At 38.4% G+C, this 221988-nt stretch overlaps 1 protein-coding gene and 1 long non-coding RNA gene across 6 annotated transcripts; one reads left to right on the top strand and one right to left on the bottom strand.

The window, feature by feature from the left end:
* The first annotated feature begins 37922 nt into the window (after window positions 1–37922).
* Window positions 37923–220866, top strand: CDC42BPA (CDC42 binding protein kinase alpha). 5 transcript variants are annotated; one of them, XM_056488452.1, is made up of 39 exons: window positions 37923–38408; window positions 39154–39378; window positions 95616–95707; window positions 101802–101885; window positions 106203–106298; window positions 110713–110861; window positions 139482–139575; window positions 140352–140552; window positions 141130–141378; window positions 145096–145175; window positions 146184–146350; window positions 146807–146929; window positions 151160–151293; window positions 152921–153163; window positions 153413–153523; window positions 159331–159578; window positions 164366–164471; window positions 166237–166361; window positions 173203–173308; window positions 173893–174041; window positions 175164–175255; window positions 177786–177862; window positions 186061–186180; window positions 186866–186946; window positions 188948–189053; window positions 190333–190469; window positions 191103–191242; window positions 192110–192191; window positions 193350–193566; window positions 194363–194425; window positions 195279–195872; window positions 197733–197830; window positions 199219–199303; window positions 201499–201622; window positions 202927–203044; window positions 209063–209248; window positions 213951–214068; window positions 214747–214904; window positions 216009–220866. In XM_056488452.1, exons 2-39 carry the CDS (start codon window positions 39183–39185, stop codon window positions 216138–216140), a joined length of 5481 nt encoding a protein of 1826 aa, XP_056344427.1. In that variant the 5' UTR covers window positions 37923–38408; window positions 39154–39182; the 3' UTR covers window positions 216141–220866. The 5 variants fall into 5 exon arrangements, with proteins under 5 accessions (XP_056344427.1, XP_056344423.1, XP_056344425.1 ...); XM_056488448.1 differs by lacking the exon at window positions 209063–209248; XM_056488449.1 differs by lacking the exons at window positions 152921–153163; window positions 209063–209248 and having other exon boundaries at window positions 37932–38408.
* Window positions 209231–216046, bottom strand: LOC130251642 (uncharacterized). The gene is made up of 3 exons (XR_008840194.1): window positions 215980–216046; window positions 215086–215171; window positions 209231–210450 (listed from the first exon to the last, which is right to left on the bottom strand). It is a non-coding gene; the product is annotated as an uncharacterized LOC130251642 (long non-coding RNA).
* Window positions 220867–221988: the final 1122 nt, after the last annotated feature.

The raw sequence follows: 221988 nt of genomic DNA, 5'->3' as shown, positions 1-221988 counted from the left end.
GAGGGGACCAGCAGTTCTGACCAAAGCCAGGGCTGCCAAACTTCTGGCAGTGCTCAGGCAGGTACTCCAAGCATCCAGGACCAGGGATGACGAGCCACAGAAGAAGGGGCTTTGCTCCTGCTTACAGAGGGTTAAGGCACAGGTTCAGCTGCCCAGGACAGTTTGCTGAGGCCAAGCCAGGGGAGTTACAGAGCACATCAGACTCCCCTCATTTGTCTTAAGACCCGTTTGTGTAGACTCAAGCACCTGAACCTCATTTATGTCACACCAAGCAGGCTGCCAGCAAGACAGAGTCCCCAGGGCCTGTACCCTGAACTCAGGGAGGGGATGTACCACCTCAAACTGCTCTGCCCCATCCCTCTGAAAGCCAGGACATGAGGCACCTGCCTTTCTGCACACACTGCTGTTCCATGCAGGGGAGCACACACAGACATCAAAAGCCTCCCCAGAGGAGGCAGAGGACTCCAGCAGAAGTTTTCTGCCTACCACCAGCAGGAGGCTGTCGGCAAGCGCTCAGGACCTGCAGTGGCCACAGCGCTCCACTAGCCAAGGAGCTCCAGGGGCTGCCAGGCTGCTCAGATCACCAGCAGAGCTATTCCAGATGAGGTAATATACAACTCTCCTCCACCCAGAGATGCCACAGCTCTTCCCACCAAAACTTGGAGGTACCAAAACAGCTACAGGCAAAGCCACCAGCCAGCCCTCCTCCTCTCTTTCCTCTGCATTTATCAACTACTCAGTTTATTACTAATGCAGCTCATCTGTGGCAAGGCCCAATGAAGATAAAAAGCCTTATTTATCCTCCTCTCTCCCTATCATTCTGTACTATTTTTTTATTTTTAATATGAATGCTTTGCCTCAGCTGTGATTTCAGCACCTTGTCAGTCAGGAGCACACTAAAGTGCTCACTTTGTCTGCTGTTCCTGTCATTGCTCCACATCAAAGGATCAGCAAAAACGCCTCTGATCCTTTTTCCCCTTCTCCTGGGGTCAGAGAAAATAAATGTTTATGCTAAGATTTGTGAAGACAGTCATGGCATATGTTGGGAGGCAAGGAAGGGGCAGACATTAAACCTGAACTCATAAGCCCCCCAAGAGGCATTGAATCCTGATGGGAGTCTTAGCCAAAGAAAAAGCTTTTCCTATGGCAGAAATTTATCATTCCTGTTTTCCCATATGAAGGATCACACAGCTATGCCTTGCATTTAAACACACATGCTTCCAGTGAATTATTTACTCTGTTAAACCTGATAGCTCAGTTAATTTGGGATGCACTGTCTGACCCTACAAGCTGGGTAGACACTGCACTTCTGTCATAAACTGGGTGAGCAGCTTCAGGCAAAGCATAGCAATTCAGAGAGCCATCACTGCCACAGAGGTTATTTAACCTTCCCTGCAGAAAGAAGGGAACCTGTATAAACTGTCATTAGGATGGTGCATCATTCCAATGCATTATTCATATCACATTAATATGTTCCAATAAATTCATCATAAGCCCCTCCTTTCTCTAAGTACATAGACCTAGCCCTAAGTGCCAGAAATTTAAATAGGCAAGGCAGAAAAAGTGTGAAAGAGGTATAAGAAATTAAATTATTTTTCCAAGGCCACTCAAGAGGCCTGTGGCAAGCTAAGAATAAAACCTGAGTCTGCATCTAGTTGTTAAACACAGTGGCCTCATTGCCTCATCTCCAGACAGTACATCTGAGATGCTTTTTGCCTCCTGCCCTCTTCCTCCTTAGGTTCCTTCTTTTCTGAGTTATAATTCCTGGCCCATGCCACATATGGCAGACACTGCCCACATGTCACAACCCTAAGAGCTGGTATGTTACTATTCAATACATTTCAATAAAGATTTGTGTCTCTGTCTTCCCTGTTTTGCCTTGTCATGTTCTCTACCTGGTGTCTTTGAACTGTTTTTACAGGCTGAAGCCCAGGGAAGCAGCCTTGGATTTCTCACACTGCTTATGAAAAACTTAAGAGAAAAGAATCATAACAATGATTTTGCACCTGCAGGGTGTGTGAGCTCCGTGACCAGGGGTGTCACCTTCTCTTGCACCAATTTGATCATTTCTATGCTTGCTACCACAAACTACCCTATATAAGTGTAGTGTTCCTTTAAATAAAGGCTCTCTCTCTTTTGCTTCTCCATTACACATAGAACTTTGTTGCTATATACTTTTGCTGCTCTCCTATAGCCCAAATGCAACACTGCATCACAGATGTGATCTCACCTGCCACCACACAAAAGAGTCTCCTCAAAAAGCCTGTAAAGTAACTGATGTCAGATTTCCCAGACCTGCTGCTTGTGAAACTGTAAGAGTTCCTTTGCTAGGCAGTAATAGCAGAATGAGCTGTATAATGGGGAAGAAAAATTACTGTGTCCTGTCCAGCCTTGGGGTAACCCTCAAACACCCTTTATGACAGTGCAGTTTTTATTAGTTGCTGTACTCCTAAAATGCTACTAAGAAGTCAAGCAATCTATGTATTTGATTGTGTCCAATAAAATATCTTTTATTTTCTTCAGTGTAGCTTTTACAAAGCTCCTGTATTAAAAACATTCCTATTTACAAAGCCATGATAGTTTTGTTTCCTAGCTGGGATGGGCCCTTCTGATTAAGAGGGCAGTTTCTACACATCCAACTCATGAAAATTCCAGAGGAACTCTCAGATTCAGGGAATCTCTCTAATCCCCAAGTGAGATGAGGACACCAGGCCACAAGGCACCCACAAAGACTCTTTGAGGACAGAAGGTGATTGTTAACACTGAGACCTCAGTAACCTATTTTATAGTTTCACCACACTCTGGGACAAGGAAATGTTCTGCCAGTAGGCAGTCACATTGAGGTTTAAATCAGGTTAATGTAAACATCAAACAAATGTTTTTGTAAAGTACAAACCCCACCCCCCCCCAAAAAAAAAAAAAAAAACCAAACAAGCAAAAAAAGACAAAAAAACATCCAGAGACAAATACTTACAAAGGTGAGGAAATTAAAGTTAAAAAAATGGTAATGTATTTACACCAAGGTTGAATTCTCAAAACACATTTTCCTCAACATATCTGAACTATTTTAAATCTTTTCCTAATATGCATACAGAATATTAGTTAATATGTGAGGAACCTTGAGAGATTAAATTTCCTTCTGTCTCTTATCTCTCTTTCTCAACAAGACTTCTATATTTCTTACTTCTTACTGATACCAGAGAGAACCTTGGTAATTTCTAAGTAACAGAGACAACATATATTTTTAATAAATAATAGTTGAAATCAGGACTCTCTAAGAGTGTGCATTTTGGTTCAAAGCCTCTTTCTCTAGACTATGCATTTCATATCAAATTGTCCATAAAGCACCTATATTACTGGCATATAAAGCAAAATTAAGTCATTAAGTTTATAACACATTTTTTCTCAAGACTTGCCAGAAAAATAACTGACCCTTTTAGCATCTATAAGTGAAAGATTCAATACTACTAACAGAGCAATAAATCTTCATTATTTTAGGCAAATATTTTAGGCTCAAATTTCCTCTGCTCATGATTCTGCAAATCTACAATAGTTTAGTATGTCACATTGGCAGCTTCTCCTAAAAGAGGAAAAAAGATAAGACTCTGCTTATTAAGAGCTGACAGGAAAGAATTCTGCATATCTCTAGACCCATTAATTATCTTGATCTGTTAAAATACTGTGATTCTTTTTTCCTGGGATGTCTTTTAATTTTTCAACATATAACAAGCTATGTCATGAAAGTCTAATTGAAATCAGAGAATTCATGCAGCCTTGAGATTAGATTCTCTTTTACTTCAATTATCTTCTATGCTGCATTCAAAAACATTGTAACTTTGAGGATTATTTTCAGCATTACTTGTGTCCCTTATGTCTTCCCCAATATTTGTGTAAGTAATATTAGGTAAGTAGTTGGAATGACAGATGCCACCAAGCGGATTCCAGAGACCTGTGCAGTCCCAAGATACAAAGTGATGGCATAATCAGGCAACACACAACATGACAAAAGGGAGGATTAAAATTACATCAAGCTCAGAGAAAGAAATTGAATATGCACCACTCAGCCTCAAATATTTCCAGTTCCCATCAGGTTCCATGAGTGAAAACATGGCAGCATATGCCACAGGTTCTCTGTAGTGAGAGATACACATCTCTGGCTACTGAACAAACTGTGACACTAGTTCCTCAGTATATTTTTCTTGAACTTCATAATAATATCACCATATAATACAGACTATTTGAAAATAAGACATTCTAAAGATAGGTCTTCCTATTTGGCAATTCCAGATGACAGGAAAAGATTTCCTTAGGTTAGGTAGCAAGGATTTACACAGTTACTTCACTAGGGTAATGAATGTATGCTCTGAGAGAGCAAGAATTTTTTTAAATAAAAAAATAGTGTTTAATAGTGTTAATAGAACTCCTTATTTTTAAATCTGTGCTATCACCTATCTCAGCTGCTTGTGCATTTGTCAACCAAATCTGCCAGGCTGCATATATCCATATGGTTAAAAATAATTAGCCTTAGTACCCCAGTATTTTGAAATATTTGATCAAAACTATCCATCCATTTCTAAAATAAGTCTAAGGGTTGACTTTGAGGTTATAAAAGATAGTGTTGATAGCTGTTTTCTTCAGGGGGGTAGGGGACAGTTGCTTTTGACTTTTACTAGAAGAAAGCTAAAAAAGCATTTTCTATGAAGGGGAGAGGCTAAATTTGACCTGGACCTGGTATTCCCCAGAAAATCTGCCCATGTTTGTACAAAATACAAAGTCAGCAATCTGTTCATCTTCAGCACAGCTGTTTAATGGCTTAATCTAATGGCTGGAATTTCCTCCTGATTGTGTTGTGTCACCCTACAAAGCAACTGCTCATGCCTAAATCTCACAGATCCTTTGTGTTACTGTCCTCTGTGTTTATACACCATCCTCACAAACTCAGAGCCCAGGTCTCCATGTGGCAGAAGTAGGTTTTCTGTGCTTTCCATGTGCTACCTCCTTGTTTGCAGCATCCCTGGGCCTGAGTGGTGCAAGGGCAAGGGAAAGCAAGGCGGCAGTTTGTCTGTCCCTCCAGCTGACTGTCAGTATGGAGAAGGCATGTATGTATCTTACTCTGCAGCAAGAGCTGAATTGAGAGCATAAGAAATAAAGTCTGGGATGAAAACTGGGAAAAAGAGCCTGGGCAACATAATCTGGGATGGAGACTCTTTCAGGTCCATGGAGAATAATGGGAACTGGAGAGGTAGCAAAGGACAAAGGGTAGGAAGTAAGGCAGGTTAAAGAGAGAGGAACTAACTGATATTACAGATATTATGTCTGGGAACCACAGAGATGGAAGGTAATAGGAAAATTAATGGACAAATCTGCTTCCACAAGAATATTGCCCTCCAAAGCCTGGGATGGCAAGCAACACCTCATGGCTTCCCCACTGTCAGAGACTACCAATGAAATCTACTGAAAGTGAGTCCTGCCCCCTGATCTGCCAAAGTCATTATAGCCTCTTCCTGGTGAGGACTCACTCTATTCAGCCTGGCTGTGGCTTCAAACAGCAAATTTAAAAACAAGCTGAGAGTATGAAAGGAAAATATTCACATGGCAGAATCAACCACTCCCAGGCAATTCCTAAACCTGCAGAAGAGCTCAACCAAAGCAGCCTGAAGCAAACAAAGGCACACTCCATTTTGGCTGTCTTTACTAGTGAGACCTGAAGGCTGATGGTGTGCATGGGTGTGAAAACAAACTGCTCACACTGAAGAGATTGTTGCCACTCACTCAGGAGTCACAGTGGTGCTTTTGCAGCCTCCCACTGTTAAAACGTAGGAGCATTTACCTGGGTCAGCCTCTGGTATCCAAACCTTGCTGTGCTTTAGCTGCTGCACAACCAGCCAGCTCTGTAGGATTGTGTTCACATACTGCCAGTTGCTTTATCTACACAGAGCAACTCTGCTGCTCTTTGCAGTGGGAAGTTTTAAGAAAGGACAAACACGAGATTACCACTCACAAATTATTGGCTCCTTTCTCTGCACTCAGAGCCATGCCCAAGGCCACCCACGCAGCCAGAGCTGGGGTGAGCTAGGGTTGCAGGCAGGAGAGTGGTTTCCAGCCCCACACTCAGTTTCTCAAACTCTGGCAACTCTGCTGCATATAGAGGTGAAACCAGTGCAGATCTTCCCCAGATGCACCGTGGGTGTCCCCCAAAATGATCTGACAGCAAGAAAAGCCCCCACATACTTCAATTCTTTCCTTTAACCACGACTAGATCACAAATCTATAATTGGATATCCTGGGAAAGGCTTAGGGCAGTCCCAGTAAGGTCAGCAGGTTCCCCCAAACCTGTTCCTGCAGAAGAGGGTGCACTGCCATGGACTGTGCCTCATGTGCTTGCTAGTCAGTGGGGGACACAAGGAAAGCTTTGACATCTCAGATTAATAATAAGCAAAGTGAATGTTCTCCTTAACCCCACAAGATGGCAGAAGATGCTCAAAAATCCCCCCTGGTCAGCTTGAAGTGCTTTTCTGACTTTGTAGCTGTCTAACAACTTAAGTTTTCATTTAACTTCTCACAGATTTTTTTTAAAAAGACTGGAGAAGCTTGACAGACTCATATCAGTGATTGTTCATTGATCTCTTAGAAACAGTGGGATGTTGTATCAGTGACTTGGCAGTACTGACAGACCCATGTGGGGAAGTGTTGAATATGGGAATAGTCTCCAGAATTTGCTTTCTTGTAATGAGTAAATAGAGAAAGAGAATGAGCAAACTAAAAGTGGACAGAGGAAAATGCAACTAGCCTACATAAAGTTTTTATTTTTATTATCAGAACTTGCAAACACTGCCTGCAGCATTCCTTACATTACTCACAGCATAAAGACATGAGAAAGCCATGGAAATTCAGACAGTTTGTTATGCAAGGTCAAATTTTACTCCTTTCAATTTACTGCTCACTTCTCCTAGTTAAGAACTTCCCCCCTGAGGACTAAATATAAGCAAGGTCCTCCACCAGATCATATTCCACTCTTAAGATGTTAATCATCAAAAATGATGTAAAATTACTAAATTCAGTGCTAATTAATAGCCCTGTGAATGAATCTGGTACTTTATGAAACAAATATAAACAAAAGGTCACCGAAAATGGAATAAAGGGTCTATAGCAGTATTTCTGATGCAGGAAGCACTGAAGATAATCTTTGTTTGATCAGCTTCAGAGAGAAGAATGAGGAAATACCCAAATTAATTAAATCACTCTGAAACCAGGTATCTCAATAAATGAGAGTTTGCTTGTGACTGCACAGAATAAGCCTTCAGAGGTCAAAACAGCCCACTTTGAGTGATGGAGATGGAGCCCTAGACTGATGTGTTTGAGGGTGGATGAAGCTCTTTGCCACAGAGTACCCAGACAGGCAGCATGATGGGGACAGGTCCTGCAGCATTGAGGGAGAAGTCCATCATCTCTCATGACTCAGCTGCAAGCAATGGTGCTACAAGATATTAAAAAATAAAATTTTTTTGCTCAGAGGATAGTACCTGGCTGCCATTAAGTGCACTATGGACCTAAATCTATGAACATAAGACAAAAGGTCCTAAAAATCACATTTTTTTTTCTCACTGATCTATCAAGTCTTCATGCCTTCTCCTCCAAGCAGTTTTACAGTGCTAAAGCCTCAGGAAGGAACTGTATGCCACTTCACATGTTGCTTCAATCTCCTACCATCAAGTATATTTTTAAACTATAAATACTTACATTTACAACAGTTTTCCTATGCTGCATCTGAAATATATATTTTTTATTTCTAAGATTTCTACTGTGCTAATTCAACAGATATTTTTGTATCTGATTTGTACTGCCTAGGATACTTTTTTTCTGACATTCAGAAACAGTTAACACTGAGGCACTGGCTGTCTGTGATGTACTTAAGGCACCAAGTATTGTCTTTATGTGACAGTTACTGTCTGTCCCTGGTGGCCAGAAACCAGACAGAAAACCCAGCCTACAGATTTAACAGATCACTTGCCTTGAGTAAGAAGGAACGGCTTAATTTGCTGAAGAAGGAAGCTCTTGCACAGATAATAGCTCCCAGATACCCTAAGACTTGACTATCATAGAAGTAATTTTAGTCTGCAGAACTCAGATTCCCATTCTGAATATTCTGAAAACTGGTCACATTCATATCTGAATTCTGGGTTCTACTACTGTCCATTTGCAAGCAAAATGGGGATCCAGGCCTGAGCTTCCAACTACTTTGATCACTGACTCACTAGAGATATATGAGCAAATTCAGAAATAATGATACTGTTGAGCTGTGGAGACAGACATGACTAGCATCATCACAAGTCCCTTATTAAAAACTTTCAGTGCCTTCTCTCAGGCAATGCCACATAGCACTGACTCTTTATCTCTGCATGACCAGCTAACCCCAGCCAGCCTCTCACACAGTATTTTACCTTGTCTATCCCTTACACAACCACATGTCCCTTCCCTCTCACAGCACAGCCAGCAGCCTCCATCTCAAACACCAGCAGACTCTGACTCTTAAACTGCTAACTAGCTAACCCACTCTTATAACACCCATCCTCATTGGGCAGGCAAGGCTGTCTCCACTCCTCAGTTATCAGTACAGCTGTAATTTATAGAGGAAAATTGCCTTAAGCACTATCCTTGCAAACTATCCCCCTACAATTCTCTTCCACAGATTCTCATTCATGGTGAGACCCACACAATGAGGGCTACATGTGTGCAAGGCTTTGCACAAATGACAGCCACTACCTTTTCATGCAGAGGACAGAAAACAACTTTTGATTCCTTCCCAAAGCCTTTCAAGCCTCATGCAGAAATGCTGATCAATTTTTCTCAGACAAGTGCAATTAAGTATTTTCTTCGGGTCGTTAACACTGTTAATTCAATTAACATTTTCTAAATTTTAAGTTGAACTGCTACTATAGTAACAGATAGAGTAAGTGTGAAGGTTTGGGAAGGGTGAGTCCCTCCTCAGCAAAGTGAGAAGCACAGAAAGATGCACAGGTGGGAGGGACACTGGACTGTAAAACAGGACCTGTGAGAGAAGACTCATGCTGCTCTAGAAGGAACTGCCCAGAGCTGTGGAGCCAGAGTAAAATGAGTTGCACAGTAGAGCACCAAGAACACAAATGAAGGGTGCTGGATGTGAGACTATGGAGAGGGAACAGATTTGAGAAGCTTTGATTTATAACCTGGAAAGAACTTAGCAAACCTTTTTCTCTTCTGTGTTTTCCTGCTTCTGTGCTTATATTTGCCTCTGAGAAAAAAGACAGTTTCCAGAAGCAAGCCCATCTCAGAGGTGGATGCACAACATGTACAAGGCTTCCCTCTCTCCTGATGCCTTCCTGAAGCTGCTCCTGGCAGTCCTGCTGCTAATCTGTCTCGGTGATAGGGTTTCACAAAGCACCAAGCATGCTCTTGGCAAGCAAGCTGTTTGTGCATCTGGATGTAATAAGGAGCTAGACTCCAGCTGATGCAGTGGCTCAGCACAGTGAGCCACCAGGCGGGGAATGGTCAGTTTTTTCCTGCTGCCTGAGTTCAAATGGCAGCAGCACATTGGAAGCTCCTCGTGGTGTGAGCCTGGTGGTGAAAACAGCCAGGCCACGGGGAGGGAAGGGAAAGGAAAGGAAGGGCACTGGGAGTCAAAAGAACAGCTGCTCTCTGCCTGTGAGACTCTGAAGGGTGTGACTATCTCCCACCAGTGGGAGTAGTCAAGGCTGCCCTCAACAAGAATGGAGTTAGCCAGGAAGCATTCCAGTCCCAGAGGCTGAGAAACAAAGAATGAAGATGAGGAAGGAATTCCCCAGGAGTGGGGGAGAAGAGATGTGGGCCCTGCTGGGATTGCTAACCAGGAGAAGGTCAGCACAGAGTCCTGATGGTACTCCATTGGTGCATGGATATACTTCCTTGGAGGCCTTTAATTTAACCTTTATCACTGCAGGAGGACCCCAGCATTTGCACAGGCTGAGCTGCTGCTTTCCTGAGGGAACTGTTAACATAAGGGTGGCACTGGAGTAACACCAGCTCTCCCAGAGGGACAATTCTAGGTAGGGTATGGCTGGCCTCTGGTCTCCAGCACTGCTGAGCAGCAGAAGACAGCAGGATTTTAGTAGGAAAGGAAGTTCCTTTGGGAATACTCTGAAATAAAATGTGCCCAAACTAATTCACATCAGCTTGCAGGAACCTAGATACAACTTTTGTCCTTCTCTCCAGTCCTGCACAAGTGCAAGGATTTCCTCCTGACCTCACATCTTCACTGCACACATACACAGAAATAAAGGAGAGCAGCAATGATCTCACAGCTAAAAGTCATGCTGAAGAAGAGCAAGGTTTCTTTCCAAGTAGACTTGGCTCTACACAGCTCTGCAGATGTTTTTTTTCTTAAAAAAAAACCCACAGTAAACCCCTCATTTAAATGTTATTTAAGCATCTCTGACTCTTAAAATACATGCAAGAAACAGATGTGCAGAACAGAGAAGTGCCATTTTTATGGAGTGGTTCTCAGTGTTAGAGCCATACTAGATTACATTTGGAGTGTAGGCTCCTCAACTACACCATGTAATATTTATAATAGTTTACAGCACACTGCCAAATCTTTCTGCCAGTGAAGCCATGTGCCCCTTTATTAACCTCAGCCCGAGGTGTCAGTAAACCAAAATAAATGGGACATTAATGCCTTGTTACCCTATGCTTTCCAGATACTACATCCACACTTCACCCCACATTAGATCTCTCTCTCTGCTGTTGCTCAAGGAAGGGGTTACTTCCCCCTTACATTTACGTCCTGAGATACAAGTTCAGGAAGAACAGCTCAGTCTAAGTTGTTTATCAGGCAGAAGCAGAATCTGTAACCTTGTCAAGTCCCTGAATCCCTCCTGTTACTGTTTTTCTCTGACACTCTGTCCCATATTTGGGCTTTGGGTAAGCTGACAGGAATGTAATTTCTATTTAAAGATACACTGTCTGTTACTTTTATACTAAGTAATAAATGCAGGATTTGATGAACAAGCACTAGGAAAAAATGGTTGGAAAATTTGTAGGTTGAGTCACCTCTAATGAAAAACTTACCATTAGCATTAAAAGAAAACAACAACAACAACAAAAATAAGAAAAAGGAAAAAACCTATTCTTATGCACTTCCTCATAATCTTCCCCCAAAAATTCCCTTGGCCTGAAATTTCCCATGTTTGGTGTCTGCCCAAATGTGAATATTAGGATTCCTGCCAATTGTTTTCAGTCCGTTTTCAATTACGTGAGGATGAAAAAAAGACATTCCTTCCTATTCCTAGGACCTGGGTTATATTTTCCCATAGCTGTGCTGAAACAATCTGAACACTGGAACTGAAATTCAGTTGTAAAAAGCTATCAAAAGGGTACAATGCCTTCTGTGAGTCTGGGGAATCCTTTTTAAGTTTTACAGATGCATTTTTTACTAAGTAAAAGACAGTTACACTTGCTCCTCCTCCCACATGTGTGCTACATGTGTATTTCAGTCAGAGATAATAACTTATTTTTGAAAGCAAATGTATCCTTCCTTAGCCCTTACCCTTCCTGGACATGCTCTTTGATAAAAGAGAAAACTGGATCCTGTTATCTCAATTTCTGCAGATGGCTTCCAAAAGTACTTAGGAATGAGTAATAGTTTAACTCTTGGTGATTTTCAACCATCACTCACGTCTCTCTTTAATGTCCTCACCCTTGTTCAAAATTCCCATTGAAGCTGATACTAATCTTGAGGAATAAACCAGGAAGGATCCAGTAGAGCACTCAGGTTGCAGACAGCGGTAGGGATAGGCAGTGAACTAAATGGAGCATAAAATATATGGAAAATTCAACATTATGTTGGATATCCAGCATATCATTTTTGTGATTTCCTCACAGGGACAAAACCCCACCCGTGGCTGAGCCACCGCTTGTCTGAATTAACATTTGCTTTCTTTAAGCCTTGATTTAAAACCCTGACAGTGACCTCCCTTTATACTGACTAATATAATTGCCTCTCCTCTTCCCAATTTCCCAGCCAGTGAAGCACAACACTGCTCCTCAGAATTTATTAAATACTTAGCTCACCCAGCAAGAGCATTTGAGCAGTCAAGGGCTGGTCACTGCAACTAAGCATGACAGATTCAGCATCCTCCCCATAAACACATTTTTCAAAATTTAAAGCCAAAGGTAAGCACATCAATCCAATGAATACATTTTTCTTCTAATTCATAAGCCTTCCATCATTGATTTGGGAGATGACACAAAGTAGATATCAATTATTGACAAATAATACAGATTCACTCATTCTTATAATTGCAAAAAGTAAATAAATATAAGGGCAGCCTTCAACACTTCCAGGTCCCCAGTCATGGCTTAAAAAGCTATTACTAAGGACCTACTCCTGCTATCCCCTGGTCCTGAATAACACTATTTTCTCCAATTAGTCCCATTAATGTCAATAATATTGCTCCTACAGGAAGAGCCACAATCAGGTTAAAATTTTATTTATTTTCAGCTAGATTTCTCCTAAGCATGTGCAGAGAAAAAAGCAAAGTAAAGGCATCAGGATTCAACCTCAGAAATAAGAAAAGTGAGTTCTAGCAGGAATAAATTCCCAAAGGAAAAAAAAAAAAAAAGAAAAAAAAAGAGAGAGTGCAAAAGGAATGAATAAGAGATAAAGCCAGGAGAAGAGAATTTATCTTACACAAACAGAATTTGTGTTGGCCCATCCACCCATGACACAAGCACTAATGAGGCTGCCCATTCACAGAGGCCTCAGATAAACATACAGATGGCCATTTAAATCACCTCAATGCACTGTGTGTATTATGTGAGCCAGTGTTTTCACTTGGAGAGGGTAAAGAGAAAAAGACAGAGGGCTGGAGATGATGAAGATAGCAGGCCAGGATTATTGGACTTTTCCTATGCCTCAGTCTTCATAAGTTTTTCTATGAATATGCTCATAAAGAGCTGGACTATAAAAATTCCAGACTTTACTGTTGGCATAATTGATCTCAGATATGTCACCACAGAAGGAGACAGAGGAGTATTCATGTAAGACATACAAATCTTGGAGAGGAACCAAGTGTAATATATAATCTTTCTTTCCCAGAAACCATTCACAGTGGTTTTGGAATAGATTTAGGCTTTTAAAACCTGTTCTCCAACCTGTAACACATTTTGAACAAAAGCTTTTAAGGCTCACAATAAAGAACACTTGAATTTGATAGTGTATTATTCATCCAGTTTTGAAATAAATATTTCCTTGATTATACCTTCTTACTTTGCAGAAAGGGGAGTGAGTAACTTCCTCTTTAAAACCACTTTCAAAGGACCTGAAATAATGCAAATATCAGAGTCCAAATTCATAGCTGGCACAAGTGGGCACCTCCCAGTTTGAGCAGCTGATCTGAAGCTCATAAAAACATTTTTTTTTTCTCTGGTTACAATAGTCTACCAATACTATATCATTACTACAGTACCACTGCAAGAATTTTTAGAAGTCTTTTTTTTTTTTTTTTTAACTTATGGGTCATGTTGTATGCTCTTTTTTTAGTATTTTGTTGTTGTTAGTTGCTGTTATTGGCATTTTACTCATGGGAGTGGGTGTGAAAACCTGCTTTCTGTTTCAAGTAATTTTTTTTCCTTGGCAGTTTCCTCACATCCCTTTTCACTTCCCTTCACAACTGCTCATCTTTGGTCTTCCTGACACTTCTTTTTCAACACCCTGTTGTCTCTCTGGTCTTCTTTCTCTAGGGAGTTTAAGTTTTAACCTTCTCTTCAAAGCCATTGCCACATTAGCAGTAACTATATGATAAACCAAGAGGCCACAATCAACATTAGCAGCCATCATACAGCATCAGACAGACAGAAAGTCTCCTTTCATGGCTCCTCTGCTATTGTTCTACACTGTCAGCGTCTACCTTAGTCATCAGGACATGTGGCCCAAACTGATTGCTAAGGGCTTGATCTGTGGTCTCTCCACTGAACATCAAGGAGAGACTCACACTGGGTTCAGCAGCCTGCAAGTCAGACCCTGAGACACCATCAGAAACCTCCATCGGAGTGATGGAGGTTAGAAAATCAGCAAAGGAAAGCAAAATAAATACTTCCTGTAGAAACTAAACCCTATACCCAAGTTGCTGGAAAGTTCATCTCAAGAGCATGAGGAGCAGGGAATTGCTTGTCTAAACTCTGTGTGTTTGCATGTGTGAGTGAATGAGCAAGAGACATCCTGTGAGCCTTTTAGAGCTGGTTACATTTAGCTGCTTTGTGGCTGCTGCCAAATTTTTAGGAGCTGTGACTCATTGACCAACCATCTGCCTTAACATCTTGCTTCATTGTCCTTTTCCCCTTATGGAGGTTTTCCCTCACCCCCATCTGAGACGTCAAGAACAATGAATCCAGATGTAAGCAAAATGTTTTCCATCGCAGCACATCACAGGACCTGCAGGCGTGCCTCAAAATGAAGACTGCAAATGACGAGCCTGATGAACACCTTGAGAGCTGACAGATGACAGTGAGTACTCAGGGCAGTCTGCCTTGTTATATGGCTTCCAGGTGAATGAAAGATGAGTTGGCAAGATATTTTAAGATGTGTCTGTGCATAGTTCAGGAAGCAAACCTGAGTTCTTTGTTAAACAGACATAAGTGTGTGGGATTTTGGGGGGAGCTTGTGAATACAGAGGAAAAGGAAATAGGGATATTCTGAAGAAATTTTATCAAAATACACACTAGTTTTAAAGGAAAAAAATTCATTAGCTATTGGGGTGGAACAATACATGGAGGACTGTGTTTCGCCAAAGAGCTTGATGAGACACAACAGCCAAGCCCCTTGCTTAAACAGGTCTGCGCTCCCAAGGTGAGACACGAGCACAGCTGTCAGGACACATGAGTCCAGTGTTTGCAGAGCACTGGCACTCTCAGCTCTGTCAACTCACAGCCCTCAGCTCTTGTGCAGAGATGTTCAACACTTGGCAGCACCGAGGTCCCCACCTGAGGATATGAGGAGCCTGCCTGGAGGACTTGTCCCTAGACACACTCCGTGCCAGAGGGGTGGCAGTAAGCAGACCCCTAGAACCATTAATCCAGTGGCACTAAGAGTTGTGGATGTTCAAGGAATAGAACAGCAGCATTTGGTGCTGAGCATATTTAAGGCTCTTGAGCTCATCTGTCTCCATTCAACTGTCCCTAGGCAGGAAATAGCTAATTACCTTTCCATGGCAGGAGCAGTTCAGCTCCTCCAGGGCAGAGGAGAGAGAATTGGCCCTAATTACAGGAGGAGTGCACAGAACTCTCCCTGGTAGTGGAGGAATTGAGTTCAGCCAGCATTTAAAGGCTGATTAGTATAACTGCTTGCAGTCACTATTTACAGCCACTTCTCAATTGCCCTTACCCTGGGAAAAACAAGATGCTGTCAGCATAAAATTTACGAAAAAGAACAATAGAAATAAAATTTGTTTTCTTTTGATATTAAATCAATCATAATTTAAACAATTACATTAACAATAAGATTTTTTTTCCCTAGCCCTCCAGTGGTCCTTTTGAATTTCCCCCACAGCCCATGGTTTGGAAAATCTGGTTTCAGAATAAGAGAACTATACATGCATTCAATAATGGCTTGAATGAGTGCTAAAGGCATTGTTCCTAAAAGGAGTTGTGTGAATATTTTATGTTATTGAATATGTTATGTTATTGAGCAGGAGGGGTGGTAACAAGAACAATAGAAAAACTACATTATTATTATTTTGTCTCTTTAGTCCTCAGTGCTGTCATACATTTGTCCTTTCCCCTGAAGAGGGGTTTAGCTCCCTGATGGGATCTTCTGGGGAGCTGTCTGAGCTAGCACAATTATTTTGTCAAACTCTTATCTCAGGGACCAAATAATGGAACCAGGCTTTGACTGTTTCCTCTGATTTTTAACAAAGTGTGTTGCAATTAGAACCTGCATTATTTTAACTGGGTCTAGAGGAGGAGTGTGCTTAGAAAGTGCTCGGGGGAAGAAGAGATTGTTAAGGAGCAGGTGTATTAAAAAAAAAAAAAAAAAAAAAAAAAAACCAACAACTGTAAACTGAGAATATAAAGGGAAATGGGAAAAAAGAGAGAGAAGGAATATTAGGAAGGGAAAATTTTCAAGGAATAGAATTTGCAAGGAATAGAATTTGCAAGGAATAGAATTTCCAAGAACATTTCAATAGTGTGTTATCCATGCAGATCTTAAAAGACTGATAAAAGTACAGTTAAACTATGGTCCTTTTCCCCTGGCTACGCTTCAGCTCGAAGTGGTCACAAAGACATCTGCAGCCCTTGCCTGGAAGCAGATCGTTCGAATCAAGAGTGAACAGGAGAGGGCAGCATCGCTTTATACTTACAGAAAGGGCCGCTCTGGAAGTGTCTGGGAAGCTGCAGTGGACAAACGGATCATTGTAGATCACCCGGCAACAGACTGAAGAGGGGAGTTTGCCGGCAGGTACCTCACTGGAAGAAATGCCTGCATGAGAAGAGGATGGAAGAAAAAGATGTTTTAAGTGCAGAGTAGAAAGCGATGTGGATGTGGTATTTCAGCAGTGCATTCGGCTGGACTCAGTTCAACTGCTGAGTTCAGAATGTGATGTACAGCGTTAGAGCACAGACTTCTGGCAGTTCCTTTAGTTACAATCTCTCTCATCCACACATCGTTACACCCTTATAAAAGATCAGAAAACCTATTTCAAAGATGCACAAATGGTACACCAGAGGTGGTAAGTTCCTTGCCAAACGTGCCACATGGCATCAGGACAGCACCTGGATGGCCACACTCCCCTGCCAACCATTGACCCACATCAAGCACGTCCATTACATGAGTGCAGGGCACTGTTAGGATGGCACAAAGGATTTCTGAGATGCAATCAGCACACCAGAGTTGCTGATTCAGCTTCAGATGAAGGATAAATGCTCTACTGTAATGTATTCTTTCAAATCAATTTCATAAATGAAAATAAATCCAAATTGATACCATAAATATATGAGAGCATTTTAAACCCTGGCAAAGGTACAGTAGCCTTGGTTTTACCCATGGAAACTCCAGTGTAGTGACTTTCAACAGAGGACAAAGTGTGGTCCATTAACTTTCACTTTTCTTCTATGACAGTACTTACTGGAGGCAGTTGTGAATTCATGAGCTGGGGTTCTCTCTGACATATGACTTTTTTAAGTTATGCAGTATGCACAATCACATGGCAGACAAATTCCCTCACACATGAAAAACAGCTGTGTCTATCAGTTGCTCTCTTGGCTCTCCTTCCTTTCTGCCACTATGTTATGCCTCCTTCAGTGAAGACAGAGTAATTCTCTTTACAACTGGTGGTTCTGCCAGTACATTACTGAATCGGCAGAGCTGCACAGATTTTGCAGCTCTGTCCCCTCTTCAAATCAGGCTCACTACCCAGAGAGGAAAATGACTGACATTCCAAAAGAGGGTAATGGTACATTGGTTCCCAGGGAGTTATTTTGTTCAATCATTTAGCAATGTAGGTGAATCACAGGTACATTTTTTATTTCACAGTCAATGTTTCAATATCTCTGTTCTATACATGAGGAATGGAATGAGACAACTGGGGTTTCATTCACTGAAGTCCATCATCCATGTAAATTAATTCTTTCATCTCATTGTGGAAATTATCAATAAAATACCAGTACTGAGAGAAGCAATCTTGCAGATAAGTGTGTGGGAATGATATGAATGGAAACACCAAATACACATAAGCCTTCATAACCACCAACCATATATTTAGACATTAGGATTCCAGAAATACAGGGATAACAACTACCTGACCTTTTTATTAAAACAGACATTTCAAGTAACTTTCCCTAATTGTAAAAGTATTTTCTGAGCCACTATTTAGTTACATGGGAAATTCAATTGACTACACTTAGGATTTTTAGGGACATGCTGAAAAGGAAGTGGGTTTGTTTTGACATTTTTTAATTTTTATATTAAGGGGTTTTAAAATTACTTAATTTCAATAGCTGTGCTCACATAAATGACCCATTATCATTGGCACTTTAGAATATAACTGAAGGATTACATATGATTGTGAATAAATAAAATATGCTATTTTAACATGTTTTCAATAACCCCATATTTTCAATACTAAAAAGCCAGATACTCTTCAATACTGACAACCATCTTAACTTTCCTAGCCCAGTGTACAAAAGGGGCACTTAATCTAAAAGCAAGTTTCCATCAGTGGTCACATCATGTAACAAAAACTAAAAATATTGTGGAAGAAACACTACACTTTAAAATTTTCAAATAAAGGGTTGTCTACATGCCATTTTCTATGTTCTGCTTAGTGGTAATACTTATGCTTTAATATTCTGAATCAGAATGAAAAGTAATATTTCAGTGTCAAATTTCCCAGAAAAAAAAATTTCATGCCTTGATCAAGTAAAATTACCAAATGAGTGAGTAATCCATTTTCTCCCAGGCCCTCAGTTTTGTCAGCACTAAATTTACACATAATCATTTTTTAAAGAGATATGGAAGGAAATGCATAAATGCCAAGAATGTTTGTTCAGGGAAATGATACACCATCATTTTCCCAACATCTGGTAATTCATGAAGGGCTGACAAATTTTCTTTGCAACTTATTAAGAGTGAAGTTATCTGTTCTGAGGGGATTTGTGATAAAAGCAATTCTTTTACTGTAAGAAAGTTTGAGCTGAAGCTTCATACAGAGAAAGAAAAGAGACTGGAAGGAGAGCTGCTTTTGTTGGTCTGTGGCTCATTAGCATTATCTGTCCTCCCCTCCAGAACTTTATTTTTAGATGGCCCCCAATGCATTAGATCAAATGTATGAATTGGATGAGGTCAAACTGTCTCTGTCTGTGCCAGAGGTGTGCCAATGGCCATGGAATCCAACTGGCTGGTATTAACTTGAACCTTGTCAAGATCAGACTTTAACATCAGTCTTCTATTAAACATGGGCCTAAAAACCTCTTAACAGTTTGAAGCTAAACTCTCATTTGATTTATATTGATGTGGATGTAGAGATGTCAGCAGAAGGGTTTTTTTCTGTCATGTTTTCCTCCTCACTGTTAGCAGCGAACTGCCATCTCAGAAGGTCTTTGCAGGAAAAGGATTATCATCCCTGGAAACAGTAGAAATCCCATGATTTCTATTTCCCTAGCAGTTCAGTTTTATTCTGACCATTATCATCAGACTGACTTTTTCATTGGAGCACCCTTCTGTAGCAATAGGTGTGTACCTATAAACATAACTAAACACACACACATTTGATATTACAATACTTATTAATTCATTATCCAGGCAATACAGTAAGTTAATACACTTCAGCAGATCAAGAAACCACCCACAGTAAGTTCCCTTTTGTAAAATATGAACCCTTTTTGCTCTGCAGAGCTCTGACTTCAATATCACATGTCATTTGTTTGGCCCTTGTGCTAAGATGGAAATTTCACCTCAAAACTGTGCAGTGTGACTGGCAGCCCCAGGCTCTCCAAGATTTATGTGAGGCTGCTAGTGGTGTTGTGTCACTTGGTAATGTAGGACTGTGTCTGTGGATGGAATACTATGCAATGTGGAGGTGAGCTCAGGAATTAAATGGGATGGGATTTGCATTAGAGCTTCACCACTTAATCAGCTTAGACCCTGAAATCTGGCTGCAACTTGCTGTATGGCTTCCTGCTCTGGTCAACAGAAACATTAAGATACAACATATAAGAATGCCTTGAAGCAATACAAGAGGAAAGGAAGCAATTATTCCAGTTCAGCTAGATAAGTGCCTAGGGGATCAACTCCCCATCTAAAAAGTGTATTGGCATTCTCAGCCTCATGACATGGATTCTGCAATGGAGAAAACCCACATATAGAATGAGGTCAAAAAGCTAGCTGCAAGTGTATTGTCTGGGCTTTAAATTTAACCCTGCCTTGTGTCTCAACCCAGATGACTGAAGCATTCTGCTAAGTCTTTGCTGCTCATGATTACATATATTTCAAAATATGTGGAAAGCTCTGTGGCTCGTTCTTTTTCAGTGGAACTGGGGATTCAGTTCAGCAAGTATACAGGGCAATGGATACAGAGATCACCAGATCCTTCTTGCAACCTATTAATTTTACTGAGTATACCTCATTATTTATTCTGTATGCATCACAAAGTACACCCATCCTAGACTGAAATTGTCTGGATTCACATTCACAGAGATGAGAATTGCCAGACTGGACTAGCCCAGCGTCAGTCCACATAATCCAACAATCTGTCTTTGATAATAACTAGCACCAGACACCATAAAGGAAAAAAGCCTCTATCCAGCAATAACCCCAGTCATTAAAGTGTTTTACCCCAATCAGACAGAAGTTGGTGCCCAAAGCATGAGGTCTTTTCCAAACATTTGCTAATCCGGCTGGAACATTATCAGTGCAAATGTCTGATTCTTTCCAGATCTTGCTTGCCTTATCCAGAGGAATGGTGTGGAATAAAAGAGCAGTTAGATGAAGGAGAAGAAAGAAATTTCCAAAATGTGGGATATAAACAAAGAAGGTTTGGGACAGAATGAAAAATAAACAGAGAGAGCGTCTGGAGGGGAAGAGAGAAGGAAAGAAAAATTCTGTCCTTTTAAAATGACAAGGGGTCTTTTACAGCTCCCGAACCAGTGAGTCTTACCTTAGAGGAAATAGTTTATGACTCATACACTGTTTCAAAAGTCCAGAAGAGACCAGTAAGATGTCAAACCAAAATTCAGCTATCTCTGCAAATGTGCTGATCAAAGTCCTGCCCGAGACAGAGCAGCAGGCACTGTGGATTATGCTGACTCAGTGAAGTCAGTGGTGACCGTGGAGGATCCACAATCCTAGATCCTCTGCCTCCAGTCCTGCAATATACAACAGTACAAGGGCTTAACATAAAAAAGGACTGGGATTTTATCTTCTGTGAAGCTCAAGAGGGTGCAAGGAAAATCTCACTTCACTGATAGCGTAAGAGTTGAAGGCTACAATTGCACCAAAGATAATAAGAATTCAGGACTAGCAAGATGTGTGCTTTCAAAGAACTAGTACAGAAAAACATCTCAAGCTCTTGCCCATGAAAGCTGATAAAGAATTAGGATAATATGCTCTAAATATGGTTTCCAAATCAGTCCCATGTGAACATCTTGCTTTGGGAAACTTGAATAACGACTTGCTCAGGGATGCAGTGCACAAGGAGAGGTAGGAAGGAAGATGTAAAGTCCAAAGAACTTGCAAAATAAAGGAAGATTGAACTCTCAGAGCCATAACCTCAAATACAGCAGAGAAACTACTTTTTAGGGTTCTAATATTGAGAGAGCTTGCAAAGGTGGACTCCACATGTGATAAATGGCCCTGCTTCCAGATCTCCTGAAAAAATTTGAAGGCATAACTAACGACATTGTAAAGATGATTTCTGTGCTGATAGATGTTAGTGCTAACATTTTCCATTTATTTTTTAAGATTGTTTTGGACTTGCAGAAACAGAAAATGAGTGCATTTTGAAACTCTGATGGGAATTGGACATTCACAAATTTCTTGTCACCTGGCAAAGTCAGTTAAAATGTTACAAGCAATTATTTAAATCATGTTGAAGATTAACCATACTTTAAAACATGGATTCTGGAAATAAATTCTAAACGTTAATACTGATAAATTACTGTTGCAAATGAATCATTATGTAGAGGAAACATTTAGTTTAACTGGAGTTGCTCCCAAGCTGCTCTACATACATTATATGGGGCATGAAGATGAAACCAAGTTCTGGCCTTTTGAAGAAAAATACTACAGTCCCATCCTGGGTTTAGTGGTTACTGCAAGGGGAACAAGGGAAATCAGACCAGGTGCCTTACTTGGATGCCCATTTTTAATCCAGCAGACAATTTCAACCAAACTGGACAGCGTATTCACAGAGAGACTGCAAAGCTGGTCAAAATAAAGACTTTACTAGACCTCTCCCATCATGAAATGGGAATACCACAGAATCTACAGGAGAACAAGAACTGATCTGTAAGGGATAAGGCCTCCCAATGCAGCAGGCAGGATATTCAGGAACATCTTTATGTAAATGCTCCTTGAAAGAGAAAGACATTATCCAAGGCTGCTAAAATGCAGGTCATATTAACCCTTCCTTCCCTTGCACTGCTTTGGCTCTGGCTCTAGACAACGGTAAAGTAGCTAGCTGCAAATGGGGCAAAAATGCTGGTATGAACTCGTTCTCCAATAGAGGTCTTTTGGGAAGGCCTGTGCTAGGTTGGCAGGGAAGATGGGTATGAAAAAGAAAAGCTGTGTAAAGCTGACATACAGCTGGAATATTCTTGGACTAGTAAGATCTGTTATCTAGTTCTTGCTGGAAATACAGAATGAAGTGAATCTAACAGTCTGAATGTCAAGCTTGAGATGTGCTTCACTTTGGTTTGAAGCCCTTTTTGTGACATCTTGACATCCTCAGCACTGGTGATGTTTGGGTCAGGGGGCTCCCAGACTACTTTGATGAGCCCAGTACAGAGCACTGCAGAGGACTGGGCTTGCCTCTCTGCTCTGCCCAGGGACTTCTCTGTGTTTAGACACACATATGAATCTCTACATTTTCGCAGGATTCCCAGCAATCCAGATGCAAAGACATTCCAGAGCAGTCTTGTCCAAAGGGAACACTTGTGCTGCACAGCAGCCTTAGTCATAGATAGAGGCAGCAGCTTGTTGGGTTACAACTCTAATACAGACTCTGGAAGTCAGCTTCTTTAGAGAAGACAAAGGTCTTAAAAAAATTCCTCCTATTATATTCCACAGAAAAAGCATTAAAGGACATAGTTTTCTAGGATCTCCTGGATGTGCTGTTCATTTGTCCCAATCTTCTTACTAACTCCAGGGGTGGTACTGTGTGTCCTGGTGCTGCATGCAGCATAATTCCTGTTCCTCTAAAAGATGGAACTATCTCCACCATTCCCTGCCACCTGGATGGCCAATGTGATGGGGCAGCTACTTTTCCAGATTGTTCCTTTGATGGGGAAGCTTTTTTGCTGGAAAATGGGCTAAAAGCACGGACTGTTTCTAGCCAGCCAGCTACATTACCCTGATAGTAAGGACAGAGCTGGATTATGTTCAAGACCATGCATGGAGTCCAGGGTTCTGTGTCCCAAACCTGATAACATGGACTAAGAACTTGAACTATTTCAGGCTACCACATGACCCTGACATGTTAACAACTTGGGCTGTTACTGAGTTGGGCTAGATTCAAACCCCTGGGTGAAGGTATAAGGTTTTGTGTTCCGTTACTGGCGCCAAATGTTCTGTTTTCAAAGCATTTAGAAGGCACCCGTTAGCACTTTACTCTGTATAAGTAATGTAATAAGGGGAGAGTGATGTGGGAGGAGGGACACGGTGGGCAGGAATCATTATCCAAATTAGGTGTTAAGCTTTGGCTTCTGCCCCTACCTTTGGTGAGGGTTACAAGGATTAGTGGAGAGAGGGAAAGGAACTTCTGTTTCTAGAGCATGACTATGAAAATAGACACACTGGTAACTATGAACAAAATGGAAAAAGTAAATACGGTCCATGAAGTAACACCATCGGGAAAACAAATGTTCTCAAAGAAAAAATTTCACAAAGTGCATAATTCTCTGAAGCATGAAGCATTGAGAGCCAAGGTCTGTTTTTTTGGAAAAGTTCCTTTGCATCTGGATCCCCATCAGACTTGGAAGAAGAAGAAGTCTAGGAGGGCTGTGGTTTGGAGTGCACCAGCACTCTCATTGCAGATTGTTCCATTTTCTTTGTAATAACAGCAGAAGTTTCATATCTGATATAGAGAAGCCCCCATTCTCCTTCGTCTCACCTGAGATGTATTTTACTACAGTCCAGACAATGAGGAATGGATAGAAAACAAAATCAGGAGCTGAATATTGATTCCCATACATTACTCAAATCACATATACTAATGTTAGCTGTAGCACTAGGCATTGCTCACCTCAAGGCCTGCTTTCTGCATACTTCATGTATGAGAAAGAGCTTGACACAGAAAGCAGCATGAACTAGATAAAAAGATCAATGTATACTAGGTAATTCAATCCCTGAGAAGTAAAAATTGTGGTGCATTGTGATGACTTCATGTTTCAAACAATGACACAACAGCTGTTAACTATGTCAGATAATTGCATTGTGTAGCACCCACCTAAGAATGGCAAAGGCAGTGTTATATGTGAAACATTAAAGAGCATCTCCCATTCTGTGATACACCTCAACTCATGTGCTGGTAATGCTGCCTTACAGCTTGGAACACCTGCAGAATTTCACGGTCAAAAAGTCATTGGCAAACTGCATCTATCTTATGTGAGTAAAGAATTTAAGTAAGTTATTCTTATCACTTTTCCTCCTCTGAGTAGAAGTCTGCATGAAGTCGTGAGGCTTCTTTTGGCACTGTCAGGAATAATCCCTGAATATAGTGAAATGTATTACAAAACAAAATAAAGTTTTTTTTCAGTTATAAATTCCTAAGAACACCATTGCCAACAGACTGCGGAACAATTTTTGTGTTTAGGAAGTGATACATAATTTAAAAGTCATACTCTTTGGCATGACAGGGGAAAAATATCTGCAGTTTATTGTCTTTCAGATTCTAAATATTTTTTCAGTCTGGTGGTAAACCAAACATTTTATGCATTTGGCAATGTGCAAAATGCTTGTTATTTGGGTCAGACAAGTGTCCTCAAAAACAAGGCAACCCAGCAGGTCTTCCAAGCCAGGCTGTGCCAGACTCTATTTGCCCTGGTTCAGTGGAAGTGACTGCTAACCTACAGCAAGCCCTGCTCTGCACCAGGGCTGTGGCCTCTGCAGGGAGCTGGACTGCCTGGCTCAGCCTCCTCATTCTCTTCCTGAATGCTCAAGGTCAGACACAGGAATCCACTGCCCTCCACGTGGGATATGCCAAGAGGCAGCACTCTTCATGAGCTCCCTATCACTGCCTCTTGGCCCTGGCCCCAGAACTGGCTGATACTTATTTGGCAATACCCCCTTATTTCAAGCCTCCCTGCTAGAAGTCACAGCAGAGAGACAGAAAAACAAATGGGCCATAAGAGCAAAACCTCTCTCTTCCCAAAATATAAGTTTGTGCATAAGAAGAGCCTCTGGAGCATGTGTATGAGCCTGCATGAATTGATGGAATGAGTTGCTCTTATTTATTGTACATGAGAGATTTATCTCCGCCTTTCCTCTCCAGTTACAGACTACCATAAAGAAAAGGCAGAATTTAGATCCTCTCCTTCCCTGCTCCATTCTCACTGGTTGCTTCTTTGTGTCACTGGTAGTCAGTCTGACATTAGAAGCTGCTGTCTCATTTGGCTGGTAATTGCACCTCCTTTAGAGAGGAATCTAAAGGATGAAGAACTGAAGAGTTTATCCTGGTTAGCAAGTTTGTTATCTTTAACACTCTGACTAAAGGCAGCTGAAAAGGAGGGTAGCACATATCTATGACGGAAGCTTTCATATATATGATGGAAACTCTCTGCAGGCTTGAAAGAGGCTTGAAAGCTGGATTTACAAAGTATTTCCTGGGCACCACATGAATACACCCTTTCTTTAAAACGTAACAGGTGGGATCCAAAGACCAGATATGTTTATAGATACAGACAGAATGACGACAGCTTTTAAGATCTCAGACATGGAGATACAATTCTCCAAAACTGGTGATTGAATCAACTGTTTCGTGTTTCCAATGTAACCTCATGTTGCACATTGTCCTCATTCATTTGGGTAGAAGTATTTCTTTGAGTGACAAACCCGTAAATCCATTTAATAGCTGTGAGACTCATATTGCCTTGTCTTTTTCTTGCTTTATCATGTATATCACTGTACCAGCTCACTTGGATGAGCAACTGGCTCATTTTAGGTGTGTGCATGGTAAGATCCTAAATGTACATTTGAAGCTGCACTTAAGTAACAACACTATTGAGATATGAAGTGCAACCTGGGGAACAGCTGCTGTCAAAAACACTCAAACAAAACAAGCTCAGTCCATTTTTCTTCATGACAAAACACAGATGTTGAAATACATTAATATTTACATCAAATACTTATCACACACTTGAATGCCTCAGTTTGCAGCATACATAAGCAGCGTTCAGCACACACCATTTCTCACTGCCACTTTGGTACTGGCAGCCAGGCAAACCCTGACATACAAACACCTCTCCTTTTCCTCTCCAACACACGCAGCTGCTGCACTTGTTGAATCTGCTCTGAGATGTGTCTCATCCCAATGGAAAGTGCCTCTGATCTTTCTCTCCAGAGGCAAGGCACAGCCTTAACATCGCACAGATGTGTGTACTACGGGGGAAGCAAAGCAGTGTGAGTTGACAGGAATTGACAGGTGAGGATGGTGGGAGAACAGGAGCTTGGAGCACCCTCAGCATTCTGCCCGCTGTGACACTTGGCACACTCCCACCAAACCCACCTGGGGCCAAGCCTGTGCCACCCACCAAGCACAGGAGGGACAAAGTCCTGCGCCACAGCGCCAACATGCCCAAGAGGAAGCACTGTGGGGTGAGCATCTCAATCCCTGCTGTATTCCTGAAAGGGATGCACTGAAGCTAAGGAAGTAGATGGGGTTAAATCTTGTCTTAATTATGTTAATAGGAGTATTGCAATTGTCTTCACTGGACCTAGGCTTTCTCTGCATGGAACCTCCCAGAAAATCCCAACACCCACTTGTATTTTCCTATTTCAGGATGAAAATTAGGTACAGCACATATTGGTCTCGCTGGTGTACAGCTGTCACCGTGGAAACTCTGTTCAATAGAGTGTGAAAACTTTTACAGGACTGGCTGGGTTCATAAAGTGTTGAGCACCATTTTTCCCCTATTAATTTTATTACAGGTACTATCATTCAAAAATTAGGCAATCTAAGTGTTTACAAATAGTTGTAATTATACAGTCAGCTGCCATGTACGTCTCTAAAACAAATCCTGTACTGTGTTTTTCAATTAAATTCAACTCTTCAAACATACTATGATGACATAACAAGAACTTCTGTATTTTTCCAAGCGTATACTAATTATGTTTTCCACTGCAACATTCCAGGAGTAGAACTGCTCCATTTTGCAAATGGGGAAACCAGGGTACACAGGAGTCACAGCTTGTCAAAACCACACAGCCAAGTCCTGGCAGATTCAGGAATGGAATCCGTGAGTCCTGACTCTTTAGTTTCCCCGCTCTGATCACCAGACAACACTCCCTTCCTCTGAAATAGGCTATTTTGATTGAAAACAGATGCTGTACATTTTTGGCATAGTGTTTTTTAAGTATATTAAAATGCTCTGAATGTATATGTGCTTATATCATACCTATGTATGTATACATGCATATACATGCATACTGCATCTCTGCATACAGAAATAGGCATGAGTTAAGGACATATTAATTCACATATATCGTATGCAAATGTAATGGATATGCTGAAAGATACTTAAGTGTAGCTGGACAGCTGACATACCTAAACACATAAGCTGTAGTCTTCAGTGATGTTGTAATTACACACTATGCATTCTCTAAGCAACAGGCTTTATGCTCTTGATGGAGTGTCCCCTTTGATGTAATTCACACATTGAAGTTTTTTACCATTTGATGAAAAGTTTTAGTGTTATTTCTGTAAGGGATGAATCATATCCTTTTTCATTAGCTACAGGACCAGCCTCCATCCTAGCTGAACAATGCCTTTAGTGGGCACTGCCTGCATTTGTAGTGCTGTGGGTTTTTCCTGCAACTGCTTATGTCTTAAATATCATACTTACCTTTTGGATTTGCTCTTTCTGTCATAGTATTTGCCCTTGAATTAAGTCTTCTCTAAACAGTCTGTTTTCAGCTAAGGACTGGCAAACCCTGGATTTGCTGTCTGTCAGGATTAAGTTTTTCTCACATATCCTACCCTGGAGGAGATGCCAAAGAACAGTTTTTACTTAACCAATTCCTCACCTGCAGCCTTGGGTCAGGTAAAGATGTGCTGCTGTATCAACTGGCAAACAGCTCAGGAGACCTTTGCCATGGTTGGAAATCACCAGAACAGGCTTGTATTGCTTGTTCTCCTGTGCATTCCCAGTGAAGATGAAAAGGAGGGCCTTGAAAGCCACTCACATAGGATATGTCCTAGTTACAAACCTCCTTCCATAGTCCCTCCCCACTGACTGTATTTCCATTTCTTGCATTGGTTGACTGGATTTTCCCCTTCACTTACCACAAAAGAGGTAAAAAATTTAGCCTTTGAATCCACAGTCAGGGGGAGTTGAAAACAGCTAATTCCCCAAGGGTATCTTTGCACATTGGCCCCAGCCACCCCACACCTTATATGCACAGAAAGTGAGTCAAAATTCGGAGTAAGATCAGGATTTTGGAATTCTGTCCTCGCAGAAAGGGGACCCGAGCAAAACCAGTTATTTTTGTCTGTGCTTATTCCTTTTGGACTGACCTGTGATTGTATAATAGAAAAAGGAAATATTGCTGATACTCACTACTCTTCTGTCTTTTTTGGTTCTGAATCTGCAGAACTCAGGAATCAGGAAATGCCTGCAAAAAGGTTTTGAAGAGGTCACAGAAGCAGAAGTATGCTACAGTGCTGCTTTATCTATGGATAAACAAAATATGATCAGTTATTATAAGGAAAAAAGAATTTAATGGCTTTCAGAACTGTAGGTTAAAATCCACAAAAAGTAGCATTGGTGTTTTCTGGTTTCACACTCGATGCTGTAACGTGTACTAAAATATCCACAATTGTGTTTATAACATCAGATAGCAATTGTAAATGGAGAGTATCCTATCTCAGCTCTTAATTTGCACAGGATGAATTAGCATGATTATATTTTCCTGTCTGTTACACTACAAAACTAATATTCTGGCACAATCCATTCTTAGTAAAGATTTTTTAATGCTAATTTTCTCTGAATCAAAAGATACAGTAAACATATGTACTCAGGATAGCTCTTTTGCAATTCAATACACTAAGCCATTTGCTCTAACTTTGTAAAACTAAATATAAATTTCCAAGTAGAAAAAAAGTGTTAAAAGGAAAGTCTGTTCTTTCAAACTATTATGTGGTAACCAGGCCTCTCCCATATCAATAAAGCTCTCCACAGTGACACTCTTGCCCTTTCTCTAGCCATTTTCTGCCAGTTAGGAATAAGAGAAATGCAAAACAGCCTTAAAAGCTCCATTATCTGATCAGAAGAAACTCTCCCAGTGCAGGTCAGGCATTGACTGTAAAAGATGCTGTTCCATTTCCCTTTTAATAACCCATTCCAAAGAGGGCTGCATTATTTTTTCAGGCTGCTGAAGGCAACAACCTGAACAAAACCTGCTGGATTCATATCCTACAGCAGGACAGTGCTGCCATGATGATGAGGCTGCTTGAAGGCAACACAGCTTGAGCCGTTCTGGAATGCTGGTTGCATGCAGTGCTGGATCTTCTTCCACTGGTTCTGATGGGATTCAGACTACTCTCTTGCCATTTAAAGTGGAAGTGGGCTTTCTGTTAATAAGCTGCCTGATGTTTCTTCACAAATACTGAACAGAGTCCAGAAACTAAAGAAAACTCATAAGGAGAATGTGACAATTAATGTACATCCAATATGCAGAAGCCTGTTTTCTCTACAGCACTTTCCCTCTTCCATGTTCTGAAGTATTTTCATGTTCCCTCATTATCTCCTTATCTTCACCAGTCAGAATAGATACCCTATGATAAACATGTGCAGGAAACTAAGCCCCAGAAAACTCCATGATTAGCCTGAGACTACTTGGTGAACTGGCTGGAGATGGGAAGTCTGCCCAGCTTTCTCAGTAATCCACCCTTGGCCCCAGTTCAGCAGAGCACTTAGGTACTTGTTTAACTTATGCAAGATACACTGCTTCAACTGTGAATCATAGACCTTTTTATTATTATCACTTTTACTGCAGGGCGAGGGAATTAAGTCTAAGGAAAGGCCTTGAAGCAAACTGGAGCAATAAACTGAATAACCTGTGGCTCTGCACCCTGGGTCTGTCAGTGTCCCTGACCAGAGGGAGGATGAGGTTCAGAGACCTCGGCCCCTCCCGTTTTTTCCTCCTGTAGGAGACAGCAGTGAGATTAGTGGCTGTAGGATTGCTGCTGTGTAGAGCTGTGCTAGCCATAGCTGAAAGCTAATTATACATCCACTCACCACTTCCCTCATTATTCAGTCAAGGAAAAAAAAAACTTCATTCAGCCAAATGAACAGCTGATAACTGTCTTTTTTTTTTTTAAACACATAACTATGGCTATCACTCTTCATTGTAAAAATACAAATATTTTCAACATCTTCAAAAATCTCTTTTCATTACCAATTTCTATTGGAAAATTGGAACCCCAATTTTCATGGCCTCCAAAATGAAATCCTGTGCTTCAGGAGGAAGCCAAAAAAGTGATGGCAGCAAATGCTGGACTCCAGGTGATGAATGTAGCTGGACCTTGCTTCCTCCTGGTGCACCCCACGTGGAAATTGTTGGTGTTCCAAGCTAACTGGGGAAGAAAAGGTTTTGAGATATAGCTGCATTATGAATTATGTTTCTATGACATTACTTGACTTTAGTTTCAGAAACATTCCATTTCATTTAATGATTTTAATGTGCCTACAGTGTGTTTTGGCATAGTTTTGGATGTTAAGGGGAGGCAGCAACATCTCTGTGGTTAAGGCTGAAGCTAGCTTCTGTTACAGCACCCTGTTTCCATCCCTTCATCATAACTTTGGCTTGGAAAGCTGCTTGAGTCTGAAGCTTGCCAGGTCTATTTTAGTCACTTTTGCAAAAACTGAGGAAAACCAGCCAAATTACTTTCAAGTTATGAGTTGCTAAAACTTACTCTGATTGGAAATATTTGCTTTTCATTAGTACTTTTAGTCCTTGTCTTCACTTTGATTGATTGATTGATTGATTGACTGATTGATTGAATTAATCCATAGAAACATTCCTGCCTTAAGAAAAATTCACTGTCACATAAACTTGTCCCCTGAATGACTATGGCTGTAGAGCAATGTCTTTTTCCTGATCTGTGCATGTCCCACAGGGAGAGATTTTTGTCCATGATACAACCTCTGGTGCTTGTCTTTGCCCATATTCTGGAGGCTGCCCTTCCTTTTCATGCCTAGAGAGGTGTAAGAAAGGCTCAGCTTATTTCAGGTGGGGTAAGCTGGGTTACTTGAAACGGTGACAAAGTGATGCATGGCTAACCTTGCTCTCCTGCAAGGCAGGGAGCACTCCTGCAGCAGATCTGCTCTCACCCCTCTCAGGGAGGGTTCCATTCACTGAGGGAGCACTATTAACAAAACAAAGCTGTACCACTGGCCAGCACCTCCTCCCACAAGGACAATTATTCCCAGTGCTATCCACAAACGAGGATCCAAGCCAGCATTATGTTCACACTTTTTGATTAAACTAGTACAAATATTTGCCTTTCTCTACCTCAAAGACCACTTATAATCACACTTCTAACCTTTTCATGTAATTAAATATCTTAATTTGTGTAAAAGAAATTTTCTTTGTACAAAGAAAAATGGTTGACATCATGCAAAGATATAAATGATTCTTATTTTTCATAAAACTAAGTCCAAATCGTTTTGTTTGTTTCAGAAGGAATTGTGAGTTCACTTATGCTCTTGCTGAGATCAAGGAGGCTTATTTGGCATTGGTTTGAGTGGGATCATTACTGAACACTACATAACATTTTAAACTGGTTAGATTAGATGTTAGGAAGAAACTCTTCACCATGAAAGTGGTAAGGCAGTGGCACAGGTTTCACAGAGCTGTGGATGCCTCATCCCTGGAAGTGTTCAAGATCAGATTGGATGGAGCTTTGAGAAAGGTGTCCCTACTCAGAGAGGAGTTGGAATTGGATGATCTTTCAGGTCCCTTCCACCCAAACCATTCCATGGTTCCATGATTACAAGATTTTCTTCTCTTTGGGAGGTGACCTGAAGTTACCTTCTAGTGGCAAGAGGTCTTCACTTGTAACAAATGTTTTCCTTAAGTGTCTCAAATTTTACAGAGCACTTAATTTTTTCTGTAAGTTTTCACTGCAGAAGGAATCAATCTGCAAAATGTAGTACTAGCAAACAATAAAAGTGCTGGTTTCTAGGCATTGTTACCTGTGCTACTGCCATCACTTACTTAAAATGTGATGACTGACTGCAAATTTAATCCATGAAGGGAGAGGTGGGGCTTGCTGCCTCTCTTTCCAAATATGCCAGCTGTTGATAAACCACAATATTGTGATTTCAATCTGCAGACCATGATGAAAGTGTCTCTTTACATTGTGTCCTGCCTCTGTTTAAAACAGACCTCTGCCTGAATTGCATCTTTTGTCATTGTCTGTATCTATTTTCCCAATGAAATATGGATTTTATTTTTGTATATTCTTTTGATGCTATTTCTGCAATTCTTAAGTTAAAAATAAGCAACAGAAAATAGAGGCACCACTGCTTTCAATATACAATATTCTTTCATTAAAATTCAAACAAACCAAAACAGTACTTTAAAACAACTGAATTGGTCAGACCCCTAATCTGAAAATTCCACAACCTTGGGGAAATTGAGATCAGTGTGTGATCTCTTGTACTCTCTTTGTAATGAGCTAGGCACTCTGAACCTTTCTCTGACAGAAAGTTAATCCACCCTGGGTTCACATTCCAAATTTGGCTCTTTCTGGCCTTGTTTTCATCTAAGTACAGAATTTGCTGGTTTTCACAAGTAAGTATATTCCCCCCTCTCCCTTCACAAGCTTCCCTCCCTCTTTCTTGCCAAACTCCCTGCCCTTGACTTCCCCTCTCTAAATCACTCTTCCTTCCCATATGATTTCCAAATTAGTCATTGGGTTCCCTCCCTCTTTCATCTATCCCATTCTTCCTCACTTCATCCTGTTTCCCCACCCAATCAAAGATCTCTTTGTCACGAGTTTCCTCATTCCTCATCCCTTCCATCAATGTTACTTACATGACTGTAGTAGCTCTTTTTAAAAAAATCACTTTCACAGTGAGATCCTCACTGAATCAATCTACAAATACACCCTTTTAATGAAAAAAAGTCCATAATACTGAGCACTGAGTGCTCACCAGCAGAAGAGGTACTCGTTCTAGAGCAATGGACATTGAATTATGTCCTTGATTATGATCAATAGAATCTATGAACCACTGCAAAGAGAGCAGGTTTAGAAGCAGCTCTTGTGCTGAGCTATTGTTGTTGAAAGTTGAGCAACATTAGCTTTGTATAGGCATCAGTGAGATAATGTAAATACATCCACTTTCCTTTTGAATCATGGATTATCTGTACTTTGTGTGGCAGTGGCAGAAATTTGCATCCATCCAGTTTCATAAGTAAATATGTGATCTTCCTCAGAACTCTTCAGTTTAAGAAGCCACTTGACCTGACAAAGACTTCTATGTCATTAAATATCTTCATTTAAGGGAGTGAATTATCCTGAGGATGGCATAACTCAGGTAACAGATTCTGCACAGAGTGGAATAAAACATCAGCAAAGACAGAAATACACAGGAAAGAACCGGATTATGGAGGGACTGAAGGCTTGAAAAGTTGCAGACAATTGCAGACTACAAAAACAAGAGAGAAAATAAAATAAGAGTCTTAGATTTATGTTACTGAAGAAAGGAAAATACAAAAATAATCTCAGACTGCTATACTGACATTAATTAAGGTTTACAGCAACCCTAAGAGCTTTGGCTTGACCCCACTTTCACAGGAAGAAAACAACATATTGAGAGATGAAACAGCATTGTCAGAGTGCAAACACAGGGTCCTATTTGGAGGTCAGAATGAGATGTGACTTTAGTCAGTTCCTAGTCTTCATCACAAAAGCAGGATTAAAATTATAGCAATTTCACAGTTATAAATGTAATTTCATTACATCCTCTCCTCTTCTTTAATCACAGAGGCTATCTTGTTTCTGTTCAGAGCACAGCACCCCTGGACACTTCAGCAGGGTCAAACCTGCTTCATTCTTCACAGAAAATTGTAGGCTGGTGGTGGCCACATTCTCATCAGTTTCAAATGAAGACTAAAACCAGGGGGATGAGGCCAGTACAGATCCAGAGTAGTGAGATCAGCATGATGCAATTTCTCTCTGAGGTAAAATTATTCCGTTCAGCCATTCACAGAAAGTCATTAAGACTATAAATAAGACTCCAAAGACCAATAAAAGAAGCATGAGGGAAGAGAAAGATAATTCCATATTTACAATGCCTATATATATACACATTTATGATCATTGTTTTGGGATTAGGTAAATATAAAGCATCAATTTTGCCAGGTATCATTTAGTGCTTGTAGTTGGACTTTTCTGTAGACCTCACAAGAGAAATAGGTCTTGGCAAGGCAGTTAGAGAGGGAAAGAACAGTAGATTTACAAGTCTTTAAAAATACTAAAGCATGTTACTAAATGCATTATTATAGGTACTAAGACTAATTAAAGCTCGGCAACAGCCATCAGTTTCAGTGAAGAGATCTCTCTGTTTAGGAGATTAAGGATTAAGTTTGCCCCAGCAGCAAGATTTATGTGAAACTACAGTGAAACAGATTACAGAACAAGTGTTGCTCGATTCACACATGCTGGTCTTCAGTGTCCTCCTAGAGTGTAACCACTGTGTGCTCCATCTGCAGCTACCTGCAATCTCTTCCAATAACCTAAGTTTTACTACAGTGCAGGCTACAGCTGTAGGACCTCTTTTCAAATAGTACCATCCCATGTCTATAAACACATCCTCTAAATTGGGTGCCAGCACTGTTTTTGCAGAATACTGAAAACATTTTGCTTGGGAGATGAAACACAGTATCAGTACAAACGACATATGTCTACAAAGTGAAGTTTTAGAGAACAGAAAAGCCTGGATGCAAAATTTTGTCAACACATAAATGCCATTCTTGAGTACTTATCCCTAAGCACGTAGTAGATCTACCTGTCACAAGCATTATTCACCTGCTGGGAAGCATGTGGGGTCTCTCTTGATTTTAGAAATGGTTTGCACACCAAAAACAGATATCCACAATACTTCACCAAAAACAACAAACCTTTGTCCCTGAAGAGAACAGGCTGTTTATTCTATTGTACCAGCAATAACCATTGAAACACTCAACATATACGTTCTTAATATATAAACGACATTGTTTCAACCATATCCTCTCATTCCACACTATTCCCTCTGCTGCTATCAGCTTGCTTCACTTATTGTAAGATATAAATTCCTTATTATCATTAGTTATGTTTTAGGTACTGTAAACATTTGTAAAGCTCAGCAGTAAGACGACAATATTATCGTGATATTATTAAAACAAGAACAGGGTGAGACAAACACATAATGATTAGGAAAGATACTGGGGTATATTTGCACAACATGGGTATATTTTTAGGACAGGGTGTCTTAGTGACAGAATGGACAAGACAGGAGAAATTTCTGCGTGTTAAACTAAATTATTTTGTTGGCTTTCTAAATACTCTGGGCTAAAATCTTTCTTATAAGGCAGAGAAAGTATTTTTTGGTCCCATGGGTGTACTGTGAGAATTACTCATCTGGTACATAGATAACTCCCAGCAAATAAAAGTGCCACCAGTCATTGTTGGTGTTACCTGTTCCTCACAGCTTCTGTGGCATGACAGCTGACTACAGCCCAGTGGGTGCATCACCAGTTGTTATGCGGATGCCTTTTTTTATTTCTGGACAGGCTATTAAACAAGGAGAGAACCAAAAATTCCTGGGTTTTGTGTTCAACTGCAGCTTAGATGGTTTTACTTGTAGCCTCACTCAGGCTTATAAGAACATGAAAAGGAATAGCTTGATGTGCAACTTCTGTCAAGCAATGAGAAACAAGGGTTCAGTTTTAAAACCAGAAGCATAGGGAAAGTGACTGCCTTTGCTGGATATCCATGCTTGTTTGCAAACACTTGGTCTGCAATTAAAACAAGGAAAGACTTCATAATTGGCCAGGGAAAACACAGTAAGCTAAGTAAATAATGAAATATCCACACCTATCTTATCTCTGGCACTGGTTCTTCAGTTCACTTCTCTACCAAGCGGTGCCAAAGTCCAAGGAGCTAACATCCCTTTAAACACCTAGTCTTCTCCATTTTCCCTGTGCAACCCCATTAATGGTTAATCTATGCTCAAGATGAAGTGTCTCCAACCTCTATAGGAAGTGCTACCTGATCTGGGCCACCTACCCCTGCAATAGCAACTTATTTTTATTGCTGTCATCAGGCATCCCCAACCCCCAGCTTCAATCCCAATTTCCACAAGTTCAGCAGAGAGCCAGCAGGAAATGCCTTACTCTCACTGTAAAGCTGCCTGTGTGCCACAGCTTTGGAGCAGGCTCCTACCACAGAGGCACTGCTGTGACTGTAGCAGTCAAGGACCAGCAGCATCCCAGACACTGGCACAGGGCTCTTGCCATACTAAGGGTGTACTCCAGCACAGGAAGGAAACCCCTTCCTTATTAGTTTAATCCTATCTCCTACCCATCACAAGCTCACTTACAGTAGTAGTGCTTTCTAACATTTCTTGGAGGGTTTTTCCACAACAAGCTTTTAAAATTCAATTCTCTGCATATTTCTTCATTTGCCAAGAGTCTGCTCTGCCATTCTGCACGCACAGGGTGAGAGTCACTGTCCTCTCTGGCTTCACACCAGTGACTTTACCAACAGCTGAGTGATTCTGAACAAACATATGGGACTTTAATCATACTGTGTATTACATCTTACTGGGTATGTAAGACTGTTGATGTTTTATATCAGCTGGTAAAAAGGCCAGTTTAAAAAAAAGTGTTATATCGATGCTTGGTATGGCAAAACCCAGTTGAGGGTCATCTGTTGGTTATTGAACTGAGGAAGCAGGAGCCTGAGCCTTTTCCTTCCCTTGAGCTCCAGAAGACGTAGGACTTCGTCAGTGACTTTTGGGGGCTGTATGGCCTTCATCCTTCTTCACCTGACTTCTGAGCAAGGACGAAATGAAGTTACACGTTGTCTTAGAGATGACATTCAATGCCCTGAGCAGCACAGCGCATCCCTGACACTCTGGCAGGAGAACTGCCACGCTGTGCTGGTGGGCAGCTGCCATTTTCCACCCCGCAGGCCGCCCTGCAGAGATCAGCGCAAAATCCTCCGATGTGCCTCTGCAGTTGAGTCTATACCGCCTTAAAATAAAACACCTTGATCAACAAGAACATCCTCCAGCTCTCTTAAAGGATATGGTTTGGAACGCCCGCGAAAGGAGCTTGTTTCTCCGGCGTGTGGTGTGGTGGCACGGCGGGCTCCTCGATGAGGGGAGACACTTCGCCAGCGGGCACAGAACCGCCAAGAGCCGACGCATTTTCTGTCACGTTTCTAAGGCCCCGAAGTGTGAGGGAGCCCGAGTCCCCGCTCGCACCTGGAGCTTGGCAGATCCCCTTGGAAGAGCAGGCAGGCGCCGCTCCCCCTGCCTGCCCTCCATAACCAGGCCGGGATTTTTAATCAAAGGCCTCATTGCCGGGGCGGCGGCTGAGCGGAACCGGGGCGGGCAAGGGCGGCGGCCGCTCCCCTCGGCTCGGGGCAAAGCCCGGAGGGATCAGCGGCCGGCGGGTCCGCCCGGGACAGCCCAGCCCGGGCGTCCGCAGCCTGCGGGGAGCGGCGCTGCGGCCTCCCCGCTCCCGCCCTCTCTCCCTCCCGTATCCCTGGGTCCGCCCGTATCCCTGCATTCCCTGCTGCAGCATCCCCTCCTCCCCTCAATCCCATCAGTAGCGGCGGCCCCGGGCTCGGCTCCCCGCGCTGCGGCGGCGCTCGGCGGCGGCTCCCCCCCGCCGCGGCCGCCATGTTGGGCTGCTGCGCGCTCGGCGGCGGCGGCGGCTGCCGCGTGTGACCGCGGGAGGGAGGGAAGGAGGGAGGGAAGGAAGGAGGGAGCGGCTGGGGAGAGGAGGGCGCGGAAGCGGAGGGAGGGAGCGAGCCGGGGAGGGAGGGCGCCGCCGCTACCCCTCCCCGCCGCCCCGCGCACGCACACACACACACCCCGCACACGCACCGCCCGAGGATGCCCTTTGCCCGGGGGGGCGAAGCCGGGACACCATCGCGCCGCCCGGAGTGAAGCCGCCGCCGCCGTCGTCGGGGCCTCCCGGCCCGCAGCGTGCGGCCGAAGCGGAGGCGCCGGCGCTTTCCCTCCGCCTCAGGACGCGCACCGGGTGGAGGAGGAGGAGAGCGCCGTCTCCGCAGCAGCAGCAGCAGCCGCCGCCGCAGCCATGGGAAGGATTTGACAGGGCTCGGAGCGCTTTCGCCGGTGTGTCGGGGCGCGCGTCCCGCCCGCCGCCCCTTGGCGCAGCGGAGGAGAAGGGGGCGACAATGAAGACTTTAGTTTTTTTGAATCACTGAAAAGCCTTAAAAGGAGACTCGGTAAGGAGGAGGAGGAGGAAGGGAAAGGCTGCCCGGGGCAGGACGTGGCTGCGCCCTGAGGAGGGGGGGCTGCGCCCCACCCCGCGGTGGCCGCGGAGGCGCGGCCGGGGGAGGCGGCGGGGGGCGGCGGGGCTGCGCGGCCCCTCATCCTCCCTCCCTGCTCTCCGCCGGTGTGCGCCCTCGTTTCTGCTGCCTTTCGCTTATATAAATACGTAAATACATCTGTTTTTCCCTTCCCATCCGTCCTGGGAAGCGGAACCGGAGGGGCTGTGAGCCCGTGGTGCTGCGGCGGGGCTCCTCGCAGGATCGCGCTGCATGATCTGCATTGGGAATGAAGGAGAAGACCTTAAATATATAAGTGCGTGTGCCTGTGTGCGCACGGTGAAATCGGTGTCAGGCAGTCTCGCTTGAATTTGAGTGCAGTTATTATTGTTAAAGCATCAGGGATGCCCATATATGTTTTTGCCCCACTTCTTACTAAGCCTATTAAATTTTTTTTAGAGATGACTATTTTCTACTCTTAAATGTCATGCATACACAGATATCCACACAGTATGTGTGTGTGTGAAACTCCAAGGGTTTAGTTTCAGGCTAGGAACACCAAGGTGGGCTGGCAATTAAGGACCGCCACAGTTTGACACTTGTTAAAAATACTGTTGACTTCTTTTTAAACAACAAAACCCTCAAAAGTTTTTTTTTTTTTTTTTTTTTTTTTTTTTTTTTTTTTGTTGTTTTTCTGACAAAGTAATAATAATCATTAAAAAAGAAACCCAAATGCAAACTGAAACAACCATGTCTGGAGAAGTGCGTTTGAAGCAGTTGGAGCAGTTTATTTTGGATGGGCCAACACAGACTAATGGGCAATGCTTCAGTGTGGAAACCTTGCTGGATATACTCATCTGCCTTTATGATGAATGTAATAATTCCCCTCTGAGAAGAGAGAAGAACATCCTTGAGTATCTGGAGTGGGGTAAGTTTGAATGTGTTTATTTTGTGTACATCCGTCCATGTTCCTGTCTGCTTTGTATAATGTCTCTGTTATTTATGTGTGAGAGGGGATTGTTTATAAAACTCAGTGCTTTACTGGGAAGCATTGTCAATTTCACTGTATTTAAACGTGGTGGTGGTGGTGGTGCTAAAAAGAAGTCTCTATTGGTTTTTTGTCTTTCAGTTATGCATGTAAAACATGCTTCATATTTTTACGTTTTCTTTTTTGACATGGTTCAGTCTCTTGTATTTGAAGCATATTTGTTTGCCTTCAGGCCCAGCTGTTGAGCTTTGTATCCTAAAGTTGCTGGGAATATGGAATGGTGAGGGATAGATTCTCTGATGCCTGGAAAAATATCAATGCACAATCCTCTTCTCCAGTTGAATCTATACTGCTTTAAAATAAAACATGTTGATCAACAAGAAAATCCTTCAGCTTTCTGGAATGAAAAGGGTTTGAAACATCTGTGAAGGTGGCGATGACATTCTCTTCTTTAATATTAAATTGTTGCTGACTTAAGTAGATTATTCTTTTCATCAGGAAAATCAAAGTTGAAAAGCAGAATGAAACCCTGGCAGACTTTTCATTTTGAGGGAGATAGGGTATTAGTAGATTTTTGAAGGAAAGCAAGTGAATGATATTGTGCCAGTTCTTCTTAAGTTGTCACAGAACTGGTTGACTCTATTTTTTTCCTTTTTAGTTCACTTTCTTCCTCCTCCTAAACTCAGATGTAAACCAGAAGATGCAGTCTGACATAAGAGCCTTGATGAGAATGGTTACTGTATCTGACCTTCAAACTTCAAAGTCATGCTGCACTTCTGTATTTGCATACAGAACCATTTACCACATTTGCTTTGTAATGAATACATCAGCAGGCTTCCTTTATTTAAAAAAAGCATATTTTTGAAACACGTAACAGGCATTTGATTAATTAGGTGGTTGAGCTCTTCAAAATGAAGTCGCTGCGGAAAGACATTGTTTTGATAACTGATCTAACAACTTGAGGCTGCTATGTGTGTGTTTTATTTTCCTGCTCCTCTCTGTAGTCATACTGACATCTAAAGGACATCTGACTCAGTAATTAAGTTTCTTGTAGTGTTCATATTGCACTGTTTTTTGTTTTCTTATTATCTGGAGGAACAGGCTATAATTAATGCATTCTAGCTAAGGAGGAAATAGTAATTAAAAGTACTTCTGAAGAATCTTCCCTCTAAAACTGTCACTGGCATACAGAAGCTGTGAAAGACTGGGAAAATATGGTGGCTCCAAGGGCATTTTCTATGCAGGAACTTCATGTAGTCTGCAGTGGATTTAGCCAGCCGATACCCTGTAAATAATAATAATAACCAAGTTAACCATGATGATGGTGATCTGATCAGAAGATCAGAGCAGCAGTGTGTTTAGGACCCATTGTATTGGGTGCTGGTGCGTTCAGTGGTGGTTGTTTGATGGATAAATGCATCATTGCAAGGCTCTGACAGTACCTGAAGATTTCTGTAATAAGCTTTCCCGTCTGCTGATGGAAATAATAAACTGTTTTGGAAAGGCTGAACTGGAATAAGGTTTCTTGCTGGCCTATTTTTCCTGCTATTTTTCCACTCTCATGCTCCAACTGTGCCTTAGCAGGACTCTTAGGCTTCAGAGAAGACCAGTTGCTCCCGTTTCCAGGGCTCAGTTGCTATGGTCCTCTGTCTGCTCCCAGCTCTGCTCTCCAGGCTTTGCCCTGGGAGCTTTTTCAGGAGGGTTTGTGAGGTGACATGGAAGAGCCAGCTGTTGCTGGTACCTGGCGGTGGAAGTGTCTGTGTGAATGATGTCTTTATCCTGCAAACACTCGCAGGAGTGTCTCCTCTGAGGGCCAGCCCTCCTAGTGAAACTGGCGGTCTGGCACTCCTCTTGGGATCAGGGAGATGGAAAATCAGGCTCTTACAGAGGTCGGGTACCTTCCAGTTCTCTGGTGCAGTGGAGTTGCTGAGGGTACCCTGTGCTTTGATAGAATCATGACCTCTCGTATCTCTCTCCCCAGAAGGAGAAACAATGCAAGTGGTTGATTAGAGAGATGTTATGTGTGGTTTTAAAGTCAGAGATGTGCTGAGTAGTGGCAGAAGTGGAAGGCTGGCAGCCAGAAATCATGGACTCTGCCCTCACATCTCTAAAGGACTCAGTGTTGAAGTGCTTTCAGCTCAGTTTTTTTCAGCTTCTCTATTTGAACAGCAGGAAAAATAGCACAGGTTTGACACCAGGGAATTCTGAAAGCTGCTGCATGTAAAGCACTCTTGATGTACCACATAAAATAATGTGTATTAATTTATTTTTCCCATCAGTGGAATAAAACTTGGGGCCTGGTATATCTGCTAGTGGATGTCAGTTGTATTCTGGCATTTTGTGGGTTTCTGCCAAATGTCCACAGATTTTCTCAATGACTATGGAGAGTGCAATCTGGATGTATTTGAACTGGTCAGGGTACTGGTATGAGCTGGTGTGTTTGCATGTTCATAAAGTGCAGAGTGCAAATTTACTCCTAAGAACTGTTTGTTGTCTTGAACAGCCTTTTTCTAAAATAAATTATTCTTTCTAGAAGTAAATAAGATTTATTTTATAGTCTGTTAATTTTAAGAAAAGGCTAATAAACAGCTGTTCAGTGATCAGAGACTCCTGTTTAGCAGCAAATAATTTTTTCTTGCTTTTCAGCAATGTAGTTTTGAGGTGTTACTGTTTGGTTTTGTGGAGGGTTTGAGCTGAGGTTGCATTTGTGGATATGTATTTTTATACAGACTGTTCTGGGTCTGAGATGTTATCAGCTGTATTTCATGTAAGACTGAACCATAATCTGATTTTTTGGGGGAAAGGTTTAGGAGGTATTCTACCATGGAAAAGCTAATGTCTTAATGACAGCCATGTGACTGCTGCTATATTTAGGAGAACTAAGAAGCTTCATGTTCTAGTACTTAGATCTTTTAGGACTACTTTATGAACTTGTAATCTAGAACTATAACTTATTTTAAAAATGAATCAGGGTAAAATAATTGAGATCTGAACTAACTGTTCATATTTTGGGTTGATACTGCAAGTTTACTTCAGGAAGTGAAGAAAATAAGACGCCTACAATGTGAAGTTGAGTTTTAAATTTTTGTAGGATTTCAGTCTATTTTGCTGCTTGAAATAACATTAGACTGGTTAGAAGCGTCAGGTTAATTGTTTTATGATTCAGAAGCTGCTTTGCTTCTAAAATCCTGTGTTTGGCTTTAAGTGAAAATGTAATTGCATTCCCTATTCTTATACAGTATTAGTTTTGTGACTTGTTAATAAGATGATTTTATTTTGTTGTTTGTATTACATAGGCATCTTATATGCTACCACAGCCATGGAAACAGCTGCTGTATTTGTATTCTGAGGGTTAAATCAGGGCACATTTTGAGATAACAGGAAGAAACTGGAACATTAGATTTGGCTTGTTCCATGTATTTGATGCTAGTTTTAATTTTTTATCTTTATTGATAGTTGTATTTGTGATTTAGAAAAGGACTTGTCTAATTATAGCAACTGGAGCTTACCAGAAAAAGCTGTTGGGAATTCCAAGCACTTTGCTTTTTCTTTTCTGCTTGTGTGTGAGTTGCCACGCTGACGCAAGAGTGTAAGGGAGGTAACGAAGGCTGATAAGGTGAACTTGAGAACTATAGTGATAAAAGAAGCTTTTGGAGATCTTTTGGAGGTGTTTTGGTTCTGGGAAGACTTTCTTCCCAATGGCTCCAGTTTGAATTGCTTTTAAAAAGAAATGAGAACAATGTTATTTAGGATGTATTGAAAGAATAGTAGAATAAACCTAAAAATGTGTGGTGATTAAAGGAAGGGAAGATGAAGGGCACTACCAATACTGTGGTGAGGTCAGTGACTTGATTAAATCTGTGCTCTTGATGGAAAAATGTAAACTGTCCTTTAGTAAAATTTTTGTTTGGTTTATTCAGTTAGTTGTTGGTTTGGTTTGGTTTTTTATTGTTTTTTTTTTTTTTTTTTTCCTGCCGTAGAAAGCTTTGGAAGATGGATTAAATTGTTCTCATTTCATCTCTAGTAGAACTGAAATGCATGGTGTTTATGCAGTTCTGATATGGTCTTACACTAGACTGTCATCATTGGTCTCATGTTTCTGTTATTCAGTTGTGCAGCATCTGTTCTGGATATTGAAAATGGTTCTATCACCATATAACCAATCCTTCAAGGCAGGGTTGTGGAGAGATTGTCCATGTTAATCCTTCTGATGATCTCTCTCATGGTTTTTCTTAAAAAAAAATGGGAAGCCCCTTTTTGAGCTAGGTTTGTTTTTGCATATTAGTTACAAAAGAAAATAAATCTTGTCTCCAGGCTTCTGCACCTCTTCTTTATCTCTATAAGGTCATGAACAAAATCACAGTCAGTTTCAGCTATGAGTTGTTTATATTTTCTTTTTAAAACAGACCATTAAAGAACAATCATTCATTTAGGTCCTATTCTTAGCAGACAGTAAAAGACTTGGCAATCAACTTTTTCGAGTTTTGTTGTTTTGGTTTCTTTTAAAGCACTTTTTAAAAGACTTTGGTGCTCAGTACTTTGTGACCTTAGTACTATCTAACTCATTAGAAATACTTTTTTCCCCTAATTGCATTCTAGAAGATATCAACTTCTTTTTATTCTAGTCATAAAAATGGGAGTACCTTCTGGTCTGATGTAAGCAAAACCAGTTATTCAGTTCTTTCTGGGAAAGAATGAGCATCTTGCTCATCAAGGCTGCTTAATGTGCTTAGGGATATTCCTGATTTTAAATGTGAGTTATTTCATTGCTTGCAGCTGAGCCATATGAGCTGATGGGGCTCCATCAATGTACAAGACGTTGTGGCATTCTTGACACATAAATTTCTGACATTGTTTACAATAACACTTTACTGCTTATTTTATGTAATCTGTTGTTTCTGTTACACAGCTGCAGCCAACAATTTAAATGCTTTTTATTGATTAGGGTGAAAGAAGAAGGTTCTTCAGTGCTCTCAGATAGAAACGACCTTCAAATTTCTGTTTAAGAATATTGTGTAAACATCTTTTATACAGATGCAGTTCTATACCAAATTACTTGAAAAAGAAGGAAACAGTATTTGCAGGAAAGTACGTAGAAGAATGGTTGCTCATGCAGGCTTTAGTGTTAGGTAGCTCTGTGTTTAAGGTCTATACCCTTTACATTGTGATTTTTTTTCCTACATTTATTTCAGTTTTGATTCTTTCCTTGAAGTTTATCAACACTTCCGATGAGATCAAATGAGCTGAGAGACCATCTAGCTAATTCTACTTGTTTTTTGTTAGTTTCCAGTGGAGTGAGGCATTAAACCATTGTAAGATGTTTGTTTCATTTTCATTACTCTAAGTGGTTCTTTTTTAACCCCCTTAATTTTAAGTAGAAATAAGTTTAAAGGGTGTTCGTTTTGGCTGTTTTTGCAAACAGGGGAAGTTTGGAAGTATTCCAAGGCTGCCTGTTTTGGGGCATATTTGGGGTATGTATCTTCAGGATGACTGACTTCTGTCAGTAATGTCCTGTTTGTTGCAAAGGAGCAAGGCTTGCTTAGAAAGCTAACTAATACTTAGTTTCCAGGAATTTTAGAAATGCCTTTATTCTGTACAGAAATTCCTCGCATGCTTTGGTCTAATGGGGACAAATGGAGAAATACAATTATATGAGTTAGTCTGCTCAGTGGGCATTATAAATCTCATGACAGCACAATAAATTCCCTGTTACTAGGACATTTCATGTTTAAGGGTTAATCCAGTACAGGTTTTTTAATGGTATGATCATAACTGTAAAATGTATTGCTGAAGGTGTGTTTGAATTTTTAACCTCTCTGTAGGATATGAGGCTGTGTGTGTATGTACCTGATTAAATGCCTTCCTTGTCTTTTGGCCCATCTGTCCTGGACTTTACTGATTTTTTTTTTTTTTTTTTTTAAATCTGCAGCATATTATATCACAGTTGACTAAAGTGTGGATATTGTGCTCCAAAAGCAATAAGCTTAATTGGTCCAATGTAGTTCAATTCTTAGAATATATATATTCTTTTTTTACAGAGACGGGTAAAAGCTGCCTTTCTTTAAAGCTCTACCTTACACCCATAGATCAGAATCCTGAATAGCATCAGCAAATAACAGTAATTTCACTACTGAGTCATACCTGTGGCTAGAGAGACCAGTGTTGTTTTGAAATTTTCTTATGAATAGATTGCAAATACAGGATTTCGAGATGAAAAGTGGGTGTAGGCTGCTATCCTGGAAATAATTTTCCCCATATTATTTTCTGAAAGTGAGCTGTAATAAATGATCCTGGATGTGCCTTTGAAAAATATTATCCTGTTCTTAGCATCCCTAATTGCTTTTATCCTGTAAAAAATTTACAGTCTCCATTTGTGCAGAAAACTTCCAGAAGCAATTAGATCCTGCTGCCAAGCTCTAAAACCTGACTAAAAAAGCTGGATAGCTGAGGCAGGAATGAAAGAAAAGGCCAGTTTCTAGACTCTTTAAGTTTTATCTTTTGTCAAAGCAGGCATTCCTTCCATAAGCATTTGTACTTGTTTAATTTGGTTTTCTTTTTCTGGCTGAAGAACTGGAATATTTTGTTCTCTGGTCTAACTTACCTCAACACGTTATTTTTCTAAAATCCTCATTAAGCTTGGGAATGCCACTAATGTGGACCAAAATCTTCTAAAAATGCAAGTGATTTAGGTCAGTCATGTGCAATCTTTTGTTAACGACAAGATTTTTATTTCAAATAGTTTAAACATGACATTAGGTTTAATAATAACTGCAAGAATCTTCTATTCAGACAGGTCAGTTTGCTTTATTTCTAGTAATACAGCCTAATTAGGTTTACTGGTGGTCACCATGGATAAAATCCATGTGAGGTATATCCAGACTCCTATGACTTTGTGTTTCATAATTCTTCCTTATCCATATCCAGACATCCAGTTTGAATAAATTAGTTTTATTAATATTGCAGATTTCTTTTATTCTTAGGGATCAACTTCTTAGTGCACCTTCTCTTGGCAACTTTTTGCAAAGCTTTTCATGGGGACCTTGTAGATGTTACAAATTGTGGTATTTTTGTAGACTATTTTGAGGGAAAAACTGTGTTTTGTTCAGCAGTTTAGTGGATATGCACAGTAATTTTTTTTGTAGAAACAAGAAGTGAGTTTAATGTGCCATTCCAAGTGGGAGAGCAAAAAGTGTTTGTAAATGCTAATAAAAGTAATTGCATTTCCTTCAAATATTGTGGGATTAGAACAGCAATTCTTTGTTGGTCTTTTGTTCAATTTCCTGTCAGTCTCAGAGTTTGAGGCTTGGAGGAGGATGTGGTGGAGGGCATGCAGGTCTCTATTTCTGAGACCTTCCTCTTCTCCTTTCTCTGTGTTTTTCCTTAGACAGTATTATTCCAAAGCAGCTTACCTGCCTTTTTAACTGAGGCCTTGTGCATTTCTTCCTTCCTTCTATTCTGTTGCTTTGCATCCCATCTAAATCTCAGTTTGTGTTTCTAATATGGTGTGGATATCCTTGTGTCAGTCTGATTTTCCCATTGCCAGAATCTTGGTTTCTGGATTTGGATTGGTGTTTTTTCTTTGTTTTTCCCTAGTCGTCCCCAAGCTTTCATGATTTTCTTGGCCATATTCACAATACAGAGATTGTGTGTGGAGAATGGTAGCAAAAATTGTCACCTGTGTGAAAAATACACACAGGCCTTACCCACAGGTGCACCCACAGAGTGTTTCCTGTAAACACCCTGTACATTTCTTATTACATCAATTGATTTACTATGATTTATCATTTTGCCTTGTTAGCTTTTGTAGAACTGGAGCCTTGAGCTGTTTGTTCTGGCTATGAGTAAGAAGTTATGATCTGTTTCACTCCTGTAGTCTCAAAAGGGTGAGACTTAAGTGAGAGTACAGCATTATCATTTTAATACCTGAAACTAAACTAAAAAAGTGATAGGAAGGGTGGCAATTACTTTTGTCTGCCCAGTGGTTTAAGAAAATGTCATTTGTGCTGTGGGGACACCACAGTCCCGAGGTATTTCCTGCTCGTGCTCATTAAAGTTCCTTCACCTTTACCACGCTGCCTTTTGTAAATAAAGCACTGTGTTGTCTGAATGTTTTGCAGGACACATAGTAACAAGAGGAGGAGGAGGAAATAGAAGTCACATTTTGATTGCAGCTCACTGGTTTTATCTTGGGTGGGGGCTGACTTGCTGGTGTCTTAAGGCTGGCTAAATCCACTGATCTTTGTTCTGCTAGTGTTTGCGTGGGCAGAGGGACACAATCCAGTTAACAACCAACCTGCAAAAGCACCTTGAAATCTGTCAATATGGTTCTGTGAAGATATTGTGGTGTTTGTATAAAAGAAAGGGGCTAGGATTGTGACAGCCCAGACTTCAGTGGCTTCACCAACTATATACAGCTCCTGTGCTCCAGGTAGCTTGCTTCTCAGATTCCCTCTAGCATACAAGGGAGCTACAATTCTGAAATAAATTTTGGGGCTACCAACTTCTTCTGACAAGTATTTGGTGTAGAAATTCAGTAAGCCTCATTTTTTTCCGTAACAGTTTCCAGGACTTTTATTTTTGCAATGAGAGAGTTTCTTATCATGAAGAGGGATCTTCAAATTAACTGTCTGATTTTGATGATGGTAATTCCTTGCAAAAAGAAGGTGTTGGTCTTGTGTGTCTTGTGGTATTTGGCATAGTATCACTCAGTGTCTTGACACTGTTTTTGTTGTATACTTTGTAACTGAAAGACAAGGATTCTTATGTTAACACACTTGGAATAGTTTCATTCTATTTCCCCCAACTTTTAGAAAACACATGATGTACTGTTTTGTGATTATTTAAAAAGATCCTTTTATAATTTTGATAGGGACTGACACAAAAGAGACTTGTTTTCTCTCTGAACTGATATGTTAGAGGAAATTATAGAAGCTGCTTCCTATGCAAACAGAAATTTGCAGAGAAAACCATAATCATTTTGCCATTGTGTCATTCCACCTTCAGTACTGACTATTTTCACCTTCACAGCTAGCAGCCATTTCTGGATAACAAAAGATGTACTCTTAAATTTCTGCATCTTTATAAAAGTCATAATTTAATTCTTGCAATTAAATAAGTCAAGTGGGTTTTTCTGGAACTAAGTAGACTGGCTAAAAAGTGTACTGTCTATTGCCTTATATGTTACTGGTTTTTCTGAAAATAAGGGATGACTTAATATCTCTGTTGATGATAATTCACGCTCTGAAAATGCAAACACCATTTAGAGTTAAGATTACCAAGAGAAAATGGTATGCAATGTGTATTGCCACAGCTGGTGTGTATTATTTCATTAACTTGTTCTTTTTTGGTTAACTTTATCCTTGAGTAACACTTTGACTTTAGAGAAGATGGTCTAGGAACCAGTTGCTTTGGTGCTCCATCTTCTTAGCTACTTCAGTGAGTTTCTGTGCAGTTATATTGCTGAGCAGGTGCTGCAGGAGCTCCTGCTAATGCCCCAAAGTCTCTTCCTCTGCTGTAGCAGAGATGTCATCTGATCTTACTAGTAGTAGCCTAGTGCTTAAAATTTCTGGGGGAGAAAAAGGTGTGCAGCAGTGGCAAGGACCTGATGATTTGCTCTTTGCTGATTGTCTAGATATAGTCTTCTTGAATTTTTTACATTCTTCTCCTCCAAAGCTAAGATAATTTTATTGTATTATTTACGGACAATATTACATTCACTTTGTGGTCCTTGGCACTACCAATAGGAGGGAATCTCATCTGATAAAAATTTTGATATTAGTACTTAAAAATTTGCTTTAATTTCACCATTAAGTTTTCTTGATAAGGAAACAAGAGTTTTTGCTTTGTCTTGGTCATGTAGTTCACCTTGTCAGTAGATGTATTTAACCATGTGTGTGATCATAGTTATAATTACAAAAGTTTTTACCTGATATGTTGCTGGCTATTGATTGGTTCTAAAACCTCAGTGCATTCAGCTCTTAACCAGACTGAATTTGTGGCACTGTAATCTTTAGTTCATATCAAAGTGTCATATGATTATTCAAAATTTGAATAATTTTATTCCCTGTGACCTTGTGATTTTTTTTTTCTCCATGTATCTTAATTAGGAAATAGAATGTTTATTGATAATTCTTACTGATGACAGGTCATGATCAGCAAAATGAAATTTTACTCTTTAAAACCTAGGCATTAAACATATGTAATTCTGTCTCTAAAAGAATGTTTCTTGTCTTGTTTCTTTCACTTCACAGAAGATTTCCATCTTCTGTGGATTTTGGTGGTTTTTTTTGTTTGTTTGGTTATTGTTTTCCTTTTTCAGTTTAAGGAAACATTTTTCTGTAATATGTCACTGCCAGTTGAGGTTGGATCAAATTAATTCACATGTTTGGAGCAAGTATTTTCCTTAGTAGTTCTGATGTTATCCCACTTACTCTTAAAGCAATAGAGAAAACTTTATGAATGCTAGATTTGCATGGTAGTTTTGTTAACATTAGGCTGTCATTTATTACTGCATTTACTTTATGTTCTCAGTTTTTCTCAGACACACCTTCTCCAGCTCTCTCTGTGTTCCCTGTCCCTGGCATGTGAAATCACATGATTTTACAGTGACAGGGTGAAAAGGTCATTCTTAGCATGGTTCCAGCATCAGGGGTACAAATCCATTTCCTATGGGAAGCGTCAGGGAAAATTTGCAGGAGATGGAAGATGGTAAATTAAGTAATTTTGGCAAAGCTACAGGGATTTCTTCTTGGTATGCTGATCATTGTTTTTAATAACACCCCCCACACCCTCCTAAAAGCTTGTGGAAGAATTTTCATTACCTTCCAGAGAAGCAGGGTCAGACTGCACACTTGAATTAAGCATAATAATTATCACAGGGGCTTGGGGTCTTTTGTGTGGGTGTTTTTGTAAAACACAGTGCAGAAGAGCTACATTGCTACTACCTGATGTCCCTTCTCAGAGTATTCCCATCAGACAGGAATATTTGAAGTCTGTAAGGGCTTCCTGGTGACATTTTCAGACTCCTGATTTCAACACTGGCAAATAAGCCAGATTTTCTTCTTTCCCTTTGCCTCAGTGTCTGTCTCATACCATATTTTCCTGTGCCAGGCACTTAAAGACCTAGGTGCTATTTTCCCTGCTGCTTTTTTATTTTTGAGAGAAAAACAACCTCCCTATTGAAAGGCCATTTCCCAGGTGGTGTGTCAAGATTTGAGAAAGTTTAGACATCTGAATGGGGATGGATTCATCACGTGGTAGGCATTGACTTTAATAGCTATCAGCCAAAATTGTCATGTCTGTCTGGTAGGAGGAAGAAGGCATTTCTAATTCTAATTTTGCTCTCAATTAATGGAGATAAGCATGCTGCTGATTCACTGATCCCCTTGTGATACTAAAGCAGTTCATATTTGCTGCTGAGCCCCTAAAGAAAGCCAAATTATTTGAGGGCATTAACTGGTTAAGTATTTAAAACTATACTTAATTTACTGTAGCTTTTTCTGCATATCAAGAGAGAACATTTTCTTTATTTTGCTTCACTTTTTTATTGCATGCTTTTAAAATGTGTGTTTATTTCCTTGTTGTGAGAGTTGTAAATATACTTTTTTCCCTTACAATTACTTTCCTGCTGAGAAAATAATTTACAGTGATATTGGGTACTTGCGTATATTACCTGGAAAACCTGTTTGAGAAAAGTATGTGGTCATTAGCATATGAAATATCTCTGCAAAGAAATGGAGGCACAGCTGTGATTTGTGAAGATGTTTTAAAAAATCAGTGGAAAAGCAGTTTCTAGGATCCAGGTTTATTTTTGTGTTCCTTCCAATCAGATTTTTTTTTTTCTTCAAAGTTTTTTGAAATGTTTATTGTGGAAATTCCTGAAGTTGTGGGTGGCTTGTAACTTCTGTGTGTTTAAGGGCTTTATTTATTTGCTTAAATTGCCAGTGTACTTTTGGGTACCTTTCTAATCTTATTTCTTGAACTTGTTCTTGTGATGTCCTCTTTCCTCCCTCTCCTGTACCTTTAGCATTGTACAACTTGAAGCAGTGGCAATTGTTTTATTTCTCAGAAGGGAAGTGCTTTTTGCTGCAGTGGTCAGGTGGATGCTTGCCAGAATTGTGTTTTGAGCAACTGTTTATGTGTGTTGAACTTGGACCTCCATAAAAATTAATCTTCTTGTTTGTGGTTTGTTTGTACCTCACCTTTTCAAAATCTTTCCTGCAGCCCTGTGATATACATGCCACTGACATTTCTGAGAAATTTTCCTGGAGTGTCTTAATGCCTTACATAAATTGAAATGCATACATTTGAATCTTGTCTCATATTTCCTGTTTATGGAATAGGTTTGCACTGTCTCCTGCTGCACATTAGGGTTTAGCTTGAGTGGACTTTGAGGAATACTGATGGTTGTGGTCTTGGAGCAAGTAACTGTCAGGCTGCAAAATTCATATCATTGCTACACTAGAAACCCATGAAACTTTGTGTGCTTTCAGGAAGTCAAATATGATGTCAACAGAGATAACCAGAAACTCTTTGATTATTATCTACAACAAATGCTGGGAATTGCCTCCTGGAAAGCTCTATCTGCATAGGTATTGCTCAAAAAAGTTTTAATTGAAGGTTGAGGCAGGTTCTCTTAAAACCTTGTACTTAATCATCAGTTAAGGTGAAAAAGACAGTACAGGTAGGAAGTTGCATAACACTGTCACTTCTGTGGATCAGGAAATTCCCCCTTCCTACCCCTCCTTTTTGTTTGTCTGGTACGTCTGAGTATCTGCTTCCTGCCTGTTCCCACTAGCACTCTGAGCTGCCCTTTGAGGAATTGATTTTAAAGCAAGTGTGTTAAGTAAAAGTCAGCTTTCCATCAAGAATGGGTACTCTGCATTTTTTGTTAACTTTGTTTTGGTGTTTACTGCATAAGAACTTCTTGAGCACATTCTGTAGGGTGCCCAGAGGTTGGTTAGTGGTCAGTCTGTTTTTCCAGCAACTTAGTCATGACATACCAGAGGAGAAATGTGGAATTTTTCTTTTTTACGTAGTACTGCAAAAGAAGATTTTAAGAACTATTCATGAGCTACTGCTTTGCAGATAGCAACTTTTTCCATTCAGTACATAATGCTTTGCATCAGAAGTTATTTAAGGGGCAGTTTGTTTGATAAGGATATTTCTGAATTTTTGCTGCCTCATTATAATTTGCATTTACTTTGTGTTTCATTTGAGCAGAAACATTTTGTACAAATTGCTGTAATTTGTCTTTTTTGCTCTGTCATGTTCAAATGGCAAAAGCTCTTCAAGTGTCCCAAGGTAGCTATTTATGATATACCAGGAATAGTGGAATTGGAGTTGGCATTGAGTCTCTCAGAGTTCTTCAGAGAAAGTATGGCAAGGGTTGGAGTTTGCCTTCCATGGCCTTCTGCCATAGCCAGCTCTTGTGCATACTTTCTGGACGAGGGAAACTATTAACTATTCCTCTGCTCTGCTGTTGCACATTTAATATTCCTAAAATGACAGTGATTTAGGGTTCTTATTCTTGGTGTGGTACAGCAGGGCTTTAGAAACTTGCCTCATTTCTTTTACAGGTGTGGAAGGTCACCAATTAATTGGTGCTCTGGCGTGGTAGGCTTACTAAAATGAGTTTGTTTTTTTACTAGCCTGTGGGCAGTGGAATTTGGGGTTTTAGTCCAGTCTTGGCTTCATTAGCACATGGATAGAAAAAGAGTAACTTTTACTGAAATCTTTGATTGTTTAAAGGTAGCTGTCTTAAAAAAAAAAATTAGGCTTCAGCCCGACCACATGACATCTGAAATAATGAGCAGTCATTCACACCTGTGTAAAATCAAAGACAGAACAGTAGTGGGTTTAAAATTTGTTTTGTTTTGTTTATTTGTATGGAACAGTGACATCTGAATGAAGTGCAAGCTAGTACAAAACCAGATCCTACATCAGTATTTGTTCTGGAAAGCTGCAATAGCTCATTTGTGGTTTTCCTGCTTGTAAATAATGTAGTTAGCCCACCTCCTGCTGAATGTTTTTATTCACTTTATGATTCTGCTGATGAATGTCTCTGCTTCTCTGAACTATATTAAGGAAGAATACAGAGCAAGTATTTGGTGATTTCTTGAGTAAAACCCCAAATTGCAAAGAAGAATTTAGTGTTCTCCTGGAGGCTCTTGAGTCTTTTTCCCCTTCTCTTCTCAATTCCATGTAACAGAGGAAGCTTTATTTTATGTAGGTTGGTATAGTAAGTCACTTCCATTTTGTGATCTCAGTACTGTAATAGGTGAGCTGCAGATTAAATGGAGAGTAATTCCTTTACTCATCCCTTTGAATGTTTTTCCCCTCTAGCTTATGCCTTTATCTGCTGACTGTGGCTAAAGAGCAACACACAAAAATCTCCAAGACTTTGTTAGCACAGTCAACATCTTTGTTTTAAGTTATTTTTATGCACTAAGCATGATAATAATTTTCCTGTGAGTTGGTTTAATTCCTCAAAAAGGTTACTGCTGATGGTTGCACTGGAAAAGAAGAGGCATGATGCTTTCTTGTGATTTCATTAACTGCATAGGGTGCATAATTTTGGAGCTTATTAGCTGAGAAGAGTAGTTAGGATTTAGAAACTTGAAGTAATGCATTATTATTTTTTAAATAATTTTTTTGCTTACAGTGTTGGGAGAAAGACAAACACAAGAAAAGTCAACGTGATTATTTTTCTTTCCTTTTTCTTTCAAGCCTGGTAGCTTCAGGAAGGAAGCTTTACCATGATGTTGATGTGTTGCCTTTGCAATGGTTCTGCAGAGCACTGACCTTGTCATGTTGAGGGCATTGGCCTCTGCTTAGCTCCTGCTCAAGCACAGAACAAATAAATGATGGTACAGAGCTGCCTTCCCATATTTGCTGAGAGCTCTGACTCATCCTTAAAACTTAGCATTTTGTCCTGAACTAACCATGAACTCTAAAGCCTCTGCTCCCCTGAGATATGTATCTTGCTTTAGACTGGTTTCAAGTTGATGATAGGACAGGTGGGACCAAATCTTGCTTATCTAATTCCCAGAAGTATTCCAAGTGTGTTGTACATTCAGTATGAGTTGAGCAGTGTGCAAGGATTGTCTTTGAGCTGTTTAGCCTAGGATACTGTTTCTCCTGAATTTGAGGAGTTTGTGTCATACATGAAAGTCCCCACTGCCCAGTGGATGTTTTGATCTCAGGCATCTCTTTTAAGATCAGAAGCCAGTCCTACTGGTCGTTTGCAAATGCAAGGCCTAAGTAATGACTGTGTTCTGCTTTTTTATTTTGTATATGCTGAGGTTTTGAATCCTTCCACACTCACTGGATGTTGAGCATTTTTTGTGCTACTTCAGTGATAAAGATTTACAGGGCTGCTCCACAATTTGACATCTGCACGCCTGCAGTGAATGAACTGATTGTTGGGTGAAGTATGTCTGCATTTGCAGCAAAACTGACATAAGAAGTAAAGAAGATGTATTGTGTAACTGTACCTTGTTGAGTGGACAGGAGATTTTTATTTATCTCTTTCCCAGAAATGCAACACCAGATTTTAGTGGTCTAAGAAGGGAGCAAGGAATTGCAGTGTTGGTGTTACGAAGAAATGTACGTTATATTCTTTGTGTATCTATGAAGGAATTTGGCTGCATAATGCTTGAGCTAATTCTGGGTTTGCTTGAAAGCTCAGAGAATTCCTCCTGGTCTGAAACAAAGGATATGTGAGTATCATTTATAGTTTTAGCCAAAATAGCTGTAGCTATGATAGTGATGTTTTCCCTGCCTGTTCGCCCCTGTGACTGGTTTCACATATCCCATAGGACAGTAGGGCTCTGGAAACTAATTCATATTTTGCTGGGGACTAAGCTGTCAAAGTAAGCAGTTACTTAGTAGATGAATTTGTGGTTTGTTGGAAAGGAAAATATTTGGGGTTTTTTTACAAGGGAATTGAATGATGCTATGGAGAATTTTATTCTCTTGCTGGCTGCTACAGAGGTTATTTTTTGGGGTTTTTTTGTGGTTTTTTTTTTTTTTTTTGTTTTTTTTTTAATGTAATGCTGGATATTGACCACATATTTTGTATGTAGCCAGTACTGTGCATTCATCACCATATGGATCAGTTAGTTGACTTCCTGTGGTTTGATATGAAGAGATACTGAGAACTCTCAGCTGTCACTGAAATCAGTTGGAGCTCTGTTTTAAACTCTAAAGCTTCATATAATGCTATGTGCTCTATAAAGTTCATATATAGATTTCTAAAATTACCAGCTAATATTGGATGACTTACTTTTCCCTTAATTTATCATGTGCCAATTCTTGTTCTCATAGAGGCCATAAGATCACTGCTCTTCAAGGGTTGTTTTGAAAGGCAGTGTATTTAGGATCTTGCCATAGAATACATTTAACAGTTTTTGTGAAAATTCACAAGTCTTGTTGCACAATAAATAAGATGAACTGTTTTCAGGAACTGCCTGAATATATCTTAACTGAATAGTGGAAGAGTTGCAGACTGTCATCATTTGTCTGTCTGTGCCCTCCAGTTTGTCACAAACTCTCTTTCAAGCATTGATGTCTTATCTCATTCTTGTTGTTTTGTTTTTGTGTTTTTTTTCTTTGACTCATATTTGTCCAGTGCTAGTTTCATTCCAATGAATTGTATTTTATTTCTGTTTTTAACAGAATATTCTGCTAATTGCACATTGTAAGGCATGTATATTTACTTCATTTGTTGTTGTAGCTGTAGTTGATCTGAACATAGCTGATGCTGTTTTGGAAGACAGCTTCTGTTTTGGAAGAGATGAGTAGAATTTTTCTGAATTAAAATGAGGTGTGATGGAGCTACTGGTAGATGTGGAAAGGGAGAAATTTATGTAAAAGAAGTGGTGACAAGTTGCATTTGGCTTTGTCTCAGTGTCACAGTTTGTAGAAAGCGAAGGAGGGGGCGTGCTGTGTTTAAAATAAGATGGTCTGTGTGTTAAAGAGGAGTGCTTTAGAGCACATGTTCAGGATTCCTGTAGATTCAGTGAGAGTGTGTAAATGTATTTAAAGGCATCCAGAGAGGGATCCTGTCTGCCTGAATTAGAGGCTTTCTGGCATGTGCTTTCTTTTAGGGGATCACAGTTCAGCTTTTGCCTGGTGCACCTGTCAATTTGCCTCATCTAAGGTTTGGGGTTGATGCTCTTGCAGCTTGAACACACAAAGGTGACTCTAAAACCGTAGTTCAGAGGAATTTTTTTTCTTGTTCATTTGAGGGAGGGTTTATTGCAGGGAAGCTACAGCTGTACCATGTTTCAGTGTTTAGATGTACCTCAGCCAGTAGGGAAGGAAGGCAGTGTTTCAGTTCCAGCTCCAGTCACTTGTGGCTAGACCACAGCATCCAGGCTCAGAGATAAAGGACATTCTGTATTGCTTCTGCTTCACCATTTTTGGGAAAAGAGCACTATGTTTTCTTTCTTCTGTGGTCAGCTTTGTAGTAGGAACATACTTTTCTGAATGTTAAATTAAGAAGCAGCATAGCACCAATTGTCTTTCCAAAATCCAAAGTTTTGCTTTTTATTCTTTCCTGTTTTAAAAGCTAACTGCTGCAGAACAAAAACAAAGCAAGCTGCTTTTCAGTTAATCATATATTTAAAGGTGCACCACTGTCATTGTGCTTCATATCTGGTATAGGAAGATCTTTCCTTTAGACAGAGATATGGGCATTTTGAGCCCTTTTTTTCTGTCTTGGTGGATGCACTTCAAGCCCTAGTACACTTGCTCAGCTTCACAGAGTGCAGAACAGGGAAAGAAAGCCTTCAGGAGAGGTAGTAGAGAGAATACCCTCAATAATGTCCAAATGTTTAACCCTTACCTCCGTGCTCTTTGGAGAAAGGAAAAAAAAAACAGAATACAGCTTATGCTTTAAACAGTGTTCCCATGTCACTCTTCATCAGCACTGTCTTACTTGAAGTTTTCTTTAACCCTGATGAGTCATTACTGTTATCTTTTTCAGATCTAAACTTGGAAGCTTGTACATCCTGCACCTTGCATTAGATTTGAGAGCTCTTTGGTAAAAACTTTCTTTTAATCACATTAAGAAAAGATAGACCCTTAATGCCAGTGTTGAGTACTCTATCCATGAAGTTCCTAGCAGTCTGTTTAGTATGGAGGTAGTGCTGTCCCTGGGGACTTAAAGGTGGTTATGGTGTAATTATAGAGGTGGCAAAAAGGTGGCTGGACTTGGCTAATTTGTGCAGAATGTTGCAAATCATGTAACAGATGTAGGTAGGGAAACTCAAGACCAGTTTTATAGGTAAATTAATAAGATTTTTCTGTTAATATTTTTTGACTACATTCTTAAAAGTAGTCTGGAGCCTGGAAAAGCAGTACTTCCATTCAGTCAGACAGTAGATATGCAGGGTAATAGGGAAGTTGTCTACAGGACCTTCTTAATGGTGGTCTTTGAATTTTGAGAGGCTATTTTTTTCCCATATCAACATTATCTAATATGGAAAAACTGGCACAGCCTTATATTTTATTTCTGCAGTGTTTTGTGGCAGTATCAGTCTCCATGTTTCATTCTAATTATGTTCCTGATAGTTGCTATCTCTGTTCTTTAGCTGCAGAATGTGGGTGGCAGTTGATATGAGCGTCTCAGGAGTCCTGAGAGTTCCTTAGTCTCAACTGTAGTATGTGATTGCCTTTGGAGAATTTATGAAAAATATAATGTGTAATATTGAAAGCCATAAACTTAAGAATTTAACCTGGATCTCTCTTACCTTTCTCTGTTGATAGCCTTGGAGGCACAAAGGGTCTTTAGAACCAGTGAATTTGTGGAGCTATCAGTGAGTGATGCTCAGAGAAAACAGTGAGAGGCTGGGTCATGGCCTCTGTATCCCATGTCCATGGGTAAATTAAAAAAGATGCATATAGAAAGACTAGTATTGTGCATCAGAGCTGTTTAATTTATTTTAACCTGCACAAAATTCACCTTTTAATCAGATGTTTATAAGAAATGTTGTGCATTGTTGCTTCCTCCTTAGTTCTGTGAGAAGGATCTAACCTACAAATATACCCATGCTTACCACCCTGTGAAGGTATTTAGACTATATTTTGGTTATGAGGTTTGGGTGTTTTTCTGTCTCTGAGCCCATTTCTGGTAAATATATGAGAAGTGGAATAGGGACAGAATCCAAAAGGAATCAGAAATGGTTCAAATACCTTGGCACATCTTTTAGGGGATAATCTGTGTCATGATCTGATGTGTGCAGATGAAGTCAATGTTTGTAACTGTTGTGAACTTTCTAACTGATTTTTATTTGTGGGGAAACAGTAAACCTTGTACTAAAAAGAATCCTCCAATTTGAAAATTTCTGTTCTTAAGAACAAAAGCAAAATCTTCCTGATCATACTTTGCTGTTATCAAAGAGCTATCTGAGGTATTCACCTCATTTTTGACTTCTCCTGAAGTAAGGACAAATTGGAGACTTTTCTTCTATGCTATCTTCACTGTTGTTCTCATGCAGTTGTAAAAATGTGATGCAGTAATCGTGTCCACATTGATATTTTATAAACAAAAAATAGATTTAAGGATCACCTATGAAATTTGATTATTTCAAATTCTAAAGATACAAAGTTTTTCAAAAATAATGGAAATGTCAATTGCCATGTGATAGGGAAGAGGACATGTGTGGTTTTTTGGATGGATTTTTTTCTAGCTCTTGTCTACATGCAAAAGGCAGTTACTTCACTAGACTTGTGTAGAACTTCTGGGTTTAACAAGTACTGAGTCATTGCCTAATTCATAATATTTACAAGTCAGTCTGCATCCTCAGGTATGACTGCAGTATCATGCAAAGTTTGTTAACTAAATGGAAGTTCTAAAATTGTTTCTAAAATAAATTGCTGTTTTCTAGCTGCTCTAACAAAAGACAAATGGCTTTTCTGTTATGTGTAGCCACTTTCTAATGAAACAGCTGAAGAAATTGATTTTCTAATAGTTTTTATTTAGAAACCTTTTGGACATGTAAAGATGGGTAGTTGTGTGAGAAGAAAGCATGGGCCAATATAAAAGTCAAGTGCTTAAATGTGAAAAATAGATGTTATTAAATAAGACTTTGTATAGTAATGGCTGCTGATCTGCTGTTCATTGAGGTAAAATGGGATTTTCACTCTTAAAATACAGATGTACAATTAAGACAGACTGTCAGCTGGGTTTTCTTATATGTTTTCTTTTTTCATTATTTCTGAAGGATTGCAATCAAAAATTCAGTAAAGATTTTTTTAAATTAAAATCTGGATCATTTATTAATGTATTTTGTTATTGGAAGTTGAGTTGTGGGTAAAAAACTGGAGGAAGACATTGGAATGATAAAAATATATGCTATTTTTGGTTCAGAAAAATATATATGTTATTTTTAGTTTGGAAAAGCTATTCCATAGTGGTGAAATTTAACTCCAAATGCTCCATGTTCCTGATTAGTTTCCTTTTCAGGAAGGCATGGCCACACTTAATTTGGTTTCTGGAGTTATTCTTGCATTGCAAATGGGATGCTGGAGGCCCAAGTTTCCATAAACAGATTGCAGCCAAGTGGAATTTGATGGTGGGGGTCCAGATAGGAAGTAATTAAATGTTTTAGGTTTCACTCACTTGGGTTCATTTTAATGGATGTCTTTGGTTTTGGAAGCCTTGCCCAAAGCATCAGTAGATAATATTGAATAAATGGCTATTTCCAAAGAGAGAAAAGAGTGGGATTTTTGGTGGTGGTGTGATGTTTGATGAGCCTAATGTAAAGGAAACTAAAGTGCCTGCCCACTGACCTTATTTTCTAAAACAAAGCTAATGTTAGTGTAAGGTCAATAAAGACACCAAATGGCTGGGCTTTATTTCACAAATCCTGTTTGCATATTGTGATGGATGCATGTTTTTACACTGCAGTATGGTAAAGCCTTTATTTCAATTCTCTTCTGTTTACTGTATGTATTAGAAAGGGCTCATGGTGGCCTGTTCCCCGTGGCTGCAGGGCAGTTCCAGCACCTCCTCCCTTCTTCCTTCCCTGACTCAGGTGCTGGAAGGGCTGTTCCTCTCTTTTTTCTTTTTTTCCCCCCTCACTTCTCTCTGAATTTGTGTTTTGCTGTTCCTTGCACAATCCCCTGAGGTGCCACCACCACTGTGGCTGAGGGGCCAGGCAGTGCCATCACTACTGACCCCCCCACAGGCACCCAATGCTCCTTAATAGCTGAAAATCGTAAGGAGTGGTCAAAAATCTGGGTTAAAGTTGGTTTTGTTACACTGGATTAACGATCCCTTCGTAAATTTATAATTAGGCAAGTAGAAGAGTGCAGGTCAAGACGACTAGCACTGAAATTACCTGGTGTTAAATTATCTGCATTCCCCACAGCCCTGTTTCTTGGCCCGCAGTGCAGCAAAACTAGAAATGTAATTTGATGTAGAATTGTAACAGAAATTTATCTTACTAATTCAAGCAACTGAAAGATTTTTTTCTCCCCTCTCTTCTGATGATACCTTGCAGTTCTAGTTGAAAATTGTTTATCTGTTGTGGAATCAACTTTGAACCTTTAGGTCTTAGAACCTTATGAACCTTATGTCATTACATATTAAGATTAAAGTTTATCATTGTTCCTTTCAGCCTGACAGGGTGAGAGTTTGAAAGTTAATTTTTACAGCTATGAATGGGATTTACTTTGCCACACTGAGCTGAAATCTGTCCAGTACAAAGGTTTGGTGTTGAGCCCTGGTCCTGGTGCCCTTCTGTTCATTTTGCTGTCCTTACAGCCTTTCTGCAGGGGGGGATTTACCAAGTGCTGGTAGTCAGCAAACACTGACATCTCTCCACCTGCACATTCAAACCATCTGCCACTGTCACCTCCATTCCTGCAGGCGCAGGCCAGTCCTGGAGACAAGGCTTGCCCAGCTCCTGATGCTTGGATTGATTTGTTATATCCAGTTACGCTCTCAAATGCACCTGTCTGGTCCCTGCTGCTGGCAGAGCCAGTGTCTGGAGGGCTGCTTTGCTATGCACTGCATTTGTGACAAGCAATACAACTGGTAGTCTTCAGAGGCTGTCTTCTGTCTGGCCCAGGCAGCACCTGATTATTGTGAATCTGAGCAGTCATTAAGTACAGAGCCATTTTCATCCTCCCTTTATGCGTCCCTTTATGGGTGTCCTGCTGATAAACAGAAACAGCAGAGGAAATACTAAGTCAACCACACTACCTCTAGGATCATTTGCATGTTTGTCAGACTTTTTTTCCTGACTATTACCCAGATATAAATAGTTTTTCTAGCCTGATACATATGGGACAGAAATAACTTAAAATTTAGGATGTTATGTGTTGACTTTTTATAAGCTTTCTATTTTTCAGACCTGTTAGGGAATTTTCCATGTGACCAATTTGAGACCAAAGAATAGTTCTGATAGGTGTTAAGTAACTACCAGACCATTTCCTGTTTTTCTGTGAAGTATGTCAGCTGTATTTAAATCCCTTTAGGGACAGTTTTTGGCATGTGAACTCTATTACTGGTTTGCCCACAAATTAGTCAAAATTAGCTTGCAGTGGCTGTGGTAGAAGTTAGTCTTTTTTCATTGGGAGCAAAGTACATAGACTATAAAACAACAACCACAAAATCCTCCTTCCCTCCTTCTGCTCAATAATTGACTTTTAAACTTTATCTATTTTAAATAAGAAATGCTAAAAATGGATGTGAAAAGCTTCTAGACTTGTACACTAGTTAGCGATCCTCAATTTATGATGTATGCAAAATCTGTATGCTCAGAAAGCCAAACTTACCTTTCCACCACTGGTCTTAAGAGATAAAGAAGTATTCAGGAATTGTTAATTATAAGAAAGAGTTTTCTGTATTTACTGGAATCATTGTTTTGAAATACAAATTAGCACTTGCTCTGACAACTACTGTGTTCACAAAAACCCTGCTGAGGAATAGCCTGCAGAATAATTTTTTCTGGTATGGTTGTTTTTAAGTAATCCCTGTCAATATTAGGCATCCAAAATGTGAAAGCTATGCCATGGTCTGAAACAGCAGTCAAATGTAGTTTCTGGCATAGAGCCATCTTCAGATATTCTTGTATCCTGTTAGCATAGAAAATGAAGAGATTGTTTTCTTCTGTGATGATTGGATTTATGGTCAGAGGGAAGAAGAAGAAAAGGTCCCAAGTTAAAAATGCAAAGAAATTGGTTCAAGAAAGGTGTAAATGAGCATCAATTGGTAGCTGCCTTTATTCACATTGTGAAGGGCTTTCCTGAGTGTAAGGATGTACTTAACCACATGCTTTCTTGAATCTGGGTCAAGGCTCCTACTGCTCTTTGAATTTGGGCTAAGATAAGCTCTTCAGATGGGATCATGGCAAAGTTTGTAGCTATTACCCAAAAAGAATATTAAAAATAAAGAATTTTATGTGCTTTCTGTTTTTAATGATCCACAAGGCTAAGATAAACAGCGGTAAATTTGAGGTTTGATTGAAATAGGAAAACGGCTGTAATAGAGGATTCAAGGAGAATTTCAAGGGGAGCAGAAGGGAGGTTGTTTCAGGGCACTGGCATACCTTTCTCTACATCCTTGCAGTCTTATCCAAACTGAAATCTGTATTCCATTTAGCAGATTTTAATGTACAAAACTGATTTTTCATGGTAGCTAGATGACATCCTGCTGAGATCTGAGCTGATAAGAGAACACAGTAGTTATGATATGTATATGGGCTGCTTACTTGAGTTTAGCAGGATAGTTATAGAATACTCCAGTAGAGAATGTGAAGTCTTGTATGGGTTCCTTACCTAACTCTCCACACTTAAGCAATACGAAAAAATCTTTACCAATAGGTAAATTATATTTAATTCTGCTTGTTATGGGGAGTTCGTTCATCCTTTGCATTTTTCTTGACTTGTAGAAATTAGAAGTGGCAAAAGTCTATTAGGATTAGCTCATCCAGCACATTTCCTTGCCAATGAGGGATTTTCAGTGTGTTTTTTTGTCTCTTGTTTTCTGAAGTTCCTTATTGTATCCTAACCTAATTAATGTTCTTGCCAAGGGAAGCTGGATAAGGACTTCTTTTGGAGCCTGTTGAGGAATTTTAGTGAATCAGAGCACTGTAACATCATACCAGATCAATGTCATCTAGTCCGGTTTAGATAAAATACATTGTGTATTTTACACAAATACACATTTTGTGACAGTAGTGTATCATACATAATATACCATTGTGACATTTCATATTCTTTGAAAAGAATGTTATTGAAGACAGTGCTATAGATTAGGTGCAAGTGTTGTTTTTATATCGTTAACATAAATAAATTTCTGACCAGAGATGATGTTGGCATGTTATCTTTGCTTAACCCTTTACCTGTAGTCGGTACCTGTCATCTGAAAGCCCCACCTGTCTGTACTAATGGGTTTTCTCTGGGTGATAACTAATACAACAAAATTTAAACAAATCTGAGGGTGGTTTCCATGCTAAGAAAAAAAAAAAAAAATAAAGTACATAGATGCCACATATGTCATGTTGAAATTGAATGGGGATTTTTAAGTACACTTGGAAGTGTTGTCTTTTATGGAATGCATCTGGTATGGGCTTTAACTGTCTATTCCAGGTAATGAGCTGTGAAATTGAATGGAACTGTTTAGGCTGATTTACTGTGTGAGTTGCAGAGGCAGAACTATTTTTAACTCTTTGTTTACTGTAAGCAAAATTGCCTATTTGCTGTTTATTTCAGGGATACTGTTTCTTAAGGCACTAAATAGCATGAGTTCAACAGTAGGAATATTGTTGCAAAAATTATGGTGCTGATGTTTATTTGAGAGACTAGTAGTGTGTGTTTTATGGAGAGGTGGAAGGAGTCAATCCAAGGGCATTTCTACTAAAGTCTTGTTTATTGATTTTTGTTAAAATTAGATTGTGGTAGCACAATAGTTTTTGCATGTTTTTATGTATAAAAATAGTTTTTAAATGCTACTCTTACCTGTGTTTTAGATACTTCTAGCTATTCAAAATGTCTTCAACTTGGTCCTTTCAGATACCTATTTGCAGCCCTGTGTAGGTTGCATACTAATACATGGGATGACTGGAAAATATTTCTATATTCTGTTTCTCCTCCCTCCCGCCTCTTGCATTTTTTGCATTATACCTTATGTGGTAATTGAGAACAGGGTAAAGATACCTGCAGTTTATCAGTCTTGATTTGTATTTTGTTTGAAATCTCAGTTTTCATAATTATTGAGCGAATCCATAAAGGGCATGTTTTTATGGCTGATTTATATATGCTGCTAATTTGATACCAGCTAATATTACTTCACTGTTTGTATAGACCAAATCAGATCTTCAGGTTGCAAGCGTACGGATTACGTAATTTCTGTTTAGTTTAAGTGCATTCATCAAATCACGTAACCTGAAAGGCACCTGATGTTACACCTCATGGCCTGCAAAAGTCACTTCTGGCAGAAATGAAGCACAGCTGCTGCATTAACACAGAGTCATTGCTCATCTGCAATTGTTCTTCTAATCTCTGCGGTTTTCCGCTTTCACTAAACCTAAGCGTTCTTTGTAGAAGCTTGTGGATTATTTGTGGCCAGTGATATCACCGAGACTTGCTAAATTTTTTTGGTACTGGCTGACAGATGAGTAAGTTCCTCTTGGTTTCCTCATTCTTTGTCATAGGAAGTCACATTAAATTGATTATGTGACTGAAGAGTAACAATACAACCACAGGAAATCCTGTGGCTGAAACCAGTTTTGTTCTCTGCTTTCTTTGGGTAATAACTTTGTATTTGCAGAATACTGTCTTTGATTTAGGTCTGCATTGGACTTTGACTTTAAAAAGGTGAATGTACGAAAAAACTGGCTTTTTTTTGAGCTGAGGCATCTCTTGAAAAAAAATCAAGAGTAAATAATACTGCTGATGAGAGTTAGTGGGTGAAAATTTGGCAGCATAAGTCGCTTCAAACAAAATGAAAGTGTCAAATGCAAACACACACGAAGGAAAAAGAAATACAGAATGTGTCTTCTACATCTGGAGGCTTTAAAAGGTAAGAGGTGCATGGAGGCATGTAGGATTTCTTGCTTGGTGTTCGTGAGCTGGAGCAGTGATCTGGTTCAGCTGCACAAGCCCTCGTATGAAGTAAGGCCGTGTCAGGAAAGTGTAGTCATCCTGAGAACACAGCACATTTAAACTGATTTTTACAAGTCTGCACTTTCATTCTTTGTGAAGAGTAGGTTATACCTTGTTTTCAAGCCCTTACTTCCAAGATGTAGCAATATATAAGTTCCTCATTAATTTTTGGTTGGGATCTGCTCTTCTGTGACATTTAGGCACAATAGTAACATTGTTGGATGTCAGTCTTTTGAAAAAAAGAAGAAAGAGAAATAATGGAAAGGTGGGTCTTCAGATATAATGCAGATTATTTTCCCTCCATCTCCCTTTTCATTTGAAAGTACTTTGATGAACTTTATTAGCATGCTAAATTCAACAGAATGCATTTGCTTTCTTGCTTGCACATGCATTTATTGTTAGGCCTTGGTTAATTTATAAATATGGGAAATAAATCTATCTCTGAGATAAAAGGTCAGAGGAAAGATAAAATGTTTCAAAAACATCTCTCCTCTCCTGGTGGAGAGTGTGCACGGTGTTATCCTGACCTGACAGGCTCTATGAAAGGAGATTACTGGGGCAAACAGGAGGTAAGCTATTGGTATTTCCAGACTGAGGCATGCTTGGCTGGCAGAAGGGAAGGATGGCTGGAAGACCAACTAGGATGAGGAAGAAGGGACAGGAAATGCTAAGCACCCCCAAAGTATTGGTATCCTTGAAGTCTTTAACTCCTGTGTTCTGGGCAGCAGCTATTCATCCAGTACTGCTTGTGTTTGTGTGCTCACTGGATATGTGCAGCCTTGGGGCTGGGCTTACTCACCCTGCCTGGGGACCTGTGCTTTTGTGTCACTGTCTGGGTCTACACCTGGAGCAGGTGTTTGTCCCTCACTGTGGCATGAGATGTGGATGGCTGCAGCAGTATTCCTCAGTATTGAGCTCCCTTGGGACCTGCATCTCCTGGAAGTTGTGTGGAGACTTGAACAGAGAGGGGAAGGAGGCAGCACCAGCAGGGACAATTTGGGATAGCAATACTAGGCATGGAAGTTTGTGGAGTTGATTTAATAGGAGTTTGTTTCCTTTTAATTTAAATTCTGTTCCTGTAATTCTTTCTCTCTGTTGTAGAGGCCAGTACATGCAGTGTCTCTTGGAATGAGTAGCAGTAGAATTGAAAATAAGTAGTAGTTGAAAGGTGATTGGAAATGACTTTGCAGGATCTGGACTTAATTCACTTCATTTCCTTCCCTGCTTGAAGCATCAAGAACATTCTGTGATGTAATAATTTTTGTTGTCATTAGTAATAAATTTGGGGAAGAAGCCTGCTGTTTGCAAAGGGTTTTAAGAAGACCAATTATCTGTTCAGAAGTCGGAGCCAGAGGTGGGAATGCTTATGGCTGTGCTAACCTGCCTGGGTCATCAGAGAGTGTCCATGAAATTTATCTAGAGGAGTAGTCTAGATTTGGGGTTTTGGGGAAAATTTCTTCTTTGAACTTGCGTAACAGCAACAAGTAGGGGGATTTTTTGACATTGCACTTCATCTATGTTTTTATGCAGTCTTCTGTGGAAAATCAAAAGATTGGAAGGGAGAGCAAAAATTTATATTTGATTCTATGCAGTTCTAGGTGACAAAACAGCTGAATGAATTCCTGTCATCCAGCATAGCTTAAAGCTCTGGAGAATTATCCGCTCTTTGTATAAAGTACTTCAGAGAAGTTTTAAGACTATCCTAATTTAATTATAAAATATATTGTGTGGTCATACAAGGAGTTAAAAGTAACCCAGTTAAAAAAAGCCCAAATCAAAACCACCTTGACCATAATGACCTTTAGAGGAGATCACGGAGCATGAACCTTATGAAATTTGGAAATGGATGAAACTGAGCTGGTTTATGTCAGCTGGAGAATCTGGCTCATTATTTACTGAAGCAATTTATTATTCTGTTTCTTCTAATGCACATAGAAGCAATAACGCTGTACAAGTGTGGGAGGGTGGAAAAACCCAAACTCCAGAACAGTACCTCTTCTCTCAAACTCCTCCTTTTCCCTATACTTCAAGATTATTTAAGGATTTACTAGTTAGTGAGAAAAAATGTTCAGTAAGAACACTTTATCCCAATCTATACCATCCTTTTGAAATGTGCTTATTAGCTGTTTTGTCACCTAGAACAGCAAGAATTAATATCTACACTATTTCTCACACCTTTTAATTGCTGTAACCTACCCCAAAATTTTACAGCATTAGAAACCCATAGCAGCATGAGAAAATATGAAGTTGTGCAATTCTTTTCCTCACATGTATATCAGAAACAAAGATATTTCTAGAACGGGATTAGGTCTAAACACTTAATTTGTATTCAAAGAGGAAACGCCTTTTTTCTCATAGCAGTTGTGGGTTGGGTGGAAGTGGATGAAAGGAGTAGAAGTAAAGCTCTGGTGGAAGGAAGAGAAATCATTCCTTGGCAGGACAGAGTGTCTGTCTGTAGCAATTCTGCAGAAGATGTTAATAAACCATAGATGTGGGCGTGGAGAGCAGGCAGAGCAAACAGGGAGCAGTTCTTGCCTGTACATGGGATGAGATTTGAGCTAAATTCCTAAACCAGATTTACTAATTCTTCCAATATGCTACATGAGTGAGTGTTTCGAAAATTGTATCCAAACAATCTGAAAATAAGTTTATTCACATATATGCTACAAATTGAGAGGAAAAGAGCATAAACAGGAGGTATCTAAAATAATGAGAAACTTTATTCAGCACTCTTTAGCATAAAATATTTTGAGAGTATTTAGTACAGCAGAATATTTTGGATCAAGAGACTGAGGTCATGTTGACTTCATATATTGATAAAGTCATTAAATGTGCCCTTTTGTTTTTCAGTTAATAGTGTGATCTTCATAAGTGGGCTTAAGACCTGCAATACTACTGTATCTGTGAAGCAAGCTTTCCATCTTTGTTTTTAAGCTAAATTTTAGCCTAAACTCAAATGAAGTGAGTTGCATTTGTGCAGTAGTGAAAGATGAAAGAAAATTTCTTTTTCAAATGCAGTTTGAGAAATTGCCTTTAGTTTTGATTGTTCATGCATGTACTACAGAACCTTAACTCACCTGATCAAGTTGAAGCATTTCAGTGTGAAAATAATGCTGGTTTAAAAGTACCTCTGCATATTGCTTACACATGGAAAAAGTGAAGCTGTAGAAAATACAAAACTATGGCAATGTGAACAGTTTTCCTCACAACAAATTTGCACAGTGGCAATTTCTAAAAGTATGAGATTTAAAATAAAAATTTATTACAAGCTTCTGTTAATACTATGTGTCTCTTAGCGTCTGTTCAAAGATGCTGACTTTTTGTGTGTGTGTGATTAGTCTAAAAATAAGGTAATCATAAATGTTCAGTGATTTTTAAGCAAGCAGCTAATTTTCTTTCTAAGCTTAGCATTGAGTGTAAGCCTGTTGTTGGTGTGGGATGCAAATAATTAGTAAATCACTAGTATATAGGATGCATAGTAAACTGTTATTAGTAAGGAATTTAATATATTTTTTATTAATGAAAAAGCAACTTGCTTTCTTTGGGGAAATGGAATCTGTTCTGTTGAAAGCATGGCTTCAGCTGATTTACCAGCAACACCTAAGGCTTCAGAATTTTAATTTCCAGGAGGAAACATTTTCTGTTTATATTACCTTAAGGAGTAGAGTATGTGAGATTACATGGAATCAAGCATGTTTCCAATATTAAGCACTATTTAGTGGTGTTAATGTTTTGGTGTTTTTTTTTTTTCCCCAAGTTAAATGTCTTGGAAAGTAAATAGTGAAAATCAGCTAGGTGAAGGACAGGTTCATGTTGGAAACATTCTTTCTAAGTGGTGTAAATCTGTAGGTAGTGCCAGGACTTGTGCAGGAAAGTAGTATCTAATTATGCAACACACAGCTCATAATGAAGTCACATGACTAAGCCCCTGCAGAATATGTAGGTTGTATTTATTTTAATTCATTGAATTCAATTACTCATCTAATTCTATGTAAATATAGGTGTACTCTATTCATACATATATGTATGTGCGTAGGTGTGTATATATAGACACATATATACACAGAAATAAGTATATATATACATATATATATATGTGTGTGTGTGTGTGTGTGTATGTGTATTTATACATTAAAAAAGCCATCTGCATGCTTTAGTGCTTGATCTTGGTTAACTTTTTGAGATACAGTTCCCCAAATTTCTGATACCATCCAAAAAGTTTTAAACTCTTAGTTCCCAGCAAGAATTAAGATTTTTCTCTGCTTGCTACATAGAAAAATCCAATAATTCTCTCAGTGATTTATTACTGGATATTTTTTGCATGTTACATTTTTAAAATTTTATTGTATGTTTTTGATGTCAGATATAAAGGCCACTGGAAAAGCTTCAGAAAGCTTTTAAGATTATGCCTTTACTAAAAATGTTCTTATCAGATCAAACTGTGATGTTCCAGGTGTTTATGGTATTTTGTTTTCTATGTTTTTGGATATGTATAAAAATAGTTGTTCAAGCATTTTAACTGTGAAGCCACTTCCTTTTTGATATACAACATCAATATTGTAATATTTATATATTTTAATGCCTGAATTCTAGAAATGGAAACATAAAATTGATATGTAATAAAAAACCAGATGAATACTGAAGAAGGTCTTACACAGATGTACGTGCTTGACAGAAATGATATCAAATTATTTTAATACCAGTATAAAATGGAATATGTATTTCAGTGTTCAACACTGTGCATCAAGATGAATAAGCTGTCAGAGGGAAGGCATTAGAGACAAAAAACACAGGTGTAGTGTACACATAATTTTTCTTGCTGAAAAAGTTTTCATTTAAAAGAAATGTCTCTGCGTGAAATAATGATATAAATATCTATACTACTGAGAATACGTTATTTTGGAATATTTTTAACTGAATTTTTTGCCATATAAAGTTTTTAAGGTATAGAATTCTGCATGGCATTTTTCTCTACCAAGTTATTATAAATATTAACCACTCTGGAGGTTAAAAGAGCAGTATTTATCAACAGTTGGCATATCTCCCTAATGATCCCTTCTTTTGTCTCAAGTATTCAAGTCTTCTTGAAATAACACTGTTTTGAGGTTTTGCAACTGTTATATTTTTGAACATTTTTCATTCCATAAACGAATGTTCCATAATTCAAGTCCTTGAATACTCACGGAGATACTCAGGAAACCAAACCTCTTTGCTCCAGAAATACTTGGTTTTGTTTGCTCATATCATGCTCATATTGTGCAACTGAACATGCTATCACACAGACTTTATACTTGGTTTTGCTCTAATGCACCTTGTGAGCTGTTCTTATAGATGTCCCAGTCTAAGGTGAGGTGAGTTTGATGTTTGCAAGGAGAGAGGATTGTCATTTGTTGTTTGCAGTGAGCAGTTGAATCAGAGTTTAAAATACAAGATGAAGATGATTGGAGGTTGTAGATTTTTGTTTCATGGATGAAGCTGTAGGCTGTAGCACTTAGTAGTGTAATGTGATGGATACCCAGCACTTCTGAAAATAAAATGTTGTGCTGTTTCAGTCCTTGATTCTGCCAGTGCAACTCTTTTATGTGTGGGTTTCTATTAAAGTACTGTGATAGCTGCCAGGTAAGTCATCCTGCTGGCTCAGCTGGGAGGTTGTTTGTCCCACCAGCATTGCTGAGGTATGAAATTTAGAGGTCAGGAGAACAGCCTGGGGAAGAGTGGCAAGAGGCAGGTAAAATGTTCTCTTTTGGGTCTTGCATAGCGCTGCCACTCTGGCAGTGATTGAGTCAGGGAATGGTTCCTTTGTGTTCTATAGCCTTGTGCCATTTTTATTAGTTTTTTTCCTCCTCTGTCTTGTTTCTCTGCTTTTTGAGAAAGGTACTGCATTTTGGGAAACTACTAACTTGTCATCCTTGCACTTTGGCCTTTTATTTGACATTAATAGTGTTTTGTACTATGTTAGTGTTACTTAATTTGTGTTTTATCTACAAGAAATTGAGTTATTTGCAGATACTGGGGCTATTTAGTTATGTAATACATAGTAGTTGCAAGAGAGCAGTGTTCAGGTAAAACATGACTTTCTGAGGCTTATCTCAAATTTTATTTAAAGTTGTGAGGCCTTCTTTGGTATATGGCTAAGAACATCCAGGATTTTTTAAAAAAGTATAATCTCCAGACTTCTGCTATAGCTATAAAATCTTCAGCACTATGTGAACTTTTGTAGCCCATTCAGTGATAACTGGATTTCACAATTAGATACATGCTTGGAACATGGATATGTACTTTACACTGGCTGAAGAATGAGTTCACTTAGTGCACTGAGCATACAATACTGACAAGATGATCTAGTTGCTGAACTTGATTTCCTTCTTGTTGAGACCATACAGTGCTGATGTTTATCAAGTTTCTAAAGTGAACAGTTTTTGTGACAATTAGGTGTCCCTGGTGAAAAACTGAGGATCTCTTTCACTGTTGATCCAATGGCTGCTGGAGCCTTTGAAGAGTAATGCCCATTATGGTCTGCAGGAGCAGCATTCATCTCTAATTTTAATACCAGCTGACCATTTCTTAAAAGACTGCAGCTGTTATTTACTTAGAGCTGTGTAGCTAATTTGATTTTTTTTTTGTCTGCTGCAGAGCTAATGAATAATTTTTGCTTCTTACTGGGTATACATGCATAAATTATAATTTCAAATGATACATTGCTTGAGGCCTTTTAAAGGAGTATGTTGCTGAGGTACTAAGTATAATTGAAATGAGATACCAAATGTAATGTGCTTAATGCTGATTTCCTTTAGTAATAATCGTATTTTGTCTTGGTTTGTTAAAATCTTATTTGTAAACCGAGCAAATGGTATGGCCACTGTGCACAGCTCATATGGCTTGAAGGTCATTTAGGCATCCTAACAGCAGCACTGAAAGTTGTGTTACAGAGCAAATTTATCTGTAGGACAGGTTTCAGCTTGAAAATCAATTATATCCTGAGTTACTGGATTCTGTATCAGTGATCTTCTGAGGTGGCTGGAGCAGCTCAGGTAGAGCTTTACTAGTCCTGTAAAAGTGATACTGACAGGTCAATGCAAAGCTGAATCTCCTGAGCTGGATTCCACTATTGTGCAGCTCATTTTTTTCACATATCCTCATTAGCATAGAAGCTAACAAAGCTGATCAGTATTCAAAGAGGAAATTGAAAAGTAAAGTGGATACTAGGCACAAAGAAAGCATGGGATATTTTGGTTAATACAGATGATGTTTAAACTGTAATTGAACATTAATGTCAGCCTGTATCTGGAAAGGAAGTATTTCTGAACATAACTATTTCAAATGTTCTTGGTTTGTTTTAATTTTTAGGGCAAAAATGTTGTATGTAGTAGTTTATTACAATACAATTATAGTATTTTTCTGGTGTCAGTTACTGTGTATAGGCTGTAGACAGTTTAGACAATGTTGTCACTTCATTATTTTGGTTTCCTGACTGGTTTGGTTTTTGTTGGGGTTTTTTTGTCTTGATTCTGAGCACTTTAGAAAGATAATTGGGGAATGTCTGTTATCAACTTCTATAGGAGATCACCTCTAGAGATATTGCACCAAATACTTATGCTGTTGTCAGGACTAGCATTGTTTTTCTGCTGTGCTACCATTATCAATATGCATTAACAAAGCATTGTGAGGTTAACATATTGAATGAGTGTGGGGGAAAGCTTTGGTGTTTTGCAAAGCCATGCATTTCAGCAGGGCATTGTGTTTAATGAATTTTAAAGTAATGACAGTAAATTGAATGTCTCATTAGAGTTTTTGAAAAGCCTTATTTATAGGGATAATATAAGCAGTATTTGGTATCCTTTAGTAGTGACTTTCTATTTTTTGGACTTACAAAGAATTTCTACTGGAGCTGTGGACTTTACTACAGAAAGTTTAAGTTTGTGATATCCATGAGTTTCTTTCAGTTACTTGTGAACTTTTGCAGTGCCCACAGTCGAGAGGCCAAAATGTAGTGTGCCTTAGAAAACTTCTCTCAGGAGCAGGTGGAAGCAAGAGGGGAAGTGAATTTATGAATATATCTTTCCTTCAAAAATTTTTGTCCATGACTAAAATAAAAATAAATAAAAAAATGTTTGTAAGGGCAATCCCCAGCTCCATTTCTGAGTGTTCAGAGCAGTCTAAATAGGAGTAAAGTGCTAAGGATTTAATTTTTGTCCTCTGTTTTGACTCAAGCAACTGGAATTACTCTGTATATGGAAATATTTTTCATATATTGCTATTGCTTTGCTTGAGGTCTTGGCTAGTATTCTCTTGTATTTTCACAGACAAGAATGGCACTCTTATGACTACTCCTGGAGCATGTGTGACTGGATATTTTTTATTTGTATATTTTTAAATCCTCTGACAGAAGACTACATAGAAGTTAGAACATTTTTGAAGTTCTAAGAAATATTCCCCACTGAATCCCCAAATTTAACCCAACTGCTTTGCATGCACATTCTCTTAGAGCAGCTCATCTTGTGCATGCTTAGCACCAGCTTGGCATAGTCAAAAGGAATATCTGTATCTTGATTATAGAATCTGATTGCAGGGCTTTGAGTGGCAGAAAGATCCTCTCATTGGTGGTCAGGACAACTACATCATTGTGGTTTCTTTGCTGTTCATGTTTTTTATGTTAATTCATTTGTTAGTGCTTAATTAAAGCAGTAACTACTTAAGCACTTCCTTTGGAGAGTAGAAGTACATTTAACAAGCCCAGTACCCAGCAGTGGGTGAATGTACCTGATCAGTCTGTAGGTTTTGTTCACATGGGTAAGTATCCCAGAGGAAAGTTGTGCCAGGAAATATTCCGCCTTCCAGCTGTAATTGAATGGGCTTGAACAACAAGCTGAGACAGCTGGGTCCTGTTTTGGTCTTGATTTGTAGGGACCCAAGGGATTGGGAGAGTGGGAAAGAAATCCTGTGCCAGTTGAGTGAGTTCAAATGAGGAAAAGAGAGCTTTGCTCCCTCGACTGCTCTGCATTTCAACTATTAATACAGCAATAAAGCCTATTCAAAAAGAGTTCTGTGTTCTTTGTGTTTTTTTGAAAGAAGGCTTGTGTGCTTAGCTATTGTGTCTTTTTTGAAATCTAATGTCTTATCACATGAGACAGAATTTTCCAGGTCAACCACCCAACTTTAATCATGAGATCTTGTGGAGTGCAGGAAGGAAGCTGAGAAGTCCTCACAATAACCAAGGAATAACATCCTATTGGAAGTGTTCTTTCATGGGGTCATTCATATTATAATTAAGAAACCCCAGGAAACAAGTAGTTAAAGCCACTTTTTGAGCAGTTGATGTATCTGAGTATTTGAGTCCTTGATGTATCTGTATTTAAAATGAGTTTTCTGTGGTCTTGAGGTTTAACAGAAGCTTTCCTATATTTCTTTTAAATGTTGCTCAGTTCTGAACATGTACTTCTGATCACTATAGGAAGGTCGAGTTGTTGTTTGCAGGGAGAACACTTAAGTCAATTTTCTGCAATTTACATTGCAAACATTAACTGTTTAGTTAAACTTTTTGTTTGCCCCAGGTTGACAACAGTAAATAGCTCCTGACTGAATCAGGCTGTTTTAAAAAACAGGTGCTTAAATTAGTTTGTTCAAATCTAGCTAATAATATAATTGTCAAATGAAAATATTGTGAGGGTAGAAGTGGGACAAAATGAAGCTATATTTGCATAGTGATCAATCCTGTATATTAAGAGTGAGAAGTTTGCAAAGATTTGTGGAGGATCTGCCTATTTTTGAAAAGAGCTACAAAGATGGAACAGACCATAGAATCTTAGAGGAGTTTGCCTTGTGAGGGACTTTAAAGATCACTTTATTTCAAAACCCAGCATGGAAGCTGCTGTTGACTAGACTAGGTTGCTTAGAGCCCCATCCAACATGGGTGTCAGGAGAAAACAGATTCATCCTAGCACAACATCCTCACTAGTGTTAGTGGGGAATGTGCTCTGTGCTGTGCTGTGGTGGCTTGATGACTTCTGCTGATGCATTTATGTATTTCTGCATCATTGTGTGCAGTGTACACAGACCCTGAGTTCAGATACGCTTGCAGGATGTGTATCCAAACTCAGGGTTTAGACACACAGACCTAGAAAGCTAAATTCTCTTTTATGTATATGCTGACTTGAATACCTGGTGTATACAGACAGCTGAATGTAGACTATCAGGTTGAGTTTCTAGCAGCTTCTGGCTTTTCTTACATGATTATGTGACTTCATGGCTAGGGCTAGTCTGATGCTGTAGGTCAGAAATCGAAATACAGATGGCTCTGGTTTGTATACTGCTGTAGTGATTTCCTGGCAGATACCTTCCAAATTTACATGGGGCAAAACCAGGTGTTCTGGCTCATCGATATTATCTTAATAGCCAGTTTATTTTGATGCTTTTCATTAAATGGTAACTTCATTTCTTTACCAAACCTGTTGGTGTCTCCATGTTTTTCAGTGATGTGTTTGTTCTCTTTTGGTTATCTGAACGTGTAGAGTTCTGAAAAACTCTCCCATAAGTAGTTGTGTTCCTGCAGGTATGAGTTCTAAGCTGTCTCAGATGCAAAATAACTTCTTAGCTAAAGAGTGTATTTCAATTGTTGACTTGTGTAATACTTGATATGCTCACAAATTATTATTTTGTGTGAGTATTGCAACTGTTAGGAAGTGTGGATTTGTTGTCATTGAGTTCCCTTAGGCCAAAAGAAGTTATTCTAGAGAAGTGTGGAGTATACAACATTCCTTCCAAATAAAATTTCACTTGATGGCAGCTAATTCTATAAAAGGAAGTAAAAAAAAATGGAGAATGAGCTGCTTCTGAAGAGATGTGAAATTCTGCCATCTTTATTTTAGAGTGACGCTGAGCATAAAATATGACGGTCTTTTTACTGCCTCCAGATCAAGAAAAGTATATTATTTGTATTATTTTTACATTTTTCCTAGAAGAGAATAGCAGAATTTAATAGACAGGAAAAGCTACAGTTTTACACATTTCCCATAGAGGAATGGTTAACTCCTTAGTGGAGGCTCCTTTTGTTGTATTTTTTTTTGTTGTTGGTTTTTTTCTGGACCCAAGTTCTGGAGTGTTGCTTGGGGCACTACTGGGAAAAGATGGTTTAGATTATATTTAAGTGTTCTTTTAGGGGCAATCTCACTGTTGCCAAGATTGGTTTGAACCTTTGAAAGAGAACGGGGAAGCTACTGCTGTGAAGGCAATTTTTTTCAGAGTATTTTACATTGGAGGTGACACTTGCTTTATTTCACCCTTTGTAGAAGAGGAGCTCCATAGTGTCAAGGTTGTAGCTGGGGAGAGCGTCCTGGGAGAACTCTTTTTGAAGTAAAAAGGTTTACAGCATGTGAATTTGGGTATTTTAACAATATATTTATTTGAGATTAGAGTAGGTTAATTTAAAAAAGGCAATTGAAAATACAGTGTTTCATCTTTTGTTTTTGGTAACTTTTGTTTATAAGCAGTTCTAAAAGCATTTATATTGTTATAGTGTTCTAACAGGAGTGCTAGCACTTTATTTACATTTGTACATAATTTTGCATATTATATCTCTTCATGACAACATATAATAAAAATAAATGGATATCTAATTATCTTTTGTATCTTTAATGATTAAATTGATACTTTTAAAATTTATTATTTTTTATTCTATCTTCTATGATCTCTGCAATGAGTTATGGATTAAAACATTAAAAAATTAATCAAGATTTAAGTAAATAAAATCCTAATTGGTGGATTGACTATCCTGAATATTTGGTAATATGCTAAAAGAGCCATAAAACATAGTGCATGTTTAATTTGAGACTGATTTTAGACTAGTGGCTTTTAAAATGCATATCAGCGGAGTAAATGGGGATGTGATAAGTAGTTATTTCTAATTATTTGTGTTGTGAAGAAGGTACTGCTATTTTAGAAGTTGTGCTGGAAGCAAGGAAATGGTTATGACCTTTTTAAACATAACAGAATTTGAAAGCTGTGTTTACTGTGTGTGCACACAGTGATATAAATAGCAGCAGCAGCCCATGTGGGGCTGGAGGGCAGGAGAGCAGGGCACTCACAGATTTGCCACCTTGGTTGCTATCCAGCCTTGTTCTGTTTTGCACTTCCAGAGAGAAAATAAGGTGACTTTGAAAAGGAGAGAGTAGCAGAAGAGCTGCCTAAGAGGGAAGAAGGTGGCAAGCAAATGAAGAAATTGAATCTTCTTTTAGATGGCTTTCCTATTTCCTCTGGAAGGAAATACGGCCATCATGTCATGAATAATCCCCTATTATTATTGATTAAATAATAGCTGGCTTGTTTCTATGGTGTCTTTAGCTATTTAGGTTTCAAAAATTGAGCGAAATGTTCTTGTTTCATGAATGGAAGGACATGATGATACTGGTGTATGTGTTACATGAGAAAATTTAAGAAGAAATCCCTTTTTTTTACGTAATGAACTCAACAAGACCACATGCATTTTGTCAGAGATGGATCATGTTTTGCAATGGGAAATTTTTTTCTTCCCATTTATTGTATCTTTGTGTTTTATCTTGTGAATTTGTGCCAGTGAATAATTGAGTTGGGTGAATATACTCTTGATTTCAGGAAAAGAATATAATTACATTGTTTCTCAACACATATATATGTTAAAGTCTCTGCTGTCAGTGAGGCAGAAATACATAAGATTTCCCTTACAACATAGGTTTGCTGTTTGGTGTCATGAGGTCATTTTAAAATGCAAAACATCTAGACTTTTTCTATTAAATTGCTCCATTATCTATTTACTTAAATGTTTTAAACCATCCACTTATTCCAATATGTTATTTTCATAAGTCAGAATGTGATCTTGAAGAGATAGTTCAAAATTTGCATACACGCTGTGCTTAACCTCATGCATGGGATTCTGTTGAGAATATCAGGTGAGAACTGAATGTTGGCTGCCACCCTGCTCTCAGCTTCTGAAAAATTCAGGTGTGTTATCTTGACAACAAATTTGTGTGCCAGTGCATGTGTATATATGGCATTTGAAGTATTTCTCAAATAAAACTGGCCAGGAAATAATTCTTTTCCCCATGGGCGAGTTGATAAATGGCTTGCAGTTTTGACTAAGCACCAAATATTTTTTTCTTGGATCAATTACAGAAATTACTATTCATGGGGCAAAAATTTGTTTTCTCTGTCACGTGTACTTCAGGACTTATGGGATGGGGAACAAAGCAAGACTTCCTTTTCCTGGAGGCACAGAAGCAGGATTCAGGGGAGATTTTTATCTACTGCCTATATTAGATAAGGAAAGAATTGGGGAAACAAATCACCACATAAACCTGCATAACTCCAGTGATTCATGGTAATGCTTCCTTCTCTCTCCCCAGCTTTAGGTAGTGGGAAAAATGGCAGATCATACAGATTCTATATGGAAATGCCCTCAAAGGCATCCTGGTGACATCAGGCATGAGTGCTTCCTTTAAATCTCTTTGCACTTTATCAAAGCTCCAATGACCACAGTCTTTCAAAGAGGAAAGTTAGAGTTTAGTTCTTTGAAATAATTTTTTTTTAAAAAACCCCAACAAAACAGCAAAAGACCCAAAACAAAACAAAGCCAGAAGACATTTCATGGTCTCTGAGGAGAAACTGCATAAGGGTATGTTCACAGTGTTCCTTCCATCTTCATAGACTGTAGCCATCACATAGAGGAGTATTTTCTTTTTGTACACTAAGTTCATTTAAGTTGATTTACTATTTAGTATTCTCTAATGTACTGGTCAGTTTTTGGAATGAAATAAAACTTACTGCTTGTAATTATGAAATTGTTGTATGTTTTGTCTGGGCAGTTCCATTTACATTTTCTTTAAATCTGTAATCTTTGGTATTTAAATCAGTCATATTTTCATAAATAGTTCAAAATCTTTCTAGAAAATATATAACTTACAGACTGGTTTTAAATCTAAGAAAAGTACACGAAGTAGATACTAAAATTATTTCTTTCAGATACAGTAAGCTTGTTTGCAGTTGTACAGACAATGGCAATGTCCATTGTTGCTTTATAGCCCAAAGGATGTAGTCTGAATTATCTGTCTTATATTCTTCTAAAAGTTGGACTCAACATAGCATGGGATTCTGGTTGTTAGTTGTGATCCTGTTGTCTTTGGTACCTTCTGCTTAAATTTCCATCTTCCACCTAAGCCTGTATTTAGAGAAACCCCACCAAATTCTAAAATCTGATATTTTTCTTTCAGTTCATCTCTTCTGTAGCTTTGCAGCAGGTAAGCCATATTTCCCACCTGGTGTGGAAACACAGGAATGGCATCTGCTGAAGAGAACAGCAGTTGTAACACTGGGCACAGAAGAATTTTTTCATGTTTTGTCAGCACATCAGGGCTGCTGTTGTCTGCTGGGTTTGAGGCCAGGTGTTGGAATACATTGGTTGGGTGTTGGTTTTCTTTGATTTCTTCTGATGATGCTCTCATATCTCCTGAGTGTGGGCCACAAGAATTTGGATGTGTCTATGCTTCCTGACCACAGTACAGGCTGAGGGATGAAGTCTGTTTGGAGTGCTTCAAAATTGCCTTCACTGTTCTTGGGTTCAACTGGGGCCTTAAAAAGCAGAGGACTTCCTTGACTGCTGCCTTCATCTGTTGAGACATCTGTTATTTTGTTGTGTTTTGTTTTGAGATTTTTTTTTAATTTCCTTATTACTTTTCTAGCATAGGGTTCTGTAACTCATGTATAAATATCTTATCTGGCAATGTAGATCCATAGGAATTTAGGTGCTTTTGTGAGAGAAAGGAGCATTTCGGAAGAAGGCATTGGAGTTTTTTATTATTTAAAAAGTATTCATACACTGTTTAAAGGATCTCAAATACCACTATTTCATGATCCCTGCAGCCAAGGATTCCATTGATTTTCACATTCCTGACCAGCCCCTCCTTCTTGGTCAGAAAAAGGTGTTGGCTGTAAGTAAGAAGTAAGTTATTATCAGCTCATTCCAGCATCCTCCTAGATTGCTTATGCTCTGCTGTGTTGTCCCTCCAATAGATACCTGGGTGGTTTCAAGCTATTCCCTTCATCTCCCATAGAAAACAGATGGTGCCACTCAAGAAAGCATCTAAATTTGAATATTTTTTACTCCCTTTGTGATCCTTTTTGTTGAGATTTGTTTGGAGGTAAGGAATTGGTCTAAGAGACTTGGTGTTACCTATAGGCATGCCTTTCTTATGGAAATTTCCATTTAGCAGAATATATGTATATTTGTATGGAATATATTTATGTATGTATGTGTGGGTACACACACACACACACACACATATATATATATATATATATATATATGTATGTATAAAAATAAATTTTTAATAGCTCAGTTAACATAGACTGTTCTCTATATTATCTAAGGGCAATCATGAAAAGTGGATAGATGGAGGAGCAGGCTTGGTTGTAACTACTTCCCTTACCTTATATCCTAATTTCCTTGTCGCTGTTCCTTCCTTTTTGTGTTCAGGAGCCTGTTTGATTACTGGAATTCAGCTCCCAGTAAGCAAATTTCAGCCCACTCAGTATTCTTCACTGTACACGGTTGGAAGTTAATAGGTTGACTTTCAGCTGGAGAGTGTACATTTTTTAGTCCCCTGGTGATTAGACTTCTAATTTCAGTAATCTGTTGACATCCTGCAGTGGCACTCATCTGTCAGGCTTGAATTCTGCCACTGTGCTTTCAGGCAGCAGGACAGATATATTCAGGAGGTGGATTTGAGTGTAGAATTTAGATTTTACAAAAATGAAAAGTCCTTTTTATGTGGTTCATTTTAGATCTTCTAGAGCCGTGTTCATTCTCTGTGTTCTTGACTAGAATATCTAATGAGTCAAAAATTATTTTCCTTACTTCCTCAAGCTCTTGGGAGTAAATTTCATTAGGCCTTGCTGACTGAAGTGTATCTAATGCATTTTCTTGTTTATTTAATCTTTTTATTAGCATCAGCTGAAGTATTTGTGATTTAGTTGAGCCCAGAAGGCTGAAATGCCTGTATCTGTAGGAGTGTCACTCAGATCAGGCACTGGTCAGTGCATTGTGGGAAACCTGCTCTGCCCTTATTTCAGACAGCAAGTACTTGTCAGTCCAGTAACTTTTTCAAATATTGAATTCACATTTGTTCTAAAATGTACTTAAATAGTTGTAACTGAGGAAAACACTGCAGCATGAGCTCTTATCTTAACAGATGGAGCCTGGGCAAGTTGTACTGCCAACTGGTAAGAGTGAGGAGAAGCTAAAGCAAGTGTTGTCTTTTTCAATGACTAACAGCCCAAATTACTGACAGTCACAGTTTTTCCAGCTCTAGCTGGATTCTTCTTGAGATCCAGAAAAATATTAAGGAAAAGGCATCCATTTGCCCTGAGGTTTGTAAAGAACTACATTAACACAGTGTAGATGAAAAGTTAATCTCTGCAGGTTTTATATTTACTGTGATTATATTGGTGCAATCATCTTTGAGCATGAATTAAATCAAGTGCTAGTATTGGGTTAAAACAAATACATTTTCCATTCTTTCTCGCACAGAAGTAGTTGATTTACATTAGCTGTAGTGTTGAGCCAGACATTCTGTTGATGTTTGAAATAATTCTGAGAGGTTCATTATTTGAAATTTATAAGGGAGCAAGCAGTAAGATTTATCTCCACGATGAATATCGTGCTTTGTGGATTAACGCATAGAGGGGGAGCACTGTGCCATGGGTGAAGCAGAAACCACAGGGAGGGGACAAAAGATCCCAGCTGGGAAAAACCCAAAATGGCTAGAACATGCAGTACTTGACTCCAGTAGAAAGAACTTTTGCAAGGCTTTTAGAAGCCGTCTGGGGAAGTTTGTTTTTGGATGAGTTCTGGTATTGAAGATCCCAGCAACTTCATTGTAAGTTAGGTGGGTAAGTTAATGTTTGATGAAAAGCTATGAGAGATGTACTTGGAAATACTCAGAAACAATAGGAAAGTAATTTCATCTTAAACTTAGCTCCAGGTGATTTCACAGAAGCAAAACATGAAGAAGTAGTAATTGTTAGCATACACAACTAAACTCACTCTAATATGTGATCTTTATATATATAAAGTTCAAATTATGATATCATTGGAAGGTGAGACCTTTGTAGTTAAATGTGTATAAATACCAGTTTTATTAAATCAGGAAACAATCACAAAAACAAGAAAATTAATGTATTGAATATTTCTTAAGATATATCATACTAAGATGCTCCCTGTCATCACAGTTTTGTCTATCCCTCTGAGAAAATTAAGTAAAAATTGGAATGAAGTACTAACAAAAAAAGAAGTGAGGAGGTTGAGGGTGTTGTGTATATTCAGTACACCCTTTTTATGGACTTGGACATCTTTCTAGTGTGCAAGGGAATACTTGATTCCCATTCTCTGAAGTGTCCTTTCTTTTCCTTTCTTTTGTAATGAGCCCTTGTGCACACAGTTAAATTTCACAGCTCTGCAGTTCTCTGGTGTCTGAAGTTGGCAGTTTGCATGGGGAGTTCACAGTTATGCAGTTATAGGTGTCTGGTTGATTTCAATAGAAGTTAAATGTTTGCATTCCTCTGAGGATTTGGGCCCAAGACATGTTGAAAACCCATTGCAGTAATTTCTAAAATTATTGTGTATTAAATCATTTTCCTTTTTCCAGAAATACTCTGTGGATGTCAGGTTTCTAGAAAAAGATTTCTCAGCTTTATAGAGTGAGATCTCACTTTCCTGTGAATCATCTTTTCTATATATGTATGTCAGAAGAAATAGTAAATCAGAAAAGTTGTGACCTTTGGAGTTGTCCAAACTTTATGCAAAATATTTGTGTATTTATCTGTTTGCTAAAAGATGTGAAGGGAATGCTCAGTATTCATGCAGTTTCCCCTAAGAGTCTGGGCACAGACTCTTGTTTATAAAACCCCCAGAAAACAGGAACAGAACAAACCCTCAGAAACAATTCTATGAGCAGAAGTGAATAATAAAACTTGATTTTTTTTTTTTGTTAATGGTGCCTTGTGCTTGACTGGAGTCCTTGAGTTAAAGGGTTTGTCACAATTACAGCACCTGTGTGGGCAGATGTCTGCTCCCACCCTTGAGGCTGGTTCCCAGGGTGTTCCCTTGGAATTGGGGAGTAAGAGGGATGCTGTTGTAGGCTGTGTGAGTTTAGGAGTCTCTCCTGCCACCCACCTGCCTTTGCAGAGTGTGCAGAAAGTGAATTGTCTTTGCAACATCTTCCACTGAGTCATATCTGATTCAAGTCCGGTGAAGGGTAGAAGGTATGAGGACACCTGGGTGCAGACACACATGCTGTGACTGCAGGAGTGATGCTTGTTTCCAGTCTGTATCACCTTCCTGTGGTGATGATGCTTAGTCAAAATTGCTAATTTAATTATAAACCCACATTTGTCTGAGTGCAGTTGTGAATCTAGAAGATGAACCCCAAATGTTTCTGAATACCACCTCTGTTACAGGTCTTTGTAAGGACTGCATTCTTCCCTTCTGTTTTTGTTTTTTTTTTCTCTGTACACAATTGCTATTGTAAACACCAGCCTTTCATTTGCTGCTGGATATAATTTTTTTAATTTATATGCCATCATTATTTGAAAAACAGCAAGAGAATAATCCCAAAATACCTTATTGTATGAAAGAGCCCTTTCCATTTTGGCAGCTAGATAAGCAGCCCATTTCCTCTGAATGAATATTTGCTGAAGTAGTTTACTGTAGTTACCATATCCGGACTGAATTCAAGTTTTCCAGGTGTTTTTTACTGTACAGATAGTTTTTGAATGCTCTTTGAGATAAACTGATAATATTCAAACAGTCAGTTGTATATTACATTTTTAGGATAAATAGAGAAAGATTTGAGTGGAAGGAAATATTAATATAGAGTAGAAAGTTGGCAGTGTATAGATGGGAATTATGTAAATTGTGTATGATTTCAGTCAGACTGGGGGGAAATGCATTTGTAATTCTTGCATGTATTTCATTTGAATGCTCATTTTCCACTTATGTTTGACATTAGTTTCAGAAATCAGTTTTATTTACTAAAGAGCAACTTAACTTTTTTTTAAATTTTTTTTTTTGTAAGCAGTATTGTGAAACCAAGCTAAACTATTAGGAATATTTTGTGGTAAGTTCTGAGTAAATACAGACTAACAATCTGAAAATAGGTGTTAATGAGGGCAGGAGTTGCCACACTTTGTTAAGGATTTGAGATCAGAAAAAAAACCCCAGCATTCAGACTGTGGGAAGGGAAATGTTACACTTCTCATGGTTTTGGTGATGGGTAGGGAGTGCACTGAGTTATAATGCAAGTAATCTAGCTTTGACCTGGGACTAGACCCAACTGGCAAAAAGGGTGTAAAAATATTGTTTTCACGTGGAAGAGTATTGAAAATTCACAGAATTTGGAGAATGTTTTGACTATCTTTCACATTGTTGTTAAGCTTTCACTACTTTATTATGTTGCTCAAGTCTAGAGGAAGAAGAGATGTCATGACCAGGTGTTTGAACTGAGAACTCTTGCTGAGCAGGGAAAGATTATGAAAAAATTAACAAAATGGGTTTTGTCATATCATATGGAACATAAATTATCCATACCAAAAATAAACATTTGTTAGCTTACATTTTACTGTGAACTACTTCTTAACTTGCTCCTTTGTGGTCTGTGGAACAAGACATTTGTAAAAATGAATTCACATCCCTGCAAGTACTTTTTTCATAGACTTAACCTCTTCTAAACTAATCTCAGAGTGAACAGTAGTGAATTTCTAGCATTCATTTTACTTACTTAATTATGATGTATATTTGCAAAATGTCTTATTCCCAGGAATCTATTTTTATTACAGTGCAGTTTCCATTTGAGTATTTTTATGAAGTATCCAGATTGATAATTTTTAAAAATTACATTACAATTACTAACTAAAATTTTTGAGTATTACCTTCTTCTGAGGTTGATTTATTGAGGTAACTGAATGATTCTCTCCTTAAAAATGCTTCTGTTTTTTAAAAATTAAAGAATTTGTTTTCTTTACTCTTCTGAAAATGTATCCAACTTCCGTATTATCCCATTTCTTATCTCAAACTTGTTTGTGTGTGCTATGTCTTGCCATGACTTTTCCTTTTAAGTTTCTAGTAAACAAGACTTTTGAGATAAAACTTGGGTAAAAGCATTCAAAGAATTTTCAGAACTCAGTGGATATTTTATGTGTTTAGGATCACAACTTGCAAAACATTTTTTCTCCAGTATATCAGATTCATATAAGAACATCTTTCATGTATGTGTTTAGGGAAAAAGGCTTACAAATTTTGAAAATATGTCTAGAATTTGAAGATGAAGAACAGTTTGTATTGAGCCTAATTGTTCTCTTTGGTTTGTTTATAGTTTGAAACTGAACCAATCAATCTTCTACAGAAAGATTGTTAATTGTGGCCTCCTCTTTTGCTCTTAAGATGATAAATAAAACCAAATATTTGTATCTTCTTATAAAGAATGATGGCTCTTCATTCAGGCTCAGCTTTGCAAATATGTGCATATAAGAGTTCATGGATTTGAGGTCTTTCTTATTTCTGACTTGTCATTGACAGGGATACTGAAATAAGTGATGTCCTCAGAAGCACAAAAGTCAGTTCAAGTGCACTGTTAGTGAATCCCTTCACTTGATTTATTAGGAATTTTAAAGGGACAATTTGAAACCATATGTTCTGAAAGGGTGTTTTGAAAACATTTTATGTGTTTATTATGTAATATAAGCATTAAAGATGCCTAAAACCAGAACCAAGATACCTGCTGAAAAATAAGCACAAGTTTCTCTTTGGTTTTATTAATAATTAAATCCATCCTGTGGGTTCCAGAATTATTCTTTACTGCAACCTTGGTGATACAAAGAAGGTGTGGATCAAAGCAATCTCTTGACACCTGCATGTGTGCTCACAGACAAATGTGCTTTATGTAGGAACTTCCTGCTTATAGAAAATGTTTACTATAGATTGGTTGCAGATACTCAGAAATGTATTTGTCTTCTTTGCAGTAGCAACAGGTTTTAGTGATTCAGCTGCATTGAAGATAAAATTATTAAAATTGCCATGAGGTGAAGTGCGGTCAAAATAAAAATATCTTAATCAGCAATATTTTACAGTGATCACTTAATCAGGAAGAAAGGGGAGATGATTGTAGCTGAGAAATAGAGTGCCGGATCTGGTGCACAGTTAGGTACTTAAGCTTTATGATATGGTCTTTATTCTCAAGTGGGCCAAATCAAGTTTATTACAGGCAATTTGCATCCTAATGGTACTGAACTTTCAAATAATTAATTATTTTTTTATTTTAGTTGCACTAGTTTTAAGGTAACTCTGGTAGAGTGCTGAATTTTGAAGATCTTTGGAGACCTTTAAGGAGTGGGGTTTCTTTAATAAAGGGCTGCTTTAATAAAGGGACGCCATAACTCCCTGAAATATTACAAAACTGAGAACAGTTCTTGAAACATTAATTTGGAATTACAGTCTTTTTTTTCCTTGTGTCAATGCAAAAGAACCAGACAATAATGTACCTGTTCAGTTGGATTACCTAGCTTGAAGTACAAGGAGCGAGCAAATGAGTAGTTTGCAGTTCTTACAGTACAAATAATACAGGGTGGTGGCATTTAAAATGGTGTGAGGTATAGGTGAAAGAATTTCTGTGGACATAGGGAAGGTGTTTTTTCTTCTTTTGTGACAGAGAACTCGAAATTTCAATGAAAAGCAGTTGTGGAGATGAATCTTATTTTAATCTAGGCAAAATTCCTTCCCACAACACCAAGTTCCTACTCAGTATAGTTTTTAATATTTCCATTTGACATACATTATATTGAAGTTGGTTTTGCTTTTCTGAATTTTAACTTTATTTTAATAATTGAAATTCAGTTTAATGTCATAAATTCAGGATTTCATATAACATTTTCATTTCAAATATTCTCTATAAAGACTGAAATAGGAGTGTAATTCTGTGCATTTGTACAAGTTCTCTAGCTCTACTTGGGGCTTTTGAGCTGTGCTGCAATGCAAATACAAACAAGTGTCAGTGAAACCTGCAGTGTATGAAGTGCTTTGTGAGCAGGTTATGCCATGCTCTTAATGAGGAAACAAGGTACATTGGTACATATGCTGATACTGCCAGTGACATCCTGCAGAGGAGTTTGCCTGCTGTTTTGGGTTTGGCTGCATTACTGTCCTTCTGCTGAGCCCCTTGCAGCTTGGTGGGAACTGTCTGCAGGAATGTGCAGAGAATTTAGGGGGGAAAACACCACAGTGGAGGAGTGAGAGACAGGACTCAAATGATTTGTGTGCTGCGTGGGACTTGACAGGTGTGCATTTTGACAAGTTCTAGGTCTAAGTGTTGGCTAAGAATATATGGCTACACAAATGAGTCATTTTAGAGAAGGAAAGTTTGTGGAGAGTCTGCTCCTTCCCCTTCTCACAAGGATTAGAGTGTATCGTTTAACTAATTAAAAAAGATTTACAGTGCTTTAAGTTTTACAGAGCTCTTACAGCTTTTTTTTCTTCTCAAAAGCAAAAATTTGTGATGTTAGTTGCTTATGTAAGATGCATTAAGACTCTCAGTATCAGCAAAAAAAATCAAATGTCTGACCTCAGTATATTTGCTTTATACAGATATTTTCTTTTAATTAAAATTCTGAGGTGAAAGGGAGGCAAGGGAATGGAGTGTAAGGCAGTATCCCTTAAAATCCTTTCTGTAGCTTCAGAAATGGAGACTTCTGCAGTGCTGGGAAATACCTGGGAAGCTGAGCAGGGGACTCAGTGGACTAAAGTTGCTGGCTTTCTTTGGCTAAAACATTTCTATGTTAGTACAGCATGCACCAGAATTTCAAGAGAGGGTTCATTTCTGTATTTTAATTGAGAGGATTATATTAATTACAAATTAAATACATATTGAACTCTTTAACGAGGGCTGCAAAAACAAATGCAGAATAAAGGAAATCATGAAATTATTGATACTTCCACAACTGCTTTGAGAGAATACATGTTTCAGGACTTAGCTGTGGTTATAACAGCAGCTGGTCTTCAGAGTGGAGTGCTGTTAATTGATATATTCTTCCCTTTTCTTTTTTCCTCCTCCCTCACTGAAGTGTGGTTGCGTGCTCTGTTTATTGCACAATGTTTGATTTTATTCTCTGATACTCATCAACACACAGTGTTCCACAAACAGCTCTTTTTCCAGAGTCTAGTCAGACTAGAAGGTGTTATATCTGCTTCCCATGATAAAATAATGCTTCAAAGAACTAAGGGTTCTCCTTAAAGTACTCATTTTTGATACCTGATTTATTTTGATTTTTCGGATAATTTAAATTCTAAACACAGCTCTGATTGATTTTATTTAAGCTGAAATGTCCAGCATTTTTTGGCAGTCAAACACCAGCATACTGAGTTATTTGTCAGTCATTGGGGAATGTGAAGTTTAAGCTTGACTCTCGGAAGTGTGATTTTAATTGACTTGTTTGCAATGCTGGGACAGCTTGAGGGACAGAGTCAAAGCAGTGTTCTGCTTTATGAAGTGTAAGGTCACCTTCTTCCTTCTCTTTTGTTTTGGCCTTTCAAGGTTTTTAAATACAACAAAACTTTCTTCCTGTCTGCTCTTGATTTGCTCCCAGAGTGTTTCTACTCCCTTTTAATAGGTGGAACAGGAGTCTTGCAGCACAGCCAGTTAAGTTTTGCTTTAGAATTCCAATCCACAGCAGGTTTAATTAAAGTTCAATATTTCACTTTGTTGCTCGTATAATAATATTTAAACATAGGGTGATTTACTGAAATTCTTGGGATGAGAAAGAATGGTAATATAAAAAAATAATGGCTATATCTTGATGTGGTATGGAAGTATTGTCCAGATATGCAGTGGGTGTTTCATGAATACAGGGATTATTTTTCGTCTGAGTCTGGGGAAGGAAAAACCAGAACTACTCTAGTATGTTTGGGAAAGGTATTTTATTTTTCTCCCTGATTTTAAAGTTCCCGTTGAAGAATATTTTGTGGTAGCTGTAACCAAAGATGTCTGGATGGTCTCTACTTGACCTTGATGCTAACACTGTAGGATCCAGAATATTGTGTCTGTCTATACCATAGTACAGGAATTTGTGGACATGCTTTTCATTCCGGGAAAATGCCAGATTCTTAACTCGTACTTAGAGATGCTGGCACTTAAATGTTCATCAGGGAAAACATGTTAAAAATGTTCTGAGGGAGTGAAAACTGAATCTTAGCTGTTAAAACCGAGAAGGGTATTTGTGGCTTTTTTTTTTTCTTTCATTGTCTTGACTAATGTTCTGTGGTTCAACTGCTATCGCTGTTGACTCCAGTGTTTCACCCTGATTTCCTCCAGAGAGTTGGCAGAAAGTGCAACAAAGCCTTCTTGGCTGTTCTGCCAACCTTAGGTGGGTGGAGAGGAGAGATTTCTTTTCCATCTCCTCTCAGATTATTCTTTAAGCAGCTCTGCCTTGCTCATTGTCAGTTACTTCCCCTTTGTTTCGAGAAATACTGTTTATTTTGGGAGTGGTTTTCTCTCACACCTCCTTTCTGGAGTTATTTGAATGCTTTGAATATAGTCTGTCTTAACTCAGAAATGGTATTTACACATTTTATAATCACAGCTGATAGAAGCCAATGGGAAAAAAATACTTTAGGTTTGGATCAAGCCTGTAAAGTAGGAATGCTTGCTAAGTTCCTTTCAGGAAATTTCAAAACTGCAGAACACTTCAAAAACAGAGCTGTCCATTTATTGTTCTGCTTTGGGTTTGGAGTGGTTGAGTTTTGGGGGGTTTTCACCCCAAAGACAGCACTAGGAAGAACTAGAGCCTTCTGGTATTCAGTTAAATTACAATCTCTTAGATTATTTGTTTTTTCTCATTTACATGGGGAAGCTCTGTATTGATTTTAATAAATACTTTTAACTAGTGAAGCAAAGGGGTTTTTGTCTTGAAGTGGCAAGCGACTAGTTGCCCATGGTGATTGTTTTCTTTCCCAATCTATTTTCTTCAGAGTGAACTTCCACCATTGTTGTTGACAATTCTGGTGGATGCAGTTTTTAATTTCTATACCTTTGGCTTGATATGGCATTTGACATTGAACAGTGCAGTGGGCAGAAAGCTGGGTTTGCTGTGGGATGCCTGGATCACTAAGGAAGCACGTTTTGTGATTTGGGAAGTAAGATATGGGTGCCTTACTGCAACCTGGCAGTCAAGGGTACGGTCCCAGCAGAGTTAGCCAGCTTGTCTATCCAATAGCAAATACAGCATCAGTGAGGCACCAAGAGGAATTCCTGAACACTGCCCTGTTTTGTTTTCTGTTTAAATTGGTCATGGGGACACATTCCCGATTGCTGCTCCAGGTCTGCTGCACTTCCTTTAACAATCAACATGATCTTCATCTCACTTGTGTTCAATTTCAGCCCATGCCTGCAGCAGCCCTAGTTCCCTTCAGTGCTGTGCTGGAGAGGGAAAGGGACACTGGCACGTGAGGGAGAAGCAGGAACCTGTGAGCAGGTTAGCCTGGAAAAACCAGGGCTAGCCCTGCCCAAGCTCTGCAGACAGAAACTTAGAGCTGGATGGAGAGTGAGCGAGGCAGGAGCATGAGACTAACTTCACTAATAAAGCATCCAGTACAGCTGTTTTACTATTTTGATGTCATTTGGTGTAATCCTAATACTAAACTGCATTGGTCTATCAACCATGTCACTGCCATCCCTGTGTCAGCTCTTTGGAAAATGTGGACTTTTATTTTCAAGAGTTTAAAAGATAACTCCCCCTTAGTATTAAATAGGCTGTAACGAATGCTAATAACTGCTTCCCCACTGTAAATGTGATATACAGACTGTTGAAGCTCAGTGTCACTACTGCAGAGCCCATTGTTTGCCTCTCTTCTGCTGGCTGATTGTTGTAATTATAACAAAATCCTGCTTTTCCAGGGCCAGGGGGTAGAACATATGTTCCTCTGCATGCCTGGCTTGGCAACTAGACTCCTGAGTGTTTTTCTATGTGCTTAACATGTTACTTCTGCTGGAGCTCTGGTTAAATTTTTAACCAGAAAAAAAATCTAAATTTCTAACACTTGTAGTATTCTCCTTTTCCTGAATTTTATTGTTTGTATGCATTATAGGCGTAAATGAAATGAATGGCTAGAGCATGAAATGTAGGGAAAGACCCATATAAACTTAAATAAAAGAATAGTCATGGCAGGTTCATCTTGTTTAAAAACTCAGCTTAGCTTACTCCATCAGTGCACTGGTTGCCCTGAGGGTGAATTGGGAGATTGTTTTTCCTTGCCATGTGTAATTGATTGAATAAGTGCAAGGAATCTTGCCAAGAGGGTGGTAGCACAGTTTTCCCAGGCAGGGTGAGATCGGAAGTACTGGCCAGGTGGAGTGGCCAAATGTTTTCACAGAATAGATTTTATAGGTCAAGTCTTATCTCTCCATCTCCTCCACAGAGATTGATAACATAGAGTATTTTTCAGAGCAGCTGTCTCCATGAACATTGTGTGTGACTTGTCAACATGTGGTCATAGGGAACATACTGGAAAGATTTATATAATGAACTTCCAGTTCTTGCTGAGCTGAAAACCAGCAGGAGGAGGCAGTGGCCAGGCTGCCCACACTTACCCCTCGTTTGGAGGAGAAAGAGTTCTCTTTGGCACAGCAAACTGCTGCTCCTTAATCTGTATCACACATGGCTAGCAACTTTGAAAAGGGATGTGCGTGTGGAAAAAATCAGCTGTGCCCCTGTGTGTTTCTGTAGGCTGAATGCAGCACCAAACGAAATGTCCATACTGCCTCTTGCTCTCAAAAATCTGTAAAAAAAGTGTGTCACTCTCATATCAACCATGAAGGAAACTGCAGCTTCTGCAGAAAAGGAGGGTATTGTTTTCTGTTAACTTTGTGCTGATTCTATTTAGGGAGACAGTGGTGTAAGTGAGGGCTGTATTCCTGAAAATCTGCTTTTCAGGGACCCCTTGAAGCACACTGTTTTGAAAAGCATTCCCTGGCCTGGCTGTTTGCTCTGTCTATAAGGCTTGTAGGACATTTCCAAACTGGTTGCAGAAGGTCTGCCTGTTAACCTTCTAGTCTGGAAAGCTGCATGCATGAAATGCTGTCTGAAGAGAAGCCTTCCAAGACCCCAGCCAGGCCAAGTTTTCTATACTTAACATTGCTGTTTCCACAAGAGCAGCAGATGTTTGCACAGCAGACAAACAACGTTGATGATAAAGCAAATTGACCTTTTTTGGAACAAGCTATTTGGAGCACATTCCTAGGGCAATTCTTCCTTTTTTTTTTTTTTTTCTTCTTTTTCTGGGGGTCTATCTTTCTTCCAAAAGCTGCTTGGCTCTACATTGACATCTCTGCTAGAGGTGATAAAAAAGTTACAGAGGAGGGAGGTTTTTACAAACTTTTCCACTAATGCTGATGCTACAAATCATTTAACCTACTCCAAACCTATTTTTGTCATCTTTATTTTATTGAAGTAGTTATAGTGATGTTTATTTTTCCAGAGTCCCTATGGGAACCCTGGAAGATTTCAGAATGCAATAATTAAAGAATGACAGGCCTTTCCTTGCAATATAAAGTGAGGAAGAGCTTTGTGGTTTAAACAGCTATGCTGTTGCTTGTTAGCAAGAAATGCTGCCTTGTACTCTAGCCAGCCCTATAATGGTCAAAAAATGTTGAAGTTGAGAACTGCATGTTTGTTTTCAATCAGTTGTTTTTCAAGTTAAAAGGCTCTAATGGCTTGTTTTAATTTGTTCAGTAGTATTCATCAGTAGTATAATGTTTGTATTCAGTCACTTAGTGTAGCACAGCTCAGGCTGTCCAAGTAAGGCAGTACATTTTCTTATTACTTTTTCTGCTGCAAGACCTTTCTTGTAAGGAATAAAATATTTTTGAAAGTTTAGGGAATCTCACTTTAAATTTCATTTTAGCAGTACTTAAAATGTAATATTAAACCTGTATTTTAATTTTGAAATTCAGTATTTTGAATAAAGTTATAATATAAATGTTAAGCAAAAGTAGCATTGCATTGAAAATCTCAGTGTTATATGGCTGCATCTTTATTATTTGGACCTAATGCTGAGTTTTTTAATCATAAGCTGATGTTCCTGTAGTTGGAACAGATGTAATTCTTGGGAGAGAATTGATTCCTGGTATCTGAGAGACCAGGTTCAGACTTTGGAACTACTGAAATTTTTAAAGGGTTTAATTTCTTGTACCACAATGTTAGTAGAGTTGTGCTGTAAACAAATCCCTGCATTTTTGCATCATTGTTGTTCAGATGTGGTTTAGAAAGCTGCTTGAAAGAGTAGGATGAAAACGTTTTCTGGGGGGTAGCTTGTCTTGACTCAGTTTATGAGATTGCTTTGCTGAGCAGAAGTCAGTGGGCTTTTGGACAAGGATGCTGTAGTTGTCTTGAAGAGCTGCATGATTAACATTAAAGTTCAAAATTGAATTACAGGGTTTTAGTAGGGTTATTTCATAACATTAGAAAGAGAAAATACTGAATTCTAGGAGAACCCAAATTTGGTTTCTTACATGTGTCTAGGTTTATTTAACTTGCTTCTTACTTAGGATCATTGGCTTTTAGAGCTTTTGAAAACAGTTCCCCATTTCTGTTTAGAAATGTTATTCTGAACAAATTGTTCTGCAATATGATGCCTGTTACAACTCTTCCTGCAAATAAAGCTGCACTGACTCCATCAGCCTCTGTAGAGAGAGAAATGGACAGAGATGGGCCCCTGTACCCTGAAAGCATAAGCTAATAAGGTTTTTATGGGCCTTGTAAAATGACAACTTTACAACTTTTTGGGGGTTTTTGTGATTCAGGAATGTGATGGTTAGTGCCTTGTCTGTTACAAAAATACTGTCTCCTTTTCATAGATGTGAAATCAGGTTGCTTGTTTGGGATCATTGAGCTAGACTGCCTTTGAGCCAGAAATTGTGTTTCTGAGACCCATCCCAATCCTGATTATACAACCTTCTCATATGAACCATATTTACTGAAGTAACTGTTTTAGTAATAGGATTTCCTTTGTGTGGAGTATTGAACATGGCTTTAAAACATTGATTTTATAAAGAACTCCTTTTCCTGCTAAATTGCTTCAAGTTTTAATTTTTTTTTTCTTTTTTTACCAAGGGTTGTGCTGTACATGTTTTGATGTAAAGTTATCAATAACTTGGATGTTTTGCATGTATGCAGAGAGAACATATTAATGAACCAGGACTGGTTAATTGTAGTGCTAAATGGGGCTGAAAGAGAGGAATAGTACTCCTGAGACTGTTTCACTGCAAACAGTGCTGGGGTTTTACCTGTCTGGAATACAATACATTATTTTGCTTACTGCTTTCAAATATGTTAAAAATGAGGGGGAAAAGAAGAGGGAAATGAAGCTTAACTTGAAAATACATTGTTTTTTTTTTTAAACTGTTAATAATGTCTTGAGTGCAGCTGCTCTTTCTTCTGAAAGCCAAGAATTGACTGTTAAGTGTTCCCTATATTGAAAAAGTAGTTTTCAAAAACATTGTGTAATACATTGTATAGGCCAATATTACCCTTCCACTTACCATTCATCACCATTTTAATTTTTCATTGAATACAGTGTTGTTTGGCTGATGAGCAAATAAATAAATAAATATTGTTCAAAGTGAACTCATTATATTATACTTCACTTTTGCAACCAGAGTTATATAGCACAGATGCAGTGGATGTCTATGAACTCAAAAGTCTGTGGAAAAATATAGACAGCTTGACTCTGTTTTTTTTTTTTTAATTAAAAGAAGGCAAAAGGAGGTTTATTTTGTAAACCCTTTTCTCTCAGCAGTTTTGACTTAGTTCTTACTTCAGTATTTCTAGCTTTAAATTTAATTGTATTCCTTTATTATATAGAGGTATATAAGCAAAATGATCCCTTGTTTTTAAGCCTCTGCATCTCTTTTGTGTAACTGTTACTTTGTTTTTTGATTTTTACTTGGGTTTTTTGGGTTTTTAAAAATTACTCTCTTTTTTCCCCTTTGTTTCAGCCAAACCTTTTACATCTAAAGTGAAACAGATGCGACTACATAAAGAAGATTTTGAGATTCTGAAGGTGATTGGTCGAGGAGCCTTTGGGGAGGTATGTGTGAGAAGGAGGTGGAAGGGTTTGGATAATTCTCTTGCAAACCTGCAGCACTGAGGAGAAACAGTTAATAACAATCCTGTGATACACAGGTTTTTGCATTATTTAGCTGTGATGGATATTATAGGCCTACCTAATGTTTGATGCAAGTACATCTTATTTTATATATTCTTTGACAGCTCTTTTTAAGTCTTGTGAATTTTGAGAGCAGGCAGGCTCATGTGGATTAAGAGACCATGTTTCAACTGTCTAGGATAAATCATTTGCTTCACTAATTCTTTCCACTCAGGAGGTGGAGGCCAGTGTGTAACTGATGGTATAGACATCTAATAATTGCTAATTTTCCTAATAACTACATAGCCTGAAAGTAGTTTTCAGCAGCTTAAATAGCTAAATATTGGCACTGACATTCCAACAGCAAAGAGAAACCTCTCTTCCTGTCATTTAGTTTCCTCTTTTAATAAAGGTTAGAATATTTTTCCTGTATTTCTTTTAAGGACTTCAGCAAATGTTATTTTCTTTTTCAGTGGTCACCTACTATCAAACTGTGCAATTTTTTGCTGCTTCTGATTATGCTCTAATTTGAAGTTGCCAAACAAGTCTGTTGATCACTAGGTCAAGGAAACTTCAAAATGTTAGCTTTCTGCCCCACTTCTCTTAATTCTTCTGGGTGCATGAGTTTTGTTTTTCATGCAATACAATGTAGGAAGAGCAATCTGATGTACAATAGTGCCTTGAGCCAAAGTGCCAAATATATTGCAGCTGTGGGTAGTGTGTAAAGCTTCTGCAGAAAGTATTCCATACTGCCTGAAAATACACATGAACTTAAACCTGAAGAAGAAGAAAAAAGGTTTTTTGATCAAAGTCTTCATTGCCTTTGGAAATAGAAGTTTCTTTGATAGGAGAGGATTTCTGGAGGCGCTGGCATGTGACAGAGAAGGGTTGTTCTCAGGTTCACTTACATGCTTGCATCTTGAGTGAAAGATCAGTCTTTGCTATTCTGTGATTACAGAAGAGCAGACTCCTGTAGGTAGTATGTAAAGAAGAGGAATTTTTACTGTAGTGTGTGCCACTACATACTCTGATCCCTATGTGCAAATATAATCATTGGGCAGCTGTAAAAATAACAAAAAAAGGAGTATTTATTTAGCTGCTTTATCACTCTTGGTTTTGCTCCATCTGAAGTAAAGCTTCTTTATGAAGGAGACTGGTGGCTGAAGTTACACATGGATAATTTATCTCGTCTAAACCTCTGCCACAGAGAATGTTGCAATCTCCATTTTGATGTAAACACTTCTGCTTAAAAAGATTAGCCTTAGTCAGTGCTACCATTGGAGTTGCAACTGAGTTCATGTACAGATTGTGTTAAATATGAGAAAAATCGCTGATGTTGGTGCCTTTTTGTCAGAAGGATCATACATGAAACCTGCCTTGTATTGTGTTTTTAAGAGAAGTCATTTTTGTCTGCTAAATCAGCATCAAGCTCCACAGCAGCTAAACCGCAAAGAAACTGTAGTTCTTTCTCAGGAAGTTCTTTGTGGTGAGTCATCCCATGGACAGCGAGAATGTAACTTTCTCCATCCTCTTCTGGGGACAGTCTGCGTAATTGGTTAGTTCTTCTCTTCTAGGAACAGTGTTTCTTTCTAATTCCTTATCTGAGGAAGATAGCATGACTCTATTCACTGTCAAAATCTTCAGTAAGGGGAAAACTGAAGTTCTTTCAGTGAAGATGTTTGGGTTTTTACGTTCTTAAAGTAGGACTTAATAAATATTTGGAAGAATATATGTCCTGCTAGTTTAGCAAAGACAAGTTCTACACAGACATTTGTCTAAGAAAAGAAGCTCTATGTGAAATTGCTAATTTTCCTGTAAAATAACCAGTAAATATTTGAGCAAGATTGAAAAAAGGACCACCAAATTTTACTGCTACTTAAACTACAAAAAACTGTATTAATATTAAATTGCACAATACTTGTATTTCCTGAGACAGATTAAGAAATCTGAAAGAATGTATTTTCTTTCCAGCAAACTATAAATGAGACCAAGGTTGCTCTAGGTTACTGGGAGGGGTAATTTTTGTCTCCTGAATCAACATAATTCTGAAATTCTGTAGACTACAAAGTTAGTGCAAGTTTTCTTTGGCACAGTCTCAGGTTTGTTCTTATTTTGATTTTACGCTACTCAATTTCTTCAATTTGCATAGTCAAGAAATATTTCTCTTTTTGTTTTTACAAGTTTAATGCAGACAAAAAGTAGTTTAAACTAGTTACTGCTTATAACTGTAAGAGTTCATTGTTCCTTTTTTTGTTTTTGCCCTTTTTTCTGCCTTCTAAGAAGGCTTCCTTTTTGTCAGATTATTCACATGCCCCTTCCCTCTCCATGCTTACATTTACTTATTTACAATTACATGTGAGAGTGCTGCCTTTAGAAAACACAGATGTTTTGCTTGGGGGAGGAGCAGGATTATCATGGTAAAATTAATAATGTGGGCTTCAAGTGTTTCATTGTGCTGGCTTTGAGCAGCAGGGTTTGAAAAACCTAACTCAAAACAAAAAGACTTTAAACTTAGGAGCTGAAAAATGCTTCAAGGAAAGGTGAAGCAACTGGGAAACAGCTCTTAGTGGTGTCCCTCAGCAGTATAAAAGTGCAGGTTAGCTATGTGATACCAAAATTTTCAGTTGATTCTATTATAGCTTTGGAAAAAAAAAAAAATCTGTGCATGCTTATGCTAGCAAATGTTAGATTGTTAGGATGTTGATGTTTTGAAGATGATGGATTTTGTAGCTTGAGAATGAGATAGTTACTCCTAATTTTTGTCATACACTTACGAACTGTAACATTCTTTCTTGTCTGCTTGTTCTTGCTAGACAAGAAAACCAATGCTGAATCTTCTTTTTTACTTTTATTGTTCTTCTTTTTCTCTTTATTTCAACTTTAATAGCTTCTGTTCTTGTTTTTTTCCCCTGTATAAGGCTATTGCTTTTTAAGCAAAGGGAAAGTGCAGACAGATACTGTAGAGACAAGAAGCCAAGCTTGGGGCAGAAGGTGTCTGACAGCATGCCAAACTAGACTGCTGTTTGTGGGAAATATGGAAAATGCTTAGAAGACTGGGGAAAAAACTTCATATCTGACTAAACCCAAGATGTTTACATCAGCACATAACAATCTTTGTTTTTTTTTTTTTTTTTTGGCTGCTCACAGGAAAAGAAAATTTAAACACCCACCCTCCCCCCCAACGTTAAAAAAGTCTAATTTTAAGGAGTTCCAGTAGCAAGGCACTTCAGGATCACTAGGACAGGAATGATTACTCTTTCTTCAATCTTGACAGCTTTGCTGGGGAAGGGAAAAGATCAAAACAAAACTCTGTGTGTATTTGTGCCTTTGTGTAGGTAGTAAATACTCTGTGTACATGTCAACACTGCCTGGATTTGTAATCATGATTCAGAATTTTTTTGTTACAATTAGAAACTACATCAGTCTGTTCATTGCTAAGTGTCAGGTTTCACTTTTACAGTCTTGCAAGAAGCATTTTAGAATTTACTTTCATAAAGCATTGAGACACCCCCTAAAACATACTGTGATTGCAGAAAGATGATGGTGATGTCTGTGATCTTTTGTGTGTGGTGGTTATTGATATGCAGTAACATTAATAGCTTTCACAAACTAAAAGCTTCAGACTAATTGTAAACACAGCTGGTAAACACGAGTCTATTTTTCTTCTTTAGTCACTCTTCAATGCTGTCACACATTTACAGAAGGTACCAAGCCCTCGTTCAGGCCACAGAAGGTCTGTGTTCCAAATCTTCACCAAAGGCAGTCCTACAGCTCCTGCAGTTGTGTCCAAGTGGATGCTGAATAGGAGACTGGAAATTTAGGCAGCTGTGCAGTCTTACTGTATGTCTTTCAGTAACCAAGTCCTTTGCAGAATAACACAGCCTTGCACTGAGAATGCTACAGGCAAGATATGAAATCCTGAAATTGGTCTTGAAATACTTGTATTGTCATATGCCTCTGGCTGCTGTACTGCAATGGTTAATGGTGGGGGAGAAACTTACTTTCCATGCTGGGCAGCAGGAGCTACTCAATTTTAGGAGCAGAAGCCTTTCAATTTTTCCCTGCAAGAGTCCCAAAACCCTTAAAGGTCTTTGGGAAAAAACCACATTGTAGCTTCATACTTATGTCAGATACAGTTTGAATACTGACTAGGTGCAATGTTAAGTCTTTCTCCTTCTGCCATGTCTCATTAGATGTTGATACAGATAATGGCTTTCCAGAGCTTCTAAGATTTAGCTAGTGAAATACAAGAATAATCAAGATCAAATCCACACCCTGGACTATGTATCACTGCAGAGGATTCATCTTTCCCTCAAAAAAAAATTGGGGTTCGCACTCTTGGATGATCACACACACCAGAGCAATAACTCTTTATGAATTAAAATTATTATATTAGAGGCTAAAATAATAATCATTTTTGTTTTTCAAATCTGAAAGTTTCTTAATGGATTCTAAATCTGAACTCGAGCCTTATGTGAGGTAACCTTTAAAATTTTCAGTCCATAAACTAGTTTAAACAAATAAATGTAGTGCCTTTCTGTCTTATTGCCTCTTCTCCATGCCACTCCCTCCCCCTGCAACCCCAGAAGGCAGCAGTGTCAAGAGCAGGGCTGATAATGCACAGATGGGAAGTGACAACTGCTTGGTCTGTGAATCTATAGCTAGGCAAGAGCTACACTGTGAGATACGCATTGGTTTAGACGTCAGAGTATTGCAATCCTTCAGCCTGCGCTTTTGCCTCGTTTGTGAAGCTGTTGCAGCTGATGACACATTTGAGGATGGTTGAAAGAGGTTTGCATGACACTTTCTTCAAACTGTCTGATCCTGTATTTTCTTCTCTGTTATCACTGTCTTCACCCATTGCTGGTTTACTGATTATGAAAGAGGTGAAAGGAATGCGGGATTCAACCTTTGTATTTTCTTTGTCACTGGCCTGCAGGATGAAGATGATGATATTCTGTGTGACAGCGTGTTGATTTGTAACCGGATGCACACAGAAATAAACTTTCATCTGCTTTAGTTTTAAGATTCCTTTGAAAGAGAAGAGGCAGAACAGGATAGTTGAAGAATGGTTGTTAAAATGTAGTGATTATTGAACTTTTCTATAGTTGGGATGATAATGCTGGTTTGTCTAGTTCTGATCAGCAGCTTTTAGTTTGTGGCTTTCATACCCATTTTGATTAAGACACAGCTTTCCATACCCAGGGAACTGAACTGTGAAAACAAGTTTGTGTAAACTTCTTCCCTTCCTCTTTCCTAAAAATATTATATGTTAGCTTATATTACAGCTAAACAAAACTAATATTCTCAGAAAAGGGTGGTGTCAGTGAACTTTGTTAATTTATTATTACAGGGACCTATGGCATCTAATGTTTCAGAAGCTATGAGGGGAGGGGGAGAAGCTGGGCAGACTTGTTTTATTAAGTTTTACTTCTCTAGAAATTGTGCATTTCATTGTTTCCCTGCTGCTTAGAACAGACATGATAAAGAGCTCGTTGAACTTCAGGTGGAAAAATGTGAAGTCATTCCATCTGAAGAATGTCTGGTGCATTATTTGAAACGAGAGTGGAAGTTGTTTTATGGCAAAACCTACAGTTTTATTTGTGTCTAAAACCAAAACCACGTTGTTTAACTTGATTTAGATATGCTCCACTGTTATTTTTTCTTGAGGGTTCTGGGATGTAATTAGTGTGTATCACTGAAGTTCAGGAATATAAAGGATAGAGCCAGAGAGATCTTCATGACACTCTGATGGAGCAAGAAGTGTGATGGTCAGAAATGCCAGTTTTCATTAATAGTCACCTAGAAAAAAATTATACATAGGGAAAGTGTGATGGGTAATGAAAGCTTACAATAGACTTGGAATTTTCCTGTATTATTGAGATATTTCTGTCTCTATGATGTGGTATTGTGAGCATAGTAAAAATGTGTCCAGAACACTCTGGAAAAAACTTCCAAAGCTGCAAGGTTACATAAAAATGAAAACTATATGTATTTTTGTGTTTTAACATATTTATCTTTCATTTCTCTTTTCCAGGTTGCAGTAGTAAAACTGAAAAATGCAGATAAGGTTTTTGCCATGAAGATACTTAATAAGTGGGAGATGCTGAAGAGAGCTGAAGTAAGATTACAGTAATGGTTTCTGTGATTGTGTCCTCTCTTACTCTGCTGAATTGTCATTGCTCTGTCCACGAGTTTCCATGTTTATTAGAGGGATGGAGGAAGTTCTTCACTATTTACTGGCAGTATAAAGATTAATATTAAATAAGCCTAAAGCAGCTCATCAGGAGGGTTTAAATGGCCTGGAATCTTGACTTCTCTGGGGCTGAATGTTTTTGACATTAGGCTTTTTCTGTAATTGCCCAAGAATAACCAGCTACACAAGTGATCTTTTAATGCATTTTTTTTCCAGTTGGGAATGTAGTCTTTAGCAAGTATTTTCCATGCTGGAAGGTAGTTACTGAGCTATAAGAAGGTAATTGCTGAGCTATAGCTCATCAAGTCTATTAGTTTATCAGTAGTTAGAACTTAATAAAGACCCAATGAGTAGACTGAAAAATCAGAAAGATAAAAGTTTCAAATTAATTGGAGTGCATGTTTCCTAAAAATGTTCTTCTGCAAAAATATGTGATAAAAAGTTCCTCATTATAGCTGGAGTCCATTTTGTGTCTGAAAAAGGTGGAACAGCTCTTTTACAAGCCTTGATTTTGCCTTAGCTGCCTACTTTCATTATACAGCTCTGATCTTCATAAAGTCCTTGATATATTTCCCCTGGATTCCTTTGAAAGGAAGCTTATAAAATGCAGCCTGCACCTGAATACTTGTGTATTAATTTTAGATGAAACGTGTATCCAAGTCTCTAATTTGCTGTGAAATTCTTCATCTAGGCATACTAAAAATACACTCATAAATATCTAGTTTTTATCTGAGACCTCAACTTTGCTGCTCTCAGGCTGCCTTGCTGTTCAGCTGCTTCCAAGTTTATTCTGATTTCCGCATTTATGTTTTAATTACATCTTGGTAGGAAGTGAGATCAATGGGAAACCATCACACTTTAGAAAAAAAGGATTCAGACAAATTAAAGCCAATTTCTGATGTGTGCACATCCTGTCTCTTTTAATGAAAATGTTATCACATTAAGAAATATAAATGGCTTGCAGATTGTGGTTAGATGTGCACAGTGTGTTTCCTTTTTATCCAGAAATTATTCAGATACTGAGGAATCTGGCAGTAGTCTTGATACAAAGAGGTATTTCTCTCCAAGACAAATGTAAGAAAAACTGTAAGTTTTATTATTTTTGAAATATTTTATTATTTTATTATTTCTGAAAAAGAAAAGACCAGGAATAAAGCTCCACTCTATTTTTAAATGTACCCCTTCAAAGTGAGTTTGAAAACTGTTTCTTTTCATTAACATACAGTTATAAATAGGTTTCAAAAATTTTTCTCTATGCAAGGTATTAAAAATATTCTTCCCATGGGTCCAGCTGAATTTCTTAAAGTCTGAACCATTAGCCTAAAAAGAATTACAGCTATGTTTTTCCATGTATTTGTAACCCTTGGGTATATAGTGGAAAGAACCATCTGGAGTGAAAATGCATTATAAAGCATGACCTTTAGCAACTGTAACCTGTCATTTTTAGACATTCATGAATTCTCTTCTTACTACTGATGGGGAAAATGACCCATTTTGGCTCCGTTAGCAGCATGCTGTGCTAACACTGATATTTTAGCAGGAAAATTGTGCAGTCCAAAAAGACAAGAATATAGATAGATCTATATGTTCATATACCTCTGTATCAACAGTGTGGGAAGTGGGAGTCATTTTTAAAAGGAAAAAGGGAGGATGTACTCTGAAAAGGTTTGAGAATGCCAGATTAAGGTTGATGACTGCAAGCTCTGAGAGCAAAAACTTTGTTATGATAAAATTACAGAGATTGCAAAGTCAGTGTTCTTTTCTGTATAATCCAGAGCATATATTTTCCAAATACTTGCCAGTGTTGAGATAGGATGTAGAACTGGGAACATTACTGATATAAGGAGTACCTGAAAGTGTGTGGCATCCTGCTGTTACATTCCCAGAGCTGTTACCCTGAGCGTTGACAGTCACTTAGAGTTACATTAGAGTTACTTAGAGTGTGCTGGTGCCAGACGAGACTCAGGACAGAGCAGGACAAATATTGTGCAGCATGGAAGCAGTCAGCACCCCCAGCAGGTGCTGAGTCTGAGCTGTGAGAGCATAAGCACCCAACAGCAGAGCAGGTCAAATTCTTTGCTGATTGAAGGCCATGATAACAGGAGAGATACGAGCACAGCACTGAGTTGGCTTTGCTGTGAGAGTTGGATCAGATGACCTCTGGAAGCCTCTGCCAACAGTTCAAGGAGACTGCCTAGGGAAGATGAAATGTAATGCTGGAATAATGTAAGGCACAAAAAAAAGCTTTATTTTTAAAAAGCCTGATTGAACGATGTTATAGTAATTAAAAGAGCCACTGCAACTATCTCTTTTTGTTGTTGGATTTTTTTTTACCACTTCAACTCTGGCTATTGCTGTCTCAGCTGTGATCTACTGTGATAGTAGCTGTTGCTTCAGCTCTAGGCATGCTGCCCAGAGGTGGGTGTCTGGAGTGCTCAAGGAATGCACAGTCTTTTGTCAAATCATGGCAAAAACAAGTGGAATTATATAAACTCTCTAGTAACTAATCGTATGAATTGTGTCATAACAAGTAGAAAAACTACCTCTTATTTATCCTTGTGAAAACGAGAGTTTATAGGTTTTCTCTCTAAAATATGACAAGAGTTTACAAACAAGGAAGGAAAAAAATCAAGCTGAAGCATGGAACAGCTTTTCTTCCTTCTGAAGATGATCCATGCTCATTCTCCTACCCCAGGTCTATTTTTCATTCAATAAACTTTGAAGGTATTTGTTTTAAGTATGTCTTGCTATTTTTTCAAATTTCACTGATTTATCTCCTGCAATGACTAAAGTATGTCATCTTAATTTTTCCTGGTCTGCATAGTTCTTACTCACTGTATTCACAAAAAAAAATGGACTTACGATGGTTTATTTGCTTGGAGGAGGGAGCTACTTGCTGCTCTGTTTTTGCTGCATGTATTCTTGTACATATCTCAATCTCAAATGATATTTCACTTTTCATTCTTCACTTTCTAAATCTCAGAGTCATCAAAAGCCATGCCAGAATTCTGCTATTTTCCAATTGGAAAATAACAAAAAGCAAAGATTTGAATTTCTTCTAAATTTAGCTGTCTCTAAGATGCAAGAGACAGAGCAAGGTTCAAAATTATGAAACATCTTTGTGAAGAGCAGAGTGTGCTGGAATAAAACATGGTCAATGTTTCTTCTTAAGCTCTCCATCTGCCTTCTTAATAGAGCCTGTACAATATTATTCTTTCCTTTGCACTATCTTTTAGATATTTTTTTCTGAACAAAACTCTGTTGGCTTTGCTTTTTGGTACCTTTTGTTTTCTTGTGATATTCATTGCAGAACTTGCTCCCTTCAAAATGTTTATGGGATTTCTTTGATAGTTTCTTTTTGGGTTTTCGTCTGTTTGGTCATTTTTGTCTGTCATTCTGCAAAGTTGTTTCTGCTGAGATATTTTTTTCACTACTCAGGGCAGGTTGCAAGACATTAATTTGATTAAATGCCTTGCTGCTTTGCACTTGGTTATTTTCTTCACATTTCATCTTCTTTTGTTTCATAAAAACCTGTGTTCCACAATTAAAACATTTGTTGGCAGTTCTTGCTCGTCCTCTGTTCCACTTGATATGAAGGCACCTCCTGTCTCCTGTTTTTCTTTCTGGTGTATTGAGGGGAAACCTCTTGTCTGATCAACAGCTTATTTCTGGCAAGAGCAATATTCACTTCTCCCTGCTTTTCATGAGCAAGGGCTATGGAGAAAGTGGTTAATGATTATCAAGTGATGACTACATGGAGTTATTGGCAGCTGCTTTCAAATGAAAAGAACCTTATGTGAAAACTCAAGTGCAAAACTAGGCTAACAGAATGATGAGATAAAACAACAACACAAGACTACAGATTCCAGCTCTCTAACTCCTAGTAGAGTTACAATTATCTAATGCCATTATTGATTATTTTGCTTAATTATACATTGCTATTCTGTCATTATTGATACATCAATATTTTGACATTTTAGACAGTCTAGCTTACTTATCCTTTTGTGTCACTTAACAGTACAGAAAAGCTCAACTGTTTAAATTTGAAGAAGGTGGCCTCTTCTCATATCTTTTTTTTTTTTAGATTTTGTTGTGTTTGGATAGTGTAATAAATGACTTTTTAACTGAGAGGCAGTTTTGATTTTTTTCCCCTCAAATATAATGTCAAAACACAATCAGCTTGCTCAATGTTTTTCTTTACATATTTTACCTAATGCCTGTAATTGTTTTTCTCCCATTCAGACAGCTTGTTTTCGAGAAGAGAGAGATGTGTTAGTGAATGGAGATAACCAGTGGATCACAACATTACATTATGCATTCCAGGATGAAAACTATTTAGTGAGTATTGCTTTTAACTACATATATATATGTATATACATATTTCCATGTGTGGAAGTGAAGAGTCTTGGTTGTGGTTTGAGACAGAAAAATAGTTCTGGGCCATACGGACTGTGTGACTATCTGTGATTTTTCCATAAAATTTTGAAGGGTGGAGACTGGTCAGAAACTTTGAAAGTTTTGCTATAATTACCTCAGGAAGGCAGGTTTGTTTTCTAAACCACTTTGCATTTGTTGACAAACCTTGGTCTATCTGCAGATTCTTTGTTATAATTTATCATTCCAGTTTAAGTGTATTCATAAAATTACTAACATAGATTTTCTATTTTACTTTATTTTTTTATGATTAGCCATGCTGATTACTGTTCTACAGAGAGAAATTGGGAGTAGCCCTGTTTGGAAACAACTTACTATTTTGAGGACTTAAACTCATTAAGCTGTCACAAAACAATAAAACATTATTACAGCATAGAAGAATGACACTAAATGCTCATAAATAAGAGTTGGAAGCTTAAAGAGTCTCTTTTATGTTATTTAGTTTGGAGTATTTTGAATGACTCACAAAAAGGAACTAATATGAGGAAAAGTGGCCATAGAAAGATTTCTATGAAATCTTTCCCACTTCAAAAATGTTTTGATTGTGGTACAGTGTCAGTAGTATTTATGCTTGAAAAAGTAAACAACTACGCATTGATGGCTTTCAATTATTTGGGTTTTATTGCCCTGTGTTTTGGGTTCTCTATCATTAGTGATTCTAACAATTTTTTTTAAATCTACTCTACAGCCACAGTAATTTTTTTCCTCCAAGTCTGTCCAGTACAAAAGTGCTATACGTGGAACTCCTGTGGTTTTTTGCCATTATATTGCACTTCTGTCATTTCAGAGGCCTGGGGATCCATGGATTTTGGTAGATTTGTTTAGAAACTGGGCTCTGCATTTGTAAATCTTAACTGTTGGCATAAATACCTTCCAGCCAGCTTCCTGCTTTGTAAATGTGGACACTAAAAATAATCTCATGTATTGTGTAATTCTGATCTTATCATTAACAACATTTCAAGGAAAATATGTATTCCAGAGCAGCCTGCTAGAATTTGTTTTATTCTTGCCAGTTTCCTTGTTTTCACTAAGCACAGAGCAGGTTCTGTTCTTCATCTTTGATAGTATGCTGACAGGAGCTAGTTTTGTAGTCTGCTGGGCAAAATATCAGTAATGCTGGGAGTTTGTATCATCACTAGTTCTTTTTATTAAAATCACGTGTAACACAAGTGGCCTTTTTTAAAAATCTATGTAGATTGAGCAGTAGATGTGATTGTGCAGTGACTTGCCTTGGGATAGACCTCTACAAACTGGAGAGAGTGAAATCTCATGAATTTCAACAGAGGGAGAGGAAGTGCCCTGCACTTGGGATGGAATAGAAGAAACCCAGTACATGCTGGGGGCCAGGTGATTGGAAAGCAGCTTTGCTTGAGGTTCTGGAGGGTAACAAGCTTAACCAAGGCATCACATGAGCCAGCAGTGCACTCCTGCAGTAAAACAGGCCAGGAGTGTTCTGGGCTGTAAGGAAGAGTGCTGCCAGCAGGTCAGAGAAGGTGCTTCCTCTCTGCTCAGCCCTGCCCCAGCTGCACCTGAAGTGCTGTTCCAGGTCTGAGCTCCCCAGGGCAAAAGAGAGATAGAACTGCTGGAGCAAGTCCATTGCAAGGCCAGAAAGGTGATTGAGATGATTGAGACACTGGGTCATCCTTTCTGTACAGAGAGCTGGGGTTCTTCAGCCCAGATAAACACACATGGATGATAACCCCCCTCTCCATCCTATATCAACACCCTTTGGAGGGAATCAAGGCAGAGGAGCTGGATTCCTCTCAGTGGTGCATGGGGAGAAGGCAGGGGCCAGTAGACATAACCTGAAATATATAGAGTTTCATGAGAAAACAAGAAAACTCTTCTTTATTGGGAGATACTTAAACCCCTGCTGGAGACACCCATCATCAGCCTTTTCTAGCTGACCCTTCTTGAGCAGATGAGGTCTGAAAAGCTCCCTTCCATGAAATGAATCCATGATTTAGGATTAAATGTCTGTGTTAAGCTTCCACTTGTTACTAGAATTTAGAGTTCTTCAATCTAAGCTTTTTCTTTCTCTTGGAAAGATGGTGCTGTCATACAGTAGTATTTTGAGAAGTATTTGAGACTTGGATAGATCTGGATGATTGTGTACATTTTAAAAGTATTTTTAAAGCTTTAAAAAGCCCATATTTTTTATAAGGACTTGGATATTTGACATTGGATATTTAACAGAATTTTTTAATGTAAAATTTAGTTTATAGATTTCACTGTCATTCCGATGCATGCATTTAACTTCATTTGCACAGCTTAATACCCTGAGTTACAATTTAAGTGTTGGCTTATTCAAGGAGTTGAAAGTTTCTGAATTGTAAGGCTATTATGTTGCTCTTGCAAACATAGGAGGTGCAGGATCCTGTGTTTTAAGAGCCAAAATTCCATTATTTTGCTATATCCAGTAGCTGAGTTGCAGTGAAAGTGCTGAAGACTGAGTGCAGAGATCCTACATCAGTTAGGAGAATCTGAAGAGTTTTTTTTGCAATATACTTTCAAAGTAATAAATTCAGCTCTTGGAGATACCTGTAAAATGCATCACTTGATAATCAATATCTGAAATTCCAAAGGCTTAATGCATTTTCTAAAACTGTAAAACACAAGAAAATAATACAATCAGTCTTGTTCCTGAAGGAGTGTAGAAGCACCACTGAATAGAAGATACTTATCTTCTGTAAAGATTGCGGGCATAATTTGAGAAGCTTATTATTCCTGTCACAAAGCAACAGATGAAAATTTGACTATCAACACATTTAAAATCTTGTGGAAGTGCCTTTTGTTCTTTCTTATGCACTTGGAATCAATGAGGATGCACATGTTATTCTGTATCAAGCTGTTAAAACTTTGTTCATCACCTTTATTGTTATGGAAAATATGAGAGAAAAGAAACAGGTGTAAGATTTCTGCCTGCCCCTCATCTTCCACAGAACTGCCATAATTTTGCTGATTTTTTTTCTTCATATTTTAGTGTCTTTCTCTGAAAAGGGGAAAGGCAAACATGTTAGGGGAACTAATAGAAGTAGTGCCTTTAGGTTGCGTTTTTGGAATTTTAAAGAAACAAATTGAGGTATACATTATACATTATACATTATTTTTTATTATTTATGGTCTTCTTAAGAGTCACTGCTTCAAATGCAGATAGGCTGCCTTCCTGGAAGCAGGCTGGAGCTCTAAGCAAAAACTTTCAGATAGTCTAGTGGAAATTTATTCTCAGGGACATGATTTGATTCCTGGGGCTGTCCTGTGAAGGGCCAGGAGCTGGACTTTGGTGATCCTTGTGGGTCCCTTCCAGCTCAGGATATTCTGTGATTCTAATTAACCTGTTCACAATGATGTTTGAAAGTAATGTGCATGTTAAATTATAAATATATATATAATTAGTTTGTTATCTATAATTAGTTTGACTTTTTTCCTTTCCCCCATTTGCCTTTTCAGACCCTGTTTCATAATTAAAAACAAACTAAACTAAGCCAAAATATATTAATCCTGAGTTTCACACTTAAGTTTCACTTTTTCCAGTCATTTTAACTATGTTGCTAAAAAAACTGACATTTTATTCTGTAAATACAGTAAAATGCAGAAAGGCTCTGATTTCTTTAAAGTGTTTGCATCCACTTCTATGGCTGGCAAGTCTTATGTCTCATTAATATGTAAGAAATCAATATTTTTCTCCATCCTTTTAATTAGAGAAGGTGACATGTTGTATTTTATGTTGCCAGGTCCTGTATCATGTAATGTCAACAGTTTCTGGAATTATGCTGTGAGTCTCTGGCAGTCTCTCACAGTTTGCCTTCATCTGAATAGTGTAAAAACTTTACTCTCCAAAGTAATTCGTTTAATGGAAAAAGGAGATGGTAGGAAGAAAGGGAAGGGAAAACCTTGGAAATTAGGGCAATGTAAATGAGATTACAGATTAACATACTTGTTTCATTTTTATAGGTCTGTACTTCAGCCTTTTACTCCTTTAGCATTCTAACAAAAGGCATTGTTTTCATAAGGGAATCCAGAGGATCTAAATATTTCGTGTTTGGTGATAGGACTGTGGATGAGGTTGATACTATGAAGCTTACTGTATTTGGGGAGATTTAAATATGAAAAATATTCAAGTAGGCTAAATGTTGAACTGCAACTGAACTGGCTACTGTTTTCAGAGCACCTAAGCATCTTGGTTAGTTTTTTTTATGTCCACAATAATTTTTGCAGTGCATTAATTTTTATGCTTCGAAGAGTATTTAGTCTTTTATTCACTAAATAAATTTTGATTCTTTTCCCCCTCTTTTCTTTTATTGTTCCCACTCCATAGTACCTGGTTATGGATTACTATGTTGGAGGAGACCTGCTTACATTACTCAGCAAGTTTGAGGACAGACTCCCTGAGGATATGGCTCGTTTTTATTTGGCTGAAATGGTGATAGCCATCGATTCAGTTCATCAGTTGCATTATGTTCACAGGTAAGTAATTAGAGCTCCAAATTCTTCTTGGAGTTATGGAGAGTTACTTGATGGAGTGAAACTAGTTCCTGTTAGAAGATTTCAAGTTGGTAACAAGTGCTTGCTGTTATAGTGAGCACGATAGAACTGATCTGTCTATATTGTGGTTATTAGAGCTGTTGCTAAATTTGTACATATGGTCAGAGGCATGAATGAACCTCCAAATGCATCTCATGAACCTTGCACACTGCTGTGTTTGAGAGTTAACAATCCATAATTTCTAAAAGCAAAACTGGAAACCTCATTGTGAAATGTGATCAACTTTGAACAGGTGTGGTGAAAGGTCAAATTCTGTTTCTTCATTAGTCTGTTTGATTTATACTGAAGCTGAAAACACCACTGTCTGCTTTGAATTGTTTTTCAGCATTTTCTTTTGGACTTAAGGATATAATCTTTAAAGTGAAGGCAGCTTAATGAATGGAAGTTCTTGAATTGTGGTACTTATCTTTACTTTGGTGTGTATGTGTATATATATGTGTGTGTGTGTATATTGTTTTTTTCCACAGGAAAATATTAAATAATTTGTGTCTAGCTTTTTTGGAGACCATGATTGATTTTTCCATAAAACTAACATTATCTTTTCTTTGATTTATCATTCTCTGCTGAACTCCATGGTAATTCTTGAATGCAGAGAAAAAGGTTATCTTACAAGAGGCAGAATCTTCAAATGCACTCGACAGATGTACTTGACTCTGACAGAAGTCAGGAGTAAAACTCCCTGTTCTTTAAGCTGAATCATTAAGTTGGCAGAATGAGCTTGTTTGATACATCCATCTATCGTCCTTAATTAGAGTCTGTACTAACCATGCCTCCTTTCACTGTTCCCACTTGGCTGCTTCACTGCAAAAAAGATGTGTGTGAGGAGGGAAGGGGGTTTAGGGGATTTTTTTTTTTGTCCAAGAGGTGTGTTGTGGTTGGTTTTGGTGTGTTACTGGGTTGTGTTTTATTTCATTTGCAATTCTGGCTTCTCATGAGAGAGCTCTAGGTGTGGTGGTGCTAAACTGCAAATCACTCCTCTGGAATATATTGAAGTCTGCTAGTTTTGCTGAAGAACTGTGCTAGAGAGAGCCTTATATTCTTATGGAAAAAACCAGAGTACTTTCCTTGATTATTGAAGATTAGAACTGTGTTATTTCTGCCTATTCTTTTATTTTGTTTTGTTTTTTGCTTGGGACCTAGTGTGAAGGGTTTTTGCATTCAATTTAATTTGGATCTAATTCTTAAAATATGATTGTGGGTAAACTGGTGAGACACCATCTACTGTTGCCAGATCTTTTACCCAGTAAATCTGCATATGGAGGAGTAACTTTTTTCAGAAGAACATATTCACTCTACCTTTTCCTCCAAACAGATCAAAATCTTTGTAATTCAGTACTGGTAGTATGTAATGTGCAACAGATGTGATGTTTCCATTCTCAAATGGTGGTGTCTCCAAGATTAAATAGGTGCTGGTGTAGAATTTGGGATGAAAATAGTAGCATTGCAATTGAAAACAAGATGCTAATTATTATGCTTGCATGTTTATTCATGTGAATTTTTAACAAAGATAAAGCCCCTATACGTTCATGGTCCTTCGTTGTTTGATTTGTGGCATTGCCAGTGAGTTTCACGTTCATAAAGTTCTAAATGCCACTTTGGCATTTTATCATTAGTTCTGCTGTAATGCAATGCCTGTTTATAAAGGCATGTTTGGCAAGATTAAAAATGTAAAGAGCACTTGAGTATATGTTAAATGATCAGCCTTTGAAATGAGACCTGTTTCACTGTTAGTTTTATTAAGATGTTTGCAACTGGTAAAGCAAAAGAAAGGAAAAGAAAACACATCGTCTAAATGCCACTAATGCTCTTTTCCTGAAGGCTTAACCATGGTGGCCACATCCTTTTTTGGGAGTGCCTTGCACACAGCAAAGGGTGAAGGAGAAGAAGGAGGAAATAGTTCTAAAAGCTGGATTAATGTAGCAGCTGCGGTAGTGGTATTTCAGATGAATAGCCAGTGTGCATCAGGATTTGATCTGGGTTGTTGCTACTGAACTAGAAACTGTGCTTTAGGCATGTTTTGGTCAAGGTTCTATTCACACAGTAAGATAGCAGATTGCTTTGTTTTGTTTCCTTTTAGTGCCCCAGTTCTTTCAGGATAGATTTTCACATTAACCATTCATAGTGATGTACTTCAATGATAATTTTCTGGCTTTCTGTGAATGTTTTTGTACTTTTAAAGGTAGTATTTCTGTTTTTCTTCTAAGTGTGTCACTCCTCTTACGCTTTTCTAGCATCAATCACTTTTTAGTTGTCAATTAGTTTTGTTTGGGAGTGATGCTGATTGCAGTGGCTGTTTGTTTGCCAATCACTCTGATGTCAAATGCAAGACACTTTCCTTTCCTAAAGTATGTTGGCCAAGATTCTGAAATGTCAAATAAACAACCTCAGCATTACTTAAATGACTGTATTTCAGGTTTTCAGTTCCAAATTTGAATGCTATTTCTGCACTAGCATTGTGGGATTGTTGGATGAATTTATAGATGGAAGGAGATCAAAATCTAGGTATTAATAAAACTGTGCAGATAAATTGTATGGTATTTTTGAAACTATCTCCTGATGCATAATGAAATTAAGAAAAAGAAAAGTTGCTATCTAGAAATAACGCCAACACTGCCATTTTTGTGGGTATTCTTAATGTTTTGTCAGGTTGTATCCTGTTTTTAGTGTCAACAAATATGTCATCCAATATTTTTTGAGATAATATCAATCAGAACAGAAATCTTGGATAATTTTTCATTTCTGACAAATTAATTTCTGTGAGCAAATCTTCTGGTGTTTTACCTGATAGCTAAATGATCAGAATGGCCTTTTCTTTAGTATCTTAGCTTTTGGTATGAGTTCACTAGCACTTGGCACTACCAAGCTATGTTGTCAGCTCCAAGGCTAGCTTTAGAAGGGAAACTTCATCTAAGTTAAATATATGTGCAACTGTTCAAAATGAGAAAGAAAGTACATATTTGTATGTCTCACAAATGCTCAATTTTGTTGGGAAGCTTATACCTAGCCCTGATATCTTCAATTATAGTTTGTACCAATGAAGTGATTTTGCTTTTGGGCCAACGTTAAGTACTGTCTTATGCCAGTTTTCTGCAAATTGTAGTATCATACAGTGTAAGATTTCCCATTTATTAGGAATTTGTCTTGTATTTTTATGTATTTTTCGCACCTTTCTTTTGGCTTTTTCCCCCCTCTGAAAAAAGTCTCTACATGCATTAATATTAATCTTAGCTTCAAAGTTGTGTTGTTACTTAATTCCTCATGGCATATGTTAAAAGCTTATATTTGCATGCAGTATCAGATATCCAGGTGTGGACTACAGTAAAACTCTTCTCAATTTAAGCTAGGTAGCTACACTCTCTTTAATGCATGTTGTGTTATCTCAAACACATAAAAATTGTTTTTTCCTACAATACCTTTATGGTTTTATTGGTGAACCTGGTTTTCTCTAAGTTTTACGTAAAGTAGAAATTCTTGGTTTTGCCTAAATTTTTTAGCATAAAAGAAGACTGGAGAAGGCCTGTCTGCCATGGGAGGAATTGAGAATTGAGCTCGTCCTGGGCACACTCAGTGTGCCACTGGCTTTGCACATCCCTGCACTGTCTGTGCTGCTGCCTTTTATGCTGTCTTCTGAGGTAGCCCCTTAGTAAATCTGTCCTCAATTTAATTTGGGGCATTACATATTCTTGAAAAGTAGAGAATTGTAAGTGTTAATGTGCTTAAATAATTTTCATTTTGACTTTCTTTCCTCCACCTATTTATTCTCTGCAGAGCTGCACAGTGATTCAGGGCAGAGCCAATTTGCAGCTAGGGAGTGTTCAATATTTAGGCTCATGATCCTCCAGACCACTGCAAAAATACTAATTTAAAATAGTTTTCATATATTGGCACACACCCACATTAAACAGTCATCTTTTTCAATTGAATGGTAAAACAATCCTGAGTTACTTTCTTACTAAGAAAATATTTTGGAAAGATTATGAAACACCTGCGTTAATTACTATTTTTGTTGGTTAAGTGTATGGGAGGATAGTTAAGACTACAGGGCAAACTCTTTAAGTAACATATAGTCAGGTGTTGTCTTTTGCATGTGAAAAAATAGACATGAAAAATGTAAACACCCATTTCTAGAAAGTATGTGAGATTACAGTTAGCTCCATTAGGGTGTTTCTGGATTTCTGGTTGCTGCTGTCTTTTTAGTTAGAAGAATTTTAGCATTCTAAAGCACCAGATACCTTTTTCTTTTCTTTTGATTTTCTCTATCAGCTTCTGGAATTCAAGCTGAGCTTCACTGGAACATTTGAGTTCTTAAAATGTAGAGCGGCAGAACTCTCTAAGGAAGTGACATCCTTTCTGAGAAATAATGAGCATAAGGGAATAAATCCATTAGAGGCATAAAAGAACTGTCTATTCCCTATCAAGCCAGGCTCTTTGCTTTTAACAAGAAGGTACTATTTGTCCTTAGTAGAAATCATCTTAGGGACATCCCTGAAATATTTACTGTAAGCAGGCAGCTGAAATCTGGTATCCTTTGTAGGATGCATTTCACTTTCAACTATAAGTTTCAGTGCCAGTGTATCCATTTTTGACTTGCTGAATAAGTGGTTTTCTGTCTTCTGGGTGTATCCCATCTTTACTGATCATTAATTTGCTTAAATGGAAAATGTAAGGGTGGAAAGCCCATCTTGGGAGTTCAGCTGCATTGCTCGGTGTGTCTGAGTTGAGTTGGCACAAGGACGAGCCAAGCGCTCTGGCCTTTGGTAAAGTGAACCCTCATTGTGGGTTTGAAAGAAAGCAACCTCGCATTTTAAATGTTTACCAAACTTTGCAAGAAATATAATGTGGAATACACACATGAAGATGTCCTTACAAAGTGCTGAGAGTGAAGGAAATGGCTAGAAAAATAAGGAAAAAATAACATCAGATTATTTTGATAGTTGCTGAAAATGTATTGCTTTGAAATGTGGCATGGTTTAGGTTTACATGGAAAGCTCCAGGACAGAAAGTTATTTTAGTGAGTGTTTGCTAAGCCAGTGCTTCCTTACAAGGTATTCTGTGACAAAGGTAGGAGAGCTCTGAGAGTTGTTTCCGCTCCATTTTTCCTCTGAGGAGGGACTGGATGCAAAGGTTATCTGGGCCCTCATTCTGCCCTGTGACCTCACATGGTACAAACGCTGGCAGCTGCTCTCAAAGTGTGCCCTGGGGGTGGCACCTGACCTCACTGAGGGCTGGATGAGGTTAATGCTGTTTGACTACAATTCATCGGTACGATTTCCAAAGGAGCCTGCCATGACCTAGAAGTATTTGGAAATAAAAGGCCCACAGATGCTTGGAGTGCCAAGAGCTAGTGGATCACACTGGCTGTGCCTCATGGAGAAGGCAAATGGTCTCTTAGAGTGTCACATGGGAGAGTTAATTTGAGTGAAAGCTGGTGTAGACCTATATGTATATTCTGTGCTATTCGAGCAGAAGGAGTTTAAAAACCCTAAATCCAGCCCCTTAAGCAATAGTAGCCTTGAGTACTAGAGGCTTTCCTAAGATGTGCCTTTACAAATGTATCTTTGGACCTTTTTTCTCCCATTGTTCCTCTCTCCCCAAGCTCCAGGCATTCCTTCTTCACTGCTGAAACAAAGGCTTGTGGCACTGTGCAGGGAACTGAAGTGGCCAGGCCAAGTGAGAAGTAACTTTGCATTTTAACTAACCTGGGTCAATTCTTCAATCTTACACAGAATAGTAGGAAGTCACTTTAAGCCAGTCTTGGGAATAAAAGCATTGTTCATTACATTGTGCCTGTTTCTCCCCTACATCCCTTGAGTGTTACTTGGGATATCTGGCAATGTGGTTTTAAAGAAGAAGGGGCATGAGAAATAGTTGGAGTATCATAAATGTATTATATCCTCAGCTTACAGTAAACTTTAATATTTGACCTAATAACAAAGGAGATTGTTGATTATTGCCACATGAGGAAGGACAGCAACACAGGGACTGCAGCCCTCCTTTCTTTTTGAGTCCCTGCCTGTCCTTTAGCTGGTACTAGTTCTCCTTTACTAGGAAGGAGACTCAGGAAAAGGAGGAGTACGCAGATGAAGAGTTTCTGCTTTTTCATGTCAATGTGTGCAGCTTCTGGGTACAATTGCTTGAAAGGCAGATGAATGCGAGCACTCTGCCAGATGCTATGGAATCCTCCTTAGGTAGGAATTGTTGTATTTGTTATAAAACAGAAGTGTTTAAATCCTCCTAAAAGTGAAAATGAAAGACAGACAAGAAATAGAGTTTGATTGGAAAAGGTACTTTTTAAGTCTTAAGGGGAAAATTATTAATGCCTGAAGTTTTCTATAGAAAAACCTATGGTCTTCCCTGCCAAATAATAATGTTTAAAGCAACACTCAGAGGATGCTAAATGTGATGGAACTTTCAAAGAGCTCCTGCTGCCTCTGGTATAAAGATTGATTTGACATCTTTGGTGTTCACAGAAGAAAGGTCCATGTTAGAACAGTCACAGCTCTGACATGAGATCTCTTTCGATGTTTAATGAAGTTGGAGGTGTTCAGAGAGTTTAATAACTTCTTTTGAGGACAAAACATTCCCATTTGCAAGCTGTTTTATGTAAGTTAAGCTATAATTTTACACTCATTCTCTTCTGATCATTTCAGACATGGAAATACTTTTTCCTACTACTTTCTTTGATATCCAAAATCAACACCAGGAAAGTAGGACAAAAGCATTTTCCTTATTTCTGAATTTTTTGTCTCAGTGACTGTGGTTCTGAGGATGTAGTTAGCTGTTTTTTTGGTGACCAAGAGTTGGTAATTGACTTTCAGTGATTTTGTTGTTGTTTATTAAGTTCAGAATGATGCAGGCAGAAATGAGGATGGAGATTGTGGGATAGAGCCTTCATTATTTTCAAGTTTTTTTGTTGCATGGAAAGGAAACTATCTGCCTTGTGTTTTGTCTTCTAGAGACCTTCCATTTCATTATCTTTTTGTGAACACAAAATTTATTTCATAACTACCACTGTTCATAGTGTCTCCAATTTTTATTTATTAATACCTTGTGTGTTCCTCAAGTTCCTTCTTGAAATGCCTTTATTTCATGTTCCCTTTGCTTCCTTTTTAGTATTTGAAATACAATTGAGTTTATATTATTAGATTACATAAGATTAGAAGCTGCACTGAACAAATTCATTATCATTATCTGATTTTGAATGTCATGTAGATTTGTCATTGCATAAATAAGCAATAATTACTTGGCTTTCGAGTCAGATATTCCTGCAGTAACACTGTAACATTGAGATGCTTGAATGTATGAAGAAGTATTTTAAAACCTGGTTTCTTGCTAGAGCATTCTTCCCAGTGAATATTTGGTGGATTTGGAGTGAAAATATCTTAAGTAGCTGAACTTTCTGATCTGACAAGCAGGAATTTCATGTTGGATTTCTGAGTTGAATAGCTGTTACCTCAACCACTAAATGTAGTACCTCATTTTTTTATCATAAATTAAGATAACCTTGCAAGGTACCTCATTATAATAAGATATCAGGGCAAGAATCTGATTGCTGGCTGGCCAGTTAAGGAAGCATTAGCCCAAACAGCTTTGTCTGCATTGGAAGCTGTTCTTCAGTAAACATTTCCCTCTTGCATTTCCAGAAGAGCTGTTGTTGAATTGATCGAGGTGCCTATCTTGTGTTTCTTTTTAATAACATCAAAATACTGCTGGCTTTTAACTTCTTAAATGAGAAAAAAATAGGTCACTTAACATCCTGCAAATTAGAATACTGCTTACCAAGCAGATGCTTGCACGAGGTCAGGCTTGGTTCAGTTGTGGAAGGTTCCATGGTTGGGGTCAGGGAAGCAAGACCTTGTGGAGCTTTATCTGAGAAGTTGTATTAAAATCTTTATTGACTCAGGTGCTGCGATGTTTGTGCTGTTCAGTTTTTCTTTATTGGCTATTGGGGGGCAGCCTTTAGCATTTCCTCCTGCAGCAGGAAGCAATGGTATTGCTGCCACTGTAACTTAGTAATTCTTAATCAGATACAGTGTGAGAAGTCTGGAAAAAGGCATTAGAAGGGTACAAAGAGAAAACTGGCTTAGAGGAGAAAGGGGAAAAAAGGAGGAAGGGCTAAAATCTGGTCTGATACAATAGTAGCAGAGTTATGTCTCCTTCATATAGGAAATTGAACTAGCACAGAGAGGAGTTTATTTTTATGTAAGTGCAGCTCCTTTAGAGTTCTGCTTAAGAGCTGAAAATTCAGCCCTTACATTTAAAAGATACATCTGCTTTTTTTAAAAATAAGCATTGTGCCTTGTGCTTTATGTCCAATGGAAAGTACTTTTTACATAAGCAAATTTGAATACAAAGGCTTTTCCAGTAACACTTTATTCTTAATAAGTGTAATTTTACTGTGTTTGAGCAAACAGTGTACACTCTTTTTTTTTTTTTTCTGATTATTTTTAAATATCTGAGATGTTTTTCTGCCAAGAAAAAAACTGCAAGTACTGGATATACTGGGATACATTTAGACCAAATGCATTTCTTCCTTTGTAGCCTCTGGCTACAGTTCCTTGCTTAGTCTGTTGCTATTGGGAGTTTTATGCCAATGTCACAGAGCTTATTATATTTGGATCATGCCTGTCAATATGTTTTGTTTTCTAACAACAACAAAAGCAAAAAACACATACTGGACTATTTATGTCATATGTCTGTCGCTGCACGACATGGTAGAGAAACTGTAGACATCTGCTTCAAGCTTGGTCTGGTTTATTCCCTTATGTTTCCTTGCCTTTTAGTTGGAATAAAGATTATATTACATATTGAACCTGCCCAAACACATTCTGAATGCTTTATAGTATGAGAAACTTTAAGATATATTTTACTCTTTTCCTTCATTTCTGTTCCTTAAAAATTAATGTATTGTTTTCATATAATTTCCTCAAATTATCTTTTATAATCTTTTTGTTGTGATTTCAACATAAGGGCTTATCTATTGATTGAACTATTGTTTTTTCATAAGATTTGCTTTTAAAAAATTAAAATATTCTTGTGTTAAAGGATGAAAGTGCAGTTTTGATCTCTAGGGGAGTGACCTTCTGAAAAAAGCACGTGCTCACAATCCTCCTCAGGTGCCAGAGATATCATAAGCTGATTTAAGGCAAATTCTGTATAGATATTTTGTTATGTTATATTTATCCAAGCATGCTTCATTTTTAATATGCTTCTTTGTCTATATGCTGCAGTAGTTTTAATGAAGATAAATTGTTACCAGAACTACTTCCATACTGATAAATCTGGTACACCAAAATCTTTGTACAGCTGCTTTTGTAGGGCTGGCTCAGTGACTGTAAAGAGGTGAGTGACTTTGCAGAGGGCCACATGGACACAGTGATAAGCAGAAGCCATGAGAGCTTTACAAAGCTTTGCAAAACCAAACAAGCAAGAGCTGAAAGTTGTCTCACAATAATTCTTGAAAATGAGGTGGTGAATAGGGTCAACTGGGCATCCCATTTAGGTATATTGGAGTTTTACACACTCTGGGAATTAAAAGATAGCTTATCATATCCTCATTTAATATATTAAGAAAGTGCAGCATAGGCATAGTGAAAAATAAGCACAGCATGTAATTTCAGGTGGTGGGCATCTTTTCATTGTTATGGCAAAGCAGTAGAGCTGTGGAGTTCGAGTTCAGGTTAATTTTGTCTCTGACACTGTAGGTGTAGTAACAGCCAAGCTACAGCCGAGAGTAAGTGGAACTCTAAGATTATGAATACTTCCAAAATGGAAAATTCCATAATACTTACAAGTAGGTTTGGGGACTACAATAAATAAGGTAAAATAAAAAATCCGTGTGTTATATTTCAAGGACTAGTTTTGATCAGGGGACAGTGTTACAAAATAGAAAGAAGAACTGTAGAATATAATGTATCTTTATGTGTGCATCTTACTTTAAAGAGTTTAGAAGTGATGAAAAAAGAGCTAAATTTCTGTACCACCATAACTACTTGGTTTTGGTCTGTTAGAGCAGCAGTTACATTTTGGCATATTTGGTAGCCTGATCAGAGTTTCTTTATATGTAAGTCAAAATTTTAGGGATTTCTTTTACAGATAAGAACTTTTGAAATAGTGTTTCATGGCAGTGTTGAGTATGGTCATTCTTCTAGTTGTAGTTTAATCTTAGAGTTGTCAGACAACTTGATAAAATGTAATGTCAAGGATTGTAAATATTATATGAGATGACGTTTTGGAAAGAACTTGTGTTCTAGCTGCAGTATTTCTCACTCTACTAGAATATTTCTCCCAGTGAAACCAAGAGCCATGGTTACATCACACTGTAAAGGTACAGATGTAAAATAATGATTTGGTGTTCTCACTTCCTTCTCTATCACTTATCAATTGAAAAGCTCTTGGGTGTATAAGAGAAGTTTCTGCTGTTACAGTCACCAGGAAGGTATTTACATTTTACACTGTTGTGTTTATGATTTCTTTTAATATGATTTCTGTTACTATAGTCTTCAATTTAGTAATTTCTGTACGTGTGATATTCCAGTCTTCCCTGCTGTTACTCCTGCTTTTCAGCTTTGTCGGATCTACACATTTTATGAGTGTGCATTTATTTTTGTGCCAGGTTTTAAAGTTAAAATGTTAAATCAGTTTCAAAACTGATCCCAGAGGATCATCAGTAATAATCTCCCTCTGATTTTATTATCTCTTTCAGCACTATGCAGCCATCTCTCCTTTAGCCAGTTTATTATGAGTACCTTTCCTAGTACTGTCATTTTTCTTTCAGTGACTGTTTCTCTCATATGAGAAAAATTAAAAATATTTTAATATGGAATTGTGTCTCAATCCATAATACTGTGACAAAAATTACCTGATCCTGGTGAATTGTGCACACAAAGGAATTCAGACGTTGCTCCTAGTGTTTGCAGGGCATACTGTGGTATTCCACATAATCATTCTAAGTATTACACATTTTGTTTATGGAACTGAAAGTTGTTTAGTGTCAGTGTAGTCCACATGTTTTCTGTCTGATTAATTGCAACAGCTCCAAATAATATTCTCTTTCTACTCATCTGTCACAAAGCTGGTAATTTTATTAAGAATGTAAAACCAGAAAATGGTAGAAAATTTAAATAAGAAAAGTATGATTTACAGTGACAGCACTTGTCAATGGATTCAAACAGAAATTACTGTCAAGTCACAACTCCTACTTAAACATTGAGTCAGCCTTTGCTTACCTTGTTTCTTTAAGGTCATAGTTTCTGGAAAATATTTGTCTGAGAGTCTATACTACTAATGTCATGGTTGCTTTTGACAGCCAAATGCTTAGGAGAGTTGTGAATGCTGAAATGTAAAACATCATGATTGCCAGTTGCGTATTCTAAGAGGGATTAACTTGTCTCTTGCAAAAAAAAAATCAGAATCTGAGGTGTGAGGATGTTATGGAAAATAATGCAATATTTTTGTGATGTGGTATCTGATTCAAAACCAGACCTTTGTATGTCTTCTTAAAGATTTAATTCCAGTTAAGAAAACTGATTTATAATAAGTGATGATGTTTGACCTTAACAGTCTGTGATAAATTTTAAAAAGTCAGTAATCTTGAATTATGCCAGCTTCATTAGAAACACAAACACAGAAGCTGCTTGGTGTAGTTTCCCTGGCGAGATAGTTCTGTTATCCCATTCTGCTTGTTCCATCATTTTCCTGCATTTTTTGTGAATGTACCAAAACTAAAAACTTTCTGTCCCTTAATTAAAAAAAATATTTAGTAACTTCTGTACTCTGCCAGTGGCTACACTACATGAATGCAAAACAGATTGCTGATTTCCCTACTTACCTTATGAACGTGTTGCCAAAACCTTTCTGTGTTCATGCCTGCCAAAACTCTGCCTGTCTCAATGTTTTTGTATTCCTTCCACCCAGTGTGCACTAACTTGAATGTGTGTAGCTTAAAGTGTCTTGGACAAAACTAACATGAAACTTCTAACACACTGCAGTGTTTTTGAGGATATCAGGAAGAAAAAAAAAAGATCTAGATTTTCATTTTAGTATCAAGTGTGTGTCTTCATGTTACAGGTGCTGATTTCTGTGGGTTAGGAAATGTTGTGCAATGTTTTGGCTGTGCTTGTGTGATTCAGGTCAATAAGAATTTCAGAACTCCATTATTGCCTCTCAGTTCCCTAATACCAGATCAGTGCATTGTAACATGTGTAGGGATTATTGACAGCATCAAAAGAATCTTCTAATCCCTCTGTTCTGGAGTGATGAAATAATAGAATTGTTCTGACAGTATCAGGAAATTCCTGTTCCCACATGAAAACATCATTTTGAGCTAGATTAAAGTAGTTTCTGTTATCCCACTAGAAATTTTGACACAATCCTGGTGTAGTTCTTGGTTTCTGTAATGATTGAAATTCTCTGTAACTGGTCTGCTGGAACACATTGCAGCAGTTACTGAAAAGCAAATGTACATTTAAGGTAAAAAAGCAGCTCATGTGTGAAATGGTTGAGGGACACATGCTAGTGTGGGATTCATGCTACAGGCTTTGACTTAATTTGTATTTTATGGTAATGAGAATTCTTGGCTGAAAGTATCTGATGGTGAGATACTAGTTTGTACAACATTGAAATAGCACCAGTGATAATCTTACTGAAATTGATAATTACAAAATTAGCATAATATATTAAGTAGAAGAACTCTGAATACCTTATCTTCTGTGTGTTACTTTTTTGGTACATATCTAGTCTAATAGATCTTTTTGAACCACGATTTTATTCCAGTGAACATTTGGGCAGGCAGTACTTAACCACTATTATATAATTTTATATACTCCTTGGTTCCAGATCCATGGGAAGAAAGAAGATAATTTATGTAGACATTTTAAGCAGTGTTATGTTTATTTAAAGAACCAGCATTGAGGTGGCTATCAGTTTTGCAGGGCACTGGGCTGTCTTATCTTGGAACAGATCATCCTTGTGGTCCTTTCCAACCTGATATTCTATGATCTATTTAGAGCAGGTCATCTCAAATTGAATACTAAAAATTTGATATTTAATTAGTGGCCATTGCTTTCTGATGTTTTAACACAGAATAGAAACCTGTCTTTGAATCTGTGAAAAAGAATAGTGTTAGGCACATGGGTAGCTTTGATTACTTAGGAAGCATTGTTTTCTCATAATGCTTTGGTAATGGTGTTGATAATGTCAAGAATGGTGGGAAAAAATGTCTCCATTTTTTAAAATAAAGACTCTGCTGAAAGCCATTTGGCTGGTGGCGAGTTCAGAAAAGGGTCTTCTGATTGGAGATGAGGCACAGGCACCAAGATCTTTGATTTTACACTTACGAATAAATTTCAAACAGGTAAAACTAGTTGTTTTGGTTTTTTTATTCAGACTCTTCTGATGCAGATCAACTATAACATGTGTCCAAAGGAAGTTTTTATTAACTCCACATATGTATCATGTTAATAAGTCATTTATAGATGCAACAGGTCTACTTGCTAGTTTAAGTTGGAAATTGCTGTTCCTTGCTTTAAAAATTTTGCTTTCCATTTGGTTTCCAGAAACAAAAGCAATGCTTGAGTCTCAGCCAGACAAGAATGATGAATTCATCATTCATCGAGTCACATATGCCTCACTTCTCTAAGAATTAATGTCAAAACTAGCTAAAACTGCTCATTATGCAAGTTCTGAAGTGTACCTTCTGTAACATTACATATAGTCAAAGAATTACTGTCAGACTCCTTGTTGACCATTAGTTGCACCAGAGCCAACTAATTCTACTTAAACAGGCAAGCAACAATGAGATTAACTTTAGGTTAAGTGACTCAAAATAGCAGCTTTGGTCCTCCAAGTGACCAGCAATTTAAATGGTGTGGAGCCCAGACAGAAAATAAGCATGGGAGTGAGGGAAACAAAGAAGATAGGAGTGACTTCTGAGAGCTTGAGGGATGGTGTGTCTGTTATACTTTTGAATATTCCTAAATGATTGTTTCTTCTAGGATAGTATTCTCTGACTTGATTTTAAAATTGTGAATTCAGCCACAGCTTTCACTCAATAGCTGCAGGTCTCCATTTGAATCTCTCTTTAATACAACACATGTAATTGAGGCACATCAGCCATATTCTAAATCTCTAATAAAAAATCAGCAGTGCTCATTGTAGCTCCTTGAATGAATTCTGTTGTTGCATTCAGTGATAGGACTAAAAATGAAAAAGCTGGAATCACTTTCCATAGTTTTCTCTGAGGTGCAGGCTTGTGGTTCATCTGGGTGCTTCAGCAAACTTAACTCTTGCCTGAGCACCAGCTCACTCTTACCACCCTCCACTTCAGCTGTCTGCACATGGTGCTGCTTTTCAGCATTTTCAAGACTCAAAACTTCTCTCTGACAAACTCCTCATTTCTGCAGTTAATGGCTTTTGTGTGAACATCAAATGTGAAAAAGTACAATTGAAAAAAAAAATGGTTGTTACTAAATAATCAACAGGCAGGCTAGGAATTGGAAGCACATCTTTGCATCCTGCTGTTCACTGTTTTCTGTCCTTTCTGTTCTACTTCCGTTCATGTTTATACTCTACAGCAAAGAAGGGTCAAGGAGCTGGTCTTCCTGAGGAGAAAAAATTCCCAGTGTGTAACATCTTGCTTGGTATCCCATGGTCAGATGAAGGATCAGTGCCTAATTCTGTTACAGAATTCTCACTCAAATTCTCTCAGTCTCAGGGTAGAAGAACCTCTGATGATAGAGTAATAAAATGAAAATCTAAACCCTCATTGTATAGGCTGTAAATCTGTTATTTTGAATGCAATTTTAGTGTCAGAATGTAAGCACCCTTTCCTGTCCCAAAACAACAAAATAAAAGAAAAAATATTTTAAGAAGTAATTACTGTTTTTCATTTTGGCACAGGAGACTTCTGGAGAGTCTCTTAATTCACCTTGCGCTCCCTCTGGACCTGGTCAGAAGCAAACCTCTACAATTTCACATGGATCTAGTTTAACACAACCGAAAAGCTAATTCCAAATAACAGTGTACAATGTATCATCTTTTAGCAGGGTAGGATTTCTGACAGAAATGACTCTTTGCTCTGCTGGTTGTGTTTTGACGTGCCCAGCGTGGCCACTGCAGTGCAGTGCTTTGGGGCTGCCTTCCCACCAGGACTCTGAACTCAACAACGAGGCACAATGTTTACTTTTCACCCTTTAAAAAAGTATTTTGGAGTCCTGACTGATACAGCAAATAAAAAAAAGAAATCACATCATGACAGAGGCTAGAGGATTTTTGTTTCTTCATTTCTGCTTTCCTGGTGTATTCAGAGCCATTTATGTCCCTCCAGCTCCTTCCACTGCTGGGTTCTTCCACCCAGCTGTCCTTTCTCTGGAAGACTTGGTTGAGGATTTTGTGAGAGGGTTGTGATGTGATTTCTCACATGACTGTGAAATAGCACACAGGAAACAATGCTGTCTTGTTGCTTGTTTCTTATCAGTATGGAGCCTGTACACACCTGTAAGGAGCTTACTCTTTTTCTTACTTCCTCCAGCAATGCTTTAATTCAGCCTATACCAACATTGGTCAGGTTGGTGGTTGACATGCAATTAATAATAACGTAAAATAATCTAAATTTCTAATGAAATACAAATTTTCTTCCTTCCATTGCATATATATAGGTGCTTTTATTCTCCTTTTCTCTGTCCCTAAAAACGGTCACTTTGCATTTCTTGTGTTCAATAGCAGTATCTTCTGCTGTATTTAACAGCTTGTGAATAGAATTTCTTCAACACAGATTTTTTTTTTTTTTTTTTTAGATAACCAAGAGGTAATAAATATGATGCCATATTTGCAACACAGTAAAGAGCATGTTCAAGCTGGGGGGAAGCAAGAGAGATTGTCCTAAATTCTATTATTTAGTTCTATTATTTCAGGAGTAATAGGCTCTTTGCTCCTCACTGTTCTACTTTTTACTTACTCACTAGGAAGGAATCTTCTTTCCTATTAGCATTTAACCTCTATACTGTCAATTTAGGGCACAGTTAAATGGAGAGCAGATTTGGAAAAGCTATACTTTTTTTTGTTGTATTTGTTCTTTCCCCCACCTCCCCTTTTTTTCTTGCAGAGTGATATATGTTCTTAACAACACCAACTTCTGTTTAAAAAAAAGAGGAATCCCAAGTATCTGTGTAACTGCTGAATAAACCTTTATTGGGTGAAGGATGAAGAAAGCAAAGGTTCTGTGCAGCACATTAAAATGGCTGTATAGTAGTGTTGTTTTCAGAACCATTCTTCTTTTGCTGGGCAGTCTTTCAAAAAATATACGACATCTAAAGCCCTACTAGCCTGGGAGAAGAGCAGTAAAACATATAGGATATAGCAGTGCTGCATCACATATTGCAAGAGCTATGGCAAGTATTTGATGTATATATTTGTTAGCTTGGGATGGCATTAGTTTTCTTATCCTTGTAAACTATTTTTTTTTCTTAGTCTCCAGGGTTTACTTGCAGCTTTGCATCTTATCTTTGTTCTGTTTCCCACATAACTCAGGAACAACAAACAAATCATTTAGATTTTTGTAATGTGCTCCCTATTCCTGAATATTTTACGTGTCCTTAAAGTATGTTCTACTTTCTTCTGTGTTTCTCCCTCTCCCTTTGATAAATTTTTAATAGTTTTTTATTGCTGATCAAATAAATGGATGGAGGAGAGATAAGATCAACCTCATATTAAGACTGTATATCCTTCTTTTGGAAAAACAAAAAGCATTAAGTGATCTCAGAACTCAATTCTGCACAGACCTCTTTTGCCCTCACCTCATAATTCTCAGTGTATTTATATCTGTGTATTTATTCCTGGAAGAAGACAGAAAAGGACTAAGGAAGAGTTGTCATGGGGTGCAGTATGGACCCAGCAGGTTTGTTTCTTGATCAGTCTCAGAAAATTTTTAGTGATTTGCAACTAATAGCTTGCTTAAGCTCAGGGCATTTATAAATATCCCTGATAATTGAAATACCTGTAGGCATGCCCTATATAGACATACAAACAAAGACATAAATAAGAGTATATATATTAAAAATCTGTTAGATTCTCCAGACAGATTCTGCGTGAACACTCTTCTTTGCTTTCTTTGTGTCATCAGTGGATTTAAAAAAAATTAATATGTGAAATGTTTTTTTGCTATTGTTACCAAAACCAGTGCAAATCCTCAGTATACGTTGTCTTGTTTACTCTCAGAATTTTTCAATGCTATGAGCTGTTTCAGGGACTGTGTGTGGTTGTACTGAAAGGCAAAGAGCAGAGACTACATATCTAAAATGAGAATCAAAAGGAAAGAAAACATTTATCTGCCTAGAAATACGTGTTAAGGTTTTTTAGCATAGGTAGTAATTTACAGTGCAGCAGCTGAGCATATTCTGAATTCCTTGTTAGCCTCTTCTTTCAGGATTTCTCTGACAGATGGCACTCACAGATGGACATAACATTCTTAAGGAGCTTACTCTTTCTGCTCCCTTACCCGCCAGTAACTCATGATACTATTAGAAATCTAAAAGCTTTGACATGAATTAGCCTTACTTAGCAGACTTTAATTTTTTAATCTTTCGAATATGCTGCAGGGTAGTAGTGCTTGTGGAGTTCTTAATCTGTTTACTTAAGTTCTTAGATGCCAAAATGGAATTCCAATAAAATTGACATGGCAAAACATGGCAAGTATACTGTCATTTTACTGCTTTTTAAATTGTCATGATGATATTTTTATTCTTATCTTCTGGAGGAAAAATATAGAATGATACAAAAGAGTATTGTTTGACAACCCAGAAACAGCTCTGTCAACTGAAGTTCACAGAGTTCAAGCAATTTGCTTGGTATTCCATTGTAACTACATTGAAATCTGAAGTGAATAAACCTAATATTTAAAGTTGGCTGCTTAATGAAGCTTGTTTCTACCACCATCAGCTTCAATTAGTTTGGTTTTTAGTTTTTCAAGGTATCATCTAATAGGCTGCCTCAGAAAAAGAGCAAAGTGTACTCAAGATATTTGAATGCATTTTTGTGATAATTACTCGTTTGTCATATATACTTGGTGTCATTTCTCAATATTCATGCAACTTTGGGCTTGAAAGCCATTATTCTTTACAATGCTGACTCAAATGGCAGTTTTTTCTGATGAATGTTGTTGGTGTGGAGTTTCTGTTGAGGAATGTGAAACTATAAGCAGAGTGATCAAGTCCAAAAAAAGCATTGTGACAGCTGGACAGGTTAGAGAGGCGAAAATAGTGAGTGCCCTCAGCCAGGTCCTCTGCTGTGTGTATTTGTAGCTTATTAGAAAAGTAGAAGAACACCAGATGGAGATAGAAACCTCAACTGCCATTTTTATGTTTTGTTTTCTAAGTGCTGTGTAAATTCAAGGTACTCAAACTCCTTCTTCATGAATAGTACACAGCCTACCATGGCACAACTTCTGGTTCATGGCCTAATTGTGTTCTTTTGCTTTAGGGCCCCTTTCTAGGTGAGCAGTCCACTTCCTAGCATCTCATTTTTCCCAGGGACTCCTTGATTTCAGGTTGCTTCAGTGTAGGCACAGTTAGTTAGTCACATAAGGATATAATTTAAACATCTCTTTTGAATCTTTCTGCCTGCAAGTAGTTGGGTTCTGAAGAACCCTCTGTAATTGAACAGCCCTGATATAAATAATTTTCTTCAGCTTGTGTTGAAGTGCTCTGTTCTAGGGAATGTGGATTCCTGAGAATAGTCTTTCATAATAATAAATTAGCATGCATTTACAAATTTTGCATACTGCAAATTTAAACAACAATTTAGCTCATGAAAGCATAGTGAGAAAAGTAATCCATGCACTGTAATAAGTAATCCAGGCCAGGATAGTGCCTACTTTGCATCTTCAGCAAATTTCTTACATATTTTGCCACCTGAAAGTCTTCCTGTACACCTTGCTTTGCTCCTTGATATTTTAATCATATATATGCACACATATGTGTGTGCTGTAGCCTTTCTTAGGAGGAGATGAGTCTTCTCTGATAGCCAAGACTTTTTGCACTGAGAAAACTTGTGTGACAGAGCAGTGGTGTGGAGGGCTGTTCATGGAGTGCTGTCTGATGGCTTCAGGCCAATCTTGCCAGCTCTGATTATCTAAACACTGTAAGCAATGGCAGAGACTAACCTTGATTGCTGTGCATTTTGGGATAGGGGCTTTCTATTAGTGAGACTTTAGATCAGGGAAAGGTAGCTTTTAATTTTAACAAATTTTGTATGCCTGAATGTTATTAAATGTCAAGATACAATCAAGACAGTTTTGTGATTTTACCTGTCATACGGCTGCAGAGTTGAGAGACAGAGAGAGGGACTTTGCCAATTTTTGTTTTATGAACTGCAATTTCCATTGCAAAAATAGACATGTTCTAATGCTAAAAGGCTGAAGATACTTTCTGTCTTGAGCCACAAGTCATAAGTATGTAGGCTGCTACAGCTGAACCTGTAGTACTTTGATGCTACTGCATTTCAGAATTAGGTTTGAGGAGCTTTGGTACAATATAACTATATTAGTGAAATAAAATTGAAAAGGTGGTTTAGTCTTAATTTCAGAATCACAGGATGAGTGAGGTTGAAATGGACCTCTTTAGGTCATCTGATCTAACCCTTCTTCTCAGAACAAGGTCACTGAGAGCAGATTCCCATTTCCAATTGGATTTTTGAGTAGTCCTTTCAAATTAAGCATAATTCTGTATTGGCTTTGATCACTGAATGACACAGTACCTCCAGAGCTTTACACTACTGTGCTCTAGTTCTGTTACAACTTGTTTCATGTAAGAATATTTACCTCATTTCCCAAGTATTGTCTCCTTGATTTCTACAAATTGCAATTTTTACTAATTTCCTGTTTTGATTTTTGGGCTTCTCAAACCAAGTATTTGTTTTCCAAATCAGTTTTTGTTTCTGAAAAAGAAATAGTTAAGAAACATTCCTGTTTTGTTTCTCCCATCTTATGTTTGCATCTCTTTCAAAACTTTTATGATTGTGCCTTAGTCTTTTGTAGCAGGAGAGACCATAATAAAAAACTATTAAAAACTATTAAAACTACTCCAAAAGAAGTAAGGTACAAGGCTCTCATATTTTCATGCATGAAATTTTAATCAATAGTACTATTCTGTTCAAGATCAATGCATTATTAAACATTCAAATGTTCAATTTTATATTTGAGTCCTTACAAGTTTTTTTTTGTTTCATATCAGTAACTCAGCCACAAATCAACCCTGAGGAATGTTACAAACTTCTGTATTCTTGATCCGCTGTGAGAGGCCAGTTAACTTGGGTTTGGGTTTTTAAATTTGTTTTTAACAGTTCCTATGTCACACTATTTCAGTTAACTTCTGTTTTTTTAAATTTGAACTTCTACAACTTTCAGACTTTTTCTTACATGCTTTATTGTTTGACATAAGGAATTGTCTTTCTGGTAATGTCTACCTCTCTTTTATTCTTATTTCATTAGTGTTTAAAATCACATATGTAAATCAGCCTTTTAAAGTACCAAATTTACAGTAGTTATCAAATAGCACAGTGTGTTCTTTTTAGTCTGTAAAGCTGGCAAGACAATAGAAATAATCCCTAGGCAATCACAAGTGACTTTGCCCTGACATCTCTTTAAAATGCTGCATGAGGTGCCTAACCTGCATGTGAGGGGTTTTGCCATAGATACTTGGTCCTGTCAGCTGATTAGCATTTTAGATGAAGACAGTAGCTATGGGGAGTATGTAGCTGCCAAGCATTTATCCAAAAGAATTTTTCAAATCACCCCTTTTACTTATGTTTTTAAAAGAAAGAAAAAAAATGGACATAAGCAGCTTTAAAAAATAATTATTCTTGGTTTGCGACTGTTATCGTGTTTGAGATATCCATTACTTGGAAACAAATACATATGCAGAAAGCCCACAGGGAGACATTTTTCTGAGGTAAATTAATTCTAGGATATTATAATATGATGTGGTGGGGCATATATTTATAAGCCAGTAACTACACTCTGCTCAAGTGTTCAGGAATGAAAATGGGTGCCTGAACAAACTCAAGATATATATGTGTTGGCTGATGTACTCATTCCCTGTTGCTTGTTATTATTTCCTTTATTAGCATTTGAAATTCATAAAGAACATTGGATACCATAAGGTAAACACTGTGTTGTGTCCAGAATACTTGTCTGAGTGGCAGAAATTAAAGACTGTAGAGCAAAGGACTGGGAGAGGACTTGGAGAGGTCAGCTAGTATTTTCCTTGGGCTGCAAGGCAGGATCAAACTGCAGCTAAACCAATCTTGACAGACATTTGTCTAACTGGTTTTAATAGAAAAATGATGGAGATGATGACATTTCCTGAAGCAATTTGTTCCAATGTCCTATTGTCATTATTATGGAAGTGTTTTCTAATGTTTCTTCTGGGTATCTTTCATTGGTACTTAAATTCATTACTTTTTGTGTTACCACACTTGGTGTGGCAAAGTATTCCATTTCATCTGTTTTGCATTATATACTTCAAGTCTGTGGTGCAGATCTTCATAGTAAGAGAGGAATGTAATGTAATTACCTTAGTTTTAGTGAAAACTGAAATTATTTCTCTCAGTCTGGATTATGGATTTTAAAAAGTACACTTTGGCAGAAAGTATGGTCTGGAGCTGAGTTAGTTTGGAAATATCTGATTCTGTAGGTGCTGCACTACATGTACTGCATGCAGTACATGAAACCTTGAATTTTGTCATGTTTTTCATTTAGTTTTGTTATATTGCTAGGAATAAAACTTGGTTAGGGTGTGTGACAATATGAATATAAAATTGAACATACTGATCAATAAATAATGATTATATCACAGACCTAGAAGCTTTATTGTTGTGGTTTGGTTGATGAGAGTCTGTCCATTGAATGTAATGAGATTTAGAGGAATCTCCTGCTGCTTAGAGTAGAGAGATTCTTTTAGCAGTGGTGAAATACAGCACATACATAATAATTTATTATCAGGAGTTAAAGTGAAAACAAAGAAGTTTTACACTGTTAACATTGTGTTTAAGAAAAAATAATTATAAAATAAGGTTGATTATAGCATTTATTTTTCCCCTGTAGTTCCTCCTCTTATTAAGGCTTAAATTCTGAAGTGTTCAGTCTTTGGCTCTTCCTATTGACTTCAGGGCTTACAAGAGCACAGCTACTGTATCTTATTTGCTTGTAAGCTTTAGTTTGTCAGCTTTTCATGAAGCAGGTTTTGTTTAGTATACAAACATGTTGCAATGGTTTGGGTGCTATATAAATAATAAGGCTAAGATCAAAGTTATTTCAATTATTTTGGTTTCAATCAGAATGCACACTGTTTGGATTTCCCCCAAAAATGAAGGAGTGTCTGTTTAGGAGAAGGTGCAGTAGAGTCTTGATAAGAGGCACGGTTAATGAGGTACAACATATTCCAGTTTTCTCATGCTGCTATCTTGTGCAGCCTATCTTGTTGGGATTGCTAAAGAATAACTGCCGACTGCCCAAATCTAATTTGGCTCAGTGTGCATTGGTCTTTCTGCCAGATGGAGCCTTTTTCTACTCCTGCTCATCAGAATTCAGATAAACCGTAGTTGGCAGAATATGGCAATGCTGACTTTGATATAACCCAGTCCACTGTAATGGAAAATAGAAACATCAATGTTCATACATTTGACTGTGAAAAAAGGAATTATTTGACCAGCATTCTTGATGGAAGTTCACCAGTTGTTTCACTCTGTGTATCTAAAGCAAGCTGTCAGTAGAGTATCACTGAATACCTTAATAAAAACTGCACAGGCACCAAATTTTCTTTTTTCATTGGAGTGCTGCCAAAACCAAATCTCTTCATTTTTAATCATGGATGTAGCATTTCTTTGTGAGAGAGGTATATGGAGGGGAAGTCTGCCTGAAACAACAGAAGGGAGTGAAATGAGCAGTTTGCCAAACTTCTGTCCTGACTAAGGATAATCCTGTGTTCTGAAGGAATTTTGGATAAAAAGTCCAGGCATTCTGGCAATGAAGTCTTGGTTGTGTTTTTTCTTAAAGTAGGTTAGCTTGACAGAGGGTGGCATTTCTTGTTGTAAGAGTGAATAATTGCAATAATAATTTGATTTATACTTTTGGGGAATGCTCTTGTGTGTACAGTGAGCAAATAATGTGCTGTGAAATCTTTAATTGGTAATAAGCTTTCTGGATCAGTTTTTCTGTTCCAGCAGTTACACCTGAAACTAATTTATTTTTTCTCATATGCTGGTGTTTTAATTTGCATTGGTAGCATTAAAAAATACTGTTCATATGAATTTTTCACGGAAAAATAATTTAATGTAAGCTATTCACTTTGTTCCTTGCCGTTCAAGAATAGCATCTCTTGAGGTGTATGACCCGTTTAGGAAAATGAATTGATTTCCATGCTTTTCTAATGTTAGCATTAAGAATAACAATTTGTTCTCCAGATTATCTCTTTCTTATCTACTGGGCTCTAATAAGCTAGTAGCTCAGCTATCAAACTGGAACTGAATCCTTTGATTTCAGACAGGTCCATTTCTTTATTCAGACTCAGCTCACATCGTGGTTGTTCCATTTAGAACAGTTTAAGTCCCTTTCTTGTCATTTCAGTTCTGCTGTTTTTTTAAGAGCTCAGCTGTACAGCTACCAAGAAGAGGGTTCCCTTGTGGTCACAAAATCTTTAATGCCACTAGGGATTTTATCTCATAAACTGAGAGGATATAAACTTGTGACTTGACCCACTGGCCCAGTCTTTGGTAGTGTTTACACCACTGCTGCTCAATCATTCTGATACAGTTCTTGAAATAATTGTCCCTCTATTTTTGATGCATCTTGCAATTTGTTTGTCTGGTCCCCTCTTCCATGAAGCTGCCCTTGAAACAAAATTAAGTTAAGATTCTTCTAAATCTGCTGCTTCCTGTTCTGTAGACCTGAGGAACTTCATGTGGTCTTGCAAGTAACAGAACTGCATTGACCCAGTGATTCAAGGAATGACATAGATGAACTTCAGGAGCCTGTATGCTTTGAAACCATGAGATGATCAGATAATTCAAGTTGTAAGGAACTTAAGGGAGTTTTCTAGTCCAAATTCAAATATGCAAGACCTCACAATTCCTTGATTTTCATTTAGTATCAGAAATGAATCCAGGGAAAAAATACATTCACATGTATTAAAAATTCTTTTTTAGTTTATTTTACAGCTGGAATGTGCTATGGATTTAGCATGTCTCAGAGGGAATACTTTTTCTTGAGTCTTACTGAATAAATGAAATTCTACTCTGGTTCATTAACAGAGAAATCAAAATAAATGGCAATAATCCAGGCATCTGCTGTAGTCCTATTTCAGAATATTGTTTATATTAACACAGTTAGTATGTAAAATGTTTGGGTTTTAATTACAGCTTAAGAAAGTAAACGGTTTTAAAGAGAGGTGAGTGAAGTCATCTGGGTAAACATGCCAATCTGAACAGCTCCCCAAATTAAACTAAGAAGCATTATAAGGAAGGATTCATTAGAGAGCTTTCTTTTTTTTTTTTTTATTAGTCTTCACACTCATTTTTGGTGCAAGTGAAGTGTTCAGTGTTACACACTGTTTATTCCTATTGCATTCTCCAGAAAAGAGCAGCAAAGCTGCTGTGCAGTCCTGATTTTCTCCTACAGTCAACACCATCAAAGCTCAGAAAAGTAGAGGTTGCTCCTGGACACTGTTGGAGTCAGAGTTTAAATGGACATATGCATTTCTAGAGTTTATTTGGTCCAGATTTCTAGTCCCTTTGGCACTGTTAAATCACTCATTGAAAAAAAAAAAAAAAAAAAAAAAAAAGCTTCTTTGGATATGTTGAGCTCCTGTGTTCCCTTATTTCAGTGTGAAGCATATTTGAAGAATTTGTACTAGCCTGGCTTGTGCAGAGCTCTGGCAGCGTGTCAGAGTAGGGCTGAACTGCCTGGGACTTGGTCAGGCCCAGGGTCTCGAGAAGGCACAGTGGTGTCAGAGCAATTGCCTCGATTCAGTACTTGTTCCTACTATGAGTCTGGCCAGTAAAATACCTTTCAAATGCTTCTATTTCTTGAAAGTGAATTAGTGTTTCATATTTCATGAGCTGACCTTTTTCTTTTATTGCAGTGAACTAATTACAGAGTTAGTGGGGTATTTGGGCTCCACAGCCTTCTAGCCAGAGGATATTAGTTGCTTGACTGAGCACCATGGTTCTTGTTGAGTGATGTTTAAATAGTCTGCCCACAATCACCTGGTGACTCTTATCTACAAAGATTCAGCCCAGTGGTCTATTCACCAAGCCATATAACTTTTCATTATTTGCTCATCAGTTTTGCCAGATTTTAGCTACTTGTTCTGGAATTTTCCTCCCTCAGTATTTGCCTGAAGCAATAAGTGTTCCTCTTTCCAGAAACAAGATAAAGAAACATGGATAGCTTTTCTTATATAGATTTTCAATTAATGAAATAATTATTGCAAAACCAATGAGAAAATCTTCTGCTGTGGCGACTTAAAATTTGGGAGAGAATCCTCCATGAGTCATGGATGTATTTTCATTCCTCTGCCCCCTCCTAGATGTTTTCAGGTTATGATTGTTCCCTCAATATTCCAGCTATGAGTTCCAGACAGCTGTGTCCAAAGTTTGATCCCTAAATACTTTTTAGTTTTCTTCTGCTGTAGCTTAGCACTGCTTCAGAGCTGTAATATTGAAGGAATTTGAGGAGATGCTGATAAGAGACAGAGACAGTGTAGTTCTCTTCCTTTTGGTGCCAAAAGAAGATTGCTGTGCAAATTGGATAGGAACTGGACATGAGGAAAGAGGATAGTTTGTCCTGTATCCTGGGAATAGGAAACTGGTGGGAACAGGACTGTGAGTAAATAGTGACTTATGAGAATTGAAATGGGATAAAAAGAAAGATTAGTTAAATTTGAACAAGCAGGGAGATGAGGACTTGAGAGTGAAGAAGCTGAGAGAGAAAGAAGAGAAGGGGAGGAAATTTGGGGTTGATAGGCTGTGGAGGATTGGACATCTCAGCTTTTGAGGTAAGTCTAGGAGAGATAGGAATAAAAATGTAGTTGAGGTGGAAGTAGAAGGAACCAGTCCATACAGTGAAGAAGCTGGGATAAGATGGGGAAGGTGAAGTGAATGTGAAGAAAGAATACCATATTCTCTTTCAAACAGGAGATAGATCAGTTCTGATCACTAAAGAGAGTAAACAAATGTCATTCAAAACAAAACCTAGAACAAAACTCGTCATTGAAATGCAATGTAACTGCTGCAGGCTCAGTAGAAATGCAGGGTTTAAGACATTATTTTTTCCCATAATCACCACCTTCACACTCTTCAGTTACTGGCAATAATTACTCCTGTTCCTTGCTCCCCTCCGGGGCTCATAATTTTCTTTCCCTTTGCTTATAGCCTACTCAGCTCTGCAGGTACCAGAAATCCTTGTCTTTCAAACTGTATTTTATTAATGTGGTTCAGAATTCAGAACAGTTGTTCATAGCCCATAGCTTCTGTTACAAGAGCTGAAAAAATTTGTATTTATTAAGTTGATCTTTTTTCCTTAGCTGTAAAAATTGTTCTTATGAAGTTATTACTGAGCATTACAAATGGCACTCTGCAAGAAATCGTTTTTCCTTCAAGTGCTTTCAGTGTTGTTTGCAGGTTTGGTTTTGCATGGTGTTGACAACACAGTGAGATGTTTCATGTTTTCTTGCTGTTTGGTGAGATTGAATGGGAGAGGTTGGGATGTTGATGATGATTATTAATGTTATTATTATTTCTCTTGGGAATATATTAAAAGATAGAACATGGATAAATGGAGCCTCAAGGGTGACTCATGTTTTTGTTTAGCTTGAAGTAGGTCCAGCTTCTAGCAGGAACTGGATTTTAGGTGCATGTTTTTGCAAAGTGTTAAGCTGAAGTTATAATTCCAGCAGTCTTGATGGCATGTGTTTGTTTTTATTTAGAAGCGTGTTTAAGGAATTTTTTTGGTGGGTGAATGCAAACCAAACAAAACTATCTCAGTCTGGAGGCTGCAATTCTTTGGCATATTCAGTGTCAGCAGAAATCAAGTGGAAGAATAGTTTTATGAGAATGGACTTGGTTATTTTTTCTGATTTACTTTGTAAAGAATTGTCTTTATGCAAATTGTGAAAGTATGATTTCTTGCAGTGTTTGTTTTCTACTTTGTAAATATTTCTGTGTATTTCAGAGGTGCCTAAAGTATGTTTTCAGCATGTGCCACTGGTGCTTGTCTTTAAGTAACACAAATTCAGGAAGTACTTTTCTTCCGAACAACAAATTGTTTCTGTATTAATTGTCACCAAGTGTGTGACACTGTGACACCTTTATGCCATAGCTTCTATAATGTTGTTGAAGGTGTGGTTCTAATTTTTTTCCATTGTAAATTATCAGTAAGCCTTGTCTATAACTCAATATCTAGTTGAGGAAAAAAACCAAAACAACAAAACAAAACACCAAAACCCAAACAACAAAATTTGCTCTCAGGTGCAATGTAAACATTTCAGTTTGTGAATATTTTGAGATTTGGCTGCAAAGCCATCAGTGACATTCATTTTATAAGTTGTTTGGGGAATGAAGCAAAGTGAGGACTTCACTTGTTTTTGTTTATTTTAGGGGATTTGTTCTTATAGCTTAAAAATGTTCACTGAGAAAATATTTGTAGACCTGTATTCATACAGTTATAATTTATGGTTTGAATATAATAGATAAGGATAGTGTAAGAATCTAATAATATCATATATATTTTAAATGTAGCTTGATGTGTATTTCTAATATCTATTCTTAATTGAAAAGAAATTTCAACATTTGACCCTGAACTGCATTCTGGGAACATACACTCTACCTGTATTTCAGTGCACTTAGACAAGAGAAAAGGTCAAGTTTACAGTATAAGGAATATTTATTATGTTGCCTGCTTGGAAGGGTAGTTCCATCTGCATCATGACCTGAATAAGGCAGCCAGAGTTTGGCCAGGCAGAGCTGCAGTAGTGTGTACACTGGTCATGTCAGCAGAAGTATGACAGATATACACAGTGAACTGAGATGAATGTGAGCGAAGAATGTCAATGAAAGACAGTAAATCTAAAAATGCGTTGGCTCGTTCAGGATTTCATTGGCCTTTGTTCTGTTGTAAAATCTAGAGGTTGTTTTTCAGCTCCAGTATAAGCATGCATCTTCCACTTGAGAGCATTTCACTAAAATGCTTCAGATGATTTAAAAGTTTTATATACAAAAGCTCAGAGCAAGTAGATTCTCCTGTTTACCCTTGAGACATGAGAGGAATTTAACTACAGAATTCTTACTAAAATTAAGAAGCACTGTAGGATTCGACTGATCTACAGCCTCTGTCATGAAATGTCTCTAGTGCAAATTTCACCATATCTTGAGTGACTGTCTTCTGTGTACTGTCAGGTTGCTGGTTTTGAATGAAAAGACTGTTGCAAAGTTAATGCTTGGAATACATCTTACCCAATACATTTTGTACTAATCCTGGAATTTGTTTAATTGCAGGGATATAAAGCCAGACAACATCTTGATGGATATGAATGGACATATTCGATTAGCAGATTTTGGTTCTTGTCTGAAACTGATGGAAGATGGAACGGTAAATTGGAAAGAATGATGCATTCCTGCATATTTTTTCTTTAGTGCACTGATTTTCACAAAATGTGTGCTAATAAAGGGAAAAAGTGCCTTATGGCAAAGGAATTGGAATGTAAATGGTATTGGTATATAACTGTGTTGAAACTGGTATATAACTGTATTGAAAATTCAGCTGCAGACTGCTTGGATTTGCAGTATATTAAAAACCTTTCAGCATACAGTCAACTCATGAATAAATAAAGAGAAGCTGTGCTGTCAGTGCCAAGTAGGTGTTTATGAACTATGAATCTCTTGGTTTAAGCTCAGAGCTCTAATCTTTATTGAAAATGTAAGCTTTAGTATGAGCAGGATGAGATACTGAAATGTGATAATGTTCTTCTAGTACATTAAAATTTACACAGTATCTGTAAGTGTGACTAGAATGTAATTCCAGTGTGTTGGATCATGTCCCAGGGGGTTACAAAGCATTTGACCTAATATATGTGATTACCAAATCTATAATTGCTTACTGGCTCTAATCCTGACAATTGACAGTTTTGTCCTTTATCTGTTTTTAAGTATGGATAATAGTTTAGCAAAAGTATATTATTGGGATGCCTATTAATGCAGTGCCTTGGGTGCTTAAATATTTCTTTATGAATTTAGAATCTTTTGCTTGTGGATACTTGTTCTGTTATGACAAGAATGCTGGGCTAAATTTATAAAAATTACATATACATGGGCACAGTACCACAGTGTCCATAATGATGAAAGTTGGTTTTAATGTAATTTCTCCAGGTTCAATCTTCAGTTGCAGTTGGAACACCAGATTACATCTCTCCAGAAATCTTGCAGGCCATGGAAGATGGAAAAGGGAAGTATGGGCCCGAGTGTGACTGGTGGTCCCTGGGCGTTTGCATGTATGAAATGCTTTATGGAGAAACGCCCTTTTATGCTGAGTCCTTGGTGGAGACCTATGGGAAAATAATGAACCACAAAGTTAGTGCACTTTCTGTCTGTCTCTAAGCTAATTTTTAATAATGGAGTAACTTGAGTACATGTTAAAAAATAAGTTTTTATGTACTAGTTATGTTAAGTGTTCATAAATGTAAAACAAAATATATGTTTTCATGTAGCGAGTTAATGGTTATGGATTGCAGATGACTTTGCTTTGGCATAAGGCTAAAACTTAAAATCTGGGTTTGGAAACATGGATGTTAATTCTCTCTATGGAGTCTGTTTTGGCTGCATAGCATCAATACTGTTGTGTTTATTTCTTCTGGTGAACCCATTCCTTGACTTAAGAAGAAGATTATAAAATGTTCTTCCACATGCAGCTGTAGAATTCAACAGCTTCAGTGTAAGAGAAATTTAAATGAAGGAGAAAAACTAGAAGACAAAAAGTCTTAATAGTTTCTATCCTTAGCATAAGTTTTTTCCTTGAAACCTTACTGCATGTATTTCAGAGCTGGAGTATTTGCACATTTCTTTTTCTATATAATGATTTTCAGTAAGAAGGTAATTTTTCCAACTTTTTCTTGGTAATAAACTATTTCCTCTTATTTTAATCTTTAAGGAGAGGTTTCAGTTTCCTGCTCAAGTGACAGATGTCTCTGAAAGTGCGAAGGACCTCATCCGAAGGCTCATTTGTAGCAGAGAGCATAGACTTGGACAAAATGGAATAGAAGACTTTAAGAACCATCCATTTTTTGCTGGGATTGATTGGGACAACATTAGGAACTGTGAGGCACCTTACATCCCAGAAGTCAGCAGCCCTACTGATACATCAAACTTTGATGTGGATGATGATTGCTTAAAAAACTCTGTAAGTATATTAGCATTTTGATTAATCAGCCTTTGTAGTGTACTTTGTAACAAAATGTATGGAAAAGGCAGTTTATTTCACTGTGTTCTGCATAAGTTACAGCTAGGTGCTGCTTTGAAGAACTGAGAAGAGAACACTTCCATAGTTTGTAGGCTGGACCTAAAATCATACTTATGTTAGGATAACTTTTGTAAATCCATTTGTGCTTTACATGTGTTTACCTAATATACATCTGTTGCAGTAACAAGTTTAGTGTCCATGTCTTATAAAGAATGATAAATTTACATACAGATAGTCTGAAAGGCTATTTCTAGCAGAGCATTTTTAAGGCTTAGTATAAGTTTGCATATTGCATTTTACTGTATTTTATTGCTCTACTCTAATTGCTCATATCGGTGTTGGATTTCATTCCATTAATTTCTGTTAAATTTTCCAGCCTTTTCTCCAGCTTGAGTTTTGGGAAATGTAGGAGAAATATTGCAGCCATTTCTTAAAGAGCAAGAAAATATTTTTACCTTTGCTTAAAATGCTCTGCAACTATTGATTTTACCATACTTTGTTTCTGTGCTTTTGAAAAGGAGCTTTGACAGATGATACATCTCTTAGCATTGGAGGAATGCCTTGTGTTCTCTCCTTGGAAATACCTTTGGCTGTGTTTGTGTGTATGTCTGTTGAAAGATGCAGAAACCTGCTATTTACATGTGAAATAAAGCATTTTCACCACTTTTGTTTTCTAAACTGCATGTGCATCTCAGTTTCACTCAGTTTTCTAGGCCTGCAGGTAAGAGGCAACATGAATTGATATAGACAAGATGATCATTATTTGCATTCCCTTTTCTCCAGCTGCACATTAAAACATGGAAAACACTTAGGCTTAAACACTTTGTGGGTGTCAGTCTCTGCTCCCAAGCAATAAGCTACAGGACGAAAGGAAATGGCCTCAAGTTGAGCCAGGGGAGGCTTAGTTGGGATATTGGGAGAAATTTCTTTAGCAAAAGGGCTGCCTACGAAAGTGGTGGAGTCAGCTATCACTGAAGGTTTTTAAAACACATGTAGACCTTAGGAAACACATGTGGTCCTTAGGAAAGTGATTTAATGATGGACCTGACAGTTAATGGCTGGACTCAATGATCTTGAAGGTCTTTTCCAATCTAAATGATTCTGTGATCTCTCATTAAATCTCAGAGCCCTTTTACTTAAGCCCTTTACTTAAGCAAATTGCTGTAGCTGCATAGGATGACTTGCATTTTTTTCATTTTGTTTCCTCGCTTGCATGTGATATTTCCACCTCCCTTCATAACTGAAGTATTTTTCTCTTAAAACTTGTTTATGCAGTCTTCAGTTACCTGTTTGCATATTAGTTTGTCCAGCAACACCTGTGAGGATGGAGTAGCTTGAGTGGATGCTGTATACAGCAGGTCTTTGTTTATGAACCTGAAATACCTTTTGGAGGTTGTTCACACATTTTAGTGTTGTCCATTCCACTACTCCTTCTTTTTAGAGCCCAGTCTCCCACCTGAGGCTCTCAAACTGTGCCTGTGCAGTGTGAATGCTTTACTATTGTGAAGAAACAGGGACCTGCAGGTGAGGAAAAAATGCTCCTCTGCTGAGTTACCGGACTCTCAGCTGAGAAAACAGAGTCCAATTCTTAATTTGGTTTAGATATTTGGGGTTGAAAAGCAATGCCCCTGAACTGTTAGAGATGAATGCCAGTTTCTAGAGCTTCTTTTTCACTTTCCTAATTTGAAACATCTGAAGGTTTTGTCCTGTTTTAATATAAGGATGTTATTTTCTTGCCATTTCTTTTCACACCTAGTATCTCAGAACTGCTGAAAAAGCCTAGCCTAAGGCATTGCATGACTGAGAATATTTTACATTTTTGCTTTGACTGGTAGACATTGTATTTCATATTGCTTTGCCTCAAATTCCTTATATATAACTTGGAGGTATTTTCTCCTCCATATTTCATACATCTCTTTTGATGAAGTTCCACATACTCGCACTGCTGTTTTAGAAGTCAGCACCACAGAAGATAAGCCCATGAGACTTTTTTTTTTTTTTTTTTTTTTAAATTCTTGGCAGGATTTGAATTGTATAGAGCAAATGAGGAAAACCCAATGCTGAAGATAAAAGACAGTGTTGAAAAGCCATGATTGTTATTCTTCCTGAACTTTGAATGAGACTATAGTCCCATGGAAAAATTATATACATAGTAATGAAATGTAAAAAGTAGTAAGCATACACACAAGCATAAAGGGCAAAACTATGCTGTTCAGGCAGCCTAAGGTGTACTGGATTTTGGCTTTTAACTGGTTTAGTAGCCTTATTGAGAGGTATGATAGATTCAGTTATGATTTTCTCAGCATGGTTGTACAGTTAAATTCACACAAGCAGCGGGAGATACACATCTTGATCTCTGCAAAACAGATACTTTCACAGAATCTTACCTTATTGACAATAGATGTAACCTGTGTGGTGCCTGAGAATTGTCATGTGGGCTGTTAAAATCATGCAATTAAGCATTTGATACTTTTAAAGTTATCGGTAAAGATAGTTTTGAAATTCAAATCTATGGAAGGTGAAAACAAACTGTAAAGGAGAAGTAAAATTGAATTTTCTAGCCATAGTAATCTGTAATAATTAGTATTTTGATTATGATTCAGCGGAAAGATAAGGCTTTGTAATTTGGTCTTGCCCTTAGTTTCCAAAATGCTCAACTTCATGAATTTGCACAATCTGGCAATATCATTAGTGTTGTTTGGGAACTCTTTTATAACATGAAGGTTTTTGTCAGCTAAGAGGACAAGGCTGTGATGCAATATAGCTGACACCACCCTGGAAAGGTAATTTCAGATTTCTTTTGAATGCAGTCTTGCTCCATGTCCTTTCCTGCTGAGTTTTACATGAAAGAAATGTACAACTGGTTCCTTTATTCGTTTTTGTTTAGGTTTTGAAAGAAATAGTTACATACCTTTTCTGAAAATTTGGAATCTTTTACCCCTTCCAGTGCAATAATCATCTTCTTGGGGGTTTTCTTTTGGTGACTGTTATGGCCATCTCTAGTAGAGCAACATAATCTTGCATCTTGGGGTTCAACAGGAAGCTTTTAACATTTAAGAATATTAGAACTTCAAATAGTCCAAGTAAAATAACAACAGCATTATTTTAGCATGAAGAGAAACTCAAAGATTTGTTTTGGTTTGTAGTTCTTTGTCTGGCAAGAAGGAGGAGCAAAGAATGAAGGAATGGTCAAAGCACTAATGGGATTAGAACACTCTGTTGTATTACTTCTTTCTTCTCTCCAAATAGAGATGACCCACTCAGAAGTGGGCGGGTAATTCTAGAGGCAGGAAGCTCTGCTGACTGAATAGAGAAGAGTATAGCAGGGAATAAAAGGTGTTGCTCTTTGTGCTAAGAGCTTCCTGGAAAAAAGAAGGAATAAATTGGCATCTGGTATGTGTAATACTCTGCTTTCCTCCAACAATAGCCTATTTAATTAGAAAAGCATTTTTATGTCAGCATGCTCTTTTTTGTAGATGTTAAATGCAATTATAAATAGATTTAGTTGATGCTGTTTCATATTTGGGCTGTAGATAAGGATGACAGTGAATATAATTCATATGATACAATCACTAACACTTCTCATATGGCTAAACTGGAAAATCTGTTTAAGTACAGTAGGATACTGCTTACTCAACTGTCCTATTATTTTTCTAGGAAACAATGCCTCCACCATCCCACACTGCATTTTCTGGCCATCATTTACCATTTGTGGGTTTCACATATACAAGTAGCTGGTAAGTTAAGAGTTCTAAAATTGTCTGTAGGCTGGTTACACAGTATTTTAACTTTGTCTTTAAAACATATTGGACAGATATCAAAGAATGTGGTTTATTGAAGAATAATCTAAAATGCTGTCTGTTCAAAAGAATGAGTTCTGCGCAGGTAAAATTTACATACATGTTAAGGTCAGCACCTGTGTTCAGGAGAGTTTTGATGAGGAAGGTTGTTATGAGAGAATGTATAATATTAACTGCATATGACAAAGTTAAGACTAGATGTATGGACCCTGGCAGAACTTAGTTTATTAGACATTAAAACCAGTTTTATTTCTAGCCCTTTGACACTTCTGTAAGTCTGAATAGAAACTTTTTAAAAATTACTTCAATTGATAATAATTTATTAATGTAGCATTTATTTCACTCATTTCCATTGCTAAACTAAACAGGGAAGTCCCTTGTATGCTCCTTGTTTATGAAAATAAATTGTTTACAACAATTGAAAAAACCAGCCTGTGTTTCTGCTGGGAATGTGACTATGTCCTAGAATGTTCTAGACTTCAAAAGGATTATTTGCATAAGTAGTAGCATGTCTACATGTGTAGCCACAGCATTTCTGGCATGTCCATGCCCTGGTTATTATGGGATAATTTCACACCATTTTTAGTGATTGTTGTCTTTAAAGCATTTGTGATGCTTGATTAACTATTCTGAAATGAACTATTGTTGTAATCTTACTGTCTAGGCTGTTGCTTTTTGCTATCTTTGCTATAGACTGTCCATAATGATTTTTAATCAGGAGTTCATCCACTTCTGTGTAACAAAAAATGCGTTGAGGAGATCAGGCATGCTAGGTAAAAATTATTTCAATTTCCAATGAGCACATACTAATGAAGTATTCTTTGATGTTATAATAAATGGCATAGGAATTAACAACTTAAACAAACTGTTTATTGGTTGATGTTTTTATAGCACTGTTTCAAACCAGACTGTTGTAAGATCCAATACAATCTATTTTTCCCCCAGTGTGCTTTCAGACCGCAGCTGTCTAAGACTGACAGCTGGACCACCCTCCATGGATCTTGATGCCAGCATTCAAAGAACTTTGGAAGATAGTTTAGCAACAGAAGCTTATGAGAGGAGAATAAGACGTCTAGAACAGGAAAAGCTTGAACTTAGCAGAAAACTGCAAGGTATAATCTTTTTTAAAAATAATTCCATCACTTTTTAAACTTAGATTAACCTGCAGTTTTGTAAGGCACTTCTTACACTGTGGGAAAAAAATTAAAATATACGTCCTGGAATGCTTTCTAGCAGAAAGGAATTCTCTTCATTATTTCTGTTGACAAATTTCTGTTACTTACTCTTTATGCCTGAAATATACCATGTATGCAACTTCTTATGCTAACTATGTTCTCACTGTACCTTGGTCACTATGGCATAAACATTTCATTCTTAAAACTTCTAAGAACTTAGTGTGTCCAGCTGACATTTACTGAAAAAATCGGTACTTAATAGTTGGAAATTACAAATTGTAGAATGCCCAGTGCAGGATCTTTTGGCATGTCTTAATTTGTCATTAGTATCTCTTTGGTTTTTTTCAGATGTCAGATGTGTTATTTGTCCCTCTGTCTTCCATCTTTTTCTAGAGTCTACCCAGACAGTGCAGGCTCTACAGTATTCAACAGTGGATGGCCCAATAACAGCAAGCAAAGATTTAGAAATTAAAAGTTTGAAAGAAGAAATTGAAAAGTTGAAGAAACAGATAACAGGTGTGTTACAAATACTAATGTAAAAGCTGTGATATGATACTGTATTTTGTCAAGTTTGTAATGCTAATTTTCCTTAGCTTTGTAAGAGTTTTCCAGTCTGTTTTTACTTTTCATTTTACCCCTCGCTCTTCTACTCAATATTTTCTCCAAATTCAATTTGGGTTTTCCAAGTAACAAGGAATAGTGGGTGAGAGAGGATACAGTGGGCCATGAGGCTGCACTTCCAGCAGCTGAACTGGAAGAAAACTGCCACCAAAATAAATCCTGACTACAGTTGCATGACCCTCTCTCAATCTGTGCATTCCCTGTACTCTCTCATGACTTTAATTAACTAGGTTAAACAAGAAAAATGCTGTTAGGTAGAGAAAATTTAATCAACTTACGACATCAGATGTATCAGCACAAGGTGGGCAATAGAACCATACAACAAAAGGGAGAGGAGAGAGAGAAGAGCCACCTTTCAGCTCTGCTGTCAATGAGCTGTCATTCCATTCCATTCCATCTGTTTTCTTTGCTTCTGAGAGTTCTTGAAGATTCTGTGAAAGCTAAAGTTTGGCTGTCAAGTACCACAGTACTTGAAGTTTGAAAAGTGTTTTTGAAATCTGTGCAGCCAAAAAGATTAATTTTTAAAATTAGTGTTATGCTGCCTTTCATCAGGACTCTCAAACTAGTCGAAAAGTGAAGTAATAGCCCTGTGTATGTGTTTTACAGAGGCAACTGGCGATGTTTAGGAGAAGATCCATCTTTTTCCACCTTACTTTCCCAGATTCTGGACAATTTATGTTTTAAGAACTTGGAGAGGAAGGGCTTATATTGCACCACTATATTGAATATAGCTATGAGTGAAGCAATTTGCTGTCTGTTTATTTAACACCTTTTTAGCCTGCTTTAAGGGCTAGTATTCAGTGTTCTTGATTTGATATTCTGTGTTAACTTAAAGGGAATTTTCTCTCGCAATGATTCATAGTGTAGGACTCCTGGTATGTGTCTCCATAATCTTGTCTTTAAAATTTGAGAGGAGGGATATCTCAAATATAGAAAGAAAGGAAGCATAGCAAGATTTTTTAATTAGGAAGATTAGCAAGAGACTGTTAGGTATCAGGTCTGGAAGTAGAGGAACAGGGAGAAAATCCCAATTAATCTTACAGGAATAAGAAAATGTCTTAGTTTTGTGTGAAAAATCAGTCATGAGTAATGGTAGATACATCTCTCTTATATGTCCATATCTTGCCTGAGACAAGGGAAAAAGAAACAGCCAGTAAGGTTGGAGTAAACTACAAAAACATTTGTTCTGGTTTGTATTTGTGACAAGACTTCATTCAGTTCCTGAAAGTGTCTGGAGTGCCAGCAGCAACACCCACAGAAAGAGTAACTTGAACTTGACTTGCAGACACTTGAGTTGATGTGTTTAGACTCTGCAGCTGCCTTCTGGGGCAGAACAGCTATGTGTGAGCTGCAGAGTGTAGCACATAGATTACAGCCTGTTAAAATTGTGCAGTCTGAAAAAAGCTTGTTACAGATGCATAGTTGGACAGCTGCTCTGGCGTGATGCAGCAGTTTTGTATTGTACCATAGGCATTATTTTTGGATAGGAACATGGCTTAGGGAGGATCACTGGTTTGAGTGATGCCATGTTGGCACTGTATCAGGACAAAAGCTTTTGTGAAATTTTGCTCCAGCCAAATATCCCTCCTCTTGCTGCTATGATGAGGATAAAGACAACATGATCAGAAACCCTTTCTCTGCAACAATCCTAAGATCACGTTTTGGAAGTCTTTGAGACAGCCGAAAAGCAGCATTTACAAGAACAGCTTTTGAATGAGATTAGTTATTCACACGAAAACATCAGGATCAGCCTTAAATTATATTTTATTCTTTACTATTGAGCTGCAGTTTAGTTCATTGCTGAAAGTATCACTCACTTCCTTTGGTAATGAAAAAAAAAATGGTGAAGGTGTGGAAACATTCCCCAGCACATCTGCTATTCCTTTTCAAATTCTAAAGAAGCCGTAGTCTGGTGAAGGTGGTCAATACTGAGAAGGCTTTTCTTGAAGTAATTTTCTGCTTTACACCATATATATATTTGTGTATTTATTCCTGGACAGAATGTGTATTTTTGGAGTTTGGTTTGGAAGTAAATAATGGGATCAAATGAGGAAGATGTAGAGTTGTCTAACCCATCCCCAGTTACCACACAAGTTTGCCAATATATACTTGAATGCTTTGTCTCATCCAGCCACTTGTTAGAAAACACTCCTTTGTGCTTTAAGCTGTAACTAATAGGAATTTTATAAAAAGAGAATGTTCTATTTCACTTGATTTTATGGTGGTTTTTGAGATAGATTTTAGAACTATATTTATGGCAAAATAGAGAAACAAACCGTGATGACCATGTCTGAATGCTTCCAAATATAGGGGAGCTAGTTCCAGGTTTTCTGGATAGCCTTTAAAGATCTAATTTCTTTACTAGATCTGATGAACTTTAGGAAGGTTCAGTTCGGGTGCAGAGCTGAACTTTTCATGCTTTGGGCTCATCTTCTGGGCAACTAAATGTAATGTAATAATATATTACAGTGAGTGTTTGCATATATTATCTAAAATATTAGTTACAACTAGAGTGATTAAATGGAAAATTACTATTTGAAACACATAAGTCACACCTAGCTTTTTGTTATATCCTTTAACCTGTTTTACTGCCTTTTCTGAAGCTGTAAGTGTAAACACCTGCTAAAAAGGTGATAAAGTATGAACTCAAAATTGTGTCAAATTCAGGAGTGTCACCAGTAGGGCTTAGAAAAATACGTTTTTCTTGTCTATCTGGTTTTCCAGGAAATTACAAGCTAGCATATGCTTTCAATTTTTGAGGTCAAAGTTATAATTTTTGTTCGCTAAGTTACATAGGAGAAAACTTTGAGGAATCTTTAATATTGCCAAATATGTAAAGGGCAGCAATGCAAGAAGAAAACAGAGTCGTGGAACAAAATAGTTCATGCACAGAAGAGAGATTTATCTTGGCTCAGCAGAGCCATATATAAACTTTCTTTTCACTGGTGACTTCAGAGTAGACTACATAAGAAAGGCAGTTAATAATTTCTGGCTTTGAGCTACATCTCTTTTTTAAGTGCATTCTTTTAAATTTTTAAACAAGAGTCAGTGAATTAAAACAATAGTGAATATTTTTCTGGGTATAAGCTAATGGTATTAATTTGCTTATAAAAATCCTTGTGTTTCAGAAATTAACCCTCTTAAAAATATATGTATTTTTATATTTGATTTCTCCAAGAATCCATCTCTTAGGGTTACATTTATGAAAATGTAGTTAAAGACTGTTATTAAGAGTATAGATGGGTTCCTGTTCTTTGTGTAAATACAGTTTGTCTGAAGACCTGCCCACAACTGAGAAAAAAGACAACATGTCCAGTGATTTCATAGAACTTGGAATTAACTTACCTTCCTATATATCTTGCTTTAAAGTCTTTTTTTAAAGTAAAGACTGAAGCAAAAAAACCCAAACAAACCCACTCACTAGCTATAAAAATTCAGTTGCCATATTTTATGAATTTCAGTTTTTCTTATGGAATTTGATGGTATTTAAACAACGTAATTTAACTGTGCCATAGAAATATACTGTCACTGTGTAACTGACTCTTGGTAAAAAACTGGCTGCAATAGTTCTCTATTATTTATAGTAGTAATAAAGCAGATCACATAAAAACAAGTGGTTTTCACACTAGAAATAAGTAAAATCAGCTGAAGTTAATTTTAAGAGTATCAACAGGAGAACACTTGCCAGCTCTTGAGTGACCCATTATTTTTACTGTTTCTTTTGGGGGAAAATTGGAAGGAGGAGGGAGACTGTTTTAATTGCAGTGCAATAAATGGTGTATTATATATTACAACACAGCACATAAAAGTCAGATGTATAAGTTGTGTTAAAGCATACATTACAGGATTATGTATAGAGCATGGTTGTTATAATGTGAGAAGAAGAGTTGTTACCATTTTTGTGTTGTATTCCAGCAAGCTGTGACCTTTCATTTTGTTCCCTTAAAAGCAGATAATGGCATCTGAAACAACCTGTTCTCTATTCTAAAGCAGATAAGAATTGCCTTGTTTTGTGATTAAATGGAAACCAGAAAATTATTGAAGGGGCTTCAAGCAGCTGGGCTATACTATTCTAGAATTACAGTTTTTCCCTTAGAATATTTGGAGTTCTGCTGCTTTTTCTAGAATCTGGTCAGCTGGAACAGCAACTCGAGGAGGCCAGCACTGCAAGGCGGGAATTGGATGATGCTTCCAGACAAATAAAGGCTTTTGAGAAGCAAGTCAGAACACTGAAGCAAGAGAGAGAAGATCTTAATAAGGTAAAAAAAATAATTTTGTCAGTGACTGTTCCAAACCCTGAAGACTCTTTTATTTTAGTTCATATTGCTTGTAATAACTTTCAAGTGTAAAACTAATGAGCAGATAACAGTGTGTAGCATGACCTACTTAGCTTTCTGCCTTTTTTTTCTTGAAGAAAAGGACATTATTTAACATGCTGTCTGTATAACTGCTGGGTGCTCCCTAAGTGACTGCTTCCAGATAGTGGACAACTCCATAGTCCAAATTACATGGTGGCTGCAAAAAAGGTTTTATAGCTTCACATTTAGGTGATAATGATAGAGGGCTTAAAAGACTAAGTAGAGAAGTACTACTCCAGACAATTTAATCTGAAGTATGGGTGAAACTTTAACAGTGAAAAAATGTGAAGAATATGGTATTAGGGTTGTGTCACAGAAGTGTTTCCAGAAGGGAGATGTGAAAAATTGCTCAAATATGAAGATTGAAAAGTAATTTGAGATAACTACAGTTAAAGAATACTGGATTTTATTTCTTCTTCTCTATCTCCCTGATCCCTTGTTTTCTTATTTATAACGTACTGTGTTATTTCATGGCCCTTTTTTGTATTCATTATTAAATCAACCTGTAATCAGGTGTGAAATACATAAAACCTGGTTTTCATCATGATTATATTGGCCCTGTGTTTTACAGTCTACACTAAAGTTGATATGTCAGCTGTGTTTAACACTGTTTCTTCTGACCCTTAAGGCTCTTAAAATTTTGAAAGCTGCCAGTTTGTCCCAGAAAGACCATCTCTCTTCTAAACCAACTCATAGTGATTACGACTTCTTTTTAAGAACCTTAGAAACGTTTTTAGATTTACATGGATGTCAGCAGTGTCAAATATGAATTTTTCCTGTTGGTCTTTTTTTTATCCTGAAATTTGCTTTTCCTTGCTTCTTTTTTCTGCTCTGGTTTGACTGGACATTATTGAACTATTTAAACTGTTGTGGTCCCTCATTGGTTATGTGGTGGCACAACTTAGGCAAGCTTTGTGAAGGTGTTGTGGTGTGGAGTTATCACTGCACTAGCAGAGTTACTTCATGCTGGTTCTTTGAAAATAATAGTTATCATATATTTCTTTCATTCACTGCAGTGTTTTGTTGCCTGAAACTTTCTCTGATATTTGGTATTAGGTACAGTGTATGGAAATTATATTTGCCATTGCAGGCCAGTTGTCTAAAACTTCTTGAGTAAAAATTTTCAGAGCAGAGTTTTCCATTCAGATTTAATAATTTAGCACATGAGATTCTTCTGATTTATTTAAGGAATTTTTAAAAACCAATGCTAATGACATATTTGCATTAAGAAAGCAAGGTATTTTTATATTGTAATGCAAGTGCTTGAAAACCGTTGTGTTTACCTGTAATAATGGAATAGATTCCTGCTTGGTTTACAATTGTGGAGTTTTACTAACTCTAGTAGCGCAAAATATGCCTCTTTCCTTATTTATAGAGGCATGCAATCTGTATTGTAGATGCATTCCTGAAATAAAATAGAATATGTAGTTTCTGTTCACTCTGGAGAAGGTGTTAGATGCACATCCAAAGACAGAATTGGCCTTGTAGCTTTCTAGGTTTATTACTTAATTCTTTTTTTAAACTATAGGAACTGGCAGAGTCTAGTGACAGATTAAAATCCCAAGCCAAAGAGCTGAAAGATGCACACAGCCAGCGGAAATTGGCAATGCAGGAATTCTCAGAGATGAACGAGCGGCTGACAGACTTGCACTCTCAAAAACAAAAGCTTGCCCGCCAGCTCCGAGATAAGGAGGAAGAAATGGAAGTGGTGATGCAAAAAGTAGAAAGTTTAAGGCAAGAGTTACGCAGAACAGAGAGACTTAAAAAAGAAGTAAGTGGTGAGAAGACTGTTTAGACTCTATGAAATAAGTTATATGTAAGGTTTTCTGAGTATTTTTTTTTTACTTGTAAATCTTTAATCTTTTGTCTGTTGTTTCAAACAGTACCAATTTTGTTTTCTAAGATTTTGAAGTGTTCACTTTGGTGCTGAAGATTTCTCTCTTATATTGAAAACCATTAATAGATTTTGTAAAAAAAAATACAAAAATCTTATCTATTAAAAACGTATGTACTTTTGTAGCTGGAAGTCCAAGCTGAAGCTGCAGCTGCTGAGGCATCCAAAGACAGGAAATTGCGAGAGAGGAGTGAACAGTACTCTAAACAGTTGGAAAGTGAAGTAGAAGGGCTAAAGGTTAGTCTGTTTTGATATTAACACCTGCAAACTTACTAGTCAACTAGGACTTGGATCTGTTTGATTGCTTTCAGATGTAGGACAAAAGAGTTTTGTCAGTCTGTCACTTAAGTTGGTGCTGAATGTTAACGCAGGCATGTGTTGCATTATTGCCCAGAAAAATGAATATTTGCCTGATCTGCTATTTCTTAATAATCAACTAAGTCTTACCACCTTGCTTCCATTAATACTTTAACTTTACTTGTTAAAAGCTTTTTTTTCTTAGCATAAGATGGTTGAATAATTGAAGAAAAACCTGCAATCTAGACGGGTTTCTGTATAGGTGTTCTGTCAGCTGTGTTGTTCCTCATGTTTCCTGCATGATAGATGTCAATTGATGTGACCGTAAAGGAGCAGTTCTAGCACGTTCTCCCTCTCAACCAGGAGATGAGGCATTTTTGCCCAATAAGAGCATTGAGCATGAAGGCTTTGTTTATATTGATGAGATTGCTCACATGTGCATGTGATTTTAAAAGAAGAAATTTAAGGCAGCCGAGAATGTTAACTGTAATTTTATTCTGTGACTTAGCTTTTTATGCAGTGCTCTAGAGATGTTAGACTTCCTCAAAAAATGAATAGAAAGTTTTTAATTTACTTATGCGAATTGCTGTTCATTTACAGCAAGATCCTGTTCCAAATCTTTATGCAGTAGGGTAATTCTAAACTTTTTGGGCAAAATGTGAGATTAGTCATAATCTGGTCGTAATTTAAATAAACAGCTGTCCTGGTTTGAAAGACAGGTGTCTCGTAGGGAAAGTAGAGCCTTCCCTTGAAATGGAGAAAGTAAATCCTCTCCATCAGAATCAGTATAATGTTGAAATTAAGGGGCTCTCAGGCAAAGATATGGGAATAGGAATAACAGGTCTTTACTAGTATGCACAACAAGGCAAACAAACAACAGCAGCTATGGAACTGACACCAATTAGAACAGGAACCCAGTTCATTCCTCTCGGCCGTGGGTGCTTTCCCTGGGTGCAGTTCCTGTCCTAGCCAGCAGGGGCGCTGTGGCTCCCGGCAGGTAGGGCGGGTGCGGTGATTCCCTCATGGCTGCAGGGGCGCTGTGCTCAGGGCGGGTGCGGTGATTCCCTCATGGCTGCAGGGGCGCTGTGCTCAGGGCGGGTGCGGTGATTCCCTCATGGCTGCAGGGGCTCTGTGAGCAGGGCGGGTGCAGTGATTCCCTCATGGCTGCGGGGGCGCTGTGAGCAGGGCGGGTGCGGTGATTCCCTCATGGCTGCAGGGGCGCTGTGCTCAGGGCGGGTGCGGTGATTCCCTCATGGCTGCAGGAACGCTGTGAGCAGGGCGGGTGCGGTGATTCCCTCATGGCTGCGGGGGCGCTGTGAGCAGGGCAGGTGCGGTGATTCCCTCATGGCTGCAGGGGTGCTGTGAGCAGGGCGGGTGCGGTGATTCCCCCTGGCTGCAGGGGCGCTGTGCTCAGGGCGGGTGCAGTCATTCCCTCATGGCTGCGGGGGCGCTGTGCTCAGGGCGGGTGCGGTGATTCCCTCATGGCTGCAGGGGCGCTGTGCTCAGGGCGGGTGCGGTGATTCCCTCATGGCTGCAGGGGCGCTGTGAGCAGGGCGGGTGCGGTGATTCCCTCATGGCTGCAGGGGCGCTGTGCTCAGGGCGGGTGCGGTGATTCCCTCATGGCTGCAGGGGCGCTGTGAGCAGTGCGGGTGCGGTGATTCCCTCATGGCTGCAGGGGCGCTGTGCTCAGGGCGGGTGCGGTGATTCCCTCATGGCTGCAGGGGTGCTGTGCTCAGGGCGGGTGCGGTGATTCCCTCATGGCTGCAGGGGCGCTGTGCTCAGGGCGGGTGCGGTGATTCCCTCATGGCTGCAGGGGCGCTGTGCTCAGGGCGGGTGCGGTGATTCCCTCATGGCTGCAGGGGCGCTGTGAGCAGGGCGGGTGCGGTGATTCCCTCATGGCTGCGGGGGCGCTGTGAGCAGGGCAGGTGCGGTGATTCCCTCATGGCTGCAGGGGCGCTGTGAGCAGGGCGGGTGCGGTGATTCCCTCATGGCTGCGGGGGCGCTGTGCTCAGGGCGGGTGCGGTGATTCCCTCATGGCTGCAGGGGCGCTGTGCTCAGGGCGGGTGCGGTGATTCCCTCATGGCTGCAGGGGCGCTGTGCTCAGGGCGGGTGCGGTGATTCCCTCATGGCTGCAGGGGCGCTGTGAGCAGGGCAGGTGCGGTGATTCCCTCATGGCTGCAGGGGCGCTGTGCTCAGGGCGGGTGCGGTGATTCCCTCATGGCTGCAGGGGCGCTGTGAGCAGGGCGGGTGCGGTGATTCCCTCATGGCTGCAGGGGCGCTGTGGCGTGGGCTCGGGGAGCACGTGGTGATGGCAGCTGTGTCCTGATGGGAAGGGATGGAAAAGAGAGGCAGGAAGCTTGGAAACAGCAAGCTGAAATGGCAGGCATCCTAGCAAGCCCAGGGATGGGGTCTAACAGCTGAAGAAGCAGCAGCTCCCAGCGTTGGGATGGCAGCGTTAGCAGCGACCTCCTCCTCTGAAGCCAAGAGCGAGCAAGAGAGCAACTGCCCCGCTCTTCTTTCACCTGCTTCTAATCGACAGTGTCGTCCCCCCCAGCCCTGAGAGAAATTGCCAAAAAAACAGGGATGTTTCCCTTCCCCACATCTCAAGGGCCTGGCCATCAATTCTTCTTAGCATGTCAATGGAATGCCTGGAAAAAATTCCACGGGCAAAGAGGAAAGGAAAAACCAACCCCCAACAATACCCAAGTCTTTTTTTTATTAGAATTCTCTTGGACATCCGTCAACATTTAAGTTACAGCACAGAAAATTTGGTGATTCTTTGCAAACATTCTTCTATTCAGCCTTCCTTTGCTATAAGAAAATAAGGAAATCCATTCAATATGAAGTTTGGATTAATAACGTTTCTACTGCTGTGAATTCAGATTGTTATCTGAAAATTAACATGTGTTTCTTCTGCTTCCATGAATCTTCTCCATCAGCAGAGTTTGTATGACAGTTTAAGAGGCAAGAAGAATTTATGAGAGATCTGTTGAGAATAAATGATATGCTGATTTATAACAGCAGGGCAAGTTTGTCAGAAGAGGAAAAGGGAATTTTAGCTTTCTTGGTAATATCTTACAGTTCAGTAAGCACACTTTGGATCACATGTGGTTTTTGTGATACTGCACTGTCCATTCAGTAAAAGCTCTGCATGGCTCCTTAGTTAAATTCAGGGAGCTCTCCTACACAAAGTAAGTATTTAAAGAAGAAAGGAAGGCTTCTCCAAATGAGGAGAATAGAAAAGACCATAATTTATGGACAGTTAAGTGTAAACAGGATGTTGAGAGCTAAATAAAGAGAATTTAGGAAGCATTTTCAGAGGATGCTCAGAATGATTGTGGAGAGTTCTTTAAATCCAAAGCAGAAAACCTCAGGAAACTCATGGGGCTGTTTGAGGAAAAGGCAGTCTGTGAGCTAGTAGTGCTGTGGCAAAAAATGCTCCACAAGACTGCTGAAGGAGGGGAGATTGCCACACAGTGTGTTCTTTGCAGCAGGCTGAGCAGATGAGCTGGATGTGATTGCAGGAAGCAGGAGAGCTGGCAGGTGAGTCAGATGTGAAGTCACCTGAGGGACTTCTGAAGGAACTTAGATGAGAGGAGAGCTGCTGGCCAAGATGTGAACCCTCTTATTACAGGCAGGCCACTCTGCCACTGTCACTGTCATTCAGAACATCTGGGGAGGTGAAGAGGCCTGGGTGCAGCTTCCTCAGGAAAGCAGTAGGGGCTGTGGTAAAGGATAAGGTCAGAGAGTTCATGGATGAAACAGAGCCTGTTGGGAAGAAGGCAGTGTGCCTTCTGTTCAGCCAAGTGCTGCAGCACTGACCTGCTGGAGTTCTGCAAACTTGTCAGTGAAGTGTGTGGACAGAGAGGATTCTGTCTATGTCATGTATTGAGATTTTTAGTAAAATCAGACTCAGTATTAGTCACCAGTGTGCCCTGTTAGCTGAGAGGGGTGCATTAAGCAGCAGCTGTCAGTGTGCCAGGAGATGCATTATGTCTCAGTTGAACCATTTGTGCATTTGAAGTAGGCATGTATGAAAACATCTATTTGGAATATGTGCTTACATCAATTAAAAATGTATTCTCTGTTTATTGTATCTCTCTAGTTCTCTAAGCCATTGTTCAATACCATTCAGCTTTCTCTTCTACTGCACCATCTCTCTTATGGTTGCAATAGTATCTTTCCATTGTGGGAAAAAAATGTGCAATTCCACTAAAACATTTAATGTACCTGATAGAGGATGTTGCAAAGCCTGAACTTTTTCTGTGCTCCATTAGTCTGTATATGTGAGCAATTCAGGATATTGGGCAGTAACAAATAAGCTATATAAATAGTTAATTACCTAGTGCATGAAAGTGCATGAAAGAAAATTCCTATGCTTGTTTTTTTTTAAAAAAAAAATCGTTCTTTCTCCAAAGCATCTCCTGTTAGGATGGCATCTTCCTTTTCCAGTTTATCATTCTGCATCCTAAGGGCAGGATTTTACTCTTAGATTAAAACAGATGGTTGTTTTCATGAGTTAGAGGAAACAGTGCAGTAGCAGCACATCTCTGGCTTGTACATGTAGGGTGTTTTGCAGTTTTTTGCTGACATAACAGCAAGGCCCAGCTTTCTCACAGAATTTGTCATGGTACAAATTCAGCTCATTGGAATGTTCTACAGTTACATTTAGTTCTTAAAACCTGTTCATACATCAGCAAAAGAAAATTACCCAAAGCCATGCCAAATTAAGGGTGACTGAGAGATTTTTACCATCTCATGGTAAAAATGGAGGTATAATTAACAAAATACCTTCAGTCCTCTGGAAGGTGTGACACAGTCACCATAAGGAAGTAGATTTTCCAGTTAGCTGCACTTTCTCAAAAGAGTTGTTTTTATTAATTTCCTTTCCTTAGAATACCTTTAATTACATATTTTAAAACAAGAAGAAATTCCAAACCAAGTCATCCATATGTTGAGATTAAAAAGTTGTTTCCATACTTGGATTTCAGCGCACATCATGCCACTATCTTACTTTGAACCTGATCTTGCTCCTCCTCTACGTTGTGGCAGGACATTGAGTTTAGTGAGTGCAGCATTTGGTGCAAATGTGTATATATCCTGAAGCAGTGTATAAAGACTATTGAAATGCCTGAAGACCTCACTAAAAGAGCTGTGAAACTGCGAAAATTGAAGTAATTACTCTTATTGTTTAAAGCTTGTTTTTCCTATTAATCCACTATGATAGAAATGGTCAGTTTAAGTAAAATAGGTCAGGTTTCTCTCCTAACTGATACAATCCATATAGTGTTTCTGTAGCTAGATTTTAGCCTTCATTTAAGCCTCTGCTTGTCTTCATATAGCTTTTCCAGAAATTATTTGTCCTTCAGAATATAATAATATAATAATATTAGCTGTATATCCTAGCCCTTATTCTGCATTTCTGAGCGTCACCTGAACTCGTTGCTGTCAACTTAGTGGAAGCATCAAAGTCTTTAATTCTGTGGTCTCTTTCTGACTGCATTTAAGGTGTTTAAAATGATGATCAAATTTTCAGTGTCTTGAAAACTATTAATGCACTTAAATAAGAAAACAATAGAGTGTCATTCAGATTTGTGCACTTAACAAATACCAAAAATAATTGAGAAAGATGTATTTAACTCAAGGCTCTAATGGAATATTTCTAAACAAAGGCTTTGGACTATTGAGTTGTTATGAGGCATCATTTTCAGCATTCTTGAGTGTTAATTTGAGGCTGTTTATTTTAGCAAAAACAGATTGGTCGTTCACCTGGGGTAAGCAGTATAGAGCACCAGCAAGAGATCACTAAATTAAAGGCAGACCTGGAAAAGAAGAGTCTTTTCTATGAAGAAGAGCTATCTAAACGTGAAATGATGCATGCTAATGAAATAAAAAGTCTGAAGAAAGAACTGCGGGATGCAGAGAGCCAGCAGCTTGCCCTCAAGAAGGAAATCATGGTTTTGAAAGACAAGTTAGAGAAAACCAGAAGAGAAAAGTGAGTATTGTATGAAATTTACCTTTTTTTAACCCTTTGAAGTCTCCTAGTATTGTTCCAAAAATACACTGTCACTTCCTTAAGTGTAATGCAGACAGTTGCATTTTGGCTGAGCCAAGGTTGAAAACAGTCACCTTTAAAACCAGAACAGGAGAAAAAAACTCCACATCCTTGTACTGAAACAGGTAATTTTGCATCAGAACTGTTTTACTGGGTGGCCATTCCAAGGTGTGTAACTTGAGATCCAGACTTGCAGCTTGGGGTATGTTGACCCCTGAAGCTTATGTTGTGCTTTAAAACAGTTTTTCAACATCTTTCTTTTATTTGGTATTTTCATCTTTTGATGCAGAACTAATGTGTTAGAGATCAAGTATTGTTTACATTTCTACCAGCACAGGAACAGTCACTTAATGTGAGCTGAGGCTAATCCATGCTGGGTTCCATCCAGTGTTAACATCAGTCAGCAGACTATTGTGGGCGTAAGCTGCTTTATCTCTTCTGACATGGCAATTTGTCAGACCTGCTTTTTTCTCTCCCACATGGTGGAGCTTATAACTGGCCTTGAGATTGTTCCTTGAGGCATTCATCAATAAAAACAAGTTTTCTGTTGGATGGTGTAGTAGTGGGAGTAAGTTATAAATTGAACATGCTCATGTTCATTCATAAAAAATTCAGAATGCTTCATAGACACTGATATAAATGAGTCTTTTTGCTGCTGTAGCAAGATGGCAGATGAGAGAAACCATGGAGAAGTCCCTGATGAGAGCTTAGCCAAACTGTAGCAAGACTTAAATATAAGTAGTAAATTAAATACCATTTTTTTTCCAAAATGTTTACGCAAATAGAGGTGGAAATGCTGTTTGGCTGGTAAATTGTATTCAGCAGGGATCATAGATCATACAGCCTAGAATGCAGTGCATGAACTGTTTCTTCCTAGCATGCAGCTATTCAATAGACTGGACCTACTAACAGGGCAGGAGTCAGGACAGGAGTTTGCTGCTTTGTTCTAGGTGGAGAGGTAAAACTTGCCTCAACAGCGTGTTTTCATTGTGACACAACTTAATGGTCTTGCTGACCCATGAGTTACAAATGCACAAAAGGCTATTCTTGTAAAATACAGAGGTGATGGTATGACACCCTTTTAAGTCCAGCAGTGTCTCAGAAGGAGGAATATTCAATAAAGAATCATGAATACTTTTTTCTGCAGGTTATACTGTTTGTAAGGATTATACTTCCAAGCAGTGACTGGATGAAAAACTCCTTCTTTCCCAATTCTAATGTTGTACAGCTGCAGGCATTCTAGCTAGATGTCCATTCTAGCTCATTATAAACTCTCTTTCAGTCTGGTCTCTCTCTATATATAAAAAGAGAACTGAGAACAAATCTGCAGTGAGTGCTATCATAACCATGTTTCTGTCTGTGCATCAAGTGTTTGTAAGAGAATATTTTAAAGCATGAGCAGTAATGTGTCACATAACCTGTATTAGACACTTGGCTCCTCGTGGCAGGAACTGCGGTCATGTTAAGTCAGTGTCCAAGCACATGATCACTGCTTGGTGAAGCCTGATCTTATCTGCCTTTTGTTAAACAAATCTGCAAAATCTCATGCAAGCATTAGGACTCCACAGAAAGGCAGAAGTCCACTGTTCAAGTTACTCTATGGCTTGATTTCTGCAATTTAGAAAGGAAGCTTAAACATTAGGAATGCAGGAATTGCTGTTTCTACTCAATATTTGGTAGTTTTCATTAAAAGAACATAGATTTTCTGGTTCTGCTTACCCATATTGTTTTTAGCTTTTATTGTTTGGCATGAAAAGCTTTTTGTGAGTCTTCCAGTATAGAGATGTTGAATGTAAGCATTGAAAAGGAAGCACCTGGAGGCTTTGTGCTGAAATAAGTGGAATTATTTCCACAATAGGCTTGGGGTGACTGTGGAGTTGAAGTGTGCTTACACAGTTTGGCAAAAATATTTTAGTAGTCTAAAAATAATTTTCAGTGCATATTTAAAAAGATCTTGGTAAGAGGATATGGTTGTATTACTGTATAAGATGAGTGAATTACTTAGGTTATTCTAAGCAAGGATCAGTAAGATCTTTGACGAAATCTGTATGTAGATTTTTGTGTAACTTGCACAATAATGGTTTATATTTTGCATTTTTTAAATAGATATTTTTGTTTCTTTCAATTTTAAACTTTCTAACTTTTGCTATTTCAAAAGCATGAGTCTTCAAGGGAGAGATTACCTTCCTGTAAAATGATTGCAAAATGATTGTGCTTTGCTGAAGTCTCATAAACTGCATGCTATTAAAGTTGGAAGCAGAGGAACACAGTATCAGGCCAGTGATCTGTGTAGCACAGGATTCCATTTCTTAGAATTGTCATTAGGAAGTATTTCAGAAGAAGATGCAAGGAACTGTGTAAAATAAATCACATTTGTAGAAACTTCTTCTAGGCCTGTCATTTCATGATGAATTTATAAAGCAGAGAGCTTTATAGAACAGCATTTGCTGGTTTTAAATTGTGTGGTATAAAGAAGCCTGCAGGCTGGTGTTTGTTTCAGGTCTATTTTTCTTGGTTTCAAAGCAGTAAGATAAAATATTTGGCCACTTTGCACAGATGTAATAAAGAGCTGGAGTGACAAAGTGATACCATAGAGCAGTATTTCACATTGCTTGGATGTGGTTTGCTGCAGTTCTACTGATAAAGAGAAAGCTGGGTTGTGTATATTTTCCTAACTTGAAGAGGAGACACATAGCTAAATGTTAGATGAGAGAGGAAGTTTGATGGGAGAGGAGGATGCCAGGCTTCAAAGCAAAAGCATTATTTTGATCTTTCTGCCTGTTCAAGGTAGACCTATGGAGTCTGTCACAGTTCTGTTGTTTGCTGAGCAGATGTTTGGGTGTGATGGATTATTACCCACATTCTCCTGTGTTTCAAATTTTTCTTAATTTCTGTATTATACTGTAGCAATCTGACTTACTGAGGTAATGACAATCACCAGCTGAATTAAAAACATAAAACGTAGAAAATTACAAATATGCTGGGCTCTTTCACTAATCCATAGCATCCTTAATCCACCTCCATTTGTGGCTGCTTTCAGCCCTAAAGCCTTACAGGAATAAATTTAAGACAAATACAGAAAAAAAAATCCAAAACAGAGCCATGAAAGCTGCATAAAAGAAATTTATCAAAAGTTATTTTTATCTTCTGACTGCAAAATTAGCTTTGAATCTACACACTGAAAACAGAAGCAGGACCTGGTGTTAATTCCTATGACAGCCAATGCTTTAATCTCTTCCTGCCATTTCCCTACACTGTTCATCATATGTGTGGAATCTATTGATACAGAAAAGGAGTGGTGGTGAATTTCAAACTTGGCATTTAAACAGTGAGATAGTATGTAACTTTACTAGGATGAAGTGTTATGTTTCAAAGGACGCCTGGCAACACAGAATTTCACTGTAAGTCTAACATGTTGTACTAGATTTCAAAGAGTGGTTGAAGCACTAAATGAATTTCAAATTAAGAGTAGGAAATTCAAACCAGCATTGCTCTTAACTGGGTTCACTGTAACCACTGACATTTCTCATCGTTGGAGGGTGTTCTCTCAATTAGGCAAAACTACAGTAGTTCTGCATCTCAGAAAAAGAGGCAAGAATGTAATTTATGTTTGCATTGCGTGAAATTCTGATCATTATCTAGAAAAAAAAATGGCAGTGCTCAAGACAAGGTTTCCCCTGGATTTTATTTTTACACAGTTAACCTTTAATACTGGGCACTTTTTCAAGTCTTTTCAGACTGGACAGTGGTATTTGCTGAGTGGATATTTTCTGTATCTGTGGTATTTACAGTATAGTTCTATAAACCTACTGATTGACTTTGTGCTAATGACCTGAATATTTAGTAAAAAAGGTGATACAAGATGCAAGGCTCATGAATCTGACAACAGTAGATGTAAGGTGGGTTTTCTGGCAAACAGAGGGCCTGCAGCTTTGTTTGTTTTGAGGTTCTCACATTCATTGTGCAAGATCAAAGTTAATATTAAGCAGAATCAGCCAGGGGTTCTCCTTTACTGAATGACATCCATGGGAGAAGGGAAAGTTTGGGGGAAACAGCTACTGTGAGACTTTTTCAGAAAGAATGGTCCAAGCTTGCTGTAGAATCTGGTGATGTTAAGAATGTGTAAGTTATCCCATCTACTTTTTGCTCTTAGTGAGTATATGATTCCTGAATTATCAGTTCAGATATGACTTCTGGACTGTTCTAAATTGCCCAAAGTCTAGCCCATGTAAGATTTTCTCATCAGAGACCCAGCCCCAAGTGCTATAATTTAACTTCTGTATTGTGGGGTCATTTTTGCCTGTCATTCTGTGTGAAACTTGGAATTACAGAAATGTGTGTGTTACAATAACGTTCATGTGAGCTGAAAATGTGTCCTGAGCTTTTTACAATGTCAACACATGCTTTGGTCTGCAGGTTACAGCTGCTCATTGTTTAAAGGATACATCTGAAGAATAAAATTTGTGTAAGTGGGTTGATAAACATTGGCTTGGTGGAGCTCTGTTAGTTCTGTACTGAAAGATTCTGTACTAACTCTAAAATTCAACAGGCTGGCTTTCAGTCCTAAGATGGTGATATGTTGAACTGCTTAATTTTAATAGGCTGTGCTATTATCAATGTAGTACTTCCCTTCAACATGTGTATGCATTGATCTCTTTGTGTTTAAATGAATAATGGGGTGAGTTAGAATAGAAAACTTTCTAATTCTGCTTCACTTTATTTCTTAGCCAAAGTGAAAGAGAGGAATTTGAAACAGAGTTCAAACAAAAGTATGAACGAGAAAAGATCCTGCTGACAGAGGAAAACAAAAAACTTACGAATGAACTTGATAAGGTAAGTGCTGATTAATTGAGCCTTGAATTTACAAATATTATATTATATGTAGAAATTGGACAATATGGAGCTGCATTGGTTATTACTAACTCTAAACTGAAAGCAGAAATTGATGTTACCCAAAAAGTTGGTGATTAATATTAGATTTGACTAGAGTATCTATATGCATCTGAACTTGAGAAGGCGCATATATATCTATATATCTATATGTGTGTGTGTGTATGTGTATATATATATATATATATATATATATATATATGTGAGTATTTATGTGTGGGAATGAAATTAGATGGTCTTACCTTTTGGTAAGATTAATTCTAGACAGCACTGTAAGCCAGCAAAAAGGGATTATTTCATTGTATGACCCAAATATAAAAATACATAGTTAATGATGTGATTACTTAGAGTACATTTGCACGTCAATCTTTTGAAATACCAGGGCCCCTCCTACCCTTTGAGATTAAGTGTTACTTTGAGATACTGAAAAAATACAAATGATAAGGCATATTAGCTGAAGTGCATTGAGCAAGAAATAATTATGATTCGTGCATTTGGATTGTGTCTTTATTGTTCATTTTGACAGGTTATTCAAGTTCATTGTGTATTATCCAAATCTTGCTAAACTTGTTTATTCCTTTTGTAATGCATTAGATTTTCTAAAAATATGATGAAAGTACAGTGTTCTTCAAAGTAAGCATGTTTGCATGTCTGTGCTCAAATTACAGTATATTTTCATACCAGTATAAGACAGACAATATATATGCCTATAGGTAAGCTTAGTCCAAGAAAACTAAGAAAGAGCCTAGTCACTTTGATAGTTTTTCAGCTCTCTCTCTCTTCCCCCATTACCTTTTTCTTGTCAAATGACATATAATAATAGACATATTTAAATTATAAGTCCATTTGAATGATAAATAGGGTGTGGAGTTATTCATATTTGGAGTAAAAAGCAAAATAGATTTTAAATTGGCTATTCTTTTATCATTTGAATTGCTAATATATTTCAGTACTAAAAGAAGCTTTCACCTGAGATTTCATTCTCCTAAGAAGGCTTTCCTATAAAGTCTATCTGGTCTCTCATTCCAATTTGACTTTCTGAATAATTACTTAACATAATGAAGGTTTAGTTCCCAATACCAGCTTGAGTTATCTGTGGCTTTTGTCTTGCAGAATGTGCCTGTATGAATGGCAGCAATTTGAATGAGAGAGGTTAATTGCTAGGTATAACATATTGTACTTAGAGATGTGCATTTAATTTCAATTTTCTTGTCTACAAGTCAAACAAAAAATAAGAGAATGTGAGACACCTGGAGAATCTCAAGACTGTCTCATGCCTGTATCTGTTCAGTCTCTCTCTCTATGGTTACTAAACAAGGAAGAGGTTCAGCAGTCTTATCTGAGCCATAACAATTTTTATACCCTTGCTTTGCTCTTCTAGTGTAGATTTTTCTATACAGAACATTCCACACCTGTATGGTGCAAAGCAGAAACCTTCTACGAGTTTTAGAGGTATTTGGAGACTTAATTCTCAGAAAACTCATCAAATTGATGGAGTAAAAACGTTGTTCAAGTCCTTAAAAGTGGCTTTTCAGTACAGCTAAAATTATACCTAAGAAGAGATTCTGGCTTTTTGTGGTTATATGGTGTTCATTGTGATGGCCAGTACCAAGCAGATACAAGGTGTGGAAGAGGGGAACGTCATTTTGAGCCTACACAGAGTCACAGCAGTTTATAGTTTTAACTAGTTGTTTAAATTCTCCTTCAGCTCACCACCATGTTTGAGAAACTGAGTATGAATAATCGGCAGCTGGAGGAAGAGATGAGAGACCTGGCTGATAAGAAGGAGTCCGTGGCTCACTGGGAGGCCCAAATCACTGAGATCATCCAGTGGTGAGTGCTCTGCTCTCATGCCTGACAGAAACCCCTCAGCATGTGCTGGGGCTGTGCTGAGCTTGTCTTTGCACATGGCACTTGGAAGTGCTGAGGTGAAACCTCACACCCGTCTGGGATTCTGCTGGGGTTTTGGCTGAGATTTTAATAATGCACAAATCCAGAAAATTGTGTTCCTCCTTAAGAGTGGAAGTGTCTCACCAAATAGAGCTTTTCAAAGTGCAGAGGAATCGTGGCCATTGGGTGTGGCTTTGTGGCTATGGAAGAATGCTGAAAGGAATCATGTGCTGAGCTCACGCCTCCAAGAGGGAAGAAGCCTGGGAAAAGTAGTGGCTGAGTGTTTGTGTCTCAGCATTAATTTCCTTCATCTGCTTGGCATGTGGCAGAATGAAGCAAATACAGTGCAACTTCTACATGATTTTTTTACAAGGAGAGTATTTGAGACTACAACCAAGCCAGTCAAGTGATGTTTGTTATGGTACTTTTGCTAAATAATGATGTTATCTTCCTAGAGTCATCTGTCCAATTCTAGTAAATTAAAGAGAAGAAAAAAGGTTAAAACTGTTAAGAGAAGAAGATTGTGTATTCCAAGTTTTTCATCTATCTTTATTTTCTCTCTTCATGCCTGTTTATCTCCCCTCATCTTTAATGGTCCATTGCAGTGTTTCACATCTACAAAACCAGTTTACATTCAGGCATTTTATTTTACAGATCATCTACTTCTAGGACGACTTCATCATGATATACTAGTATTTTTCTGTTACTGATTGATTATTCTCTCCCCGTTTTTCTATTTCATGTTAGTGAAAAAATCTAATTTGTGTGTCCAGGCAAAAATGGGAAACATTTGGTGGTCTGGTATTGTTGTAATGTTAGTTCAATTTTGTTGTCCAGATATAGAGAAGTTTGGCTTTTGAATAGTGTCATGTGAATACATAACAAGGCAGAAGGGCCATCCTCTGGGTTTCCAGTGTGTTTTAAACAATGTTTGTTGCATAAAAGTATGTAATGCTGATCTAAGTTAAGAAGTCAAATTTGTCTCAAGGCATTGTATTTGTAGCAGAAGTTTAAAAATTTAAAGGGTCCACTTTGTGTGTGTTCCTTTTAAATTTTGTCTCTCATAACAGTGATAGTAGTGGACAACCTGAGTCACCAAAAACCAAATATTTAACTGGTAATTTAAGCAACTTTTAATTTTTGGCCAACTGTAAATGTTTATTCAGAAAAAAGTCAAGCTAACAAGGGAGACAAGTCTATAATTTCACATTCCTTATTGCTTTGAGGTAGTGCTTATCTGTCATATTACACCAAGGTAATCAAACACAATTTTCCAGATTTATGTATGAAAACACTCAGATAACTTGGCGGTTATAGGAGAAGACAAATCAGAATTAACTGTGGATTGTCCCACTTAACACAATGTAAAAATGTGCCAGCAGCCATTAAGAATGTACCTTCTCCTTTACTTTTATGAGAGTGTTTAATATTTTAAGATGTATTACTGATGGTTCAGGCATGATAAAGCTTTCTTCATGTTAGGGATGTCACCATAAAGGGTAAAAGGATTTGGGCTTGGGTTTTTTGTTATCTCTGAAGGTACATAGTGAAAAAAGATCTGGAGCATGCAAGACTTAACTTTCTGAATGACAGGCAGCATTTTACTGATCCCTTGTGATAATGTAGTGTCTTCTAAATCATACAGAACTGAAAATTAAAGAAATATGTGAAAAGGAAAATACAAAAGTACTGAGGGCAAATATTAAGGGAATTTAAAAAGTCTGGCTTGGTTCCAGTTTTTCATCATTAAATACATCTCAGTTTTCCCTCCATAGTTTTCTCTGCTTATGTTAAATTTTTTTCAGCTATGTGAGGCCTTATCTTAGGTCACATTTTTTCCTTGTTATGTTTAGATTTTTCCATGTGTTACCCAGATAATCCGGTCATGTCTGTCTGCTGTTCTTAGAGTTCAGCACTGCATAGTGAAACTAGGCCCTTCTCTGGGGAACATGGGTGCTGTATGAAGTATTTAAGCATTTATTATAATGATAAATATTTTAGAAGAAAAAAAACCCACATCTAAGATTGGAGAAAACTAGTCCTATTTAATGTCACAAGCCTGTGTTTTCCTCAGAAGAACATGCAGTTCTGAACATGTCCACATCTTCAGTGTGACAGTGGAATGCCAGCAAAGAAGGGGAGAATTTGTGGGCTCCCTCTTCAAAACTTAACAGATTTCTCACACAATATTACATTAAAATATGTATTTTGGGTGCATTATTCCACCTCCTAAAAACTGCCATGTTCTTTTTGTGCTGTGATCCAGGAAGGATAGGAGGCAGTAGATGGAATTAATTACTGGGTTTGTGAACAGTTTGCTCAGTGGCCTGAAGAAGTTCAAAGGACTTGTTTTAGCCCTGTTTGGAGTAACACAAGCCCAATAAGTCCCTAAATTCTTTTAAGCGCTTTGCCATCTAAAGGATACATCTAAAGAAATTACTTTGAATTCACATTTTGGATGGTTAAGATTTGTCACTTTCTTTATGATTCCTGGGGCCCTTCTAAATTGCTATTTCTCTCAGATTTTGTAACTTGTGAGTAATTTTAATGGCTTATCACATTCCCTTTAGCCTTTCCCTGCTTTCTTACTCTGCTTTATTGCATCTTTGGGGCTAATTTATGAAAACTTTTTAAACTTGCTGTTGTTATCTCAAGATACCATAAACAAGGCAATATTTTAATATAAACACTTGAATCAAACTTTCACTGAAAATTCTATTGGGGACTCAACAGACCCTCACAGATCATTCAGCCTTAATGGAGCTATTATATTGATGAGTTTATATTAGCCAAATCACTCATCATTCCTTGACAAGAGTAAGAAATATTGAGGCTTTTATAGTCAGCTATAAATTTTCCTATGGGAGATGGGAAAGAGATTAATTGCAGTGGAGGTTAATGCAGTCACTTTAAAAAGGAATATTTTAAATAGCTGTAGTACCTTATTTCTGTGCTGTGCAGAAAGGAGGTTGCAGGAAATCTTGGTAGTGATTCCCAGCATACTTTGTAAGAATCTTGGCTTGGGAGGGATTAATCTAACCTAGTTATAGAAGTCCTAAGGTAGACAACTCAATAAGTCCCATGATTAGTACTCTAGAACTCTGTTTTTCTCACCACAGTGTGAAAAGGAAGCTTACACAACTCATATCAGATGGCTAATTCTGTGTTGTTGAGAATGTTTATGTGGATGAGCTGAATCCTACCTGTTTTACCTATAGAATGGATATTAGGCTTAGATTCAGCTGCCCAGAATCTGTCATGGTTGCTTACCACTATATTTCTTATCAGTCAGATTTTTTTGTACTATTGTTAGTTTTACCTGAATTGATTTCATTGAAAGAAAACCCCAATAAAAAACAACCACCAAAAGGGAAAAAAAAAAAAAAAAAAAAAAAAAAAAAAAAAAAAAAAAAGTACCAACTACCCCCTGCCTATACTTCTAAACTAGATCAAACCTAAAAAATCCCCAAAATTATGGTTGGGGGTTTTTTGGTTGTTTTAAAATCTGTTTGCTCTCAGAAAAGAAAAAAAAAAAAAAAAAGCACACACAATTTGTGAATAAAATATAGCAAAAATTCTATGCATATTCAATTGTTAAGAGACACAAAACATGTAAAATTCTGGGGTGTGTTGTGTTTGAGGTAAGAATAATCAGAAGTTAATAATCTCTAAAATAGAAATTCTGGAGGCCAGGGTGAAATTTCAGGGCTTGGGAGCAGAGGGAAATGTTAAAAAGTTTTCAAGAAGTAGTTTTAAGAAACAGAGTTTATTGGAGACACTGGGGAAAAATTTAAAATGAAGTTGGAGGCTTCGAGCGTGCTGGTACAACAGAAATTTAAAGGATTGAGAGACTAGAGGAGTCATGACTCAGATTTCCTAGGGGTTTTTTAAAATCAGGTTTAACAGAGCTTGGTGTAAGACCCCAGGGCTTTAAGACCACTCTGTTGAGAAAAATTCTTTAGTCCTGTGGGTCTGTTTTGTATTTTAAAGTATCCCAGCTGGAGACCTGGTGAATCTGACTTGCTGAGCATCCTGGCAAACACCATACAGATAGCAGCCAGTGGTTACATGAAGGTTGTCATGATGTTGGCTCCAACCAAAAAATTAAATTTAATTTTACAGGAATTTGTACCATATTGCTCTTCTGAGTTCTTTGCATTAGGGAACTAAGCTCACAAGGGCAGTTTTATTGAAAACAGAACAGTTTATCTGAATTTTCAGTAAAGGAAGAAGTGACTAGGTGGAACCTGAGGAACTTTTCTTCCTTAGGTCTCTTGTGCTTGTCAGGGCTCTCTGTCAAAATGAGGACAAGGAGAGCAACATTAGTAAGAGTTAATTTGCCATTCCTGCTATTTTTTTCTTGAATTTTAGTTTTTTAAAGCCAACCAAATGGAACAACCCCAGAAAAACAGTAACAAAAAAGCTCCCAAAGCTCTTGGGTCCACATGTTTAATGACGTATGCCATTATTGAGAGAATTTTGCCATCTAGTGGACAACAAAACCTCAGTCCAACATTGTACTGCTTTAATTTTCTGTCTTCCAGTGCTTGAGGAGTTCCCTTGAATTCAGCACAGATATTGTAAAAATTCACTTTATATTTTCATTTTCTAGATTTCTGCTTGTCTGTGGAACATCTCTCTGAGGTTTTTGCATGTGCGTCTTTTCAGCATTTGGAGCCTGCACCATAAACCAAATACCTGAGGTGTTTCCTCACCTTCTGTCAGGAAGCATCTGTGTGTCATCATAAAATTGGATGTAGAAATTGGACCCTTTTTTTTCTGCAAAGATTTTGTGAGCTATTAAAAATAAGGAAAATTAAATACTGATTCCTAAATCTCGTTCCCTTCTCATACATCAGGAAAACTTACTCTCACCTTGAGATTCTTGCATCCTTTTTATTCCTGCTTAAGCTTTTTTCTTTTTACAGTATGTTTAATTATGCAACTCACCACCTCCAAAAAGCATCTTTAGCGACTTCTGACATCTTTTGCCACAGCCTAAGTGGTTTGTGTAGGCTCAGATTATCTGGTTGTCAAAATGTGTCATCCAGATTGTTATGGGAAAAGAAGTTGGTTTGCTGCTTCCATTGAGTTCTGATGTGCCTTGGGAAAAACAGTGACTCATTAATAGAAAACCTTTCACTGACTTTAATGGCCAGGACATGTAGGGTTTTCATAGATTCCTCCCCACTTCTTGAACTAAATTATAAGCAGGAGACAAAGAAGAGAAAGCCCAATAAATGCTTGTGTTTTCATGTTGGGTGTGAGATTTGTGGAAAATGGTTGATTATTTTGCTTTTGGCTCCACTGTATTACAGTAGTATGTCTTCCTTAAACAAATCTTAAAATGCACAGCCAAAGTCACCACAGTCTGCAGATATTTAGCCTGTGACTTTCACAGTGTGATCTTGCCCTAAGGCCACTGTGGGAAAGCTCTTCAGTTCTCCCTTGCCCATGGCAGTTCAGGGTATGTGCTGCCTGTCTTCCTTGCCTCCTGGCAACTATCTGTAAATCTGTGTTGAAACTTTTATACTTAATGCTAAACTTGCAAGTAGTGCCATTTCCATGTTCTGTGTGTGTATGAACCCTGTAGTATCAACCAGAAAAACTTACATTGCCTTGTAGGCACAAGGGGGGAAACACTTCCTTCTTGGAAGGTTGCTTCAAGACAAAATCAACCATCTCCAACTCTCATCTCCAGTCCAACAAATTTAGGATTAGAGTTACTTTTAAAGATCAGGAAGCAAGGATAAGTTATTTCTTATTAAATTATTAAATTTTCCTATATTTTATTTAAAGCTATTTGAGGTTCAGTACTTTGAGCAGATCCTAAACACTTCAGTGTTTGGTGTTGGTAAGACTTAACTGTGATCAAGCTGTGATAGTACCTGCTGGTCTCTGAGGCAGCTCAGGGACTTGCATAAGGCTTCATATTGCAAACTGGGATTGCTCTTCTGTGAGCAGAATGAATATGTTTAGAGCCAGGCATGTAAGAAAATGAGGTGGGAGGGATGGTGTTCGGGTTTTTTCCTGTTTGTTTGTTTTAGGTTTTTCATAAGTTATTTAGTTTCAGTGAGTTAATTTTTTAGCAACTTTCTTTTCTATGTTAACACCTGAGGCAAAGTGAAGAAAGAACCTTCTGTTGTGATTAATCACAGAAAGTTGTTGTTCTTTCTTTGTAACTGATGATCAAAGAATCTGAGAAACAGGCATGTCTCCTTGTTGTCTTTACCCTCAGAAAACATGTCTGGATAGAAAAGGAGCTCAGTGGATGAGACAACTCTGCTGGCTTATGTTGTTTAATAACATTAGAAGTAGACTCTCCCTGTTTAATTAGCACTTCTTGAAGTAACATCACTGTTTAACTACGAGTTCTCATATTCAGTTGGTACAGCTAAGTTAACCACAACTTCCATATTATCTGGATAATTGAAATATTAATTATTGGTTGTGAATTTTGTCTTAATTTATTCCCTAAAATAGGCTGAAAGATTTTTTTTTCTCATAGTCTCAAATTCAGGTAGCTGATAGGTAATTCTTCAATTTTCATTCATGTCTTAGTGATGTATATTGTTTAAAGGAACTCCACAGAGCAGCAAAGAATTAGTTCTGTGTGGTTTTCTGTTAGTGCTTTTGTTGTTGTTGCTTTTATCCTTATATTTTATGACTCTTTTTGTATTCTATATTTATCTGCTTCTGATTGTTGACTTGATGAAGGGACTTCTGTTTTTTTCTTATGATTCTTTGGTTAAAACACCTTATTTTTTCTTATGTAATCATTTAGGGTAAGCGATGAAAAAGATGCTCGAGGTTATCTTCAGGCCTTGGCCTCTAAAATGACAGAAGAGCTGGAAGCCCTAAGGAACTCCAGTTTGGGTGCAAGAGCTACAGTAAGACTTTACTTCCATATGTCAGAAGGTTTTTTGTTTGAAAAAACCACTAATTTGGCAGTTTCAGCTGTAGCGATGATCTGTCTGTGGAGTCTATGTTAACTGAAAATTAAACTTTCTTGGAGCTTCTGAATAACTGAATACCAAACTTACTGTTTATCAAGTAATTGAACACCAGTATCTTTATAATGTTATTTTATCTGTATTATAGTTGAAGTAGCAACGTTATAATCATATATGAATTTATTGAAGGAAATCATGCTTTTATTTATGAAAACCTTCAAATCTTTCACTTCTGAAGTGTGGATGTCCTTCATAGCTGTCATCTGAATTGAGGCACATCAAAACCAGATTTCACAAAATCTCTTTGCTTTTGAGATCAGCATAAAACATAAAATTTGTTACCTGACTTCAGAAATACTACTACTAACACTACTGTTAATTTTAGTTTCTTTTGGAATTAACAAACTCTTATGTTAAGCACATAGTAGACTAAGAAATTGAGTTGTTGAAGTTAGTTGCATTCCTCATGTTCAGCCTCCTTTCCTTTTACTCCTTCTACTCCCTTTTTTGTTCTTTCCTAGGACATGCCCTGGAAGATGCGGCGCTTTGCAAAGCTGGATATGTCTGCAAGGCTGGAGCTCCAGTCTGCTCTTGATGCTGAAATCCGAGCCAAACAGGCTATTCAGGATGAGCTGAACAAAGTCAAAGCTTCCTGTATCTCTACAGAGTGGTAAGACTGAATTGTTCTGATGCAAATTTACTTTGATACCTCCCAGGAAATGTCATCAAATCATTATTTTATCTGCCTTGTGTGTGTTAATTTGATCATGACTGACATGCCAGTTTCATACACCCAGATGAAAGAAAACCCAACATGTCTCTTCATGGTTTGAACAGCTGAACACTTACTGGGGAAAGTTGAAATCTTGAAGACTTTCAGAGGGAACACATTCTCTTTAATAATATGATCTCTCCTAGTTGTGATAACAAACGCAAATCCATAGTTTGGCTTTGTATCTTAGAATATATTCTTTTCCATTCTGCTGACAGCTGCACTGGGTTAGCTTACTAAAATCAATTATTGCATACTGATTTGCACAGTAAGAAGTAATAATGGTCAGTGTACTATTATGAGTTCTTCTATTCCTTCCTCAGACCTCTCTCACTTCTACCTCACCACCCCCACAACAGAATTTATTCTGAGTTGCATGAATGCCTGAAACAGGGGTTGGTAGGAAGTCATTCCATTTTTAGGTGTCCAGCTTCAGCTCAGAGCACTGGTGTGTTATGCAGCTTTAGGAGAGCAGTAGGACAGAGCTGAGATTCAAGTATGTTACCTGTAAAATGGGAACATCTGGTTCACCTACCTTAAATGTTTTTCAGGCCAGGTAATGTGATGGCAGGCGGCATTGGAAATCCTATAAGAACAGGAGAACCAGTGTTTGCTTTGACAGGCAAGAATGAGAAATGTGCTCAAATTGCAGAGTAGTGTTACCTCTCGGCTGTGAGTCAGAAAGCACTGAAACAACTAACTGTAAAGGAACTGAGAAAAAAATAGTTCAACTGAATCTGTTAGTATCACAGGTACTTAATTAAAAATAAATTTCAATGAAAAACGTTAAACTTTTTTATTACATAAAAATATATAGTCTTTTTTTCTTATTCACAGGATACAAGTTCACACAATTACTTAGAAATTAGAAACATGAAAAACACAAACTTATTTAATAGATAAATGGCTTTTTTCTGTTAACTACACAGATCTCTTCTGGCATTTGAAGGCATCAGGAACAAGAGTGACTTGTATCTTGGATTCTCAATACTTACATACATTTTTTTTGTTCTTTTGAAGTAAATTGCAAGAATCTGAGAAGAAGAATATGGAGCTTTTGGCAGACATCGAAAGGCTGAAAAAGGAGACAGAAGAGCTTAGATCAGAAAAGGGTATGGCAACTGATATCCAAGTAAATAGTATGTCACATTGGTGGGTGCATCTTATCAATCAAGTGTCACCTTGAAACTCAAATATGATACCAACATGTGAGCACAACACTTGCATGTCAAGATGTACCCACAGTAGTTGCACTTGCACTTCTAAATCGCCTCAGTTTTGTTGGTACCTTTGAACCAGTAAGGTATTATTTTAGTTGAGACTGCATTGTTTATATTTGGCCTGTATATGGTGATTTACTGCCAGAAAACTGTTAGAATGTAGATATACTTCTAACGTTTTCTGCTTTATGATGGGTGAAGGTATTTAGACATCGATACTGATCATAGTGCTGTTTATCTCTGAGTGTTTTGGGCCTCTCTACACAGAGAGTGAACAACTGCAGAGGAATTCATAGCATTTGTTTGTTTCTGAGAGAACTTCATTGATTGGATTTGCAGCCACATAGTAGCAGTGTGGTCACAAGTGCTTTGATGTGGTATTAAGAGTATGTTCTGGGCTTACTCTTGCATCTGTCCAACACTATTCTGTATGGTTGCTGAGAGAAGAGACTTTTTTGGTAATTCTGCAATGAAAAAAAATTCATTATGAGTTGATTAATGATTTGGGTGATTCTTTGCAGTTTCTGTAGTAGCTCCAATATTTGTGTCTTATGAGTCACATGAGAAGAACTATTTTTCAGGCCAAATGAAATTATCTAATTTTCTGTAGGGAACTATATGAACTCTAGAATTTAAACACCCTGGCAACAATTGCTGCATTGGGATGTCAAATACTATTCAGCTTTTCCAACTTAATGGCCAGTCAGTCAATAAAATATTATAGTTTACATTCATCTCCTCTATATAGGCTTCTCAGTGCTGATTGACTGGTAAAATAATTTAAACCTATACAGAACATTAAAAAATAGTGCCAATTAGCAGATAAGACTTAGGGAATTGATACTCCCTCATCTTGATGCTTAGCACTGATACCAGGATTATGCTTCCTCCAAGTACTTGGAGGGAAACTCTTGATAGCATCTCCCTGGAGACAAAAATACTTTGTCGTGTTTAGCTTTCATTTATATGTTCTTGAACTTCCTTAAATGTTATGTATGATTACTTGCCTTCTGAAATCTTCCTTTGTGTTAAATAATATTATTCATTTATAATTAATATTTTACCTTATATTTTTTCCAGTGTTTAAAACCTTATTGTTTTGGTGAAATAAACATTTACTCTTTGCTGAAAACAAGCAAGCAAAAAAAAGTACTGTTCAAGGAAACATTAGTCATGTTTCTTAATATAATTATTTTAGTAATATTCTACTGCAATTACCCAAATGGTCTGGTAGAAATACACCTTAACCTAAGTCTGTACCATCTTTAATATGGTTTTCTCATAAAAGAAAAGATATATTGCTGTTTGAATTATGAACTGTATAGAAGATATAAATGCAGTCAAGTGGTAGAGTAACTTGCATGTAGAAATTGATTTCTAAGAAGGGATTGTTTGGATTAGCACCTAATCCTTTCCTGTTTATAAATATATTCCAGAAATATAGGCAGGTGAGGAGAAGATTGGTGAGAGTATTCCATAAAGTTGTGGGTAATTTGAAAAATAGTTTTAGTGTTTTACTGTGATTTTGGTGTATTTGTAGTTTAAAGAGGAAAGGGTTCTTTGTAACTTCATTCACTCTGGGTTACATTTAGAAAATATAGGGTGATATGGATAATTAGAGCAAGACACTGACATTTTTAAAAAGAAATAGATAACTTCTGATAGCATCACTGTTTTGAGATGCACACAGTCCTGCAGGCTCTGGTTATAATAAGTATATGTATGTATGTACATATAATGTGTTTATAGCATTGAGAAGAATAGTGTTTATACACATCTGTGGAATATAAACACCCACGCAGCAACTTGAATTAGACAAAAAGAAGAAATAAAAAAAATACCAGTTGGAGCAAGTTAAAGTAAGAGCCAAGGTCTGCCGGCCTCTGTAGCTCCAGGGGATGCAGCATTCCCTCTGAGCATCACTGACATGGAGTGGTGTGACAGAAACATCTGGAGCTCCACCTAGCATTGTTTACTGCTGGGCACTCAGCAGGGAGAGCTGGCAGGCAGGCACAGAGCATGGCTCAAGGAGCTCAGCTTGTTTGGAAGTGCCATGTTTTTGTTGGCTCCAGCTGTCCTGCCACGGTGGGACATCCCAGATGTCACCAGAGCAGGTGTGGCACCTGCTGCATTATGGACACAAGCACCTTAGAAACCAGTGCCCTCTGTGTAACAGACATGGACACAGAGCGTGTTGCCACATGGAGCTCACACCACACACATCCTAGCTTGGAAAGATTGACTTAAACACATGCTTGTCCTTTAAAAAGTCATTTACTATGGAAAAGAAACCAAGTGTGCAGCTTATTTCAAAACATGTAGGTGTTTCAGGTGGACACTCAAAACTCTGATTCAGCAAGGCAAAGGTCCTCCATAAGAAGGTAGTTTTTCTGTAGCTTAAAAACCTGCTGCTGTTTTCTAGGTGTAAAGCACCAAGACTCACAGAATTCTTTCTTGGCATTTTTGAATGCGCCTACCTCTGCTCTGGATCAATTTGAAGTAAGTGCACAGCTATTCTAACTCTGTTAGTGGGTGGAACTGCTGTTGTGTGCAGGTTCTGTGCATATTTGCTGAGAGTTTGCTCCTGTATTTTAATTGTATTGCACCAATAATATTTGCATAGAGTAATACCTGAGAATTGTTTATCATTTACAGTGCTGGCTGTCTTCTCTTGAATGCTTGTAATCACAGTGAATTCCCTCTCAGATCTTGAATGCAGAAATTTGCCTGATTTTGCAGTGAGCATGAAAAGCATAGTTGTTCAAATGGCTTTTCTTTGTATTCAGAAAAATGCTAAGTAATGCAGGTAGTGGTTTGGTAAGAACAAGAAAATACTAAATCATCCTTGATTGTATCCCGTGGAGTCATTGGTACAGTTTATTAGGTTGTTTTCATAATCTGTTCATTTTACACAGATCTTTATAAAATCCATATAATTGCTATATTTATCTCCTCTTCACAGATCCTTTTATTTAAAGAAATGAATCTATTTAATACCTTTGTCACTTCTAGACAAAAGACCAGATTAGGTAGAAAGCCTGGCAGGAAAAAAATGGAAACAATACTATACGTTTATTATCTTCTTTTCTAATCAACGGTTAGCAAAGTATCATCTTTAGAACAGCTGAGGTGAAATATTGGTAAAACTGAATTCAGAGGATAGAAGGCACCACCTTTACAGTTAGCCCTTAATCCAAAGTTTTGTCCATTTTTTCCTGATGCAAACACAGGATCATCACATTGAGCTATGAAAGAGCATAATCTCTGCTGTTACTGATGTCCCAGAATTCTCTTTCTTTTCATTATGTATTCACTAATTCATTGTTCTCTCTTGAAGTCCTCATAATTAACACAGTTTTTAAATTTCTTTTGTAATAATTTATCTCATAAATTACTTTCAGTATAAGAATCCTGTTGAGAGTATAGCAGTAATACTTTATTGACTAAATGCTGGAAAAACACTGGTTTCTGTACAGATAGTGCATTAATTAATTGTCTATGAAAGGCAATTAATGAAAACTTACTGAAATTAATGAAAACTGTTACTGCCACTGGTTATTTACAGTTCTTTATTTTTGCACTTTTATTTATATTGAATAGTTTTCTTCATCCTTTTCTTTCTCTCTCTCTCTTTTTTTTACTGCTGTTTTCATTAAAATAGGATTCCTTTTCCTCCTCTTCATCCTCATTGATTGATTTTATGGATGACGTAAGTCTGACTTTCAACGCAGTAAATCCCTCAATAACAGATCAGTTGATTGATTTGGAATATTCAAACATTAATGCAGTCAACCTAAAAAATCTGCAAGTGCAGTGGAGAACAAAGTATTTCTGTAATAGACTCTTACACCTATTTATATAGATAGGTGTTTTGTTTTGAAATAAATGCTTTTCTTTAGATGCAGGTGAACAATTCTAAATTGCAAACAGCTTTTCTGATGGGGAAAAGCTGCTTTTAGGCCTTGCTTATTGATATGGTCTGTGAAAAACAGTTCCAAAATCATCAGCACATTTATGTATTTAATTCTTTTGCTTCATCTTGTTCCTTTATCATGAGTTGTTTCCATAAGTTTTCTAATCACTTCTCTTAAAATGTTTCCCTTGCATACAGTTAATTTCGGTTTGCTCAAATGAAATATTTTCTCTTTTTTAGCCTGCATTGTGAGATGTCATTTTCATTATGACTGAAGTGAACTTTTTATTGACATTTGAGATGCAGGTTTTCTGTCAGGACTTTGTTTAAATATTCCTACTGGTTAATTGCATACTAAGGGAATTGAGTTAAAAGCTGAAAATTGACTGCATTATATTTCTTCCAAACTGAAGTAGTATGCCCATGAAAGTAATTATTAATAAAATTTTGGAAATCCAGGAGTATAGAGCCCCATCCATTACAGCTCTGTAGGAATAATTGTGTGTGTGTGTCTGTGCTTGTAGATATGTTTATACATATTATACATACGTACATTCATGCATATTTATACATAGGTGTTTAACACAGTGTAATCTCATTGGCATTGAAATGAGATAAAATTATTATTGTTTGAGAAATGTCTGCTGTGAATGGTGTAGCAAAGAGGATGAGGTATATGCCCCTTTTCTGCTGCTTTCATTTCCTTTTATATACTCTGAAAAAATACTTTTCTTCTGGATGCTTTTTCTCTGTAAATCAGGTTTATACCCCAGACAAAATGTGAAGGTTCATCTGAGGTGTCATAGTAGAAGGCATTTACCTGCTTTTTTTGTATAGCATACAGAAAGCTTCTGGCTTGTTGATGCTGTTGGAATTTTCTTATACACACACACAAATGAAAAACAAAAAACCCAAAAAATAAAGTACAGTTTCCTGTCATGTAAATCCACAAAAAAATGAATAATATTTATATTCTTTATCTACATTAAAGAAAATACGTTCTATGTTACCTTAGTATTAGGAACATTTCATTTGTATCAGCAGGTTGTTGAGCAGAAATTTATCTTTAAAAATAACTAAAACACTGCCCTAAAACCTATAAAAAGAGAAATAAAGGACATATGTGGCAGTTGCTGATAATGTTCTGTTTTGCAAGGGGAAGCTTAGGACATAGGTATTTCCTGGTTGCTGTCTAGTTAGTTAATTTTGAGGGACTTTATTCTGTATTTATTGTTGCTTGTTTTTTGGTTTTTGGGCTTTTTAAAGAATGCAGCATTTTTTTGTCCACGAGCATTTTGACAAATATTTTTTTTAATTCGTGCAAGTGAATAATTTTCAACTGTATGCTGGCATACATCCTTTAATAGAAATTCTTCTTGATTGGTCCAGCCAGATCAGATCTTTGCAGATACCCTTTTAGTCTTGGGTTAAGTTTCAGGTATTAATATTTATATTGTTGCATGTAGGCAGCTTCCTGCTCATGGATTCAAACTTTCCCTGTTCCATTTTCAGTTTGGGTCTAACAGGAGTGATTTTTTTCCTTAGTTGCACTGGGCAAAAGTATGTCTCTGGGCTGGACTGGCCAGGGGCTTATGCCTCTAACACCAAGGCAGAATTCTCTCTCATCTGGCAAAACTGCAGAAAAAGAAGAGTTGGCTGCTCAAAGATGGGAAGAGCACCTTGCAGAGAAATACAAGACATTCTGTCTTTGTTAAAAAGAGAGATAAGGCTGTTATCTGTGTTAGTAGATGAAAAGTAATATCCTTCAGTTGTGCTGTGAAAGTCAGTTCTGCATCTTTGATTTATTGGACAATCACTTTATTCATTCATAGCATAATTTATAGTCTGAATTATCTAAATGAATGGTTATTTATGATTTAGCTCATCGAGTTGGTTTACTATCAATATACTAGATGGACTTATATTAAAACAAGGGTATTAAAACTCCCTGCCCCCTGGATGTGACCTCCATTCCCTTCCCTATGACTGTTTTTGGCAGAGTTTACCTTGAAGGGCAGCATTTCTTGCAGCATGGCTAGAAGAATTAACTTCTCAGTCAAACCTGAGAAATGTGAGTTCATTGAGTTCTTTGTATTAAAGAGCAAGGAAGAATTAGAAGTTCTCAGGTCTGGCTCATGCAGTGCTGCAATATTGCATGTGGTTCAAGAAAGCCTCTCTTGCAATCAAGAACCCCAAGAAAATATTTCTGTTGGCCTGGATTGTTTCTTCAGACCCTGTGCTTCATTAAGGAAGGACATAGAGCATTTAAAATAATGTGTAGATGCAGTTGCAAGGCATTCCTTGCAGGATCTCTGAAGTCTATTTAGCATACGGATGTGCACACAGCAGGTTTCCTAGGGTGGGTATGTCTTGTGTGTCTGCCATCCCAGTAACAGAACTATTTATAGCACTCTCTGAATGACTTGAGTTAATTCTAATTTTTCTGATGAGGAAAACAGTAGTTTTGCAATTTCTGCTGGAGAGAAATAAAAATAGATGCTCTGCTGCCTCTGTAGCCTGCAGATGCTGAGGAAAAAGTGGTAGCTCACTACTTAGATGAGTAGCACTCACTGTTGGTTCCTGCCTTGAAAAGATGCTGGGTCAGGTTGGCAGAACTGGTGCCTAAATCCTCATAGCTGTGCCAGCCCACACATTCAGAAACAATCCTTGTATGTCCTCTGCACACAGGGGAGTTGGAGTGTTTGCAGTCCCTGAATTCCAGTCTTGGTGGGGAGGGAGTTCACCCCCAGTGACTCAAAGAGACTAAACCCTTGCTGCTGTTTCTCCTGTGTGTTGCAGGCTGTCTCAGTAACACTGTCTAGGTGTTAAGTCTCCTGTGTTCACTGGAAGTGTCTGACAGTGGAAGTGTTGGGTTTTGTTTCTTTGCCAGGTGGATATTTGTGTATCTCACTAATTGTGAGAAGCAATCAACTCACTTTATTTAAGGATGCATTTGTGATTATTTCATAACAATGAAATGGAATCCCATTTTCCCTTGACAAATTCTTTTTTCCCACACACTCAAAAATGCTATTTTTTGCCCTGGTGCTACCACATTAGAAATTAGAAATAGATTTCTTAAGTTCTCCTGCAGTCTGTCTTCACATGCAGTCCCCATGGGCTTTGGCTAGACTAAACAAACCTGAACTCTATAAGTAGCCACAGAATAAATGTTGTTCTGAATTCTTATTATTGAACAGAATAAGCCATAGTAGTGCATGGTGAGAGCCTCGACTTTATCTGCACATTTATAATTAAGTTGAGTAAATCTGGTTCATAATGATATTTTAAACTGGACATATTGTGCCTCCAATAGATGACTTAATTCATCTTATTCAAAGCACGGAGATGCCAACTGCAAATTAATGGTGCAGTGTAGTCTGCCATTCTGCTGCTATTGTCCAGTGTAAGACTATGGACTTGGAATAGCTGTTCCTTTTTTTTTTTTTTTTTTTTAATGTTTCTTTCTTATTGTTGGCCCAGAATAGCTTGTTTTTAAAACACTTGTAGCAATGAACATGCTTGTGTGTGTCTAAACACTCCCTGTGGAGATACAGTGAGGAATTCTGAGGTGATGTATGTGCCACTGTTTGGTTTTGTAACATATTCTCCTCCTTTCTTTGTTAAAGCGCTCTCCTTCCTGTATTCCAGCTAACAAAGGCAGACGTGTAAGAGGCTGTCTTACTCTATGTGGCCCTTTATTTTTTGCCTGTTGTGTCCATGTTTAATGTATGGATTGTGTATTTACCTCACTGCATGTCTCGTGCTGCTGCTACTGCTGCTGTTTGCTGCTGCTGCTGCTGTGCTTTTTGTTGTTTTACAGCTGTGGGCTCAAAGCTTTTGGACTATTTCATTTGGAAATCCTATGAGCAGAATATCAGTCACTGGAGAAGATTTATTGGGTGCTTTCTCATTTCAATGAACCCTATGACCAGAATATCTCTTAAACTGGAGAAGATGCTTTGGGTACTTTCTCATTTTAATGTGGAAGCTGATCAGGCAGATGCAGGGTGGGAAGATGAGCAAACATCAAATGAAGGCCTGTTTGTTTCATTGCTCTTAGCAGAGGGCATGTGTTAAGTCATGGGAATTGCCCATAGAAGGTCAAAGTTTGACATTTGGGAGGCACATCACTGCAAATGATAGAAAATATCACAGTAAAAGAATAAACATGAAGTGGGGAATTGAGTAAATGGAGCATCAAGGAGGATAGGAAAAAAACATACAAAGAAAACAGAGATGGTTGTGTTGTAGCTGGTTAAGCTGGAAAAGTCTATGGTGTTTCAAAAATCAAGGTGGGTTTTTAAACACTTTTTACACGTGTTATCAAAGCAGACTCGGTGGGGATGAATCCCTCCCAGTTATGCTATGTCCATTTTAATCTCATAGTGCCACTTTTGTTTCTTTTATACCAATATGATGGAAGGGATAAGTAAGCATACAAAGCATTTCTGTTGAATGTTCAATAAATAAGCAGTAATGCCCAACAGCATGATGTCCTTACCTATGCAGTTCAAAGCACACTGCTGAGTCTCTCAGGCAGTCTCACAGGAACTGGTTGTTTTTGTTGGTGGTGCCTCCCGTTCAGAAGTTCTTTCTGCTCCAGATGTGTTTATACACTGACCAGCTTTGGCTCAGACCTGCACAGTCTGTGTTATAGTTTGGTAGGAAATAGTGAAATCTGCTTTGGGTAAGCCAGTGAATTAGTTTAAAACCAGTTGGAAAGGTGCTAACATGGCCTTCATAAACTGTTGACCATAGTTGAGTCAGGTTGCTTTTGTAATTAGTTCTTCCCCTTAAAGCCAGGAACCCAAGATCACTGCAGCAATACAACCTAAGGCTCTTGTTTCTCCACTGAAGGTGGTGATTAAATTCCCTTCTGCAATGGTGGATCAGGTTCTGTGTGTTTTGTGGGCTTTTTATGTTTGTAAGTAAAGTGAAAATGCTTTTGCTACTGTTTCAGCAGTTGTCTTCAACCACAAAGGCTTTGTAGCACATTCCAGAAAGGTTCCATCACTGATATCAGGCTTGCACTACCTTTTTTCATAGGCACCATGAAAATTCTTTGGTATGCAGATGCTGCTTTGAAAGGGAAAGCCCTTGGAGTGTCTGGAAACATTTATGAAATGATAGATTAGATCTCTGAGTTTAACTTGGAGGAGAAAAGGAGTGTCTGTTCCTTGCTAGAAAAAAAACTGCCTGTGGTTATTCATTGGGTTTATTTTTTTAGTAACATTTTTAAGGAGGAGCTAGAATTGTTGAAGGTTAAACAGTCTTTGTGTGGACTTCAAGTTGTCACATGTTTAGACTGGATTAAAAAGAAGTTTAAAATAATGAAACATGTTGCATTTGAGGATTTACTACTTAAGGCATCAGTGTTTCTAATACCAGGTAAAACTTTCAATTATTACTTGATTCTGATAAATCTGAGCACAAAATGTTTGCTTTACTGCTACTTTTTGCCTCAATGCTTGAAACACATGATCTATGTGTAGTAAACAGGTGTATGCCAATGTTAGAATTTCCCATTTTCATTTCAGAAATGCCTGCAAGCATGGTAATATGCCTAAGTTGATTAAACTGATGAGCATTCTTCACCAACTAATTTTTTGGAAGGGTATGGTGAAACTAGAATCAAAATTAATTCACTATTTAAAAAAAAAAAAAAAAAAAAAAACAAACCTAGCAACGGCACCTGCTCGCTACCATGACTGAGCTCCTGAAGAACAGGACTGTATGTGCATGTGTAAAATTGGCTTGGTAATATAATTGATTCCCAAAAAGCAGTAAGGTTTGTGGAATTCTTAGTATTGTCAATGGCAAATGAGATGAGAAACACTGGAATGTTCAAATGCTTTCTGTAAACATGGCTGCATATTTTAATTTGTCTGCAAGCTAGGCAATTCCTTGGCAGTGGAGAACTGATGATAGCATTGCTCCAGAAAATAAAGGCATGCCATAGAGCCTTCTGCAGGCCTGAAGCTTTTACTTTTTATTATTAGTGGGAAAAAGCATTTTCCTTTTTTTTTTTTTTTTTTTTTCCCTAATATAATTTTACATAGAAAACTTTCTGGAGATTTCTTGTTTTCAAGGAGGACTCGAATTCTGCCTTCTCTGATTTTTTCAGCTTTACTAATAAAAGATGACTTGTTACCCAAGATACCTGTTTGTACCTATGTGCCTTGTTCAGTGTAGATCTGTGTTGGGCTCAGTTTCGTTCTATATATCAAGGACTAGGAAAATATTCCCCAGAAGAAACTGTGTTCCTGGTAAGGATGTTTCTGTAGTTCAAATGGGGTGCAAAACACCCTCAATTCCTTGTGGATATAGTTATCAGGATATACACTGCTCTGCCTTTTCTCCTTGTTTTCTCCTGAATATGTTTGCAGGAATTTACATGGGCTGTGTGGAAATTCACTTCTGACAAATCCCTGCTACCAGTGAACAAAACCCAGTAGCTTTTAGAAAATATTCACCCTTGAAAAAAAGCTGAATTACAAGTGTCTTTGAGTGGTTATCAGGGCCCTGAACTAGCAGCTCTTATGCATGTGCTCACCTCTCAGCAGAAGCCTTGGTGTGTTTACATGCAACAATTTTCATTCCATTTTGCTGCTTTTAGATAGAAAGTTGTTTAAGACTGAATTTTTATCCTCTCAGTTCTGTCTTATATCTGCTCCTATATCTTATTTTGGTAAGAGTTGAGAATTCTTTTTAAATTATGTCTTTGATTTATTTCTTTGGTTGTTGTTTTGTTTTTTTTTCCTCTCTTGAATTGTTCTTGTAGATTGATTCAGTTGAGAATTTTACATTGTCTAATACTCCATCACGGGATGAAGATAGCAAGTCTCACCTCCATTCAAGATCAAGGTCTCCTTCTACAGCCAGTGAGATTGAACCAATTGAGGTACTACAGTCTTGAAAGATACTTGTCTTTTTTTTTGTCTTTTTAGAAGTAACAGTTTCACTTGTATAAAAATGACTGCTGCAAATCTTTTGTTTAGGGTGAAGCTCATTCTTCTGCAGCAAGGCTGTTTAGAACTTTGTAATAGCCTTCTGCACTAGTAGTGAACTGTGTTTTGGGGAACTTTGTGTTTCCCTTCACATACGGTTGGTTTAATAGGGATGGAACTATGAATCAATTATTAGTTACGGTCTCTCTTCATAACATATCCTCAGTCATGAATATTTAAGAAATGTTGGCACAAAGATTATGTTGCAATGTAGTTTGTAAAAACACACTTTGAAGCCCTGCTGGAAGTCTTGTCATTACAAAATGTTAGCCAGACTCTGCAACTGTAATAATATATTTATATAAGAGTTTATTCCCTTTCCCTGTTAAAAAAATTATTTTATATTAGAAAATATCCAATCAAATGTTTCAGATAATGTGAAGTTGGTTCTGACATTTGGAAGATGATTCTTGCTAAGAAACAAGATACGTTTTTTTGAGTCCTGCATTAATCATTAGTTTCATGGCTTGAATGCTGGGGGATGGGGTGAGTGGGACAACATACTCTTCTTCCTTTATCCAGGCTTTCTTTGATAGTGTGTTCTTGATGTCTGATTGACCCTTTGGGGACTCTGTTCAGGTTGCAGATCACCCTCCCCGTTCAATTCACACACCGACCATGAGGACAGCCTATATTGGCTCGGGACTCTCTGCACCAAAGGTATCCTGTCAAACATTCACACTTTGTGTGTAGCAAGGGGAGTGTGTCACTCCTGGGCTGCAGCTTCAGAAGAACTGGTTGTCACACTGATCTTACCAGAACTGCCTAGAAGGGATGCTTATGTGCAAGCTGGTTGCTCTCTAAAATTTAAAACCATTCATTCTTACATTATGGGGTGTGACAAGCTGCACTAGGAATTCCACAGGCTTTTGATTGTAGGAAAAACAATGATTTGGGCGTTAGAAAGAGGTACATGATCCAGAATGTGAAGAAAGGAAAGTGCCATCCTACGAAGAGAGTGTTTTCTGGCATGTGTCTGACCAACATGCCTCTCTACTCCTTGGAAGTAGAAGGAAGTCTCAGATTAGCATGTCTAATGTTTAATCTTGAGAAAAGGCAAAGAGTAACCCTAAAAATGAAACCACAGATTAGCCTGTTTTTAAGCAGTATTAAGTGAGCAGTACAGAAAGATATCACCAATTTTTCTCTGATTTGGCTTTTACCTGCATACCTGATTTTCCATCAGTTGGTGAAATCATTTTGCTGTTGCCAAATAAAGCAGTGTATTATTCCCAGTGGATTATGTCTATTCAAGCAAATGAAGAATAAATACAAGCTATTAAAGGAAAAAAATTATTGTGAAAGTTTTGAAAATGACTCAATAGTTTAGGAATCTTCTGTATATTTAAAAATGACAGTTTTTCCTGCAACTAATAATGAAGTAAGGAAGACTTTCTAATAGATCTGTTTCTCTGCTTTATTAATGACAAAGTAGCAGAAAATTCATTTGTGTAAAGGAAAGCTAGAAATTTTGAGCAGACAGTGTTCTGTTGGCAGCATCTTAGTAGATCAATTTTAAAAAATACTGTAAATGCACTTGGAATCACGTGAAACAGACTTTACTGTGCATGTAATTTGATTTTTGCAAACATTTTACTCAGTAAGTAATGACTTGCTTTATAATTTATTATGTCCCCTAAAGAACCATCTTACTTTTTGATTGCATCAGTTTTTAAAGCTGGGTATTGTTTTCCTGCAAGTCTCAAAGCAGAGCATTCTGTAGATTGCAAGCTGCAGTTGTAACAGTAAAGCTGTCATTAAATATGGGTAAGTTTGAGCCTTAGCTGGGATATCTTATTCTCTGAAAAACAAGAAAGTGAGTAGAATTTTAACATGCCTGCTCTCCAAAGTAGTCTGAAAAATTGTCTTGTTTCACATGATCAGGGTTTTTTGGACAGTCTTTGCAATCACCCTGTGCTTTGACTTTTCTCCCCAGTAGTTACTTCACTGGGAGTTTTATAGAAAAGCAAAGTAGCTTCCTGGATTTTATGTAAGGCCATCTGTGAATCATCCTGCCACATTACGTAGGCATTTAGCCTTTATACAGCAGTATGGGCACGGCCGTCCTTGTGGAGAGAGAGCAAATGAAACCACTTACTCATGTACTCTGTGTTCCCAAGGAATAACAGGAACAGAAATTCTTTTAAAATCAACTTCTTGCCTTTAGATTGGATGTTCTCAATTGCCTCTGCTAAGCACCATAAAAGGGGACTCTCTCAGGGCTTTCTGGCATAAAATATCAAATTTTGAATATTTTAAATATTTATCTTTTAACTAAGGCAATACTCCTTACAGAGGAGCATTGAATTTGCAGCTTAGAATACAATGTTATGGGTTGACCTGGGCTGACAGTCAGGTGCCCACCAAGCACATGCTTATACACATTCAGCTTCTAAAGTGTAATAGAATCATTTTGGCAGTTTTCCTATCTGCAATGGAAGCAAACTCATGTTCTGAGACAGGGTCCAGTTTCCATGGCTTGGTTTACAGAGGATGCTTTAAATTATCAACAAGTACTGTGATAAGGAAATTTTTTCGGCTCAGATCTCATTTCAGCAAACATAAACAAGCCACCTTATTAAATGCACCTTGTCTGTGAAAGAAATAACTGTACTTGAGAAGTGTTGTAGGTGGTAACATCCTTGTCTGCTCATTTCACAGCCTAAAGCTCACCAGTTTGTAGTGAAATCATTTAACACACCAACAAAATGCAATCAGTGCACGTCCCTGATGGTTGGTCTGATACGACAGGGCTGTACTTGTGAAGGTAAGTACTTGGGAGACCAAAAACAAGTGTGAACTGAAGTTCTTATAGATGCAAATGGCTTAGGAAATGTAGTGTGGTGATGCATGAGTCTTCTGCTTATATGTTGAATAATAATATATTCTTATGCTTCAGTCTTTTAGCAGTAGAAGCCAAACACTTTGAACATACATAACAGATTGCCCAGTTTTTTGGGCAATAGCCCTAGATGCCTGATATTTCCCAGTGCCATCTGGGGCAAAATCAGTTGAGTCATTACCAACATAATAATTTTGAGTATATTGAATCTCTGGATTCCACCTTTTAGAATCCTCCTTTCTGAGCTCCCATGTCATTTCAACAGTAATCAGTCCTGTGGAGTACTGATTGCTAAAGGAATTCACAGGGTATTCAGTAAACGCAGATACATCAGCTGGTACCGGCGTGTTCTTGATCTGGATCATTGGAGGGTTCGTTCACTCGAACGCGCCAGTCAGGGGGAGGGGGACGTGACATTGGCGGAAGTGACATCACTTCCTCCTCCCTCTGATTGGTTCATTCATTTGAATGCGCCAATCAGGGAGGGGAAGTGACGTCACTTCCCCTCCCTCTGATTGGCGCGTTCGAATGAACGAACCCTCCAATGATACTCAAGGACAAAAAAGGCACCCGGAAGTGATGCAAATTGACGAGTATGTATGTATTCCGCCCATTTGAAACTCTCATTCAACTTCTGGCTCTTAGCAAGAAAAAAAACCACTCTTATTCCAGTTGGCTGTAGAAGAGCTTCCTTCAGTTTACTCTAAGTAGCAATAAGGGGCCACAGTGAGTGGTCAAGTATACACTCAGCAGCTTTGCTTTATGTTACAGGGCAAAATTTAAGACATCTATTCTGACTTATTCCAGAAAGAAGCAAAATTGGTACTGAATGGCAGTTGTTCTTGTTTGTATGCACACAGAAGGATGCTTATTATTTTAAAGGATGTTCCAGTTTTTTGTTTACAACTAGAGTTGGGCCTGGGGGACATCACAGAGATTATCTTAGGCTCTTTTTTGTCTGGGTGAAATCAGGTGTATACATAAACTATCTGGAAAAGGGAAATTTGGAATCTAGAGCAGATAAAAACATGAACTGCTGCTGCGTGCAGTCTTTGATTTCTGTCTGTAGCAAAATTCAGTGAGATTATTCAGATTCTGGGCAAAAAAAGAAAGGGGATTTCTTTGTAAATCTCATCATCATTATCACAACTTTTGCATTGCACAAGAAATAACCATCAAATCCTTTTCTTTTCCTCCTCACAAGTGTGTGGATTCTCTTGCCACGTGACCTGTGCAGACAAGGCTCCTGCAGTGTGTCCAATCCCTCCTGAGCAGACTAAGGGACCTTTGGGAATAGATCCACAGAAAGGCATAGGAACAGCTTATGAAGGACATGTCCGAGTAAGTATGAGGTAGCTGCATTTGGGGCACTCATATTAAATTCATTGTTTTCCAGAGCTGGTATTACTCTGAATATTGGGGGGATGGATTCAATTGCATCTTAGGGTAGCAGTTTGGAAAATAAGACTTAAATTTTCCCAGAGCAACTCTAAGCATTGTCAGCAGTGATCCTTTCCCCATCTTTGTTGGTCAATGTGCTTTGGGTTGGTCTTGAATACTTCCATCTCTAGAGATCAGATCATCTTCCAGGCCCTGTGAGTTTTTGAGTCTTTCTCCTAGTACTGTGTATGGTCACTGGTGTGGATATTTGCACAGAAATACTAAAATATTTACTCAACATAGTTTTGGCCATAATTCTGTGACCAACTAGAGATGGGTTTCTTTCTCTGTATTTGTTAATATAGCTCTAAATGAATTTGTGAAATGAGAAAAAAGAATCTGTGATGCTAATAATTTATTAAATAATATATTGTCTGTGTTTGTTGTCTTACTGTTCCTGGGCCCTTATGTTGCTTAACATCATCACTGAATTAAAACTTTCCGGCCCAGATAAGCAAACTGGTTTCTGTGCTGCTTGATTTTTTGATTGCATTTGAACTTTCAGAGAGTTGATCAGAATTTATTTTTCTAAAGATCCCAAAGCCGGCTGGAGTAAAGAAAGGTTGGCAGAGAGCACTGGCAGTGATCTGTGATTTTAAACTCTTCCTGTATGATGTAGCAGAAGGAAAAGCATCTCAGCCCAGCGTGGTAGTGAGTCAGGTCATAGACATGAGGTAAGCTGTTTGCTGCTGGTGGGAGCTTTGCAGAGGCACTGGGAGGTTTTGTTCTGCTTTTCCTTTTTGTCAAATCAGTAAGCTCCAGAGCTTTTATGAAACCCTGTAATCCATGTTGAAAGCCACTGATTTTCTGGGATAAAAAAAAATAAAACAGTGGTTAGCAGTTATTTGGAGTTAGCCTGAACTACACTTGTTTGTTCCTATATGGATGTTTAAACTTCCATTACTACATCATGCAAAGAGCATCTGTTCAGCTGTGTAGAAGATCTGGAATGAATAAAAAATTAAAAATAGCATCATTTTGGGGTTGAATAGGGTTTTGAAAGACATAAAACTTTGTTATAGGATAAATATATTACATTTTTTGCTTGAGAAGGAATGAATAGTTTGTTCCCACTGTCCTCAGTATTAGTGAAATACTACCAGCCTCACTGAAGGCTGAGAATATTTAACATAGCAACTAAGTAAAGCTCATCTCTGATCTAAGTTAGTTCATCCAGGAAGTCCCAAACTGCTGTAAGTTATAGCTTCTGGGTGGGTTTATATTTTTCTGAGAGTTGGAGAGGTGTTCTTGGTTCCACTTATTTTTTAAGTTGGACTTTTTTCTTTAAATGTTTTAAAGAAAAAACTTTAAAACTAGTTACAGAATATCTGAATAGATTTATGTCCATCAGCATTTACCAGGAATTAATTATTATAATGTTGCATTTTTGAATTTCATCTGCATATACAGTTGAAAGGTTAATTTAAAAAATCATTGCTGACTTACATTCTTCACTAAACAAGGCTGTTGGAAAAGTAAAATCCAAACATACAGATTTTGCTGATTAACTCTTTTCCAATTATATTTATGGTCTCCATAAGGGATGAAGAATTCTCAGTGAGTTCTGTCTTGGCCTCAGATGTCATCCATGCAAATCGGAAAGATATCCCCTGTATCTTTAGGGTAAGTATTACAGCCTGACACTACTAACCCAGACCTGCAGGGTTTCACAGGGTGATGTGTGGTGTGCATTCACTGACAGCTTGCCAGTATTTCGTTTCCTGGCCATGTGGTATCCATGGCAGCAGCAGCAGCAATGCATAGGGATCTCTACATATATAATTTCTGTGGCAAAAATATCACTGGTACATCTAGACAAGCATTCATGTGCTCCATGTGGGTTGTATTTTTTAATCTTCACAATAAGATGTATTTTCCTCTACTTCATCTTAGTTATTTGAAATTCTTCTGTTCATCATGACCTTGTACATTTTCATTTCCTCACGTTGCCCTCTGCTTCTCAGTTTAACTAACTGGGTTATTGCTGAAGTCTTTATTTTATATACCTTTTTTTTACATATGCATTGGATATCTGAAAACTCCCATTCATCAGATAGTCAGTATAGAAATTTAGTGCAAAATGCTCATCAAAATTTATGTCTACTTCTGGTATCAGGATTTTGCCGTCATTGGTTTATTCTAATATTCTTATTTTTATTAGATATTCTATTAAGGCTTTAACTTCAGTGAAATCTTCTTGATGTCTTATCAATTCCACTATCATTTCTGTACACTGCCTTTGTATTTCACTCCTTGTTTTCCAGTTTTTAGACTGCTCATCACTCAGTGTGCTGAGGGGAGATAAAACCTACAAAAGGGGCTTTCCATTTTATCTATAATAGCTGTACCAAATGCATGAAAAGGATCACAGAGAATTCTTTTAATATAAACCATTCCTATTGCATTAAATTATTAATGAAATCTATAGCTCTTAAAAATACAGGAAGTTTTATAAAAATGCTTTTGTTATAAAATTGCTATGAGAAACAATTGACTACCTTATTCAGAGCAGATATTTGTGGATTCTAAAATATATACAAATGCACTTTAAATAAAGCCAATGTTTTCTCTGTTCTTTAAGATACTCTCATCTGTTTTTCTGCTGTGGGCTCTTGATTAAAATAAGAGTGTTTTCTGTCAACTGAAGAGAAATTTTTGCTTCCTTAATTCAGACAGCTAATTAAAAGGGCACTTTCAGGCATCTGATTCCCTTGTAAAAATGATCATGAGGAAATTATTTATCACTTCTGACTGAAAACTATGTTTTAATTTTTTTTGCAGGTTACAGCCTCCCAGCTCTCTGCATCCAGTAACAAGTGTTCAATCCTGATTCTAGCAGACGGTGAGAATGAAAAAAGCAAGTGGGTGGGCGTGCTGAATGAGTTGCATAGGATCTTGAAGAAGAACAAACTTAAAGACCGCTCAGTTTATGTTCCCAAAGAAGCTTATGACAGCACCTTGCCCCTCATCAAAACAACACAGTCAGCAGCAATCATAGGTATGAAATGATTTAAGAAGAAAGCTCTAAGAAAAATGGATATGCTAAAGGCATGATTTTTTAGGAAAAAAAAAAATGTGTTAGAGGGTTATCTACTGAATAGAGAGTAATATGCAGTGGTTTTATCCCATATGGAAATGTGTATGGGCCTAAGAGAAAAGTGCAAGTTAGTACCCAGCACTTTTGTCAGATCTTTTAAGAGTATTCCCTCTAGTCACCCATATTCATAATTATTCATAATTATTCATCAATATTCATAATTATGAATACTTTTGGCTGAGAATTGGACATTTCTCTTTTGCTGCTCTGTAAACATAATTCCCTGACTGGGAAAAGTTAGCACTGTAGAGTAGGTGTAAATCACTCGCCTTAAAATCTGCTGGTGGAACCACAGAAAAAATGTAAGATCAGAGACTGAATTTAGTAATTCCAAATACTACTACATAAAATATGTTAAACTCTGATTATTTAAATTATTTCAGTATAATAATATAGTTACTTCAAAGCTGGTGTGAGACTTAAGTTCTCTGAATAGTTTGTTTAAAATAATGTTTCTAGCTGTTACTTTAACTAGCAGGAGAAATGGGAAAAGACTTGTTCCTTGAGAAATTTGAAAGATTGGAAGGTTGCCAATTTTTTAATACATGAATATATTAGGTTTAGGTTTATATACAATTATTTCAATATGTTATAATAACTGTCTCAGTTAATGAGAATTATCACTGTTGCTTGAAAGATTCATAAAGTACTTCCAAGGAAAAATAATCTTTTTTTTTTTTTTTTCTTAATGTCATAGACCATGAAAGAATAGCTCTGGGGAATGAAGAAGGGTTGTTTGTTGTGCATGTCACCAAAGACGGTAAGAAACTAGGAGCTGGTAATAATTTCCCTAATACTAACTCATTCAGTATCTTCTGGTTTCATGTTTCATGATTTACTTCATTATCAGCTGGACAGCTCAATGACAGACCAGAAGATGTTCTGTGTGCTTTCTGGTTTGGGTATCCTTTCCAATAATAAAAATACAGCTTTTGGAATGCAGTTGAAGGTTTTTTCCCCATTGGAAACTGGCTCAATACTGATTTCAGACCATTGCTCAGGTCTTTATCCTGTTGGTTGTTGAAAATCCCCAAGGACACAGGTTCCATGATCTCTCTGGATTGCCTGTTGCAAATTACTCTCACAGTGAAATTTCCTTTGTATATTCAGTAGGAACCTCCCTCATTTGAATTTCCTGCTGTGCACCTCAGCAAGAATTGTGGCTTAATCCTTTGTATAACCTCCTCCCCGGTACTGGCAACAAAAACTTCTGTGCAGTACTGCAAGATGTAACAACCGATTGCCCAAGTTAATTCAATGAATGACATGTTTATTGTGTGTTTCAGATCTGAGGCTTTTCCTTTATTCAGTAGTTTATTGCTATAAACTGTTTTTGAAATGAATACTGAAATAATACAGTTATTGTTACTGCATCAGATCTGCTCCTGCCATTTCTGATGAGGAAAAGCCAAAGGTTTATCCAGAATTGCTACATCTGGTGTTATTAAAATACAAGTTTTGATTCTGTACTTTTTAATATTGCAGGGAAGCAATAAAGGGGATTTCTTCCGTTTCTCTCCTAGTTCATCTGTGCAAATGCATGTTATAATCAATTCACACTTCCCCATTACTTACTGGGATTTGTGGGGGGGTTGTTGTGATGTTTGTTGCAGAGATCATCCGCGTTGGTGACAACAAGAAGGTCCATCAGATCGAGCTGATCCCGAGCGAGCAGCTCATCGCGGTGATCTCAGGGCGGAACCGTCACGTGCGTCTCTTCCCCATGGCTGCCCTGGACGGAAGGGAGACCGAGTTCTACAAGCTGGCCGAGACCAAAGGCTGCCAGGCAATAGTTTCTGGACACGTGCGCCACGGAGCTCTCACCTGCCTGTGCGTAGCCATGAAGAGGCAGGTGCTCTGTTACGAACTGAATCAGAGCAAGACGCGCCACAAAAAGATCAAGGAGATCCAGGTGCAGGGGAACGTCCAGTGGATGTCCATCTTCAGCGACCGTCTCTGTGTAGGATACCAGTCAGGTTTCCTAAAGTACCCGCTCCATGGGGAGGCCAGCCCGTACAGCCTGCTCCACCCGGACGACCACACGCTCTCGTTTATCTCACAGCAGCCAACCGATGCCATCTGTGCAGTCGAGATCTCAAATAAAGAATACCTGCTGTGTTTTAGCAGCGTCGGTGTTTACGTCGACTGCCAGGGCCGAAGATCCAGGCAACAGGAGCTGATGTGGCCTGCAACTCCATCTTCTTGCTGTGAGTTGTGTCTGTTTCTTTGGTGCTGTCCACTAAAGTAATCTCTGCTTGTAATGATATCCACAGGAGGAGAAGTTTGGGGCTAATCACCTGACAGGTTAATGAATGCTCTTGGCTCCACCACCATTTTTAATCTAGTCAGAGGGTTTAATCCTCATTTATGATAGTTTCAACAGCTCTGGCACTGACCTGTACTTGCTGGAGCACAAAGAGGAATCAGGAGTCAGGATTTCTAACTCTAAAACAGCCAAAAGCTTCAGGTTCAACAGAGGCTAACGGGAACTTTATGTATTTGCTATTGTTGTTATTTGAAGTCTTGGAATATGATTGTTCTTTGGCTCAGCATTGAGGTTCCAGCTTTCTTCACGCTGAGAGTCATCAGGATCTCGTAGCTTGTCTCGCTTTTCTCTAATGGTATTTGTTCCTACTTACTAGTCTGTTTTGTCTTTTTTTTCTTTATTTGTTCATTCTTTCTTCCTCAGCAGTTTCTGTCAACAACCTTCTTATTCATCTCCTCTCTACTTTTTCAAAAAGTCACTTTCTAAGTTTCCCTTCTGTCTCTCTCTTCCCTTCCAAAATACAATGCATAGGAGGCAATATAAAAAATATATTTCATAACCTTAAGGAAAAAACTGTAATTTTTCAACATTTTCATTTCCACCAAGGTCTGTTAAACATTTATTGCACCTTATTTCAAAACTAGGGCTTTATCTCTATGACAGTTTCAAGGGAAAAGAAACCAAGCCTGATTGTCTATCTTCTTCTTTTTAAAGTCCTTCTGAATGCAGATAAGGATTAGCCAAATCTGCACTCAGAGTAGTGAATGAACCCAGTTCTGTGTTGATTTTTAGAATAGTCTGCCTTCTTACCTCACTCTGGCAGCAGTCCAGCAATCACACTGTAAAGGGGAGGAGTATTTCACCTTGTTTGAGTGAGGGCTCTTCTGAATATGGAGGGAGCAACATTTACATAGTGTTTGCCACTTCTGGATTTCAAGCAATTTTACACAATTAATTATTGACTCGGACAACAAGTGAATCAAAACAGAAGGTTATGTGATAGATTGAAAAATGTGTATTTTTCACACGTAGTTCATCTGTATGTTATTTGTGACAGTTTTTTGGTTGCCTGAAATGATTTGATATAACTCCAACTCAGAATGGAGGTGTATTTTATAGCAAAAGCTGTTACATTTAAACACAATTTGGATGCTGTTGTTATCCTTGGCAGACTATGGCAGTCTTGTTTCCGACATGGAAATACTGAATTCTCCATTAGAAGTGGTCCCAGTGAAACAAATTTCATCCTAGGGAAATGTGCCAGATAAGTACCAGAAGATTTCTCTTGAATGAGTAAAGAGTAAAGAGTATTAAAGTTAAGGAAACACGACTTTTATGACTGTGTCATGGTGCTTAGTATTAAGTGATGCTCATTTAGTGCATAGTCCAAAGACTCAGAGCTCAGTTCATTCAAGTGACAGCTATTAAATAGAGCACATCATTTACAATATGTGGGCTCTTATTAAAAATGGGGCTTTTAGGAAGAAAAAGGCCTTGAAATGCATCAGTATTTGGCAGAGTAAACTGTAATGTCTTACAATTCAGAAAGTAGTTAGGTTTTCAGCAAAGTTAAAAGAAAAGTTATGGAGGTTGTAAGTTTTTGGGTGGTAGTGGTTTGCCTTCAGAATAAATTTCTTGGTCATTTTTGAGTTAAAACATGTTTTTCAAAGCTTCTTGTTGGATTGTGGAGCACTGTTTTTGTTTTCTTAAATAAATATGGTTAAACTAATATGGTAAGAAATTGTCTGTATTGGGCTGTGTCTAAAAGCACATGACACAATACCTCATCATTCCCTCCCAGGTTACAATGCACCATACCTCTCTGTGTACAGTGAAAATGCAATTGATATCTTCGACGTGAACTCCATGGAGTGGATTCAAACTATTCCCCTCAAAAAGGTAACTTCCCATTTCAGTATGGGCCAAGGAATATGTCCAGACTCAATAGTGCTTTAGAAGCCATCATTAAAACTGCTAGTGGAAACATATTTGAGTTAAAAGAGGAGGTACTGCAAAGAAACACGTGCATTTTTTATTGGAAACAGAAGATACAAAATGTGTTTTTCATGTGGTTGCACTGTTTAGATGAATGGTCAGTCTGGAGCATATGACTATGTTAGATTTACTGATACTGTTGTAATAATGAGAGGAATTAATTGGTATTAATTACATATGGTTTCATTGTGACTGATTGTGTCAATGTTATTACCATAGGATGGTGTATGTTAACATAATTAAACAGGCCTTCAAAAATCTGTCTCCTGCTGCTCAAGCATATTGTAGACAGACAGGGTTAGAACATTTTGTTTTAACCAGCAGAAACACCAAAAACAGGATGATGTCAGGTTTGGATCTTTTATCAAAAGGAAGATGTTTCTGAAAACTGACACTTCCTTGGTATTTAGAAGGTGTTTGCTCAGCTGTATTTTGAAAGAAAAGAGAAAAGTCAATTTTTTTTTCCCTGTGGTTTAGACTGACTTCAGCTTTGTATCAGGGTCAAGACAGTTCCTTTACTGGCATTCCAATGACACAGAGCTGCAGGACATTGCCCCTATGCTCTTGTGTTGGTCAGTCAGTCTCTTCATACAAATTTCTCACACATCAGATGCAGACCAGGATATTCTGGCAGTGCTGTGAAGATACTGCCAGATAATGCAAAGATCAAGGTGCTCGTCTATTTACTGTCTTAAGAAGACCAATCTGGACTTTTATGGGAAAGTTCTTCGAGTTATTAAGCAGTTGGAGCATTTTTTTCCCTACACAGCAGAATGTGATTTAGTGCTTTGATTAGTATTTGACTCAAGACTTCTCTTTTTATGGATGAGGCTACTTTCAGCAAACAAAATTACTACACTCAGGAGTCTCAAAAATGGCCATTTATTATGAAGAGTCTGTTTCTAACACAGAGTGTGGAATGCTTCTTTCATTTATATGTTGGAAATCACAAATACCAGTAGGTTTCAGCAGTCTGTGTGTGCTCTTATCAAGCTGCGGAGCATTATTGTGACATGGTACTAACACAAAGTAAAACACAGCTTATTGCTTTGTACATCTAATAGAAAAAATTAGTTGATATATGAGGTAGACTTTCTAGCACAATTATTAATTTGAGTCCTGGGAGGAATGGTGTTAAGCCTGTGTCTTAAAGTGGAATTTTAAGCAACCCTCTCTGTACTCATTCTCAAGAAAAAAGAGTTTAAAATTCTTTTGAACTCTTCTTTGTGGTTTTAATGACCTGGAATTATTACTCTTGAGAGTGTTAAAAGGACTGTTATTCCTTGTTTCAGGTACGACCCTTGAATACAGAAGGATCACTAAACCTTTTAGGCCTGGAGACAGTCAGATTGATATATTTCAAAAACAAAATGGCAGGTAAGTAAAGAATAGCCAGTTTTCATCATGCACATTTTTGTTTAGAACGAGCATTTTTTTTTGTCTGCATCTGTGTATTGCAGAAAGAGATCTCTCAAATGTCTGTGTGCTTGTTAACTTGGGAAGAAGCCGAAGCTTATGGGTTCCACAGTGATTGCAGTGGTGTCTCTGCTCTGAACTTTTATTTTACTTTTGAATATTCAGTGAAGACTTGAATGAAGACTGGAACTAGAAACTAGAACGACTGGGTGCTCCCTCCAAATCTGGGATCACCTTCCAGAACGCTGCCCAAAAAAGCCTGCACAATTAAAGGCTTAAATAGTCATTTGAGCAGCACTAGATTAAAATTAATACTATATTTAACCTAAACAAATGTTTCCCAAGCATTTTAAAGTAATATGGTATATTCATAACTTATTATCAGGGCCAGGTATGACTGTGTGCCACAATTTTAGGTTCAAAAATCTATTTTTGCTGACTGTTTTTTTTACTTTCTGGAGCCCATTTCATAAGCACGCTCCTGAGGAGTTTCCTTCAACTTTTGGTTAATCTGTTAGGTGGAGAGGGAACATGTTCTGTTTCAACAACCAAAAGCTATAAATTTTTGTTAACAACTTTCTGAAAATAGTGGAAATAAACGCTCTAGAAAAATGTACTGCTGCTGGTACTGTTTCAGTGCTTATTTAAATTGCCAGCAAATTAGTACAAAAGGAAATGGCCGTGGTAGAGAGGAGAAATATGCTGGATGTATTGTATAGAGAATTTTCAGATCTAATAAAGACTGAGCATTAGAGTTGATCTTAAGGAAAGAAGATATTTGAGTTCATACAAAAACTGTTTTGTCAGTGAGCAGTAGCTTATTGAGTGTCACTTTAATCTCCATATACAGAAAACAAGACAGAGCAATTGCAACGTTCATTCAATGTCACACAAGTGTTGTGTGATTTTCACTGTTTTCATGTCCCTTCATCCCTTGGCCAGATGTGCATATGTGGAAAAAAGTTCTCCCTTTTCCCACAGTTACATCAAAGTTCATCAATGTTCAATTATTTCAAAAGCAGTATTCTCTTTGGAGCAGGGAATGAATGCAGGAGAATCTTGCGTTCAGTTTCCGGACAGTTGGTAGAACAAGACTCTTCTAGTGATTTTCAGTGAGAACTGCCAAGGGAATTTTGAGATGAGACTCAGATTCCTTTCCTGCCCACCAAAATGTTTATTTCCAAGAATGCATCAGTGGTGTTTTGAGAGCACAGGTGTGACAGCTCACGTGTGAAGAAGGGTTAAGGCCATTGCTACATAACACAGTAGTAGATAGTGGCCGAAGAAACCCATAAACCAAAGAACGTTTGTTCAGGTTTGATGGGAAAGGGGTGGTGTCCAACACCAGCAGAGGTAGAAAGAGTGTTGAAACTCCATGAATACCTAAGGAGCTGCCCCACTGCATTCCTATGAAGGTTCTTTCGACCTCTGGTGCTCTAAGGCACCAACTCCCGAGCTCTTGGCTCCTATTTCGTCGGGTTATCTTAAATAAGCAAAGCAGCTAATAGTTGCTAAGGTTATTTATTACAAAGCATGTCTTATTACAAAGCACATCAGTCTCAACAGGTAAGCAGACAAGCAATGGCAAAAAGCAATGGCAAAGCAGCAGCATTAAGCGAATGGCTAAAAGCAAGTGACTAGAAGCCACGATGGCTAAAAGCAGCAACTCTCCCAATACATACTCTTATATGGGATTTTTCCAACAAGCTAAGACACAAACTCGGACCACCACTCCTTAAACTATTAGAATTCTAGTTTCTTAGCACACCAGGTTACGTATAACACTACACATACAATCTATCTTGTTCTATCTGAAAAATGTAAGCAGTATTCTTACTATAGCTCTATTATGTCTAAGTCTACAACTGTGGGCCTGGAGCCTCTACTGAAGATATCAGTATGTTTCAACCTTCACTAGAACACTCACTGCTATTGTGGCATTTGAAACCTTTCACTTACTAAAAGCATTAGAACTCACCCTAAAATTACTGACTTACTTCTACTTAAATGTCTACTTTATGTGTGAGTAGCTTAATATATTTCAGTCCATCCATAGGCTTTAATTCAATCCCTGCACTCTGATTTGTCTCTGAAGAATTCAGAGAGACCCCTGACTCACTGACTCCAACACATTGCCATCTTTGTGCTGATTTCAGAGGGGGATGAGCTGGTGGTGCCTGAGACGTCAGACAACAGCCGGAAGCAGATGGTTCGGAACATCAACAACAAGCGGCGCTACTCCTTCCGCGTGCCCGAGGAGGAGAGGATGCAGCAGAGGAGGTCTGTATTCCACCTGTACTTGTCCTCTGTCCATGCCTGTAGGCCCTGACGGACAGTGACTGATGCCAGGGTCGTGCTTCTTGTCTGCCTTTCTGGAATGCCCATTCAAGTGTTCCTGTCTCTTCTCTGCCCTGTTAATGCTCTCTGTTAACTTGTGTTAATACCGGATTGGATATGGATATGCACTGGATGCACAATTAGTAACAGCTGTAATTTGGAATGCATGCCTCCACATAATGTATGCAGGTGCCTAGGTGTGCACATACACTGTGTATATGTAAAGTTCTCCAATAAACACTTTGCAAAAGGAGGTTACTTTGCTAACTATGCATATGGATTAATTTCTCTCAGACTCTGGTTCTGCTTTTCTTTCTGAAGGAGATTCTCCTCTCAGCAGTATTCCAGGACATCTGTTTCATTGATTTATGGATTTAACTACATAAAGTTTCTATAAAGCTCACAAAACTCATCTCTTTGGGGGGCATAGGACTTCAGGATGTATTTCTGTTGGGAGAGTTTAGCAGGTTACAAATACTTTCCTAACTGGCAACAAAACCAGGTCTGCACTGCTCACAGTGTTTGCAGAAGATGTTACTGACCTTTTGCTGTCACTCACTAGAAGTGACCTGCTACTGTGCTAAGCCACACTCCAAGAGCTGAGTATTTCACTTTTCTAATTTCCAACATCTTGCACCATTGCTTGGCTCCCAGTTTGTCTTTCTTTTTGGCTCTAAGGAAAGTAACAATTGTATGCAGTGGAGAAAAAAATACCGTTTCTTGTTCTTGCGTTTCCTGAGTTGATTGACATTTGGTCTCTTTAAAATTTTATTTATTCTGAATTCTGAAATGCATCCTTGCCATTTTGAAGAGCTTTTAATACTGACCACAGACTGAGAAAGGTACTGCAGTATTATTTTAATTCTATTTTCATATTTTATACTTCATTTTCATCTCCACTTTGTAATGTAAGTTTGACTTTTACTCATCTTACAGAGCTTTTTATCAGCTCATTCTGTGAATGTTAGTAACTACTGGGCATGAGCTGTTAGGCTGCAAACAGCATTCTTTTATCCTGGCCCCTTGCCCTCTCTTCAAGCTGGAACCTTCTCCACACCAGTACTGACAGCAGGGGTTTATCACAGTTAACATGGTTAAATAGAATCATAGACTCATGGAATTGTTTAGGTAGGAAAAGACAGGTTAATTTCCATTTTAAAATAGCTGATAATCAAAGCTGTATGTATTTTATAAATGCCCATCCTCACCTCAAAGGAAATACCTAAACAAAGTATCTTCTCTTCTAGGGAGATGCTACGCGATCCAGAAATGAGAAATAAGTTAATTTCTAACCCAACTAATTTTAACCACATAGCACATATGGGTCCAGGAGATGGCATACAGATTCTCAAAGACCTCCCAATGGTAAGTACAAAAGGATATGTGAGAGTGACTGACTGCTGCAGAGGCTGCAAATAAGTGAGAGAAAAACAAGTGCAATTTCAATGTATAATCAGTGATGTATTTCCTATCAGGAACGGTGTAATGAGGGGAATGGAGCTAAAAATGCTCTGCTGCATGTAATAAAATTCAAGCAAGGAGCATGACAGGCATTTAATAGAGGAGGAGGAGCAGAAGTGCCTAATGCCTCTGGAGTTTTAAGACAGGCTGGCCTAGCAGTGTTGATGATAATTTTTATGACCCATATGAAGGAGCAAAATTTGCATTATTTGAGCCTATGATTTTTTTTGGATATGGGAAGAGAAATTCCCTTCTCAGTGAACTGTAGTTCAATTCCATTTTTCTTCTCCCATCTTTAGCACCAACTTAGCCTATTTCTTCACAGCCTGTTTTCCTGTAGCAATTTAATCATGTGTACTGCTCAAATTTCTTTCCATGCCAAACATGCTATCTTTCCTGTTCTCTCCAAACTAAGTAGTCTCAGTGAAACAGAACTTCTTGCATAAAAACTAACCTTTTTTAGTTGAAAAATGGAGGAAGAAAACGTGTAATAGCACTTGTTCATTTCCATAAAACTTCATGTAGGAAATAATCACTTGGAAGTTACTGAAATCTGGGATGAGCTAAAGACTAATTAATACTTTGATCATAGAGGTACCATACTGCTTGCTTCAAGCTACCTTGAGCATCTTTTGTGTGTTTATGTGTTCTGTATTGTTCTCTGAGCACATCTGCAGTGATACAGATGTGATTCAAAGATGCTAATTAGCACTGTAAGAAAGATGAAATGTTATGATAAAAACAGATGCAATTTATTCCAGCATAGGACTCAGGCATTAGCACAGAGCTGCTGTCTAAAATGATCATCATTACTGCTTGGAGTTTGTGCAGAAAGCAGGAAGTAGATGCTGAAATTAGGATTTTCTGATGCTGAAAAGTGCAAAGGAAATGAAAATAAGAATGGAAAATAAACTGCACTATGCAGTTGCACTAGTTTAGGAGCTTAGGAACCTAATCTCTGGTCTTTGGATACTCATTTTGCCTCACTTTTGAAGCAAATGGTATTTTATGTTGCTTTTGACTGTAAAGCCTGCAGTTTGGTTTATTTGAAAGCTCGTATTAGACAGACTCTTAGAAGCCTCTCAATAGCAAATATATTTGATGTAATGAGAAAAAACCAGTACTGTATGTGTGTGTTTTTATAAATGATAATAATTTTTATAAATGAGCACATAATGAAGGAACTGTTTCTAGAAAGCACAGGGCAAATCTAAGAGATGTTGACAGGTATGTTTTTCTCTTACCTGGATACAAGATTGCATGTGTCTAATGTTAGACACAGAATGATCATTTACTTCAGGGCAGGATGTAGATTAGAGCCTTTCTTCATTTCTCCATTTCTGGTAAGTTCTTTAGAATATTGGTGGCTTTTCTTAAGCAGGGAAAATAATCTGCTACCTCCACAGACAGAGCAAAAGTCCTCCTGTGTCACACCATCAGTAGTTGAAAGTTCATGGCAATCAAAAGCTGCAAGGACTCTTAATCAAACCCCACATCTGACAAGTGTAAAACAAAGAATGATTCTATCTATAGAAGGGAATTTTTTAGATAATTTCTTCAACAATGTCATCTCTCAATGGCTTTCAGCTTTGAATCCATTCTAATTGCACTTGCCTTGTATTAGCTCACAGGTCCTGTTTCAAGTTAGGACTGGTACTGTGCTATTACCAATCAATATGATGCTTTGAAAAAAAATCATGAGTCCCTTTCCACACTTAAAAGTGATGAGAAGAATTAGAAAATGTGTGCAATTGTTGATTCCTGCACTTGTTCCACTGCTGCAGCTTCTTTTTAAAAAGTTAATTTTAAAACCTCCTTTTTGCAAGTAAGTATCAATCTTAATGCTGGGATATATGTCACTGCAAGACAAAGCAAATTTGTTGTGTATTTTTCCATCAGTTCCTTGCAATGTCATGTTGTATTTGTATTCCTAACTGAATTGGTACAGAATTGCATTGAGCATGGGACTTGGAAGTGTGTGAATTTGAAAATGTAACTTGAAATTAGAAAATAAATGTTCTGTCAAGAGCTACTTCAGTCCAGGCAGCTTTCTCTTTTCCAAAAGCTTCCTGTAAGGTATTTGCCTGGACTGAGTTCTCATTTAGTCCATTCCAGACTAAGAACTTTGTTTCTCAGGCACAAAAATAGAAGAAAAGGAGTTGTGTGGGCATTTGAGGTTATATGTAGAGTCTAACGTTTAATGGAAAGAAATTTAAAATCAGAAGAGGGCATGGAAACAGAGGATGTTCCTGGAGAATCAGTACACAAGGTAAAGAGTAATCATCCAACCCTGTGTACAGTTCATTTGTATGGTGGTTCCTTTTCCAGGACATAGAATTGTTTCACCAGTTTCATACCTTATTCTCAAAAGGTGAAAAGCTGGGGGATTTCTGTGCTGCTAAGCATGTGTCCTGATTTTGCAGCTGGAGCATCTTTTTTTTTTTTTTTTTTTTTTTAGTAGATTAGTGTGGTTCAGAAGAGAAAGTGTTTATTTTTAACAAACTAGCAAGCAGTGCAAAGCTAATAGTCTTTTCAAATTCTTTGTAGCAATTGTAGGTGGTACAGCTTCACTTTTTATGGGGTGTTGGAATGCAGAAAGTGCATGAAAGAGTGGAGTGAGGATTTTCATTTGTAGTTTCTTCTGGTTTATTTGGGCACCTTCAAATTTGGCTGGATCTACCAATAAGAAATTTTTAACCCAGCATGAGCTTTCACTGAAGTCAGTATAGTGTTGTATGGGCTAAAAGATCCTTAGGTATAAATAGGTTTTAATAGAGAATAGATGTTTTAATCTCTGTGTTGAATGAGATTGTCAGAAGCTAAATAGCCAGCTCAGCCCAGCTTTTATCCAGCACACATCTGTGTGCTTTATAAAGTAAAGGACAGTTTTTTATATATGTATTGGTATTTATTCATTGTATGTGTTTATTAACTAATGTACACATACTCACTTCACAGATGCAGCGAGAATCAGAAACAAACTAAGCTCTTCAACCCCACTGCCTTTTTTAAGGGGAAATGCCAAGAACTGAGAGAAGCAAGAGTTAGAATTGGTAGTGCTGGACCTTGATGGCTGGGCTGGGCTGTGTCTGTGGGCAGGAGGAGACCTGTACTTGTGCTGCTCTAAGCCTGGCCTGGTAGGTGCAGAGCCTGCCTGCTCTCTGCCCACCACTGTTTTAATGATGTCTTTTAAAAGGCCAGCTGTAGAGAGTTTAATTTGTGTTGTAATCAGAAGGAAGGGAGTGTTTTAAACTCTTTTGCTCTATTTGATGTATTGAATCAGGTGCCTGTTTGTATTCAACATATCTACCTGTTTGTTTGCCCTTGCTGGTGCAGCCACACAAGGGGGAAAGTTGCTTTCTCTGTGTATTGTTTTCCAGTGTTTTCCAGTTTTCTTGGTGTGCACCAGACACTCTGATGTGTTTGTCGGAAGTTGCATTCTATTGGCCTAGTCCCACACTGTTCTCTCCATGAGCACTCCCTTGACTTCAGCAGAGCCCTGCTGTTTGGGCAGAGCCATGCCCAAGGCTCAGAGAGAGATCAGATTTAGGAGGTTTCAGGCAACTGTAAATTTGCATCCTTCTTTTCTTCATGGTGAGCACTCATGGTCTGGCTATGGCACATAAGTTTGTGAGCTGCAGCACAACAGAAACCAGAAGCTGTTGTTTCCTATTAGCAGAGCAGTAATCAGAACATTTTTGTGTTTTATTGCTGTGCATCTGAGTCATTGTCTTGTTCTGTACAATTTAGAATGGTTCCTGTTAGTGTATCCCCAAACTTATTTGTTTACATGTTTTTCTTCCCTAGCAGCCTGTCACCAATTAACCTGGCCGTACAGTCTGGCCTCCCTTCTGCCCTCTTGTCCCTTGAAGCCACTTTATCGTGGATGCTCCTTTGTAGTGAAGATCTGAAATCTGGAACTGCACTTACTGCAGCACAGACCACCTCTCTGTGTACATCAGATGTACAGGATTGATTTTGCTTTCATATTCTGCATGCCTAAGTATTTTTATATACAAAAGCTGGTCTTGACTGCCATTATATTTGAACATTATGCTTCAGTTTGACCTCATTATACATGAGCCATTCTACTTCCATTCTAGATGATGTGTGAAGCTTTGCTTGTTTCAATTGAGAAACTTTTAGAGTAAATGAATATTTATCTATATTTGGTATTCTTTAAAGAAAATGGGAACCCCATGCATGCATCTAATGGTGGAGTCTATGGAGAAAGTTCCATGGAGTATCATTTCTAAAATGTTGCCATATCGTGGCTTTCTCACATTCATGAATGCTGGCTAAATATTTTCATGATCTGCAGCTGGCTTACCCTCTGCTTTTTAGCTTGTGGTTTTAGACTTCCATATCTCCCTTATTGGCTTTTAGGAATGTAGCTGGCTTTGCTGCCAATTCTCTGTTGTGAGCAGAGACATCAGCAAAGTCTGCTGTCCTGGACCATTTTGGAATGGTGGCTTCTTGTACTGATATTTAGATGCTGCTAAAGTTATTAAGAACAATTTAATGTATATTATGTCTTATATGCCATAATGTGGTAATTGATGTTTTGGTTAACAGGCAAAGCCTCATAATAACCGTGTGTTTTAAAAAAAAAAAAGTTGGATTTTACCAGCTGAAATGAAGAGAACAGTAACAATAATGTTTGATATAATATGTATTGGGATGTGACTTAATGTTCTTCCAGACTTTAATACTTTCCACATACAAAAAGTAGTGCCTTAGGTTTAGTGGAGGGGTAAATTATATTTTTACCATATTTTATATTTTAAGTCCTAACATTTCTACTGTTACTCGGAAATATCTGTTTTAAGGAGATGAAATCAGTTGGATGAGGGGAAGAGGAACTTAGAATTTAGAAAGGAGAAGAAGTGTTCTGATTTGCTGGTGTCCATAGGAAACCAGCCCCCTGCAGGCTGATTGAGCAGGTACAGATGACACAGGGAGGGAAACCAAGCCTTGAAAATCTCTTCCATTAAATCTGGATTTAGATGACTTTAAATTTTACGAGCACTTGTGTCAGCACATTCTGTAGAGATGAATTAGAAACCATTCCTGTTTAATTTGCAGGGTTATTTCTCCCCTCTCCTTCTTTATGTCACACTTTGGGAGCACTCTGCTCAGCTGACCTATTTCCCAATGCTTTCACACTTTCTGTGCTGAGGAAGGGCCTCATCCTCTACAGAGCAGGAGTGGCAGTGCCAGGTCCCCTCGGCACTGTTGGGTTTAACCCAGTGTGGAGCAGGAGGTGGGCCTTGGTCACCTGTCTGCAGAGAGATACTTGTCCCAGTGCTCTGACACTAACCCCTTCACCTTCCCACACAGCCTGTGTCCCCACCCTGTCAAAACACTGTTCCCTCCTGTTGGAAATACTCTGTGTTTGTTGTACGGGTGATAATTTTAATGGAATCACTAAAATGCATGAATAACAGAAGGAAATCTCTTAATGATCTCTAACTGCTCTGTATGCTCATCTTTTCTTCTCCCCACACCACCTCACCTGTGTTCACCTTCCTTTGTTTGTGTTATATCTATTTTAGATTGTAAGCTCCTCAAGGCAGGGAATTGATGCTTCTCAACTGTCTGTAAAGCACCTTTTACAACTGTGGTGCTCTTTGAAATATCAAAAAATAATAAATATTAGAATCAATTCCCAATGAGTTAAAAGTTTTATTTGTTTCTAATGTTTTAGCAGCAGCAGCAAGGGCAGCAGGCCCATCAGACTCTGTGTCAGGAAGGTGCTCAGAGGCCTGGGGGTGGCAGTGTCAGACCCTGTGTGCTGACAGCCAGCAGGGTTTGCTGTCTGCTGTCCCTGCTCTGTGTTTCACTGCTCTTGTGGAACTGCTGGTGCCCGTGTAACCTGTACAACCATCCTTCATTGCTTTCTCTCTCTGTTGTCTTTGATAGCAGCGTTCCCCTTATCAATTCCCTCATCATCACTCCCGTCTGATCTCCTCTCCGAGCAACTTTGAGCACATCTACCACATGACTGTTAATTCAGCTGAAAAATTCCTCTCTTACGATTCCATACACCCTGCATTTTCCCCGTCTCCACGCTCTGTCCTCGGTACTCCAGACTTTGTCACTCTGAGGGTATGAACGGCTGAGTCAGGTGTTCACTCTACTAACACTGTGTGGTTTTCCTTTTGCCTGGCTATTAACGTGGGAGAAAACCCCTTGTAAGCTGTTCCTTCACCCCTCCCCTCCCGTTTGTCCCAGACAATTTACTTTCTGCTGTCAGCTGGGCTCTTCCCGCTGCTCTGACATGCCAAGAAACAGACACTTTGTGGCCTCAGAGAAAAAAGAAAAGTTTGGGCTGAACCTTTTGCTATGAGAATAATATTTTTAATCACCAGGAAGGATGTGGGAATTTTGAATGATAAGTTCTCTGTTCCACAGTGTTCATCCTCCAGCAGTCAAAGTGCTGCATACCAGGCTGAATTTAGGAAGAGGTTCTGGATCTGCTTGGTGTTGGACCAAGCTTTCAGGCTGTTTGTTTATGATGAATTCATGTGGAATGTGAGAATTTATGCACATTACTGTACACAGATGGAGAGAGACAGACACAGATAATGTTTCAAGCAGTTTCTAGGTTAAAGTAAATAAGTGAAATTAGAACATGTAGAAACAGGGTAGAAATTAAAGCTATGGCAACTTGCTGATGTAGATCCTCTTAATCCTGTTGTTTTTAGGCAGAGGCTGAGGTAGGATGCTGTTCTGTAGGCATCCTTCCAGTAGCAATGTAAATTGGAGGGATAGAAGTGGTCTTGCCTTTTTTTCTTGCATTGTGCATCCAGGTCTGCCTACCTGGGGGTTGCTGTGTCCTGTAGAAATATAGAAATACAAACCAAAGTGAAGCAGGCACAAAGGTACCTGCAGTGCATCACAGCTGTGTACCATGCTGGGGCCTGCAGCTCTGCCTGGGACAGATAAATCAGGAAGAACCTGTAGGTAGATGTGTGTGATGCTGTTGTTTGCTCAGGCTTTGTGTGGGTCCAGGCCATGCCCATTGCTGTCATGGGAACATTGCTCTTGATTTCTGGCAAACCTTTATTGCCAGGCTGCTTCAAGTGCCTCTGGGCTGCTGTGCTGGAGCCCTATCACTGGGAAGGTTTTGGAAACATACCTGCATCCAACACTAGGCAGAATTTAAGAATGCAGGAGAAAAAGAAATCTCCTCCATATGTCTCCAAAACCAATTTGCACAGCTGAGCTTTGACTGGTTACATGCATGGTCTTGTGTCGCTGCTGTGAGGTCCCAGTTGTCACAGCCATTAATACACAAGAGGAATGCTCTGTTGAAATGAAAAAAAAAAAAAATACTGTTAATTTGAATTGAAAGCTGTTTCTCTCCTAGAGGGTTATTATAGGGTCACTGAAGCTGTATTTCAGTTCTGGTTGTTAACTGGGTTGTTTCAATCCACTGTACTATAAAATTGTCTGTGTTTGATATGCAGCGATGTATCACCGGACTGTGACCCTCCCTCTACCTTCCCTTTCTCATGTGAGTAGTCTGCCTGGGACCAGTGAGGAGTGACCCCTGGTGCTTCAGACAATAACTCTCAAGATTTTCTTTAGGAGCATCCTTCATCCTAATGTTGCAGCCTCCTAGCATAAATTGGAGGGGAAAAAGGTGGAGTGGGCAACCTGGAATGTCAAAATACTGCCCTTTTAGCTCCTTAGAGCACTAGAGGTTTAGTCTTGTTTGAGGAAAAGTTTTTATCTACTTTGTGGCTTGAGGGTAGAGGTGCTGGAAGCTGTATGGAAAGCCAGGCTGTGAGTTTGGTTTCATGTCTGTCCGTCCTCCCTTTATGTTTGGAGATTTTAGTGCAAGAAGAGTGCCGTGGTCCCATGTAGGACTAGATACTGGAACCAAGACAGGGTGGAATCCATAGGGGAATTTGAAAATGACCTGCTGAAGTAGGCTTTTAGAGTCTGCCATATTATTTCATGGAAGAGTTGAAAGCTGAGTTTTATAGTGTGATGAACAGAGCACTATTTTAAAACAAAAACAAACCCCAAAACAAGAACAAGCAGCACAGTGGACAGAGGAACAGAGGCAGAGCAATTCCTGTGGGTGCTGTACCTGTCCAGTCAGACCTTGTTCCTCATCCCAGTGTTGGAGAAGGTGCCCAGGGAGCAGCTGGAGCAGGAGCAGAGGCTCTGGAATGGGATGCACCCAACTTGTCTGGACCTCTCACCCTATTTCACAGTGATTCACTTTGCTTAGCAGCAGCTTCTCTGCTGCTGCTTTTGCCCCCGCTTCTTTCATCTTTCTCTGTTTGATCCAGCAGTGGGGATGAATTTTCCTGCTAGGATTTGAATTGTTGCTCGAAATGAGGGGTTTTTGTCTCTCTAAGTAAAGCAAGCTCAGGTTTCCTTTTGTTTTCTGTGTTTTTAACCTGCTGGATTGTGCTGCTTTGTAACTACCGCTAATAACTGCCGTTTATTTTCCTTTGAATTCCCTTCCTGCATCCTGTGCACACCACTTCCAGGAGGTTTGGTCCAAAATGCCAGCATCCCTGGCATGTGCTTGTTTTATTTTTAGAACAAAGAACAATGAAAGATTTGCTTTGTGGAGAGACTTTCTACAAGGAATTACATGGACGCTGCGAACTGAGCTCACAAAAAATAATCATCTTTAGAACACACTGTTAAAAAAATGAGTCTTTTTGTGCACCCACCCATTCCCTCATTCCCCTGATGCCTGTATGTTGTCTGTTCAGTCACTGTGAAGGAGGTTAATCACCCTATCATTAAACATAATCGTTCTCTTTGCAGAATGAACCACTGTAGGTTTATAGCAGCCTTGCACCCCCAGTGTACTAAACCCAGTGCACACATGGTGCTGCACTTGGCTTTCCTTTCTTTCTCAAAACACAGCAGTAACTCATTCCTCAGCCCCTCAGTTCCTTTGTGCATCATCAGGGGAGTGAGCCTCCATGGTCTAGGTACAGCCAGGATGTTCAAACTTTGCATCTCAGTTTATTGTATGGGGAAAAAGCAGGAGCTCAGTATTTTGTATTACAAAGTAGGCTGGTTATTCACATTTAAAAACAAAAAAAGAAAGGGGCAAGCTAAGCAAGAGACAGCAATTTAATTCCACAAATATTTTAAGAGACTTTTAAGCCTTTAGGTATAAATCCTCATGGTGCAGCAGTGGAAGAAAGGAGAAGTAAAAAGGGCTTTTTCATTGGTAAGGTCTCTGGTTCTCTTTTGCTGGTGTTTGTAAGAGATCTGGGAAGAGATGAGAGATTGTAGTTCTTATTTGCTGCACATTAAAAATCAGCCATTTCTGGCACCCTGGGAGAATGAAAAGCCAGGGGTTGCTTGTAAGATGAAAGAGACCTGTCAGAGCAATGATTCCAAGGATCATTGTAAGACTGGATTTGGCAGCAGGTTGGTAAAATTTATCTGATGAAGTCTGACCTGTATAAAATCTGTTCCTTACAAAGCCTCAGTTTAATTACCCATTTTAAAATACAGATAGAGACATTGGTAGCACCAAGGTTCTCTGAGAATATCCCTGTGGGGGTGGAATCTTTGTTCTGGTCTGAAATTTTTGTAACACCCTAGTTTAAAGAAGCACTGCAATTGCAACTATTGTTTTATATATGGCTACTTCATCTCAGTGTGAGGATGGGAAAATAATTAAATATAAATAGGAAGAGATGAACAGTTATTGCAGAGGGGGGACTGTAAAGGATAAGAGAGGTAATTCTTACAGCTACCTGCAGTTCCTTTGCAATGTGCATCTGTGAAGGTTCCCTGAACCTAATTCCAGTTAATGGTATTGTCTTAATAGTGCAAATCACACTCTGTTGATGAGCAGGACAAGGTCTCATATTTAGCCAGAGCTAAATGACACACATGGGCAAGTCCCTCTGGGCTAGGAAGCCAGCTCATATACAGAGAGAGGGGCCAAATAGTCTGAGAAGTCTTCTCCCCTGAGGACAGCTGTAGGTTAACAGAAGCAGAAATAAAATCTCACAGAACTCATTTCAAAGTACTCTTTCACCTTCTTTTAAAGACAATTTATCTTTGAGGAGCTGCGATATCCAAGTAGGGAAATTGTGGTTTTAGCTCCTCAGTAAAGGACCACTTCAGTCCAGTAACTGATTAATTTAGAAAAATTACACTGGAACTCTCAGGATTCAAAACAGGAGCAATAATCAAAATATGTAGCAAAACAGTGGCATGTGCTCTGGTCCTTCTCTTTGTGCAGGCTGGAAAGAGGAGGCTGCTTCTCACTTTGGCTCATCTGGTGTAGGTTTGGAGGGATGCTGTTAACACCTTTGGAACTTCATGAATAATTACTATACAGATTGATCCACTATCTATTCATACCTCTGCAAAGCATTAGGGTTTAACCTAGATATTATATCAGTTTATACAATTATGGCACGAACGATGGCATCAAAGAGAAATTGTAATGAGATCTTTGGAAGCTTGTGTTCAGAAAGAAGGTGTTACACAGTGTAACTTGAATATATCTACAGCAGCTTAATTAGGCTTGCAAACCATCCTTTCAGGGAAATTCTGGAATTATTCCATGTATTCTTTCAGTTGCCTGCATTTGTCCATGTAATTCAGCACTTGACTGCTGCGTTGCGTGTGCTGCCGGTCTCTGCACTAAACTGCAGAATATTATTTTGCAATTTTTGCTGACTTGCTGCCCAGATACCCAGCCCTGGTAAGGTCGGGGGTTTAACGTGTTGTGGGGCCTTACAGCACAGAATTGCCAGGTGAGGCCAGCAGTGGGTAAGTGAACATGTGGTGTGTGTGTGCATTTCAGAACCTTCGGCCCCAGGAGAGCCGGACGGTGTTCAGCGGCTCCGTCAGCATCCCGTCGATCGCCAAATCCCGCACGGAGCCGGGGCGATCCATGAGCGCCAGCAGCGGGCTGGCAGCACGTAAGCCAACACAGCTCTGCTGCTTTGGGGGCTGGGCACAAGTGTTTCAGGGAAAGGGCTGCCTGCAGTAGCCTCTGTCCATGCTGCATGGATTTTCCAAAGTGATGGCTGACTGCATTGCTGCTGAGGGCCAGCATCACAGCATCACTACCTTGCTTTCAAAGGAGCACATGAATAAGCAGGTAGTGCTTTTGAGAGTCCCACATTTGTAGTTTGTCAGGTTTTTTTTAATTGATATTAGAATTCAGATTACATTTTTAGCCCTGAGGCTGCTTTGCTCCTGCTCAAGTGTTTTAAGTCCGTGGCAAGTTGTTCACAGGTTATTAATTTTGTTGCTGAGCTGTGTGTAGATCTTGATGCCTCTCTTGCCAGTAATGCAAAGATAAAGCAGTAGAGAACTGGCTGCTGGAATGGAAGAGGCCACTGGAATTAGCCACCACAGCTGTTTCTACAACTGCCACCTTTTTTGGGAGCACAGTGACCAAAGTAAAGTGTGGCCAAGGGAGGGATTGGACAATCCCCAAGAACTGCAGACAAGATAAAAGCCACCTCAGCCTGCAAGCCATGAGCTTGGGACCTTGAGACACACTGCAGGAAAGCAGAACTAGCCAGAGAAGCAGCTGAGCTAGTTCCTGGTGTGCGGAGTGGGGCGTGTAACAGTTTGATTCCTCTCTGCAGGATCGTCTGCACAGAACGGCAGCGCTTTGCGCAGGGAATTCTCGGGAGGGAGCTATGGAGCGAAGCGCCAGCCCATGGCATCGCCCTCCGACGGCTCCCTGTCCTCGGGGGGCCTGGACCAGGGCAGCGATGCACCCACAAGGGACTACGAGAGAGAGGTGGGTGACAGCAGCAGCAGAGACACCTCGGGGCAGATGGGGCACTTCAACCTGTCATGGGCTTGGCTACAAGTTTGGGAGTAGCTGACAGTGGAGAGATGGATTTCCTGTAGTTCAAGCTACAAAGTGTCAGCTCTGGTCCGGTATTTACCATGCAGAAAATGCTCTCTGTGTTCCTTACCCGGAGATGTGTGGGTAGCAAGGCTCCACCAAACACCAGCCCAGTAGTGACATATCACAGCTTGAAGTGCTGGTATTCCTTCTGACCTTAAAGTGCAAATATTCATAAGCTGTCTTAGCAACCATTCACAGGAGACATTTTGTGCTCAGAAGTTAACAAAGTAATTTAGGAATTATAATTTAATTTAGAGCAGGAACTGGATTTAATAATTTCTGTTCTGTGCAGTCGAGACTGTCATTATTATAGGACTAAAATCCTGCCCAGTGCTAAACTCAGTCCCTCCAGCCAAGAATGTTTTACATGGGAGGGTTCAGTCTGAAGCTGACCTGCGAAACGTCCCCAACTTCCCCATTTTCTTACTAGAGTGTGAAACTGAGAGATCACACAGGCTTTTCATGGTGCTTAATGTGTCCTGCCAGTGGAAGCTGGAAGGCAGCTGTCAGCCCAAATTCAGGCTCAGAGTTGCATTCTGCTGTACTCTGGAAAATCCAAGTAACTCGAGAAGATGTTTGAATTGATACCCTGGGGCTGACACAGAAGAGGGAGCTGTGATGATGCCACAAAGTTTTCTCATTTTAGTGCAAGAGCATCTTGATCATAATCTGTGAGAAGGCAGGAGCTGTTGTATCTTCACAGGCAGCCTGAAGCTGCACACTCAGCCCTTGGTAACACACAGACTTCGAGAATTCCAGTGGTGCTGTGTCCCTATGTCCGTATCACTTACTCCCGCTTAAAGAAAAGTGACCTGAAAGAGGTCTCAGGTCTCTTGGAAACTGTGAGCAAAAAAGATCCCTCGGTGTTTTTGGACACGAGCAAAGTCCCCAGAGGCTTTTCAATCCAGCCACTGTTGCTGAGACACTCTGTCACCCCCAAACTTGTTATCCTGTTACTTACTGGTGTTCTTGTGTGTCTCTGGGCTGCAGGACTCTGACTCTCCAAGACACTCGACAGCATCGAACAGCTCCAACCTCAGCAGCCCTCCCAGCCCCGTTTCTCCTCACAAGACCAAGAGCCTCTCCCTGGAGAGCTCTGACCACGTGAGTTGGGACTCATGAACTGCTTCAGCATTCAGATTTGGCATCACATCAGCTTGCTGTCCCCATGGCTGTCCCCTTCACTTGCTCCAGTTCTCACCTTCATCCTCCTAACCCTGCCCATTCCCTGTCTGAAAAAGATCTGGGAGTGGGGCACAGAGGAAGGTAAAAGCTGGTCGCCTTCAGCACCGTTCGGCATTGCCTCACCTCCCCAGATCTGACAGCAGCAAATGAGCAAAGCTAGGGTGTTGGTAAATATCAGATGCTGTAGATTTGTATTAGTATTGGTTTCATTTTTGTGGTTACAGCTGCTTCATTTTTAAAGACATATTTATCCCACTCCCCTTCCACTCCCCAAACTGTAGCATTAAGTAGACCAGACCAGTATCAACAAGAGAAAATTCAGAGGGATCTTGTTTTCATACAATAGCTCATTGTACTGTACAAAAGTAGCACAGAGACCCCTTCCCCTCCATGGGAAATGATCAGTATGTCAGAGGCACATAAAAGCTTTCAGCCACCACGTTTGAATGTCAATCTGATTGTCGCCAGCAAATCCTTATTGATTAAAATGATGCATATTTTACTACAGTACAGAGTTTAAATAAATATGCAGATGTTAGAGTAAAATACGTATGTATATATTCAAAGAAAAAAAGCATTGTGTATGCAGCAGAAGATGGATGCTTATTTAAAGAGCCTTTAATTTAAGATTTGTGTTGTCCCTGTTTTCCTGCTCGGTGATTTACAGACTTGGAGGCCTGGCTAAAACCTCCCACAGGACAGAGATTCCGTGTGCTCAGCGCTCGCTGCACTGCCGTGCACTGCAGTGCTCTCACAACACTTCTCTCTTTCTGGCTGTAGCAGAACTCAAGCTGTAGTTCCTACTTCCCTGGTAGTCCCCATCCTTCTCAGAAACAGCAGCAATTGGCAGCAAGGCCCTGTCCCAGCAGCCACAGGCTGCCCTGGCTCTGTGCGTGCCACCCGTGAGCTGGAGCCTTGCAGCAGCTACAGCAGAGGTGCTTCAGGCATCAAGGCAGCTCAGTGCAGCTGGATTCAGCAGGAAAACTGTTTCCCTGGCTCAGCCTTTCAGCAGGTCTAACTCTGAAGGGAGCAGTCTTCCACATCCTCTTGATCATCCCTAAGCAGCAAACTTGCTATCATTACCAAATCCTGTTTGCTAATACACATCAGCCAAACGAGTGCCCTTAGCCCAAAGCTGGCTGTGGCTGGCTTTGCTGTCACTGTAGCAACAAAGAACCTTGAAGACTGACCTCACACTGTTCACACTGTGGTAGTCAGAGATGCCTGGTGACCCACAACTGCTGCACTGGCAAGGTTGGCTTTCCTCTGCCCCCTACCTGTGCTGTGGGTTTGTGCAATTTGCAGTTGTTTCTATGTGCTCACCTGCTGTTTGGTTCCAAAAGCAGGGCAGGTTGGAGGGCAGGAAGTATTGCAGTGGAAGGCAAAGCCTGCTGAAGTTGGAAAAATAAATAAAAAGCTGAAGTGGTCACCCAGTCGACAGAATAAATGAAAAACTGATACACAGCTGTATGGTAAGAGGAAGATGTTTCTTCTCTTCAGTTAGCAAGGCAGATTGTGCTTTTCATTCGGGATGAGCCTCTCTTCCCAATAATATTGTTGCTGACTTCATACTATGACCATACTCAAACACATAAGGGCTTTTTGTATTTAGAATATTGGGGTTTGTGGGTTTCAGAAACTTGTTATGGCTCTCATTAAACCATTCTGTATTCTTGCAGTCAGCAGTTATGTAGAGTTTCACCCACACAGAGGTGTTTGGAGTTTTGCAGTTTCTGTCTTCCCTAATAGAAGTTGTAGGTAAGTTCAAACCATGTACAGTAATCTCCAGGTATGATCTAAATGTGACATAGGGAACAAGACACAGATCATCTAATCCATTTAATCATGCTGGGTCTCCTAGGTAAGATTTCTCTTTCACTCTGAATCAAGAGGCTTATCCAAGTTTAAGCTCATTCAGTGTTATTTTGGGACAGGAATTCAAGAAATTATTGTACAAACCATCATATCAAAAGCCTGTCTCTCTCCTGTTTGGGTATTTCAGAGTAGCAAGCTGGTTGTGTTGTTTGTTTTCACTTCAAACCTACTACTTTTGCAAGCCTGGCATTTGAAATTAAAAGCTTTAGCAAACAGCAAAGCATCTGAAAGTAACTCTTCCCAGAAAAGTTTATGTATTTCTGAGGGACAGATAGGCAGGGCATTATTGGCATTATTGAAATTGCACATCAGCTTCTTTTTAAAGGCTGCATATTGCTTCAAGTATAGCCACTGCTTTTCCCCACAATTCCCTTGTTTTGGTGAAGCATGTCCACACACTTTTCAAAGCCTTTGCAGACTAGTTTTGTATTTACTGTATGTTGTATTTAAATAATAATCTTATTTTGATGTTGAGAGAAGGCATTTAAATGGTAGTCATTAAAGACAGAGCAGCCTGCATGGCAGTCCCCTGAGAGAGGGTCACAGGATCGTTTTCCATGGACTTTTTTTTCCCACAGTTGTGCTAAAGCTCTATCTGAAAATGGAACCCAAAGAGCCACCATGCAGCAAACAATTAAATTGAGTAAACTCCTGTGTTTACTCCATTCCAGTGCCTGCAGTCTATTGATAGCTACCCCTGGCATCTTCAGGCAGAACATGGGTCAGCTGTGTTACAACACTAAGTTCAGAGGATGAGAGCTCCACAGGCCCACACTGTTTGTACACTACACAATGTCCAAGCCTCAGCAGTCTTCTCTAGGATTTATTTACTCACTAGTTTGGTCCTGTGCATTTTTATACGTGTTTGTTCAGAAGAGAAACAGCAACTGTTCTCTCAGTTGAAAAGCAAATGACCACATCACTTGTTTGAAAAGAGAAAAATTGTCCTAGGACTTTAATAATTTTATATATTTGGGGACCATTTGGTTACAGACTCAATTTGAAACCACACTCATCTCTTTTTGTTGGTATGCATACTGCAGCTGAGCTTTCTAAAGACTCATTGGGCTTAGGAAAAGTAACTTGGTCATTTGAACTGTAAGACTCTTGACTGGTATCTCCAAGGCAATTGTCTCCTGAGGTTTGATGTTTGCTTCTTTGCACTGTTGTAGCACTGCTTCAACTTCACAGGTCGAGGGCTGCATTTTGTTCTGGGAGCTTAAAATCTCCCCCTGAATTCCTGACTGTGGCACATGTTCTCTGCACACAGGATGTGTATCTAGCTGGTTTTTTTCTCCTTTTGGCTGAGACTGAAGGTGTGTGTTTGCATTTTTGACAGTGCTTGAACAGATGGGTTGTTGGGGTTTTGCCTTTTTTTTCTCTCTTTTGATGGCAACAAGGATCTGAACAGATTCAGGCAGCTACTAAGGATTCCAGGTTATAGGATGGAATAGGTTTGGTAAATAGTTTTCCCCTGCACATGTGCACACACAGGTATATGGCTTCCTCCCACATTTCATAAACCCAAAAGCAGGGTTACAGTACTCTCTTCTCTCTTGCCTTTGGCCTGTAGAAGACAGCTGGTGGTTTCAAAAAAACATTCCTGAGACTGTGGTGAAGTAGTTGCTTCTTTTCCCCTCCATTAATTGCTGTGGCTTGTTATGAATATGCATTTTGCCCATTTAAATGAGTTTCAAAACTGAGTCAGGAATGTTCTCTTTTTGATTTGATTCTGATAAGTTACAACACAGGTGTGTTATTCTCAGGTATATGGCAGAGGGAAGTTAAGGGTCTTGCCATACTAAAAAAGTCCAAAAAGCATAGCTTATTTATAGAAATGTAGTGTAACTGCACCTAGCTGGTTCACAGTGTGTCAGCCTTTCCAAATAGACCAGTTGGATTATTAACACAGAACCAGATTCTGGCCCTGTGTTGTTTTGCATGGCCAGACCCTGAATGAAAGGACAAACATGCTCTTGCGTGGAAAAAGGGTTTATTTTCCATTTTATGAATGCTGTTTAATTTTAAATGAATGCATTAAAGTTAAATGTATTGAAGTAAAACTTACTGCAGTGCAAGTACCCACAGCTCCTGAGCCTTAGTCTGAGAATTCAAGTGGCACACAGCAATTCTGCTGTGGGTTCTTTTGTTAATACGAGTCCATTCCATGGAGGAAATGGGACAACTTTTCTGCACTAACACAGCATGCACCCTTCTGTGCACTTTGTGTTCCCAGTTTATTTGATAAACACCCCCAGAAGCAGCTCTGCTGCAGGCTTTCCAGTCTGAATTCCAGCTCCTCTCATTCCAGCTGCAGCTCAGTACAACCTGTTTTCATTCTCCATTTAAGACAGTCAGCTACAGGGAAGAAATCCACAAACAAACCAGTGTTGCTATACCTGCCTTTTTATGTATGACAGTTTCATATCATTTATTTTTTAAATATGTTTTTTAGGTTTTTCCTTGTAATATTATTGTACAGTTTTGCATGGCATAGATGTAATCACTTTTTTTGTTTTAGAGTATAAAAGCTGACAAGTGTGCGTGTGGGGGAAAGATTCTGCTTTTTGCCTCTTCTCACTCTTTTGTTTAATGCCCTCAATGTTGTAGGGGACATTGTAAGAGATTCTCTGCTACAGAACAATGATGTAGATTCTTTTGCACAGAAATATTTAAGGTGGAACAGTCAACAATGTAAAAATGACTTACCACCAATATTTTATGTTGGTAACACACTTAATATTAACCTACTTTGATGTACTGCAATAAAACAGGGAACTGTTAGAAATGGAGATGTTCTGTCTTTTTTTCCCACCTCCCTACATTAAGCTTTGAGGAGGAAATGGAAAGGGGAATGATGGTGCTCTTGAAGATACAACATGCTGGTTCTGAAGAAAAGCAGAAGTTAGAGTCACTGGATACTTTGCTATATTGAACTACAGTTTTCCTGACTTTTTTCTTACGTCAGCTGTGCTGTGATGACCTAAGAAATAGGTAGTTACGTAGTTGTAGTCCATGTTTTTGGTGTTCCTCCTTCATTTGTATTTACATATCAAATGTTTCAGCTGTCCTAGTGTTAGAGGCTGGATTGTTAGTCCTGAGCTACCAACATCACACTGACCTTCGTGCACTTTTAAGTACATCTTGGGTTACCTGTGAAGTTTTGCATGTGCCCTGACCCCTTCCTGTCACCCACCCATTCCTCACAAGTCAGCCTGGAATTTTCTCTGTACCAGAGTGTTGGGAAATCTTCCTCTTCATTCATTCCCTGTTGGTGTAATGTTGGAAATGGCTTCATTTGGCCCAGGAAAGATTAGATATTAGGAAAAAATTCTTCACAGGAAGGCATATGAAATATGGGAATAGGCTGCCCAGGGAAGTAGTGGAGTCACCATCCCTGGAAGTGTTCAGAGGATGTGTGGACATGGTTTAATGGTGAACAGGGTTGAGTTTAATCTTAGAGGTCTTTTCCAGCCTTAGGGATTTTGGGGTAAATCATGGCTTTGGTACCTGCTTCAGCAGGAATACAGGACTGGGCTGTTACTCATCCCACACTGCCAGCAGCCTGGGACCAGGCACTGTGACTCCCACTTTTTCCAAGGCCTTAGATTGCCTTACTCCTGTCCCTCTCCTTCAGTCAAAATGTTTACTTTCTCAGCCCTTCACTCCAGTTCATGTGCATTTAAGCCCATGGCTCATCCCATCAAGGCAGCTGCTGTAGCTCTGGGACAGACCCTGGTTCCTGTGCTCTGACTTTTCAATCAGTGCTTTTTTTCTGGTTTCCCAGGGGTCCAGTTGCACATCCCAGCTGTGAAGGTCTTGGGAAATAGGCTTGTAGTGTCAGGGGTTTGGGGATTAGAAAAGCAGAAACTGAACTGCATGTTCACCTCCTGTTCAGCTTCCTGTTGAG

Source organism: Oenanthe melanoleuca, chromosome 3, assembly GCF_029582105.1.
Source record: "Oenanthe melanoleuca isolate GR-GAL-2019-014 chromosome 3, OMel1.0, whole genome shotgun sequence".
Taxonomy (NCBI): Eukaryota; Metazoa; Chordata; class Aves; order Passeriformes; family Muscicapidae; genus Oenanthe; species Oenanthe melanoleuca.
This window is presented reverse-complemented; position numbering and strand designations above follow the sequence as displayed.

Coding starts and splice junctions, on each gene's coding strand:
- CDC42BPA (XM_056488452.1), top strand. CDS start 39,183: ATGCAAACTGAAACAACCATGTCTGGAGAAGTGCGTTTGAAGCAGTTG. Junction 146,930..151,159: donor GTTGAAGAAACAGATAACAG/GTGTGTTACAAA, acceptor TGCTTTTTCTAG/AATCTGGTCAGCTGGAACAG. Junction 209,249..213,950: donor CAGACTTTGTCACTCTGAGG/GTATGAACGGCT, acceptor TGTGCATTTCAG/AACCTTCGGCCCCAGGAGAG.